General features: G+C 40.5%; 2 protein-coding genes and 2 pseudogenes across 8 annotated transcripts in view; 2 read left to right on the plus strand and 2 right to left on the minus strand.

Annotated features, from left to right (window-relative positions):
* Positions 1 to 28765, plus strand: part of VPS13A (vacuolar protein sorting 13 homolog A) — a 261965-nt gene extending 233200 nt beyond the window's left edge. Inside the window, exons 68-73 of one of the 4 annotated variants that reach the window (XR_014822948.1) lie at positions 1546 to 1660; positions 9736 to 9885; positions 19654 to 19739; positions 22441 to 22564; positions 24842 to 24916; positions 27275 to 28765. Coding sequence is in view for 3 of the 4 variants with exons in the window: in XM_021065108.2 (XP_020920767.2) it covers positions 1546 to 1660; positions 19654 to 19739; positions 22441 to 22564; positions 24842 to 24916; positions 27275 to 27325 (451 nt within the window). In the remaining variant the exon portion in view is untranslated. Of the gene's footprint in view, positions 1 to 1545; positions 1661 to 1850; positions 4744 to 9735; positions 9886 to 19653; positions 19740 to 22440; positions 22565 to 24841; positions 24917 to 27274 lie in introns of those variants that run through there. The other 3 variants (XM_021065108.2, XM_084988047.1, XM_084988039.1) reach the window with 3 other exon arrangements.
* Positions 28766 to 39431: 10666 nt separating this feature from the next.
* Positions 39432 to 75490, minus strand: LOC106506973 (small ribosomal subunit protein eS27-like pseudogene; annotated as a pseudogene). Its single transcript, XR_014823016.1, has 6 exons — positions 73706 to 75490; positions 48534 to 52038; positions 45829 to 45957; positions 44234 to 44363; positions 41599 to 41752; positions 39432 to 40454 (listed from the first exon to the last, which is right to left on the minus strand). The product of XR_014823016.1 is annotated as a small ribosomal subunit protein eS27-like pseudogene (transcript).
* GNA14 (G protein subunit alpha 14) lies at positions 39432 to 242863 on the minus strand. Of its 3 annotated transcripts, XM_084967637.1 has the most exons (8): positions 198441 to 198525; positions 182141 to 182317; positions 129310 to 129494; positions 48534 to 48688; positions 45829 to 45957; positions 44234 to 44363; positions 41599 to 41752; positions 39432 to 40454 (listed from the first exon to the last, which is right to left on the minus strand). In XM_084967637.1, the coding sequence occupies exons 2-8, from the start codon at positions 182145 to 182147 to the stop codon at positions 40264 to 40266; spliced, it is 951 nt and encodes a 316-aa protein (XP_084823763.1). In that variant the 5' UTR covers positions 182148 to 182317; positions 198441 to 198525; the 3' UTR covers positions 39432 to 40263. The 3 variants fall into 3 exon arrangements, with proteins under 3 accessions (XP_084823763.1, XP_084824222.1, NP_001090987.1); NM_001097518.1 differs by lacking the exons at positions 182141 to 182317; positions 198441 to 198525 and adding an exon at positions 242201 to 242456 and having other exon boundaries at positions 40105 to 40454; XM_084968096.1 differs by lacking the exons at positions 44234 to 44363; positions 45829 to 45957; positions 48534 to 48688; positions 182141 to 182317; positions 198441 to 198525 and adding an exon at positions 242201 to 242863.
* On the plus strand, positions 163683 to 163775 carry LOC146407071 (U6 spliceosomal RNA; annotated as a pseudogene).
* Positions 242864 to 243793: the final 930 nt, after the last annotated feature.

A 243793-nucleotide genomic window follows, 5' to 3' on the forward strand; every position in this document is an offset into this window, starting at 1 on the left:
TGTCTCTTATCCATTATTGAAAGTTGAGCATTGAAATATTCAACTATTATTATTGAATTGTCTTTTTCTCTTTTTAATTCTGCTGGTTTTTGTTTTATCATTTGGGGGCTCTGTTGTTAAGTACTTACTAGTTGGAATTCCCATTGTGGCTCAGCAGAAATGAATCCTACTAGCATCCATGAGGATGCAGGCTTAATCCTTGGCCTTGCTCAGTGGGTCATGGATCCAGCATTGCTGTGAGCTGTGGTATAGGTCACAGACGTGGCTAGAATCCTGTGTTGCTGTAGCTGTGGTGTAGGCCGGCAGCTGAAGCTCTGAATTGACCCCTAGCCTGGGAACTTCCATATGCTGTGGGTGTGGCCCTAAAAAGACACACACAGAAAAAGTACTTAGTGTGTATCATTTTTTAGTGTATCTTGATGTATTGACCCTTTTCTTATTGTAAAATGTGCTTCTTTGTGTCTAATAAGAATGTTTTGTTTAAAGTCTAATATTTTCTGATTTTAGTATAGCCATTCCAGCTCTCTTCTGGTTATTACTTACATAGCCTATCTCTTTCCATCCTCTTACTTTCAACTTATTTGTGTCTTTTAACTCAAAAGTGAGTCTCTTATGGACAGCATATAGTTGGATCACTTTTTTTTCTCCATTCTGCTTTTAATTGGAGAATTAGTCCATATGTATGTGTTACACATATGGTACATACAATTGCATGGTAAACTTTTAATTAATGTTTATTGAATGTGTGGATATTTGTTGAATGAATGAACAAATAAGTAAATGAATCATTCTCACATAGGTCCATATAGTCAAAAGTGTTAAATAAAATATTACAATTTCAGCAATGTCTATATGTGTTTCAGACAGTGCCTATCTCAAGCCTAAGTAGAAATGTGAGGGTTTTTGAACATTAGCAAATCATTTAATGTGACTTAAAGCATTAATAAATTTAAGGAAATGAACCATATGATCACAGCAATGACCAGCGAAAATTCTTTATTTAAAATTCATTGCCCCTTCAAAATTTTCAATAAAAATAACAACAACAACAACAAAGAACCAAGAGTACAAATGAACTGCCTTGGCTTGACAAGCAGTGCCTTTAAAAAAAAAAGTTCCTGATACCTGTACTTCATGAAGAGGACTCTTAGAAGCTTTCCCTTTAAAGTTAGGAATGAGAGAAGGATGCTTGCAGTCCCCTCTTATATTTAGCATGGTACTAGAGAAACTAATAATGTAATAGGAAATAGGAAAAAAAATAAATGTAAAATATTAAACTGGAAAAGAAAAATTAATATTCATTGTATGCTGATTTTCTGATCATTTTCTACAGAGAAAATGCAAAAGAATCCATAAATAATTTACCATTCTACATTTTCCTAGAAAACTTTCATTATTTGTGTCATAAAGACACATTTTAAAAAAGGAAGTGATGTAATCATCTTATTTTGTCAAAAAGAAGATCCTTTTTAGTAGTTGCATTTTCAAATGTACTTAGGAGTTTTAGAGTGATGTTTAAAATCAAGTTATATGTTTTCCCTCTAGAGCTACAGAGACTTCTGATGAAGTGGAGAGTCTGCGACCCCCTAGGTTTTTTAATGAAGATGGAGTTATCAGACCTTACAGGTTGAGAGATGGTACTGGAAATCAAATGTTACAGGTGGGTGAAGAAATATCTTATGAATTAAGATTAGTCAAGTAAGGTTTTTTTTTAACTATCTTTATAATGCTTTAAATATATATTAGGTTATTTGCACTTTCATATGTTTTATTAAATCCATCTAAAGTTTCTTACATTTATTTAGGTTTTAAATGTACATTTATTTAAGATTTTTTTTTCTTTTTTACAGGCATCAAAAAGTATGATATGAAAACAGTTAATGCATGACTTTGCAAGTGAAAGACAACAGTAGATTTTAGTCTTTTAAAATTTACAAACTACGTTCAGCTGTTTCAGTATTTTGAATGCAAAGAAAAGTTTTTATATTGGTAACTTTTTGTATAGGATTTTTAGCAAATCTTATCTTTTTATAGGGTATTCTTAGTTCTGTACTGTATTTGCTAGATTTGTTGAAAGCCATTGTGCCTTAGGTACCCTCATAATAGATGGTGCTTATTTACCCAATTAGCCATATCTATTTAGGGTGCTTCTTTCTGTTCATCAAACTATTAACAGCTTTTATACCAGATATAGTCCTCATGTCCAGTTAGGTATGGATAAGGAAAAAGATCATGACCACTGCTATTGTGAATTGTTGGGTTCTCCTGCTTTTCTTTTGAAGAATGCTCAAGTGGCCATGACCCTTTTCCTACTTTATTCTATGTAGTCTATTTAAAACCCTCTGTAACTGATAAGCAATTCACAGGAAAACCAGTAACTTTCAGAAAGGAAACAGCTTTTGTAGCGGTAGACAGTTTGAAGGTAGAATATTTTATCTGTTTAGATAACTCCTACTTTATAAATTGGACTTTTAAAAATCTGGATTTTACTGTAGGTAACATACACAGTAGTGGGACATACTAATTTAAAGTCATTTCTGTGATTTAGATGTGGAATACTAAATTAAATCATTTGTTTGAAAACAAGGAGCCATTCTGTTGTGTAAACTTGAAAGTACTCATAGTAATAGTAAATTGTGAGAAGATATAATTCTTCTTTTATAGCTTTGATATTTTAAATATTGTTGTGTTTAAAGTCATCAGGATAAAGATTTAAAATTTAGTATTTTACCCGTTACATGCAGAGTATATAATTTTTCCTTAAATGTACTTCCATAAATTGTGACCATTGAGTTAATCTATGATATTTAGTAAAGTGGTTTTATGCTGTGTTTAAAATGTTTTTAAATCATCAAAATAATTGCGTATTGGGATAGAACTGGCAATCTAGTGAAAGGTTGTGTTCTAAAGGACATACTGACAAACTACAAAGACAGTGTATCATTCTTTGAAAATGTTGCAGAAGTCACCTATAGTTATACAGTCGAAACATGTTTCTACTCACTACTTGCCTTCCCTTATTAGAACACAGTTATTGTGTTACTAATTCATTTTACTAGACTGAATAGTTAACAAATGACCTTTCAGAAAAGTAAAAATATTTCTTAAGAGACTATTTTATAAACTGAGTAGGAAATAAGGATGAGTAATGAGAGTTTAGACATAAACCTTCATTGATTAGGGAACAGATGAGAAGAAAGCCATGAGATACCAAAAATTTCTCACAATTGATAACTTGATTTCAGTAACAAGTAAATTTGTTCTACACTTTCATTAGTTGTTTTCTGAAGCTTTGGGACTTAAAGGGCATGACTATTGACTCTATTTTTAAACATGCCTATTAATTTCATTAGGTCAGTCTTAGTTAATTGCTGCAAGAGCTATTTAAATGACTGAAAACTCACCATCTTTGTCAGCCATTTACTTATTTTTCAGCAAGAGCATTAAACACAGTATAAGTTGGAAACCTGTAGGAATTCACCAGATGCCTTAGAATGTTTCTGTTTAGCATTATTCTGTTACAGGTGTCAGAAATGGGTTGTTGCTTTAGTGGTAGTAGTGCTTTTTTGAGTCAAAACTCTACTATATTATTATTGAACACTTTAATATATATAAATACCAGTACTGTGGCAAAGAAGTCGATGACATATAAACCATACTTAAAATCTCATATGCCTAGATTTAATCTAAGAGACTTAATAGTGATGCCCTTAGAAAATATTTAATACTTTCAAGTGTTTGTTTTTTTATTTTATAATTTTCTAAAAATGGTGCTATTTACTAAATTATAGACTTATATATGATAATTAAATATGAGATACACTCTTACATTATGTACCCTTCTATCTAGAAAGTGGCATATTATTATAGTGTTTCCTAGTAGTGAGTTAAAATTGCCTACTGGAGAAATAGACTAACTTTAATATATTCATAGAATACTTTACAGGTAACATCAAACTATTTTTTACATTGAGTGTACTAACCCTGGAGTTTAGTCTTAAGTCTATTATGTTATAAAATATTATCTCCATAATTACTACTCCACTCAGAGCTGAAGTCTCCAAAATTATTGACTCCTTGAACATTTCATAATTTTACATGTTTCCAAGCAATTTGCCATACATAACTAACCTTTGTGCTTCTTTTTTCTTTACCATGCTTACAGAAAATTCAGGTCTACAGGGAGTGGATTATGACTCACAGTAGCAGTAGTGATGATGATGATGATTAGTCAGATCTAAATGTTAAAATTCATATGTTCTTTGTCATTTTATTTGGAATGTTTCATTGACATGTTTTGCATGACTAATACCATAATGTCCATATGTCCATTTTTAGAGAGTTAAAAGTACTTTTTCCTTTTCAAACATTTTTTCTATACATTTTCAGAAGCAAAATACTTGCATTATTTAAGCACAGAAAAAATGTATTTTATAGTCAAAGTAAGACATACTATATATATATTACAGCATTTGCTTGTATATATTTTGCAGCTTTGTAATAACAGTTTAAAATTTAGACAAATTCTTTTAATGTACACTAGTTTCATTTTAACTTACTTGCTTATTTTTTAGTAAAATTCTGTTTTTAATATTCTCTGTAAATTTTCTAAGCTGTAATATAATGTAATTGAGTAAAAAAAGAAAAGAAAGCGAAAGAAAATAGTCAATGTGTTATATATATTAACATTTTAGAAGTATTTTTGTCAAATTTCTCTTAATAAACTTAAATAACTTGAAGCAATACAAATTTGTTGTTCTATTCCAAAGCATATAGGTTGAAATAAGAAACATTCATGATTTGTCATAAATGTTAGACAGTGAAATAATTTATAGTCTGAGAATGAAAAAAAGTGCTTTGGCTCTCTTTTTAGCTCATTTTATTATATATATTTATTCTGAAACAGTGCACAAAGTTGGTTTTGCAGTCACTGTATTTATTAACTTACATAGCCTTATGCTGTGTCCTTAGTATAAATGTTATAAATTAAGGACATTAGAAGAGTTTTCATACTAAGCATAGTTATATGTATTTCTTATGGGTAAATATTGTGAAAATGTTAACTGTGTTTCTGAAAAATGTATAAAGCAGTCTGCTTTGTGTTTTGTGTACTGAAGGTTTGTTGTTTTTTTTTTTAATTTCAACTTAGATGAAACTTTTTTTCTATTCTAGTATATCAGATGTACTTTAAAAAAAAACTCTATAAAAGGTTAATGACTATTAGTAGTATGATGTTTAATCTTGCGTGACTATTCTGCTTTTGAACCAACAAATTAATATGTACCTTAATTTATGTTAAGCAGTTTGCATTTAACGAGCTTATTTTGTAGTAGATAATTGCCTTAATAGTTAAACTTTTAGTTTAATTTATTCAACCAGTGATTTCTGGGTCTCCTACCTCTTAGGTTTATCAAGATTTTATCTCTGTAAATTGTCATTCTCTATTTCTTAGAAAATGACTATATTTTTAATACTGAGCTTACAAAAAAAGAAGCTGAAAAATTTAGTTGTTGAAATTCCTACCTGCCTAGCATTGATTCACATTAAGTAGAAGTCAAGGTTGTGTGTGACTGTCAAAGGATTTAATTACTGTTTTCATAAAAAATAATATTCTTATCTTTTTATAATAAAACAGTGACCAGTAAAATAGTCACTCTTGACTGGTATTGGAGACAATCTGTCATGTACCCACTGCTGTCTTCACCCTTGTTCAAAGTCAAAGCCTGCTGCTTCTACTAGAAACTGGAAAGAACACAGCCTATTGTTATGCGTTATGTACTCCTAAGGAAGGAGAGGGTCTGAAAATTTCTTCATTGACTTCTTAGATTCCACCTTTGCTACTAAGCACAAGGCCTTTCTAAAGGGGGGAATGCTAAATTGCTTGTTTGCAAGACATTTACTGAGTTTCCTGTGGCTGGTCTGTGATACTTAATTCTATGGTACAGATTTCCTACAGATCCTTATGAATTTATGTGGAAAAATTCTAGGTATTTCAGCAGTGTCTTACCATTTTAATGAAAAGAAAACTAAAGCTAGAATTACATTTATTTAAAATTGCGTGAACAGTAGATATTTAAAACAGAACTATAGTAACTATAAACTTTGTTCATATGGTCTAAGGGAATCATCGTTAAGTTTTTAGCCCTCATAAGTGACATATATTCTAACAGTAAAATTGCCCTAGTTCTTTCTGTTTTACTGCCCCAATGAAATAAGCTTCTCTGCTGACAGGTATTAATTTTTTTTTCCAGTTTAAAAATTACATTATTTTGTTGCTTTTATTTTAAGAAAGATTTAAGACAGGATTGCTCAGTGTTTTTTTGTGGGTTTTTTTGATGATTTTTTTTTTTTTTTTTCCCGTTATAGCTGGTTTGCAGAATACTGGTTTACAACAGAATTATACGGTAAACCAGCTCTGTATTTTCTTGGTGGAAATAGAGGACTTGGACAAAAATATCTTCTTATTTCTCATCACATATATAGAAAATGAGTTCAATGAGTTTTAATGGGATGGTAGGTCTTCAGTCTATTAGTGGCTCTATAATTAATTAGAACTTTAAAAATCGAAGTCTCCATTTAATAAAATATAGTGAGAAAGCTAAGTTTGAAAGATTGACTATGTAATTCCACACCTATCCATATCCTTTAACTTTATTTATATTCTGTAATTCTATGTGGTCATTACTTATGTGTACACAAAGGGGTGTAGGGTTCTCGTCTAAGGGAATAATCACTCATTTTCTTTTTTCCTTTGTGTCTGCTTGACACTTGAATCCCATATCGAAAACTGACAGGAAGAAAAATTTGTAAAAATCCTGAAATTGTAAACACTTATCATGATGGATAAATAATCTGTTTATAAGAGCCTATAAATGAAATTAATTAGTGCTCATATTTGATATAGATTTATATTACTGCTAACTTTAAATATTTGTTAGAGAAAGAAGTTGAATAAATTTCAAGTTGCTTCTGTATTTTTTTCCTTTTTTTTTTTAGGGCCACATCTGCAGCATATGGAGGTTCCCAGGATAGGGGTCGAATCGAAACTGCAGCTGCTGGCCTACACCACAGTGATGGCAACACCAGAAACTAGCAGCATCTGTGACCTACACTGCAGCTTGCAGCAACACCAGATCCTTAGTCCACTGAACAAGGCCAGGGATCAAACCCATGTCCTCATGGATACTAGTCAGGTTTGTTACCACTTAGCTATGACAGGAACTCCTGCTTTTGTCTTTAAATAATCAGGATTTTATCAATTTTACCTTTTGAAATTCTTCACGACATATCATTGATGCAATTTTGAGTGTTGACTTTAAGGTCGTGTTATTAAAATTTACAAACAGAGCCATTATAGGTGTTTGACTAGGTCATCAAAGTTTAATATGAAAAATATGCGACCATATTTTATATCCTGAGGTCACATACACTATAGAATGATGACTGCTATAATAGCTACTATAGTAGTTCATCTGACTTAAATCCTGTCCTGAAATTTTGCATTATACTTTTTTAGAGTGTTGGGAGGAGGACCACAAACAATCATCCCTAACAACAACCTATTATTTAGTACTTTTCTACTGTACCCTCAAGCCTCAGTTTTTTGTTTTATAGATTTCCTTGCATATTTATAATTTATTATTTATTATAATAATCCAAAATACTAAAGATCCTAAGAGATCTAAACAAGATACACAGATTATTCATTTATATCAAACAGTATTATGATGAATATATAAAAAGAATGTCAATTTATTATTCTACCCTGCGCCTTTGAAATAAATGGCAATCGGTTTAAAATGTTTACAGCATTAATTTAATCTTTAATTTCAGTGAGTGAATATTTGAATTCATGGAGTACAGTGAGTATGATCCATACTATATATACAAAATATTATAGAAAGTCCTGAATCAAAGAGAAATGAAACACATTATTTCAAATAGGTCTGTTAGGGAGCTAATTAGAATGATTTATGACAGTCATATGTGGGAGTTTATGGTTTGGTCAGTTTTATTGTGGTAGAACACTTTCATATCTATAATTATCTCACAATCTGTAAAATAAATTTATTTAACAGTCATTCCATATCAACCAATATGTATATAGGAACATGTACTTCCAAAATCAGCTTTAAAATAAATGTTTAATAATATTGTAAAATTGGCTTTTTTATAATGTAACTCTCTTTATTGCATATACCTATTCTACACAGTGAATGGTAATAAAGGTATCTACTAAATTTGCATTATGCTGTTTTTCTGGATCTTAGCCTTAATTTGATTTTCTTTTTTTGTCCTTTTTAGGGCCACACCCACGGCATATGGAAGTTTCCCAGGCTAGGGGTCTAACCAGAGCTGTAGCTACCAGCCTACACCAGGGCCATAGCAACTCCAGATCCCAGCCACGTCTGTGACCTACACCACAACTCACAGCAACATCAGATCCTGAAGCCACTGAGCAAGGCCAGAGATCGAACCTGCAACAAATCCTAGTCGGATTTGTTTCCACTGTGCCACAACAGGAACTCCCCCCTTAATTACTTCAGCATTCGAAATATAGTCATTGCGTTTTTTTAAACAGACAATCAGGATAGTCAGAGAATGAGTTAAGTATATGTAATTCTTCTTAATTGGGAATGCTTTGTTTTTCTATAAATTATCATTTATGAATAACAACTATATTATGTCTTCGAAGATTTTTTTGATGTATTCAATAAAACTTGGTGTTTCTTTGAATTAAAAAATTTGAGACTGGCACTTCATGGAGAAAGGCAAATCCTACTTGTGAATCACCTAACATTGGTTCTCAACCTATAATACTAGTATTTTATGGAATATGTGAAATTTTTAAATTTTAAATTAACATATGCTCAATGAAGTAAGACTGGAGAAGAAAAAATTACCCTGTCTCCCCACCATTTATTTATTTTATTTTATGTTTTTTTGTCTTTTTAGGGCCTCACCCAAGGCATTTGGTGGTTCCCAGGCTAGGGGTCGAATCAGAGCTGTAGCTGCTGGCCTTTGCCACAGCTACAGCCAAGCGGGATCCAAGCCACGTCTGCAACCTACACCACAGCTCACAGTAACACCAGATCTTTAACCCACTGAGCAAGGCTGGAGATCGAACGTGCTTCCTCATGGATGCTAGTCAAATTCGTTTCCACTGAGCCACAGTGGGAACTCCCCCACCATTTATTACGGTGTATTTCATTTAAAAATTTGTATTCATGTAATTATTATTCCAATGTGTAAATATATGTTATACTTTTTTGTAAATTTTTAAAATTATTCACTTATAAAGATTAAAAAGGTGACCTACTCAATCCCTCACATGGGAAAACTGATCTTTATTTCTGGAGTATGTTATAACCAGCAGAACCTCTCTTTATTTTTAGAGCTGATGTAGAAGCTTTTTCTTTTTCATTGAACGTATTTTTCCCTTTTGACTACCTTTTTTTAAAAAAAACCCATTAAATCTTGTATGTATGTATGAGCCTTATGTTTTTTCATTGTGTATGAATCTTGACAGCTAGGTTATCCCATGGGGGTAGTATTTTTTAACCATTTCAGATATTTATCGATGTTGTCTTTGAATCTCTTACATCTCTTACGAAGATATCATAGTTGCCATTACTTAAGTTGTTGTAGAAGGGAGGCTGTTTTTCTTTGTTGTATATTTCTTTTCTTTCAGAAATTACAGATGTTTATAATTAGCTTCAAACACTGCCTTAATAGCAATTGGAAGATAACTACTTTCAGCTGACGTGATATTTCCCTTTACTTCGTGAGGAGATTACAACTGATCTGGAAGAAAGGGCTTATCATAGGCAGTCAGATCACCAGAATAGCACTGAACACTCCTCCTGGCTTCATCTGAAATTTTGAGTAAGTTGACAAGAACTAGGAGACAAAGGCTTATTGGATTTCACTCTTCATTTTTTCACTCTTCCTCTCCAGAAATATACTTCTGAATGGGATGAGAAACTGAAGAGAGACAAATTCTGTTATCAAGGCAAATTAGACTTAGCATCTCAGGTAAAGCAGATCCCATGATAAGGAGAGTACCTATCCAACTGGGATATAATACTTACACCTCATTTATTTGACATAACTTTCTTGAAGAGTCTTTGGCACATGATGTTTGAAGGCCTGTATATACATTTGAACATTTAGTAGTAAGTCCCACTAACTTTATTTTGGACCAATAGAGTAATTTACCTCCCTTAGGACCTTACAGGATTACATAAAATACTGTGTGAATAAGACTTTTCTGAAAGTGATGATTCCACTTAGGAAAGGTTCTAGTTTTCTTTTTGTCAAAAAAGTATAAAATAAATTTTTAAATAATTTTTTAGTCCAATAACTGAAATGAGACTAATTTGATTAGTAAATCTTTGTCAAAAATTTGTCATCATTTCATCCCATTAATTTGTAAATACATTAAGGAAGAATAAACATTATTAAAGTAGACTATAGCACATTTAACCCTGAAAGAAATTAAAATGTTCACTAGGTTCAATTTGAGTCTTACTTTCTGCTTACCAAGGATGTGCAAATAGAGATAAAACTCTGCAGTAAGTATTTAAAAGATGTTTAGCCTTTATTTAGCCAAAGGTGCTAAACTGTAACCTGGGATTCAACCCCAAGTCTCTACTGACATGTTAGAGCTTTACGTTATAATTTCTCCGGTTACCTTTAGTAGTACACAGATTGTCAACATAAATTGAGCTTATTAAAGCTCCTCTCCAGATTTTTTTCTAGTTTGTACTCTAACAGTAATGTTAGAGAACTTTAGTATAAATTATGAAAAGTCTATTTTTTTATTAGCCAAATATCCTATGGAACAAAAATTGTTCTCTTCCAAATGAAATCATCTTCGTAGAAAATTAGATTGGAAGCCACTTTTATTCATCTAAAAACAAAATTTAATGTCATCTATGAAAGGAAGCACCATGTATAGTTGTTGGTTAAGGCTTTAGTTGTCAATTTAAATGAAATCGGTATTGTGGTTACTTCTGATGATTCTGATGAACTGTTACTCAGTGAAAATTTGAAGACTCCTATGGGAAGCAATTTGGGGAAATGTACTTTTTTCTGTCTTTTTGGGGCTGCACCCATGGCATATGGAGGTCCCAGGCTAGGGGTCCAATTGGAGCTGTAGCCACTGGCCTATACCACAGCCACAGCAATGCCAGATCTGAGCCACGCCTGCAACCTACACCACAGCTCATGGCAATGCTGGGTCCTTAACCCCCTGAGTGAGGCCAGGAATCAAACCTGCGTCCTCATGGATACTAGTAGGATTCGTTTCCACTGAGCCACGATGGGAACTCCCAAAAAATGTACATTTAGACATTTTGTGGCACTTTGAGTCTGAGTAGTTGTGTTTCCTGAATGATTTGGTAGCATGGTTTATGTGACTATAAAGAAAAAATCTAATGCTATGTATTTATTCTTTATATGAGTATTTGTTAAACTCATATTAGTTATGTATTAGACATTCTTCCAGGTCTTACAGTTAACCCTGAAGAGGATAGTCCAGATTCCTCTCATTTCTCATGAGCTTATAGTTGTAGTGAGCTTGATTCATACCATGTTACATGTACGCAGAGGCCACCACTGTTCTGCTGGATCTTTACAGTGTTATTCTTGTTTGTTGATCAGCTGCTACATGCAAGGTTCTAAGGAACTCTAGGAATCAAAAGACACATAAGATATGCCCATTCTTCCAAAGAGATAATGATCCCTAAGTATTACATGAGATTGAAGCATTATAAGAGACATGGCACATCTTGCAGACCATCTGAATCCATATTCCAGTGAGGTGTTAAAATGACATCCTGCATAGCCTCCTTGCCTGCCTGCTGGGGTCTCTCACAAGCGTCTTATCTTAATAAAACTTTTTCTTGTCTAAAAAAAAAGTCAAATGAGATCCCACTCTATCTACTAGAATATATGTAATTTCTTCTGTGCTAACTCATTTTGACAATAAAAATACCTGAGATGAATCATGCTATATGGTCAGGGCCTGGTTTCTGGAACCATGTAAACCCGAGTACAATACCAGCCTTTTCCTTTTGCCATAGCCTTTTATTATGCTAGTCTGATCTCATATTCCAGACTATAAAATGGAGATAATTGTAGTAGTAATAGTACCTTAGTATATAATACATAGATAATAGTCGATAGTGTTGCTAGGACTAAAACAAGTGAGGTATGTGATTATTAGTACAGTGTCTAGTAGGAACTCATTATCATATTTTCATTATACCTGATGAATTCCAGTTTATATTCTTTGTCATTATATAAATTCTTTACTCCTCATTTGTCTATTCTTTACCAAAATAAAGCCATAATTAGATTTTGCCTTTTTTTTTCCTTTGAGGTTAATAGAATAGTTAGAATGTTGTGACAGTTTCCACACATTAATTGGTAAGCAATAGAAGCAATAAAACCTCAGTGATTTGACTGCTTTTAATTGTACAGTTTTTTAAAAGAAATGTTAACTGTTTTCAGGTTTATGTAGTATCATGTGTCAATAAATGTTGTTCAGTAGAGGTTCTGCTGGAAATGAATTAGAGAGACTTTGTAACTATCCACTTAGACACTATTTCTGACGAACTTCTCTGGCCTTCTAGACTGTATTAGGTTAATTAATGGTCTGCTGTTGTCAGTGCACATAATCAAGTCATGAGCACAATTCTTTCCTTTCGCCAAACTGTTCTAGTTGAACCAGTTGATGACAATTCACAATCCTTAAGATAATAGTTTCTTTTATTTGATTTTATGTCACAAGGTTACTCTCAGCTTTCCTGTCCTAGGCTGTCAGCATAATTTATACTTTGGTTGATGGTCAAAATAGCTCATTAACATGGGAGGAGAAAAGGCATAGGGGGATTAAACAAAGCCTAATTCCTCTTCAGATTCGATGGCAGTCAGTGAGATTTCATTTTTTTAAAAAAAATCAATTTGCCTCACATAATAAGCTGAATACCACTAGTTAACTCATGTTTGTATTTATTCTGTTATATTATGAAATCATTGAGCTTTCAGGTAATTGATTTCTACTACAGTTACCCATGAAGCTTGGTTGAATACCTTGTTTTTTCGAGTCCTCAGATCTCCTGTATTTAAAGTGAATTGATAAAACCTTTTTTATCCCTAACCTTTAATCAGAGAACTCTAAGGAAGCTGAACTTATTGACTCCATTTTTCTCGAAAGATATTTTGAACAAATCATCTGTTTACTTCTTGAATAATTGAGAAATAGTAGCATTTACCATTTGTTTACCTCCTTGAATTTTGTTTTTATTTTTTATTTTGGGGTTTTTTTGTTGTTGTTTTTTAGGGCCAGCAAATATAAATTCCCAGGCTAGGGATTGAATTGGAGTTACAGCTGCCGGCCTATACCACAGCCACAGCAACACAGGATCAGAGCTAGGTCTAGAACTTAAACTACAGCTCATGCTCTGACCCTTGTCTACCACCTACATCACAGCTCATGGCAACATTGGATCCTTAACCCACCAAGTGAGGCCAGGGATCAAACCGTCATCCTTATGGATACTAGTCACATTCATTTCTGCTGTGCCACAACGGAACTCCTTGAATTTTATTTTTAAATGTAAACTTAATTTTTTAATATAATCTGTTCATAAACTTTTCATTTTTCCCCATTATCTCCTAACTATTCAAATTAGCCAATCTGTAAAACCAATTATTTATTATCCAGTAGATTCTCTTGTTTGATAGCGTATTATTCTTACTTTATCTTTCATCTAAATGACTTTCATTTTCCTTTTACCACTCATGCTGCTATCTTCTAAATAAAATTGTTTATACCTCTATAAAACTTGGTCTTCTGAAAGAATCAGATATTGATTAGATTTTATTTGTTTTTTGCTTAACTATATTATTTTTACCCAATTTTCTTAATTATATTTCTAGTGAATATTAGCATCTTCTGTTGTTTAGGATTTAAAACCTTCCATGTTAGTGATTTGTTCCTATCATCTATCTTTTGATATTTTGCTTTGTTTTTTTCAGAAATATTTTTGTTCCAGGACTCTGCTACTTCCTAGCATTCAGATGGTTTGAAACTTAGCAGTGTTTTCTGTGTTACTATAGTTGCTAGGTATGTTCTTTTTCTAAAGTACTAGGACTTACCTGGCAGGAAATAGATAATAGTAACCCTGACACAGCTGTCTTTTCACTTCCTAATTGTTGTGTGTTTCTAATGTATAATCAATTTGCTTTGGATTTATTTATATCTAATAAACTTAGGTTTACATACTCATTTTTCCTAATGCAAAAGAGGCCCTTTACCAGTAACCTTACATTTTATTTTATGCATTTATTTATTTAGTCTTTTTTTTAGGGCCATACCCATGGCATTGGAAATTCCCAGGCTAGGAGTTGATTTGGAGCTCTAGCTGCCAGCCTACATCACAGCCATAGCAACTCCAGAGCCAAGCCACGTCTGTGACCTACACTGCACCTCATGGCAACAACAGATCCTTATAACCCACTGAGTGACTCCAGGGATCAAACTCGCATCCTCATGGTTACTAGTCGGGTTCATTACCACTGAGCCACAATGGGAACTCTAACCTTACATTTTAATCATTACTTAATAGGTCTGAATAATTATGTATAGTGAATGCAGTTTCCTTTGTTTCTCTGTTTATTTCTTTAAGAAAATTCTTAAAGATAGATAATTCATATATTCTTATAATGAATAAGGCAAAAAAAAGCTCTCCTTTAACACTATAGCGTGTAAATGACACTAACGTCTAAAGTACTAGTGATTGTACTTGATACTTAGGCAAATCTGTTGATATTTCTGCTGAACTTTGGTCCTTTTTTTTTTTTTTTTTTTTTTTTTTTCAAACTTTGGTCTTGATGTAAAGGCTCTAATGTGATTCCTAGCCATGGTTTTGCTTCTTCCTTTATTTTAATGGGTACCATAAATTATTTTAGTAAAAACGTTCATACCTAACGTGTTCGGGATGGAGGAAGATAAAATATTAATATTACATTATTTGGACCCCATTAACCTGAAAAAAATTCAGCCAACCTGAGCTGCTTTAGTAACCTACCTCAGCAATGTCTAGCACCCAGGGATATTGAAGACATTTTTGAGGTACCAGGGAAACGTGTGACTGACACTATCATTGTGTATGAAAAACACTAGAATTACAAGTGGAGAAACCATTTTTCGGAGCCCAGTTTTGCAACTTACTGTGTGACCCCAAGCAAGTCACTTAACTGTAATCTTAACCTAATTAGACAAGGTTGTTGTGAAGATTAGATGGAAAAGACACTTACATGATCCTCAATTTCTTTGTGTATAAAAGGAAAAGATTCGTTTGGATGAATAATAATAATCCTTCAGGTCTAAAATTCCAGGTTTTTAAATAAGTGTTTTGAAAAGTATAAAGCTTCATGTATAGTGAATTTATAAAGTCAAATAATTAGAAATTTGTGACCAAAGGCAATGACATCTGTAGATTCTTTATAATATGATGGAAGATGATGGCTGATAAGCTATCACTTCTCTCCCATCCTTCTGTGGGATTTATTTTAACTAAGTTCCAAAGTTGTAGTTTCTACTCATTAGTGCTGTTCTTATTCCATATTCCTGTGCTTGTAATGAAGACTAATCACAATTCTGCTGTATATGGAGTTGTCTTTGATATTTTTTCAGATACATCCATTCTAATAAGAAAGATTACATACAGTTCACTATACCTTTCAAAGCAGACTATTTTGACCATCTGTATTTCAAGTGTTGGATTTAAGATTTTTTTATGAACTCCAAAAAGCATTTGAAGAATTACTTTTTTAAGCTTTTATTTATATCAGATGCTGTTGTGTCTATTGAAGTGGTTTAATTACATAAATGTACAGATTAGATTGGGTCTGAAAAGTGATAAAAGTCAGACTCAGTTGTAATACCCAAACAACGTAATGTTGAAATAGAAGTTAATTACTTAGAATTGAACCATTAGCTTTCAAGTTTTTTTGAAGATTGTGGTCAATTAGTGGAGTTTATAGACTCTTGACTCCTAGTAATAGTGATATGCTTTAAGAAATCAACATTTGTATTCCTTATTTTAAAATTTGGCCATACAGGAGTTCCTGTCATGGAGCAGCAGAAACGAATCCGACTAGGAACCATACGGTTGTGGGTTCAATCCCTGGCCTCTCTCAGTGGGTTCAGGATCCAGAGTTGCCATGATCTGTGGTGTACGTCACAGACGCGGCTCAGGATCTGGTGTTGCTGTGGCTCTGGCATAGACCAGTGGCTACAGCTCCAATTAGACCCCTAACCTGGGAACCTCTATATGCCTCAGGTGCGGCTCTAAAAAGACAAAAGACAAAAAAAGAAAAAAAAAATTGGCCATACAGAACAAAAGAAAATAAATACTTTCAAGTTAATTTCTATTACCAAAAAGCTGAAACAAAAGGATTGTAAAGTTAAAATAAAAACTTCACTTCTATTCCCACCCTCACCATTATCCTTCCCAAGCCCAGAGACCAATGCTATGAACAGATTGGCATGTTACCAGAATTTTTTTGTTTATATAAATAAGTGTATGTGTATGTGTTTCTACTCCCCCAAACTCACTGTCAGTAATTTAATTTAATTTCACTTAAAATATGTATCTTGCACATCTTTTTGTATCAGCACACACAGATCTGCCCTTTTCTTTTTCCTAACTGCATAATGTTCCATTATATGCCTATACTCTATTTTAAACAGTCCCCTGCTTTTGAACATTCAGATTTTTTTTTTTTTTTTTTTTTTTTGTCTTTTTGCTGTTTCTTGGGCCGCTCCCGTGGCATATGGAGGTTCCCAGGCTAGGGGTCAAATCGGAGCTATAGCCTCTGGCCTATGCCAGAGCCACAGCAACGTGGGATCCGAGCCGCGTCTGCAACCTACACCACAGCTCACGGCAACGCCGGATCATTAACCCACTGAGCAAGGGCAGGGACAAACCCGCAACCTCGTGGTTCCTAGTCGGATCCATTAACCACTGCGCCACGATGGGAACTCCTGAACATTCAGATTTTTTGCATTTAGCACAGTATTATGAAGAGTCCTATATGTATGCCTTGGCATACTTTTTCGTAAGATAAATTTTAGCAGGGGAGTTGCTAACTCAAAGGGTACATTCATTTGACTTGTGTTTTCTTTTTCTTTCTTTTTTTTTTTTTTTTTTTTTTTTTTTTGGTCTCTTTAGGGCTGCACCCGTGGCATATGGAGGTTCCTAGGCTAGGGGTCTAATTTGAGCTGTAGCCAACGGCCTATGCCAGAGCTACGGCAACACCAGATCTGAGCCGCATCTGTGACCTACACCACAGCTCACCACAATGCTGGATCCTTAACCCACTGAACAAGGCCAGGGATTGAACCTGCAACCTCATGGTGCCTAGTCGGATTCGTTTCCGCTGCACCACAATGGGAACTCCTGACTTGCATTTTCTTGATTTTGAGTTGAGTGGAACATATTCTCAAATGTTTATTATAGATTTGATTTGTATTTTGCTGAAGCTGTAGCATATCCTCACACATTTTCTTGTAAATTCACTCATTTTTTTTTCCTATTTGCTTATTCGTAGTACTATAATTCTGTTACGAAATTAGTTTTATATCACTGTTGACATATTTTCCCTACTTATCCTTTGATTTTTATTTTATTTTACTACATCTGTATTTACTTGCTTATTGCCTTGCTATTCATTAGTGTTTAATTTCCACATACTTAACAGTTTTTCCCTTTGTTTTATGAATTTGTGTTTTATATTTAAAGCCTTCACTTTAAGATTATTAAAAAATTTTTTCCTAGTACTTCTATAGTTTCATTTTGTATAGTTAAATCAATGATCCATGTAGAATTAATTCGATGTAAAGAGAAAGGGATCCAGCTTTAGCTGGCAAGTTGTTTGAAATAACGTACGCACTTACTTGGTAATGCATATTTTCGTCCAGTAGTTTGAAATGCTGTCTTGACTTTGTAAATTTCTGTGTTTGGATATGTAGGATTTTATTTTTCAGTACAATTTTGTCAAATCACTTTTCCCTCTCCACAAAAAAAATTAACAGACACGATCTCAGGAACACATTGAATGTGTGTGTATAAAAAGGGATGAGAAAATAACATCTTTATTATAATGAATTTTTATATCCAAGAATAAATCATGATGGATTTCCATCCATTTCAGATTTTTCTGTTATTCCCCTCAATAGAGTTCACAGCTTTTTTTTATTGTACAAATTCTTTATTTATTAGACTTACCTATAAATATTATCTTTTTTATTACCCTCGTAAGCAGGATTTTTTCCCTCAAGTTACTGAGTTTTGTGTACTTGTATTTTCCAGATACCATCATCTACAAATAATTTCTACTCTTCCTTGCCAATATATCAAATATTGCTTTTTTCTCTTAACAATTTATATTTTCTTAAACTATGACCTATTTCACCTAGTTTTTCAAATTTATATGCATAATTAATAAATTAATAACTTTATTAATTTCTTCTGAATCTGTGGCTATGTCCCTTTTTCATTTGTAATTCAAAGAATTTGGGTTTAATTGCCCTACCTACTGCAGTAAATAGTGAGGATACTCTTTCCTCAATATTATGATCTTTGAAGTTACAAAATTCTTCCATGCAGTTAATTTGTATGTTGTATCCTGCTGTTTTTATTAATTTCTGTTTCCCTTAGTCTGTTCTGTCAGCCTTCTAAAGCAACCTTATTTTGAAGTCAGTTGTTAGCTTTCTTCTAAATTACCTAATTTTAGTTTTTTGATATAGTTTCATGGAATACAATTTTCTTTATGGGATCTTTATATCTTGTTTTGGAATTTTTTCAAGAAATCTAACATTTGGGCTCAATTCTTAAGGAATCTTAGTCACAATTACATTGCTTGCCTTTAAAAAAGAATAGCCTGCAATCTATTTTATATATAAGTGACATGAGTAAAGTCTGTTTCATTTATGTTGTTATCTTAATGTTTTCTGGAACAAAGAATTGTTGACTATGTCATGGGTAGACAGTGTTTCAGCTGAATTAAAAATAAACTCAAAAGCTATTGCATAGGCTAATTAGGTCCTGGGGTTTCCTGTTTGTCCAGAAACACTCTGCTTCTTAATTTTTGATGAATTATGAGGCTGGCAAGTAAAAGCTTATTTGTAAGGCAGATATAAAAATTCCAGGACAAAAGCAAGGTGGGGGCTAATAGTAATACTTGATGCATATGTTTAAATATGTGTTAGTGCTTACATGTATTTTTGTATAGATGTGATCAAATACTAATCTTTTTTCCAATTCAAAATGAAAATGATCATTGAATAGTAACTTTAGTAGATGCAGCTTTATCTTGGTGAGATAACAATATCTTCTAAAAATATAGCATTAAAGACTGGTATAGCTACATTTGATAAAGTGGTACAAATAGGTACTTTTAAAAAGGGAGCAGCAGTGATTTCATGAATATTCAACTTTCTGACAAAATATTTACCTTATGAGCATAATGATTTGCCCCCTTGGAAAAGGTTTTTAGAGGATCAGTTAGGCATTACTTGCATTAGAATCAGATGTTATCAATTTTCTCACTCTCATCTTTTTTTTTTTTTTTTTTTAGGTCATGGAAGATGGAAGATTTGCAAAATACAAATACTTTACCCATGTCATGATCAATAAAACAGATATGCTAATGATAACCAAAAGGTAACTTGCTTTTTCTAAATTTTCTATAATTTGACAAGGGGTTAACCGATAGTCACTCATGAAGTAAAGCAGTTGTTAATTCACATTTAGTAAGTAACACTGATTCCTGCTAATTATAGTTCTCTTCCCCTATCCTTAAAACTGTGCATTAATGCAGATAAATGCATAACTGCACAAACAATTTTAAATTAAACATTTTAGTGTTTATTTCAGCCAATTAAATAGATACAGAAATTCCCATAAGACAATTCTCTTAAGGATAAGCAATACCATTCCGTCCCTGTCTCTGAAAAAGTACACAATTTCAGCTTACCCCAGATGTCAGTCATCCTCTGGTGGTATATTGCAGATGGATCAGTTTTTATATGGATACTCTAAGATACTGGCAAATATTCATATATTTGGATGGTAGAGGGATTCATGCAAAAATACACAGTGGCATAGCCTTAGAGGAGCAAGTATTGCAGGAGTTATTATTATGCAACTGGGGGAAAGAATAAGCAAATGCAGTGTTAGGGTGGATTTCTGAATGGTGGAGAGTGAAAATGTGGCAGGAGAGATTATGGCTAAATAGAAAGGAATGGTTAATTAACCTATGTGGTTTTGTTCACTGCCAAAAAGATAAACTTATATAAGCATCTTGTTGATTCAAATTGACTACTGAACCTAGCAAACATTTTTTGTTTTTAATCCTAATAATTTCTGATTCTAAAATTTATAGCGCTATCTTAATTTTCTTTTAAAAAGTAACATAAAGTAGAAAACTCACACAGAAGGTATAAATGTGAAAGCCATTATTCATCCCATCTCAGATACCAGTCCCTCTTTTCCCCTTCATAGAGGCAACTAATTTTGTTTCTTTTGTATCTTTCTTGAAATATTCTATGCCTATATAAGCAAACATATGCCTATAAAAGCATACATCTGCCTATACAAACGTACACGTATGTATTTTAATGTAAATGTGAATACACGCTATTGTGTACCTTAATTTTTTACTTAAGTTCTATGTCTTAAAGAGTATTCCATGTCAGCATATGGCAATCTTCCTTAATTTGTAAATGACTGCCTAGTATTCATTCAGAAGTATGTACTAAAATGTACGTCTAAGTTGTTTCTGAACATTTATACTTACAGTGTTTCTATATGTCACTTTTGTTTATGGCGATTTTCTTTTTTCTTTCTTTTTTTTTTTTTTTTGTCTTTTAGGGTCACATCCACGGCGTATCAAATTTCACAGGCTAGGGGTTGAATTGGAGCTATAGCTGCTGGCCACAGCCACAGCCACAGCAGATCTGAGCCGTGTGTGTAACCCATACCACAGCTCATGGCAATGCCAGATCCTTAAGCCACTGAGTAAGGCATCCTCGTGGATAATAGTCAGATTTGTTTCCGCTGAGCCACGATGGGAACTCCTTATAGCAATTTTCAATCATGTTTTATGAACCTTTCTCCCCATTGACTAAAGGTGACTTGTCAGGGTTAAGTAAGAGTCAGTTGCAAAGTTCATTATTTCCAAATCTTGAAACATTTTAGAGATTACTTTCTTCTCAATATAGTAGACCTCTTTAAATAAAATGACATCAACCTTGACAGAGTAAGTTTAGTGAGTTAGTTGTAGATGACTGGAAAGTGCTATTTATACTTAGGATGTCCTTTCTTTTCCATTTCCTCATGTGAAAATAAAGGATCTTTGAATCAGGAGAGGGAGTACTAAGTGCCTGCAACAGGACTAGCCTATCTTTGATTTTTCACATGGGTGAAGATGTCCTAGAGGACAGTAGGTTTGTTGCGACAGCCCTTACAGTCCAGGATTGGTAAAAGGGGATCAGAGACAGAAGACTGAGATGAGAGAAAATATCTTGATTAACTTTCTCCTTTTCCATTCTAGCCAGGTGCCAGCTGTTTCTTTAATTCAGTCCTTTAGCTTAAAATATGTGTCACTTTTAAAGAAGCCTCTGGTTATACCTACTATTGATGTTTCAACCAGAAGGAAAAAAGGGGGAAGAAAGGTCATTTAAGGAAGGATTAAATAGAATTGTTATGGACAGAATGAACTTTCATTTCTTGATTTATTTCCTCAAAATGAGGGTAAATAAGAATCTTAAAAGCAGCGTTCTGATATAGGTTGGTAAATGTATTACACAAAGCCTTAATAATAAAAGCATTTTTCTAAAGCATTAATTATCTGCAAGTCTTGAAATTAAGCATTAATTACATGAAAGTTCCCAAAATATTGCTTGGTCATTGGTTTTGTAAATTTTTCCTATTTTTTAAAAAAGTTCCTTATGTATTTCACTTTATAAGTATTTTTTCTAATATATGTTGTGCTATACATTTCCCACTAATCATTGCTACAGATTTTGTTAACTGTATTCTCATTCTCATTCAGTTCAAAATATTTTCTAATATCCTTTGAGATTCTTTGACCCATGGATTTTTTTTTAGAAGTATGTTTTTAAGTAAGCATTTGGAAATATTCTTGTTATCTTTCTGTTACTTGTTTTCTAGTATAATTGCATTATGATCTGAGAACATACTTTATATGATTTCAGTTCTTTTAAATTCACTGTTTTTATGACCCTGAATATAGTCTCTTTTGGTATATGACCTCTGTGCACTTGCAAAGAATGAGTATGCTGCTAATATTATTGACTATAAGTGCTTCGGTTTTCAAAGTGGGTTATTTTTTTCTTTTGAGTGGCGTGTTGTTTGTAACAAAAGGAACATTTGGACAGCTTACGTGTGAATGGCAGTATAGTTTTGACGAGTTTACCAAAGAGCCATTCATTGTTCATGGGAGAAGGTTGCGCATTGAAGCAAAGGTATGTTGAATAGATTTTTTTTTTGAAAACTTGGGACTGAAAACAACACATTAAAATAGTCTTTACTTTTGTAATGTTTCCACCTCTTTTATTGATGTTGCTTTGTCTTTGTATAGTTTTTCTTTACACCTCCTGTCTTACTCAAGCTTAAAGAGAAGAAAGCTGGACCAAGAAAAAACAGGCTACTTTATGTGCTCTTACATTGACAACAACATTCCTGTGATCTTGTTATACTCAGTAACAAAACTGTGCCTTTCCTCCCCACTGCTATCCAAGGCACCTAAAGTGAGATACTTGTACACTTGAGAATCCCTAGCAGTTGCCTACAGAATATTTTTCCATGAAAATCTTGCTAAAGGACAGGAAGAGTTCTTTAACAGCCTACTATTGACAGTTCTTTCTCTTTTTACAGTATTAGCTTCCTAATTCAGTCATAATCTTTTTAAAGGCAGAGACTAGTTCTTAATCTGATTACTAACAACACAGTGCCTAGCACTTGAATGTTGATGTAAAATACAGTAATGTAGTCACTTGATAAATGATCAGAAACTCAGAATCCATGGTCAAGTTGTAATGATTGCACTAGGAACTATAGGTATTACAAAGAAATACAAAACAATGTATTTGACCTTTGCCACTGGCTGTATTAATCATAAATATGTGACTCAGCCCAAGTTTTGTTCGTTGTTATTTTTGTTTGTTTTATTTGAGAGATTTAATTGGCTCATATAACTGATCCAAGTCTGTGTCTTGTAGCTTAATTATGCTCAAATGACATCATTAGTATTTATTCTCTATTCATTCCTCTCCTTTATTTTATCTTTGCCGCCCCCAACTTTAATGAAAGGTTCTGCTTTCATTAAAGTTGGCTTCATTCTCAAGCAGGTTATCCTTCGGTGACACTATGGCCGGCAAAGCTTTCAGGCTCGTATCCTACTAACTCAGCAGAATGAAACCCTCTCACTGGGCCACCTTTAATCACTTGCTTATTCCTGTACCAGTCACTTTAGTTAGGAGCTGGAATGGGCCAGCTGGCAAGTGAGGGTCATGGGATCATCGTTATGCTACCAAGAAGAAAGGGGCAGCTCTATCTGAAATTTTTGGAGTGAGAAAGCATGAGAAATAGTTACTGAAAGGAGATTCAAGAAATTGTTACTGGAAGAAAGGGCATTGCACACAGACAGGCATAAATAGCAGATTTCTCTAGACTAGCCTTTGGAATAGAACTGTCCCTAGGCCTTGTGCTTAACTAGTGAGAACCATTTATACAGTTTTACCACACATTCCAAAGACATGGGGCAGCTCTTAAGTAGACTTGATATTAGTTCTTGAGGCCCTTAGACCAGCTTTTCCATTGAGAATTTCTCTAACTCAGAAAATGAAAGGACGATAGCCATATATGATATTATGAAGAGTACCTATTTCCCTCTGCTGTAGCCAGTGTTGCATTTCTTGGCTTATTTATCTCCAAGGATAAACTACGTTTAACCTCCTTGATTTCTTCCCCTTCCACCTTTCCCCTGAGACCTTGTATCAGCAATCATCCTTTTTTTTTTTAATAAAAGGATCTGATTTCTTCTAGAACCTAGATATGCATAGATAGTTGAATTACTTATAGAAATTGTTAGACTAGTAAAATACTGCTTCTTCTATGTCCTTACCTATGGTTAATAGAGGTAGTCACTCCTCCCTCCTCCTCAATAACCCCATTCTTTCTATTTGTCCCTCTACTGCTTAATATCCACCATCAGACCATTCTCTTCCCACAAACACTGAATGGAATACTAAAGGAACATAAAAAGTGGAGGACATCATATAGGATCTAAGACTCACCCCAATTTCTTTGATTCTGAAGCTACATTCCTATTGCATTCTTACTGGCTTAAACTGTCAGAAGTTACATACATACACACATGTGCACATATCCATACAACACGTGTACATTATTTTTTAGCAGAATTGATCATGAGTCCATGGTCAGACATCAAGAACTATCTGAGAAATTACTTGCAGAGGGAAAGCAGTAGCACTGCTTCCTGACTTATCTCCTTCCTGTCCTCTACATCAACTCTCTATGGTTTTAGCAGTTGAAATAACATCTAAAACTTTTTATCTTGGGTTTAGTGATAATGTGTAGATTAGAAATTGGTCTTTTTTTCCATTTGTGTTTGATTCCTCTTGATTTCTCATTCTTAGCTTTTTTTTCCCATGGCACATCTTTGTTATATTTCCACAACTAGACTTCCATTTTAATGAAGCTACTTATTCTATTTATAGGAACGGGTGAAGTCTGTATTCCATGCCAAAGAGTTTGGAAAAATAATTAACTTCAAGACCCCAGAGGATGCTAGGGTAAATACAATATTTTACTTAAGTAGGTATTGTCTTCTCATTTCAAAGCCATGTAAGTTGAACTATTCTTTAAGGCAGATAAGTTATGTTTGTTTTTTAATTTTGTGTTTTGACAGTTTTGGTATATGAAACTAGATAATATTTACCCGAAACCATTTTTTCGTTATTTTGAATTCAACACACCTATTAGCTTTTGAAATTAAATTGATTTTTCATATTTTAAATCCTAACTGTAATACTTAGCCCAAAAACCCCAACAAACAAATTATTTCATTGTAATGCTAATCTACCAGCTCCAGCAGCAAAAATATAGCCCCACATTGTTGATTTCTCTACTGTATAGCTATAGTGATTCATTTTCTTTAATTACTGTACATGACACAAGGGAAAGAGCCAAGCCTGTAGTCAGAAAATCTGGGTTTAAAAACTCGTTCTGATCCTTCTTGCCTTTAGGACCTTGGGGAAGTGGGTTAACCTCAATTTCCTCAAAATATGAATGATGTGAACTGAAAAGCACTTATGCATATTTTGGGGATTATGGCAATTATGAGGATGTGCACTGTCAGAAAAGGAAGATTATATGTTGATTATCCACTTCATGAGTCACCACTAAGATGCTCTTCCTGACACTGAATTGTACTCAACGTGTCATAAAACTTAAGATGAGAACACATGGCTTCTTTACTGAAGCCTGGACCTCCCAACCTGTCTGTTTTGGTCCTGGCTGGGTATGACTATTTACCAGTTCACTTCTCACATCTGGAGCTCAAACCAGGAACCTCTCCCACCCACATACATGTACCTTGGACCATTTAGTATGTACTGTGCAGTTTTCTCTCTAGACATTGTGATATAAAGGCAACACTGACATTCTAACAGTAGAAAACTGAAAGGGGGACAAGTTAGAAAGAAAGAGGAATAAAGTGACCAGGGTTTAATATGAACATTGCCTGTAATGGGGAGACAGTAGAACATGACAATAGCTAAAATTCAGGCCATATTTTTTTCATGTTGCTGAAGGACGTTACCAACTATTTCAGTTTCTCTGTAATAAGTTTCCCCTTTAATCTCTGTCATCATGACATTTAATCCCAGAAGATTTCTTTTTAATCTTCCTACTCTGCCAGTAACATTCAGAAAACGCTCTGGAGCACAGTTCTCTTTCTCTGCTTATTTTAGAGCTGTTCTCAATAGGTTTTTCTTAAGTGAAAAAAGCACAAATATCTTTGCCTAAGCTTTCATAAGGGATAACCCCAATATCACCTCTGTAGCTTTTATTTGTCATGCAGGCTTAATGATAATAGACATTATTGGCAGAAATGTTTACATTGTATTTGCATTTTATTTTTGCTATTTCAGATCCTTTCAAAATAGAAAACCATATCAGGAAAGCATCTAATGTGCTCAAGAATGTTGCTATGCTACTACCCACTGTAGAATTATATGTAGTTGTACAACTAGTAGAATCCTATATAGGAAAATTTCATGATACAAAATTGGCATAGTTGGGGAGTCCCTGTCATGGCACAGTGGTTAAGGAATCCGACTAGGAACCATAAGGTTGTGGGTTAAATCCCTGGCCTTGCTCAGTGGGTTAAGGATCCGGCATTGCCATGAGCTGTGGTGTAGGTCGCAGACGCAGCTCGGATCCCGAGTTGCTGTGGCTCTGGCATAAGGCCAGCAGCTATAGCTCTGATTCAGCCCCTAGCCTGAGAACCTCCTTATGCCACAGTCGTAGCCCTAGAAAAGGCAAAAAGACAAAAAAAAAAAAAAAAAAAAAAAAGAAAAGAAAAGAAATTGGCATAGTTGGAAGATACTCTACATCAATAATTTTCACACTATGCCAGAGGTATTCAGTCAGCTCTCTCAAGATGGTTCATTTTACTTTTCTCATTCTGAAGATGAACATCTAAGTCCAGAAACCTTAGGAAACATTATTGCTACTGTTAAACCCAATACTATTGCCCCTCAGCTATCTGGACCATGTAGAGAATGATCTCTCCTGCATAGTGACTGTAATTGTTGGCTATATCAGTATACCGCTAACCAAACAGGAAAGACAACCTGAAGATTTTCTTTCGGGGTCCACTCGGAGCTGTAGTTGCCGGCCTACGCCAGAGCCACAGCAACGTGGGATCCGAGCTGCATCTGTGACCTACAGCACAGCTCACAGCAATGCCATATCCTTGAGCCACTGAACAAGGCCAGGGATCGAACCTGCAGCCTCGTGGTTCCTAGTTGGATTCGTTAACCACTGAGCCACGAGGGGAACTCTTAAAGATTTTCATTCATTATATTTTGAGTTTCATTGCAAGTTTATTCAGATGAAGTAAGTGTTGCTTTATTTCCTCACAACAGTGGATCCTCAGAAAGCTAGAAGAAGCAAGAGAACCCTCCCCAAACCTCTGACAGAGACTACTACCTGAAGATAAACAGCAATAAAACATTACAGCTTCTACCTTGTACCTTCCAAAACCCGTTTGGGAAGTATAGTACAGAAGCAATTTCAAGTACTTTTTTTAAAAAATCGGATAGAATCAGGTAAAACAGCTATGCGATTAAACTGTTTCAACTCTTGAGGGATCCATTTGGTTTTCTAACTTGAATTATACATCTGGTTAAAATTTGAATTACTTTATAAAAGAAACATTTCTTTTATGAATTTTATATATTTGCTCCAGGTGGTTCTCTGTAATGATATAAAAATTGCTCATATTTAGCTTAAATTTATTAGAGCTAAATTTAATGTTCCTAGTTCACATTTTAAACTTCTGTCATGCTTACTTCAAACTCCCTGAATGAGTGATGGGTAAATGATCAAATCAGACATTGCCTTAGTGATATTAAGATAACTTTGGTGGTGGTTTCTTTAGAAACATGAAGTTCTTTTTACAGATAATATTTTGGTATGATTTTCCTTATTTTTTTAAGTAAAGGATAGGTTTGAATTCATATTTGAAATGCATAACATGACTATGAAAAATAATCTTTTTTATTTTATATAATACAGATTGAGTAATACCTCTTCGAGCCTCATCTTAAGAAGGGCTTGAAGAAATGAGTGTCATACCCAAAAAGAGAAACCCTTTCTCAGAACTTTAAAGCCTTAGAAAAACTTCCTCAAGCCAACTCCATGAGGTCTACTTGGTTTACCTAGGTCATGTTTTAAAAAGATTTCTGACCTTAAAGGAAAATTCCTGAGGCCTTAACAGTACAAACTTCCTATTCACTGATAGTATGAGATAAACAAAATTCTCATCTTAATATGAGTTATGCTTCAGAACAAAAGGCATGTAGGGTAAAGTGTGTGTACCCTATAGTCTAACCCAGTAACCTGTCCTGTTGGCAGGAGATTAAGAATTTCTGGTTTGTTTTATCTACAGTTATTCAAGTAAAAATCACTCTTTTAAATGTATAGCTCATCAGAACAAAAATTATGGGCTGCATGTTCATAAAATACATAAATAAGATCATGGGGTTTTTTTCTTGGTTTTTGTCCAAGATCCTTATACCTTAATATTAACGGACTTGTTCAAGTGACAGGGACTGAATATATGATTGTAAGTGATGAAGAGAATGATGCAGTGTCTTACTTAGTTATTGAATAATACAGAGCATTTGATGCATGTTGTACGTGCTGCCAAATTACTATAAACTGTTTTTAGAATTGGAGACCATGTAAGTCAATGGTTGTGAAGCTTTCCTCAGATTCCTAAAACCCTTGCTTTGTTGTAAAAGCTAAAATAAACAGCATGCCAGATTGTAACTGTATTTCTTCCTGACCAAATCTTGCTACTGAATACTATTGATTTTCCTCTGATTATAAAAATACACTGTTTATTAATAATAGTTTCCTTCAATGTTTTTTTTCTTAGCTGAACATAAATTTATTCATTTATTTATTTATATATTTTTTTTGCTATTTCTTTGGGCCGCTCCCATGGCATGTGGAGGTTCCCAGGCTAGGGGTCAAATCAGAGCTGTAGCCACCAGCCTACGCCAGAGCCACAGCAACGCGGGATCCGAGCCGCGTCTGCAACCTACACCACAGCTCACGGCAACGCGGGGTCGTTAACCCACTGAGCAAGGGCAGGGACCGAACCCGCAACCTCATGGTTCCTAGTCGGATCCGTTAACCACTGCGCCACGACGGGAACTCCTGAACATAAATTTAAACACAAGATGACAAGTTTCAAATCCCATGATAGCACATGCGCTGATGATGACCTTTGTCCAAAGTAGCACAGACATTTTCTCTGTTGTTGAGCTGCTCCAGTTTTGCATATATTAGAATTAAGCCTAAGAGTAGAGGTAGTCTAAGAACTTTTGTCAGACTGTCCTCATCTGAAATGTTGCTTTCCTGGAGTTCTAGGCAGTGCCATTAGCCAAGTACCTCATTACCTACTCCAGTTTCATGATTTTCTCATAAAAAACACAGAACCATAAGTCTTTGGGTATCCCTTAGTAAAGGGGAAAAGCCTAAAAGAGGAAGAATGGAAATTCTTCCGGTGTCCTCTGGAGGCAAGCCAAGAGTGGGTCTTGTAACCAGTACACAGGCAAAGCCAGTGTGCCTATCGTTCCTCCCTTAGTAATAAGAACGTAGAAATAGATGTCCTTATTCTTTCTCTGCTTGTCACCTACCCATTCACACCTCCCATCAATTCCTCTTTCTCCAACAGAAGACCCACAATTTCAAGAGCAGTTTATCAATTGTCTTTGATTTTCTTTGTCGCAACAAAGAACATCAGTAGATCACTAGGTAATAAGTCTATCTTTTTCACTTAACATTTTACGGTTTACAATGATGTGTTTTATTTGAATATTAGAGAGTCCATAATCTTATAGTGTTTAAATATAATCTACCCTGAATTATATTTGACTATGTTTAATGGCACTCTGCTTGAGAACTTTAAGCTTGTCTTCATCATTTGGTAGGTGCTCTGGAATAACATCCTGTGTCTTCTGTCCTTTTTCTTTTTGTAGTGTGTGTTAGCTGTAGCCGTGTACCCTTCATTCTAGCACAGCATATATCCAATCATGATTATTGTGTGAAGCTGAAGGCAGAGTGCTGTGCCTTTCCCAACTTTCCTCCAGAAAACTATGATGAATAGATATAGCGACTTTGATTCTGACACAAAAAGCAGCTTGTGATTCTTTACAGAATACTCTCTGAACAAAAAAGTATATGCACTTCTTCAGTATTATAGAATATAGATTGACTGCTTCTTCCCTACTGTTAGCAAGATCTTGCAATTTTTCCCAGGCTCAATTCAGCACAACTGAGTTATTTTCTGGTCCCCAAATAATTATTAGCTGTAGGCAGTCCTTCCCTGTCCCTCCCTCCTCCATAATCCTAATTCATCCCCAAACTATCCTGTAACCTCCAAATAAGAAAATTTTCTTAAACTTATATTATCATTTCTATCATCATTATTTCTCTTTTTTTTTTTTTTTTAAACAAGTGGCCGCACCTGCGGCATATGGAGGTTCCCAGGCTAGGGGTCGAGCCACAGCCACTGCAGAAGCAACGCCGAGTAGTTATGTTGTGAGCCACATGGGAAGTCCTATTTCTCATTTTTTTCCAGAGGTAGAGGAAATAATATTATGCCAGTGGGTATCTATACATGTACCTAGCTCATCTCTTAGAAATATCCTGCAAAGTAGTACCCTATTCCTGTGTGGTAAAAAATACTCAGTGCAAATTTTTTTGTACCTTCATTATTTAGTCATCAATTATATGTTTTAATTGATACTTGAGGACAAGCCAAGGCCCCTGTACTAAAAAGATTGGGACAAGGTACTGGGTTAGTTTGCCTGTAGGAACTGAAAGTGTGTGCCAAATACATTGAAGGTGGAGGTAGCGGTTTGAAAATGTTTTTTTTTTAATGCCCCAGCCAACACAAGTCGGAGAAATCTGTTTGGGTTCCAGGGCCATTGCTTTTTACCTTTTCTCAAGATCAACCAAAATCCTCAAGAACAGTGTTTTTCAAAGTGTAGGTCTTATACCATTGGTGGGCTGTGAAATCAGTTCAAAACCAGCATATTTTAAAAATGGAATAGAAAAGAGCTTTGCATGTAACAAGATTAAACATTGTTTCCTGAAATATTATTTCAGTTGAATACACTATATATCCTGGGTCACAGTATAAAATGTTACTTCTCATTGTAAATTACAGTTTTGGAAAAAAACAAAAGTCTTGAAAACCAGTGCTATAGGAGGCATGAACCATTTTTTGGAACAGTCTGGATTGGGTCACGCATTACCTTACTTTAGGTAAGGAGCCAACAGATCCACAACTCAGTCTTTAGATTGTAAGCACAATCTTTTCTTCTGAGCGAAAAGTTAGGATTTCTCTTTGTTTGGAAATACTTTCCTTTCCTAATGTGTATCAGATAACTTTCAGTACCTGTGTATCATGTCCCACTAGATATCAGTGGTCTAGAAAAAGCATAGAAAAGTTAGATTTACAAACAGAACCCCCCCAAAAAAATCATAGGATGTCTTTTAACTAGATGTATTTCATCCTCTCTCCCACTAAGCATTTTACTAGATTGGGAACAAAACTTTCCTTTTAAGTAAATTGAATTTGCTCCATCCACTTTCTGTCTGATTCACCATATAAATGGCAAAGGCCCTTAAAAAATGGGAAGCTTATTCATAGGTCACAATTTTATGTGGTCAAAATACTCATTCTCTGGAGGGTGCTAAACAAATGCCAATGTTGTTTGGCTGAAAAAAATTGGATTTCCTAATTGACGTAGGATTCAAGTAGAAAATATAGATAACCTACATTCTTTTTGTAAGATTCAATACGAAATTAATTCAGTAGTTTTCTTTGGTGCTACCCAGTCTGAGTGATAGCTCCTTTGTGTACTCTAAAGGAGTCTTCTCTCCTGCCCAGTCCTTTGAAACACACTTTGGAAACTACTTCACTGCTAATGCTACACCTAATTAAGTTGGCATGGATTTGGTTAAAATTTTTAGAATTCTTATAAACTATACTTTTGATAACTGCCTAGTACAGCTATCAGTGCAGACTTTTCCTCATGCTTCTTTTCTTTCTGCCACAATTGGTGTAAGGTAGTTCTTGTTTCAGGGCCATCCTAAAAGGCTACAAGGCTAATTAATAGGCTACATTCTACAAGGCTGAGAAGATGTTAGATCCTACTCTATCACAGACTTTCTTCGTGTTTCCTTAATTGAAACCCTTTTTACTTCATTTCTTCTTCATAAAATAAATCATTCCATGTCATTTTTAAATTTTATTTTATTTTTGTCTTTTTAGGGCTGCACCCATGGCATATGGAGGTTCCCAGGCTAGGGGTTGAATCAGAACTGTAGCTGCTGGCCTACACAATAGTCACAGCAATGCCAGATCCAAGGCACATCTGTGACCTATACCACAACTCACGGCAATGCCAGATCCTTAACCCACTGAGCAACGCCAGGGACCGAACCCTCATCCTCATGGATCTTATTCGGGTTCATTAACCACTGAGCCATGACAAGAACTCCCTGTCATATTTTAAAGTTTTACTTTAGAGTTACAATTAGTTCTTTTTAAAAAGCATTATGGAATTTTCCAAAAAATTGATAATTTTGGTTACCAAGCAAGCCATGTAAGATATGAAACTTCAAATTTTATAGGTTGATATGAGTATTTTTGAAGGTTTTATTACTTTGTACAAACACAAAGTCATTTGTATTATAGTTTAGCACCTGCTTTGATAGATATCTGACAGCCTGAAAATTCGTCTGTCACTGAGCACCATTCACATTCATTTATATTGCTCTGATATCATAATAGTGGGTTCCTTCTAATGAAGTCATTGTCATAAGAAACCCTGTCAGAATAGTATAATAAAAAGTCTAATAATCAGAAGCGTACTTAAAACAGATAATGTTGGAAAACCTCAACATTTCTGATGCCATCACATCACCAACGTTCCATTGGCTACCCAACAGTTCCCAGTTTGGAAGCTGAAAAGCATTCAAGTAAAAATGTAGAATATACAGAAAAGTTCTCAATGTCAATAATTTTATACCCACATTCACAGACTGTTAGAAATTGTGTCTGAAACTTGTTGCAAGGTCAGACTGTTGTAGACTTTAAAAATAATTACCTCTCTTTGTGAATGTATGTATTTTCAGAGAGTATGTGCTTTAATAATATTTCCTTACTTATTTTTGTATTGACCAAATAGTCTATGCTTCTTTGGAATACTTATTCTTTAGTGAAAATATGGTCGTTCATGATGATAGTTTTTTAAATGTCCATTTCTGCAGCACCACAATATTTCCTTCTCATTTGTGTTCTTTATACTTATGTGGGTTCCCGACCCAGTTGCCTGTTACAGGGTCTCTGCCTTGGTTTTGTATTCCAATAAGATAATTAATTTATAAAGACAAACATTTACGGTGAGGTTCTTCCTCTTGAGATTGACCTTCAATTTTCCCCTAAAAACTGGTTGGCCATGCTCGCCATTGACTTTTTTCTAAAAATAGTAATTTCTTGCAATTGGTAGAACTGGATTGCTTGGTCACATGACTGCCCAGCTTAACTATGTGTGCCTCTTTCAAATAAGTCGAGTCAAAGATTTCTTATCTTCAGTCTGCCTCTTTTTAGTTACTGGGTAGAACTAGAAATTTTATCAATAAGACTTTTCCTCTCCTATCTAAACTTTGCCCTCTCTGGGTTCTAAATAAATGTGCATAACTAATAGATTGCCCAAAGTCCTGATTTTGCAGTCAGAGCTTTCAGCATTCCAACCCAGTATGATCATCACTGACTAAGAGCTTGAATGATACTACTGAATTCTTAAGCACCAAGGCTGTGCCTCTCAACCTTAGAAAACTTTAAATGGCTCCTTTCTGAAGTTAGTAATGAGTATGTTTTGAAAGAAGGGCTAGGAGAGAATTTTCTGCTTGCAGAATTAATATTGTCAGAGATAAGTCAATTCACCTCTAATATGGAGAGTTGAACCTTTCCATGACTTAAGAAAATATAGTTGTACCGTTTGTTAATGATTTCTTCAACAGCCCTCTGCAATTAGAAGTGACTGAAAGCCATTTTCTTATACACCTTGTTAGCCAAAGATAAAAATTATAACTCAATGCTAGAAAGTACTTAAAATAAAAAACAAAATTCCTCATTGTTTAATTCTGCTGGTGACTGATTCTCTTCATCCCTTTTCATATATTAATTGGGGAATCAGAAGTGGTTTGTGACCTTTAGAGCATGGCTCCCACCATGACCCCTGGTTGTTTTGCTTTTCGTTATATTTCTAGATATCCATTCTCTTGTTCAGGATTGTCTTGGCTATTCTTGGGCCATGAATCTTTCAGATGAAATTTTAACATTCGTGTCAAGTTCTATAAAAACTGTTGCTTTGCATTCATTTCTTAAGTTTAGTTTTTAAACCTTAATGTTTCTACTATAGAATCACTAGCATATTATAAGCATCATTTCTGTCTTTTCCAGTGTAAATGTTCTTTTCTAATTTAATAGCTTCATAATTGGAAGTGTTCCAACAGAAGGAGAACCTGACTATCCTAAGGGGCTGATAAAGTTACTGGAATGCTGATTGCACCATAATGTATGTAACTACGCCGGAATGTTTTGTAAACTGGCAATAAAACATATCACACCTTAAATCTCTAAGAGATGTGCTTGTGTATGTATGTGTATTCGTATGTGTGTACATACCTTCAAATAAAAAGACACAAAACCATCTCGGGCCTTTAGTTTGAAGCACTCTATGCTTCTCTGATGATTCTGCTTCTACTTTACTGAGCCATCTACTAAAGGAACCTCAGTGTGATGATCAATAGACTTGCTTCAAAAAAGAGAATGAAGGAGTTCCTGCTATGGCACAGCAGGTTAAGGATCCGGCATTGTCTCTGTAGCAGCATGGGTTCGATCCCCTGCCCGACACAGTGAATTAAAATTTACGGCATCTGCAACTGTGGCTCAGGTTCAGTCCCTGGCCTAGAAACTTCCATATCCCTCAGGTGTGGCCATTTAAAAAAATAAAAACGAGGATGAAAGGAAGCAGAATATGCCACCCTAAAATATGCCTCTTTGACATGAGGATTATTTTAAGCAGATTATTTTTAAGAAACAGACCCAGGAAAAGTTCTAAAAATCTAGTAGAAGTTATTCATTTGTAGGGAAAGTTTACATTCATAAGAGAAATTTTTATTTAAAAGAATATCATCTAATCTGTACCAGGAAGAGGTTGACTTCAAATCACAAGAAACTCTTAGCAGGGAGTTCCCGTCGTGGCGCAGTGGTTAATGAATCCGACTAGGAACCATGAGGTTGAGGGTTCGGTCCCTGCCCTTGCTCAATGGGTTAACGATCCGGCGTTGCCGTGAGCTGTGGTGTAGGTTGCAGACGCGGCTCGGATCCCGCGTTGCTGTGGCTCTGGCGTAGGTCAGTGGCTACAGCTCCGATTTGACCCCTAGCCTGGGAACCTCCATATGCCATGGGAGCGGCCCAAAGAAATAGCAAAAAGACAAAAAAAAAAAAAAAAAAAAAAGAAACTCTTAGCAATGGAGAAGATACCCAACTTAAATCTGCATTGCAACCTTTCCTTGTTTACTGTACTTTTCCTGGTAACTTCCCATAACTGGCTTTCTCCACTCCCAAAGGTTTTGTGTCATTAGCTCTAGAAGGTATGTAAGGTGATGACTTCGGCCATTTGGGGGAGTTGCTCAGTATTCCAGGGTGCCTCTTGTGTATAGGATGTATACATGTTATTAAACTCCTATTTGTTTTTCTCTCGTTAATTTGTCTTTTATTACAGGGGTGGGGTCTCAACCAAGAACCTAAAATTGTGGAGGGAAAAATTTTTTTCATCCCTGACAGTTTGGCAACCCATGATGGAACCTACTTAGACACCATACTTGCTATGGAGGCTGAAGATAGGAACCTGGAAAACGCAAAAAGCAGCAACGGGTAAGAATTCTTACCCAAAGTCAGCCTTCTCAGATCTCTGTCTGTGGGGACCAGTTGAGAGAGGAAGGAGAAATTTCACCTTATTCCTTCCTTTCTAAATTTAGATAAACAAGAAATTATTTGTGTGAATTAGTTCCTTCGGTATAAAAACTGGTAAAGATGATTGTTATAAGTTTTCTTGTTTTCTATTGACCCATTTCCCTTCTGGAGATGGTCATTGTCTTATGTTGTCCCTGTCTTTTGTGTTATTTGTCATAGGAAAAGAACCATAAGCCAGATAAGGCTTTCCTTTCATCTTGTTCTTTGTCTTGAGAGCTTGGCTTTTGGACTAGTAACAATAGTCTCTAGTCATCCCCAGCCAGAAGATGCAAGTATTGGCTTTGGTCTGGCAGCCAGCTCTGCAGGATGGGAATTCAGAACACATGGTGACAAGTAACATTCTTTGTCCCACCATGCTGGCATTCAGGGGTGTTTGTCTTAAGGGGACCTACTCCAAAAGGGGCCTTTGGCATCTCAACCTTTGTTGTCTTGTTAATGCTGGGAAAGTCCCATTTCAGTTGTGCCTGCTGGGTGTTATAGATTAGAGGTTTGTGGCTGGAGGTGTCTCTTCCTCATAAAAAACCTGAGACATGGTTCAGTACACCATTCTTACCACCTGCGACAAAAAAATAGGTCTTTGCTTTCTTAGTCTAACTCTGGGAGTGAGCTTTTTGCTTTTTAGGGCCACACCTGTGGCATATGGAGGTTCCCAGGCTAGGGGTCAAATCGGAGCTGTAGCCACAGCCACACCAGATCTGAGCCCCACGCCTGTGACGTACACTGCAGCTCACGGCAATGCTGGATCCTTAGCCCAGTAAGCGAAGCCAGGGATGGAACCTGTGTCCTCATGGTGCTAGTCAGATTCATTTCCACTGAGCCACAATGGGAACTCCTGGGAGTGAACTTTCTTAATCTTGTGAGGGCTGCATCCTTTGCAACCTCTTAGAGGATACCTCTTGTATCCATGGTTAAGCTATAAGAAGGTTTATTGGTTTGAGTTGCTGTTGGGATTAATATACCATTGAAGTTCCTACTCATCAGCAGCCAGATGACGGATCTTTTTTGTTGGAAAAACCTCTATATTTGAAGAAAAAAAAAAAAAAAAACAGGGAGTTCCCATTGTGGCTCAGTGGTAGGATCCATGAGTATGCAGGTTTGATCCCTGGCCTCGCTCAGTCGGTTAAGGATCCAGTGTTGCCATGAGCTGTGGTGCAGGTCACAGACGAAGTTTAGATCTGGTGTTGCTGTGCCTGTGGTGTAAGTCGGCAGCTGCATCTCTGATTCTACCCCTAGCCTGGGAACGAACTTCCATATGCCAAGGGTGCGACCCTTAAGAGAACAAAAAGAAAAAAGAAAAAAAAAAAATCAGCTCTCATTCTAAAAAACTGTTTTGTTAGTACCTATGGAAACAACAAATTGAAAAGAGGACACAAGGAAATAAGGTGTTTAGCCTTAGGCACTTTTTAACAAGATAAATTCCAAACCACTTTTGCCTACACTTTGAGAAGATCCTATCAGATGTAGAGAAGAGTTAGAAAGATCAGTGGCCAATCACAACCTCACTCACAAGGACCTTAACTGGATGCTCTTCCCACCCATAATTATACTGCAGTTATCAGGTAAGCCCTATAGCCCCATAGAAGACACCCCTGTCCTGCCCCCAGGAAACAGATGATCAGAATTTCTCCCAGGCTCTCCTGCAAATGATTAGGAGAGGGGCTGAGAGAAGCAAAGTTCAGTTGTACAGTCAAGGAAAATGTTCGAAGGCCTTTGTTGAATGCTTTGTAGGCAGACTTTGCAAAGGCAAATTGCACTAAACCCTAAAACTCCAGAACATAGGAATCTTTTTATTTCCATCTTAGTTGGAATGGATAACGTCTCCTTTGTTTAAAATGGGTATGACTGTAGAGAGAAAAAATTCTTCAGTAAAAACTATAATATACCCTGGTAGAGTTCAGATTTTAGTCCTGTTAATTGCCTGAGGTTTCATTATTTACCTGTAAACTCGACTGGATTCTGAATTCTGCTTTTGTCAAATCTGGCACAACTCTTCAAACTAATGTTTTCAGTTTTCTTCTACTCTTTTGACCTTGTATCACTAAGAATAGTATGAAATTCCTAGAAGTCTAATATGTCCTGCTATATATACTATGACTTGTAATTCTAGTTATTAGCTTAAAATGTCACAGAAATAACTACATTTCCTTGTCAGTTTCATTATAATGAAATCTCATCAAATCTTTAACCATGGCAATTTTTAAGTCTTTTGTCATTTATGATACTGTTTTTGTTTTTGGCCATGCCCACATCATGTGGAAGTTCCTAGGCCAGGGATCAAACTCATGCCACAGCAGCAACAATGCTAGATCCTTAAAAGCTAGACCACCATGGACCTCCTGAAAGTTATTGTTTTGCTTTTGCAAAAGTATTTCCCAAAGCCCTGCAAATGGAATGTGAATAGAATGGTGTAAACTTAAGAGAAATAGCCCCAGTAGCTCATGTTTAGATAATCTTTGTGCTGTGTGGACCACTCAGGAAGTTTATCCGAAACTCCATGACATCAGAAACATTCAACCTGCAAAAGATGCTTCAACCCAACATCTAGAACTTCAGGACTCAGGCTGAATTTATAATTTGCCCCAACCACTAACTTTTGTTTTTCTTTTGTCTCCATAGACATGCCTCTTATTTTATCAAATACTTAATTGCTCTTACCATATAAAGCTAACTTGGGGGGCCCACCTGCAGCACCGGCTACTGAAATGAAACAACTGTCTAACTGAACTGATCTATTCTCAAGACTAAGAGATTGTTCAATGACATAATAGAGCTTCTGACCTGTGAGACTTCTTTGAACTTTTAAAGACAGGACTGAAAGCGAGCAGGGTTTTGCCATACCAGAATATGTCTCTTTGGAATAAGGATTTCTTTGAGTTTATTTTTAAGAAACAGCAGACACAGGAAAAACTCTGAAAACCTAGTAGCAATGACCCTTTTGTAAGTGATATTTACATTTATGAGGGAGGTCTCCACTGTAAGGGTGTCTCTCTGAACCTGGGAGAAGGATCACTAAATGACAAGAAACGCATCAGATGGAGACAGTGCCCAACTTAATTCTACAAAACAACCTTACCGCTTTTTTACTGTAGCTACCCTCCTCCTCCACCTTTCTTATGTCTTTAGCTGAAGAAGGTATTGAAGGTGATGGCTTGGGCCATTTCAGGGGAGTTAAACTCAGTTTTCCAGGGTATCATCTTTCCACATACATACAGGATATACGAGGTATACATGGTGTTAGACTTCTGTTATTTTTCACCTGTTAATCTGTCTTATTACAGGAATGAGGTCTCTGGTAAGAATTTAGAAGAGTGGAGGGAAAATTATTTCTCCTACCCTAAAAGGACATTTAGGAAGTTTGTGAGTTATTACCTATTAAAATCATAGCTTTTTCTCTTGTTGAAGAGCAGAACTCTCAATCAACCATGATCTCAAAGAAACACACCATAATCCAGTGCTAATGCAGAATGGTATATTCTTAGCCTCAGAAAGGCACAGCATACATGGTTCAAACAGCAAATCTGTGGTGGCCATCAGAGCTCTGGCAGGGGTTACATTACATATGTTAAACAGTGCAGGATTATAGCCATTTCATAAGTTTAGAAGACTAGGTCATTTACAGTGGAATGTATATAAATACAGGCACATTTTTCACCAATACAAGATATATGCTGTGTATAGCCCATTTATCTTATTCAACTTTGGTTTTATAGTGACCAAATTGTGGCAAAACTAAATTAGAGGTACTGATACAGTTATTAATTTGACTTAGAAATTTAACACAAACTATCTTAAAAAAAAATCTTTGGTGGCATAGTAAAGGCATACTTCAGTACTCAATTATAAGATTTAGTTAAAAAAAAAAAAAAAAGGCACTCAAACTAACCCTAGAGGTCTCAAAGCATGATCTATAAATTGACAGGCTACTCTGTTATGTGATTTTTCAAATGGCTATTATTACACACTAATTAAAAAAAAAAAACAACTCACAGTGGCTTTTTGAAATTGTGTAAAATAATCAAATTCAAAAATTAGACAAAATCTTACAGCCTCAAGTCAAGAAAAGAAATACAAAAACAATTTGAGAATAAAGACTTAGAAAAAAGTTTTGCTAAATCCACATATCTCACAAGCTTCATCACCCATCCCTGTCCCTGTCCCTGTGGCATCATGATGGACTTGGTACAGCCCAGTGAGCTGAGCCAGGTGATGTCAGAAGCACTTTCAGATAAAACATCGGCCGCTTGCAAACTGGGTCTTCTGGCATGGCTGAGGAGTGAGCAGCAGCTTCTAAACCAGGTTGAATTCCCTCAGGTTTAGTTGTAGAATTGTGTCTTTCACAGCAGCAAACACGAAGCGGATATTCTCTGTGTCTGTAGCACATGTGAAGTGGGAATAGATGACTTTCTCTTTGTCAGGATTCTGATCTTGATAAAGTTTCAGGATAAAATCTCTGGCAGCTTTGACATCTTGCTTTGGTCCTAGTCACGAGGGCAGGTAGAGGAAGAAAGAAGGAAGATACCAACTCACCACCAGGTCCTCCCCAAAATCATTTTCAGTGTACCCCTCTGTTCTTATTTCTAGAGACTTCATTTACCTGGGGCATTATTATTATATACCTTATTATGAAGCTGTAAAAGATTATTTTAGTCCCCTGGTATCTAAAAATCATACCTTAAGGAGTTCTGTTGAAAAATAGAGACCTAACTTAAATTTCTGATTTGGATCACTTTTTTTGTTTCTTGGCCGAGCCCGAGGGATGTAAAAATTCCCAGGCCAGGGATCCAACCTGCATCACAGCAGTGACTCGAGCCTCTGCAGTGACAATGCCAGATCCTTAACCACTAGGCCACCAGGAACTCCATGATTCGGACCACTCTTGAAGAGAGGTAATTCTTATTATGTGAACTATGAGAGGGAAGAGAAGGATGGGGGCTAACATTACGAGGCACCTAAGTCTGATTCTAAAGTTTGAGGGCTGCATACTACATGGCCAATGTGGTTAATAAAAGGAAAAAGGAGAGTGATTAAACACTACTCCTCTAGATATCAAGGTCAAGCTTAGTAATATTTGAGACCTCCTGCACCAGAATCATTAGCAATAGGGCATCAATTCTGCTGCCTGGTAATATATAGGTCATACAGATAAAGAACTTCAGCGTCTACCCTGTGTCTGGCAAAGGGGCTGTCACACTTTAACCTACACGTAAGAAGTGCCATGTGCTCTGACTGGCACTAGAAATGCAAACAGAAGTTGGGCATAGTCCCTGCCCTCAGGATCTGACTGAGGCCAAGAGAGAGAAAGGCAAGCCCATGGAGCACAAGGGAGGTGCACCGCCTGGGGAGGGGCTGGGATGAGTCAGAAACACCTCCCAAAGGAGGAAGGGCCTGAGCTGGGCATCTGAGAACAAATTGGATGTGGCAGAGGCACTGGCAAGTGTGTTCCAGGCACTGGGAGAGGCATGTGTGGAGGTGGTGAGGTGAAAACACACAGTGATCCAAACAGAATCAGAGCTGGGGAATGGTGAGAAAGTCCATTAGAGGCAGGCCAGGGAAGCCCCTGGGAGCCGTGCTGAGAACTGTGAACTAATGCCCAAGAGGTCAACAAGATGGACACTTACTTACCAGTGTACTCTGGAAAATAGCTAATTAGATGGGAGTACATGATTTTCTCTTCCAAAAGATCCTTCTTATTTAAGAACAAAATCACCGATGAGTTCAGAAACCAGGGGTATGTGATGATGGTTTTAAATAAGGCTTTGCTCTCTTCCATGCGGTTCTAGGTGAAAGACAAGACTTAGGATAAACTGGAAAGAAGAGCAGTGCTTTGGGAACAATATGCCAGATCACTGGTTCCATCCATCGTCCCCCTGCCCAGCTGAAGTCCCCCGGTCACTGTCCTTGCTGAGGCTGGTGAGCATGTGGGGCCCCTCAGGGCACCTGGCCTCCTATTTCCCTCCCCCGACCACCCTCTCATTAATCATCCCCTTCTAGATCTCCTCTCTTCTGTCACCCAAACTCTTCTGTGGCCCCAATAACACACAAGGATATAAGAAAGGCTTTTGTGCAACTCAGAAAACAGTTTTCTGTGAATAAATTGTGATTATGAAGTGGAGGCAGGTCAGAGCTGCAGACCTGAGATGCCCATTTTAATTGAGGATAGGCTTCCAGGCTGGGTATCGGGAGTCCCATAACAATGAGAGGAAGGCAGGCTCTCCTTGCAGGACCACTGCCCTCAGGAACGCTGGGCACAAGCAGAGAGGGGACTAGTGCCACCCAGCACCTGCCCCGTGCCACACTTTACACACATGTGACAGTGAGCTCTCCAAGGGGAACGGGCCCCCATTTTATGGATGAGCCTACTATCTGTTGCTCACAAAATTTAAATACTTTTCCAAGACTATAATAGTACAGTCTAGTGGAAGCTATGTAGGATAGTAATAATTTCTAGATGTTAGACACTGGCAAGAAATTATTAAATGATCCTGATTTATGGAGAGCAGACAGGGCACATACAAATCTTATCTGGTGACAATAATCATTCTTGCTAGGATTCTGCTCTCTCAAGTATTTCTGAGAGAAAAGAAACCGTTCCCTTCCTCCCTTTGGACTGAGAAATGTGAGAACCCAGTGCACCTGCTCCAGGGGGACATGCTCTAAATGTCTGTTCCTACAACTCCCAACACTTGGGCCCACTGTCCCACCCAGTACATTTTGGGGAATCAGTTCTGGAATTTATTACCAGTAAGGTAACCCCTCACTTATTGTTAAAGCTGCTTTAAAATTTACTACAATCTTATCAAAAATAATCTCCAAGAAAACACAACATATGAAAAAAATGATTCCTATATAGTACAGTGGATGCAGTGTATCTACAACCAGGATGGAAAAGTCTGGAGTGGCAACCACTTAATTTTTCCCAAAATACCTTGGATTTTTTCAGAGAGGATAAACTGTTTAATTTCTAAGCACATTAGGCTAAGGCACACCTGACTAATCTTTTGAGTTTCCTGAGAAATGTCCTAAGTAATTCCTGAGGCTAATTTTTCATACTGATAACTCAGTGCCTTTGCTTTTTTAAAAAAATGTATCCACTGGAAGAGCTGGGCAGCAGCCAAGATTTCTATTCTTTGCACAATGACACTAGTAAATGGGTTAATCCTTCCCTAATTAGCTAATGTAATCGTGCTCCTCAGAGAGGTCGGCTCTTGAGAAATACAAGGTAAAATTTGTTCATAGTTATTGCCTAATCGTGGACAGAATTTTTTTATTGATTTACTCTCATGCCCTACCAGCAAGAGATAGTTCTAAAAGGTCACAAAGTCTTGTGCAAAGAGGGTCGGGGAAGGGTTGATAGGAAACAATGGTTATGGCACAGAAAACATCCCCACCCTCCCAAAGAGACTGTGATGGTTCTCTCTGCATTCCAGGCAGATCCAGCTAGTGGAGCTCACCCAGTTAGCGCTCTGACAGCTCTGCAGAGGACACTAAATGCCCGCTGAGGTGGATCAGCCCCAGCTGCCTGGAGCAAGTCCCTTCTAGGGGGAGCAAAGAGTAGATGCTATCCCAGGCAGCCCTGAGATAGCCCCAGGCATGTGGCTCCCCTCCCCATGTCACCTCAGCTAGGGATCAAATTTGGGAGTGAGTGCCATGGGCCATGGTGGTCAGGAAGCCTGTTCTCAGATAAAGTCTTTCAGAACCAATGTGTTCAGCTTTAGCTGTATATTATAGATACTCGCAACTCAAAACCAGGAAATACAAATCTGTATTGTAGGATCTAGAAGATGTTTTTCTTAAAAAAAAAAAAAAAAAAAAAAAAAACTCCCCAGGAAATTCCAATATGCAGCCAAGACCGAGAACCATGCTTTTGAGTGGCTCCACCCTCCCTTCATAGCACAGATTAGAGCCTCAGGCCCAGGTGATACCCACCACTGATTGCATTGGAATCTCTGAAGTTGGACCCAGCTGTCAGGTTTTTCTTTAAGATCCCCAGGGAATTTTAGTATATATCTAAGTTTGTGAACCAGGATTCTAGTTCAATGATTCTCAGATTACCTGGGATCTTGCTACAGATCGTAATTTATTCACTCTAGGTTGATTCAGAGGGTATGCATTTTTACCAGGCACCAGATTGCACTTCAACAAGCAAGGTGATTTAACCTAAAAGATAGAATCTAATGCCAAAGCTGGCTGGCTTTTTGCAAACTGCAGAAATAGGTTGTTGCCTTCCACATCTAACCAAACTCCCCACCCAGCATACCTCATTATCACACTCAGCCAGGACCTGGTCATATTCACTCAGAGCAACCAAAAAAATTATGGAAGTGACACTCTCAAAGCAATGAATCCATTTCCGTCTTTCAGATCGCTGGCCACCAACATCCACCATCCTGTTCAATAGAAATATGACTCTTTGAGGGAAAACGACATGGAAATCAGGGTTCTTTAGGGTCCTCAATAATTTTAAAGAGTAAAAAGGGACCCTGAGGTTAAAATGTTTGAGCACCACTGCTTTAGGCGATGAGGAACCACTGGATGTTTCCTAGCAAAGGAGACACAGGATGTAAGTGAAGTTACCAAAGAGGGATGCAGAGGTCACTCAGGTGGAGCCCACTTGGAGACACTACTTAGGAAGCTGATGCAACAGTTCAGGCAGAAAGCTCAAGCATCCATTTAGGTGTTGCTCTAACCACTGCTAAGAGCCAGGACACCAGACACAAGAGGGCAGAAAGGCAGGCAGGCTTCCTGGGCCATTCAGCTTCCTTTAGGACCTCACCCCTCCTTGTTCCCATGGCTCTTCTAATTCATCTACAGAGCCTTTCTGCATTAGCTGGATACCCCACCCCCCAACCCCATTCCCTAGAAAGACCTGCCTTCTGTCCAATATGGAAATCCAGAGCCCTTATCTGTGTCTAAGTTCAGGGGGTCAGAGCCCAAGGATGAGTCAGTCACAAGCTGGAATGTGCCAGGGGTCAGGCAGTTTCAGAAATGAATCCAGTGGGCCCCTCTAGAGTAGAAAAGCCTGCACTTTGAGAGTGCTGGGGCCCTGTCCAAAGGGCTGGCTGCTACACCACTGCAGCAACTGCAGCAGGGCATAAACCCAGGCTCGCTGTTTGTCCAGATCCTCCAACGTACCAAGAGATAGAAATTGTTTTAAGCAAAATAGCGTGGTTTTTAAATGTTGGCTCATGAGTATTTTAAACACCAAGTGAGCCAAAGAGAACATTTGTGTGGACCAGATTCAGGTTTTGGAAGTGCAAGCAGCAGGTGATTCTGAAAAGGTCTGGATAAATTCATGGGCACTCAGGCATGGGGCATGTGCTCACAGAGATGCAGAATATTGTGGGGCCGAACCAGAGGCCTCCCTCAATGTGACAGTGCTCCAGAAGCACTGAGATGCAATGGGGTACAGCCTGGACCTAAACAAGCATGTGTAACAATTACTAGGAGGAACAAGGGAACTAATGGATACCAAAGTGCTTTGAAATTTGCAGTGATAAATGTTGGAGAAGGAAATACAAATAGAAGGGGAGAGAAACACTCAAATTTAGGGAAAAGACACCAGTATCTTCAGTCTGTGGGTTACAGAAATACACATCTCTGTGTATGTTTTATACATAATCATTCCAGACATCAGTAAGGAGACTCTTCTTCTCTAAGGGGAATAGAAAGGTGTGCTTGTCTCCACTGCAGTACTTGCGACAACCACAATTCTAAATATCCTGTCGTGGAGAGGCCACTGTTGCCCTAAAAGGAGATAAAAGCCTTTTTAGCAATAATGGACTTAAGAATCCATCTGGGGACTTCGGAGCCTGGACAAATTCTTAATGGCCTGTGTTGGGGAGATAGTCTTACCGAAAGATTATGTTTTCCAAGTCAAATGGATATTCAATGATGCCAGTTGTGGGCACACGGACACGAAGCACATCTTGCTGTGTTGGCACAAACGATGGCATGGCAATCCGGTCAATGTCAGTCAGGTAACTGATATTAGAGAACAAGATGCTGAGAAGGGGGAATGCCCATCCCCCTCCAGGGAAGTCACCCCAGCTCCCAGCAACCCCCATTCAGATTCCATCAATGACTGTTGTGAGAGCCAGTGCTCCAGCCCTCCTACAGCTGTTGTGGAGAGAATATGGATCAGAAGCCTTCATGAGCCTCCTGGGATGTTTTCCTCCTGGTTCTTAGCTCCATCACTCTGGCTGGTGAGGGAGCCGGCAGAGCCACAGGAGGAAGAAGTTGGAATTGGCTCTCTGACATTCCATCTGTCCTTCCTCCAAAGGCTCTCTCCCCTCCCACACGCCCTCATCCAAGAACACTAGAGAAACTAGATGCTTTTCTTGAACACTTTTACTCAACGCATTAGGGTTTTTAAGAAAAATAAAGGCATAAAACCAGCCAATGGAAAGTGTTCTCAAAATAAAAAGTTTTTTGCTACACTGGGAAATTAAACATCTCCTAAAATGACCCAAAACTTGCCTTGGATTATTTGGGGCCATATATTAGAGCCCTAAATTTAAGTCACTTTTTCTGTAGTAAAACAAGAAGACACTTTTTTAAAGCCTTTCAAAAAGGTACTTTTGAGGAACTAACTGTGACTGAAGCTTTGGCCAATGATGGTGTTGGGGATTTGGAGACCCCTGCACACCGAAGCTGGCCCCATCTCCTTCCCCAGTGCAGGCAGAGCTCACCTAGGTCTCCTGGGGCTGAACAGGTGGCACGAAGAGGAGTCAAGAGTAACAGGCCAACCCTATTCATCTGCAGCCCAGGAAGCCAACCATCGGGCAGCCTTCTGTGACCCACACCCCCAACCATGGCCCCAGGGCTTACTGCTATGGACTTCAGTGTGTAATGTTTTGATTTCTACTTGTCTCATCCACCAGACTATGTTCCTTCAGGGCAGAAGGCCATGGCTGAACCTGCAGCCCTTATCTCTTTGCCTGGCACAGAGCTGACACTCATCACATTTTTGTGAAATGAATGCCTGTCCAAATAAGCAGGCAGTACCAGCACAGCAGATGACAACCATTGACTTGGACTAAGGAAATGCCCAAGTGCCTTGGGTCTTGTCAGGTCCAAAGACAAGGCCCTGTCTGGGTTTGTGAGTGCCATTTCTCTGTTGCAGCTCTGTCCACCACCCTAACCACTCCCCACATTCTTCTCAAGGCACTTGCCCTTGTTTTCCGGGCTCCACTGAATTGTATAGCAGGTCCAGCAGGTCTTTTCTAAGTGGACCTACCTCATGAGCCCCATCCACTGCCTAGGGCCTTCACAGAAGCAAATGACACAGGCTGTTCTAGGGAAGGGCCTGGGATGCCTTGGTGATGTCCCTGCATCCCAAGATGTCAAAGGCAGTCTTCCCTCCTCCTGAGGACACTGCCTTCCGTCCTTCCAGCTGTCTTCTATGTTGATCCAACACCCTTTGGGCGCTTCTTTTATTTCCTTTTCCTGCTTCGCTGCTCTGTTGCACCTAAATGTTCCTGTACTCAAGAGTGGTTGTGCTAACCTGAATTAACATTGCTAAACACTCAGCTGGAGACAAATGCCAAAGGGGAGCCAGTGAAACTGAAGAGAGAAGACTCTGGTTTCCTTCCTGTGTGCTAACTTGTCTAGATGATGAGTGAATTGCCCACCCATCTCAGAGGGTGATGGCAGCACCTGAAGGGCAGGGGACGGACCGGGGAAAGGATCCCAGGGCCCTCAGAGGATGGAAATGACACAGACCAGGAGGAGAGGAGCTGAGCTGCACAAACAGGAATACTTACCCCTTCAAGAAAGACCACGGGCCAACTATTTGCCCAGTCATCTGACTGATGGAAGCATTGCCTTGAGAAATTCTTTAAGAAGATCAAATCTAGTGATCTCCATGGGATAGTTTGCACACAGAAACATCTATTTCTTTTTACCTTAATGGATTAGTGATTTAAAACTAGAGCCTTCTGGATCCAGAATACAGAATGTAGGCCTCCATAAGGAGTTAATAAACAAAGGGCTGGCTGGCTGAGCTTTCTCCCTGGCTGGGTCTGTAGAGCCTGCCTGGCCCACTAGAGGGCAGTACCAGATCAGCCATTGATGGGTGCACTGTGCTGATGATCTAAACTCTGATGTTAGAGTTTAGGGCAATTGATGTCTACTGATAAGGAAAAAAGAAGGCAGAAGGATATGGAGAGGGGAAAGTAGAAGCCAGAAGCAGGTGTAGTCCTTGTTTAAATTAGATAATTTCAGCACCCCAAATGAGCACCCGTCCCACCAAGGGAAGCCCTCATTTGACTACACACTCATTAAGAAGGACAGAAGTTTAGAACTTGATGCAGAAAGGTAGGTACTGGTAAGGAGAGCTAGCTGGGGCTCCACAGGGGGAACTAAAGATTTTAGGAGGTAGGAAGAGACACACCAAAAACTAAGAGGAGGTTACGGACGAGCAGGAGGAAGGCAGTGTTGCTTTCAAGTGCCTACACTTTAGCAAGCAGCTCACTTGTCATGGTGAGAAGCTCCCTGGAGGTGTGGCCACGCTTGCCCGAGAGTACCTTGGAGAGCACAGCCTGGGCTTTTGTACTCACTACTTAGCAGAGTCTGACAGCTGGTATTCCCTCCTCCTGTCATAACACTCCTGGATTCCCGGGTCCTGCCAGAGCTCCTTGATGGCCTCCACCTGGTCCCTGGAGAGTGCGGAGACCTTGTCTACTTCCACTTCTCTGATTAGCTGGGCATTCTCCTACTCAAAGGAAAGAGAACCTTTCATTACTCAAAGGAAAGGAAGCCAACCCCTTAGAAACCTGGAGACAAGACTTGCCCTGGACCATGAGTTAGGCAAGATGTATGTCCTTGGGAGCTGGGGTGTGGTGGGTGCCCTCAGAAGAGCTGCTCACAGCCAAGCCACTTGGCTGCAGCCTCATCGAGATGCTGTGGCTGCTTAACTCAGTGGAGAGAGCCACAGAGAGCACAAGACCTGTGGCCTTCAGTCCCAGCAGCACCTGGGGGCCAGTTTCACCAGCATTCAATACCCGGCTGTGAATAGAGAAACACTGGAACAACTGATCATCATCCATCATCGTCATACTAACTTTACTTCCTCATTAGCCTGCTACTCATTTGAATATGTGCACAGCCAAGGGAGCAATTTAAAAATCCCATTATTGTTAGTGGCACAGTAAGGGTTGGGTGGTAATAAGCAGGTCCACCTCAGTGCAGGAAATAAGGGAGTGGGCTGTCTTCAGAGAACTGAAAAATACCGCCCCCAACAATTAATCACAAGTCTTTTTTCTCTTTCCTATATTTTTTTTAAAAATGGTAATAGACTTTATTTTTACAGCAGTTTTAGGTTTATAGTAAAACTAAGAAGGACATACAGAGAGTTCTCACACAGCCTACCTTTTATTATCATGCATCACTAATAAAACTCTTTCCCACTGAGCGGACCACACCTACTGCAGCCCTCCACCCCATGCCACTGACTGCTCTAATATGTTTATTATTACCATCATTGCTACATAATTATTGCTCTATTATTGCAGTAATTGTTAAGATCGTTATGGCTGTAATTATTACTATTACAGCAGTTATCATTTATTACCCACTTGCTATGTGCCAAGGGCTCTACATATATTATCTCATCTAATCAACAGAAGGCAAGCAAGAAGCCAGAAATCTTTCCAAACCTTAGCAAATAAAATGACAAGGTTGGCCTGCATCCATAACACATCCCTGTGTTGGCCCCAGAGACTCAGCATCCCACCCTTGGCTGCAAGTTGCAGCAGACAAGAGAATCCTGCTGAGAGAGACAGGACCCCAGCCTCCTTGTCCCTCTTCCATCTTGCTATATATCTCACGGCAATTACATCACACAGAGTTGGCTATTCGCTGGCAGCTGTGAGTTAGCACACTATCCATTTGGCAGTTGCAATATCCTTGAGTGTAGACTGCACCCCTTGAAAAGTCACTTTTGCATTGTTCATTAGGAAGCCTGATAGGAAGTTGGAGGAAAGGAAGAGCTTAAAGATTGGCTTGGGGGAAAATCAAGGGTTGAATCAACATGACCTTGCCCCGCATGCATCGAGAGTGAAAGTCTTCCCTTAGACTGTGGGCTCCTCGGGCAGGTAGGGTACCCCATATGTCACATTTCAAATAAGGTCTAGGCAGGGTGGCGTAGTGGAAAGTGCCTGAGCAGGGATTCAAGACCCTGAATTATAAGTAGTACACTTGGGACTTTTAAGGAGCCAAACAGGTTACCTGTCTCAGCATCGTCATTTGTAAGAGGAACTAGTGATTTTCTTGGGAACTTTTATTTATCATCACCCCAATATAAGCAGAACTAGCCTTATTATTGCAATGGGTGCCTGATAAATATTTCTTGTTTACAAAAACAGGACACATCAACAACCTTTAAACCAGGACTTCTAATCCTGCCCACTGGCACATTTTGTATCATGGGCCCTATTTTTAGCCAGAGACAACAATGAATGGAGAACGAGGACCATGTCTGCACAGAGCAGAAGGGCTGTCTCCCATTTCCCTCGCTCCTCTCACTACTCTCCCACCCTGCAACTACCATCAGATGGTCTCCCCTGGAGAAACCCAGGTGATGGTGCTGCCCAATCTACCCCATTTGGCCATGCCAGGTGTGGTCAGGGTGCTGACCCTGGGCCCAGCTTTGTTCTCTTAAAGCACCTCTTTTCCTTTCTGTCTTCAATAACAAGTCAGGAGATGACACAAGGGCAGAGCCAAAGTCTTATCATCCTTATATCCCCAAACCTAGTGCAGTGCCTGGCAAATAACAGGTGCCTTCTCCGGATGCAGGTGCCCAATAAACATTTGCACTATACATAAAAATGTCTAACATACAGAAAACCACAGAAAATAACAGTGAAAGCACACCAGGAGAGGATGATGGAAGCCTGCACACCAGGAGAAGAATGATGGAAGCCTGCACTGGTAGGAACACCAGTGAGCCGGGAGACAGAAGTGTCCTACTGGGGAAAATGGTGTGGTGACTCTTGGCCAGTGTGTCCGCATCCTTGCTTTTTGGGTGCATGACTCTGTGCTGCCCTCCTACATGTAACTATTAAACTCAGCTTAACCACTCAGAGGTGGCCCTGTGAGAACCAACGGGGATGTTACAAATATTTCTACCTCTCCTCCTCACAAAGGCAATGTAAGATTCAACTTCATGGTGAAGGAAATATAAGCAGAAGCAACATTCGTCTCTTTTAGGAAGAAACCTTAAAGAGCCAGTGAGTAATGTGCCACACTGGCTCTCATCTGCTGTGATGACTGTCAGGAGACAAGATGGGCCTCCATCAGTCAGGCTTCCTGAGTGACTGAAATGAGCTAACACACCCCAGTGCAGATGGAGCATGAGTGAGAAATCGACTCTTACAGCGTTCAGGAAGCTGAACTTTGGGGGAAGTTTGTTTCTGCAGCATAACCCACTCTATCCTGACTGATAATGTTGCAACGTAAACCCAGTGTTTGGCTCTTCCAGTAGAAAGAGAGAAAAAGTGAATCCCAGTGAGACAGCAGAGAGGGACACAGGCTTCTATACAGGCTCCTGGGGAAAGACATAGACCCGGGATTTCAGGTAACCAGAGGAGTTCAGCCAGGTGAGAAAGACACATTGTCTGTTCAGTCAAGTGACGAGATTGTGGGGGACTCTGGCTTGAGAGAAGAAGAGAACATAGTCTCCTTAAAACCCAGCAGTTGGACTTTGGTTTGGAAGGAGGGACTAGACTCAAGGCACCACAAGGATTCTAAGGTCAGAGGTCTCCTGTCTGTCTTTGGCTCCTCCCACCAGTCAAGATCTTTTTGTTTGTTTTAACTTATCTTGAAATAATTTAAGACTTGGGAAAAGGTGAGGAACACGGTACAGAGTCCCTCTCTGCCTTTCCAGATGGCCCAAATGTTCGTAGTCTCCTACCTTGTTTATCATTCATCCCCACGCCCTCCACATGTGTGCATATACACACACACATGCACAGGTAACTCACACGTAAACTTCTTTCCAGAAGTATTTGAAAGGAAGCTACAGTCACAGTGCCTCTTTATCTCTAAAGACTTCAGTGTGATTTCCTAAAAAAAAGACATATATAATCATAATATAATGATTAAAACCAGGAAATTAATGTTGACACAATATTGGAATCTAATCTTCAGATCATATCCAAAGTTTGACAGTTGTCCTATAAAAGTCTTTTATCTGCCCAACAACCTAGGATCAGATATTACATTTACTTGTCTCTAGTCTCCATCTATCTGGAAAGGCTCTGCAGTCAGAGGAGTTGTTTTTGTCCTTCTGATCAAGAACGGCCTAACAGAATGGCCATCATTAATAAGTCTACAAATAATAAATGCTGGAGAGGGTGAGGAGAAAAGGGACTCTTTTTTCACTGCTGAATGTAAGTTGGAATGTAAATTGGTTCAACCACTGTGGAAAACAGTATGGAGATTCTGCAAAAAACTAAAAAGGGAATTACCCTATGATTCAGCAATCCCACTCCTGGGCATATGTGCAGACAAAACTATAATTCAAAAAGATACATGCACCTCTATGTTCATAGCAGTACTATTTACAATAGCCAAGACATGGAAACAACCTAAATACTCATCAATAGATGAATGGATCAAGAAGATGTGGTACATAAACACAATGGAAAACTACTCAACCATAATAAGAATGAAATAATGCCATCTGCAGCAATATAGATATAATTAGAGATTATCATACTAAGTGAAGTAAGCCAGAAAGAGAAAAACAAATATCATATGATATCACTTATATGTGGAACATAAAATATGACACAAATGAACTTATTTATGAAAAAGATTCACAGACATAGCAAACAAACTTATGGTTACCAAAGGGGAAAGGGGGTGAAAGAGGGATAAATTAGGATTCAGGATTATCAAATACAAATTGCTAAATAAAAAATAGATAAACCACAGGGTCCTACCATATAGCACAGGGAACCATATCCAATCTCCTATGATAGACCATAGTGGAAAAGAATATGAAAAAAGAATGTATGAGTTTCCGATGTGGCTCAGTGGGTTAAGAACCCAATATAGTCTCCATGAGGATGCACTCCAATCCCTGGCCTCGCTCAGTGGGTTAAGGATCCAGCATTGCCACAAGTTGTGGCATAGATTACAGATGCAGTTCAAACCTGGCATTGCTCTGGCTGTGGTGTAGGCCAGCAGCTGCAGCTCTGATTCGACCCCTAGCCTGGGGACTTCCATATGCCGCAGGAATAGCTGTAAAAAGAAAAAAAAAAAAAGTGTGTGTGTATAGCACTTCTGTACAGCAGAAATTGACCCAACATTATAAATCAACTATAATTTAAAAATGAAAAATAAGAAATGAATATTCAATTTAATTAAAAGACTGTTTGGCTTTAAAAGACAAAAAAAAAAAAAAAAAAAAAGGCCTGACAGAGAAGTGTCTTTAGTCACATCAAGAGAATAGTTGGTGGAGAGAGTGGTATAGCCAAGCCCCCAGAGAATGTTCTGGGGATAAGGGTAGAGAAGAATGACCTGTATTTTAAATAAATTTTATTGAAATATAAGATGAATGACTTTTGCACATTAACAGTGTGTGTTAAAAAAGTAGGGGTTCATGTATGTTTCTGTCTGACTTGGTTAAATTGTCTCATACATAGAGTGTGAGCATTTTTATGGTCATGTTCAAACCACCTCCATGGTGTACATGGTCTAAGAGCAGGGGCCCTTCTGTAAAGGGGGAAGTTTTGTGTCATGTAGTTGGGCTTTTTCATCTCCTAGAAAGAGGGAAGAAATATTCTGAGAAGATCAGATTTAGGAAAACATTGTGATGTGGACAGGGGACAGGCTGAGCCTGAGGTAGCTGGTATCTGAGTGGGGAAATCTAGGAAGCAGATGAATAGAAATGTATCTGTAGTTCATGAGAGAGTCCTAGGCTAGAAAAGCATATCGAATTGAAATTGTCTAACATTCACTTCTTTGAAAAATCACAAAGGAGGAAATGTTATCAGAGCACATTCAGGAGATAAAGGAACATGACTAGTTGCTCAAATGCTGAGCTCATATCTGGCTTTTCCTCTTTTCCTTTCTCAAACAATACCACCATTTTCACTGCACTGGAGGAAGAACATGGAAGACAGATGTCCTACAGTGTGTGTTTCGCTCAGAAATTCCCAGGGTGACAGTGACAGGAACTGTGTACGAAGTGGCCCCTTGCTGGCTTCACACATGGATCCCTGACTGCCCGGGGGGGACAGTCCCACTCGGGCCCAAAAAGCCCCTCTGGCTGGAATCCAGGGCCCAGCAAGCATCCCCGTTTTCTACCAGGTCCTCGCAGGGGCTCCCCTGTACCATTAACCACCCAGCACAGCTCTCACTGACTAGAGGAGACTGTCAGGAAGCCAGAGTTCCTTTTCTTTCATCAGATACTTCAGCATTTTCATTAAGATCTATATTTATGAAAAAGAAAAAAAAAGAAAAACAAGATCTATATTTATGAACATATTCTAGATAATAAGAGCCTAATTTCATAACGTTTTAAGTGTCTATCTACTGTCATATGCGGTACCTATAACTCCATAAGCTTTGTAAAAACAAATAAGATTTAAATAAAACATACAATGAAAAAGGAAAGTTCCCTGTAACTTAGTATTTCTGACTTTCATAAATCACCCCTCCTTGTTTTACTTATTTTTTATTTTTTATTTTTTGCCTTTTAGGTCCATACTCACGACATATGGAAGTTCCTAGGCTAGGGGTCAAATCAGAGCTTCAGCTGCCAGCCTACATCACAGCCACAGCAATGCAGGATCTGAGCTGTGTCTGCAACTTACACCAGAGCTCACCACAATGCCAGATCTCCAACCCACTGAGTGAGGCCAGGGATTTAACCCACATCCTCATGGATACTAATCAGATTCTTTTCCAGTGTGCCAAAACAGGAACTCCCACCTCTCCTTGTTTTAACATCTACATTAACATCTGAGACTACATTACATATTCTACTGGACAAAAACTAGGGAGTAAAATTTCTGTGTATCATAACAATCAGCTTTGAAAGCATCTCCAAAAAAAAAGCATTATAAAGAAATGCCAGTCAACTAAACTAGATAAAGGAATTTTTTCTATAAGAAACAAAAGAGGAACTTCTTGAGGTAAAGGAAGACTAGGGAATTTGGATCAACTCTTCCCTTAAGGACAGCTAAAAATGGTGGACAAAATATTTTCAAAAATATGCTCAAAAAATCGGGAAATTAATGAACTAGTAAGTATGTGCTGGGCCAGCGTATAGGAGAGAATGGCATCCAAGGACTTGGACTGGCATTTGGAAAACCTTTCTCCCTGGGGCTCTGCTTGTTCTAGAAGGAGCAGGTGTGAGGTCGATCATCTTCTTCTTCAACATTACAGGACTAGGGTGACAGGGATTGAAGGGTTAACAAGAGCAAAGAGCCCTAAGAAGCCCTCTGGCTCCAGGTTGGGATCCACCCGTACCTGCAGAGAGTTCCAACTCAGCTTGAAATCAGCACAGTGTCAGAAACTGGGTATCCTCAGACATTAGGCAGAAGAAAAGGAAATTTCTCTTTGAAATTTGGAAGATAACATCTTCACCCTCCAATTATTTTTGTGTGTGTGTCCAGCACACACACAAAAATAACCAAACATAACAAAATAATGCAACTCCAAAAAGACATGACAAGTAAAACAATGCTAAAGATATATACCATGCAAGCACCAACCTGAAGGAAGGAGGGATCCATTATCATAAAAACAGACTTTAAAGTTTATTTGTCAAGTATATCTCAATAAAGCTGGGCGGGGGGGAGTAGGCTTTAAGGTCAAAAGTATAACTGGAGATAGGGATATTTCAGCACTATTCTTTTTTTTTTTTTTTTTTTTTTTGAAGTTCCCAAGCTGAATCAGCTACAGCTGCCGGCCTAGAGAGGGATATTTCAAATGACAGAAAGGTTCAGAAAGACCAAACAGTTCTAAAGTTCTATGCAGATAAGAACATAGACTTAAAATATATAAGAACAAAATCTCTTGGATCTCAATAGTGAAACAGACAAATCTTCATCTTACCCAAAAATGAAACATCTCTCATAAAAAATTCAATAAACAAAAAATTCAGTAAAAAGATATATACAGTTCAAACACCACAATTAGCAAATCTGACTGTGGGGACCCACGTAGAGCCTTAGATATTCAAAACAACTGTAGAAGCATATCTAGAATATTCACCAAAAATGACCATTTATTTGAGATTTCACATTTAAAAAAAATGGTTTTCCACCTTCTTTTGATCAATTCCAACTTCTTTAGCAACCCTTCACTCCAGCAGGAACACACTTTCCATTGGCCGCTGTTGCCACCAGCCCACCCCACTCTCGTTGTGCAGGCATTTGAATAGTTAACCACTGGTCTAAAGCTACCTAGATTCCCCTGTGTAGAAAGGCAATCTCCCACCACACTCAGAATGAGAAGAAAGCTTTTCTAACCCAATTCAAGATTCAAAAGAAATCTTTATTTCTATTCCAATCTTCGTCCTCCTCTTTTCCTTATCTTTTCTCCAACAAAAATAACAGAATTCACTGGCCACAAAGTGTTGGCATGAAACACCAAGTTACTTTATCTTTTCCTGTCGGTCAGAGTTTCAGTGAGTTTAACTTAAAAGGCTCCAAAGAGTCCTGCCATAAATTACTTTGGCACAACATCCGCAGCTACAATGAGTTTTAACAATGCAGCTGAGAGAGCGAGTCTTGGACCTTACACTGTGTCAACTTGGGAATCTGTAAGGATATTTCCCAGCATTCCCTTCCCTGTGTGATTCTGAGTTAGAATTGGCTACGAGAGTGATTTCAAAGAGATTTGGGAGTCAGAGGAGAAACAGTGGTGGCTGTGCTCTGAGGGTCTCTTTCTCTCTCTCTCTCTCTCTCTCTCTCTCTCTCTCTCACTCTCTCTCTCACACACACACACACACACACACACACACACACGCGCGCGCGTGCGCGCGCGCGCGCACTGGTCTTTTGGTCAGCCTCACCAGAGTGTGGCAGCAGCTGGGCCCTCAGCACCCCAGCTCCTCCTCATCCTGGGGCGGAGTATGTGCAGGCCCACAGCAAAGGTGCCAGCTTCCGCTGCAAGTCACATGCACTATTTACACAGAGATGTGAGAGGCAGATGCAGGTTCCACTCTGTCTCATCCATTTGCCTTCATGGGTTCTGGTTTGGCTTTGGAGATTCCAGTTTATATTTGCTCTATTTAAGATCCAGCTCCCAGATTGCCAGCCCTGCTCACCAACCACCAGATACAGAGAGGCAACAGCCTTCCAACGCCTTCTTCACTACTCCAACAGCTACAAAGCATGCAATCCCTATGACAAATCAATTATTCCACATTGCTCTGAGTGACTCTGAATTCATCATCAAACCATAAGAGGGCTTGAACCTCTATTTTTTACTCTATCAAAGTAGGAACCTTCCACTTCGGTCCATTCCACTCTATTTAGGGGCAAAATTCCCTAACCTCAAGTCTTGGTGGTGGTGAGAGCTTAGTCCTTGGATAGGGTGACCTATATATCCCCGACTCAGCTGAATACTGGCAGACAGACTTGGTTACCATTCAGTGCACAGCAACACATGCCTGCTCCACGCTAGATCCAGGGCTGCCTCTGGGAGTGTGAAGAGGACTGTGGCCTGCCCTTCAGGATTCCATAATTACATCTGTGCCTTTTGGCGGGAACTACATCAGACCCACACACAAATGCAAGAGATCAAAGAAAGGGAGACATTTCAACTGGGGATGAGTGAGTGGCTAGGCTAAGAGTTCCTATCAGAGGTGGCCTGATGTTTATAAGGAGAAGGGCTGTGTCCGCCCTTTCTACATTCATGAATGTGGATTCCTGACTGCGCTTGTTAAAGGCAGCACTGTGAAAGTGCAGGGACCAGGACAGTCCTTCATTTCATCTCACACAACACCCCTTTTCTGAAAGGCTTTTAAAAAGCTCCTGAACCCCCTCAGGGCCCAGGGTAGCTGAATATATTCAAGGTATAATTTACCAAGAGCACTTGGTAAGCACCACCACCACCCCTGCATCCCCTCAAAAGAAATGCATATATTTGGCCAATAGAAGCTGCCTCACAGGAAAATCGTTTGGAGCTAGTTTAACTGCATGTGACCAGAAGTCACATAACATGTCATGTTATGTAGCAAGAAGGGATTTTCTGTCCCTTTCACCATCTTCGTCCTCCCCTTCTCTCCTGTAGTTGAGAGTTCTTTTAGATTTTTTAGCACATCAAAACTGGGTTATGGAGTTCCCGTCGTGGCGCAGCGGAAACAAATCCAACTAGGAACCATGAGATTGCAGATTCAATCCCTGGCCTCAATCAGTGGGCTAAGAATCCGGCATTGCTGTGAGCTGTGGGGTAGGCCAGCAGCTATATATACCTCCATTTAGACCCCTAGCCTGGGAACCTCCATATGCCGCAGGTGTGGCCCTAAAAAAAATAGACAAAAAAGAAAGAAAGAAAAGAAAAGAAACAACTGGGTTAGGAGAGACAGTTCAAATTAGCAGGAGGAACTCCTGTCTATTTTGTGCCTGTGCCTCAGCAGAATCTGCTAGGTCTATACCAGAACACACCCAGGTCCCCCCAACAAAAAGCCAGGAATGACTGTGGCCACAGCCCTTATGTGGGACAGCCAGGATTTACAGAGAAAGGAAGAAGGACAGAAAGAGAAGAGACCAGAGAAGCAGAGCTAGGGGTGGGTGAGCTCTGCACTGGATCATTTGCACCCCATAGACAGGTGAGGGAAGAGGATGTAGAACTGTAGGCAGGACATTTTATGGGCCAGGTCTGAACCTGGTGGACGTCACTCATGGACACACAGTTCATGGGCTATATCTCATCACAAGGCGCCGCCTGATTGCAAAGGAGGCTGGGAAACGTGGCCCTTCTATGTTCAGGTGGGAGGTGACACAGGATCTGGTCAACAAACAGCATTGTCTTTGCCGCTCACAGATCCCAGGTCACTTCTCTTTGCCACAGTGATCACCAAGGTTTGCATGGTGCCAGGTATGCTTTTGAATTGACCCAGGTAAAACGACAGCCAGGGCCAGCTCCCTGACTGTTATTGTCAATTAAGTTCTATTGGGACAGTCATGCTCTGTCACACTGTCAGGCTGATGTCACAGCTACAAAGGCAAAATCAAGTTGCTGAAACAGAGCCCGTATGGTCCACAAAGCCAAATACTTACTCACTGACTCTACAGAAAATATTTGCTAGCCCCCGTGTGGACAGATAATGTCTAATCTTCACTCCCTCCTTCATCAATTCAGTGGCCACGTAACTATGAAGCACCCACTCTTTGCCAGGCCCAAGGGTAGGTATGAGTTTACAACTATGAGAAAATTTAGTCTCTACACTCATTTCCTGTCTTTATGGAAACGATGGTAACAAGCTTACAGGACATGGAAGAAGAAGCCTCAAAAAAACATTTAATTAGTGTAAAAAGCAAGGGGATTCCACTTAAATAAATTTCCCCAACTCTTCAGAATTTTCCATTGGCAATGCCTGGAAGTAATTTGGTTTGCGAACTTGCCCTGAGACTTGAAGCATAGTGTAAAATTTAACCAAAGCGCCATCCAGTGGGAAAAGCTGGAATTGTTTCTGATTCAGACTCCTTTTCACAAAATTAGAGAATGCTTCCAATTTCTGTTTTGTCTTTCATGACTTCCTTAAGCAGTCCATTTTATTATGTCCTTATTTACCCCAAGGTATAACATTAGATTCTTTGTTTTTATAAAGTCTACACCATGTCAACCAGCCTGGGACCTAAACCAGTCATTTCTAGAGACCCTGAAATCCGAGACAAGTGGGCTGGCCCTAGAGGAGGTGGACGGTCCCTATATTCTCCCCAGGGGCAGTAGTGACAATCAAGAGAAGTCATCAGAGTAGGGGGAGGCCTCTTTAAGAAAACTGAAAAAAAAAATTCTCCTTCCTACTTCTATAAAACAAGTTTCCTATTCAATCAAAGGCAAAGGGAAGGAAATGCTAGATTCATGAGCTGGTTCAGTAACACCAGCCAGGCAGGTACATCCAAGGCTGAGCTGAAGCATAAATATCAGAAAATGAAATTCTTCCCCTGACATGGACTAGGCACTAGATGTGGACAGCTCTCTCTTTAAAGGCCATCTCAGGCCAGAGTTCTTGTCATGGTACAGCGGAAATGAATCCGGCTAGTAACCATGATGATGTGGGTTCAATCCCTGGCCTTGCTCAGTGGATTAAGGATCCAGCATTGCCATGAGCTGTGCTGTAGATCAAAGACATGGTTCGGATCCCACAATGCTGTGGCTGTGGTGTAGGCCAGTGGCTGCAGCTCTCATTTGACCCCTAGCCTGGGAACTTCCATATGCCTCGGGTGTGGCCCTAAACAGCAAAAATAAAATAAAATAAAATAAAATAAAATAAAACAAAGGCCATGTTATTCCCAGACATCATTTTAGAAATTCCATCTGTATGTCCCACAGTGATCCAGAACCACCGCCACCCCCCACACAAACACTGGAAAGAGCAGAGAACATGGAAAATCAGTGGGATTAAGTGGTCCAGGATGGGCTGGGAGCTGGAGCTGGGCAGAGGGACATTGGTACTCCATGCCCGTGCCCCTCCACATCACCAGGGCATCTGTCCAGGAACAGCAGGATGCTGGGACTTGGGAATTCTGGTTCCCAGCTAGTCAGACTTCCCTGTCTCCACCCACGATTCTTCATGCTCACTGGTCTTGAGTCTTGATTTACAAGATGGGCTACACCATGGCAAGGGGTGGGGGCTCTTCTGGTCTCTCAACGTTCCTGTCATGGGCTTTCAATCAGCCCAGCAAAACATAATGTACTCAGAGCCCAGCAAACTCCTTGTAGACAGAAGCAATTGTGGCTTGGCCCTCACCCTTTTCCCCACGCCTTCCTAAGCTTAGCCTGGAACACACCCACCTCAAAACCAGGAAGACGTACATGGGTCCTCATTAATCACAGATCTGTATTTGCGAATTCACCTGCTCACTAAAATGTGTCTAACTACCGAATCAAGAACTCCTGGCACTTCCACAGCCATTCAGAGATGTGCACACAGCAGAATTCTGACTCACTTGATGCCCGTGATTCCAGCTGAGGTGGAACTCAGACCCTGCCTTTGGGTTCAGCTCTTGCATAGTCATCAAGTGCCCTTTGCACAGTCTACTTAGTGTCATGTACTCGCAACATGTGGATATTCCCAGGCCAGGGATCAAACGTGCACCACAGCAGGGATCTGAGTTACAGCAGTGACACCACCAGATCCTTAACCCACTGCACCACCAGCGAATTCCTGTATTTTTATGCTTTTTGTGAGTGATCTCATTGTTTAAAGTGAGCTGCCAGCACAGGGCCAAAGTGCCCTCACATGTTCCTAAGGACAAGGGGGCTGGGAGGAGAAAACATGTGTTAGAGAAGCTTCTTTCAGGCATGAAGGGACTCAGGATCTAATTCCAGCTCATCCTCCAATTAGGAGCTTAATAGGATCAATTTATCCAACCCTGGGGCCTGTTTCCTCATTGGTAAAAATGACATGAAGTGGGTGGAGGGAGACCTTTCAATATTAACATTCCATGGTGCTAAGGGATATATTCTTGGAGTCCCCTGGTGGCACAGCAGGTTAAGGATCCAGTGTTATCACTGCAGTGGCTTGGATCACTGCTTTGGTGTGGCTTTATTCCCTGGCCTGGGAACTTCCACAAGCCGTGGGTATGGCCAAAAAAAAAAAAAAAAAAAGAAAAGGAAAGAAAAAAAGAATGGAATGTATTCTTCCATTATTAGACTTTCTAAGCTTTGAGTCTTGTGGATGTCCTTCTTTCAAAGTATAAAGGAAAACACACCCACTATAATCACTCTTTCCTGAGAGGCCAAAAGCAGTTGTTATAATTTCTAAGGATGAGTAATTTAAACGTAGTTGAGGACATAAAGGATTGGCACCATTAAGGAACTAGGAACACAAAATCACAGAACCACAAAGGATGAGGGGCTGTTTATGCTCCTCGGATCAGGGTCAAGGCTCTTCTGAGTTGGCCCTAAAAGTCATCAGCACAACCCAGATGTCAGTCCACCCCTCTCCTGTGTCTTCCCTATTCTTAAAATAACCAGAATGCAGTATCACAGGTAGGTGCCTCTGAAAGGAACCTCACACCACTTTCCCTCTCTCACCACACACTCATCAGTAATCCTGGGAGCTCTGGATATCAGCTTATTCCATCTCATATGGACCGTGCCAGCATTAGGCCACTTGGCCACCCTTCCACACATGAAAATCCTCACGTTTAGTCAATATTGATAGAATATATTAAATCAAGGACATGAGTTTCTTTGCAGTGATTGGGTGAGTAAGGAAACCTGTTGGGATCCAAGCAAAGTGCCTCTATCCATAAGCATCTCACAGTTAAATAGACATTTAACCACATTCCACATACTACCTGCTAAAAACTCCTAAGAAATCAGCTGAGCACACCCAGGTGGTGGATACCAGATATCTGTGTAAAGAACTGGACGTTGGAGTTCCCGTCATGGCTCAGTGGTTAATGAATCCGACTAGGAACCATAAGGTTGTGGGTAAAATCCCTGGCCTTGTTCAGTGGGTTAAGGATCCAGCATTGCCATGAGCTGTGGTGTAGGTTGCAGACGTGACTCGGATCCCGCATTGCTGTGGCTGTGGTGTAGGCTGACGGCTACAGCTCCAATTACACCCCTAGCCTGGGAACCTCCATATGCCGTGGGAGCAGCTCTAGAAAAGACAAAAAGACAAAAAAAAAAAAAAAAAAAAAGAACTGGATATGGTCTCCTAAGGTCAGTAGAACAGATAGTGAGCTTCCTAATACTGGGTGTTATGCGGGTCCTTCGGGAGGCAGGTATAGTCAACAGAGCCTGACTCAAGAGAGTCACAGTCCAGTAAGAGACAAAAACTAGTGCACAACTGATCACAATACGGTTTGGTCCAGAAGCCCTTAGAAATATCCCTGTCCTGTCAGGAGGTGAGGGATCAACAGCTAATCAAGTAAGAGTCTCAGATGAGGCCTCAGTATTTGCCGAAGTCACCTGCTCGAAAGGCATGGGAAGCACATGGATGTGCCTTTATTGTATTTGTTTTTAGGGCTGAACCCGTGGCATATGGAAGTTCCCAGGCTGGGGGTCGAATTGAAGCTGTAGCCTCTAGCCTGTGCCACAGCCACAGCAATATAGAATCCAAGCCACATCTGTACCTACACCACAGCTCACAACAAGGCCAGATCCTTAATCCACTGAGCGAGGCTAGGGATCGAACCCACATCCTTGTGCATACCAGTCGGGCTCATTACCACTGAGCCACAAAGGGAACTGGAAGCTCCTTTAAGCAGCAACAAAGAATATCTGCATTCCAGACTCTGGTGGAGAATCTATCAGTAATATCTCTGCTGTCTGATTCTTACCAAATGTTGACACAAGTGATATATATATACATTTTTTCTGGACTGCACATAATGCAGCTATGCCTTTGTCTGCATTTCCCAGAGGGCTATATTATCTAGAACATGACTCTACAAAATATTATAAATACACTGAAAAAAAAAGTTCCTTGTTCAAGTAAGTTTAGGACAAGGTCTGAAACAGTGACTTTTTTTAAGCTACAGGACTTCTCAGAAGTTGAGTATGTGTGTGTGGTGTGTCAGATGCACCCCCAAGGGGGCAGGCATCTTGGTGTCTTTTTCTCACTGATCTAGTCCAAGTGCTTAGAGAAGTGGCTGACACATCCGTATTGTGGAAATGAATAAATGAATGTTGCATGAAAATCCTCACGTTTAGTCAATATTGATAGAATATATTAAATCAAGGAGCCATGTGTATTAACAGGATACAATTCATGAAATTGTGTAACAGGGCACACCCAATTCTTAAACATTCAATTACTGGAATGTTTCACTAGAACATCAAACATTAGAATGCACATATGCATGATAGAAGAAAATCCCCAAAACTACAGCAGGACCCCCATCTACAAATGTAGCATTTAGCGACAACTTACTGGACATCAGCAGTGAAAAGACTGCAGCAACAAACAGAGCCACAACAAATAGAACAACATGGAGTAGAGGAGTTCCCGTCTCTGCTCAGTGGTTAACGAGGTTGTGGGTTTGATCCCTGGCCTTGCTCAAGAGGGTTAAGGATCCAGTGTTGCTATGAGCTGTGGTGTAGGTTGCAGATGCAGCTCGGATCTGGCATTGCTGGGGTTGTGGCATAGGTCGGCACCTACAGCTCCAATTAGACCCCTAGCCTGGGAACCTCCATATGCCACGGAAAGGCAAAGGAAAACAAAACAAAACAAAACCCAAAAGCTTAAAAAAGAAAGAGAAAAAGAACAACATGGAGTAGAGATGCCCAGACAGAACACAGAACCTTTAATAGGCTCATTTTATGACAAGTTTTCGAAGAGAGGGTTTGCCACACACGATTTGCCAAACTCATGTAGCTGACGTGGCAGCAGGGGCCCCATTTTCTCCTAAGATCTCACTGGCTGAGACCCCAGCCAATCTCATGGCTTGTGAAAGTCAAACTCTTCCACAGTTTCTGCTAATTCCCAGCGGTTACTTCTTCAAGGTCCAATGTCCACTCTCAGTTGCACAGGCAGTTTTGCTTTGAAGGAGTGGTAGGTTTTGCTTAGGAATCATGTATGTAAACCTCATTCTCATTTCACTTTAGCTACTGGGAAACTCAGAAACAAATATAAGTAACTCAGTAGAAGTTGATGAATACTCATGTCCTATAACACCTGTGTTCTATTTTTCTTCCAGCTTCACTCTTTTATATTAATTCAAACTTTTATCGGCACTGAGTTTTTTTTAAGGTATATATTCATATAAGTAGCTTCCAATGTGTTGTGAAAGGAAATAGGGCATAAATACAAGCAAACTAACAAAATAAAAACAGCTAGTATAAACCGAACCATCATTATGTGGCCACCTTGCATAAGCACTATCTCTCTTGATCATTACAACAAACCTATGAAATTAGATACTTTGAATATCCCAGTTTCATATGTTAGGAAACCAATGCTTTGCGTGGAGAAGAGATAGTAATGGCAGAACAGCCATTCGAGCCCAGGGTTCCAGACCCCAAAGTCTATGCAGGGAATCACTGTCTTCAACTGATTTACAACATTTACATTTTAAAGGGAGGAAAGAAGGGGATAGTGGTTACCTGTGAAACCCTCTAGACTAGACAGAAATTACCGGAAACACTGGGAAAGCCTGGAGAATTATTTCCTGCACCCCTTGCCTGCCAACTGCTCTTCTCCAATCTAAACTGAAGGTTTTTTTTCAAACAGGGAATTCAAAAACCAAGTCCTTCATAAAAGAAAGGAGGAAAAGGGGCTCTAGAGATCAAAGAAGGGCTTGGAAATAAGTAAGATTCTTCTATAGTGAATTGCAAGCAAGCACAAGACAGCATTTTACACCAAGCCTCCAGCATGACTGTTTCCATTAGAAGACTTTCAGGTATTTACATGCAGCTGAGGAACAAAATGTGTTCTTTTTAACAAAGAATATGGAAAAATGGAGTTAGAAACGTACATTCTGAAGGCCACCAGTGGTCCCTGTCCACTTAACCCTTATTCTAAAGGATATCATCTATACAATAAAAATAAAATAAAATGAAATCAGGTAGACTGTTAGTGGTGGTGTATATACATATCAATATCAATGTGAGTTTATAGAAAAAGTAAGCTTCACTAATTAGTCTACAGGCTTAACAAGGCTCATAAATAGAGTAGGGAGAGTCTGCCCATGTGGTTCATTCCATTATGACTCAGGGCACCACCTAGTGACAGCTTCTCTGATTGCATCTGCTGACATAGAAAACTCGCTGTAGTGCTTTATACACCGCATCCTGAAGTTACAGCAACTGACAATCTAGATGCCCATTGACAGATGACTGGATTAGGAAGATGCTGGTATATATACACAGTGGAATACTACTCAGCCATAAAAAAGAACAAAATAATGCCATTTGCAGCAACATGGATGGAACTAGAGACTCTCATACTGAGTGAAGTCAGAAAGAAAAAGACAAATACCATACGATATCACTTACATCTGGAATCTAATATATGGCACAAATGAACCTACAGAAAAGAAAATCATGGACTTGGAGAATAGACTTGTGGTTGCCAAGGGGGAGGTGGAGGCAATTGGGAGCTTGGGGTTAATAGATGCAGACTCTTGCCTTTGGAATAGATTAGAAATGAGATCCTGCTGTACAGCACTGGGAACTATGTCTAGTCACTTATGATGGAGCATGATAATGTGAGAAAAAAGAATGTATACATGTATGTGTAACTGGGTCACCTTGCGCTACAGTAGAAAAAAATTATGTATTGGGGAAATAAAGAAATTAATAATAACTGGCTAAAGACACAGAAATTCTCACTCTTTAACAGGAAGGATTAGTGAACAAGAGTGAGAGAAAGAGCTTGAGAGTTAGAGTTTAGTGGAAGGCACATCCTTGCTGCTTTATTTACTTTTTTTGCCATGGTGTGCAGTGGATTCATGTGGGATCTCAGTGCCCAGACCAGGGACTGAATCTGGGCTACAGCAGTACAAGTGCTAGACCACCAGGGAACTCCCTCTTGCTACTTTCAAGGCTAATAGAATATTAACCACTTGGAGGGCAGTGCTTATAAATTCAAATTTTATTGGCATGTCCTTTGAAGTGTATAAAAAGTAACAAGAGAGGTTAAGTTGTTTCTAGTAGTTATAAGCAAACGAGTGGTAACAGGACTGAGTCCAGTGGTCCAAGCTGTCCATCTTACTCCCTTGATGCTCTAACTGGCAGCTCCATGTGGCTGAGAAGCAAGGCCCTTGTGTGTAAAAAAGTGCTTGAGAGGACAACCAGTTCCCAATGAATCCAGGGAACTGCATGAGGTTGTCCCACTCTTTGCAGTGAATTGAACATGCTGTTTCAGGCGCTCACATTTCCAACTGATGTGCCTTTCACTTCAAATGCACATCTCTCTTGGTTATAGACACTCTGCCCCACCTAGCCACCCTGTAAACTCTCAAAATCACACTCCGGTGATGCTTTGCATCTAGTTCTACAATAGTGTTCCCTCCCACGGAAATTATACTCCTGAAAAAAAAATTGCCACACATTTCCCAGAGAGTCATCCAAAAACATTCCTTGCTCTGGGGTGTTTTTGTTTTTTCTTTCTTTCTTTTTTTTTGGTAATTCACTTTTTCCGTTCTTTTCAATAGCTTGAAAAACTCTTAAACACACCACAACAAATATTTGGGTCACAGCTTACTTTAATGATGTGCTTTCGAAATGGTGGTTTTAATCCTGGATGCATATTTGGTTGTTGTTTTCCTTTTGCAGTGAGAACCCACAGGCATTTCGGACTGGGAGTGGCGTTAGGAGAGCAGGGCATCGCAGGTTTCCCATCTTTGGGAAATCTTCTGCTCTGTGGAGCCTCTTCTAGCGCCCCCTGACCTTCGCAGCGTAGGTCCTGGGCTCTCTCCAAATAGGACGATGGAGCGGGTGGCTGCCTCTAGGGGGCAGCAGCTCACCCATGTTGTCCTCTCTCAACCACTCCCCACTCTCTGTATATGAAAACCAGAACTAAGTGGACAGCTTCGAGGAGGGAAGAGACGTCTCCCCAGAACTCTGTGTGGCCTGAGGAGTATTTGGGGGGGGGGGCTGGGAAGGACTGACCACCTGTGTGTGAGCCTGTGGTGTTTCTGACCCCACTACAACTGGGTACGGTTTGCCTAAGTTCTGGATTTAAGTAGCCCAGATATCAAAGTTTCCGCAGAATATGATTATCAAATAAAAATAGGGGACAGCGTTTGAGTTTCAGATGCACAGCTGATACGCTTTAAGTCTAAGTATGCCCATGTATTTGAGAAGAACTTGGGCTAAAGTATCTTTTCAATTTACCCTAGTATTTTACCATAGTAAAGACACTGAAGAAATCTGACTGCTTCTGTATCAGGGACTGTCGATCCATTTCAGGGCCTTTTCCCGGGCTTTCAAAGCAAATTTGGCATTAGCCAGGCTTCTTCCTCAAGGAGAGCAATCAGAAATCAGTGCCCATTTGCTTCTGAATCATGTCTCTGCCCTGCTCACCCGGGTTCTAGATAGTCCATTTATCTGCACAAACAAGCCACAGAGGATCAACGTTTTCTCCCCTTCACCGAGGACACCAGGCCACCTTCTCATGGGACTTTTGCTGTCTCCAACATTAAGTGCCACACATGCACCACTGTCCTCCACCCTCACACAGGATAGGGAGGGACAAGCCACACAGTGTGAATGTATCTACTATCCCCAAATGAAAGAAGGTGATAATGATGCATTTCCTGCTGTCTGTTTCACCACAGTTTTAGAAAAGACAAAGTAAGGAACAGAGGGGTTGTCTTACTATGACATGGCCCAGAGCTCAGCACAAGCCTCCCGTGCCTGGGAACCCTCCCGCCTGCAGATTTCAGCCACAGTGACATTTGGTCTCACCTTCTCTTTGCCTCCACAAGCTCTTTCCTGCATCTGTGCACAAATCCACAACTTCACTCCTTCCACGGGGCCCCATGAGCTCTCCCCGCCCCCCTCCCCACCACAATGTGTCCCATGTGCTCTCCCAGCCCCCCATTGGTGGCCCCACCCACCGTCTCAGGCCTGAGGAAACTTCACCACTCTCAGCAGCCCCATCCCCAAGGTTCCACCCACAAACTCCTGAGCCTCCCCACCCCAACCCCAATCCAACTTGCAGGGGAGGCTAGGCCATGATTTCTCTTGCTCTTTATGAAATCTCAGCAATGCCTGATCCCTCAACAATTTTCATTTGTTTTATTTATTTTATTTTTTTTTCTTTTCCAAATGTCAAATCAGCTTCTCGGTCGCCAAGCATAATAATGTGTCCTTATTCAACCCCAAGCTCCCCTGACCTACAGGTACAAAGCTTTCTCACAACCACGGGGCCTACAAAGTGCCTTTTTATCCTGCTGGCATCTCACAGCTGCCTTCTGCCAGGCATTTCGATGCTCTGCCCTGACTCCCTACCTTGGGGTGACTCAGGGTGAGAAGACCTGCCCACCAAGCCATGCGTGGTCCTAGGAGGCCACCAATGAGTCACGTGGGACACCCCATGGAGCATATCCCCCCCACCCCCATCTGTGCTAGGAGTGCTCCTTGACCAGTTCCTGAAGTTCAGTTCCTTCTCTGCTTTGGTTTCCCTCCTATGGTTCCCTACCCTACAAAGCTGTCAGAAAGCTCTCCCCAAGTCGAGTGAGGTGAATAGTGTCCCCATCAAATTTATGTCACCTCAGAATGTGACCAGATTTGGAAACGGTGCCTGTGCAGGTATAATTAAGAATCAAGGAGTTCCCATCATGGCTCAGTGGGTTACAAACCCAACTAATATTCATGAGGATGTGGGTTCTACCCCTGGCTTCACTCAGCGGGTTAAGGATCTGGCACTGCTGTGAGCTGTGGTTTAGGTCGCAGATGTGGCTTGGATCCTGCATCACTGTGGCTGTGGTGTAGGCCAGTAGCTATAACTCCGATTTGACCCCTAGCCCGAGAACATCCATATGCCACAGGTGCGGCCCTAAAAAAAAAGAATAGAGATGAGATCCTACTGGATTCCTGTGGGCTCTAAATTCAATGAGAGGTCCTTGTTAGAGACAGAAGAGGACACACCCAGACACAGGGAAGAAGGCGATGTGAAGATGGGGGCAGGGACCGGCCTGACGTTTCTACAAGCCCAGAGACGGCAGGCCGGATTGCCAGGAGCCAGGGGGAAGGCACAGAATAGATTCCCCCACAGAGCTGCAAGAAGGAGCAGACCCTGCCAAGAGCTCTATTGTGACTGCCAGCTCTCTTTCCCTGGGCCTGGGCTCAGCCAGGCCGACCAGGCGCTGTGCCTCATAATAGATGGGCAGTTTCTTTTCTCTGCAAGCTCACCCGCAGCCAGGGCTAGTGAGTGGAACACCGGGAACAGAGGGTTCTCCTGCAGCGGAAGGCCCTGTGGCTCTTGCTATCTGCTCCCTCCTGAATAGTTGGATGAAATCTGTCTAGAGGTCCCTAATTTTGGTCAGGAAAGGCTGAGCTCACTATTTCTGCAGAACCCCCACCCCGCCCCTGGCATCATCCACAGATCCCCAAATACCAAATTCCTCCACCAGATCTGCTACCTTGGGCCTCCCACTGGGCTCCTGTCACGGGGGAGAAAGCTACCTGAGCTCCCTCCTGAGGGGACTCCATCGTGACTTCAGCCCCATCTCCACCCCATAGCCCTCCCGTGGCAACAACTCAAGGGTACTAAACAGCTTGGAGTTGGAAGCACTGGATAAGGAAGTAGAATTTTGGTTTGGAAGTAAAACAAAACTCTTTTTTTTTTTTTTTTTTTTGTCTTTTTAGGGCCTCACCCATGGCATAGGGAGGTTCCCAGGCTAGGGGTCAAATCAGAGCTACTGCTGCTAGCCACAGCCACAGGTACAGCAACGAGGGGTCCAAGCTCCATCTGCGACCTATACCACAGCTCATGGCAAAGCTAGATCCTTAACTCACTGAGCAAGGCCAGGGATCGAACCTGCATCCTCATGAATGCTAGTCAGATTCGTTTCCACTGAGCCACTATGGGAACTCCGGAAAACCAAGCTCTTTATCTGCTGCTGCTAATACAAAGCATGCCATTTCAGGATACGGTATTGTAGTGGCTCTCCTCCCTCAGATCTTAAGTAGCAGTAGAACATGGGAATCATAGAACTCTCACACCAATACAGAGACTCATTTGTTCTCTGGATAAGAAAAGACACTATGGCTCCCCATTGTAATCAGACACAGCAACAGTGCATCCACAATAGCTGCCACGATTTGGGCAAAGCCAGTCATTCTTCACTCAAGATCCCCAAAAACCCAGGGCTGCTAATGAAAGTGGCTGGGATCAGTCGATGTCATTTAAAAAAGAAAAAAATGTTGCCCTATATGCAGGCTGGTCATTTCCAAGACCGATGCTGACCTTTGCTTTAGAAAATCTCTCTGTGCAGCACAGGGCAGGACCATGGCCAAGGGATTAAATCTGAGAAAATGGACCTTTATCCTCAACCTTTAGTTTTTAACTCCAGTCAAATATTTCTTTGAGAAAGTGTGATTAGATTTTAGATAACTGTTTTTTTCTTTAGCAATTAACATATACAGTTTCTTAACCAGTAGCAGAAGCAACTAGGGAGTTCCCACTGTGGCTCGTGGGTTAAGAACCCAACATCATGTCTATAAGGATGTGGGTTTGCTCCCTGGCCTTGCTCAGTGGGTTAAGGATCTGGCATTGCCACAAGCTGCGGTGTAGGTCATAGGTGCAGCTCAGAGCTGGTGTGGCTGTGGTATAGGCTGGCTGCTGCATCTCTGATTTGACCTAGCCTGGGAACTTCCATATGTCACAGGTGCAACTCTACAACCAAAAAAAAAAAAGTGGCAAATACAAATGTCTCAAAATGATTATTTGTTATTTGTTTTCCATTTAAGAAGGGGTGGTGGTTGAATAATGGCAAATTCAACAGGCCAATTCTCCATGAGCCCTGAACAAGGCTAGGAAATCTCAGGATCAGAGAGCATCTTGGAAGCCAGACAAAGCCAGTCCAAGTGAACAGCTGAAACTCAGGAAAAACACTAGAGTCGTTCTGGCTTCATGTAGCTGAAGGTGCATGTGTGCATTCTTTTCTTCTAGGAACTGCTTTTAATATCAGCAACAAGAAAGAGAAAATATATATAATTACATTGTCTTTTATCATTACCTACATAATTATCTTTACTGGAACTCTGTTTGTGTGTGTGTGTGTGTGTGTGTGGATTTGAATTACTGGCTGGTGTCCCTACTTTTCTGCCTGAAAGAATGGTGTATCTTTTAAGGAAGACCTATCCATGAATTCCATTGTGGGTTTTTTGTTTTTGTTTTTTGTTTTTTTTTTTTGTCTTTTTTTTTTTTAGGGCTGCACCCGAGGCATATGGAAATTCCTAGGCTAGGGGTCGAATCAGAGCTGGCCTATCCACAATCACAGCAACACAGGATCTGAGCCATGTTTGCGACCTACACCTCACAGCAACACTGTATCCTTAAGCCACTGAGTGAGGCCAGGGATGGAACCTGCATCCTCATGGATATTATTCAGGTTCGTTACCGCTGAGCCATAGCAGGAACTCCTTGTTTTCCTTTTTTTAAAATGGGAATGTCTTTATTTATCTGTTATTACTATAAACCAACTTTATTCGGACATAATTCACAAACCACATGATTTACCCACTGAAAAGGTGCAATTCAATGTTTTTTTGCGTAGTCAAGGAGTTGTCAGACCACCATCATAAACAATTTTAGCTCACTTTTATCACCCCCCCAAAAACTCTCCAAAATATATGTTGAAGTATTAACCCCTGGTTAATTAAACTGTGAATGTCACCTTATTTGGTTATAAGATCTCTGCAGATGTAATCAAGTTAAGATGAGGCCATTAGGGTGGGCCCTAATGCATATGACTAATATGCTTATAAGACGAGGGAAATGTGGACACCAACATACACGGAGAGGAGAATGCTGTGGGAAACCAGACACAGACACAGAGGGATGATGGGGACGGAAATTGAAGGTATGCTGCCACAAGCAAAGGAATGAACACCTGGGGCCTCCAGAAGCTGGAAAAGACAAAGAAGGATTCTCTTCTAGAGTCTTTGGAGAAAACCCTACCAACACCTTGATTTTGGACCTCTAGCCTCTGGAACTATGAGAGAATACACTTCTCATATTTTTGAGCCACCCAGCTTGTGGCCTTTTTGTTACAGCCCTAGGGAATGAATACACACTATCTATTCCCTCCACACTTTCCCAGCACGAGACCACCAACAATATATTCTCTGTCTTTATGGATTTGCCTGGATTCTGGAAATTTTATATAAATGGAACCATACAATGCATGGTCTTCATGGCTGACTTCTTCCACTGAGCATGTTTTCACAGTTCACCCACGTTGTAGCATGGGTCAGCACTTCATCTCTTTTTATTGCCTGACAATATTCCATTGTATGAACATGTCACATGTATACATTCATCATTTTATGGACATTAAAGAATCCAAATGATTTGTTAAACTTTCTGGGTGTTTAAGAATAGTGCTGCTGTGAGCATTCACATCCATATTATCTTGGTCTGTGTCTTCATTTCTCTTGGGTATAGACCTAGGAATTGCAGATAACTCTATGTTTAGCTTTTTGAGGAATTGTCAAACTGTTTTCCAAAGCAGCTGCTCCAATTTTTTAATTCCCAGCAACAATGACAGCTTTGCTAGAAACAGGATTTTAGGTTGACTAATTTTTTTTGTCATTGTTTTTTCCTTTCAGCACTTTGCAGGCACAATGGCCTTCAAGACCCCTTGGAGTGAGTATGATCTCAGGAGGGTTATTCTTGGCTGTCTCTTTTTAATCTGCCCTTTTGACTTGCTACTAGTATCTTTTTTTTTTTTTTTTTTTTTTTTTTTTTTTTGCTTTTGCTTTTTAGGGCCACACCTGCAGCATATGGAGGTTCCCAGGCTAGAGGTCGAATTGGAGTTATAGTTGCTGGCCTACGCTCCAGCCATAACAAAGTGGGATTCAAGCTGCATCTGCCACCTACACTACAGCTCATGGCAAAGCCAGATCCTTAACCTACCTAGTGAGGTCAAGGATGGAAGCTGCATCCTCAGTGATACTAGTTGGATTCCTTTCGGCCATGCTACAAGGGGATTCCACTTTCCCATTCATCTTGATTCAAGGTGCATTTAGTGCTGCTTCCACCTGAAGGAGCATCCTTCTGTAAGCCTTGATTTTCCTCCTGTGAGCTGGCAGAGGATAACAGAACAGCCAACACACAAAATTAGTGTTTGCACAAAGCTAAAGACAGTGGTGACTGTATAGCATCCTGAGCACTTCACATCCATGAAATAGGAAGTGGGCTCTGCACCAGGGGCTTTTTCTTGTTTTTCCTCTTCTTCTCTTCTAGACATGGATGAAGGAGATACTTTGTGAGAGGCATGTTCTCATGGAGAGGTCCTCACCACCAGAAAGAACAACTTTCCAGACAAATTTTTTATAAGCATGTGTCAAAGTTTTATTTGGTAAGGAAAAAACAGTCTGGTCAAAGATTATTAGGTTAGTCAGTCAGTTGGTTGAACAACTCTGACTTCTCAGAAGTTCTTAATCATTTAGAAGTATCAGAGAATTGCTCAAGCATTTAATCAAGGATGCAAATTACTTCCCAGAAGAAGGTTGAGAATTACATCATGCAGAAAGTTCTACTGCAGGCCTGGTTTGGACCATTTTTCTTTCTCAGGGGGCTATAACGAGACAGCTTGATTAGTTGTGTTTCACTCATCAGTTTCCTCTTTAGAATTAAAAGGCATTCCTGGATTTTGTTTTCATGCATTCAAATGTGCACTGAATACCTGCCAGATGACTAGATGCTGATGCTATCAAGATAAAATGAAAACCTCTGCACTTCAGGGAGTTCACAGCCTTTGCAAGGAGACAGACATGTCCACACATAATTGCATAAAAAATCCAAAGCCACATTCGGGGGCCCTGAGTATGTTCAGGGGAGATATGTAAGCCAAGTAGAGGAAACGGGTTTATTTGGGCTTATAAGTGACAGCAGCACAAAATAAGAGTATGGAATGGGCTTTGAAAAGAAATATTTATATTTTGGAGAAGGATGAGGATTCACTAAGGTATCCAGACACTCTGGGGAGTGGAGAGCGCCTGGGGCACAGAATGGGTGCGGCATCTTCAGGATGACCAGGAAAGCTGCGTGTGTGTTTGAGTGACAGGGCTGGGAGGCGGTGGGGCACAGCCTGGGAGGAATAAAGAGCCTGGATTAAGTCCTAAGAACCCGAGTGGAACTAAATCACACTGGGAAGGGGAGTGCCCGATCAGATAACTCTGGATAATATCTTCAAGAGAATAAACTGGAAAGGAAAGGGTAAGAGGCTGGGAGATAAATACAGGTGACTCTAAAGCACATGTGAGAAATGATCAGAGTCTGATGCCCTGAAATGGCAACGACAACCATGTTGCCTGTACAATACTCCACCATGGATTCAGTCAACGTCTGCTTCCTTACAAAGAGTCGCTACGAGCTTAAGTTATTTATACATCTATAAACAAAACTGGGAGTTCCTGTCATGGCTCAGTGGTTAATGAATCCGACTAGGAACCATGAGGTTGCGGGCTCGATCCCTGGCCTCGCTCAGTGGGTTAAGGATCCGGTGTTGCCATGAGCTGTGGTGTAGGTCACGGAAGCGGCTCGGATCCCGAGTTGCTGAGGCTGTGGTGTAGGCTGGCGGCCATTTGGACCCCTAGCCTGGGAACCTCCATATGCCGCAGGAGCAGCCCTAGAAAAGGCAAAAAGACAAAAACAAACAAACAAAAAAAAACTAATTAACAAGACGGAAGGTGGAAAATGCCTAAGAAAGCTACAGCTACAAAGCTACAAGGGTTCAGAAAGCACAAGAGATTGACACTAACTGGAGAGATCAGAAAAGGTTTCAGAGAGAAGGTGGCATGTAAATGAGTTATAAGAGTGAAATCAGATAAATGCTGAAATGGCTTCAAGGCTGAAGAGACAAAGTAAGTGAAGATCTGGGAGTCAGAAAGCAAAGGGACATAAATAGAAGACGTAGAGTTTTGACCCCAACAAGAGATTAGATGAACAAGAAATCCTGGGGCCAATGCATGGAAAACTTTGTCTGCTATGGAATTTGGGCTGAATTTTACAAGTCATGGGAGCCACTGAGATCGTAGGAGTAAGAAAGAGATAGGATCAGAACAATGCTTAAAGGTTAGCCTTGCAACAAATTATCATTAATTGAAGAAACAGATGAAGATCGTCAACTCTAAAAATCTTGGCCACTCTCTGGGTGAAGACACCTGAGAATGCAGAGGGAGGGAAGATGGTCAAGTTTGCTAGAAACCAGACTGGTGGACTCAACATGACCCATTAACGACTAGATAAAAGGAGCAAGGGAGAGGAAGGTGTAAGTATTAAACAAACATGGGAAATGGGCAAGATATACAACAGTATCACCGTGAGAAGTTGGAAATCTTAGGGGAAGAGTAGCCTGAGCAGTGGCAGTGGGGGCAGGTTTGGTACAGACTGTGTTGGAGGTGCTGTGCATGCATTTTAGGGGAGCTGTTCAGAAGGGAAGATGACAGCATAGGAGAAAGTTAAGTCCAGTCCTATAACCGGCAATGATCACTAAAGTCAAGTCACACCTGAGTTAGGAGAACCATCTGTACAGTTTGTGAGCTGCACCACACCATGTGTGTAAGGTCTTGTGAAGGCAGAAAAAGGTCTCTGCTGTCAATCATAATGGAAGAAGAAAGGACACACTCAGCAAATTATTATGAGCAAGGGGTGAGGGGCACTGACCCTCTGGAGTTGAAAATTCTTACATAATTTATAGTCCGTATACACAGTTCTTCTGTATACCCAGTTCCTCCATATCCACAATTCTGTAGTGTGTACCACAGTATTTACTATTGAAAAAAATCCACCTATAAGTGGATCTGCACAGTTCAAACCCCTGTTGTTCAAGAGTCAACTATATAAACAAATACATAAAAGGTATCATATGTGCCAACTGCATCAGTAAGAAGTAGTCTATTAGAGTTATTAGGAAGTCTGTTTCCCCATGTGATCACCCCATTAATAAAATAATTACTGGTGATGCTCCAACAGCTGAATCTGTCGTCTTCTCGCATTTGACAAAGTGCTGAATCTGGCAACAGTGGTCCCAGTGACTCTTTCCGTGTGGCTTAACGTCAGCACTGTTGCCCAGCCCTCTATTTTATTATTTAAGGATAAAACACCTTGCACATCTTCACACTAGACTTCCACTGATGACTTGGGACACATGATAAGACAGCAGTATTTTTCTGTTTAAGATGTTGCAAAATGGCATCAGGGAAGGTGTGTTAAGTGGAACCATGTTACTGTCAGTTTCATCAAGCCCCTCTCTATTCACCGAATCTTCCACAGCATGGCTTCAATCATAGCGATGGAGGACTGCATTTCTGGGCCCTTAATTTCCAGCAAGAAACACTGTACTGGAGGTTCTGGCCCAAATAATTAGGCAATACAAAGAAATAAAATGCATCTAGATTGAAAAGGAAAAAGTAAAACTATCTCTATTTATAGAGGAGATGATCTTGCATGTAGCAAATTGTAAGGTATATACTAAAAATTCTTATAGCTAATAAATAAGTTCAGAAGGATGCAGGATATAAGATCAATTTTAAAAATAATTGTATTTTTATACACTAGTCATCATTTCAAGACTGAAACTGGCACATTGTAAATCAACTATACTTTAATTAAAAAACAAACAAAAATAAAATTTAAAAAGTTCCATTTGAGGCAGCATCAAAAAGAATAAAATACTTCAGAATAAAATTTAGGGCAAGAAGTATAAGATTTGTATACCTAAAACTACAAATGATTGCTGGAAGAAACTGAAGATCTAAATGAATGGAAAAACATCTCATGTTCATGGATCTGTCTTGGCAACCTTGTAAAACAAAACAATTGACCATAAATATAAGGATTTATTTCTAGACTCTCAATCTAGTCCCTTAATCTGTGTATCTCTTCTTGTGCCAATACCACACTGTCTTGATTACTGTAGTTTCTTAGTAAGACTTGAAATTGAGAACTGTAAGTCCTCCAACTTTGCTCTTCTTTTTCAAGATTATTTTGGTGATTCTGGATCTCTTGCACTTCCGCATAAATTTTAGGGCTAGCTTGTCAGTTTCTGCCAAAAAAAGGGGGGGGGATTGTTCTGATTATGTAGATCAGTTTGGAGACAATACTCTCCAAGGTTGCCAAGACAATTCAATGAGAAAAGAATATGTAAGCTATTCAACAAATTGTGTTGGGACAACCAGACACTCGAATGCAAGAGAATAAAGCTAGACCCTTATCTCACCCAATAGAAAAATGAATTCAAAAGGAATCATCGAACCAAATGTAAGAGCTGAAACTTTACGCAGAAGAAAGCATAGGAGTAAATCTTTTGGACTTTTAATTAGGCAATGGAGTCTGAGATATGTCACCAAAAGCAAAGCAACAATAACTACAAAAAGAGTTGAACTGCAACTACATAAAAATTTAAAACTTTAGTGCTTCAAAGGACACAATCATGAAAATAAAAAAACGACCCATTCAATGGGACAAAATATTTATATATCACATATCTGATAAGACTTCTACTCAGATTAAGAAACCCTTAACAATTCAGGTGAATAACTCAAAAAGTAACAAAGGATTTGAATAGATATTTTTGAAAAGATTTACAAATAATTGATAAGCATATGAAAAGATATTCAAAATCATCGGTTCTCAGATAAATATAACCGAAATCACAAAGACACTGCTTATACCCATGAGGACTGCTGTATTCAAAAAGGCGGAACATAACAAGTGTTGGTAAGGATGAAGGAAAATAATAACTCAGACATTGATGGTGGAATTGGAAAATCACGCAGCCACTTTGAAACACAGCTTGACATTTCCTCACCTAGTTAAACAGAGATTTACTCTATGGCCCAACAATTCCACTTCCAAGTATATACACAAGAAAAGCTAAGATACATGTCCACAGAAAAATCCGTGCAAGAATGTTCACTACGGCATTAGCCAAAAAGTGTAAACAACCCAAATAGCCATCAACTGATGAATGGATAAACAAAATGTGGTATAACCATACAAAAGAATATAAATCAACAATAAAAAGGAATGAGTACTAATATATGGTATGATGTGGATAAATCTTTTTTTTTTTTTTTTTTTGTCTTTTTGCTATTTCTTTGGGCTGCTCCCGCGGCATATGGAGGTTCCCAGGCTAGGGGTCTAATCGGAGCTGTAGCCACCGGCCTAAGCCACAGCCACAGCAACAAGGGATCCGAGCCGCGTCTGCACCTACACCATAGCTCACGGCAACGCCGGATCGTTAACCCACTGAGCAAGGGCAGGGACCGAACCCGCAACCTCTTGGTTCCTAGTCAGATTCATTAACCACTGCGCCACGACGGGAACTCCCCTGATGTGGATAAATCTTGAAAACATGCTAAGTGATAGATGCCAGTCACAAAAGACCACATACTGTATGACTCCATCTATGTAAGATGTCTAAATGGGAAAATCTATAGAGATATAAAATATTTTATTGGTTGCCTAGGACTGGGCGGGAGTGAGGTAAATGGAGGAATGACTATGAAATGGGTACAGTTTCTTTTATGGGGGACAAAAATTGTTTTAAAAACATTTAATTATATGCTCAAGTGTAGAATTTAGAGGGTGATTTATATGGAGTGTGAAATAAATCTCAATAAAGGTGTAGACTTTTTTTTTCTTTTTCAGCTGTGCCCACAGCATATGGAAGTTCCTGGGCCAGGATCAAATCTGAGTTGCAGCTGTGACATATGCAGCAGTTGAAGCAATGCCAAATGCTTAACCCACTGCACCAGGCCAGGGATTGAACCCACACCACTACAGAGACAATGCTGGATCCTTAAACCACTGTACAACAGTGGGAACTCCAAGGTGTAAATTTTTAAAATAGTAGTTTAGAAAGAGGAGGCATAGGAGAGAGAAGACACAGAATCTGGGTTTCTGGACTACAGGAAAGACAGGTGAAGCAATAATTAAGACTGCTTAATAGCAAAGACACCTTAATTATAGATGTACATTCCTCCTCCTTTTAGTTATTCAGGTCTATCCAAGGAATGGGTTAGAATGACTACCCTCCTCCCATACAGGCCTATCTCATGTTACTGTGCTTTGATTCACTGCCCTTGACAGATATTGCATTTTTTATAACTTGAAGGTTTGTAGCAGCCTTAGATCCAGCAAGTCTATTGGCACCATTTTTCCAACAGCATTTGCTCACCTCATGTCTGTGTGTCACATGTTGGCGATTCTCACAAAATTTCTTTCTTTCTTTTTTACAGGCATACCTCGTTTTATTAAGATAATGTGTTTCTTATAAAATGAAGTTTTGCGGCAACCTTGCATCACGCAATTCTAGTGGTACCCTTTTCCGACAGCATTTGCTGAGTTCACGTCTCTGTGTCAATTTGGTAATTCTTGCAGTATTTCCAACTTTTTCAGTGTTATTCTGATTGTGATGGTGATGTGTGACCAGTGATCTTTGATAATACTACTGCAAAAAGATTATGAACTCCTTGAAGCTTCAGATGATGGTTAGCATTTCTTTTTAGCAATAAGCAGTAATTTTTAAATAAATTTATTTAGGGAGTTCCCATTGTGGCTCAGTGGAAACGAACCTGACCCGTATCCATGAGGATAGAGATTTGATCCCTGGCCTTGCTCAGTGGGTAAATGATCCAGCATTGCTGTGAGCTGTGGTGCAGGTCTAAGCTGCAGCTTGGATCTGGTGTTGCTGTGGCTGTGGTGTAGATGGGCAGTTGCAGCTCCGATTTGACCCCTAACCTGGAAACCTCCATATGCACCCCTGGGACCCTAAAAAAGAAAAAATATATATATTTAAATAAATTTTTAAATTAAGGCATTTTGCTCTTCTTTAGTAGACTACCATAGAGTGTAAACATAACTTCCCTATGTATTGGGAAAACAAAAAACTCATCTGACACACTTTCTTACCCTGGTCTCAAACTGGGTACACAACACCTTTGAGGTATGCTATAGTTCAGGTAAGCAATGTTAGTAGGCTGGGCTATAAATTCTCACAATATTTCAAACTTTTTCGAAATTACTATATTTGTTTTATTGATCTGTGATCAGTGATCCAATGTGATGTTACTACTGCCACTGTTTTCAGGCACCATGAACTGCACCCATATTACATAGCAAACTTAATTGATAAATGAAGGGGTTTCCTTCATGGCTCATTGGTTAACGAAACCGACTAGGATTCATGAGGCTGTGGGTTCAATCCCTGGCCTCGTTCAGTGGGGTAAGGATCCAGCTGTGAGCATGGATCAGATCCTGAGTTGCTGTGGCAGTGGCCTAGGCCAGCAGCCATAGCTCCGATTTGACCCCTAGAATGGGAACTTCCATATGTCATGGGTGCATCTCTTAAAAAAAAAAAAAAAAAAAAAAAGAAAAGGAGTTCCCATCATGGCACAGTGGTTAACGAATCCGACTAGGAACCATGAGGTTGCGGGTTCGATCCCTGCCCTTGCTCAGTGGGTTAAAGATCCGGTGTTGCCGTGAGCTGTGGCGTAGGTTGCAGACGCGGCTCGGATCCCTTGTTGCTGTGGCTCTGGCGTAGGCCGGTGGCTACAGCTCCAATTAGACCCCTAGCCTGGGAACCTACATATGCTGTGGGAGTGGCCCAAGAAATGGCAAAAAGACCAAAAAAAAAAAAAAGCATAAATAAATACATAGATAAATAAATGCTGCGTGTGTTCTGACTGCTCTACTGACTACGCTCTTCCCCATCCCTCTCCCTCTCCTCAGGCCCTGACACACAGTAATAGTGAAATTATGCCAATTAATAACCCTACATGGGCCTCTGAGTGGCCAAGTAAAAGGAAGAGTTGCACGTCTCTCACTTTAAATCAAAAGCTAGAAATGATTACGCTTAATGAGGAAGGCAGGTCAGAAGCCAAGGCAGGCCAAGCGCTAGGCCTCTTGTGCCAAACACTCAGCCAAGCTGTGAATGAAGGCAATTAGAATTGCTACTCCAGTGAACACTCGAATGAGAAGAAAGCAAAACAGCTTTATTGCTGGTATGGAAAAAGTTCTAGTGGTCTGAATAAGAAAGCAAACCAACCACAACACCTAATCCAGAGCAAGGCCCCAACTCTCTTCAATTCTATGAAGGCTGAGGGAGGTGAGGAAGCTGCAGGCGCCAAGTTTAAAGGTAGCAGAGGTTGGTTCATGAGGTTGAAGGAAAGAAGCCATCTTCATAACATAAAAGTACAAGGTGACCAGCAAGGGCTGATAATAGAAACTGCAAGAAGTTACCAAGAAGATGTACTGAAGATGATTAGTGAAGGTGGCTACACAAAATGACAGATTTCCATGTATACATAATAGCCTTCTAGTGGAAGAAGATGCCATTTAGGACTTGAAAAGCTAGAGAAAAGCCAGTGTCTGGCCCCAAAGCCTCAAAGGACAGCCTGATCCCCTTGTTAGGGATTTATGTGTTGGGGGCTTGAAGTTGAAACCAACGTTCATTTATCACTCCCCAAATCCTAGCACCCTGGCTGTGCTCTATCAATGGAAGAGCTAAACCTAGATGACAGCGTGTCTGTTCACAACATGGGTTACTGAATGTTTTAAGCCCACTGTTGAGACCTACTGCTCAGAAAAAAAAAAAAGATTCCTCTCAAAATATTACTGGTCATTGACAAGGTACTTGTTCACCCAAGAGCTCTGGTGGAGATGGACAGAGAGGTTAATGTTGTTTTCAAACCTGCTAACACAGCATCCATTCTTCAGCCCACAGATCAAGGAGTCACTTCAACTTTCAAGTCCTTTTATAAATAAGGAAATTCATTTCAGGAGTTCCCTCGTGGCACAGCAGGTTAAGGATCTGGCGTCACTGCAGCAGCGCTTTTCAATTCTATGGTGCAGGTTCCCTGGCTCTGGGAACTTCCACATGCCCTGGGTGTGGTCAAAAAAAAAAAAAAAAAAAGAAGAAAGAAAGAAATTTATTTCATAAGGTTATAGCTGCTATAGTGATTCCTCTGATAGATCTGGGCAAAGTCAATTGAAAACTTTATAGAAAGGATTCACCACTCTAGATGCCATTAAGAACACTCATGGATCAAGAAAGAGGTCAAAATATCAACATTAGCTGGAGTTTGGAAGAAGCTGATTCAGCCCTCATGGATGACTTTGAGAGGTTTGAGACGTCATTGGAGGAAGGAACCGCAGATGTGGTGTAAATAGCAAGAGAACTAGAATTAAAAGTGGAATCTGAAGATGCAAATGAATTGCTATAATTGCATAATAAAACTTCAATGGTTGAGGCATTGCTTCTTATGGATAAAGAAAGTGGTTTCTTGAGAATCTACTCCTGGTAAAGATGCTGTGAAGATTGTTTAAATGGCAACAAAGGATTTAGAAGAGTTCAGAAACTTAATTGATGAAAACAGTGCAGTGTTTGAGAGGACTGACTCCAATTTTGAAACAAGTTCTACTGTGGGTAAAAAGCTATCAAGCAGCATTGCATGTTATAGAACCAGTGTTCATGAAAGGCAGAGTCAATCAATGTTGCAAAGTCCACTGCTGTCTTATTTTAAGAAATTGTCATGGCCCCCTCAACCTTCAGCAAACGCCACCATGATCAGTCAGCAGCCATCAGCAAAAAGATGACCGGCTGAAGGATCAGATGATGGTTAGCATTTGGGGGGCAATAAGGCATTTTTTAAATTAAGTTATAGTTATATACAGAGTTCCCACTGTGGCTCAGCAGTAATGAACCCAACTAGTATATATGAGGATGTGAGCTCAATGCCTGGCCCTGCTCAGTGGGTTAAGGATCCAGGACTGCCGTGACCTGTGGTATAGGTCATAGATGAGGGGTGGATCCTGCTTTGCTGCGGCTGTAGTGTAGCCTGGCAGCTGCAGCTCCAATTCAACCCCTAGCCTGGGAACTTCCATATGCCTAAAAGAACAAAATACAAAATAAAAAATTAAAAAATTAAATTATGTCCATTGGTTTTTTTTAGACAAACTGCTATTGCACACTTAATAGTAAAGTGCAAACACAACTTTTATATACACTGGGAAACCCCAAAATTCATGTGATTCAGTTTATCATGATTTTTTCTTGATTGAAGTGGTCTGGGACCAAATCCACAGTATCTCCAAGGTATGCCTGGAGCTCTCAAAGTGTGTGCTTCATACCAGCAGCCTGCATCACCTGGGAACTTGTTAGAAAATCAAATTCTCCTGCCCTACCCCAGTTCCCTGAATCAAAACCTCTGAGGGTAGGATCTAGCAATCTAGGTTATAATAAGTGCTCCAGGGGCTTCTGAAGCACACCCAAGTTTGAGAACTGCTTCTGTCCTCCAAAAAGCTATGTGTGCCATTTACCTGAGAGCTGCTAATGTCAACAAAAGCCTAGACGCAAGGGAAAGACCACTCACTTGCACTGCCCACCATCATTGAGTGATGGAAAGTCATATTACAATCGTGAAAACTGAAATGAAAATACAGTCTGACCTGAAAGATGAAGTATTGATACAAACCCTCTTCTTTAGTACAGCTCTGCAAGGGAATTGGCTCACCTGATAATCACCCAGACCTGTAATCAGGTTTGGTCTTTATAAAGATTAGCAGAAACATGTTGCTCTCATTAAGAAAACTTAGGTCACCAGAATCAGAATTTGAAAAGGCTTAGGTGGATGATAATTCTTGTGATATTAAGGCAAAATGACAGCAGCCATGTGTAAGTATTTATTGTGCAAAACCTAAAATATATCTTGGAGCTGTGGCTCAGATTCTAGGATAATGGCTCTAGTTCTTCAGTAAAAGGAGAGAGAGAAGGAGCTTGCACTGTGGCACAGTGGATTAAGGGTCTGGCATAGCCACAGCTGTGGCATAGGTAGCAGCTGTGGCTCAGATTCCATCCCTGGCCTGGGACCTTCCATATTCCACAGGGGCAGCTAAAAAAAGAAAGAAGATATGCTGTGGGCGCAGCCCTAAAAAGAAAGAAAAAAAAAAAAAGAAGAAGAGGAAGAAGAAGAAAGAGTGGAGGGAATCTGGACTTGAGAGCAGGGAGTGGTCTGGCTCCAGGGGAAAGGCGGAGAATAGAGCAGGGCACTTACTTCTCTCTTTGCCCACCTCTTTCTCTCTCAGTACTCCTCCTCATTCTTTGACTAGCACCCTCCCTGGGCCTGGATCAGACAGAGACAAGCAGAGCATCTGGGGCACAGCAGTGAAAGGGGATGTGACATGCTCTCTCAGGCCCCTGCACCCCCACCACCAACCCCGTGACCCACCATTGCATGTGCTTCCCTTGCTCACAGAAGAGATCCAAATGAGCCCTGGAAGCCACTCAGTGCTGCTGGGTAGGGGATTCAGAGGTTCTGGGTACCCAGAGATGATTTAGAAGCAGGGTATAGGCTCCAGGTGTGCACAACCTCTCAGCCCCTTAAAATCCTTGCAGGAGCAGGCCCAAGGGGGCCCTCTAGCTTGAATCTTTGAGACTTAAATTGGCTTGGTAGAAATCCATATGATTAGGAAATATAAAAAGGAGATGCTCCATTCAGCAGAAGTTGGCACAACATGGTAAATCAACTAAAATTTTTTTTAAAAAGCTCCACACCTTAGGAGAAACTAGGGAAATGGGAATTCCAACAGCACTTGAGCTTAGAAGGGTTTAAGCAAGGGAAAGATGTGGTCAGAATGCTTAAGATATGAAAGAATCTGTTCCTGCATGGAGCATACAACTTCTGAGGGACATGATTCAGATTTTTAGATTTTCTAACATATTAATGGCTAAATTGTACCAACCAAAATGTCTGGTTTTGGTACTTTTTAAGGTTACTGAAAATTGGCATCACCATCTTTAATGAATGAGGAGGAGTTTCTCTGAGAGGATGAGAGTGGTAAAGAGGTATTCTTCCACACCTCTGGGTGACCGAAGAGCTCAGCATAGCAGCTGGCTCATCCCTGCCTCCTGAAGAAGCAAAACCAGAATAAGAGTTCACACTCAGAATAGTGAAGCTCACACATAGAGAAAATGTCCTCAGACTCAGCAGACTCAGGTTAGATCAAAGGAAGAACTATATAAGATCTCAGGTAGCCACACAGTGACTAGACTGCCTTAGAGGAGTGAAAAAACTCCCCCTCTCCAAAAAAAAATCTGAAATGTGGCAATAATTGCGAATTAGCGAAGCACAAATTCTTCTCACCTGGAATAGTCTAGAATTGTCATGAGGAAACTTCTTAGCTTATTAGTTAGCGCTCTGTGTCATAGTGACTTGGAGAGACCATGCTGAAGTATGCAGAAGTTCAAGAAGAATGTAGCCTAGATCCTTGCATCACTGATGGAAATTTGCCCAAGTACAAGAATGTTGTATGAACAGAAAATAAACTTCTATTGTGTTGAGCAACAGAGGTTTTGAAGTTTTGTTATAGCAGCTAGTATTACTTTCCCTGACTATGTAGCAAATATGGCCAACGAGTTTTGACAAAGTAGGCACAAAGATATTTATTTTTTTCCCAGCAGATTGCTACATGTGTAGAATATTTCAAAATAATTAAGAACCCAGGATGCTCCACATCTTTAGGGACTCCGAGAAATCCACTAGAGGTCATAGTTTGAAAAAAGGAAGGAAAGGGGAAAGTGAAACTTCAACTATATTTAATGCTCTGTTTCTTTAAAATGAAGTTGTTCAGAGATGACTTAGCCAAACATAAAAGAAAGGCTACTTGTTCTATTAAACAGTGAAAAATCATATTCCTTAATTAGAGGACTTTCTTCCAAGAGAGGATAGTGTTTCATGAAAGGAGTGAAGAAGGTTCATGATACCAGGAGACCTTGGACTTGCTCTATAAGACTCAACCCAAGGCAAGCAGGAGTGATGTCCATGACAACTTCTGCACTGGGGTGTGCTCTGCAGGAGGTGGCATAGTTACATTGCTCTTGGAATCTTTTATTGCACCCTGTGAAGATGAGTACATACGGAAGGAATTTACTGTTTTTCCTTTCTTTGGCAAATAATAACATTTCAAATCATGATAGTGGAAAAGTACTGTTTTTGAAACAGTTGACTTTTAGGAAACTTTTATGTAATCTGCCTGCATGGTCAAAGTATGAACCCTGGCTGGGTTACTTTGGTTAATTCATCTAAGGTCACAGGTATAAGAGTCAAGTTCCCACAAGACAAAATGCAGGGTTTCCTTAACTACTTGTTACTGAGTTCCTTCAAGAAGAGCTTTGCCCTAGGATGCCCTGCTTCTTCAGGGCTCAGATCCATAAACATCCAAGGACAGTCTAAACTACTGAGATGTCCCTAAGCACCCCCCTGTGGCCTGGGAATAGGTATGGCTGTGAGAGAAGGGTAGAGGGTCTCCCATCAGAAAGGGCACCAACCACATCAAAAACTACATCGGTTCCTCTGCTCTCACTGCTGATGCTGGGGTGCTGCGCTTGGTCCATTTTCCTTCCCTGACTTCGCCTTTGATACTGACAACATTCACCTGCAGTGACCCACTCAAGGAAGTAAAAATCTGAAGCTCTCGGAGCAAAAACTGCTCAATCATTGGCTTCTTCCTCTGACATCAGAGGCTGGTTTTTCCATTTAGCAAACGGATGGAGAACTCTCTGAGCAATTCCCCGGGGCTGTGGGCTGCCCAGAGCACAGAGCAGATGGGAAGGAGCAGAGATGTGACCTGGATCTGCCAAAAAAAAAAAAAAAGAAAGAAAAAGGTACTAATTTGTATGGCAGGAATTCAGGGGCACATTCCTTCAGCCATGAAAGGGAATCAGAGATGTTTTCATGGAGGAAGTGACATTTGAACTAGGACTTAGAGAAACATCAATCTGTTCAGCAAAGGTCAAGGTTATTGAAATTCAGAAAAGTGCTTACTGTGGGTTGGGATTAATCCACACTTGATGCCCCACTCATGGTATGTTTCTAATGGAATAGTTCAAGCAAACAGAAAGGTATAAAGAATAGTACAACAAATGTTTTTGTATCCACAATGCTGCTTGGTCAAATCATACTATTGAATGCTATTGGCTTTAGGTCTTAATATCACATAGAAGCTACATAGGTGACCCTCCACTTTACATTCTTCTCTCTCCAGAGATAACCCCTCTCTTGAAATAGCACTCATTTCTCTAATTTGGAATGTGTATCCTTTACTTATTTCCCCCTCAATGGGAGAGGCCTTTAACGGACCATTCTTTCCCATGAATCTTAGAAGAGCTTCCACCCAGGACTCCACGGAATGAGGTTGGCATGAATGATAAAGCCTTCTGGTCTTGTCCCAAACTCCAGCACTTTTCAGAAGATCAGGTTAGGCTTAGAACCTAAGAGGCTGAAGAAGGAAAGAACGGAATCTGATGTACCCTTTGGCGCCTTTGTCCAGAAGCTAATCAGGGCCTGATGTGGACACTCAGAAATTGCACCTCTTCAGAGACAAAGACTACAACAGACAAACAGTTGGAAATCCTAGTTTCAGACTAGAGCTCCAACTCCTAGCAATGTGACCACGGGCAGGAAACGTAGCCTCTCTGAGCCTGTTTATTTACCTATAACATAAATCCACCACCCACCTGAGCTACAAGCCTCCCAGGGCTGAGTCTGTGGGCATTTGGTTTGTTCCTTGGCACCTTGAACTTGGCTTTATTGTACATATCACAACTATGTGATAATTGTTAACTTATTTGGCTTCTCTGCACTGTGAACTTCTTGAGACTAGGGGTCATGTGCCTGACATGTAATAGGTGCTCAAAAAATACTGGATGAACTAAAGGAACCAAACATAAATGTAATTTTTCCCCACATATTTATATGCATATATAAAGCATACAGACAGCTACTAGATGTAATTCTTATTTGACAACACAAATGAGCACAAATTGTAATGGAGACAGTACCACTCTGTCTGAGGATTGAAACTTGACTTAACTGTCCCTGGAAATGCTCCAGTGATGATGACTGTGGCTTCAGCCTCTGAATCTGGGCTGTATAGAGTCAAACCCAGGCACTGCCATTGATTTGTCAGGGAAAATTACTTAAGTTCTTTGTTTGTCATCTATAAATTAGCCCAAATGAAAACCAGCTGCATCAGGGCAAGAACTGTATACACCAACCTAACAACACACCTTGAATAAGGACTGGGCCCAGGATAGGAAGTCAGTACCCAGTACAGTGAGTGAACGGAGGGATCCTAGGACCCACCTCCTAGGGTCATGCTCGGGAGCATTTAATGTGCCTGGAAGCACTCGGCATGATGCCTGGCACATAGTGATGCAGAACACAGTCGCACATCTTTAATATTTTATTTTTTTAATTTGGGGGTTGATTTTTGTGGGTATTAAATGGTATCTTGTAATTTGGGTGTTTTTTTTTGTTTGTTTTTTGTTTTTTGTTTTTCCCCCCCCCCCTCACAGCATATGGAAGTTCCCAGGCTAGGGGTCGAATCGGAGCCGCAGCTGCTGGCCTACACCACAGCCACAGGAATGCAGACTCTGAGCCGTGTCTGTGACATACACTGCAGCTCATGGCAATGCTGGATACCTGACCTACTGAGCAAGGCCAGGGACTGAACCTGCATCCTCACGGATACTAGTCAGATTTGTTTCTGCTGCCCTATGATGGGAACTCCTGGGTTGTTTTTTTTTTTAAATTGAAGTACAGTCGATTTATAATTTTGTGGTAGTTTCAGGTGTTTCACAAAGAGATTCAGTTTTACATATATATATTTTTTCGGATTCATTTCTATTAGAGGTTATTATAATGGAATTCATAATCTTATAATTCATTTCCCTTATAGGTTAATATAACATGGAATACTTATAGTTCCCTGTGCTATACAGTAGGTGCTTGTTGATTATCTACTTTATATACAGTACCTGTATCCCATACTCCTAATTCACCCTTCCCTCTCTTCCCCCTCTGGTAACCATAAGTTTGTTTCCTGTGCCTATGAAATAACGGTTTGATTAATGCTTTGCGGTGTGAGGGGGCTGTCACAGTATCAGTGAGTCTTGGTCTCAAAGCACCCGGATCTCCCCACACTGAGGTGCTGTGAGTTCCCGCTTTTCCCGCAGTGCAATGCCCATTGTCAGAAGCACTGATGCGCTTGTCTGGTCCTCCTGGCTTTGTGTGGGGCAGCTCCTCACATCACAGGATGAAGGACAGATCACAGGCCATGACTGGATCTCTTTTCACTCCTGCACCTCTATCTTCCTCCCCTTTCTAACAAGCTTCCTGGTCATATACCTGTCTAGGACACCGGATAATACATACACAAATCCATACACTGGTAGAGAAATGCTCACAGCTGTGAGGAATCACATGAGCAGAATTTTCTGGCCTATGTGAGGGGAGCAAATGTCAAGGATGTTCTAGAGTGGAGTGAATTATAAGCAAAATGCTATTGGGGGGGAATTCCACAAATATATGTGAAACCCAAGATAGTGTTAAGGAAAGGGCAAGAAATTCAGCCACATGGTTACCCCCAAGCCCTTTTAGCTCTGCCACTTTTTTGTTTTGTTTTGTTTGTTTTTTAGGGCTGCACACCCGGCATACGGAGGTTCCCAGGCTAGGGCTCCAATTGGAACTCTAGCCGCTGGCCTGCTCCAGAGCCACAGCAATGCCAGATCAGTGCTGCATCTGCAACCTACACCACAGCGCAGGGCAATGCCGGATCCTTAACCCACTGAGCGAGGCCAGGGATCAAACCCGTGTCCTCATGGATGCTAGTCTGGTTCGTTAACTGTTGAGCCACAAAGGGAACTCCCTAGGCTCACCACATTTAAGCAGCTCTGTTAAATAACATTTGTATTTTCTCATGATTTCAAAAGTTCACTCCATTTTTAATATTATAAAAGTTCACTGTAAATTTCTGAAAATACCAGAAGAATGATTAGGAAATATAAAAACTTTACCATCACCAGAGATGTCCACCATTAACATTTTGGTAAATCTCCTTTAGTATTTTATAATTTACTAACTGCTTAAAAAACAACAACTCATGACTATTGCAAAGAACTTTTTTTCCATTTAGACCGTGTACATCTTATGTTACTAAGTAGACTAAAAGTTTTTGGATGTGTTTATTTTAAAGTAAGGCATGCATACAAAAAGAACTATATAACATATATGTACATTTTAAAATAAGAATAAAAAATTAAATGAACATTCTGGAATGAGATTCTTTTTTCTTTTTTTGCTTTTTGGGGCCGCACTTGCTGCATATGAAAGTTCCCAGGCTAGGGATCAAAACAGAGCTATAGCTGCCAGCCTACACCCACAGCAACGCAGGATCTGAGCTGCATCTGCGACCTACACTACAGCTCACGGCAATGCCAGATCCTTAACCCACTGAGTAAGGCCAGGGATTGAACCTGCAACGTCATGGTTCCTAGTTGGATTCGCTTCTGCTGCGCCACAACAGGAACTCCAAGGAATGAGATTCTTATTGACTACATAATATTTAAACATATACATATGCCATAATTTAATCTTTCTCTGTTAGATATTTAGGATCTGTGATCTTTGTGCAAATCTCTTTCATTAGAATGAATTTTGGAGAGTAAACTTAGTGAGGCAAAGGATAGTCATTTTGAATTCAACCTTTTTATTTTGATTTAATTATCATTCACTTGCAGTTGTTAAAAAAAGTAAGAATACAAAGAGGTCCTGTGTACCCTTTATACAGTTTCCTCTAAAACCCATGATATCAATGCTAGTACAGTCAACAGGACATCTCCACCATCACAAAGATCCCACCTGTTGCCCTTTTATAGCCACAACTACTTCCATCCTGTTCCCATCCTATCCCAGCAATTGCTCATCTTTTTTCTATTTCTATAAGTTTTTCATTTCAAGAATATTATATAAGTGGAATCACATAGTATGTAGCCTTTGGGGATTGGCTTTATTCACACAGCATATCCATGGTTCTTTCCTGTCTCTGAGTAGTGTTTCATGGTATAGATGCACCACAGTTTAACCATTCACTTGAGAGAAAGCTATCTGCAGTGTTTCCAGTTTGGGGCTAATACAAATAAGGTGGCTATGAGCATTTGCATACAGCCTTTTGTGTGAACATAGTTTTCATTTCTCGGGAATAAATACCCAGGAGTACAACTGCAGGTCGTATGGTCATATTAATTTAAGACTCAGCCAAACTATTCTCCGGGGTTGCTGTACCAATTTACCTTCCCACTAGCAGTTTATGAATGATCTACATTTTCCTCAGCATTTGGTGTTGTCACTGCTTTTTATTTCAACCATTCTGAGAGATAGATAGAGATATCTCTTTGTGATTTTAATTTGCTTTTCCCTAATAGCTAATGATGTTGAACATCACTTCATAGCCTTATCTGTCATCTACATAGCTTCTTCAGTGAAATGTCTCTTTATGTCTTTTGTCCATTTTCTAATTGGATTGCTTATTTTTTATAGAGTTGAGTTTTGAGAATTTCTTACACATTCTAGTTTCAGCCTTTTGCTGGGTGTATGGTTTGAAAATATTTTCTCCCTCCATGGAGGTTGTGTTTTCATCTTTTTAATATGATGTGAAAGTCTATTTTGTTGTTCAGATTGTGTAATTTCTATGATTCTCTCTTCCAGTTTATGGCTTCTTCCCCGATCTTGTTCATGCTGTTTGTTGAGCTCATTATTGAGTACTTTGTTTTGGTGTTTGTATTTTGTAGTTCAACAAATTCCATTTGATCCTTTATTTTATTTATTTATTTATTTTGGTGTTGGATCTTTGTTTCTAGCATGTACTTACATTGCTCATTGATGTATTTTGCTCTTGGCTGCTTTAAAATCTTGTCATATAATATTAACATGTCAGTCATCTTGGTGTTGATATATACTGATTTTCTTTTGAATCCAGTATGAGATCTCTCAGAGACTAGGCATGATGAGTGATTTTCAATTAACCTGAATATTTTGGATATATTATGAGACTCTGAATTCTGTTTTTGCTGGTTTACCCTGCTCTGCTAGTGGAGGCGTCCAGGGTACTGGATTCTGCAGGGTTAGATGGGAGTCCTGGCTCCCTGAAACACCTCCTCTGACACTTCTTTGCTGAGAGAGGTAGGAGAGCCTCGTTACTGATCCCCACATGATCTCCATCTATACCACCGCTGGGAGGGGTGGCCCTGTTACTCTCTGTATTAACCAGGCCTTTCACTGTAGGATTCTTTGACATCTTGGGGCTTTGCTGACCCTGAAGAAATGGCCCCTCCCACAGCTAGTCAATTCCTAGAGAAAATAAATGACTCCCCTGCAAGAGCACTTTTCATAGACAAGCCAACCAACCAATCCAGACCCCAAACATACAACCACCTCCTCTTCTGGGCTTTTAACATGCTGGGACAGTGTTCCTCTGCCCTAAATACACCAGGATCAGTTATCAGGCAATTCAGAACAGCCCCTGTGGCCCAGAGCCTGCTGAAATTATTCCAACCAGTCAACCTTTTTTTTTTTTTTTTTTTTTTTTTTTTTTTGCATTTTAGGGCCACATCCACAGCAGGTTCCCAGGGTAGGGGTCAAATCAGAGCCATAGGAGCTGGCCTACAACACAGCCACAGCAACATGGGATCCAAGCCACATCTATGACTTACACCACAGCTCACGGCAATGCCAGATCCTTAACCCACTGAGCAAGGCCATGGATTGAACCTGCAGCCTCATGGCTCCTAGTCAGATTCGTTTCCACTCCACCAAAACGGGAACTCCAAAATCAGCCAATCCTAAACCTGCTTACCCTGACTCACCCATTCCTTTGCATGGGAACCATAGTAAAGACCCTCGCCAAATTTTCTCCTGCTCCTTCTGCATCCTGACCCACCCCAGTGATTCCCTATGTGGTCCTGGGTGCTCTTCTGTGCCTCCTGTTTCTTGGGAACTGTCAGTATAAACTTCTCTCTTTGTGAGTCATTTCTGTATCTCCATGTCTTGCCACACCTCATACAATACATCTTGGGTACCCTGAAAACACCTCTGGGCGGTGACAAAAGTCCTGACTCTCCACTTGGCCTGTTCTGACATCAACGCCTTGGGAGAGGAAGGGATCCTTGTTACCTCCCTGTGGAGATCTAAGTCCTGGCTTTCTGTGACCCTGTCCCAGAAGAGGGGTTGGGGCATTTTGTTAGAGCCTGGTGAGGGTGGACATCTCACTTCCCCTCTAAGCTTTTGCTGGCATGGGTGGGATGAGCCAGTTTTTTTATGGTGTTTGGCTGGAGTAGAGCGGTTAATGCTTAGAAGTTTTGGTCTTGCTGGCTATCTTTTCCTGGTCTTTTGTTAAGAGAGAGCAGCTTTTTCATCTGTGCCTGTTGCGTTGTGAAGTGACTGGCAACTTCAGCTCTACGTGTGGAATAAATGAAGGAAATGGAAACCCACTGTGTCCTTCTTTGGGTCCTGAGGTCTTGGCTTGTCTTCCTTCTCTCTACTTTTCAGAGTCTCCTTGTGTTTGTTTTATACACAATGTCCAGGGCTTTCAGGTGTACTTAACAGGAGAAACAGGGAAAAGTAGGGCTGCTCCCTTTTTCTGGAAACAAAAGTTCCCATTTCTTTTTGATGCACATATATGACAGGATCTGTTTGGAATGCCAGTCTTCATGGGTTAACCAGCTGTTTCTACTGGGGTATGATGAATACCAGTCCCCATGGGATAAAGATGTAAAAGGTAAGGAGCCTGGATAGGAGGTACCCAATAAATGTTTTTTTTTGTTTTTGTTTTTTTTTTTTTTTTTTGGTCTTTTGTCTTTTTTGTTGTTGTTATTGTTGCTATTTCTTGGGCCGCTCCCGCGGCATATGGAGGTTCCCAGGCTAGGGGTTGAATCGGAGCTGTAGCCACCGGCCTACGCCAGAGCCACAGCAACGCGGGATCCGAGCCACGTCTGCGACCTACACCACAGCTCACGGCAACGCCGGATCGTTAACCCACTGAGCAAGGGCAGGGACCGAACCCGCGACCTCAGGGTTCCTAGTCGGATTCGTTAACCACTGCGCCACGACGGGAACTCCAATAAATGTTTTTATAGTGAGTGAAATATTGCTGTGCAATAATTTCAAAAACTTCACCTGAACTTCCCTCAGAAACAGAGGAACTTGCTAAATGAAAACCAACTTTAGGAAATGTGTAATGTTAATACCCCTCCCCATTTCCCCATTCCTCTGGACATGATCTATGTGCTTGCACTGATACCTGAACATGTTCTATGGAAATAGAAAAAAATAGCTGACTTGACTGAATAAGTAAAATATATTTACATCCCACATAGGCCAGAACACAAGAATTCCAGGGCAGAAAGCAACAGAAAGTCATGTATAAAATCCAACATGCAAAGTCACCTCCAGTGAGATGTTATCACCTCTCTACTCATTCCTGCCCCAAATTACCCCTTTGAACATGCTTCATCACCCACATTTGTTAAGTTTTCATCTAAGAATTGAAAATTTAAACAACTCCCATCACAGCTGACTTAAGCTATGAGTAATGGAAACAAATCTTTTTCACCACCTTCCATCAGAAATTCTTTTCAAGGGCCCTTGCGAACACTGCCGTTTTTTTTAAGGTCTTAAATATTTGATCGCTTACTTGAGACTATACAAACTAGCACTTCAGTTCATGAGACCTGCTTTCACAGGGAACCTGCCTCCCAAAGGCTTCAGCCTGCAGGACAACCTTATCAAGACCATACAGAGTTCTCTTCCAAAGGCCGAAAACTAGAAGTATTTCAAGAGGATTTCAAGAAGTTTCATTACCATGCCCCACTTTGCAGCTTGTTCCTAACCAGAAGAAACAACCTTCAAAAGTATGATCTTCCCCCCAACCTCCTTTTTTTTTTTTTTTTTTTTAAGCCTGTGAAACAAGCCTACACTTAATCCTACTGGCTATACCCTCTGTTGGTGAAGGTCGTGGCTCTGCTGGGCTATGGAACTCAGGCAGTCTGGTATACTGAAAACTAACTTGCTGTGTGGTGTCAAGAGAAAAGTCCTCTAAACAGATTAAGAAGACAAGGTATATATACACAATGGTATACTACTCAGCCAAAAAGAAGAACAAAATAATGTCATTTGCAGCAACATGGATGCAACTAGATATTCTCATACTAAGTGAAGTCAGTCAGAAAGAGAAAGACAAATACTATGTGATATCACTTACATGTGGAATACATAACATGGAACAAATGAACCTATCTACAGAAAAGAAACAAACTCATTGACATGGAAAACAGAATTATGGTTGCCGAGGGGGAAGGGGAGAGAGTGGGATGGACTGGGAGTTTGGGTTAGTAGATGCAAACTATTGCATTTGGAGTGGATAAGCAATGAGACCCTGCTGTATAGCACAGGGAAATATATCTAATCACTTGTGATGGAGCATGATGAGGATAATGTGAGAAAATATATATGTTTAACTGGGTCACTTTGCTGTACAGCAGAAATTGACATGACACTGCAAATCAACTATAATAAAAAATAAATTTAAAAAAAGAAGAAGAGAAAAGTTCTTGATCATTTGTCTTCAGCCTTGCCTGAGCTGATGTAGATCTAGAGGGATGGATCCAAATAGGGGAATCATGGGAGTTCCCATTGTGGCTCAGTGGTAATGAATCCAACTAGTATCCGTAAGAATGTGGGATCAATCCCTGGCCTCGCTCAGTGGGTTAAGGATCTGGCATTGACACGAGCTGTGGTGTAGGTCGCAGATGTGACTCAGATCTAGCATTGCTGTGGCTGTGGCATAGGCTGGCAGCTGCAGCTCCAGTTAGATCCCTAGCCTAGGAACTTCCATATGCTGTAGGTGCAGCCCTAAAAAGGAGAAAAAAAAAAAAGAAAAGAAAAGAAAGAAAGAAAAAAAATTGAACAGGGGAATTGCACATGGGAATAATAACAGTAGAAACTATCCCAAAGCCAGGTCGGGTCTCAGTTACTTTTCTCCCTTTCCAGTTACATTTCCTACAGAGCTCTAGACCAGGGCTCACCATACTACATTGTACATGACTAGACTACATGGCTGACTCCTCCCTCCTCTTCTATCTCCCTGATGACATAAAGGCAGGTCTGAGTCTTTCAGTAATTCATCTTTCAGTAATTCAAAAAAGTAATTCATCTTTTTTTAAAATTACTCAATGAATTTTATTACATTTATAGTTATACCACAAACATAATTCATCTTTGCACAGTGTCTGAATAAAACTCATGAAATGAATAAGTGGAAGTGTGAATGAAGGAATGAAGGAAGACTAAATAAGAAGATTTTGACCCCCATGTTGTTTGCTAGTCAGAAATCCCCTTACATGACAAAGAGGGACATGAACCGAGACTTGGTTTTTCAACAGGGAGAAAGTACTACTGCTGTAGTAAGGCACCACCACTTTTGCCTTATTTTTATATAAAATTTTCTTTTTATACAAAAACTTACTTTACATAAAACATTTTTATACGAATGCATGGCATACGGCAAAACAACATCCTTTTTTCTATTTTTCTTTCTTTTTTCTTTTTTCTGGCCTTAGAAGAAAATAGCACTACCTAGCAGAAGTATAAAGAGATATTTAGGAAATATGTAATGCTACTGTCTCTTATGAAGTTTGAAATTAAAGGGCCATTAGACATGTAAAAAGAAAAAAATTGATTTTAAACATGTATTTAAAAACTGAATATATCCCCAAAACATCATTTCAATATATATTGATGTAAAAAATTACTGAGATGTTTTGATTTCTTATATTTATACTACTTTTGAAATCCAGTGTGTACATTGTACATTTACAGTCCATCTGAGTCAAACTAGTAACATCTCAAGGACTCAATAACCACATGGGGCTGGTGGCTACCAAACTGGACAGCAAAGAGTTGGAAACATACTTTGTGCTCATCGGCGCAACTTCCTTTTGTTGGGGTTTCTGGGCTCATTAACCTCTTCCTCCCATCCCCTCGACTCTGAATCATTTATCCTGATATTAGCAGTGTGGTTAGAAATGCGTCATTTCTTTCTTTTCTCTTCCTTCCTTTTTTTTTTTTTTTTTTTTTTTTTTTTTTGGACTTTTGTCTGTTTAGGGCTGCACCCACAGCATATGGAGGTTCCCAAGCTAGGGGTCTAATCGGAGCTGTTGCTGCTGGCCTATGCCACCACCGCAGCAATGTTAGATCCAAGTCATGTCTGCAACCTACACCACAGCTCATGGCAACACCAGATCCTTAACCCAATGATCAAGGCCAGGGATTGAACCCCCAGTCTCATGGTTCCTAGTCAGATTCGTTTCCGCTGCACCATGACAGGAATTCCGAGATGGGTCATTTCTGAACGTCACCTGAAATCTTTTCTGCAAATGTGTACAGAATAATTCGAAATGGTAACAAACAAAAAACCCAAAGCAGGTTTTATTCCCATTTCATAGTTGAAGGCTTGAAGTTCAGAGCTGTGAGGTATCTGTGGTCACAGGGCTCATAAGTCTCAAGCTGTAACTAAAAAATATAAGCCTTGGGCCCCTTGTTCCAGCATGTCTCCACTTCCATCTCACCATCTCTCTTCAAAATCAGAGCACTGCATGGCAGGGAAAAACAGCTTGTTTGAGAGTCAAGCGATGAGGGGGAAAAAGTCTCTTGTTTCAATACACTCACCAAACTCCTACACAAAAGGCCAAATGGCTCGCTGGGGTGAGAGAGAGGTTAGGTCTCTAAAGGAAGTTATTTCCCCAACTTGAAAGAGATTTTTGGTTCTCCTCCAAAGGCAGGAGAACCTTTTAAAAATAAATTAATTCCTCATTTCGAGAACAACCATGTAGAGCATGCATGCTGGATCCAATGCCACGTCTGAGAAAATGTCACCATCAAAGCCAAATTCAGCAACTGAACTCCTCACACAGGATAAAATCTTATTGGAATTCATAAAAAGCAGCTGTCTTTTCCTCTGTTTTCATTGAGCCTAACCTTAGGTACTACTTCTTGTTTAAGTAAATATACAAAGCATTTACTCCAAAAGTCAGAAAACCAGATTCATTTTTTTTAAATTCATTTGCTTTCTTCTCTTCCTACTTCTTACCTGTTCTATACCTCATTCTTATCGAGTAGGTTTACTCATGTAAGTTTTAAATGTTGAAAAGCTCTCTCATTCTCTTTACCCCCATTCCCTCTCCTCTGCTTCCTGCTTTTACTCCCCCTCCTCACATCTTTCTCCATTTTTTTTTTCAAGAGCCACACCCAAGGTGGCATATGGAGGTTCCCAGGCTAGGGATCAAATCAGAGCTGTAGCTGCTGGCCTATGCCACAGCCACCACAATGCTAGATCTGAGTCACGTCTGCCACCTAAACCACAGCTCACGGCAACGCCAGATCCTTAACCCACTGAGTGAGGCCAGGGAGCGAACCCGCAACCTCATGATTCCTAGTTGGATTCGTTTCCGCTGTGCCACAATGGGAACTCCCCTTTCTTCTTTTTAATCTCCAACTCTCTCTACCAACACCACCATGACCTCAGTCTTACCCTCCTCATCTAGTAAGAAAAGAAGGAAAATAGGTCCAAAAAATGCATTTAGCACTGGTTGGAATCCAAAAATGTGAATTTTGGTGTTTAGTTTTTAAAATGATTTGTGGTATTAATGTGATAAACCTGAAACTCTTCTGTTTATTGAAGGATAGAGCAAATGAGGAAATATCTCGGTATTCGTGAGAATCAGAGTTGTTACTATGGAGAAGAAATATGAACTGAGGTGAGGTGGGGAAAATGTGATACTGGATTTAAATTGGAAACTAATGGTTAACACAGAACATATCTGCATGTATGTGTGTATATGCACATATGTGTGAGTATGCATATTGAGCGCGCGCGCGCGCGCGCGTGTGTGTGTGTGTGTGTGTGTGTGTGTTTTCTGAGTTCTGTCCACTGAAAGGATGAGAAGCATATGACAACCAAATAGTGCTGAGCTCACCTAGCATCCAGATCTTGGTTTCTGGCTACAATTCCCCTGTAAATGGAACCAGGTCTCCTTGGAGAAATGGCTGTGTCCAATACTGGGACAGGGGAAGAAAATGTCAGCCTGAAACATCCTATGCCAGGAAGCAAGGAAAACTCAACGACTAATGAGGGACATAGAGCTAGCTTGGAGGGGTTCCTCCGGGCCAATTTCTCATATCAAAATGAGTAATTATGATAATGTAGTAAAATAAAAAGGAGGAAATGAGAACCTAATGAGGGTTTTTGGTGGTAAAGTATACGTAACATAAAATTTACCGTCTTAACTGTTTTTTTTCTGTTTTGGAACTATAAGGCTTTTATCACCAGACTGTATGAAACACTGATCCTTTATGCTGAAATACTGCCTGAGACTCCCGGCTTCAAAACAACTCATCTTTAAGATTTCCCTAACACCCATTTAGAATAAACGACTTTGTTGCTGTTCATAACAGAAGAAAGCCTTTATTTTTGATGGTTCAGACCTAATTAAACAGAAATGGCTATGTTTGGGCCTAAAATAAATGTGGTATAGAAAGAGCACAGAAGACACATAAGCCACATTCCGTAAGAATACACGTAAACCAATGCACAGAAACCAGATTCCATAAGAATAGTCCTGGGGCCTCACTGAACAGATTTTCAAATAAGTAATTAAAAAATGGTAAACATTTGTAAATGTGGTGATTAACTCAAAATACAAAAAGTGCAATATCACCAATGATGTGTAATTTCCAGGATTCACGTGAAAATTCAGGCTAATGTTTGATAGTAGCAGTCCAATTAAATTGTGGCATTTGAAAAAGGTTATACTTCTAGGGAAAGACCACATAAACATGCTTTTTGAGAGAGGATATGTTTGGAAAACAATAATGAATAATTACTATTGCCTTAACATTTCTAAAATCACATGAAAATGATCATCTCTGACTGCCATTTTGGTAAGTTTTGACGCATGGTATGTTACCATACACAACTAGTAAAACATACATAGAACAGACTTGTAGCAAATATTCTGAATTGATTATTTTCATGAGCTGATAAACATTTCTGAGACTTTAAGATTTGATCTTGAACATACAGTACTGCAATGTTGGCTCCTTAAAATAAGTAGAACACCTTTTTGAGAGGAAGCTCAATAATTAGAAGCTGTATCGCATTTAATGATTTACCATTTCAACTAGAAATACTTCATGTTACTGCAGCTCTCTCTTTTCAATACGGCCACATTTAGCAGCTTACCATTTTGACATTTAAAAATCAACAATAGTGCTACTCCTTCATCTTAACCATTTTTAAGTGCACAGATCAGTGGCATTAAGCGCATTCACACTGGTGTACAACCACCATCACTATCCACTTCCAAAACTTCTTCATCTTTGTAAATCACAGTTCTATACCTACTAAACAATAGCTCTTCATTCCCAACTCCCCCCAGGCCCTGGCATATACCCTTCTATCTTCTGTCTCTATGAATCTGACTACACTGGGTACCTCATATAAGGAGATACACACAATATTGGACTTTTTTGTGTCCATTTATTTTACTCAGGACATCTTCAAGGTTCACCTATGGGGCAGCATGTGTCAGAGTTTCATTCTTTTTAAGGCTGTATAATATTCCATTGCAGGCACATTTTGTTTATCTGCTCATCTGTGGATGGGCATATTTGTCACTCCCACCTTTTGGCTATTGTGAAAAATGCTGCCATGAACATGGGTGTACAGGTATGTGAGTCCCTGCTTCCAAGTCTTTGAGTATATACCCAGAAGTGGCATTGCTGGGTCATATGATAATCCTATTTAATTATTTGAGGCTTAATTTTTTTTTTTTTTGTCTTTTTGCCATTTCTTGGGCCGCTCCCGCAGCATATGGAAGTTCCCAGGCTAGGGGTCCATTCAGAGCCGTAGCCACCGGCCTATACCAGAGCCACAGCAACGTGGGATCCAAGCCGCGTCTGCAACCCACACCACAGCTCATGGCAACGGCGGATCCCCAACCCACTGAGCAAGGCCAAGGATCGAACCCACAACCTCATGGTTCCTGGTCGGATCTGTTAACCACTGTGCCACAACGGGAACTCCAAGGCTTAATTTTTTTGAAGAGGGAAAGGTATATTTTCTCTACATAAAATTACTAATTAATAAATATAATTAGTAATTTATATATTTATAATTAATAAATATAAGAAATATGGCCATTAAAAAGTCATTTTGCACCCATATCTGTAATCTTTTTTTTTCTTTCCATTTTTCTTTTTAGGGCCACACCTGCAGCATATGAAAGTTCTGGGGCTAAGGGTCTAATTCAAGCTACAGCTGCTGGCCTATGCTCTAGGCACAGTGACACCAGATCCAAGCTGCATTTGCAACCTACACCACAGCTTTCAACAATGCCAGATCCTTAACCCACTGAGTGACGCCAGAGATTGAACCTGCATCCTCATGGATACTATGTCTGGTTCCTAATCTGCTGAGCCATAATGGTAACTCCTATAATGGATCATATGAGCAAGGATTACCAGTGGGTACTAATGGATGGAGAACATATTTCACAGTGTGGCAAGTGTCATTCTTCAGATTACTTACTAATCTCAATGGGAGAGGTCCCTTCACAATGGCGAGATCTGACAGAAACCACATTATCCAAGTGATCAAACTTAGCATCAAAAATATAGGAGAGGAGGTCCATGGTGGCCTAGCAGGTTAAGGGTTCGGCACGGTCACTGTTGTGGCACAGATTTGACCCCTGGCCCAGAACTTCCATGTGGCATGGATGCAGCCAAAAAAAATATATAAATGTTTAAAAAAATCTAATGAGAAAACAACAATACGAATCCTGGGAGTTTCCATAGTGGCTCAGTGGTAACAAATCCAACTAGTATCCACGAGGACACAAGTTTGATGCCTGGCCTTGCTCAGCGGGTCGGGAATCCAGAATTGCCATGAGTTGTGGTGTAGGTTGCAGACATGGCTTGGATCCCATGTTGCTGTGGCTGCTGTGTAGGCCAGCAGCTGTAGCTCTGATTCGACCTCTAGCCTGGGAACTTCCTACCATATGCCTCAGGTGCAAAAAAAGCAAAAAAAAAAACAAAAAAAACAAAAAACAAATCTTGATTGTAGGACATTTTATAAGACAACTGGTTTAGACTCTTCAAATTGTCAATGTCAATGACACCCAAGACAAAGATTCAAGGATATGGTAATCTGGCAATTTAAAGAATAAGGATGATGGCTAAATGTAATGCCTGATTCCTTCCTGGATTAAAAAGAGGGGCTATCAAGGACATGTTGGGAGCATCTAAATATGTATTTTATATTGTATAATAGTAAAGCTGCTAAGTAAACTTGCCTGGGTGTGCTGATGGAATTGCCATCATGGGGGAGAATGCCCTGCTTCTAGGAGACACTGGGTGAAGTATTTAAGGGTGAAATCACAAGGCCTGCAGCTGACTTTTATTTACATAAAGAAAAGGTAAATGTGTGTGTATGTGGTGTGTGTGTGCACGCGCATATACACAAAAATGTAGAGAGAGGGAGAGGGAGAGAGGCAGGGGGAGAAAGAGGGAAAGTATCACAAAATACTAACTGGCCGTAGGTATATGCTTGGTCATTGTGCTATTCTTTCAACCTTTTTTCTAGTTACAAAATTTTTCTCTTAGCTTATTTGAAAAAGACAGAAATAATTCTACAACCTGTATAAAGCATGAATTAAAAAATAAAGAGGAAGGGCATTCTTCAGATGCCTCTTCAATTTATGATCTTCATGTCTGACAAGGTGATGTTTAAAACCCCAGAAACTCACTTTAAGATGCATGTTTAGATCCCTGCGAGACTGACATGAAACAGAAGTCTACTGAGATTCTTTCCAGTTCTTCTGACTTGCCTTGGGTAGATCATTTAGTCTCTTCAGACTTTAGCTATCTAAACCAAATAGGGTTGACCTAGAATACCCGAGGGTTCTTTCAAACTCTGAAATTCTGTGACTCTATAATCAGACTTCTTGCGTGGGACTCAGAATGAATTTCCTTTTGAATATATTCTCATTGGGTTAACACTTCAGGGCTTTGACTTCGCAGAACTTTAGATGGAATGAGTATTTTATTTCAATATTAACCAAGAATGTTTACTCATGTTTAAAGAGATGAGCCTGAACACAGTAAGAATATCCCTTGGTCTTTATGCCAAAGCACACAGCTCTCAGACGGGTCCTATTGCACATTTAGGTTTGCTTCTCAGTCCATGTTCTCTAGGTGTCTCACAAAAGAGAGAGCCTCCAAGACTCAAGATGCCCCTGAGACGGCCAGAGGGCAGAGATGCAAGGCTCCCTTTGGCCCTTTCTCTATCAGCCTCCTAGGATATGATTAGGGGACAGCTCCCAGAACAGATATGTAGAAGTTAAATTGAAAAGTGTGCATGGAAGTTCTCATTGTGGCTCAGGGGGTTATGAACCCAACTAGTATCCATGAGGATGCAGGTTCAATCCCTGGCCTCACTCAGTGGGTTATGGATCCGGCATTGCCATAAGCCGAGGCACAGGTTGCAGATGCAGTTCAGATCCGGTGCTGCTGTGGCTGTGGCATATGTCACAGATGCAGCTCTGATTTGACACCTGGACTGGGAGCATCCATATGCCACAGGTGCAGCCCTAAAGAGAAAAAAAGAAAAAAGTGTCCATGGAGAGAAGAGAGAACTAAGGAGGCATCTTGTCTGGAGATGTTCTATGATTGAAAGACTGTGTGATAAGTGGCGAACACTTCTCCTATTCCTTAGGGAGATGTTCTCTGAACCACCCAAAGTCAGGAAGGGGTCAAACTGTCTCCAAATTGTCAGTGGAGTTGAATCTCAGGCTCCAAGATCACAGGACACCAGAGATTTACTTATTTTAAACAAACCAAAAAAAAAAGTTTATTTGTTAAGGCAGGAGAGAGAAGAAGTTAAAAGAATATTCCCAATCTGATCATAGCTTTATGAACTTCCAGAATGTCCTCATTTTATTATCCTCCAAAACTAAGACAGGTCCTCCATGCCTCTATAGGTCAGAAGCCTAAAGATCAACCGGTCTGGTTCCCCTATGTTTTAGAGAGGGTCAGTAAACTGCTCAAACTATCCAGCTACTTAGCCACAAAGACACAATTTCAATTCCTGCTTTGCTCCCCAGAAGAGACCTTACACTCAGACCTCAAGAATGTCAATTTAAGTGTCCATAAAGTCACACAGAAGAAGCACGTTCTCTATACAGGTCCCAGGGGTCAGCTCACTGAGGGCGCTGGGAACTGGGCACCATTGCTCAGTGAGACATTGAACTTGAAGGTGCAGCAAGTGTGTGTGCCTTTTTGGGGAGACAGGAGAAATCATGTTCATAGTCCTCTTCTCTTTCCTCCTGTGATTTTTTTTTTTATTAGACTGTAGTTGGTTTACAATGTTGTGCCAATTTCTGCTCTACATCAGAGTGACCCGGTCATATATATGTATACATACACGTTCTCCTTCTTTTATTATCTTCCATCATACTCTATTCCAAAAGACTGGATATAGTTCCCTGTGCTGTACAGTAGGACCTCAATGCTTATCCATTCTAAATGTAATCGTTTGCATCTACCAACTCTAGACTCCTAGTTCATCCCCCTCCCTCTCTCCTCTCCCTTGGTAACCACAAATCTGTTCTCCATGTCTGTGAGTCTGTCTCTATTTTGTACATAGGTTCGATATATGCATCCTCCTGTGATTTTTTTCCAGTTGAATTAAATGGAGCTCATGAGCAGGTCTGGAAGTCTGAATAGACTGGGGCGAAGTGAGTGACAACAAGTAACTGCCCTTGAGACATAATCCAGACAGAGTCTCAAAGCCCAGATGAGTCCCATTTATGCCACTCTCAGAATATATACTTCAGATTTTATTTGATCTTTCCTGACTCTCCGGCACTGGTTTGAAGGTCATTGTTATGTTTTGATTGCTGCAATTTGCAAAATAAATTTGAAATCATCTCTGGCTTGTTTACTTGTCTTATCTAAGGAAATCAAAGCAAATTAAAAAACATATTCTCCATGCAACTATTTCAAATCCACTTAACAGAAAGCGCTCCAATCCTTAAACTTCATCCAACAGATGTACTAATATCCTGATATTTATGTGCTTTTTTTTAAATTGCATAACCCCTTTGTGTAAACACTGATGGAGATAGCACAGACAGTTGTGTTAGCAGGTTGGATCCCAGCCAGGAAGAAAGAAATTAATGAGAGTGGCCAGGAATAGAGATTTCAAGACAGAGAACCCTCCTTTCACATTGTTTACTCGTTCATAATCAAACCTTTAAATCATGACCCAGGCCCTCCCACTGCATGTGGCCTTACATGACCATAAAGAAGCTGGAAGCATAGGAGTTAACGGCTCTGCCTGGGAAGTCAGGCTGCCTGGGTTCAGCTTCCAGCTCTGACGCCTAACACCTGAGTGATCTTGGGGATGTCATTTTACCTCCATAAACTTCAGTTTCCATGTCTGTGAGATGTGGGCAACTTATAGTGGCCACACTGAAGAATTGCTTAGGATAAAAGGATAAATCTTCAAATAAGTCTGGCAGATTCACATTAATTTTAGTGCCCAGAAGTATACACAGCACAGCTCTGAGAGCTAACTAAGAATGGGAAGAGATGGCCTGTGACACACGCTCAGACACAGGTGGCAGACCTGCCATTCTCCATGTGGAGGATGTCAGATGAGGGACACTCCTGGTCTCTGCCCCTTCCTCTGTTCCAGGCTGTTAGAGGCCTGGCCCTGTGGGTGAGGTCTCAGGTCTCTCAGATGATCTGGGTCAGTCAATCACATTCTGGATGCAGTACTAGAAAGGTCACCTGACTTAGGTAGGTGCCACCTTCTCTACCCCTAGCTTTCACCACAGCAAACATGGTATCATGGTCACTATATGCCCTACTTCTTTGTCTTCTGTCTTAATCACTTTAGAACTTGGTTGTTGAAGAGGTTTTTTTGTTTTGTTTTGTTTTGTTTTTTAATTGTCTCTCTTCTAGTTCCTCAATGAACCATTCTGCCCACAGCGCCATTTTCTTTAATAGCCCTGTGGGATTCCAAAAGAGCTGCCTGGTGATTCAGCTTGAAAGAGTCATCACCACTGACCCAACTTTCAGAGGCATGTTATCTTTGCAGTTGACCAAACACATCCCAAGGGCTGTTATGTGTCCAGTCGCAAGCTTCCCTGCAATGGATTGTGAGCCTCACGACTCTGCAAGGCTTCTTGATTATCTTGCAACTCAGAAACATCATTACCAATTGCCAAATATTTTTTCAGAGAAGAAAAACATGGTCATGTAGACTCTCTGTTTCTTTTTGCCCATTATCACAATCTCAAAGGTAAGGAGGCAAAGGTATAACACATAGAAAACAGCTCAGGTGTCCTTTGAGACTGTCAGTTTCAACCCCTGGACAAAGGTCTCAGGCAGCTCTGGATTCATATCTTCACACAAGGGTTTAGTGTCACCTCACTAACAATTACTGAGCCCAAAGTGATGTAGAGATGAACCGAACATTATTTCCAATCTCAAAGAACTCTAGTCTGAAGCGGGAGAATTGCATAAATAATTAAAATGTACTATGTTAATGCAAGGTGTTATGGTACAGTGGAAAGAGTGCCGCCCCAGGAAGGATAAGAGAAGGAGGTTGTCAAAGAATGTTTGCTGTGGTATTGAATACTTTAGTCGAGATAAAGAAATGAAGCTAAGAAAACATTTGTAAGGTTGATGTCAGAGAATGTTTTGCCTATGTTCTCTTCTAGGAGTTTGATGGTGTCTTGTCTTATATTTAAGTCTTTAAGCCATTTTGAGCTTATTTTCGTGCATGGTGTGAGGGTGTGTTCTAGTTTCATTGCTTTGCATGCAGCTGTCCAGGTTTCCCAGCAATTCTTGCTGAATAGACTGTCTTTTTCCCATTTTATGTTCTTGCCTCCTTTGTCAAAGATTAATTGACCATAGGTGTCTGGGTTTATTTCTGGGTTCTCTATTCTGTGCCATTGGTCTATATGTCTGTTTTGATACCAGTATCACAGTCTTGATGACTGTGGCTTTGTAATATTGCCTGAAGTCTAGGAGAGTTATGCCTCCTGCTTGGTTTTTGTTCCTCAGGATTGCTTTGGCAATTCTGGGTCTTTTATTGTTCCACATAAATTTTTGGATTGTTTGTTCTAGTAATGTTAAAAATGTCATGAGTGATTTGATAGGGATTGCATTGAATCTGTAGATTGCTTTGGGTAGTATGGCCATTTTTACAGTATTAATTTTTCCAACCCAGGAGCATGGAATACCTTTTCAATTCTTTACATCTTCTTTAATTTCCTTGATTAATGTTTTATAGTTCTTGGCATATAAGTCCTTTATCTCCTTGGTCAGGTGTATTCCAAGGTATTTGATTTTTTGTGATGCAATTTTAAAAGGTATTGTATTTTCGTAATCCTTTTCTAATATTTCATTGTTAGTATACAGAAATGCGACTGATTTCTGAATGTTAATCTTATATCCTGCTACTTTGCTGAATTTATTGATTAGTTCAAGTAGTTTTTGGGTTGAGTCCTTAGGATTTTCTATATATAGTATCATGTCATCTGCATGCAGTGACAGTTTTACGTCTTCTCTTCCTATCTGGATGCCTTTTATTTCTTTTGCCTGATTGCTGTGGCTAGGACTTCCAATACTCTGTTGAATAAAAGTGGTGAGAGTGGGCATCCCTGTCTTGTTCCAGATTTTAGTGGGAAGACTTTCAGCTTTTCTCCATTGACTACTACATTTGCTGTGAGTTTGTCATAAATGGCTTTGATTATATTAAGGTATGTTCCCTCTATACCCACTTTGGTAAGAGTTTTTATGGCTTTAATATATTAAGGTATGTTCCCTCTATACCCACTTTGGTAAGAGTTTTTATCATGAATGGATGTTGAATGCTTTCTCTGTATCTATTGAGATGATCATCTGGTTTTTGACTTTTCTTTTGTTAATGTGGTGTATGATGTTGATTGATTTGAGTATGTTGAACCATCCTTGTGAACCTGGGATGTTTTCTCAGGTCAGTCTCCCAAAACAACAGAAATAATAGCTAAAATAAACCAATGGGACCTAGTCAAACTGACAAGCTTTTGCACAGGAAAGGAAACCAAAAAGAAAACAAAAAGACAACTTACAGAATGGGAGAAAATAATTTCAAACAATGCAACAGACAAGTGCTTAATCTCTAAAATACACAATTTATACAACTCAACAGCAAAAAAGCCAACAACCCAATTGAAAAATGGGCAAAAGACCTGAATAGATATTTCTCCAAGGAAAATATACAGATGGCCAACAAGCACATGAAAAAATGCTCAACATCCCTGATTATTAGAAAAAGGCAAATCAAAACTATCATGAGATACCACCTCACATCAGTCAGAATGGCCATCATTAATAAGTCCACAAATAACAAATGCTGGAGAGGGTGTGGAGAAAAGGGAACCTTCCTGCACTGTTGGTGGGAATATAAGCTGGTACAACCACTACGGAGAACAGTATGGAGGTAGCTTGTAACACTATACATAGAACTACCATATGACCTAGCAATCCCACTCTTGGGCATATATCCGGACAAAACTTTCCCTAAAAAAGACACATGCACCTCTATGCTTATTGCAGCACTCTTCACAATAGCCAAGACATGGAAACAACCCAAATGTCCATCGACTGATGACTGGATTAAGAAGATGTGGTATATATACGCAATGGTGGAATATTTCTCAGCCATAAAAAGAACAAAATAATGCCATTTGCAGCAACATGGATGGCCCTAGAGACTCTCATACTGAGTGAAGTCAGTTCGAAAGAGAAAGACAAACACCATATGATATCACTTATATCTGGAATCTAATATACGGCACAAATGAACCTTTCCACAGAAAAGAAAATCATGGACCTGGAGAATAGACTTGTGGTTGCCAAGGGGGAGGGGGAGGGAGTGGGATGGATTGGGAGTGTGGGGTTAATAGATTCAAATTATCGCTTTTGGAATGGATTAGCCATGAGATCCTGCTGTGTAGCACTGAGAACTATGTCTGATCACTTATGATGGAGCATGAAAATGTGAGAGAAAAGAATACATACATGTATGTATAACTAGGTCACCATGCTGTACAGTAGAAAAAAAATTGTATTAGGGAAATAATAATAAAAAAATTTAAAAAAAAAGAAATGAAGCTAGCTATGTATCAGTGCAGAGGGAATGGATGTCAGTATGTTCCAACAGATGGAGAACATGAGCAAACAGAGAGGCATGCGCTGTCCTGGAAAACACAACCCACCAGGGAGAGCAGATGAGGCTAGAGGGTTTGTCAGAGCCAAGTTCAGGAGACGCCAGAATGTGGCCATAACGCCGCTTGTGTGGACACCTAAAAAGTTATATTCCTTTGCCCTAGAAATTGGTTCTTCAGTGAATGGGCTTTGGGCAAACTGACCCACATCCATGTCAGCACTGGAGCTCCAAGGATGTGTAAAAACAGACATGTCCTTGGCCTATGTGGGGCTCCCATTCTAGTGGAGGCCAAGAAAGACTTGCCTGGGCAAGAGGGAAGGGAAGCGCAGAGAAGAGTATGTGCAAAGTCCTGGACTTGAAGGAGGATTGTGAACACTGGAGCAAAGAGAGAACACTGGATCACTGCATTTGGAGCTGAAGATGCAAGTAGCAGAGTGGCAGAGATGCTGCTGCCAAGAGCAGGATGCTTGAGTTAAAAAAACAAAAACAGAAACAAAAAAAAAAACCTCTCTGGTCTGTATTATTAGATGAGTTTGTTTTGTTTTTAATACCAAAACTATGATGTAACAACTTGGGATTTCTGATACCGATACTGTCAACTTGGAATTCAAAAGGCCCTTTTTTTTTTTAGGGGCACACCCATGGCACATGGGGGTTCCCAAGATAGGGATCAAATCGGAGCTACAGCTGCTGGCCTACACCACAGCCACAGCAACACCAGATCTGAGCCATATCTCCGACCTACACCTCAGCTCACAGCAACGCCAGATCCTTAACCCACTGAGCAAGGGCAGGGATCAAATCTGCAACCTCATGGTTTCTAGTTGGATTTGTTTCTGCTGCACCATGACAGGAACCCCAAAAAAGGAAGTTTTTTAAAAAAGTATTTTTTGTTTGGTTTGTACCACCTTTGAGAGCTGGAGGAAACAGACATGAATACATTGTTGCCTTTGAGGAACACAGAGTGAGACAGGAGAGACAGCCACATAACAGCCTCACATCACAGGAGGGAGACCTACTCACAGAGGCACGTGGCATGTGCCCTAGGAGGGCTGTGAAATGTCACTGAGGACATGGGGGATACTGGGAGACCTTTGCTTAGGGGACCCTGCTTCACGGGAGAGAGGCAGCAATCACTTCTTGAAGCCCTAGGATTCCGGATCAGTTGTCCGTTTTATCTCCTCTTGGGCCAAGCTCTTCGTTTAGGTAGCTTGTACCATTCACTTAATCCATAAAACAAAGACATAGCACGTTCCTACTATTGCTACAGGCTGGCTCTTCACCTCTGTTTTCTAGCTGGAAATGACTATTAGGCATTATTAGTCATTCTTGTTAATGGCTAGTGGCATAAATACCACCCACCTGGAAGCAGGGCTGCAAAACTATCATAAGTAGATTTTCATACCCAAATTAAGGGAGGACTTGACTTTGCAGTGGGGTGGGGTGGGGGTGGCCTTTTACTTTCACTGACAGTGAGAAGGGTCACCTCTATCCAAATAGAAAAAATAAAAATGAATCACTCTAACTACAGTGGTGGTGACTTGTCCCTGGTAGCTAAGAAAGTGGAGAGTGTGATTGAAAAGGATAATCCACTGATGGGGTTAGACTCAGACGTGGACAGCCAGAGCCACCAACTGCCTGGTCCAGCCTAGACCTTTCTCTTGGAGGGAAGGAATAAAGAAATCACCAGAAATGTCATCATTTGTTAGGGAATATTCTTCTCAAATTTTTCAGTCTTGTCATTTCAAAAAAAAAATTTAAGAAATCAAGCAACTTGAAAGACATTGAATGAATTCTGCCTCATCTTTCTGTCATTCGGACCCGGAATTTCTGAGAGGGACATTCCTCTTCATAGACGCTTGTTCTCATGGTGAAACTTAGATGTAGGAGGTGCAGATACTTACATCTGCAGTAAGGAGGACTGCTCATTAATCCATTCAATTCGTTCTTTTGAAACCTAAAAATTGGTATTATCCTCAGGAAGAGTGTGAAGATACATTGGCAAACCACACATATTCTGCAACATGGATTTCTTCACTGCAAGTCTGGTATATGTGTCATTCTGGTTCTTATTATGGTACTTTCTACTGTAACTGAAAAGAATTCCTGGATTATATGAAATAAAACAGCCTATGTTGACATAGTATACATTGTAATGGATGTCGTATCTCATTAATTAGGATGTTAACAAGATAGAAAAATAAAAAACAAAAATTTGATGAAAAAAGTAACCTGTTTAGGACACAGCAAAATATAATTTGTGGCGCCTGAAAACAGGTTACTCATAATGTTTAAATTTTGTAATATCACCAGGAGCCAACATAGCTCCAGTTTAGGAAGAAAATACAAACACTGAGTGTCAGTGACCTGCACAAGGCTGCCAACAATGCAAATGAGAGGCAGGACAGGAATTCGATTTTATGTCAACCATTGTCTCATTCTGGTACACCAAGAACTAACTTGAACAAGGAAATAAAGACTTTCTTGTTTGGGGTAATTACTAACATTGTTAGGGCTCTACACACGGTCTGATCCAAATCATGATGATCATGAAGCTAATAACCATAAATGATAAAACCCCAAGTGAAGCTCAGTAGGAAAGACATTCCACGTCAATACAAAGCAGAGAGAAGACAGGAGGGGGAAGAGTTCGAGGCTTTGGGGAGAATTGGCCGCCACTGGTCAGTCATGATGGTCTCCCACAAATGCCATCATCAACCACTTCTGGCACTCTCAGTATAAATGGGAGAGAATTCTGAGATACATAAAATACAAAGTCATTCCTATCTTCCCCAATCTTTTTGCAACTAGATCCACCCTTATGCTGATAAATGACTAAAGTTAATGATTAGGAGTTCCCTTGTGGTGCAGCAGGTTAAGGATCCGGCATTGTCACTGGAGCAGCCCAGGATGCTGCTGTGGAGAGGGTCTGGACCCTGGCCTGGGAATGTCCACGTGCAGTGGGTGCAGCCAAAAGATAAAAATAAAAATTAGTACAATTAATGACTAGAAGACTAGATGTGACATTTTAAAAAGAGAATCTAGAAAAAATAGTCTATTCTTTTTTTTTTCCAGGGCCTAACCCATGGCATATGGAAGTTCCCAGGCTAGGGGTCAAACTAGAGCTGCAGCTGCTGGCCTACACCATAGCCATGGAAACTCCAGATCCAAGCTTTATCTGCAACTTACACCACAGCTCACAGCAACACCAGATCCTTAACCCACTGAGTGAGGCCAGGAATCAAACTTGTCTCCTCATGGACACTAGTTAGATTTGTTACTGCTGAGCCATGACAGGAACTCCCCAACTTTATATTCTTTATATACTCACATACAAAAGCAAAAAATTTTCTAATTAGATCCATAAATGGCCAACTTAAACAAATGTGCCCACATCTTTACTCCTAATCACAGATAAAAATGTGCCAAAACATTAAAAAATTTAATTGAGGGCAAGCAGAAAAGAAGAGTAACGATGTGAAAGCTATTTTACATTACTCTAGATCATACTTAATTAAACCTGACAGAGTTGTAGGTGTCAGAAATCAAGGTGAAGTACACCAGAGATGCAATGTCTCGAAGCTCCTTGGAAACATTTGAGCTTTCAAAGAGAAGTGTCAATGAAAAAAACCCAACTGTTCTGGCTTCTAATGAATACAGCTTTAACTCTGAAGGTAGGTTTACTGGTAAATACACCCACTCAGGCATGCATACACACCACACATGCACGCACACACACATACACAAACCTTTAAACAATTTGTTTCTGTTGGATTAGTTACCATATCACATTTGAGTCCCCACCTGAATTTTTTTTTTAAGCTTTTAATAGAGGATGCTTTCTAGAATGTTTTGCCTAGGATAATACTGTGGAGGTTATTAACCAGTTAATAAGAAAATCTACCTCTCAGTTCAATAAAACCAGAGGAACATATGATTCTCTTGGCAGGACTCCAAAACAAACCCAGGGGGTAATTTAACTCTTGGCACATGTTTACAGAATTCATTTATCAGTGAAGAAACTGGGTAATCAGAAAAGGCAGGGCTGAGAAGAGAGCAGTACTGATGCACATCTGTTACCTCTCTACCATCAGAAAATGAGAATGCTGCTCTATCCCCAAGAAAAAGCAAATTATGAAGGATTTGAGATCTAATATGAATGTTTAAAATTTTTAAATTAAAGTATAGCTGATTTACAAAGATGTGCCTATTTCTGCTGTACAGCAAAGTGACCCAGTCATTCATATATACTTTTTCTTTTTAAAATTTTATTTTTATTATTTGTCTTTTTAGGGCTGCACCCATGGCATATGGAGGTCCCCAGGCTAGGGGTCAAATCAGGGCTATAGCCACTGGCCTATGCCACAACAACAGCAACATGAGATCAGAGCACCATCTGCAACCTACACCCCAGCTCATAGCAATGCCAGATCCTTAACCCACTGAGCAAGGCCAGGGATCAAACCAGCATCCTCATGGATACTAGTCAGATTCGTTTCTGCTGAGCCACAGTAGGAACTCCTCTTTTTCTTATATTATCTTCCATCATGGTCTATCCCAAGAGATTGGATAGAATTATCTGTGCTATAGAGTAGCACCTCATTGCTTATTCATTCTAAATGTAGTAGTTTTCATCTACTAACCCAAAACACTCAGTCCATCCCACTCCCTCCTCTTTCACAGTTGGCAACCACAAATCTGTTCTCCATATCTGAGTTTGTTTCTGTTATGTAGATAGGTTCAATTGCGCCATATTTTAGATTCCACATACAAGTGATGTCATATGTTATTTGTCCTCTTAATTTGCTTAGTATGATAACCTAGTTGCATTCATGTTGCTGCAAATGGCATCATTTCACTCTTTTTTATGACTGAGTAGCATTTCACTATACATTTGTACTGCATCTTCTGTATTCATTCATCTGTCAATGGACATTTAAGTTGTTTCCATGCTTCAGCTATTTTGAACATAGGGGTGCAGGTATGAACATAGGGGCGCAGGTATCTTTTTGAATTACATTTTGCCTGGATATATACCCAGGAATGGGATTGCTGGATCATACAGTAGTTCCATATTTAGTTTCCTGAGGAACCTCCATATTATTATTACAATCACAGTGCTTGTACCAACTAACATTCACGACATCAGTATAGGAGTGTTCCCCTTTCTCCATACCCTCTCCAGCATTTGCAGACTTACTCACAATGGCCATTGTGACCTATGTGAGTGGTACCTCATTGTAGTTTTGATTTGCATTTCTCTAATAATTAGTGATGTTGAGCATCTCTTCATGTGCCTACTGGCTGTCTACATATCCTCGTCAGAGAAATGTCTGTTTAGGTCTTCTGCCAATTTTTCCATTGGGTTGTTTGTTTGTTGTTGATGTTGCATTGTAAGAGTTGTTTGCATATTCTGGAGATTAAGCCCTTATCAGTTGCAGCATTTGCAACTATTTTATCCCATTCAGTAGGTGGCCTTTTCTTTTCTTTTAATGGTTTCCTTTGCTGTGCAAAAGCCTGTAAATTTGATTAGATTCCATGAGTTTATTGCTGTTTTTATTTCTACTGCTTTGGGAGACTAACGTAAGAAAACATTTGTAAGGTTGACGACAGAATGTTCTGCCTATGTTCTCTTCTAGGAGTTTAATGTTGTCTTGTCTTATGTTTAAATCTTTAAGCCTCTGAGTTTATTTCTGTGCATGGGGTGAGGGTGTGTTCTAGTTTCATTGATTTACATGCAGCCGTCCAGTTTTCCCAGCACCACTTACTGAAGAGACTATCTTTTTTTATTACTCAGTGAATTTTATTACATTGATAGTTGTATAACACAAAAAACTTTATAGCATTTCCATCCCAAATCCTCAGTGCCTCCCCCCACCCCCAACCTGTCTCATTTGGAAACAATAAGTTTTTCAAAGCCTGTGAGTCAGTATCTGTTCTGCAAAGAACTTCAGTCTGTCCTTTTTTCAGATTCCATGTCAGTGGAAGCATTCGATGTTGGTGTCTCATTGTCTGACTTCGCTTAGCATGATAATTTCTAGGTTCATCCATGTTGCTAAAAATGCCAGTATTTCCTTCTAATGGCTGAGTACTATTCCATCGTGTACATGTACCACATCTTCTTGATCCACTCCTCTGTCAATGGACATTTAGGTTGCTTCCATGTCTTGGCCATTGAAAAGAGGGCTGCAATGAACATGTGTCTTTGCGAGTCATGGTTTTCTCCGGATAGATGCCCAGGAGTGGGATTGCTGAATCAAATGGGAGTTCTAGTTTCAGTTTTCTGAGGAATCTCCATACTGTTTTCCACAGTGGTTGCACCAATTTACAATCCCACCAACAGTGTACTAGGGTTCCCTTTTCTCCACACCCTCTCCAGCACTTTTTCCTTGTAGACTTTTCGATGATGGCCATTCGGGCTGGTGAAAGGTGGTACCTCATCGTGGTTTTGATTTGCATTTCTCTAATAATGAGTGATGCTGAACATCTTTTCAAGTGTTTTTTGGCCATCTGTATGTCTTCTTTGGAGAACTGTCTGTTTAGATCTTCCGCCCATTTTAATGGGGCTGTTTGTTTTTTTGGTATGGAGCTATAGAAGGTGTTTATAAATTTGGGAGATGAATCCCTTGTCAGTCGATTCACTTGCAAGTATTTTCTCCAACTCTGTGGGTTGTCTTTTCATTTTGTTTAGGCTTTCCTTTGCTGAGCAGAAACTTTGAAGTTTAATTAAGTCCCATTTGTTTATTTTTGTTTTTACTGTCATTACTCTAGGAGATGGATCTGAGAAGCTGTTGCTGTGGTTTATGTCAGAGAGTGTTTGGCCTATGTTTTCCTCTAAGAGTTTTATGGGATCTGGTCTTACATTTAGGTTTTTAATCCATTTTGAGTTTATTTTGTGTATGGTGTTAGGGAGTGTTCTAATCTCATTCTTTAACATGTGGTTTTCCCAGTACCACTTACTGAACAGGCTGTCTTTTTTCCATTGTACATTCTTGCCTCCTTTGTCATAGATGAGTTGGCTGTAGGTGTGTGGGTTGAATTCTGGGCTTTCTATCCCTGTTCCACTGATCTATATGTCTGTCTTTGTGCCAGTACCATATGATTTTGATGACTATTGCTTTATAGTATAGCCTGAAGTCCTCCAGCTCCATTTTTCTTTCTCAGTATGTTTTTTGGCTATTCTGGGTCTTTTGGGCTTCCAAACAAACTTTACAATATTTTGTTCTAGTCCTGTGAAGAATGTCCTTGGTAACTTGATAGGGATTGCATTAAATCTGTAGATTTCCTTGGGTAGTACAGTCATTTTGATAATATTGACTTTTCCAATCCAAGAGCATGGTATGCCTTTCTATGTATTTATGTAATCTTTTATTTCTTTCATCAGCATCTTATAGTTTTCAGAGTAGAGGTCTTTTGTCTCTTTAGGTAGGTTTATTCCTAAGTATTTTATTCTTTTTGATGCTATGGTAAATGGGATTGTTTCCCTAATTTCTCTTTCTCATCTTTTGTTGTTAGTACATAGAAATGCAGTCAATTTCTGTGTATTAATTTTGTATCCTGTGACTTTGCCAAATTCATTGATGAGCGCTAACAGTTTTCTGGTAGAATCTTTAGGATTCTCTAGATATAGCATCATGTCATTTGCAGATAGTCATAGTTTTACTTCTTCCTTTCCAATTTGGATTCCTTTTATCTCTTTTATTTCTCTGATTGCTGTGGCTAGGACTTCCAAAACTATGTTGAATAGTACTGGCAAGAGCGGACATCCTTGTCTTCTTCCTAATATCAGCAGGAATTCTTTCAGCTTTTCAACATCAAAATGATGCTAGCTCTGGGTTTGTCATATGTGGCCTTTATTATGTTGAGGTAGTTTCCCTCTATGCCCACTTTCTGAAGGGTTTTTATCAGAAATGGGTGTTGCATTTCGTCAAAGGCTTTTTCTGCTTCTATTGAGAGGATCATATGGTTTTTATTCCTCAGTTTCTTAATGTGCTGTATCACACTGATTAATCTGCGGCTATTGAAGAACTCTTGCATCCCTTCAATAAATCCCACTTTATCATGATGTACAATCCTTTTAATGTATTGTTAGATTTGGTTTGCTGGTATCTTGTTGAGGATTTTTGCGCCTATGTTCCTCCATGAAATTGGCCTGTAATTTTCTTTTTTTGTGGTATCTTTATCTGATTTTGGTATCAGGGTAATGGTGGCCTCATAGAATGAGTTTGGGAGTGTTCCTTCCTCTGCAATTTTTTGGAATAGTTTCAGAAGGATGGTGTTATCTCTTCTCTAAATGTTTGATAGGATTTGCCTGTTAAGCCATCTGGTTCTGGACTTTTGATTGTTGGAAGTTTTTAATTTTTTTATTTATTTTTTATTTTTATTTTTTTTTTTGTCTTTTTGCCATTTCTTGGGCTGCTCCCACAGCATATGGAGTTTCCCAGGCTAGGGGTCTAATCGGAGCTGTAGCTGCCAGCCTATACCAGAGCCACAGCAACGTGGGATCCAAGCTGCGACCTACGCCACAGCTCATGGCAACACCAGATCGTGAGCAAGGGCAGGGACCGAACCCGCAACCTCATGGTTCCTAGTCGGATTCGTTAACCACTGCGCCATGACGGGAACTCCACTCCAGCTTTCTTTTGATTCCCATTTGCATGGAGTATTTTCTTCCATCCTTTCACTTTCAATTTGTATGTGTCCCTAGAAGTGAAGTGGGTCTCTTGAGGACAGCATATATATGGATTTTGTTTTTGTATCCATTCAGCCAGTCTGTGTCTTTTGGTTGGGGCATTTCATCCATTTATATATATATATATATTTGTCTTTTTGCCATTTCTTGGGCCACTCCCGTGGCATATGGAGGTTCCCAGGCTAGGGGTCTAATCGGAGCCATAGCCATCAGCCTACACCAGAGCCACAGCAATGCAGGATCTGAGCTGTGTCTACAACCTACACCACAGCTCACAGCAATGCCGGATCCTTAACCCACTGAGCAAGGCCAGGGATTGAACCCGCAACTTCATGGTTCCTAGTCAGATTTGTTAACCACTGAGCCATAACGGGAACTCCTGTCCATTTACATTTAAGTTAATTATTGATATGTATGTTCCTACTGCCATTTTATTAATTGCTTTGGATTTGTTTTTGCTGCTCTTTTTTCTTCCCTTGTTCTCTCCCCTTATGGTTTGATGACTATCTTTAGTGTTGTATTTGAGTTGATTTTTCTTGTTTGTGTGTGTATCAATTGTAGATTTTTGGTTTGCAGTTGCCCTGAAGTTTTGATACACACACACACACACACACACACACACATATATATAACATTGTTTTAAGTTGTTGGTCTCTTAATTGCAAGTTCATCTCCAGTGTCCAGCATTTGTACCCTCCTCTTCTCATGATTTCTGATTTTGGCTGCATAATTATGCATAGATGATTTCCTTTCTTTAATGTATATATGCTTTATCATTTGTGGTATTGTTTCTAGTTGTGGCCTTTTCTTTTCTGCCTAGAGAAGTTCCTTTAGTATTTGTTGTAAAGCTGGTTTAGTGTTGCTGAATTCTCTTAGCTTTTGTTTATCTGTTAAGCTTTTGATTTCTCCTTCGAATCTGAATTAGAGCCTTGCTGGGTGAAGTAATCTTGGTTGGAGGTTTTTTCCTTTCATCATGTTAAGTATATTGTGCCACTCCCTTCTGGCCTGCAGAGTTTCTGCTGAAAAATCTGCTAATAACCTTATCAGGGTTCCTTTGTATGTTATTTGCTTCTTTTCCCTAGCTGCTTTCGATATTTTCTCTTTGTCTTTAATTTTGGTCACTTTGATTAACAGGTGTTCTTCCTTGAGTTTATTTTATATGGTACTCGTTGTGCTTCCTAGATTTGAGTGAGTGGTTCCTTTCCCATTTTAGGGAAGTTTTCAGCTATTATCTCTTCAAATATTTTTTCTGTCCCTTTCTCTCTCTCTCCTCCTTCTGGCACCCCTATAATATGGATGTTGGTGTGTTTAACATTGTCCCAGAGTTCTCTGAGACACATTTCATTTCTTTTCAATCTTTTTTCTTTTCTGTTCCACATCAGTGATTTCCACTAATCTGTCCTCCACTTTGCTTATTCGTTTTTTTGTCTCCTGTATTCTGATTGGTTGCTTCTAATAAGTTTTTTATTTCAGTTATTATATTTTGCATCTCTGCTTGCTTTAAGTCTTGTATTTCTTTGCTCAATGTTTGCTGTAAATTATCAATCTTTGCCTCCAGTTTATCTCCAATGTCTTGCATCATCTTCAGCATCATCAGTCTAAAGTCTTTTTCCTGGAGGCTGAGAATCTCCAGATGATTTAGCTGTTTTCTGTGTTTTTTTTTTTTTTTCTAGCTCCTTTATCTGAGTTATGGTTCTCTGACTTTTCATTTTTATAGGTGTTTTGTGTGGTCTCCTTTTTGCAGACAATAGAGTTGTAGCCTCTCTTACTTCTGACATCTGCCCCCCTTGTGGCTGAAGTTGGTATGGGGGCTTGCTGTAGGCTTTCTGATGGGAGGGACTGGTGCCTGCCCACTGGCAGGTGGGGCTGATTCCTATCCCTCTGATGGGTGAGGCTTTGTCTCTGGGTGCATGCCTCGGGGGGGGGCAGTCTTTAGGCAGCCTGTTTACTGATGGATGGGGCTGTGATCCCACCTGGATTACTGTTTGTTCTAGGGCTTCTCAGTGCTGATGTGTGGGGCCAGATTTTCCCAAAATGGCCACCTCCAGAAAAACACACACTGATGAATATTCTCCAGAACTTTGCCTCCAATGTCCTTCCCCCACAATGAGCCATAGTCACCTCTGTTTTTCCAGGAGATTCTCCAAGAACTGCAGTCAGGTCTGATCTAGATTCCTATGGTGCCTCTGCTTTGCCCTGGGACCCAGTGCACATGAAAACCTGTGTGTGCCTTTCAAGAATTGGGTCTCCATTTCTCCCAGTCCTGTGGAGCTCCTGCACATAAGCCCCACTGGCCTTCAGTGCCAGATGCTCTGGGGGCTCTTTCTCCCAATGCCAGATCCCTAGGCATGGGGATTTGACATGGAGCTCAGAATTCACACTCCTGTAGGCGAGTCTCTGATACAGTTACTTTCCAGTCTGTGGGCATCCCACCTGGCAGGTATGGGGCTGCTTATACCACGTAATTGCCCCTTCTACCTTTTAACATGGCCTTCTCTTTGCCTTCTGGAATAGGATATCTTTTTGAAAATTTCCAGTCCATTTGGTTGAAGGTTGTTCAGCATTTGGTTGTAATTTTGTGGTTTTTATGAGAGAAGTTGAGCTCCAGTTCTTCTATTCCACCATCTTAATCCCCTGAAGAGACTATCTTCGTCCCATTTCATATTCTTGCCTCCTTTGTCAAAGACTGACTGTAGGTGTCTGGGTCCTCTCTTATGTTCCATTGGGCCATATGTTTGTTTTTGTATCAGTACCACACTGTCTCAATTACTGTAGCTTTGTAATATTGTCTGAAGACTGGAAGAGGTATGCCTCCAGCTTGTTTATTTTTTCCCTCAAAATTGCTTTGGCAATTATGGGCCTTTTGTGGTTCCATAAAAATTTTTGGATTATTCATTCTAGTTCTGCAGGAAAGGTAATGGGTAAATTGATAGAGATCACATTAAATCTGTAGATTGCTTTGGATAGTATGGCAATTTTAATATTAATTCTCCCAATCCAGGAGCATGGGACATCTTTCCATTTCTTTGAATCCTCTTTAATTTCCTTCAGGAATTTTATAGTTCTCAGTGATTAAGTCTTTCACCTCCTTGGCCAGGTTTATTCCTAGGTATTTTTTTTTTGGGGGGGGTGATCTTAAATGGTATTGCATTTTCATATTCCTTTTCTAGTATTTCATTGTTAGTATACAAAAATGTAACCAATTTCTTAATGCTAATCTTGTATCCTGCTACTTTGCTGAGTTTGTTTATCAGATCAGGTATATTTTGTGTGGAGTTCTTAAGGTTTTCTATATACATGTCATCTGTATATAGAGACAATTTTACCTCTTCTCTTCCAATTTTGATACCTTTTATTACTTTTTTCCCCCCAGTTGCTGTGGCCAGGACTTCCAATATCATGTTGGATAAAAGTGGTGAGAGTGGGCATCCTTGTCTTATTTCAGATTTTATTGGGAAGGCTTCCAGCTTTTCTCCATTGAGTATTTTTCATAAATGGCTTTTATTGTATTGAGATATGTTCCCTCTATACCCACTTTAGATCTAATATGAATTTTACTTGCATCACTGAGGATGATTCTGGCTTTTCTTAAAGAGTTTTGAATTGCGAGGGTATTTCACACATTTCCTTATAGTTTGAGATAGCAACAAAGTTGGGTAAAGATTCAAGGCAAATATCTCACATATGTTATATGGATGGATAGATGTTCACATAGACTGATGATCATACTAGTTCTCGGATTGTTTGTGACTTTGTGAGATTTTCCCTTTTCACTAGTTTTTAAAAAGCATTTATTTGCATGTGATAAGTTCATACCTAGCACAGAGTAAGGGAGGAAATGAATATTTCAAAGTCAAATCAATCTCATTACTTAGCACTGGCCCCAAACTTTCTTCATCTCCCAAGCTAGGCTTAAAGAGTAGTGGGTGGTCAGACTTACTTGTGGTGGTGATTAAGAAGAAAAAACAGTTTCTTTCTCATTTTCATCCTATTTTTCCTCATTTTATAAACTCTCATATTTCAAGCTCTGGTTAAACAACTTTCATGCTAAGGTCAATGTTGATTAATCAGAGAACAAGGGCGATAAATGGAAAAAGTCCAGCCTAGGATTTTGGTGAAGAATTTTTTCTTACTGTGATACTCACTAGAACTTCAAGTTCTTAGTAAGGAGAAAAATGTACCACCCAATTTTTAACAACCAATAATACATAGGAAGAAAGAGCCTGAGTTTAACAGGTACCATAGAACCAGAAACCCTGGACTACAGCCGTAGTCTGAATATTGGCTGCCCTGATCCCAGAGGCTCATGCAGAATCTGATTTTTCAAACTGGATGAGGAAGTGGGACTGAAAAATATATTTTAACAGGGTTTTTAAAGTTAGGAAATAAGAGGGTCTGAACATACATCAAGCTCTGAGAAACTCTTCAATATAGAGGCACATAAATTAACTATTTTTACCTAACCGTGCCTGATTTCCTGACATGCATTTTTAACAGACTCTTCTGGAACTTTAGCCTCTTCCTTTCTGCGAATGAAAAGTTAAGCTGGAAGAGTTATATATACACAGATATGAGATATAACCAAAGCTCTTTTTTGGTGTTAGAAAATGTTTTCTCCTATGATCCTGCCCCCTAAATTCTAGACTATATTGCTTAAATGTGAAGTTGGATATTTGGTGTTTAAGTCTTATACCTAGTGAATTACCATCTCAATAAATAAAACTACCTATTAACGATGAGTGAACATATATAACCACTCAATTTCCTAATGTACACCTCTATTTACAAAATGAAATTATAAGGTATTTTTATTATAAACAATATCTTTCTTTGGGCATGTTACCAACATAACCTGCATCCCTGATTCTTTACTGGTCAAAAAGGAATGATAACTTCCAGGTCTGAAGAGCAGGAAAAAGAAGTTGAGAAGGTCCAGTAATGTGACCTGCACCTCCCTCCCATCCCTGGAAGTTCTCAGCATGATCCTGTTCTAGGATCCCTGTGAAAACTCAAAGAAAGCAAGAATAGAATCCACCCTGATTTCAAAAATGTCACCTGGAGATGCTGCCAAGGGTACTATCACCTCCTCTCGCCAACATCACCACCCTCTAAGCCCCCAACACTGCTGAACGAAAAAAACATCCCTAATGCTGACCACTCAACTTAACTTTGGATGGAGATTAATTAGGTATTCCATGGAAGAGATTACCAGCAGTATCCCTCTCCTCTATGGAAGTTGACAGAAAAGTAGAATCTGAAATGAACGCCTCCAGATAATGTTCAGATACATACATCAGTGGTTCTCAAACTTGGCTGCCTAATCAGAATCACCTGGGAAGCTTCTAAAAGCCAACCAAAAAGCTCAGACTGATTTCCAAGAATTCTTCACTCAAGCTCTCTGGGGCTGGTACCCCAGGCATCTACAGAAAAGCCTCCCAGGAGATTTCAATGTGGAGTCAAGACTGAAGACCAATGTTTGGCATGTTCCTGATAACAACCAGAAGTTGGGGGTGGTAGCACTCCAGGGGCTGAAACCTAAGACACTGCAGGGGACTGAGGACAAAGACATCTGTTTACCTAAATGTAGGACCTGAAAACCTCAAAACAAAATGAACAGAGGCTTTGTGAATCAATTAAACACCCCAAATTCAGCTTTTCAAGAGCTGTGGTTGGCTAGAGAGCCCGAGCCCACTGCCTCAACTGTGACTTGGAATTAAGTAGAAAATTCTAGGAAAGGAGTAAGATGCTTTTTGAAGGGAATGTCAGACCTCACACTTCTAGACACACTGAATTCCATATTAAGTACTGGATTGGAATGGCAGGCAAAATACTGCTCTTTACTGTTTAATGGTTAAGTCTCCTTTTTTAAGATGTTGTTTTTGTTTTTATGATGAGCCCTTGCAACTAAATGTGTGTAACTTACATGCAAGTCTGATGCGGAGTTCCTGTCGTGGCTCAGTGGTTAGTGGGTTAGCTAGCATCCATGAGGATGTGGGCTCCATCCCTGGCCTTGCTCAGTGGGTTAAGGATCCAGCATTGCCGTGAGCTGTGGTGTAGGTCGCAGACTTGGCTTGGATCCTATGTTGCCATGCCTCTGGTGTAGGCCAGTGGCTACAGCTCTGATTGGACCCCTAGCTTGGGAACCACCATATGCCATAGGTGCAGCCCTAAAAGACAAAAAGACCAAAAAAAAAAAAAAAATGTGACCCCAGGGCAGTGAAGAAGCTGGGGTCAGTTACCAAAGGAACTGATAGATTTTGCTATTTTTTTCTAGAGATCCCTGAATATAGAACCAAACATCTTTGAAAACTCAGGCAGGGCTGTCCTTTGCCCTTGGGAAATTCTGATCTAAATCATCCAGAATCATCCAAGTAGATTCTGCAGAACCTTTAAGTGGATTTCCTTCATAAAATATAGGCCTAGAAGGAGAATTTCTCAAAGTTGGAGAAGCTACAAACAGTAAAATATATGAAGGTTTTCCATAATATCACCACTAGAAAACATAAGTTATAAGCTATTATACATAAGTTATAAGAATTCAAATTCAGGAGTCCTGACAGTGAGCAAACGCCTTTGTAATATTTATTCAAGAAGCCATAAATTCTAATATGTGCTCCTATGACACTTGAGAGACATTCATAAAGATAAAAGCTTATCAACAGAGTGAGCAAATACATATGAATCATTCCTGTTAAAAAAGGCAGACAATGTATATTAAAAAAATATTCAGGGCTAAATATTAATTGAAAAAACATGTTGACTAAAAACCGAATGCTACACTAAATTTCTAATAAATTTTCTTTGAAAAGAAGTCTGTCAAGCAATAGGCAGAGACTTTCAACAACCTGGCTGAGCAACAATCTTGATAATATTTTAAAATAAAACCCTCTGAAATCACAAATTTCCTTCTACATACTTTTAAGAAAGTGTTTTTATCCTTGAAAAAAAAATCAAATAATGGAAATAAATATTCATCAATATGAAATGAGGGATTGCATGACTAAAAAGAAAAGTTAATAAGGTTTGTTAACTGATTGACTGTTTTAAATAAAGCAATACTTTTTTAAAGAAAACATAGATCATGCTTCTTAAGTAATTACTTAAACTCCTAGAGCACTAGCACTGGTCATTTTATCTTTTTATGACCTAAGAAGGGTACTTTGTTAGTGTTTCACATTTGGAATCAGGACTAGTCCACAGAGAAAATTACTCAGAAAACAATAAAGAAATGCATCAGAAAGACCTGAATGAATAACAGAAGAAACAATGAATCCATTTTTGGCCTTTGAACTTGCCCCAGTAATAACCTTCAATTTCTCCAGTGTCATTTAATCTGCAAAGCACTTCCTTTTGCTCATGTTGACTTATGTAGCAGACAGAGCAGGTGTTGTCTGCATTTGACAGAGGAGGAAATGCAAGACCAGAGAGGTTACATGGCTTCCCCTAGAACTGAGTCAGCAAACTCCAGCCCATGGACTAAATCCACTCTTGGCCTGCTTTTGTTTGGCCCGTGAGTTAAGAATAGTTTTCACATTTTGCAAAAAAGAGTTCATAAGCAAGCCTCACGCATTCATTTATGCACTGCCCATGCCTGGTTTTCCACAACAGCAGAGCCGAATGGTTGCAACAGAGACTTATGGCCCTCAAAGCCAAAAAAGTATTTACTCTCTGGGCATTAATAGAAAAAGGTTGCAGGCTTCTGCCTGAGATCCAAAGTGGAGTCATAAGCAGAGCCCAGCTTTGGGGGAACCAATCCAGTGATCTTTCCACCCACCCTTTGGCCTCTCCTTAAGCCACTTCGATATGTGGTGCACCCCTAGCATATGTTTGAGGGGTAAGAGGAAGTTTATGAAGCATGGATGCAGGTACTTGAAATAGAGAGGAGGCATTAAGAATGGAGACAGAGGTACAATTGACTAATTTCCTAGTTTCGCAGCCTGTAGGAGACAAATTCTGCTCCAAGAGGAACTATACCTAGGGTCTCACCCATACCTGATTTAGGAGGAGTTAAATGATGAGATTGGGGAACTTTTGAGTTCATATTTAGATTAGATTTGAGACTTGGAGTTGATGCCAGAATGGGTTAAGACATTTTAGGGATATTGCAATAAGGGGAATGTATTTTGCTGAGGGGTTGGACATTAATGGGGGCAGGGGGCAGACTGTACTGGGTTGAACAGTGTTGACTGAAATGCATGAAAACCCCAAACCTCAGAAAGTAACTTTATTGGGAAATAGGGTCTTTGTAGATATAATAAGCTACGATGAGGTCATGCTGGATTAGGATAAGCCTTCACGCAATGACTGCTGTACTCATAGGAAGAGAGAGATCTGGACACAGAGAGGAGAAGGTCATGTGAGCACAGATACACACAGAGGGAAACTCTACATAAAGACATACCCAAGGAGGGATGGAAGCCTCTACAAGACAGAGAACACCAAGGATTGCCAACAAACACAGAAGCCAGGAGAGCAGCATGGAACAGGGCTCCCCACCACCCGAACCTCCAGGTAGAACCAATCATCTTGATGTCAGACTTCCAGCCTCCAGAACTGTGAAACTGGGGTAAGCCCCCCAGCTTGAAGTATCTTGTTATGGCAGCTGTAGGAAACTAACACAGATTAGCAGGCAAGTGGACATGGCCCACCCGAATTCCTACCCAGAGCAAAGGAGAAAAGTGGTGGAATGTCAAGCCCCATAAAGCCTTTCTGTTTGAAATACAAACACAGAGAACCTCTAGAAGACCTTGAGGGAGAAGGAAACAAAACAAAACCCCAGAAACCCCGATTACTAAGTCTGACCAGGTTTTTACAAACACATGTTGCCAAGGTAAGCAGAAGGCTTGTACTTGAGGCTTTCTTCGCAATAGGTCTTTTTACAAACCCATCCCTACATTCCAAGCTTTCTCCAGTCACCCCATTATGACAGGAAACAGAATGCCTTTTAAAAGGAGGAAAGCGATTAACTAAAATCACTGGGAGGATGTTGCTGACATACCCTATCTTAAATTTCCAAAGACGAAACAAACCTGAATTTCCAAAGTTGGCCTAATTTTCAAAATACTTTGTATAGGGTGTTTTTGGTTGTTTTTTTTTTTTTTTTTTTTAATTGCACACATTCAGGAAGATAGAATGCCTGTACTCAAAAACCAATGCATAAAAGCATCAGCAGAGTCACTTGTAGAATCTCCTAATGGCTCAGTAGTCCTCTCTCATATTACTTGGCACCAGATAAACTAAAGACTAATTCCCACCACTACCACTCCCCAGCCCCCGCACATGCGCGCACGCACCCGCACGCACGCACACACACACACGTTTCAACCTAACACTGTTGAAAGTTGAAACTGTGGGCAAGATATATTCCTTCATTTCCTCAAGATTGCAAGGAACTAGTGGTAAAAACATGAGGTTGCAGCACATTATAAAGGTGCATCTAAATTTTGGCAATGTTGTGTTTTTCTAGGTAATCCAGTCACTGAGTAATAAAAAAATTTAATTTGATTGCTTTGGAGGTCTTTGCATATCACATTTATGAAAACAGATGCCACAAACTCGTGATGAAGTTGCCTTTGTAGTCCACATCCAATTCTTACATTTGAGCAGCTAAATTCTTTTCCATCAATTTACAAGAGGCCCATCTTAGACGAAATTTTTCTCTGCATCATCATGTCTTGTTATAACTTGGTATCAATTATTTAAAATAAACTATCATCTAGATGGTTCTTAATGAGTTCAGACATAGCATTTTTCTGGATTTACATTCCAATACACCATAAAACATTTTATTTGCCTTCTTCTCCAGCTTTCCTGCCTCCTTTGGTCTTCAACAGGTGCGTATTTTAAATAATCGTGGTGATAGGAAAACAAATGGCAACCTGATACCATTACTTTATGAGAGTCTGTTGCTAGTTGCGACATGAGCATTACCCTTCAAAAAGTATCACTTAGCTCCTGAGAAGGGCTAGCTCCCCAAACAAACAAAACCCACTGACCTCTTTGAGTAGCCTGCAGGGCCTCTAAGAAAATATTTTTTTTCTTTTTTAGTCACCCCACAGCATATGGAGTTGCCAGGTCAGGGATTAGATCCAAGCTGCAGTTGTGACCTATGCCACAGATATGACAATGCGGGATCTTTTAACCCACGGTGGAGGGGCGGGGATTGAACCTGGTGCCCTAGCACTATAGAGACACCACTGATCCCATCGTGCCACAGCGGGAACTCCAGAAACTTTTCTTAAGACTGGAAATTGTTAAAAAGTTGACTATTAACCTGAGCTCTCCATTGTACCAATGAAGAAATTAATAAGGTATTTTATTTTAGCTGAAAGAGGAAATGTACATATCGGTCTTCCTAATCTCAGCACCTGAAAAAGGCCGCCAAAAAGACTACCCACATTTATGACATGCAGCACACTCGGTAGCACCATACTACTGCTGTGCTAGACCGTCTGCAGGACTAAGACTGCAGTGCTGTTACCAAATTCATGACACTCCGCCAGAGCATCTCTACTCCGAGTCAGAGCCCAAGAGCTTCTTCTGGCCTCTGATGGAGGCTCTCAGTAACTGTTTTGGTTCAGAGACAAAGGCTAACCAGAGGAGGAAAGCATGCATTCACAAAAGGGTCCATCACTCTCCAGCACATTACCTTATTCTGCTCACACACGTACTGTATCCTCAGGGTGTCCATGGCTCTGATCATGGCTTGCATGGCAGTGAATATGTTTTGATAAACCAGCTTCGTGAACCCCTTTCTGTCTTCGTCACTGTAACCAGACCCATGGATAATTCTCATTTGCTTGATAAAGGTGCTTTTGCCACTTTCACCGGTTCCTAATGAGACAAAACAAGTGAAAAACACAGTCAGCAGTCTTTTAAAGGAGGATGCTGAGAAAGAAAGGGTTTCCTGGCAGTGTTGGTCAATATCAGGATTAATAAGTTGATGGGGTGGACTTGGAAAGGGCCTGCTGGATGCTTATACAATGTAGGCTGCAGGGGAGTAATATCCTAAAACCCTGGGCAGAGAAGCCCCCCCACACACACACAATTTATTAAGGTCACATGAGTGTCTGTGTTACTAGGGGTAATCCTAAACACCAGCTCTTGTGACTAACACAGTTTAGGCTCCAGGGAACTGCTCCCCGACACCCCTTGCCTTAGGACCCCAAAACAACTGGCAACCATGACTGAAAGCCCCAAACACGTGAGGGTTTTCCCAATGCTAACACCAGCCATGGAGGTGATGGGGCTGCTTCAGAATTCAGGGAGGGGGAGTTCCCATCATGGCTCAGCCGGAACAAACTTGATAGTATCTATGAGGCTACGGGTTTGATCCCTGGCCTCCCTCAGTGGATTAAGGATCCAGCTTTGCCATGAGCTCTGGTGCAGGTCGCAGACGTGGCTCAGATTCTATGTTGCTATGGCTGTGGTTTAGGGTAGCAGCTAGAGCTCTGATTCAGCCCCTGGGTTGAACGTCCATATCCCATGGGTGTGGCCCTGAAAAGATAAAACAAACAAACAAAAAAGAATTCAGAGAGGGGCTGAGGGGCAGAAATTCCTGGATAAGAGAAAAGGCTAACTGACAAACATCATATGATATCAGTTACACACAGAATCTAAAAAAAGGATATAAATCAACCTATTTGCAGAACAGAAACAGACTCCCAAACTTTGAAAAACTTACGGTTACCAAAGGGGACGGGGCAGGGGGTTGGGGGGTGGACTGGGGATTTGGGATTGGCATATGCACACTGAGGTATACGGAATGATTGCCCAACAAGGACCTGCCGTACAGCACAGGGAACTCTATCCAATATTCTGTGATAATTTATGTGAGAAAAGAATCCAAAAGAAAATGGATATGTGTATATACATGACTGAGTTATTTTGTTATACAGCAGAAATTATCACAACCTTGTAAATCAACTATATTTCAAAAAAAACTCTAAAAAATGAAATAAAGAGAAAAGGCTATTGAACTTGTCAATTCCTTCCTTCCAGATACATGAATACATGGTGAATGGTGCTTGCATGATGAAGTACCATTTCTCGTTGCACCAAATGCCTATATTCCTCCCCCTCCTCATATTCCAATTTATAGTTCAGGAGCTCCTCCAAACTCACGGTACTCACCCAGCGTTTACAGTGTCACATCATCCTTATTTTCTTAAATTTGTGTAGAGGTCCAGCCAATATGTGAAACATGAATCAGGGCTTTACATTAATATTAGATAGAGATAATGCTTGATCAGATAGGAAGAATTGCAGTTTTTGAGAGAGACTCGTGTGAGGGAATGAAAATATTTTCTAATATTTTTATGATAAAGATAATCTATTGTATGAGATGCCATTACCATGTCTGGAACATTATGTATTCATGGTTCATTTTCAAATCAAATAAGGCTCTAAAAAGTTTTTTTTTTTTTTTTTTAACAATTCAGTTGATGTTCCCTCAGCAGGACAAAGTTTCTTCGAATTGGAATTAATGAAAAATGATCTCAAAACTAAAGTGACTCAAAAAACTTGTATAGTTCAAGTGGGTTAATTCTATATTTACAAATTACATTTCAATATACCTGTTATAAAAAAAGGAAGTCATTTAAGTCAGTTCAATCAAAACTTATACGAAAATCTTAAAGCAATACAGTGATTTTGCTATAAAGAAGGCCAAAAACAAAAAAAATGGAAAGTGATTAATTATAAAATCTTTATATTATTACTCATCCACACATCATTGACCCCACAGAATCCCCAGATAGTGCAGTTGCAGTTAAATCCAATCATCTTTGATATTTTGTTGAGGCTTAGTTATATGAAAACCATAGTTGTACACATCTTTTCTGACATTTGAGTTATAAAAAGTGTTTGCCATGGTAAGAGGATGGGATATATTGATAATAGTTTGTTAGATTAACTGTAGCCTATAACTGCTTAGACTTATGGGATGTAGGTCTCCATCTGTACTCTCGCCAGGGCCTTGCAAACATCAGGCCCCTGAGAAAGGTCGAGGGGACTCATTCAATTTTCCATTTGGACAATTGAGACAATTCTCAGCATTTAATAAGATCTTTCCTTGTAAGAAAAAAATAAAATGTACTTTCAGGTTGATCTTTTCAAAACACAAACCTATTTTCTATCTGTTCTCCCTTCCTCAGCTCAAAACCCTCAATGGCGCCCCCTCAGCTCAGGAAGAAAGACCAAACTCCTTACTGTGGCCAAAAAGACCATGTGGCCTGGCCTCTCCACTGTCACCAGCCTCCTCTCACAACACACTTTCTTCCATTCTCTACATTTCCAGCTCTGGCTCATGCTTTGCATCATCCTGGGATGGTCTTCCTTCATCCCACTCACCATTGGTCTTGGCCTGGCCTGGCCTCCCTGACAAGTTTCAGTCCTTGCACTCTAGGTTCTGAGGGTACCATGAACTTCTCTTTAGAGCATCTGTCCCAGCTGCACTTTTGCCCATTAATGCCATTCTCACTTTGATATATGTCTCCCCTACCAGCCTGGATGTTTCATAAGAGGAGGCAGGGGCCATGTTTGCTTTTAATCACATACTCACCTTGGGCCAGGTGTAAACCTTACACTTGGCACATGCTCAATAAGTTTGTTTAAAATTGTGGTAAAAGACACAAAAAATTTACCATATTCATTTTTCGTAAGTGTACAGTTCAGAAATGTTAAGTATATTCAAATCGTTGCGCAATCCATCTCCAGAACCCTTTTCGTCCCACAGAACTGAAACTCCATACCCATGACCCCCCAGCCCCTGGCAGCCACCTTTTCACTTTCTGTGTCTAGAAATGTGAATATTATAGATGCCTCATATAAGTGGAATCACATAGTACTTGTCTTTTTGTGACTGGTTTATTTCACTTAGCATAACATCCGCAAGGTTTGTTCATGTTATAGTCTGGGATAGGATTTCTTTCCTTTTTAAAGCTTGAATAATATTCCAGTATTTTTGAATACATAATAGTGATAAGGAATTCACCCAGTCTCAACTACCTGCACTATCTACAAATAGGAAAATAGGGTTGGCCATTCTCTCTCAACCACTCAGGGTGGTATGAGGGCAGCATTGACCTCAACCATGGAAGGAGAAGTCACAAAAGTGGCCAACCAGAAGGCTTATCCTGATTCTTTGTGACCCCTTCCTGGTTACTCCCCCAGTCCCAATAATGCTGTTAGAGCAGTCACTATGTGCCTGGTCCTCTACACAAATTCTCTCCTTTAATCCTCACAACCACCCTATGAGGTATGAACCATTATCATCATCTTTGTTATACGGAAGACAATCCTGAGGCCCATACTATTTAGTAATCTCTGCAAGGACACACTTTCACCAAGAGAAAGAGGTGATTTACTCAATCAGAGTTTAATGACAGACTTCATTGTCAAAGAAGAACATCAGGATCATGACCAAACGAAATGAGGTACACTAGTCTCGTGAAGACAGATCTGAAGTTCACAGCTGCACCCCGAACCCTAAGCCCAGGCAGATTCCCCATCCTGCAGGTGCATGTTGCTGGGCAAAAGGAAGAACCTCCCGACAGGAGAGGGTTCTCACAAGCAGCCTCACTAATTGCCTCACTTCCACCTCTGGAGGCAGGAAAGGTGGGTCCTATCTTCCCAAGACAGAAAAGAGGAAATTGGCTGTGAGTCAGAAAATAAGGCAAGGCTGATGCAAATGCAGAGCTACAGCTAGAAGCCAGGCTGCTGATGCCTTAGCCTTCAAGGCTCAACACAAATTACCTACCACGCTCCCGGAAGGAATTCTCTTCCCTGTCATTCCCCCATCAGTTAGGCCTGCCTCCCTCCTTTGAGCTCTCAAATGTGTCTGTGGTCACCCCAAGGGCAGAGCCCATTCCCTAGTTGCCTGTTTGCAGATGTGTCTCTTGCTATACCCTTAGTCCAGGAAGGATAGGGCGTGGGTACAATCATTTGGGTACCACGAATATTGTGCCTGTTATACAGTCAGCCCTCAAAAAAAAGCTAAATGAAGGAATGAATGGAACAAACATGAAAAGTCACAGTTTTCTTCCTTAGGTCTTATATCACAGACAACTGTAGGAAAATTAGATACAAATTGTCTAAAGATGACTGTGATGGGACCAGGTGCCCTGAAGCTACTGTTTTCTGATGACTCTTGGCTATCAAGACTCCATATGATAACTGAGAACTTGATTGAAGACCTATACTTTCAGAGCTGGGTCCCAAGTCCTGGATGAGATTAGACCTCCATTCTTGCAGCAACTTGGGATCCCTGTATTTCCTCCATCTACAATGCTTCCACCTCAGCCAAGTTGACCTTGGGTTCAATGCTACCTTACCCCAAGGGAATGTTAATACTTTCTACATTCTGCATACCATGAAGCTGATGTGAATGGAGAGATTATATGAGGCAAGCTGTGATTTGGGCCATGTTAAGCCAGAAAAATCACTCAAGACTCACCCCAATGACCTACGCCAAGATAATCTTTCAAGTTACAAAGGTCATTGACTTACAAGAGGTTAAAACCAACCCCACTACGAGCTCCAAACAGAAACATTTTCAAAAGTCACTGATTTGCTTTGAACACGGAACATTTTGAAAAAGTTAAAATTGATCTTTAAAATCACTTTTAAAAAGATATAAATGTCTTTGATCAATACCAATATAATGAAAAAAGTCTTCAGCTCTACATCATGGTTATTTGAAGAATAAAAAACCAAACACAGGGCAAAAAAATGACAGGTCAAAGGTGAATAAGAGGAGTTCCCATTGTGGCACAGCAGCAAGGAATCTGAATAGTATCCATGAGGATCCAGGTTTGATCCCTGGCCTCACTCAGTGAGTCTGGGATCCAGCATTGCAGTGGTGTAGGTCACAGATGTGGCTCAGATTCCAGGTTGCTGTGGCTGTGGCATAGGCTGGCAGCTGTAGCTCTGATTCAATCCCTAGCCTGGGAACTTCCATATTCTGCAGGTTTGACCCCAAAAAGCAAAATAAATAAATAAAGGTGAAGAAAAGAGATTGAAAGACACATACCACATGGGGCTGAGGCTGACAGAACAAAGAGATTCAGTGGGGCAGGGGTCGGGGATGGATCCTCTCACTATAACTTCAGCCTCCACACAACCCAGTTAGTATCTTCTTTTTCCAGAAGGGAAACTAAATGTCAAAAATATTAAATAGTTTAATTTTTATTCAAGATCAAAGTTTGCTCAAGGTGACTCAGCTTGGAAGTGTTGAGTCTTGAGTCTAAATCCAGGTCTACGTTGGTACATGCACTTCCCATAATACCACGTGCTAGTTTGACATTGTTTCCTAAAATAAATGGCCAGGCACACCCTCCTATCAGCTTAAGCACTGTCTTCATCTGCTTCTGAGACTCCAACATTTGGGACTTTGTCTTTAATTCTTCAAAGTTCTGCTCTAAAGGAGATGGTTCCAACAGCACATGGGAGCTGGGGTTGGGGTGGGAGTGGGAATGGGCACTTGAGAGGTAAGTCATTCTCTGCAATAACATCTGTGACCAGGACCTGGGGGACCAGTAAACTCAAGCTAAGGATCTGAGTTGAGTTTCTGTGTGGACGATCTGTCCACCGATGTAAGAGGTGTTTTCAAGTCCCCTATTATCATTGTGTTACTGCTGAGTTCTCCTTTCATGCCTGTTAATATTTGCCTTATACATTTAGGTGCTCCTGTGTTGGGTGCATATATATTTAAAATTGTTATATCTTTTTCCTAGGTTGATCCCTTGATCATTACATAACAGTCTATATTTTTAAGACTATCTTGTCTGATACAACTATTGCTACTATAGCTTTCTTTTAATTTCCATTTGCATGGAATATCTTTTTCCATCCTCCTCCTACTTTCAATCTATTTGTGTCTCTAGGTCTGAAGGGAGTCACTCGTAGGCAGCACATATATGGGTCTTGTTTTTGTAACCCCACCTCTTCTAAACAGAAACTCAATACTTAAGACATTGAGCACAACTGTTCATTTAATCTGTACAAAAGAAAAATCTAAAGGATATGATTTCTAGAATGAAAATTATTGTTGATTGGAGGATCAAGTGACTTAGATTTGACATCTCCCCTAATTGTGTATTACAATGGGTGGTTTGGGCCAGAAGCACAGGTCCACTCTGCTTTGTTTCTTATTTCTTTGTTGAGAACTTTCTCATGAGTCCTCCACAAAATCAACAGGCTGGTGAATGCTCCTCCACAGCCTCTGCATATAGCAGAAGAACAGCAGCCTCAGTCTGGGAGCAGCATTTTGGTTCACAGGGAGGAGGAGGAAGTCTTTGGGCAGAAGGTGAACTTAGGTGTCAGGTGAAGAGATTTAATCAGATGAAACAAGGGGGGAACAGGGGGTGGGGGCAGTAGGGGGAGTGGACCACAGCTCAGAAGGACTCTCACTCCTGGACCCAATGCTGTGAAAACACAGAGCAGGAAAAGCAGTAAAATTACAATTCAATTTCTAGATTCTGTTCCAAAATGTAAATAAAGGAAATAGTTCTTCTCCTCCATTTAGTTTTTGCTCCACTATTTTCCTAATTGAAAACAACAACAACAACGGGTTATAAGTACTTTATTTTTTTGGCCGCATCCACAGCATGTGGAAGGTCCCAGGCCAGGGATGGAATCCATGACGCAGAAGAGACCCAAGCCTCTGCAGTGACAATACCACCACGAGGGAACTCTCATAAGTACTTTAAAACTTTCATTATCATTAAGAGGCTACTCATTTGAGGTTTTTACTGTCATCCTACTGCAAATGTGGTCCGTAATGAAATCAGCAGGTAACTTCTAGGTAAGACACTCTGGCTGGTAACAGAGATTATTCCTCAGATGGCCTGCTTTTGTGACCTCTAACCTCTGGGCAGGACACCAATCTGTTCCTCAAGTAAGGCTTGCATACTCTCCTGAGTTTCTCAGTGTGAAGCTGTTCTAGGATCCTCTGCCTCCCCCAGCCTTAAATGTGAGTTATTTCCTTTTCCAGCGTAGATGCTCAGTAAGTGTTTAATCTGCACATCTGCTACTCTGGCGTGGTTGGCACATATGGGTAACTTGTGTTCTATTTAAGCAAAGGCTCACCTCCACAGGCTTCCTGCCTCTGTGGGTGGGGGGTGTGCTCTCTGCAGGACTGGGAGCTTTCCTCCAGGACTCCTGTTTCTGGCATTCACTTAGCCAGTGTTTCCCCAAACTCCATTATTTGTGTACCTGCCTTGCTATTTTTATCATATCCATGTACCATCTGTATGATTACATAATATTAAAAGTTTTTTTTAATTTAAATAAGCTTGTTATGTAAGGAAACACGAATGTTATAAGTGAAAAACCAGTTAACATTTGCCATGAGTAATCAAATTAAGTATATTATCATAAGACTTCAATGATATTCCAACTACAATTTTGTCTATCTCCAGTGTTTGGGGTATTCCATTTTGGAAAATACGCACAAACTATTGGCCTCTTTATGTGAAATTTACCATCCTTAAAGGAGGTTTCCCCCTCTTTCTCTCGAGAGGCTTCTGAAATTCTTCCCATAAACTTCACCCACATATAAAAACACTGAGAGCTGAAATTTGTATAACTGAAAAGGGTCCAGCAAAATGTCTTAGCACTACAATTCTTCCTGAGATTGGAAAAAGCAATATGAGGTTCAAGTTGCAGCTTAATTTTCAACACTTGGAAAGGCCCAAGGGGGAAAAAAGTTGCTTTTTAGGAGCCAGGAGGGAAGAGAGGCCAAGGCAAAATAAATCCTTTCTCGGTGACAGACTAAGACATTGAAACAGAAAGCCAAGTGTTTCTAAAGTTTACCTATGATCTTTAGTCAAAGACTACCTCCCTGAGTGCCAGAGCAAGGAGCTGAGAGGGCTTTGCAGCTGGGCAGAGCCCTCTTCTGTGATATTTTTTGCAACCATCTGTGAGAAGCTGTTGTTTTTTAGCTCAGTTTTATAGACGATGAACAAAAATAGGGAAACAATTCTAGATGTTTGTGTAAATAATCCATGAGACCAATGGGCAAAAGAGGGTGTGGACATTCTGATGACAGGCAGGATGGCTCTATGAGGACAGGGCCTTATTTCTCTTGTCTCCTGGTGTCTTGGGAAGCCTAATAAATATTCACATGTGGATATTTATTGACGAAGACAACCAGGATATGATCACGGTTTGGGAAAGCAGTAAGAAGAGGTTTTGCCTAGCCAAGAGAAGCCCTGGACTAATTGGATGAGTATGTTTGAGTACATAGAGCAGCCTCCCACAGGAGCAGGTGCTCTGCCATTTGCCCATTCTCATGAGGACACATGGGACCCAGCACCAGCCACACAGGGAGGCTCAGGTTCTATATCAAGGTTTCCTGCTAGTGCAGTGGAACACTTTGGTGTTCCCGTCGTGGCTCAGAGGTTAACGAATCCGACTAGAAACCATAAGGTTGTGGCTTAAATCCTTGCCTTGCTCAGTGGATTAAGGATCCGGCATTGCCATGAGCTGTGGTATAGGTCACAGATGCGGCTCGGATCCCACATTGCTGTGGCTCTGGTATAGGCTGGCAGCTACAGTTTGGATTAGACCCCTAGCCTGGGAACCTCCATATGCCACGAGAGCAGCCCTAGAAAAGGCAAAAAGACAAAAAAAAAAAAAAAAAAAAAAAGAAAGAAAGAAAAAAGAAAAGAAAATCCCTTTTGACTTGGAATCTGGGGTTAATAGATGCAAACTATTGCATTTGGAATGGATAAGAAATGAGATCCTGCTGTATAGCACTGGAAACTGTATCTAGTCACTTGCGATAGAGCATGGTGGAGGATAAAATGTGAGAAAAAGAATGTATATATGTTTGTGTGACTGGGTCACTTCACTGTACAGTAGAAAACCACAGAACACTGTAAACCAACTATAATGGAAAAAATAAAAATCATTTTTAAAAAAAGAAAAAGAAAATCCCTTTTGGATTTTTAAGCAGGAATAGTTCTCAGCAGCAAGGAAGGCAGCTCAAAGGAGGGCACCTGTATTGGGGGGCACTCTGCTTGGTGTCCTATAATTCATGGCTGACTTTAGGCAGCAGCCACTCCATGTGGTGGGAGTTTCTGTACCTGTGAGTACTGCAATCCTGGTACTTGTTATTCTAAAGATTCTGATTTATGCAAGCATCTGGCTAACGTTGGGGAAAATTCCCAGTGATTCCCTCTTGCTATGGCCAGAATGTTTGTGCCCAACTCTCTGCCCCAACCAAATTCATATGTTGAAAATCTTATGCCAAAAGAGACAGCATTAGGAGGGTCTTTGGGTGGTGATTAGGTCACAAGAGTAGAGCCCTCATGAATGACATCAGTGTCCTTAGAAAAGAGAGCCCCGAGAGCTGCCTTGCCCCTTTCACCATGTGAGGACACCAGGATGTCTGGAGCAAAATCTGGAAGTGTGTCCTCATCAGAACCCAAGCTTGATGGCAACCTGATCTCCAACTCCCAACCTCCAGACTCTGAGAAATAAGTTTCTGTTGTTTAGGAGCCATGCAGTCTGTGGTATTTTTTTTCTCAATGAACTTATTAAATTTATAGTTGTACAATGATCATTACAATTCAATTTTATAGGATTTCCATCCCACACCGCCAGCACATCCCCCCACCCCCCCAAACTGTCTCCTCTGGAGACCATAAGTTTTTCAAAGCCTGTGAGTCAGTATCTGTTCTGCAAAGAACTTCAGTCTGTCCTTTTTTCAGATTCCATGTCAGTGAAAGCATTCGATGTTGGTGTCTCATTGTCTGACTTCACTTAGCATGATAATTTCTAGGTTCATCCATGTTGCTAAAAATGCCAGTATTTCGTTCCTTTTAATGGCTGAGTACTATTCCATCGTGTACATGTACCACATCTTCTTGATCCACTCCTCTGTCAATGGACATTTAGGTTGCTTCCATGTCTTGGCCATTGAAAAGAGGGCTGCAATGAACATGTGTCTTTGCGAGTCATGGTTTTCTCTGGATAGATGCCCAGGAGTGGGATTGCTGAATCAAATGGGAGTTCTAGTTTCAGTTTTCTGAGGAATCTCCATACTGTTTTCCACAGTGGTTGCACCAATTTACAATCCCACCAACAGTGTACTAGGGTTCCCTTTTCTCCACACCCTCTCCAGCACTTTTTCCTTGTAGACTTTTCGATGATGGCCATTCGGGCTGGTGAAAGGTGGTACCTCATCGTGGTTTTGATTTGCATTTCTCTAATAATGAGTGATGCTGAACATCTTTTCAAGTGTTTTTTGGCCATCTGTATGTCTTCTTTGGAGAACTGTCTGTTTAGATCTTCTGCCCATTTTAATGGGGCTGTTTGTTTTTTTGGTATGGAGCTACAGAAGGTGTTTATAAATTTGGGAGATGAATCCCTTGTCAGTCGATTCACTTGCAAGTATTTTCTCCAACTCTGTGGGTTGTCTTTTCATTTTGTTTAGGCTTTCCTTTGCTGAGCAGAAACTTTGAAGTTTAATTAAGTCCCATTTGTTTATTTTTGTTTTTACTGTCATTACTCTAGTTGATGGATCTGAGAAGCTGTTGCTGTGGTTTATGTCAGAGAGTGTTTGGCCTATGTTTTCCTCTAAGAGTTTTATGGGATCTGGTCTTACATTTAGGTTTTTAATCCATTTTGAGTTTATTTTGTGTATGGTGTTAGGGAGTGTTCTAATTTCATTCTTTAACATGTGGTTTTCCCAGTACCACTTACTGAACAGGCTGTCTTTTTTCCATTGTATATTCTTGCCTCCTTTGTCATAGATGAGTTGGCTGTAGGTGTGTGGGTTGAATTCTGGGCTTTCTATCCTGTTCCACTGATCTATATTTCTGTCTTTGTGCCAGTACCATATGGTTTTGATGACTGTTGCTTTATAGTATAGCCCGAAGTCAGGGACCCTGATTCCTCCAGCTCCATTTTTCTTTCTCAGTATGTTTTTTGGCTATTCTGGGTCTTTTGGGCTTCCAAACAAACTTTAAAATATTTTGTTCCAGTCCTGTGAAAAACGTCCTTGGTAATTTCCTAGGCATTGCACTGAATCTATAGATTGCCTTGGGTAGTATAGTCATTTGATAGCAGCCCAATCAAACAAAGACATCTACCCAAGGGCAATCCCATGAAGGGAGGGATACTCCATAAAAATCCAGGTTCTTGGATTCCTCCTCAGTTCAAGTCTGACTGGTCCTTTCAGGAGCCTGGCAACATGCATTTCAACCAGAGCTCTAGGGGTTTCAATGCACCCAGTCCATGGACTGATTGGGAAGCGCTTTTCCAGGGCTCTGCCAAGGGGAACAGCTACTAATGTAATCTGCCTCATGTTGGAATGCACAAGTTTTTACCTCATGTTCAATTTAGCCAGTAAGTTTTTATACCAAGTTCCAGTTTCACTTCTGCATGAATAAAATATCTCTGTGGGAGCTCTGTCTTTGCACTTCAAGAGGGACAACATTTTGAAAGTGCCATAAAGATTCACCTATTCAAATGAGTCCTTCTACTTCTAGCCAACCCCTACATCACCATCACAATCATGTCACCTTGCCCAGCTGCTGCTCTTGCAAATAAAGGAGGTGCTATTTTTCATCATAAAAGGAGAAGTGGCAATGTCCTAGGCAACGCAGACCTGGAAACAACTGGAGACAGGGATTGTGGGTGCTCTCTCAACTGAAGAGGGAGATACAAGGCTTTTAAAACAAAAAATGAAAATCTGAAAGTTCATAAGTGATGAGGTTCAATAGACAGTTTGAGATTAAAAAAAAAAAACAACAACACGAAAACAATGGAGCACAAGTCAAGATGCTGTATCATATACTCTTTTTGTTTCATTAGCCTACAATATCATCTTTACTGATTAAGCAAGAAATATCAATAGTTCCAAGTATTTCGTGCTACTTTCTTTGAGCCTCATTTTGATCAAGATGGTATTTTCAAGTTCAAACTTGATCTCTGAGCAGTTCTTCTATTAGGAAAAGCCAAAAAGACCATGCTAACAATTTTCAATCCCAAAGAATTTCTGAATAAATATTTTTCTAATTTGAAGTATCAAAACTAATATACTTCTCACTCATAGTTGCCGTAAGTGCATTTAAAAGTTCAAATGCAATGAGACAGCAAGGCTAATTTTTACTCTAAATGAATTTGAACTTTTAACCTATACAATCAAATTTCTGTAATTTGTTTTAAATATTGTATTAATATTTATTTTTTATCGTTTTTGTCTTTTTGTCTTTTCTAGGGCTACTACACCCATGGCATATGGAGGTTCCCAGGTTAGGGGTCTAACCGGAGCTGTAGCCGCCAGCCTGCACCACAGCCACAGCCAAGCCAGATCTGAGCTGCGTCTGCAACCTCCACCACAGCCCACGGCAACACCGGATCCTTAACCACTGAGCGAGGCCAGGGATCGAAACTGCAACCTCATGGTTCCTAGACAGATTCGTTAATGGGAACTCCAAAATACGGTATTAATAAAAAATTCAATACAAATATTTAGATTAATATTAAAGGCTTTATGTCAGGAAACAGCTGTCATTGACATGCATCTCTTATATGTGGTCACATGATTCAAAGATCTTTGTTACTAGCCTAACATAACTAACCCTTCCTCAAAGAGCTACACAGTTTTGCTTTTTGTGTGTTAATGACTCATCTGTATAAGATTCTGGCAAAGCAACAAAATATACAGAATCTTAAAGATCAAGTATTTGTTAGTGAGAAAACTCTATTTTGGAAAACGTGCAGGACATCAATTACTTTGCCCTAAAAATGAATATACCACACAGAGGATAGGGAGAAACCTATTCAAATAATTTCTGTGGTCTACAGCTAAAACATTAGCAACCCCATTAGAAGGACAACTCACTTCGCTTACAAGAAGGGTCAAGAGATCACTTTATGCTGACTCTGACTCATAACTGTTTTACTTTTCAAAAAGACAAACTGTAAGCATTTTCATAAACGATTTTAAAACCTTCCACAGTTCACTGATTTTCCTGAAAATTGACATTTCCTCCAGTCTTACAGAAATGTTTACCATGACATCATACCACCAGGGCACTGATAAAAGACTTTAGCCTCTCAACCTTTGAAGGATGAAGTAATCTCACCCCAGAATGGTCAACACAGGGATGTGCCTCCAGTCAGAACATGTTCTTGCACAAGTTATGATTGTCTAAATGCTTGATTTTTGTTCATTTGAAAAAAACAATAGGAGAAAGAATAGAGTGAAGACAAAAGTTACTTAAAGGAAAAGAAAGAAGCCCTAAAAAGAGAGGATGGACTTAACACACTCAAGACTCAATAAGGGCAGACAAGGAGACCAGGTACCCATTTCGAGGCACTAAAGTATTTTGCTGAAAGGCTAGTAACTACAGAATACCCGACCCATTCTTCTAGCCATCCTCCCCCACCAAAGATAAATTTAAATCAAAATAATTTAAACTAGTGCAATTAAAAATAGGTTCAGGTTAAGAATGAAAGCACAGCGAGTTCCAAAACTGTAGGGCTTTCAAAGTACCATGCCCTATCTTCCACTTTGGTGAGTTTAAAATTGTTCTCTTGAAGTCCTTCTCACCATTCTGGCAGAATGCAAAATTAGCTTTATTCAGATTTAAGTACAGTAGTTTCCCCCCCCACCCCCGCCTTTATCCACAGTTTCAGTTTCTGTGGTTTCAGTTACCTGTGGTCCACCAGAGTCTGAATATATTAAATGGAAAATTCTGCAAATAAATAAATCTTTCTTTTATAAAAAATCCCACACCCATGTCATTTGTAAGTTCCCACGCCAGGGACTAAATCTGAATGATAGGTGAGACCCCTACCACAGCTGTGGCAATGGCAAATCCTTTTAACCCACAGTGCCAGATGGGGGATTGAACCTGAGCTTCTGCAGCCACCCCAGCGGCTATAGTCAGATTCTTCTTCTTCTTTTTTTCTTTTTATGGGCTCACCTGAAGCATACAGAAGTTTCCTGGTCAGGGGTTGAATCAGAGCTGCAGCTGCCAGCCTACACCATAGCCATGGCAACACCAGATCCTAGCTGCATCTGTGACCCACGCTGCAGCTTATGGCAGTGAAAGATCCTTAACCTACTGAGCCAGGCTGGAGATTGAACCCACATCCTCACAGAGACAATGTCAGTTTCCTTAACCGCTGAGCCATAATGGGAATTCCTGCAATTGGATTCTTAACCCACTGCACCACAGCAGGACCTCCAGAAATAAATAATTCTTAAGTTTGAAACTGCACAGCCTTCCAGGTAGCATGAGGAAAACTTGCACCATCCTGCTCCATCCTGCCTGGGATGTGAATCATCCCTTTATCCAGCATATCTCACCCATCAGTCACTTCAGTAGCTATCTGGTTAAGTAGATATCTGACGTATAAGTTATCACAGTACTTACATTCAAGCCATCCTTATTTTACCTAATAACAGCCCAAAGCACAAGAGTAGTGATGCTGACGATTTGGGTATACAAAAAAGGAGCCAAAAAGTGCTTTATTTAAAGGAAAAAGTGAATATTCTCAACTTAATAAGGAAAGAAAAAAACGTATGCTGAGATGACTAAAATCTGTGGGAAAACAAATCTTTCCATGAATTTGTGAAGAAGGAAAAAGAAAATCGTGCTAGTTTTGCTGTTACACTCCACACTGCAAAAGTTAGGGCCACAGTGTGAGATAAGTGCTTAGTCAAGATGGAAAAGACATTCGATTTGTACAATAAGATATTTTGATAGCGAGAGACCATGTGCACACAACTTTTGTCAGAGTGTATTGCTCTTTCATTACTTTTAAATTTTTTATTTTTTACAATAATTTTATTTTTAAATTAACATTTTTATTTTTTCCTTATAGTTGGTTTACAGTGTTCCGTCAATTTTCTACTATACAGCAAAGTGACCCAGTCACACATACATATATACATTCTTTTTCTCACGTTATCTTCCATCATGCTCCATCATAAGTAACTAGACATCATTCCCACTACTATAGAGCAGGATCTCATTGCTTATCCATTCCAAAGGCAATAGTTTGTATCTATTAACCCCAGATTCCCAGTCAGAATTGCTCTGTTTTATTAACAGTTATGTTGTTATTCTCATTGGGCCTAATTTGTAAATTACACTTTGTCATAGGTAGGTATGCATAGGGGAAAAACAAAACAAAACACAGTGCAGATAGAATTCAGTACTATGCGTGGTTTCAGGGATCCACTGGGGGTCTTACAATGCATCCCCCATCGATAAAGGGAGACCAGTATACATCTCCAATAGGTCTGCGTTGTCCTTCAGCACCATGGTGATCAAAATATGTGACTTTATCCTTCAAAGGTCCAGTTTAAGAACACATGGGTTAAGTAACAGCAAGACGCTGGCATTGTGATACTGACCACTTCAAACTCAGGCCCTATCATCCTTGCCCTCCTTACTCTATCCCGGGAGGCCTACTGACTCCCAAGCCAACTCATTCACTCATTGTTCCACCATCTTTTTACCGCAAATCCCCCCCTGAATCCCACGTAGGAAGACTCATTCTCTTCTTTCTGTTCCCACTTTTTCTTTACATACCATTATTACTGCCTTTCATGATGTTTATGTGTTTCTACATCTTCCCCTATTGGGAACTCTCTTCCCTACCTTTGAACCCCAGCACCTTGGATAACACCTCCCCTGGAGTAAGTGCTCACTAAATGTCTGAATATTTGAAGAATTAACTCACACCACTTTCCTTAGCATTCCTCATCTCATTACCACAAAACCTTGGAATCTTTCCTACTGTTTAATCCCCAGGGGCCTTTCCCAATGTAAATAAAATACATTCTCCCACTTTAATTCTCCCCTCAGTTCCCCGAACAACAAATAAGTTGTGTCTATGCAGACTCTTGAGTTCTCATCACATGGTCTTCATCATGGCTTCACCCTCTGAAAGAAGTTTCTTTGCTCGTGTACAGCTGTGAGTCGAGGAAGGTCACACCCCATCTCAGGACGTGGATAGGGTCATTCCCGTCATGGTTTCTTCAGCATATACTGAGGGCCTGGGTCTCAGCCCCAGTGGGAAAGGCCAACTCTCTGGTTCCAGGGAGGCCAAGATCCATTTGAGCGTCAGTCTTCCCAGAACCATGAGCTCCAGACTGATTAAGACCAAAACATTTGGTCAAGGATTTTTCAATATAAGAGTTCCCACTGTGGCTCAGAGGGAAAGAACCCAATTAGTATCTATGAGGATGAGGGTTCAATCCCTGGCCTCGTTCGGTGGGTTAAGGATTCAGTATTGCCACAAGCTGTGGTGCCGATGGCAGATGCAGTTTGGGTCTGATGTTGCTGTGGCTGTGGTGTAGGCTGGCAGCTCCAATCAACCCCTTGCTTGGGAACTTCCATATCCTGTGGGTGTGGCCCTAAAAAAAAGACACCCCAAAAAATAATTTTTCAATATGTTTGCAAAAAGCAGGCTGGACTCCTCTCTCCAGGGTGGGTTAAAATGACCAGGACCAACCTCGTTTTAGATCAGTTGTCCTGAGGTAATTATTACCTTTTTCTTCTCACAAGTGTCCTGGGAGTTCTCTGGTGGCTTGGTGATTAAGGATCTGGCATTGTCACCGCTGTGGCACAGGTTCGATCCCTCACCTGGGAATTTCTACATGTTGCAGGCGCAGCCAAAAATAAAAAGTGTCTTGGTTCAGATAATAAAGTATATGGTCACTCTCAGCATAACTGTCATATTGGGGACAGTTAGGGGAGACTCTACAGCCTCCTCTGGTATTATAACATTAACTTGTTGTTTAAACATACAGCCTAAAAAAAGAAAATCCACAACCAACCAGCCTTTTCACAAACCTCCGCCTTAACCAAAAACCCAGCTTTTCGTTTAGACAATTGTGGGAGTTGTTAACATGTTTCTTATATTAGAAGCATGTACCTTTTGACTTTGCTATAAAGCCAGCTGAATAACATAACCCAAGTAGCTACTTTGTTACAGACAGTAGGAAAATGTATGCAAGAGGGGTCATTTCAACTAAAAGAAATCTGTATATGAGCTAGCTATTATTTGTAATAATTATATCTCCAGTGACCTACTTATGGAAAAAAAAAAACTTTCCAGCAAAAGCCAATTTGATGTCTTTTCTAAGGCTGTAATTAAACATATAAAAGGAATTCTGCTGTTTCAAGAAAAAAAATAGTTTTTGTTCCATCAACACTGGGATGCCTTTGCTGAGATAACAACTAAGAGTTAGTTCTCCTAAGTGTGGGAAAGCAAAGGAAAATGATTTGAGGATTATTCTCATTTTATTCCAATGATACAGACAAGTACTTGTAATCTATCCTTTGGAATAATAGAGAAGGCAGTATGGAAAAATAATTAAAGCCAAGCACTCCATTTGGGGTTGAGTATTTTTTTCTTGGAGTAAAGGGCCTATCCTTGTTGGAATCCCAAATTTGTGATATGCTAGAAAGCTGTCTGACCACAGACAAATTACTTAAATTCTCTGAACCTCAGTTTCTCATCCTTTAAGAGGGCAGAATAATATCATGCCCATCATCATTTGTTGGGAGAATTAAAATCACTTTAATTCTAGAAAGCAAAATTCAAGTATTAATTATTATGATGAGGGATGATGGCAACCGTGGACCTGCAGAGTAAGAATATGTGATGGGTGACTACATTTGCAGGACAAGGTTAAAAACAGGAATTGTAAACTCTGAGACTAGGAACTTGGTGGCATTTCCAATAATAATGAGGACATTAGGAAGTGGTGCCTGTATTCGTTTCCTAGCCTGCTGTAACAAAGTACCACAAACTGGACGGCTAAAAACGAGAAATTTATTTGCTCACAGAGGCTCTGAAAGGGAATCTGTTCCTGGCTTCTCTCCTAGCTTCTGCTGGTTGCCAACAATCCTTGATGCTACTTGGTCTGTGAAAGCTTAAATCCAATCTGTGCCTTTGTCTTCACATGGCCATCATTTCTGTATGTGTGTGTGTGTGTGTGTGTCTCCAAATTTCGCTCACCTTATGATGACACCAGTCATACTGGATTCAGGGCCTACCGTAATCTAGTATGACCACATCTTGACCTGATTACATGTGCAAAGACCTTAGTTCCACATGAGCTCACATTCACAGGTTACGAATCCATCATGAATCAAGGGACACTCTCGTTGACCCACAGCAGTGCCTGTTTGGAAAAGGTGATCACAGGCTCACACACAGATAAACTTGTTATAATAATTATTGGTAGGATTTTATGGAAATACAAAGAATAATAGGAGGAGTTCCCATTGTGGCATAGTGGGAACAAATCCGACAAGTGTCCATGAGGATATGGGTTCGATTCCTGGCCCAGCTCAGTGGGTTAAGGATCTGGTGTTGCTCTGAGCTGTGGTGCAGGTCACAGACACAACTTGGACTGTGTGGCGGTGGCGTAGGCCAGCAGCTGTAGCTCCGATTCGACCCCTAACCTGGGAACTTTCATATGCCGAGGATGCGGCCCTAAAAAGAGAAAAAAGAATAATAGGGCATTCCTCTATGTTGTCCAAACAGCAAACTTCTTATACTTCCAACATCAAAGGGAAAAGGGTTCTTTATTTATTCCACTTCTCTTAATCATCATTTGGACTGTTTCTAGGACACTAAAGAAACTTCTCTTTATAGCTTTCCCCCTCACCCTTATTTTCTGTGTAGCACCTTGTATAACTCAAGTTACTTTATTAGGTCTAACCATGGGCAAGCAAGTTTCTGTCTCAATGTGGCAACATCACTTTAATGTCATCAGCAACAAACCCCAGAAGTTTAGAATCAGGGAGGGTGTTCCCATTTTGTTTGGTCACCCCATCATTCAGCTTTTTTGTTTTTAATTTGAACATCTGCTGGGGCACACATCCCCTAGTTTCACCCAATGCTCCCCCATTTTCTCCCTAGCCCCACTGTCTTACATCAGGTTCAGTCATACATGTATGGTAAAGGTGGGAGCCCTGGAAGTACAAGGATGCCATTTTTTTTTTTTTTGGTCTTTTTAGGGCCGTACTTGTGGCATATGGAGGGTCCCAGGCCAGGGGTCAAATCAGAGCTGTTGCTGCTGGCCTACACCGTAGCCACAGCAACTAGGGATCTGAGCCACGTCTGGGACCTACACCACAGCTCACAGTAACACCAGATCCTTAACCCACTGAGTGAGGCCAGGGATCTAACCCGCAACCTCATGGTTACTAGTCGGATTCATTTTCACTGTGCCACAACGGGAACTCCAAGGCTGCCAGTCTTGATCTCCATGATCCCCAAACCCTACGGCCCCGAAACTGAGACAGGGTAGGACCTGAGACCTGGAAGTCTTGACTGCAGTGTTTGCACCCGGACAAATGTTTCCTCGAGTGACAGAATATAAAGAGACTGTAAGGAACTAAAAACAACTGCACACATGCACAGTCAGGGAAAATTATGAACAACAAAATACAAAAAGGCCAAAACCCAACTGCCATTTCTCAAGTTCCAGGAGTAAAAGAAGCATACTGCACATGATACCTGCCTGCACAAAGCACCACCAAGGGGGTGGGCAGACCTCCTAAGCCCTCTCTCCAGACCAATCCACTGATCTGCCCCCAGCTTCTCCCTATTTAAGAGACAAGCTGGCCTACCCTAGGGAGAAAGCAAGGCTTGTTACTTGTTTTTGTTCCCCTCCCGCTGCAGCACAAGTCCCAGAAAAGCCTTGCTTGAATTCCTCATCTGGGCTCTTGGCAATTTCTATTGACTGAAGAGTCCAAGAACCCAGGTTGGTAACAAATTCAGCCACATCACCTTACTCCATTTCTCCCCATATTCCTTAATTCAACAATTAGGGGCTAACCTTTTTTTCCTTGTTAACCAGTGGTTTTACAATTATTCTCAGTTCAGCTTTTGTCTCCCCCACAACGAGATTAAAAATAGCTTTGTATTTTGTATCCTCCCACAACACCTAGCTTCACAATCTGCACAGAACAGACATCCAAATGCGGGCTGGCTGAAAACGAAAGGGCCAGCAAGACAACATCCTGCAGTTATTCTCATGTTCTAGGGCTCAACACAATGCCACCTTCAGAGTGGGACGGAGGAATTTCCAACTTCCAAGGGGCTCGTTCTGGACCTCTCTCATCTCTCTTCACTCAACGGTGTGAAGAGGTCCCAGGGCCAAGGGCGCATGCCAAATTTTAGTCCTTGTCCTCTCCCCAGCTTCAAGGCCATACTCTAGGCACTTAAGATCCTGGGACTTCACTGGCCAGATGGCCCCCAGACCACTTCCAGGGCCTACAGAGGCCTTTCCCCCATCCATCCTCTTGAGGATAAGCATGACACTGAGAGGCACATCCCTGCGCCTGAAAGGTAGGCAACAGACAGATGTCTGTGTGGAGGTATGGACAAAGCTTGGATGTGCTGGCCTGAGGGCATACAAAGCCCTCTGCAGTGTGACAGTGGTGACAAAGGGACACTAGCCTGGAGACTTCCATTTGTACTCCTGCCTGGGCCCTAAAAATGTTAAGTGCCTTCCTCGCTCAATATGCACTTGAGTTAAAGAGGTAAATATCAGTGGCAAAATACTCCTATTCTCACTTTTACCAAGGACATACTCTCCCAGCTGGGTATATTCTGGTATACATCTACCCAGTAGAGAAACATCTAACTTTCTTTTAGTTGTTTTCTAAAAGGATGATAGGCTAAAATAGAGAGTACTTGTTTTCACCCAGGGTTTTTAATAACTGAGGAAAACTTCAAAAGTATGTGAGAACAGTTCATATTATTAGCTAAATATGCTAAGATTCTTCCGAGTTAGACAGTGTTTCTGGACCAGCCATATTATCCAGGATAACTGGCAGTGATATCACGTGTTCACATTTAAATCAATATCCACCCTGAAATAGTTATCATCTAAACATATGCATCATCATAAAATGCATTCAAGTTAAGCTCTATAGGATAAAATCAATTTTATAATACTAATTAAAAATGCATTGAAACTATCTTCAAAATATTTTGGAATGGATTAGCAATGAGATCCTGCTGTGTAGCACTGAAAACTATGTCTAGTCACTTATGATGGAGCATGATAATAGGAGAAAACAGAAAGTATACATGTATGTGCAACTTGGTCACCATACTGTACAGTAGAAAAAAAATCATGTTGGGGAAATAACAATAAAAAAAATTTAAAGTATCTTCAAAATAGCCATTGAGTCATCCTTTACATACTCTCCTACAATCCAACAATTGCCTAAACTTTGAAATCCAAATAGAATTTAAGGGGAGAAGGAAATGAGATGGCCTTGGCAGGATTTTGCCAAAGTCAGGTTGTCCAAGGAGAAACAAGATTAGTTATAGGCTATAGTGTGCTTTTAAAAAAATTTTTTATGGCCACACCAGGCCAGGGATAGAATCCAAGCCACAGCTATGACCTACATGGCAGCTGCAGCAACACCAGTTCCTTAACCCACTGTGACTGGCCAGGGATCAGACTTGCACCTCCGTAGCAACCCCACCTGCTACAGTTGGATTTTTAACCCACTGAGCTGCAGTGGGAACTCCTACAGTGTGCATATTAAAATGGTCAATTCCATACTCACTCTGACACACTGGAAATTTAGTTACATTAGGTCTCAAGGTCAGACTCGAGATTTTCCCTCACTACTTATAATACCGTGGGCCTAATTCCTGCCTTAAAGCCTCTACGCAAAGGAAAATTCAGTTCTGATTTTTCTGGTGAAAACAGTGAATATTTCCAAGCAGTCTGCTTAGTCTTTTCCTCCCCATACTCCAACATATATGGATAATTTTTTTTCTCTGATAGAACTAAGAGGAAATTTTTCAACCTCTTTTGCAGATTAGCTAAGAATTTTCATTATACTTTGTGCCTGCAAATCGACAATCACCCAAATCAAGAATTCTTCGCTAATGTTTTTACTCAGTTTAATGTACATCTTCTAACTGTTTTTTCCTTCTCTCTTTCCTCATTCTTTTTTCAAATTCTGAATCTTCTTGGGTTTCTGAAAGATACAATTTCCATTGATCTACTAAATTTTTACAATCCAAACTGTCCTGCAGATAAGCAGTATCTAACTTTCTTAATCCTGACTGTAATATCTGGTCAACCAGCAGCTGGCATGAACTCACCTTTTGTCCACCCTATCCTGCCCCTTCCCTCATGAAGTATATCTGTGGCAAAATGGTCAAGATCCGCTGGGATCTCCTCATAGACAGAAATATATGCTTACCCATCTACACTTTCAAGTGACTAAATCAGGTTTTGAAGCAGCTTCCAGACTGAAGCTGAAGCTCTCTTTCATGGGCCCCTCCCCTGCTCCCAAAGTCTGGTCAGGTCCAGCCCTACTGGAGGAAATACACTTAAAAAAATGCATGAAAAGGATTATTCTCCTACCAGATCTAAGCAGCATCTTTAGGAAATAAAAAAAGCAATAAGAAAAAGGGGTTTGTGGGATGTTCTTTGTTTTTCTTAAAAGATAATCATCTTTATTTTCTTGGTATATTTGGTAGAAAATATACACAGTGATTTTAGAATGACAATGTTTGCAATACAGCCTTAACACAAAGAAACTGAAGCCATCAACTATGTCAAAAAGCCTCTAACATGAAATAGAAAGAATCTGTAATAATCTAGATTATTTGTGTGGGATTATTTGTGTGGTTTGCACTTTTTTTGGTTTATTTTTGTGCAGAGTTAGTGGTGAAAAGTGAAGGAAGTGTGGAGGTTTTGATAGACTGAGAGATGAGCCAATACGAGAAAAAGATTTAGAAATGAAAATAATGTGAGAAAAGATGCTCTAAGCATTTTTAGGTTCTTAAAACCTTAAGTTTTGGCACAAAATAAATAATTTGCTGATGAACTTTTCTAACTAGTGTTGAAAACTGACACTCTTCTTGGTCTTGTACTCTGAGGCATGATGCAAATTACATGAACTGGTAATTCGGTTATCTTTTTTGTTATGGGATATTAGTTATAATAATTACTTTTTGCTCCTTTAAGAATTCCAAGATCACTTCACAAAGAATGACTACACTCTGATATGACAACAGAAACAAATGCTACAAAAGACCCAATTCACTCAGCAAATGGGTAGGAACAATCTCTTTCAAAATGATCAACCATTGCAGCTCTATTTAGCCTTGATACATCAGAGAAACAAGAGCTAATTTAAAAACCATTATTATTTTACCTCATTTTTTTTTTAATGCCTCAGACATTCTGGGTGACTGTAACCAAATATAATTAGTCTAGTTAAGCACCACAATTAAAGTGCCAATAATAATGAGATTCTAATTTGTTTTTTATCTAACATCAAGCAATGGAAACCTTGCCAAACAATGAAAATGAAAGAAGGTGGAGTTCACATTGTGGCTCAGCAGAGATGAGCCTGACTACTATCCATGAGGATGCAGGTTTGATCCTTGGCCTCCCTTGGTGGGTTAAGGATTTGGCGTTACCATGAGCTGTGGTGTAGGTCACAGATGTGGCTTGGATCTTGCTTTGCTGTGGCTATGGTGTAGGCTGGCAGCTGCTCCAATTCACCCCCTAACCTGGGAACTTCCATATGCTGCAGATGCAGTCCTAAAAAGCAAAAAAGAAAGAAAAAGGAAAACAAAAAACAAAAATAATACAGGCTGAGGAGAAAAGCAAGAGTAACTCAACTAGGGTTTTCGAAATGTTTCTGAATGCTTTGTCATTATGAGAATCCAGGTAAGAACCTAGTCCCACTTATCCAGTGACGATGTGATCTGGAAAAACATGTCCTCAGAAAAAAAGCTTATCAAGATCCCAAACTAGCTTTATGGAAGCTAACAATCCACATACATCATTCAGAAAAGTTTCATATATATTTATCGGTGCTGAAATGGTGAAATTCCAATCATTACTCTAGCTCTCGTTTCCCCTCCTCCAATCCAGCTTTTAGATATGGCAAAGCCCCTTACTTTGTACCTCTAGGACTATGCAAGAGACAGAGACGGGGGAGGTAAGGACTATTTATGGAGAAACTGTGTGCCAGGCACTGCTCCTGCCATTTTCATAAATGGCATCTCAATAAAGCGCTGGGACTAGATCTTAACCATATGGGGGGAAATCAGATCTGTATGTCACAACAAAATCAATCCTCAATGAGTTAAAAATGTATATACAAAAAAATTTAAATACTCAATAAAGGTCCAATATTGCTTGGGGAAATTCAGACTTTTAAAATATAAATAAAGTGTAAAATACATCATTAAAAAAACATGAAAAAAATAAAAGACTTGCTGGGGAAAAGTGTTCTAATATAATAAAGAATATATTTTCTTCATTTAAAGAGCTATTTATTGCAAATCAATTTTTTAAAAGGCTACATCAATAGAAGAGAGAACATGGAAATTACAAAAAGGCAATTCATAAAAGAAAATATAAGCAGGGATATGAAAAATGTTTAGCCTCGCTATAATGAAAGAGTACAAATGAAACCCATGGGAAAACAGATTCCTTCTGTTAGAGGGACAAAATTGAAAAAACTTCCAGTGTTAGTGGGAATATAAGAAAACAAACACCTACTCCAATTTATTCCTGCAGCTCCTGTGCAGCAATAGGAAAAAACATGACAGCTTAGATTAATATAATTCAAAACTTGGCATTATGTCATCCAGAAATTCCAATTCTGGGATTTTAAAAGAAACTGTTGGACTAGTAACCACAGATAAAAGCAATGGGACAGTGATAAAAGCATTATACACAACAGCAAAAAAAAATTTTTGAGTGCACAATGGTAGGTGATGGAATTAGCTATGGTGATTCTATACAATGGAAATATTACATGCCCAAGAAAAACAATGTATATGGATATTAACTGACATGAAATATGTTTCTAGTATAATAAATGAGAAAGAAATGCATGAGATTGGGAGAGAGTACAATTAAGGTTAAGAGGGGTCTCAGTGCTCCAGTTCTAGGTCTGCCACTCACCTGCTGCCTAAACTTAAATCTCAGTGACTGTCTGTGAATAATGGGAATAATAATAGTACAAGCACTTAGACCAGTGCTTAGCCCATGGCAAACACTCAGCGAGTATGTCACTTTAAGGTGAAAGCGATCTGGATTTCTGTCATGTTTGCATACACACACCTACATATACACATCCTTCTAGGTTGGAATTATCACCACCAAACATTAATAGTGGTAATCACTTCCTAGTAGAGATAGAGCATTTGTTGCTATTACTTATTCATAAAAAAGTAAAATCTATCCACATTTGGTTATGAGCATCCATGTCTATTAGTCATCAAAGTTCAAACCTTAAGAGTTTTTGCTAAAAATTATTTTTTAAGTTTTAATACTAGTTTACTGTCACAAAGAGCAGGAGCACAGTCTGTTCTGTTTCTTCCCTATTCTCAATATGAGGGCTTCATATCCTGAAGGCTATTCTAACATTAAAGTTAAGGACTTATATGAATTTTTAAATGATACTATTAATACTTCACTGAAAAGGACTTCAGATCCCCAAGATAATTGTGTCAAAACTCTCTCTGACAAGACTTTTGGCTGAAAGGTCTATGTTTTTAAAGTGAAGGATGCAGCAGCATTGTATTTTTTCGAAAATTTTCAGAAAAATATAAGAATCCTGCTCTAAATTGCTCACAGACGCGGAGCTTATTACCCTGGGCTGGAAGCTAAACTGTGATCTCATTTCTACTTTGACAATTAAAGATAAAATTTGATACTTGAATTACATGTTTCTGTGGTTGATTCTTCTTTTTTAAAATGCAAATGTAAAAGTCGATACTTTTTAATCTGTCTAACTAGCAAAAATTAAAGTGAGATAATAACAAAATGATGGAGAATGTGTGGAGAAGTTGAAATTTTCATGCCTTGCTGTGGGAAAAATAAATTAGTACAGCTGTCTCTGGAGAGACTTTGGCAGTATTTTCTAAAATAAAAACATGCATATTCTAGGTTGGTATTATATGATACTATGCAATTATTTAATTTTCTTAGGCATTATCACTGTAGTATCTTTATATAATAGAATGCATTTTTTATATTAGGAGATCAGTGATGGAATATTTAGGCATAAGATCTAAAACTTTAAAAGATTCAGTTTTTAAAAAAACCTAAACACACACACACACATTATACATATCTGTTTATCTAGAGAGATCAAGAACACTATAGACTGAATGTTTGTGTCCCCCCAAATTCACATGTTGAAACCTCATTCCCAAGGTTATGGCATTAGGAGGTGGAGCCTTTAGGAAGTGCTTAAGTCATAAGAGCTCTACCCTCATGGGAATGGTGCCCTTATAAAAGAGACTCCAGAGAGCTAGACTTCCCCCTTCTGCCATGTGAGGACATAGGGGGAAAAAGACAGTATTCTGTGAACAAGGAAGCAGGCTTTCATCAAACACAGAATCTGCCACCTTGATCTTGGACTTCCCAGCCTATTGAACTGTGAGAAATAAATTTTTGTTGTTCATAAGCCACCCAGTCTATGGTATTCTGTTATAGCAGCTCAAATGGACTTGAGGGGGAAAAAAGGTGAGAAAGAGAAAAGGCATATATAGTAAAAGTAAATTGTTGGGTATTTTAGGTTTAAAAAAAGCAGGTGAATCACATTAAAGAGAATAAAATACCTAGGAATAAACCTACCTAAAGAGGCAAAAGACCTGTACTCTGAAAACTATAAGACACTAATGAAGGAAATCAAAGATGACACAAGCAGATGGAAAGATATACTATGACCTTGGACTGTAAGAAACAATTCTATCAAAATGACTATACTAACCAAGGCAATCTACAGATTCAATGCAACCCCTATCAAATTACTAATGGCACTCTTCACAGAACTAGAAAAAAACATTTTCATATTCGTATGGAAACACAAAAGACCCTGAACAGCCAAAGCAATCTTGAGAAAGAAAAACAAAGCTGGAGGTATCAGGCTTTCTGCCTTTAGACTATATTACAAAGCAACTATCATCAAAGAAGTATGGTACTGCCACAATAATAGAAATATAGATCAGTGGAAGAGGATAGAAAGCCCAGAGATGAACTCAACACACATGGTCAACTAATCTGACAAAGGAGGCAAGAATATACAATGGAGAAATGACAGCCTCATTAATAAATGATGCTGAGAAAACTAGACAGATATATGCAAAAGAATGAAATTAGAATTTTCTATAGCACCATACACAAAAATAAACTAAAGAGGGATTAAATATCTAAACGTAAGGCTGGATAATATAAAACACTTAGCAGGAAAACATATTCAGAACACTCTTTGACGTAAGTTGCAGCAATATTTTTTGGATCCACCTCCTAAAGCAATGAAAATAAAAACAAAAATAAACAAATTGGATCTAATTAAAAGCTTTTGCACAGCAAAGGAAACCATAAACAAAACGAAAAGACAACCCACAAAATGGGAGAAAATCTTTACAAATGAAGAGACCAACAAAAGATTAATCTCCAAAATATATAAATAACTCATACAGTTTATATCAAAAAACAAACCAACCAATAAAAAAAGATCAGAAGATCTAAATAAACATTTCTCCAAAGAAGACATAAAGCCAAAAAGCACATGAAAAGATGCTCAGCATCACAAATTATTAGAGAAACACAAATCAAAACTACCATGAAGTATCACCTCACACCAGTCAGAATGGCCATCATCAAAAAGCCTACAAAAAAAAAAAAAAAATGCTGGAGAGGGTGTGGAGAGAAGGAAACTCTCCTACACTGTTGGTGGGAATGTAAATTGGTGCAGCCACTGTGGAGAACAGTGTGGAGGTTCCTTAAAAAACTGAAAATCAAGTTACCATATGGTCCGCCAATCCCATTCCTAGCCATATACGGAAAAAACTATAATTTGAAAAGACGCATGTACCCATATGTTCACAGCACTATTCACAAAAGTCAAGACATGGAAGAAACCTAAATGTCCATCAACAGAGGACTGGATAAAAAAGATGTGGTACGTATAACAATGGAATATTACTCAGCCATATAAAAAATGAAATAAGGCCATTTGCAGCAACATGGATGGACCAGGAAATAGTCATACTAAGTGAAGAGAAAAGTCCGATAGAGAAAGACAAGTATCATATGAGATCACAAATATGTGGAATATAATAAAGAATGACACAGAGGAATTTGTTTACAAAACAGAAAGAGACTCAAAGATTTCAAAAGTATACTTATGGTTACCAAGGAGGAAACGTTGGGGGGAAGGATAAATTGAGAGGTTAGGATTGACATATACACACTATTATATATGGAATGGATGAGCAACAAGGACCTACTGTATAGCACAGGGAAATCTACTAAGTACTCTGTAGTTGCCTATATGAGAAAAGAATCTGAAAGGGAATGGATACATGCACATGTATAACTGACTCACTTTGCTGTACACCAGAAACTAACACAAACATTGTAAGTCGATTATACTCCAATAAAATTTAATAAAAAGGCAAGTGATTAATGCATGCTCTTTTCAACTTCCCTACAGGTTTGAAAAATGTTTAAACCAGAGTTGTAGAAAAAAGTAGCGTACCTTCACATGTACAAGGCAACATGCACCACCACATTACTCTTTGTTACTATGGTTAATTAAATATTGTACACATGCCCAAAGAAATGTGCATTTGTTGGATGAAATGTTTCATAGCAATGAAAAGGAGTGTGTGGAAACTAGGATATAGCCACATAGATGGAGCTTATAAAGCACAGAGTGGAAGATAGATACCTAAGTAAAACGAGGTTGCCAAAGGAGTCTTACATGCCATTTATTTAAACGTTCATTTTCAAGTACACACAAAATGCGCTATTTCACAGCTACATAGCTATGAAATATACAGCTAGTGGAGTCAAAGAATCTATAGAGGATACAAGCAGGTGGATGCTAGGGGGTGATGCTCAGGGAATCATGAGGAAAAAAGGGCCATGACAGAGCTTACAGAGGATACTGATGAAAGCAGTTCAATTCTTAGCACCACATCAGGGGAAGATTTTATTTTTTTATTATTTCCTTAACCCAATTAATTGATGTTTTGGAAAGGAATAAAATGAACTCAAAATTGGATTGTTCCAGGCCACCATAAAAACATCACAATGCATCTCCACCTACATTAGCAAATCCCAGAGAACTAGTCTTCCTCTTCTTCATAGACCAGGCCAGTAGGTCAACACTATGCGCTCTAAGCTCCCCTCCTCCTTCCTAACCAGGCTGAGGTTTCTCAACTTAGTTTTCTTAGAAGTTGCCATTTAAATAAATGATGTGGAGTTCCCATTGTTGCGCAGTTGGAAACAAATCCAACTAGGAACCATGACGTTTCAGGTTGGATCCACAGCCTCGCTCAGTGGGTTAAGGAAACAGCGTTGCCTTGAGCTGTGGTATAAGGTCACAGACGCGGCTTGGATCCGGCATTGCTGTGGCTGTGGTATAGGCAGGAGGCTGTAGTTCTGATTAGACCCCTAGCCTGGGAATCTCTGTATGCTGTGGGTGTGGCCCTAAAAAGACAATACATACATACATACATAAAGTGCTAGACACACAACCCATGAGTTCCCCCCCACCTTTTTTTTTAGGGCCATATCCAAGGCATATGGAAGTTCTCAGGCTAGGGGTCACATCAGAGCTAAAGCTGCCACCCTACACCACAGCTCACGGCAACTCCAGATCCTTAACCCACTGAGGGAGGTCAGGGATTGAACCCATATCCTCATGGATGCTAGTCGGATTCATTTCCGCTGACCCACAGCGGTAACTTTCTGGGTCCCTTTTCTTTTTCATTGTAGTAATCAAGCAGGCTCTTCAAGGCACTGACAAGGCCTTTGTTTTGACATGGGCTATGGCCAATGGAGAAATAAACAGATGGGGTGGGGACACCCCCTCACTGTAGTCCCCACCCTGTGCCTCAGGGCAAGTCATGCAATTCATGCATATACTGAATGAAGATGTGAATGAGAAAGAAGGGAGAAGGGACAAAGAGGAAGAGAGAAAAAAGGATGAGAGAAACAGAAAAAATAGCAACCAATTCAGTAGGGCTATGATGAGTTGACAGAGCCAGCCACAGGTCCCAGATTATTATACCCAAGACTTCTGGTCTCCTGGGAAAATAACCAGTACATGGTATGTATCAATAAATTCACAGTGGAGTCAGAGAAGACCACCTTGGTCTTCCTAGTGTTTTCCTGTTCCAGGGCCAAGCGCAGACATTTCTCTGAGCACTCTATAATTATTTAAACAATGTTTCATTAAGAACAAAATATTGGTTAGCAGAGAATAAGAATGACCCACATTTGGGAGCCTTTTTGGCAAAGGATGAAACCATCTTTTCAATGACTAACACAAATATGACGGAAAAACAAGAGCGGGCCTGGCAAAATGGTACCAAAAATTTAGCTAAGTTTAAAACTGTTCTTCCTCCAGTGGAACAAAGGGGAAAGTGGCTAATAGATAATTATTTCATGAGAGAAAGTGTTACCATAGAAGGGTAAGTTACCTTTAGTTTTCATCAATAAAATAAGCAATTCCTTATCAAGAATGAAGAGGGAAAAAATACTTTCTCAAAAAAACAGAGTATCATTTATATAATACTTTTACATTAGCAATTTATAATCACATTTTTGAAGGGGGAACCAGATGGGACCTTAGGGATTATTTTACCCGACCCCTTCACTTTGCCAGTGAGCTCAGAAAGCTAAGTGTCTGCCCTGAGGCCTCAAGATGTTTAGAACCTCATCATGAGAGTCTGACCCCAGGTCTTGTATTTTCCATAAGGGGCCACTTGACCCCTTCTTCACAATTTTTTACCCTCTGAAATCTGCCTGTTTTCCAGTCTCTAAGCTTTCTACTAGGAAACTAATTTTTTCCCCTTTTTTAGGGCATATGGAGGTTCCCAGGCTAGGGGTCAAATCAGAGCTATAGCTGCTGGCCTATGCAACAGCCACAGCAACACCAGATCCAAGACATATTTGTGACCTACATAGCAGCTCATGGCAATGCCAGATCCTTAACCTACTGAGCAAAGCCAGGGATCGAGCCCGCAACCTCATGGTTCCTAGTCGGATTCATTTTTGCTGAGCCATGATGGGAACTCTGGAAACTAATTTTTTAAACTATTCTTAAGACAATTAAGGGATATTCCAACATAGATTGGATAGTCCATAATATGGAAGTATTATTCATACTCTCAGGCGTGATCAAGGCAGAAGAATGTTCTCAACTAAGAAGTATTAGAGGGGCCATGCCATGACATCTGCAACTAACAGAACAGAATAGACAGACAGATATGGATATTGATGGGTAAATAGATTAAATATGGCAAAATGTTTACAAGTATTAAATTGAGATGGAAGTGAATTGAGATGGAAGAGGAAGGGAGTTCCATATACCATGGCTTTGATTTTTTAAAATGTTGCATCTTTAAAATGAGGAAATATACACCGGTCAGAATGGCCATCTTTAACAAGTCAACAAATAACAAATGCTGGAGAGGGTGTGGAGAAATGGAAACCCTCCTGCCCTGTTGGTGGGAATGTAAATTGGTACAACCACTTTGGACAACAGTATGGAGGTACTTCAAAAAAATAAGCATAGAACTACCATATGATCCAGCAATCCCACTCTTGGGCATATATCCAGACAAAAATTTCATTGAAAAAGATACATGCACCTGTATGTTCAGTGCAGCACTATTCACAATAGCCAAGACATAGAAACAACCTAAATGTCCATCAACAGATGAATGGATTAAGAAGATATGGTACGTACACACAACGGGATACTACTCGGCCACAAAAAAGAACAAAATAATGCCATTTGCAGCAACATGGATGGAACTAGAGACTCTTATACTAAGGGAAATAAGTCAGAAAGAGAAAGACAAATACCATATGATATCACTTATATCTGAAATCTAATATATAGCACAAAAGAGCCTATCTACACAAAAGAAACAAACACATGGACCTGGAGAACAGACTTGTGGTTGCCAAAGGGGGGGGGGGAGGAGATTGGGTTTGGTAGATGCAAACTATTGAATTTGGAGTGGATAAGTGATAAGATCCTGCTGTATAGCACAGAGAACTGTACCTAACAACTTGTGATGGAACATGATGGAGGACAATGTGAAAAAAAAGAATGTGTGTGTGTTGATGGTTGGGTCACTTTGTTGTACAGCAGAAATTGACAGAACATTGTAAATCAATTATAATAAAATTCGTTTTAATGAGGAAATGTAGATATATTTTTAAAACACATTATTTTAAAGTTTTTCCAGGTTTGAGTACTAGACTCTGACTCTGCACCCAGTTGCTCAGACACCTCATATGACATGGCTAAGCAGCCCTCACAGTGCAGGAGGTTCATGGAGTTTCCAGATAGCATGTGTAAACCTAATAACAGTGAAATTATGTCTACAAAGTGTGTGCAGGGAGTGGCAGAAACCAGGTGAAGTTGTGCACTCAGCAGAGATCTTGTATCCAGATGTCACTGAGTGCCGTTCTTCCCATAAAAGGCTGGGGCAAGGGATGGAGACTGCCTTCCATGGAAAGGCAGAGGAAACCTTTATTAAAAATGACAGAATTTAGACACTGACAACCTTTGTTTTCCTCTGTATCCTAAAGCAGCAACTTCGCAGCATCTAACCCCGAGTTGTGTCTCCCCTAGGAGATACCACGAGTGAAAATGGAAACCCCTCCCTGAGCATCTGAGCAGATGAAGCTAAGTATCTGGGTCTCCTCCAGCACTGCCTGCCTTTGTTTTTTTTCTCCTCTTTGAGCCTGCTTTAAAGTCTGTTGCTCTCACCACTTTCACATGAACCAGAGGAAATACCGTCTCTTGGGATTCTTGGCTATGACTCCACAAATTCCTTTGAGCCTGAAGTAACTCATATTACTTCAGAGAACCCTCTCAGCCAGGAGAATAAATTCTCAAATATTTAGTCTTCCCTCCCAGAGTTTCCACAAATGCAAACTTAGATCAGAATTTTTCAGAGTTTTCCAGAGATTTAAGCAAGCTTTACAAGTGTCACCTTGTACTCATTAAAATAAATGGAATTGTCCCCTCTAGGCTTCTAAAGGCTCTCTCCATGTAGAGCCAGGCAATAAGGATGGGGCATGGTTAGACTGGTCACACTTGGTCTTATACATCCTACTCTCTTGGGTCAAAATACCTCCCCAGATCCCAAACAAATTTGTTTATTGGGTTATACAAATCCCTCTGTAGAGGCCAGACAGAGACTAAGAGATCTTTTAAAGAGGGTAAAGGGTGAGAATGAATCAGAAACACCACTGTAACATGCCATGCAAGTGATATCAATATTTCATAGTTTAACAACTGTCTATCCATCAGCAAGGATAAACAAAATGTGATAAATATACACAATGGAATATTATTCAGCCTTTAAAAAGAAGGCAATTTGATATATGCTATAAAAGGATGAACACTGGAAACATTATATCAAGTGAAATAAGTCAGACACAAAAGAGAAAATATTATATGATTCCACTTACAGGAGGTACATAGCTAGAATAGAAAATTCATAGAAACAAAGTAGAAGGAAGGTTTCCAGGAGCTAGGGCAAGAGGAATGGAGAGTTACTGTTTAATGCATACAGAGTTTCTTCTAGGGATGGATAGTGGTTATGGTTATGCAATATTGCAAATGTACTTAATGACTGAGTTGTACATCTTAAAATGGTTAAGAGGAGATTCTGTTGTGGCGCAGTGGAAATGACTCTGACTAGTATCCACGGGGAAGTAGGTTCGATCCCTGGTGTCACTCAACAGGTTGGGGATCTGGCATTACCAGGAGCTGTGGTGTAGGTCACAGATGTGGCTTGGATCCTGCATTGCTGTGGCTGTAGTATAAGCTGGAAGCTGTGGCTCCGATTTAACCCCTAGCCTGGGAAACTCCATATGCTGTGGATTCGGCCCTAAAAAACAATAATAATAATAGTAATAAATAAAATAAAATGATTAAGACAGTAAATTTTGTTATATATACTTTATCACAATTTAAAGAAATTGCAGTGCTTGCTTCAGCAACATATACACTAAAATTGGAACAATACAGAGAAGATTAGCAGGATGATACATAAATTCATGAAATGTTCCATATTTATACAAAAAACATTGAATCACTATGATATATACCTGAAACTAATGCAATATTTCCTTATTTATTTATTTATTTTTTGTCTTTTTAGGGCCACACCGGCGGCATATGGAGTTCCTAGGATAGGGGTCAAATCTGAGCTATAGCTGCCCGCCTACACCACAGCCACAGCAAATGCAGGATCTGAGCCATGTCTGCAACCTACACCATAGCTCATGGCAACACCAGATCCTCAACCCTCTGAGTGAGGCCAGGGATCAAACCTGCATCCTCATGAATACTAGCTGGGTTTGTTACTGCTGAGTCACAACAGGAACTCCATATTTTTCCATTTAAAAAAATTTGTTTAATAATAAATGTTTTCTAACTCTTAAGCCAATGCTTACTTAGTATAAAACCCAGACATTAAGATGTAACTACGCTTTTCCTCAGCTAGCTAACTTATTACTGTACTAACAAACATCAAATATTTATCTTATTTTCCTGTTGTCTAGTTTCTACCAGTCAAAGGAGCCTTACAGGGGCCTTTTTTCTTAGGAAATCTCTCCTCTTATGCATTACAGCATCTTTCTCTTTGGGATAAAGCTCAAACACTGTATTACTGACTTTCTTTGGAGGATTTCAAAGCCTGATGAACCAGGAAGTTTTCATTACAAAGTCAAGTTTTTAGCCACATGAATTACCCATATATATTCAGAAATGATTCCCTCTAATATCTTGTGAGTTTGTAGATGTTTCTGGAATAGCTGCTTATGAGATTTCATTAGAAAACTTAAGCAGCTGTAAAAAAGCAAAATCATAGGCTAACACTATGTATTTAGCAAACTCAGAAATTATTGAATTCAAAACACTGATGAAACTTAACAATGGAACCTTATGATCCCATAATGTTATGTCTTTGTGCTAGGGTCCTGAAGACACACCATCCCTTATCTCAAAGACACTGTGTGAGTGGGCAAGGCACATAACAACACATCATTTAAATAAGGTTAGGAAGTAGTTTGTGATCAAGTGCCACAGTGAGTGCAGATAAGTGCTATGGGAAGTCTAGGGAGAAAGGAAGAGTAGAGTCTGAATAGTCATAATAGGGATGGACAACCCAAAGTGAATGGGGGATAAGCATGGAGAGCAAGGAAGCTACTTGAAGAAGAGACAGAATCTGAACGGATGATCACATATGAGGGAGAAGGAGGGGACAGAAGGGAGCCCCAAAGCTATAATAAGGGATTTATTCTAGGAAGCAGAAAGTAACATGAAAAACAGAGGCAGAAGCCTACTGGGGTGAAGAAGTTGTTTGAATGACTGAAAAGGATCTACTAGGTGTGTGACTAAAGTCCCATGTGCCAGAAAACACTTCTGCTGGAAATTTTGCAACAAAAAAATATCACACTTGTGTCTACTGGGTAGGTAGTGAGTTGAGAGGTAGTATCAAAATCTACACATGCTTATGACTGGGTGTTGTGCATATAAATATTTTTTAAAATGCCGTATTTGTTTCATGCTTGATACAACCTATATTTACAACTATTCTTGATATTATAACCTAACCTCTTTAAATTGTAAGGTCAAATAACTTTATAATTTTCGTTTTAATTTTCAAAATGAAATGCCAGTTAAGGCACCCTCACTTCCAGGATTTAATATGAATTAAATAGAATATGGGGGGGATCCATTCTAAGCTGGCTCACTTCAAGTAGTCTTTTTCCTGAATCAACCCTTTTCAGATCATGGGGCTTCCTATAGGTCTTAACAGGTTTAACTCGGCCCCAGCCAGAATTAGATCCCACTATCAGATTTCTAGGTTTTTGAGAGCAAATGTGGGTACCTATTATCAAATGCTCAGGAACTTCTGAGTCTGTATGAAACCAATCCAGCATTTGGGTTGTTCACACAAATGCAGTAACTCAGACACAAGGGATTAAAATATCAAACCCTTACCAGGTACAATTAATTGCCCAGCAAATGTAAGCATAGGGACTGAAAACAAACAAGAGATTCATGGATCTAAAGGTCACCATCATCTCAACGATGGAATCTAATGTAGATTCCTGCTCTCTTCAGAGCTCACACTATATATTATCATTAGGAGCAAGGCACTGAATCAGTTCTCTTAAGATGCAAGGCTGTTTCCATGGTGACAAGAGTGCACTCCTTTCAACTCCAGGACAAATGAAGGGAGCATTCAGTAAATCAGGCAATTTCTGGGTATTTTCAAAGCTAGAAACAGACAGATAATGGCTAAAAGTCTTAACAAACACTGATTTGTTTCATTTCTAAGAGCAGAGGAGACCAATGATGGGAAAAAGTATGAGAACAGCATCCCAAACAAATATTGACCCTGGATCAAGTGTGAAATACACCTGATCCTCAGAGGGGCTTATCTTGTCAAATGAAATTATGTTGGCTTCACCCTGGATGGCACTCACATTGTAGCTGCCATGCATTCAGGCAGAAAACAGCAATAGGAAATTTTTGACGAGATTTTTCCTATCAGGCCAACTGAAGTGGTACTTTCTAACACCAAGGAGGGTTAATCTCATGTTTTCAAATGGTGACAATGAGCTCAAGATTCTAAATAATTTTCAAGTCTGTATAATCCTGTCTTTTGTAAACTGCCTGTTAGACAATTTTCTATGGAGTGCAACATCATATATGTTCATTTGTTAGAGTTCACATAGAATCACTCTAAAGAAAGACCACCGTTACTTTTACAGACCCTCTTGGCCAAACTTGAAGTTGGATGGCCATAAATTAGCAAGAGTCTTGTCAGGAATTGTAATTTCCACAAAACAATGTCAAAGCCATCCCTCACAGCTCATTAGATCTGTTTATTTTTAAAATATGGATCTGCATTTATTCAATAAGAGAAAACCCTCACCAGAACCAAAACAAGAAAAAAAAAAAAAAAAAAAAAACCCTCACTAGTGCATAAGAGTACCTTCCATCAGATCATTATCAAATTATTTTCTTGAGAAATGTCCACAGGTTTGAAGGACACACCTTCCACCTTCTACATGGTTCTCAATAATGGCCACACTTTAGAATCATCTGAAGAGTTTACAACAGAAGGCCTACCTTCAGGGATTTTGATTCAGTTGCTCCAAGGTGGGATCCAGGCAGGCTATTTTTAGAAAGCCCCCTGGTAATTCTAAGGTGTAGCCTAGGTTGGAGACTAGTGGCACCCAGAGGCTGTTAGGAGGCTTAGACCTAATGAGCTCACTTTTTAAAGCACTTATTACACAAGTTATACATGAATACATTTCTCCATACACAAAAGGTTAAAATATAACAGTTAAATCCTGCCTTGGCCACCTCCACTCCTCCCCTCAAACCCCAATCCTCTCTCAGGGATGGGTGCTCTTTTAGAATTTTTCTATTTATTTACATATCTATGTATTTTCACTGGTATATGAGTGAATATACATATATGTGAAAATACATGTACATGTCATTTCTCAAAATAATTTTTAACATGTATCATACCACACATATTGCTCTGATGCTCTGTTTTTCCTTAACAATATGCCTTTGAGCTCTTTCCATGTGGTACTTCTCTGCCTCATTATTCGTAACTGCTGCACAGTAGGCACATGCCACAGTTATTTTTAGAAGCCATTCTTCTAAATCCATGCTGTCCAATATGGTAGCCACTAGCTACAAGTGGTTATCAAATATGTGAGTGAGGCTGGTATGAGTTGAAGTGGGCCATAAGTATAAAACACATGCCAGATTTTGAATACTTACTAAGAAAATATATATAATAATTTTTTTTACTTTAATTGTATGTTCAAAGGTTAATGTAACAAATAAAATACAGCATTAAAAAAAAGAAAGTTCCTGTTATGGCTCAGTGGTAACAAGCCCAACTAGCCTCCATGAGGATGTAGGTTTGATCCCTGGCCTTGCTCAGTGGATTTAGCATTCAGCATTGCCATGAGCTGTGATGTAGGTTGAAACATAGTTCAGATCCCAAGTTGCTGTGGCTGTGTCTCAGGCTGGCAGTTGCAGCTCTGATTCAACCCCATCCTGAGAACTTCCATATGCCGCAAGTGCAGCCCTAAAAAGCAAAAAAAAAAGGGGGGGGGAGCATTAAAAACAATTTCAGCTGGTTTTTTTCATGTCTATTAATTATTAATGCAATGATTAGAAAATATAAAATTTATTTCCATGGCTCACCTTGTATTTCTACTCAATGGTTCTATTTTAAAAGATGGGCATTTAGGATATTTGTAGTTCATTTGACATTACAAAGAAAGTGCCCCAGTAGACATTCTTATACATTAGCGGTTCTCAACAGGAAGCAATTTTGCCCTGCAGGGGACACTTGGCAATGACCAGACACATTTTTGGCTGTCATACTGGAACTGCTACTGGCATCAAGTGGGTAGAGGCCAGGGATGCTGCTAAACATCCTACAGTGCACAGGACAAAGAACTGCCTGGCCCCAAATATCAATAGTGCTGAGGCTGAGAAATCCAATTATTCATCAATTGTTGTCCACATGTAGGATTGCTGCCCAAGGGGGAATCTTACATCAAAAAATTGCTCTTGAAATGTTTATAGACACCACAAAACTGCCCTCCAGAGAGGATGTGCCAGTCAGCATTTCCCATCAGCAGGGCGTGGTGGGAATATTCAAATTAATCATTTAAGAACAAAAATTAAACCTGGCTGAGAAAAGATCGAAAGGCTTCAACATGTCCACTAAATGTTCTGAGTTCTTACTCTCACCAACAAGAATGACAATACACCTCTTAAGTTCCAGAGTTTTCAATAATGTCTGGAGGTTTAATTTACTCCCACCCCTTAAAAAATGGTCTTCTTTGCTCTCAGAACATAATTCGTCTGGAGTCCTAGCATTGTTAATTTATTTGGAGTCCTAGCATTATTAATTTATAACTAACTAAACTAAACAACTAACTAGTATATCTCTCTGCTTTTCAAATGTGGTGAAAATTTGAATCATGGGACAATGAGCTACAAGTCTCAAATATTTCGCTAATTTTTCAAAAATTACTTGTATTTATCTTCATCCACACCAAGAGCCCTAGAGCAGTGTTTTCCCAGCAAGGGTTACCCTTTGAATGACCTCCATATGTAGTAACTGAAAATACAAGTTATGTGCCAGGGCCAGGTGTTTGTTCTCAAATGTACCATCCACTTATTCGTTAGAGGTGATCCTGCCAAACAAGTCAGCACGTAGAAACACATTACCGACCTCAATCTGTTATTCAAATCCAGAGGTAACATTGTTATGAAATGCATTCTTCCCATATTTGCATTTTAACTAATCTTTTTCAGAAAGCAAGGTTATTAACCTTCTCCAATTTTCAATTTTTGTATTTACAAAACTGCAAATTGTGGCAAACATGCTTCATGTCCCAACTTCTCTGCCTGACAAACCTAAGGTACTTGACAGCCATAAACATTTTTCAGGAGAATCGTGCCTCTTATAAGCTTCCCCTGTTATGAACGCCTCATAAAGAACTAATTTTAACTGTCCAGAGTGAATATTAATCACGAATGCATTCTCAGTATGAGAGCATGCAAAATGAGATGAGTGCTAGAAACTATTACAATTAGTTCTGACGTCACCATTTCCCCCCACAGCTTTAAATATATAAATATAAATATATATACACATACACATATTTTTTGAGAATGTATATATATATGTGTGTATGATTGGGTCATTTTGCTATACAGCAGAAATTGAAGAAACATTGCATATCGACTATACTTTAATCAACAATTTTTTAGAAGATTAAAAAAATTAAGGTACTCACACATATATATCTATTTTGTTTGTTTGGTTTTGGTAGGGGCGTTTTCAGAGTTAAAGTATTCAACCCATGGCCATGATGACATTTACCATGTCCTGATCTAAACTGATATCTACTGACTTTCATATTTGGGCCCTTAAAAGTTCTAGATAATAAAAGAAAAAAGAGGGGCAGGAGGAGGACAATGAGGAGGAGGAGAAAGACAGAGAAAAGATTAGCCTATCAGCACATTGAGGAAGGAGAATGCCTTTCTAGTTTACCATCCCATCCACGGCTCCCAGCACAGGTGCTGGCACAGCTAATGTAAACGCAACACGTGATTAAAGAATGCAAGATGGAGAAAACCAGATACCCAGGTTGAAAAAGCACAGAAGTTAGACCAAATATTTGATTCAGAAGCATAAATAAGGACCTGGCCAAATTCAAAGTACTGGATATGCTGGTGGGAGGTGGGCAGAGTCCCTCTCAAGAGCTATTCTGAAGAGGAAAGGCTGAGAGTGCCTTCCTGGGGTATAGGAAAGTGGGGGGGGGGTGTAGGGTTATAATATCCTTCAGAGTCTGTTACAGGGCCCCTCCTCACTCTGCCACTGCTCACCCTTTGCAGCCTGCTGCAGAGGAAATGGGGCTGTGCCCAACAAACCCCGTTCAGCTACCTAGAGAAGGTGGCAAAGATGCTATTTATTTATTTATTTATTTTGCTCTTTAGGGCCGCACCCCCAGCATATGGAGGCTCCTGGTCTAGGAGTCAAATCAGAGCTACAGTTGCCACTCTACACCACAGCCACAGCAATGCAGGATCCAAGCCATGTCTGTGACCTACACCACAGCTCAGGGCAACGCCGGATCCGTGATCCACTGAGCAAGGCCAAGGATTGAACCCACATCCTCATGGATACTAGTCAGTTCCAAAGATGCAGTTTAGACATCAAAGTGACCCTTCAGAAAACCTTCATGGAACTCAGTTTGGAAATAGAATGTCACACCACTTCTGAGCTTAGCAGAGCACTCTGCTACTTCATCGTCTCAGGGGAACTCACATCAGACAAGATCACCAGTGTCCAGGCAGAAAGGGCCTCTGTTTCATGGAGCCCTGATGAGAAACCCAAGTCCCATGTGCTCTCTTATTTCGTTAAAGAGCTCTACTGCTTCAGATGCATTTTTGGCTGAATAGCCAGCTTAACTGTATCTCTTTGGCCTATTTTTATGGGATAGAAAAAAATAATGTTTCTTCCCTACAGAGGGTGGCTTGAACTTACTTGTGCTATTAACATCTTCTGAAATATGTCTCATGCATGCTCTTTTCTTCATCGTGGCAGTGAGGTGGGAACTAACAAAAGGGGCCAAGAAGATCTTGGTGCTGTTAGCACAGTGGCATTGAGGTCACTGCCACCTGGGTGTCTGAGATAGCACAACTAGGGAAGGAAAAAAATACAATGCCAGATGGGGCTGGTGCTTTAGCTCCTTCTCTCCCGTGCTGGAGGGGCCAGAACTATCCCTATCAATGGATTTCCTGAGCACCTACCTCTGTCAAGTCCTATGAAATGGCTGTGAACGTGGCAGACATGGTTCCTGCTCCCGAGGAGCTTAGACAATGGCAAGGGAGAGACAGCTCAACAGAAGCCACTTCTTTAAGGTACACAAATAAATATGTATGCCCCAATTCTAAAGCAATTTCCTCCCAAATTTTAATTGCTTTATTGAGACATAACCTGCATACAATAAATGTGTAAAATTCAAAGAGTTTTAGTATACGTGCTAAATTGTGCAATCATCTCCATCATCTCATTTTAGAACATTTTCATTATCCCAAAAAGAAACATTGTACCTATTAGCAGAGATTCCCCATGCTTTCCATGATTTCACCATCTCCGAGACAGGTAAGCACTTAAATAAATGTAGACAAGACAGGCTGTGATACTTAATGAAAGGAATTTTAAAAGTACTTTGGAGTGGACAGAGATTAAATCCAACAGGAAGTTTCGACAAGTATCTTGGAAAAAGTAGTACTTAAGGTGGGTCTTATTTGGCAGGTGTAGGTGAAGCATTTTAAATATATGCTCTAAGACTGTGCCATCCAATACAGTAGCTATCAGCCACATGTAGCCACTGAGCATTTGAAATATGGATAGTCCAAAATGGGAATGCTTTAAAAACATACCAGATTTCAAAGACTTAGTATTTATTAGTTTATTTATTTATTGCTTTTTTAGGGCCACACCCATGGCATATGGAATTTCCTGGGCTAGGGGTCGAACTGGAGGTGCAGCTGCAGGCCTATCCCACAGCCACAGCAACATGGGATCTGAGTCGAACCTGTGACCTATACCACAGCTCACAATAATGCCAGATCCTTAACCCACTGAGTGGGGCCAAGCATTGAACATGCATCCTCATGGTTACTAGTCAGGTTCATTACCACAGAGCCACAACAGCAACTCCCAAAGACTTAGTATTTAAAAATAATGTAAAATATCTCATTAATAATGCTTATACTGAATGCATGTTTATAATAATTTGGATATGCTGAGTTAAAAAACATTAAAATTAATTTCATGTATTTAATTTTTGTGCTTCTAAAAATGTTAACAGGATATTAAAATTATCTATTAATCTCAAAAATATATGAACACCTCATATAGCTTAATATAAAAAGCAAACAACCCATAAAAAAATGGTCAGAAAATCTGAACAGACATTTTTCCAAAGGAAGCAGACAGATGGCCAAAAAAAGCACAATAAAATATGCTTAACATCACTAATCATTAGAGAAATGCAAATCAAAACTATAATGAGGTACGACTTCCCAATAGTCAGAATGGCCATCATTAAGAAGTCTACAAACAATAAATGCTGGAGAGGGTGTGGAAAAAAAGGGAACCATCTTACATTGCTGGTGGGACTGTAAGCTGGAACAACCACTATGGGAAACAGTAGGGAGGTTCCTTAAAAACCAAGTAACTACCGTACAATCCAGCCATCCCATTCCTGGGCATCTATTCAGAGAAAGACATAACTGGAAAAGATACATACAACCCAATGTTCACTGAAGTACTATTCACAATAGCCAAGACATGGAAGCTACCTAAATATCCATCGACAGAGGAATGGATAAAAAGTTGTGGTACATACATTCAATGGAATATTACTCAGCCATAAAAAGAATGAAATAATGCCATATGCAGCAACATGGATGGACCTAGATGTTATCATACTGAGTGAGTTAAGTCAGAAAGAGAAAGACAAATATCATGAAATCACTAATATGTATAATCTAATAAAAATGATACAGAAGAACTTACAAAAAAAGACTCAAAGATTTAGAAAATCAAATCAATGGCTACCAAAGGGAATATGAGGGGGGAGGGATAAATTAAGAGTTTGGGATTAACATATACACACTACTATATATAAATTAGATAAGAAACAAGGACCTACTATATAGCACAGGGAACTCTACTCAATATTCTGTAATAATCTATATAGGAAAAGAATCTGAAAAATAATGGATATACATAAACATTAAACATTCACTTTGCTCTACACCTGAAACTAACAATCTTTTAAGTCAACTATACTCCAACAAAATTATTAAAAATGAAATTATCTCTATGGGTCATTTATATTTCTGTTAGACAATGCGGCTCTAAGAAATAAAGATGGCAGAGGGTAGTTCTGTGTATAGATTTCTAAGGTATCTCCATACTGTTCTCCATAGTGGTTGTACCAGCTTACATTCCCATCAACAGTGTAGGAGGGTTCCCTTTTCTCCATACCTGCTTCAGCATTTGTTATTTGTGGACTTATGAATGATGGCTATTCTGACTGGTGTGAGGTGGTATCTCATGGAAGTTTTGATTTGTACTTCTCTAATAATCAGTCTAGTCACTTATGATGGAGCATGATAATGTGAGAAAAAAGAATGCATACATGTATGTGTAACTGGGTCACCATGCTGTACAGTAGGGAAAAAAATAATGTATAGAGGAAAATTTAAAAAAATAAAAAAAATTTTAATTAAAAATTTTAAAAAAAGATGGCAGAGGATATATTGGGATCATTGACTGAAATCATTGAAAAATCTGAGAGATGTGACAAGAAACAAACTTGAAAAAAGAAGGTGAAGGTCTAACTATTACAGGCTTAGGTGACCTTCAATGCCAAGCAGTTTGAATTTTGGTCTGGATGTAACAGAGAGTCAAAAGTTTGGAAAGGGGAGTAAAAAAAAATCAAATCAGTGCCTTAGAAAGTAGATGTTGGCAACCCCTAGTCAATAATATCGACAAAAGTAATAAGACCAAAAAACACCGCCTTCACCAACTCTCCAAACTCATAAAAATGCTGAATCAAATGTAACACCACAAAAATACACAGCCAAGCTCGAAAAAGCAGAACAGGGGACTCCCAGCTGGCATAAACAGAAGGAATTAAGTGTCAGAGCAATAGGTTAAGAAGCTCAGGACACAGGCCATTAGAAATGGAGCTGAAGCTTTCATATCTGTGTGGAGAGAGGAGCCCAGGTCACTGCCCTGCACAAAAAGGGATGAGAAATTGAATCACATGCATCTAACTGGCACTAGAAAAACTCCTCCCAATGGATGCAAACTTAGAAAAGAGAAGTGCATAAAAAGACAAGGAGCCAATGCAGGATCCTGTAAAAAAAAAAGAGTACAGGAGAATTGGGAGATGGTGCTGCCTGGTGAGCTAAGTAAAGTCAATGTCAAGAAGAGAGGGGTGGGTAGTGGGACCATATGCTATGGACAAAGATGAGACAGTGCCTTTGATTTGGTGAAGAGAGGTTCCCCAAGGGCCTCAAGGAGAAGAGTATCGGGCACAGTGACTGGAAAAGAAAAAAGCAAGAGTAGCAAACATGAACTTCTCTCAATGTTTTATTTTTTATTTTATTTTTTTCTTTTTTGGGGGCCACACATGCAGCATATGGAAGTTCCCAGGCTAGGGGTAGACTCAGAGCAGCAGCTGTCCACCTAACAGCCACAGCAACACGGGATCTTTAACCCACTGAGCGAGGCTGGGGCTCAAACCCTCATTCTCATGGATATTACTCATGGTTTGTTACTGCTGAGCCACCACAGGAACTCCTCTCAATATTTTAGAAGTGAGGTGGAGAGACGGGCTGTTGGTGGCTTGAAGAGAGCAGCAGAGCAAAGGGATTTCTTTTCAGCAATAAAAGACACTCAGTGGAAGTCATTCAGAGAAAAGAGTGATTCTAAAGATCAAGAAGTAGGATCAATGAAGGAGCAAGATTAGAGCAGGAGGATGACCACAGATGGAGCCTTCAAAAAGGGAAGGGGTGTTGATGTCCACCAGAGGTTCAGGGTAATGCTCATTTAAGCCACAGAGCTATTCTGGAGCAGGGAGCACAATGGCCGAGGGCATGACATATTTGACACCGCTGCTATTAGATTGAAAGAAGGGAGTCCCCAGAAACAGTGATGAGTGGCAGGGAGGGCCTGGCTCCCACAAACACGATGTCAGAAGTGGTTCAAACTGAGGTTACCCAGGGTTGCCCAGGGCTACATGCAAAAGAGTACAACAGAGTGTTGAAGCAGTGAAGCTTTACGAAGGATCCAACTGGGTATGGGGAACGGTGAAACCAAAACGAGAGGGAAAGACTGGGAGACACTGAGGCTAGAGACCAGGCCCCCCAATACAGCATGGGGCAAAGGCCAGCCTGTGCTGCTTACATGTTACAGGCAATTAATAGTTGAATGAGAAAAAATACTCATTTTGCCATTTATATTTGTCCTCAACAGTATAGTCATTTAAGTAAATGGTCAGCATTATGTCAATTTCTAAGTGGGAAAAGCTACAGAAATATTAAAACATAATGTAGCAACTGCTTTCCTTCAGCCCTTTTGCTTTTCAATTCCATCATTCACTCATTTAATCATTCTGGTGCTCCTACAATATGCCAATCTCTGGAGGATGAGAATATAAAAGAGTAGGATGCACGTTTTATTTAACCTGCAACTAAACATTTATCCTGAGAATGTAAATCCAGTGACTTTGAGGCCTCCATTTATAGACAAGCCAAGAAAATAGTCATTGGTCCTTTCTCTCTGGAGCTAGAGGAATGTTGTGGGTGGACTAAAAAAAGTCAGGAGTCCTTGATTTTGATGCTAGCTTGGGTGTCACCTGATGGGAGAATCTGTTTATCTGTTTTCACCTAGAGCGTATTTTCAGTGTGGAAATGCTGGTGTTCTAGCAACACTGAGGAACAAGTGAACAAGGTGACTGAGGCCAAAGGACATGGGAAAAACCCTAAGCAGAATGTACTGAAAAGCCCCTGAAAACTCTCGGTGAAGCAGGAAAAGCAGGTATTTGGAAAACTATAAGCAGGTATTTGGTCTTCATGGACAATGAGAGATTTTTTTTTTCTGGGACAGTGAATGCTAAGGATTTGAAAAAGGAACAGTCATAGTGACAGCAAATGTTTCACAAGAAAAAAATATCAGTGGAAGAAACAGAGACCTAACTTGGAGGAAGGAAAGATTATAAAATGTGTAAAAGTAAAATTATAAAATCTGTAAAAGTATATGAACTGGGAAATATCAAATAAATATTCAGACAAATCTTCCATCTTCTTCCTATCTTGGATCAGTCTTACCTTGGACATTTGTCTCTTCCCGCCTCTTTCTTTCAAAGGTAAAAACAAATATATACTTAGTTCTACAGAATATGAAATGGGACCTTAGTTCCAAGGACCTTCCAAAGATATCTTACAAGAGGCAATTCTGCTTCAATATGCAATAAGTTGATCTGTGGCCTGTGAGCCACAGTTTTTAAAAATATTTGTCAGACTCTTAATTTGTAGTTAGAAGCTAAAACTAACTAGCTACAAATAAAAAAATCAAATTAGTTTGAATTAGCCAAGGTAATGGAGTCTATCAAAGAAATCAAATATTTTAAAGCAATAAATTAGCCTAAACGGCAATCCGAGCCTTGCAGATCTTGCAAAAACCTGCTGCCTGTGTGTCTCCTGGGGACTCTGTACATTTTAAAAATGAGGTCAGGCCACATCCAATTACCAGGGTGAACACAGGACACTTCAGAATGTTTTGGGGTCATAATTTAATGAGCTATAGCAATAACTTGCTAAATGTTCCATGGCTGGTTTCATGAAGATAATATTACATGTGGATGAGCACAGGTCCATAAGTGATTAGGAATTACAGGTATAAGCCATGAATAATAAGCCCTGAAACACACTGTTAGTGCTAATGAATACTTAGTGACATTTTTTCAGCTAAAATTAGATTATAGGTTACTTTAATACTCTGCATGGAAATTACTTTTCTCAAACCTTGAAAACTGCCAGAGAGTAATCTAGTTCGAATCTTTCTGAATAAAGGATGTTGAGGATGCAGAAGAGGGGAGCAGTAGCAGTGAAGATTGAGGCTTCAGCTTCCACTGGGTTATAATCGACCTATGCTCAAATGTCGATTATATCCCAGTATCGAATTGAATGTACGTTAGCTGGCTCCCCTTCTACGGTGTCAGCAGACTCTATGATGGAGTGAAGTGGGCATGAGGGAAGGCAAGGGATGCGCAGCAGAATGAGGAAGATCTTTCACCAAAACCTTGAAGAGACTCAGATGCTTGATGTCAAATGGAGAACCATCACGGCTCAAAGACAGTCAGAGGCCAAAAACAACTGGACTCCTTGTACCCTCTAAGTACAACCTGTGTCTGCTTTTCTGTGGTCACTAGACCAGAGGTTGGGGGAATTTGGGGGTTGGCATCCTACTACCTCTATCTCAGGGAGGAGGGGAATGCAGCACACAATGAACTTAGCACAAGAGTGCACCTGCAGGAAACACAGGGGAGCCAGCTAGCACTGAATATAAACAAGGATTTCATTTAAAAACTAGTCTCAGGAACAGAATGATATGCTGGACGTTATGGGTACTTAAGGTATGAAGAAAAAGGCAAGGCAAAGTCGAAAGGAATCATGACTTTCCTTGCCTTACTTTTGAACTAAAGAACTTGTTTGGTAATTTCAAGTGAAATAAAGTTTTTTTTTCCTCCAGGTCTCTGTGAATCTGGAAAAGATGGGTGAATGTACACAGGAGTAGAACTGCTGAAAATAATGGAAGAAAAAATTGTATACAATCTGGAATCCATATATTATACATACTGTTTTTTCTCTTAATTTAAATAGGTAGGAACATAAGGATTGATGTACCTGCATATTCCCCTCTTACTTCATAATGGGTGGGAAAATAAGAATTTTTATCAACTGACACTCTTAAGAATATTCACTGATTTTTGAGAATCTCATTATGTATAATTAACGGTAACCATCACATCAGAGAAGCTCTGATATATAATCTTGGTAGCTTTCTTATTCACAACCTCATATAAGCAGGCAGCCCTCCTCCATATTGAAACTGTGCTACAGCAATGAGTGGTCCATCCAACCTTCAGGCAGCAAAGGCAGAGAAAATGTGGAGGCATGAAAGCTCCTAACTGCACTGTCCCAGAGGAGACTGCATGAGTCACATGGCTCCAATATAACACCAAGGGAAGAGGGAAAACAGGAGAGGGGCACATAAAATATTTGGTGAACATGAATGTCTGCCACACACTCCCAACTTGTTAAAAAGGAGTGAATTAGCCAGACACATGCTCCATTGGGGGAAAAGAAAATAAGATTATTAAGGAAACTTAACTTCTCTAGAGGAGAGTTTGAAATCACCAGTCTTAGCTGGAAACAGAAGATAATGTTTGTGAACAAGTTGGGAGAAGGTTATGATTTCATGCTTCATGCTTTACTCAAAATTTAGGGTTGGGGCTTTGGTCAAGATAAGGTGAAGCAAGTAGCTGTTGAGGTACCATTTGATTTCAAATCTGGCTAGAGTCCAAGTTTCTCAATGTCATGTCCAATGCCATGAAAACTAGACATTGCTTCCTTCTAGAGTGTGGGGCTCCTATTGAAATATTAAAGTTGCTTAAACTTTCCACATGGAAACAATTCCAGGTCTTACTGTGAAGTGCTGTTGATTAATCCTTGTTAATTAGGATCACCTGGAGATAAAAAAAAAAAAAATCTAGTGACGTCTGTGCTCCAACTCAGAGCCCAAGGTCTAAAGACAAGCCCAGGTAATGACTTTATTTTTAAGCTACCTGGGTAATTCGAAGAGACAATTAAGTTTGAAAATCCCAGTTTTAGAAGAAAGCCACCCCATCTCCTAAAAATTGCCATTTGCTATTGGTTTTAAGACTGGAAAGCTTTAATAAGTTAAATTAATGCTTGGGACCCACCCCAGATAGTCTGGTTTAATTGGTCAGGGTAGTCAGGGCTGGGCATTGGGATATTTCAAGTTCTTCAGGTGATTTTAATATAACGCCAAGTATAGTACAATTTATGGCAACACAGTCATCCCTAACCCCCCTTGTCAGACCAGAGGTGTGGCTTGACTAAAACTGGGGAGGGGGCAGTAGCTCCAGGTGGTGCTGTCCGTGGTACTGAAATGTCACTGCAAGGAACTTTTAATTGGTAGGGAAAATGAGCATTTATTTTAAAGGTGATAAAATCTTCCACACTTGCATGTTTTTTTTTTTCTTTTAACTTGAGAGATATAAAAATTCTTCTACTGTTATGTTTATTTCCAGTTCTATATTATGGCTTGTTAAGGAGAGAGATTTTGAAAGAAAGAGGATTCTTTGCTATTTGTCCAGAGATAAGATAGGGCAATGATCAAAATAATTAGAATTGGTACTCTTGGAAAATCCAAATTTTTTTGGGGGGGTGGAGTAATGATAATGTCCCAAATATTTTTTAAATTTTTTAAATTAAGAGAATTTTTTAAAGTATAAGATAATTCCCATCCAAAATTTGAAAGCATTAATATTTATAGTTATTTTTCTGCTTAAAAAGATGGAAGTGAAATAGTTTGAGAAACAGCCTATTTTCATGGAGTAAGATTCATCTATTTAATGATACTACCACTGAAGATTTCTAGTTGATTCATTTGTGTAGCTTTATTTTTAAAAATGAGTTAATGTGGTGTTATAACCCCAATAAGTAGATACAGCCTAGGAGTTAAAATTTCCCACCTTTCTCTCCACATTTCTTATATCATTACCACAACTCAATTGTCCAGTCAGTAATTTCCTGTATTTCCCATGATCTAAAAACCTACACTCATTCCCTCAAATTTCTACTGAGATGCTATATGTTCCATGATTCCGTCCAATAACAAATCAGTAAATAAAGGGTTGAAGGAACACTTTAAAACTTGCCCAATTGATGACTATTCTCTGAAACAGAGAAAGCATTTTCCAGAGCAAATGACATTATGCAAATATAAGCCTGATACATTAACTTGAAAATGCCAAACATCTGAATACCACCTTATTAGCAAACAGCTTGGAAACACATATGCCTCTTCTTTGCTAAATTCTAACATTTTGCATAAGGTTGCAGTATGTGCATGCACAAAACCTAATACATCATAAACAATTTTCCTTCAGAGCAGGTATGTTTTTAGCCCTCTACAAACAATTGGAAACCAAGTGCTTTAGGCTAGAAACAAAGGCACTTGCTAATACGATCCATGGGCTGTTCGAAGAGTTAATGATCAACATCACTAATTATTAGAGAAATGTATATCAAAATTACAATGAGGTGCTACCTCACACCAGTCAGAATGCCATCATCGTAAAGTCTACAAATAAAAAATGTTGGACAGGGTGTGGAAAAAAGAGAACCCTGTTGGTAGGAATGTTAGTACAGACACTATGGAAAACAGTATGCAAGTCCCTCATAAAACTAAGAATAGAGTTACCATATGATCTAGCAATCCCACTCCTAGCATATATTCAGACAAAACCATGACTCAAAAATATACATACATGTGCTATATTCATAGCAGCACTATTCGCAATAGCTAAGACATGGACATAACCTAAATGTCCATCTACAAATGAATAGATACAGAAGATGTGGTACAGATATAAAATGGAATACTACTCAGCCATCAGAAAGAATGGAATAATGCCATTTGCAACATAGATCAAACTAGAGATTATCATACTAAATGAAGTAATTCAGAAAGATAAGCACTAATACCATCTGATATTACTTATATACAGAATCTAAAATATGACACAACCTATCTACAAAACAGAAACAGACCCACAGACCAGGAGAACTTACTTGTAGTTGCCAAGGGGAAGAGGGTTGGGAGAGGGAGGGAGTGGGAGGTTGAGGTTAGCAGATATAAGCTATTATACATAGAGGGAGTAGACAACAAGGCCCTACTGTATAGCACAGGGAATGATATTCAATAGCCTATGATAAACCATAATAGAAAAGAATATTTTAAAAAGAATTATATATGTGTATAACAATCACTTTGCTGTACAGCAGAAATTAACACAACATTGTAAATCAATTAAACTTGGGGAAAAATGGTTACTGTGGGAAAATCACAAAATCACTCAAGAACTTTTACTTATTACCAAGCTATATAAGTCTGAAACCTGAACTTACCTCTTTGGTGAAAAGAAGAGTATCTGCCCCATACTGTCCTACTCTACATTTCAAAGAAAGATTTCACATCAATCCCATTTTCCCCTAAATGAAAGCTGGGAGCTTTGCCGGTTTGGTTAGTACAGCAATAAAAGACTATAGTTCTCAAACCTTGAACATAGCTTACCCTTCATCTATTCAGCCATTTAATGAGTAAGTCTGGTAGCCACAAGCCTTTAATGGGGTCAAGTCAAGGGGTTTTTAAAAACATCCAAGTCCAACAATTTTCCAATGGTGCTCTCCTCTGGCTAAGGCTGACATCAGTCAGGTAAGACTTCTCTTTGCCAAAAGAGCTCTCAGGACACAGCTAGTTTATCATCAACACAACTGGAATCATTTTAACATAGCCTCTTTAGACTACTGATAGTCCCTATCTCTAAATTAAACACTCTGGGAACCTGCCTATTTATTGACCACTTTCAAAGAGTGCTCTGTAGAGCCCAGAAGCAGACAGACAGAAAAAGGTTTTGAAAGAGGTTCTCTGGAATTGCTGGTCACACTATCAGAACTCCAGGAGGCTGAGGGTGAGCTCATAACTTCCCTAGGCTCTGAGAAGCCTCTGTACCCCAGTGCCTGACTCAGCTGTGTACACAACTCTGCAGTAAACTTGTTTTTCCCATCAAATAATATCAAAAGTTGGAGTTCCCCTCGTGGCTCAGCAGAAACAAATCCAACTAGGAACCATGAGGTTGCGGGTACGATCCCTGGCCTCAGTGGGTTAAGGATCTGGCGTTGCTATGGCTGTGGCACAGGCCCGCAGCTATGGCTCTTATTAGACTCCTAGCCTGGGAACCCCCACAGGCCATGGGTGTAGTCCTAAAAAGCAAAATAATAATAATAATAATAATAATAATAATAATATCCAAACTCTTATTCCCCAAGGAGTCATTTTTTTTTGGAAGTAAACAAAGAAGTCACAAATACTCCCCTCTCACCATATAATAATAATAATAATAATAATAATAATGTCCAAACTCTTATTCTCCAAGAAGTCATTTTTTTATGGAAGTAAACAAAGAAGTCACAAATACCCACCTCTCATTAAGAATTCGTATCACTTTAGCATGAAGGCACTCATCCTCAGAACACACAAACAGGAGACCAAGGTGAGGGAGTGAAAAAATGAATGATTATCAACAAGATGAAGTCTTGCCTCACTTTTATCTAAGGTCCTTCGGGACTCTGCTGCATTGGTGGCTCTTTGGCTTCCATCTGTCACGTAATTCCAGAAAAAAAAAAAACGTATTATGTCTAGGGCCAATGACAGTTTTATAACACTTGAAAAACCTGTTCTACATTGTGTTTCCAGTATGACTCAGCCATTGAAATAAGCATAATGGTGAAAAATATTCATCTGTAACATGAAAAGAATAAGTTTTTGTCACGTGTTTGTTTGTTTTTTTTTACTGCATCTGCAGGATACAGAAGTTCCTGCACCAGGGATCAAACCCACGCCACAGCAGTGACAATGCTGGATCCTTAACCTTCTAAGCCACCAGGGAACACCACCATAATCTTAAGTTAGAGATTAGCATGGGCTGCCTTAAAACTCACAAAATTTTAAAAACTGAATGAAAGTGAAAAATTTTTTTTCATGCAAGTAAACTCAGATTCTCAGTTTAAACAGTAATGACTGTTTTCCCAACATTGATCTCACTTAAAACCTCATTCTCATTTAATTGTTTCCCATAATGTAGTTTAGTTGAAATCCCCAAGCACCACGTCTGTGCACAGATTTTGTTCTTACAAAGAAATAGCCTTCAAACACAAAGAGGATTCATTATCAGAAAAAGGACAGGACCAGCTGGGTGAGAGGGGCACCTAAAACACTCCAGTAAAATCAGAGATCCATCATTCTCATAAATGATAAACCCTTCCAAGCTGACTCTTATCCTCCAAAAAAATCTTCATGAGCCTTCAGAATGCTGTGTCCCTTATCTCAGACTATAAGGTAACACTAGTCATGATGTCTGGGCAACTGCTGGGTCACTGCTTCTGTCCTATTCTTTGGGCATCCTGTCTGGGAGACTGGGAGTGAGATGCAGAGATGGGAGGGACTCTCTTTCACCAGGATCACTCCTCTTCCACTTCTATAAAGTTGGGATACGAGACTATGATGCTGGTCCTCTGGCATCCTGAACAAATCAGGGGCCTTCACTCCAGGGCTGGGTGCAAAGGGGCAGAGTGGGTGGAGCTGACCACTGTCTTCAAAGAGAGACTGTGCCAACATGAACAATTCGCTCTCTCTCATATACTGCAACTGTTCCCCCCAAACTCCAAGGCTAATGGGACTCAAAGCTCTAGGAAGCAGGGTGTCCCCAGTCCTGTCCATCCCAACAACAGAGAAGAACAAAGATCTGGAACCAGAGATCAGCTGCTTGTTTCAAGACCATTCAGTGACCTTGGGGCACATTCTTTCAATTTCCCAAGAATCAAGTTTCTCCAGTTCTCTCAAGTGTTCTTAGCTTTCCAAAACCAAAAGAAATCTTCATGTCTGCAGACCCAGGTCTTGAGCTTTTCAAAGACTTATCCCTCCTTTAGTCATTTAAGGTTTCTTTTTACAGCAGGAAATGCTGAGTAGACACCAAGTTCTTCCCCAGATACAGATATTTTCATGACAGTCTCCCAGAGAGATGAAAATGAGATTTGATATTTCCTTTGGGCCTGCTGACTAATCTCTTTAGGTCAATAGCAAGTACCAACTTGCTCAACAGTGAAGTATTTGGACAGAAGTTATTGCTAGGAGTGGCCCACTGGCATTTTCTAGCTCTGCCTCTTCCTTGCTCCTGGTTTTTCTGTTCTCCACAGTCCTCTTTGAGACATACTGAAAATATACTAAGCAATGATTATGAACCTGACCTTTGGGAATTTGGGATTTGGAATTTTTGTCTTCCTCTGGTAGATTGGAAATATTATCTGTCCACATATGACTACTTTTAATTCTCTGGTAATATATAGCCTACAACTAGAGTAACCATTTGTGCTGCTTTGTCCCCAACAGTCCTGGTTTGTGCCTGTGGTGCTGGCAAAGCTATTAATAGTGCCCGCATTCACTCAGACTGTCCTACTTTGAGTGATAAATTATATCACCCCCAGCTAAGGGGATCTAGCTGCAGTTTTCATAGGCTTCATGTAGTGGAGGGATGTGTGGGAGGAGAAGGACCACAAGAAACCTTAGTTATTTGCTAGGCCATGCAGGCTGTCACCTTTTAAGAAACATTCCTGGAATCATTCCTTCCCAGATGAAGCCACACAGAGAAATTTTGAAGGTATAGACGCCACAGATAGATATGCAGGCACCGCCATTTCCAGACTACATATAAAACATGGGCAAGTTATTTAACTTCCCTGTGCCTCAGAGCTTCCTTGCATGTAAATTGAAGTGAATAAGAGTACCTACTTCAAGAGATTGTTGTGAGTAACATGACTCGATGGGGCTTCACCTACTAACTGCTATAAAGTGATTTCTGCCACGAAGGATGGCCCTGGACCCAGATTCTAGTCACCAACAACTACCTATGGGCTAAACCTAAGGGATGTTGCAGAGGAGATGTGGTGCAAGACTTTGGTTTGGGTATTGAAAAAAAAAAATCCACACAGTAAGATTCTCTCTTTTAGGAAATTGATGCTAATGAACAAGGCTGGTCACTGAAGTTGAATCTCAAGTGATGGGAAGCTTCGTTTCCCCAGGTTAGCCCAGTCACAAAATCCTTAGGTACCAGGGTTCCTGAATCCCCATAAGAAACATCCATGTCTCGATATCCCTGTGTATGCTTGTCATAATCTCCCATTGCCCAGTTTCACCTGTTGATGGGTCTCTTCTGCTGCCTTAAATAAATTCAAAGGGGGGACAAGCTTCATTCACAGAGGACGAGGTGCAGGAAAAACCTGGGACCCCAACTAGAAGCATCCACTTGTGAAATCTTAAATTCTACACCCTACTCTCTGACCACAATTTCAGATCAACTCAGCTCCTTGAAGCTCATCTATCCCTTGGCTTCACTGAAGCCCCTATTATTTCTCAATTTTTCCCCCTCCTGATTTCATTTTTTTCTCTACACAGCCTGGATCATGTGTTTGATCATTTTAACTCCCTTTCACCAACACTTTAATTTCACCTCCCAGTGTTTTTCCACCCAAGGCACTAAAGCTTCCAACACCGAGTTAACCCTACTCCGCACATGAAAGCCACAAAGTTACAGCAGAATACTTAAGATGTGCACTGAGATAGTGCTACAGTCTCGGCAGGCCCTCAACACTGCACATTCCCTCAACTGTGGTCAGCGGCTCACCCACTAATATTCCTGCCTTCCTCACCGCCCTCCACAACGTTACCAATCTTTCCTCCTCCTCTGCTCATGATTTCCCCTCCTCCACCAGCTGGCAACCAGGCACGTATACCCTGGTTTAAGAGACCTTGTCCTCCAGGATAAAATCCAGTGTCCTAAGTCCTTGTTCATCTGCCCTTCCTGAGATCTTGTCCATCCCCTTGGCCTTGCAGTTGGCCAACTCTCAATGCCAATTCATAATCCATTCTGCATAAATGGTTCTATCTATCTGAATGTCTTTTTCTTCTCTCTTCCACCTGACAAACACCGTCCAACTTCTCAAACGCAATCCTCTTTGCCCCATCAATTCAGCGGACACAAGATCAAATCATTCACTTCAGTCTTACCACTTGACACTGCCTGTATATTTCAGTTGTTGCGTAAGGTGTTTGTGGCAGCTGAAGTATCTGTCCACATGTTTTTATTTGACACAAGATTTTCAGCTCTATAAGGTCAGAGGCCTAGTCTTGAGAATCCTCTTTGGATTCTCAGATCACCGAGAAGTCTCCAGGAGGTGTTCAAAATGGGGAGTTGTATAGAGGGAAACCCCAGTCTGGCTGGCAGGACTGGGTTTTCACACTTCTAACCAGCAATGTCAAATCAGGTTCCCCACTGATTTCTGTAGCGCTAGTGTCTGAAATACGTTCTGGTCATACTGTAAACAGAAGGATGTTCAGAGATTCCCCTGAAGCCCCACTGGTGCGAAGCCTAGGTGTCTTGGGATAAGCAAGAGCTTTACCGCAACTCCAACTGGCCTAATTCCCCAACAAGTTAAGAGACAGCAAAGCTCTCTTTGTGAATCTGCTCAGGAAAAAGAGGCAAGGTCTTAAAGACTGAGTTCATGTTGGAGGGACAGGAAGGAAGAAAACCCAGGGAGACAAGAAAGCATTATCTGTCTTCTTAGCTTCAGGTCATTAGCCTGAAGCTAAGAAGACATAAATTGCAAGCATCTGGGAAATGTGGAGCAGCTTTGGCAACAAAACACCCTATTTGAAGAAGCTGGACTCTTTAGACTTCAGATTCCAAAGCAAATGCTTTCTCTGTAAATGCACGCAATTCCAGTAAACTTTTGTTTGGGATTATAATTGTTTTTGTTCAATCTTCATGTTGATTAAGGACTGGAAGATTGTAAAAATTCTTTTCATATTAGTTCTATGTGGCTCCAACTGACCCACTTTTTAAAAATTGAGGTTTAGTTGATTTAAAATGTTGCATTAGTTTCAGGTATAAAGTGATTCAGTTACACATGTATACACATATGTATATTCTTTTTCAGATTCTTTTCCATTATAGGTTATTACAAGACACTGAATACAGTTCCCTGGGCTATGAAGTAGGTTCTTGTTGTTTATATTACATGTAGTAGTATGTATCTGATAATCCCATACTCCTACTTCATCCCTCATCTGTTTCTCCCTGCCCCCCCCCCGCCACTTTCCCTTTTGGTAACCATAAATTTGTTTTCTATGTCTCTGGGTCTATTTCTCTTTTGTAAATAAGTTCATTTGTATCATTTTTTTTTAGATTCCACATTTAAGTGATATCATATGATATTTATCTTTTTCTGACTTACTTCACTTAGTATGATAATATTTAGGTCCATCCACGCTGCTGCAAATGGCATTATTTCATTCTTTTTTACGGCCCAATAACATTCCATTGCGTGTGTGTGTGTGTGTGTGTGTGTGTGTGTGTGTGTGTGTGTGTATATATGTATATATATCATATCTTCTTTATCCAATCCTCTGACAACAGGTATTTAGGTGCTTCCATGTCTTGGCTATTGTAAATAATGCTACTATGAATATTTGGGTGCATGTATCTTTTCAAATTATAGTTTTCTTCAGATATTTGCCCAGAAAGCAATGGATGGATCATATAGTAACTATACTTTTAGTTTTTTAAGGAACCTCCATACTATTCTCTGTAGTGGCTGTACCAATTTACATTCCCACCAACAGTGTAGCAGGGTTCTCTTTTCTACACACCTTCTCCAGCATTTGTTATTTGCAGATTTTTTTGATGATGGCCATTCTGATTGGTGTGAGGTTGTACCTCATTACAGTTTGATTTGCATTTCTCTAATAATTACTGATGATGAGCATCTTTTCAAGTTCCTGTTGGCCAGCTTTATGTCTTCTTCAGAGAAATGTCTATTTCGGTATTCTGCCCATTTTTTGATTGAGTGATTTGTCTTTTCAATATTGAGATGAATGAGCCATTTGTATGTTTTGGACATTAATCCCTTTTAGGTCTCATCATTTGCAAACATTTTCTTTCAGCTCATTGGTTGTCTCTTCATTTCATCATTAGCTTCCTTTACTGTGCAAAAGCTTTTAAGTTTCATTAGGTCCTTTTGTTTATTTTTGCTTTTATTTCCACTGCTCTATAAGAAGTATCCAAAAAGATACTGCTATGGTTTATGTCAAAGAATGTTCTGCCAATGTTTTCCTCTAAGAGACTTATAGTATCCAGTCTAACATTCAGGTCGTTAGTCCATTTCAAGTTTATTTTTGTGTATGGTGTTAGAGAATGTTCTAATTTCATTCTCTTGCATGTAGCTGTCCAGTTTTTCCAGCACCACTTATTGAAGAGACTGTCTTTTCTCCATTGTATATTCTTGCCTCCTTTGCCATAGGTTAGTGATTACAGGTGCGTGGGTTTATTTCTGGGCTTTCTATCCTGTTCTGTGGATCTGTGTTGTCTGTTTTTGTGCATGTACCATACTGTTTTGATGACTGTAGCTTTGTAGTAATGTTTGAAGTTGGGCAGCCTGTTTCCTCCAGCTCCATTTTTCTTCCCCAAGATTGCTTTGGCTATTTGTGGCCTTTCCATACAAATTTAAAAATTTTTTGTTCTAGTTCTATGAAAAACGCCATTGGTAATTTGATAGGAATTGAACTGAATCTATAGATTGCCTTTGGAAGTATAGTCAACTGACTTGCTTCTGAGACTGTGTCTGAGAAGATGTTAAACATCCTAATTACTGTGTATAGGGTCTATAAAGCCATGATGTGATCCTAGTATCTTCTCTACATGCCTCCTGCCCTCCACCTTCCCCCCACACACACACACATCCTTGGCTGTCCCCTTAATTAAATTTTCTAAAGCTTTTCTGTGCATACACATCTCCTGGGACTCTTGTTAAAATTCAGATCCTTGGAGTTCCCACTGTGGCTCAGCAGTAACCAACCCAACTAGTATCCATGAGGATGTAGTTCAATCCCTGGCACTGCTCAGTAGGTTAAAGGATCCGGTGTAGGTCACAGACATGGCTCAGATGCTGCGTTGCTGTGGCTATGGTGTAGGCCAGCAACTGTAGCTCTGATTTGACTCCTAACTTCCATATGCTGCAGGTATGGCCATAAAAAGGAAAAAAAAATGCAGATGCTGACTTAGTTGTTCTGTGGGGGTGGTCTGAGAGGTGATATTTCTAACTTGCTCCCAGGTGATGCCAGTGATGTGTGGATGACCACTCCCTGAGTAGCAAGGCTCTACCCTTCCACTAGTGGACCCAAAGTAGTGGGTCATCCAGGGGACAAATAACAAGATGCTCCACTGATGCACAGGTAGAAAGTATTAGAATTCTATTCATGTTGGACTTGCTGTATCTGTGGCATAGGCCACCAGAGATAGCTCCAATTCAACGTCTAGCCTGGGAACTTCCATATGCTGTGGGTACAGCTCTAAAAGGACAAAAAAAAAAAAAAAAGAATTCTATTCATGTTAATTTATCTGAAACTTTTAAATCTAAACAAACACAGGTACTTTCGTCTATCAGATGGCCTCCCATCAGGATGAGTGAAAGGAATCCTAAGAAAAGTATGGAAATAAAAATCCTCAATTCAGAGAGGTTGACAGAGGTGAACCAAGTTGTCCATTCCCATTCAGCTCATGGCCATATGCTGAAATGCATATGTCACAGAATTTACGGAATGCATTATCTAGTATCAATTAAAGCAATCCTCACAAAATGTATAAGAAGCTTAAATGCCAAGAAACTGCTAATTAAAGATGCCATTAAGAATATACATCTGCCAACCAAAAAGCTGGCCCAGAAATCTAAAATTATAATAAAGATTATTTGGCATATGGACTTACAGTCTTCTTTCATTATGACCTTGAGAGTATATTGCATCTGGAAATAACAGGAGTATATGCATATAATTTTTAAGTAATAATTCCTACTTTGAGGGATAAATATGCAAATATTATTTTACTGATGCAGTGTACAATCAAGGCTTAGACACCACTGCTCTGTACTACCTGCTGGCCTGCCCTGCACCAGGGAATAAACAACCTGGTGTCTCCTTTGGTTAAGCCCTACCCTCATCCTACCTGTTATGACAGCCCACCCTCCACTCTAACTCATGTTTCAGATGAAGCAGCAGTAAAGCCAGTGATCCAAAATTCAAGTTCCCCACACAGTCAGGAAGAGAATCACAAACTCATGAAGAGGGTACAAATATGGTAAGTGGAAACTGACCCTAGATCTCAGCATTAGGAAGTAATAGGGATTAGTGGAGCCTGTGGCAGCATGGAGAATGCAGACCTTTTAGTCTTTCTATTCTTTGCACATATGGGCATGCAGAGCCAGAGTTGCCAGATTTTCTAATATTTCAATGAAAAAGTACATTTGGAATTTTACTGGATGTGACGTAATGTTTAAACAGGCATGCACACACAAACACACACGCACCCCTGAACTTGACTTCAAAGCACATTTGGACCATGAGCCATCAGTTTGCTCTATCCACTGTGTGTAGTATAAAACCTTAACTGCAGTCATAAATAATTAATCATGCTTAATAATAAAATTAATCATAATTAACAAAAGGGAGGCAAGAAGGGAAGAGCAAGGTTCAGAAGTCATGAACGCAGAGTCAATACAAAATTAAAACCTGTGAAGGGACCAGAAAAGAGAAAGTAGTGACAGGAAGAAGATGATGAAGAGGCCAAGTTAATGAGAACAAAAGAACAAAAGCTGTTTGCTGCCTCCTTTTCTCCCTCCTAGGGGGTCAGTAATTAACTCACTTTCCCAGAGTTGTAGGTCCACAATGCATGGCCTTGGCAAAGTGTCTGTCACCATTTTTTTCTGAACAAGACTACATTCCCCAACATTCCTTGCAGTAAGTGTCAGTGTGAATGAGCTTTAGCCCATGGAATGTGAGGAGAGATGTGCAGAACTGCCAGGTGTGGTCCATAAACACACATACACACAGGCTCCTCACTCTTCTCTCCTCTTCCTAACTGCATGAGGAGGCAAAGGTCTGGAGGAAGGTAAATCGCTGTGAACCAAGAAGCTAAACTCAGTTCTCACCCAACACAGATCTACTGGGATTATGATGAGAGTGTGAAGTAGACTTTTTTTTTTTTTTCATCTTTTTGCTATTTCTTGGGCCATTCCCGCGGCATATGGAGGTTCCCAGGCTAGGGGTCCAATAGGAGCTGTAGCCACCAGCCTACGCCAGAGCGACAGCAACGCGGGATCCAAGCCTCGTCTGCAACCTACACCACAGCTCACGGCAACACCGGATCGTTAACCCACTGAGCAAGGGCAGGGACCGAACCCGCAACCTCATGGTTCCCAGTCAGATTCATTAACCACTGCGCCACAACAGGAACTCCCTTCTGTTTTCTTAAACTACTGAGATCTTGGTCTTGTCCTCCCCACTTCAAGCATATTAATCATCCTCTTGCTCAAAAATCTTTACTTACTCAGCAAAACATGCCACTTTCTCTATTACTCCAATGGCATGATTCCAGTCTTCTGGCCTCTCATCTCTGAGTGTCCGCCACTTTGCTGTAAGACCTTCACAGCAAGCACGAAATGATGCTCCTCACCCATGGATGTAGGGTATGACCAGTGCAGAATGGAACAGGATCATCACCTTCTTTTTCCCATATGGTACACTTCTAATGATGGAGCCTGTGATGCCTATCTGCTAACCCCACCATGTTTTTTTATTGGTGCTTGTCTTTTGCTACATCTTCTCCACTTTATAATTCCAGATGTATCTCTCAGATTATCAGAGTTTTTAAGTCACTACCACATTAGATTTTTTTGTTTTTCTGCAGTATTACCTCCTTTGTATGCCTATGTGGGTCCGTTTTGTTTTTACCTTTTCAACATCCTTTCACCTTTACTGTAATAATAGCACTTCTATTTCATTTACATGTAGTCTTCATGGTACTAGCAATAGAGGAAGTCTGCTTTCTTCCAATCTAAGGATTGAACATTCCTCAGGCCATACCAGCCACTCTCCCCTCTTAAATCAGAGACATAAGAATTAAAAGATATTAGACCTAACAGACCATCCATTAATTCCTGCAGCCTAGAAACACAAAGCATCTTTTCCCCAACTTAATTACTCAACTTTTCCCTCAGTTCTATGAGTCTTTCAAAACAAAAGGACAAAAACCCAATTAAAAATGGGCAAAGAACTTGAGTAGACATTTCTCCAAGTAAGACATACAAATAGCTGGGGTTCCCATTGTGACTCAGTAGGTTCAGAACCCAACTGGTATCCATGAGAATGTAGGTTCGATCCCCAGCCTTGCTCAGTGGGTTAAGGATCTAGTGTTGCCACAAGATATGGCATAGGTCATGGATGCGGCTCGGATCTGGCATTACTGTGGCTGTGGTGTAGGCAGGCGGCTACAGCTCCAATTGGACCCTTAGCCTGGGAACCTCAACAATATGCTGCGGGTGCAGCCCTAAAAAGCAAATAAATACACACACACACACACACACACACACACACACAAATAGTCAACAAGCACATGAAAATTGATGCTAAATATCATTAGTTATTAGAAAATGCAACCCAAAATCACAGTGATATCACACTTCATACCCATAAGGATAGATATAATTGTAAAAAAGGAAAATAATAATCATTGACAAGGAAGTAAAGAAATTAGAACCCTTATAGATTGCTGAGTATAGAATGATCAAGTGGCTAATAAAAATAGTTTGGCAGTTAAAAATTAAACATAGTTACCACACAATCCAGCAATTTCACTCCGAGGTTTATATCCCAAAGAACTGAAAACAGGTACTCAGGTAAGGACATGTGAACGCATGTTCATAGCAGCACTAGTCACAACAGACAAAAGGTCAAGACAGCCCAGTGTCCACCAGTGGATGAACGGATGAACAAATTGTGGTATATCCACAAAATAGTGTGTTATTCAGCTTAAAAAGAAATTAAGATGTGATGGGCTACCACATGGATGAACTTCAAAAACATTATGGTAAGCAAAAGAAGCAAGGCACAAAAGGCCACGTATTACAGGATTCCATGTATAGGAAACACATGTATAGAGAGCAATCATAAAGACAGAACACAGACTGGTGGTTACTAGGGGGAGAGGGGACAGAGGAATGAGAAACATGTGCTGAATAGGTATGAGGTTTCCTTTAGGAGTGATGAACATGTTTCAGAACTAGTTTACTTAGTGGTTGCACCACTCTGAAAAATGAACTAAATGCCACTGACCTGTTCATCTTAAAATGGTTAGTTTTATGTTCTGTTAGTTTCACACACATACCCACACAAATGTATTCTCTCACAATTCTAGCAGTCAGAAGACCTAAATAAAATCAAGGGGTTGACAAGTCTGTGTTCTTTCTAGAGGTTCTAGAGAGGAATTCACACCTTGCCTTTTCTAGCTTCTAGAGGTTCCTACATTCCTTGACTTGTGGCCTCCTTCTGGCAATGGCAACCCTCTGACCTCTGCTCTTTCATCACATCTCCTTCTCAGACTCCGACCCCCCTGCTTCCCTCTGGAAGGCCCCTGTGGATTATTCAGGCTACTGTTTCCATTTCAAGATCCTTAATCCAGCTGCAAAGTGCCTTTTGCCCTATAAAGTAAGCCAGATTTCAGGGATTAGGATGTGAACCACCTTGGGAGCCATTATGCTATCTACCAGACCCCTTTCTGTCCTTCAAAGAATTTCCTTTCCTGCTTGTAATCACAGAGCCTCAAGCAGCAAAATGCGCCCTATTTTTCAGCGTTGCCTTTTGAATGAATGCGAAACATAACAGTAGCAAGCAGGAGTTGGTGATGTCTTGGCCAGGACGGGAGAATGACTAAGGAAATATGTAAGAATTTTATGTCTGACACAGTGTTTTCCCCAGGAACAAGGAAGCCAGGCAGATACTTAATGAGTATCTGAGGGCTGAAAGAATAAAAGGATGAGAATAAAATATGGAAAGTCTAACTAAACCATTTAATCAGAGGCCAGAGAAGCAAGAAGACTGCACAGAGTCAGAAAAATGTGTTAAATATGAAAATCCAAATTAGAACACTTCGTAGCATGTACAGTAGGAGAGCTAGTAACCACCCTTTTTTATGGGGTGACACCCTCCTGCTGTTAAGCCGAGATCTGCGTCAGAAATCCCTCAGGTCCAGGAAGTCCTCTGCTGTCCCCAGACAGAGTTAACAGCTTTCTTCATCCCACAAATATGTGCTGAGCACTTTCCGTGTTGCTCTGAACTGTTATAGTCATGGTCAGTTCTTCCAATTGGCTTCAGTCTCAGCCACTGCCTAAAAGTGTCCAGGAACACAGTGGGGGCTTACATGTTAGCCAGAGTTAAGAAAAGCAAAATGTAATTTCCCATTGTGGCTCAGCAGTAACAAACCTGAATAGTATCCATGAGGACATGAGTTCGATCCCTGGCCTTACTCAGTAGGGTAAGGATTCGGTGATGCTATGAGCTGTGGTGTAGGTCAAAGATGTGTCTCAGATCTGGCGTTACTGTGGCTGTGTCTGTGGATGGCAGCTGTAGCTCTGGTTTGACCCCTAGCCCTAAAAAGCAAAAAAAAAAAAAAAAAAAAAAAAAAAGCAAAATGGTGGCAGAGCCAAAAAGAAAACTATGGGAGACAGTTTTTTAAAGACGTCTTCATTTTTTGGCCGTTTTCATAGGACTCTGCAATATATTGAAAAAAAAAAAAAAACTCAAGTTTGGAATCACAGAACCCTTGGGTGCCCTCAGGAATCTATAAGCTCCATAACTTTCAGGGTGAGTTTACCAAAACATGACATGTGTTTTCATGGATATACCACCCGCAAGCCCTATTGGCCTGGTGAGCAGTCAATTGTGGGGACAGTTGAACTTTCTGACAGGCCAGGCCACTTTACTTATCTGACTGCTTCTGCCTTAAACAGACTGTTAATATTGCAAACTCATTTGACTTTGACCTAGAAATTTTTTTCACGCAAAGCTGAGCAAGCTAGGGTTTTTATTAGCAAGTTAGGGTTCCCGGAACAGCAAAGAACACTCTTTGTTCAATGTATCTTCTTGGGGTCTAGGCTTCACTTGTATTTCATTCTCAAGAGCCATTAGCATGAGTCATCTCTGCCTTTAGAGATATGTGTTTGCCGAAAAGGGAGGGGGGTATGTGTTTGTCCAGGGTGGAGAAAGCCTTGAGGGTGGCTGGATACTGCCTTTTCTCTCTCTGCTTGGGTTACAACCTTCAGTCGGTACACACGGGGTGAACTAGCTGACCTAAAACAACCCTGATGGTTGGAATCGCCCACAAAGCCATGGTCTCTAGGATTTTATTTAAGTGTGACCATTAGAATTATTGCCTTCAGAACTGAGAACTTAACGTCCCCACATGATGTTTTGCAACTTTGGTCTTTTAGAGTCAGGGAAACAGAGTAAGAGTATAATTATGCCCCTTCTCCTCCAAAATAATGAACAAAACCATGCTTAAGAATAAGAAGGAGTTCCTATCCTGGCTCAGTGGTTAATGAATCTGACTAGGAACCATGAGGTTGCAGGTTCGATCCCTGGCCTTGCTCAGTGGGTTAAGGATCTGGCGTTGCTGTGAGCTGTGGTGTAGGTCGCAGATGCAGCTCAGATCCCGTGTTGCTGTAGCTGTGGCATAGGCCAGCAGCAACAGCTCCGATTAGACCCCTAGCCTGGGAACCTCCATATGCCTCGGGAGCAGCCCTAGAAAAGACAAAAAAAAAAAAAAAAAGAATAAAGAAAACAGGAGTCCCCTTCATGGCTCAGTGGTTAACAAACCCAACTAGGATCCATGAGGATGTGAGTTCAATCCCTGGCCTCGCTCTGTGGGTTAAGAATCCAGCGTTTCTGTTAGCTGTGGTGTAGGTTGCAGACGCAGCTCTGATCCCAAGTTGCTGTGGCTGTGGTGTAGGCCAGCAGCTGTCGTTCAGATTTGACCTCTAGCCTGGGAACTTCCATATGCAATAGGTGTGGCCCTAAAAAGACGAGAAAAAAAAAAAAAAAAAAAGAATAAGGAATCCAGTACACTGTCATGTTTAAACTCAGCCAAACTCCCCTTCATTTCCCTAACACTTGGTAGTTAATTCCTAAGCAATTTCTCCCTGTTAAATCAAGTTTCTGTGCACAGGCTGTGCACTGAGGAAAGTGGTGTGTGTGCACTATTGAGGGAGCACCCACTCAAGATCAGAGCAAAGTGACCTGAAGACAAAGGTGCTGAGCACAATCTCATGCTCTCTATGAGCCATGGAAATGTCCCTTCTTTTTTGCTCCCGTGCTAGACAAATGGTGTGGTGACCAGATGCACCATATTTTCCGTGACAGCCTGATTTCATATGTTCTGTCCTATTCTCTTGTAGGTCTACAGACAGTTGTCTGAACATGTGAGCTAGTTTCTGTGTCAGAATGTGAGGCAGAGGCAGCATAGCACAGGGCAAGGGAAGTCACCTTTTTAAAGCCCCGTTCACCCACGGGGACAAGCAAAGGCAATTCCTGGGACACATGCATACATTAAAAAAATAAAATTTAGGAGTTCCCATTGTGGCTCAGTGGGTTAAGGATCCAGTGTTGCCACAAGCTGTGGGGTAGTTCACAGATGCGGCTCAGATCCAGCATTGCCATAGCTGTAGCATAGGAGGCAGCTGCAGTTCAATTTGACTCCTAGCCTGGGAACTTCCCATATGCCACAGGTGTGGCCAGTTAAAAAAAAAATTAATAAAAAATAAAGATATTATTACTTACCAATACAAACATCCCACAAATCAACCCATTTTCAAAGAACTAATAAATTCTAGAATTTAAGTGTATCTTAGGCTTTATCTTATTTACTTTGCTGATTAGAAAGCCACAAGGTCCAGCATCCAAATAAGTAAGGATGACACACTGTACACCTTAGGCATATTTCTGAGCATAATGATTTTTGAAATCACTCCTGCACAGGTCAGGAGTGTGGACCACATACCAGACCCGGCTTTGGGGTGAGAGATTCAACATTCTTTCAGAGGAAAATGGAAGGTCACAACCAAGCAGGAATCAGTAACCTCAGTGCCCTCCTACAGAGCGATAGGCAGTGAATGACAGTGTCAACACACTCTAGGAGGCCTCGCCCTCCAGGAGGGTAGAGGCTACAGTGAAATACTGCACTTTCAGGACCATCACCACTGTTTCCAAGGAGAACCGTACTGATCATGCTCTTCCCAGAACCAGACCTCTACCTCTTACGGCAAAGTGCTTCCTAACAATTTCAGCCTTTTTGTTTGAATTGATTACTGACTGCTCCATCCTGTGCTCAGATCTTTGATTATCTGGTGAAGTGACAGGAAAGTAGAGTTACTAGATTAAAAGAAATAAACCTCTCTCCCTCTCCCCCTCCCTCCCTCTCTCTCTCTCAATCTCTCTCTCTGTTCCTCTGGGTACACCAGAGAGGCTTATTACCCAGGCTTTAGTATCTAATGTTCCTAGGTTCATCCTGACCCCTCCCTAGCTGTATGATCTTGGCAGACTCCTAGAAGCTTCCATTTGCTCATGTGTTAGGAGAACACAATAATAACTACTTCTGTATTAGTTTGTTAGGGTCAGATGGCATTATTTCTAGAAAACATGTGGGATATATATATATATATATATATATATATATATATATAAATGTGTCTGCACAGTGCCTAGCTCTCTGATTTAATGCATCCATTACATTAATGGATCAGATTATTCTACTATCTGACAATTCTTCTCCCTTGCTCAAAAACCTCCATTGGCGCCCCATTCTGAGAGGATGAGGTTTAAACTTTCCATCTGACATACAAGGTCTTCTGACCTGCTTTCCGAGTAGATTTCCCACAGAGCCCTTCATGCACTCAATGTTCCAGCTTTCTATGAACCACTTGAGTTTCTTATTCATGTCCAACACTTTGCTCTCTCTGCCTGGGGTGCTTCAATTCATCCTCTAATATCTAAATGTGTTTCTATTGTATATAGGATAGATGGTCAACAGGGACCTGTTGTACAGCCAGGGAATCCTACCCAATATTCTGTGTTAACCTACATGGGCAAAGATTTTGAAAAAGAATGGCTATGTGTGTATGTATGACTGAATCACTTTGCAGGAATGATACCAACATTGTAAATCAACTATACTTTAATAAAAAAATGTTTTTAAGTAGTCTAGGAGTTCCTGTTGTGGCTCAGTGGAAACAAATCTGAATCCATGAGAATGCAGATTCAATTCTTGGCCTTGCTCAGTGGGTTAAGATCTGGCATTGCCGTGAGCTGTGGTGTAGGTCACAGACGAGGCTTGGATCTGGAGTGGCTATGGCTATGGCGTAGGTTGGCAGCTGTAGACTGGGAACATCCATATGCTGTGCATGTGGCCCTAAAAAGACCAAAAAATAAATAAAAGTAGTCTAAAAAAGATGCACGGGGGAGGGGGAGTGTGTGTGTGTATGTTTCTTTGCATGAGATCTTAGTTTGTTTTTATCAGTTGTCAAAAATTGGGAGATTTCACCTAAAAGAGGGAATTTCTACATTCTCATGAATATAGATCAGCACTTTGGGCTTACATGGCCAGGTGGCAATCATTGGCTTGGCATTGGCTTGGCATTGGCCAACACGTTAGGAGAGACAAGCATTCACCAGTTTACCCCAGTCACCACCACATCCTATAGTGTGTCACATCAGCCTGATTTACTAATTAGGTTTTTGACTTGGTATTACAAAGGCATTTCAGTCTATAATTCCTCATCTAAGTCTTACCTTCCCTGAGCCCTTCATAAATTCTTCCCTGATTCTTCTGTATTAGAAATTTTTCTTCCTCTTCTTCAACTCCCATAAGCTGTATCTGTGAAAGCATATGTCACTGCTTTAACATTAACACTACAATATATGGTAATGTAATACTTTATATTTTTACCTCACTGCCCTTCCTAAAGCACAAGCTCCATGAGACAGAGCCCATAACAGGACTATGCCTGGCTTAGAATCAGATATAAGCAGGTATTTGATTAATAATGTTAATGGAACAAAAATCAGATATTTAATCATGGGAAAGTCATATCTCACAAGGCGTGCAGACTTTTCTCCCTGGGATGGGCTAAGTTTCAATCATCGATTATTCTCCCTAGGACAAAATTATTAAGGAGCTGGTGGGAGACGGTTGGGATAGCAGGAGGTAATGGGGGAAGGTAGGTCCACTAAGGAAGAAGAGAGTCACACATATAAGCCTAATGCCCAGTTTCAAATTTTGTCCTATAGTTACTTGCAGGAAAATTATCCTTAAACTCTTTAATGGCAGGTGTGTTATAATTTTGTATATGGTTAACACTTTATTTTGTTCTGTGTATTGTCATAGATATTATTCCTATAGAATCACACAAAACTCATAAGGTCAAGGCAGTGTCATTGCCTCCAGTTACAGAGATAGAAGCTGAAACTGTACTTTGGATAAATAAAATGCCCTTCCTAACAGCTCCTGACTTCTGAAGGCTGAAATGATGCAAAGACTTGCAAGAGGCAGGGCAGTGAGTGCTTGAATCCATCCCCTAATATTTAAAAGTGTGTGTGCGTAGGTGTGGATGTGTGTGTGTGTGTGTATGTGTGTGTGTGTCTGAGCTGACGTAACATGTCAGTCTGTACCATTAAGGCTGTCACAACACATCCTGCAAAGAATCACAATCACTCTCTTCTTACAGATTCTCCTTGTCAACTGCACTGTTCAACGACATGTTGGCAATGCAGAGAAAGGGCAAAAGAAAAAACAAATTCAGGTCTAATATGTACGTAGTTTTAAAAGCTTACTTCAAAAAAAAATTAACTCTTCCTTCCTAGCAAGCAAACAAGAAGGTCTGATAGTGCTGAGACCACCTTATGTTGTATAGTTGTTCACCATTTAGAAAGGACTTTATGGAACTGCTTCCTTTTTGCTTAAAGCATCAGTATCTAAAAAGCCCCTTCCCAAGCAAGCCCTCATTTGGTGGAGTCTTCTTATAAGGGGGTAGGTGGACGGGCTTGAGATGTCATCCCTGCACAGGCTAAATAAACTGGAAACAGTAACTCCAATACAAGGGAATAATACAGCAGCAACATGCTGGACTCTCAGAAATGTCAGAATGTAAAAACTCAAAGTTTAGACACTGCACAAAACCATTTCTTGAATCTAGGCTGGTGTTTCTCCAAATACTCAGTTTTTTTAGTTCAAGGTGGGCATCAGTCCGGTACTGCAGAAAAAGGCAGGGTCAGGGTTTTAGAGGTTCATCAGCACTCCCAGCCCCTCTACCTTGGCTCAGAGTCATAGAAGGAAGAGGTACATTTCCATGGACCACCCCACTGCGCTAGTGTCCAGGTGGCCCTAAATAGGATAAGAACTAAAAACAAATCAAAACGTGTCTTACATCCAAAATCTCAGGGGTGCGTGGGTACACTGTTGGGTTCTAAAGAACTCAAGGTGATGGAGTTCCTGTCATGGCTCAGTGGTTAATGAACCTGACTAGTATCCATGAGGACACGGGTTCAGTCCCTGGCCTCGCTCAGGGAGTTGAGGATCTGGTGTTGCTGTGAACTGTGGTGTAGGTCATAGACGAGCTCAGATCTAGCTTTGCTGTGGCTGTGGTGTAGGCCAGCAGCTACAGCTCTGATTCAAAGATTCAATCCCTAGTCTGGGAACCTCCATATGCTTTGGATGCGGCCCTATTTAAAAAAAAAAAAAAAAAAAAAAAAACCGAGCGGACATCAATGCTCTAGAGCTAATCAGTCTTGGTAAAACGTTCTTATTCCATAGTCTTTCCATCTTGAAAGGGGTCCCATGTACCCTTTGAAAATTTAAGACTTGGGCTGCTTTCTATAAAAGGTGAAAGGAACTGAAGGACTTGTCAACTGCCATGGGAAACCGTCTCCTGAGTTATAACTGAGTTTGTAACTAACGCCCCTTTCTTAGAATAGAAGACACCAGGTTTGACCTTGGCCTGGCCAGGTTCATTCAAGTTTCCCATCAAAGATGGTATCTTCTCTGTGCAGGGAGAGAGAAAAGCAGAGTGTGCTCAGCATGCCCACGTCCACTGCAGGCAAGTCTGCTTTTGTTTAAAGTCAGAAGATACTAACATGCTACAAAAATAAAGACTACTGCAGGCCCTTGGGAATGGAACATAAGTGGCAAGCATTTTGTGTTTAAGTGTGGGGGATTAAACTAAGTCCTTGCCTGACATACCCTTCCCTAGAGTTTCAACCGCTCTTCAATGCCCAGCTCCAAGGCCACCTTTGGCAACAAATCTCTCACTAATTCCAACCACAACACTCTAAACCCTTCACTTGGCATTACTTATGCCCTATGATAGAGCTGCTCGCTGTGTTTTGTGCCCCCATTAGACAGGTCAGCGCTGCTGCCACATCTTTTATATTTGCCTTCCCTACACCACTTGGCAAGATCCATCGATACACAGCTGATGCTTGACAAACATGTGTTAAATTAATGTCTAAATTAATTCCTTGGCTTGGTTCACCAAGGATTTAAAGAGCTGAAGGAATGAATGACAGATGGGAACGTGCCTTCCCTGCCCCAAATGGGCTATCACAGCTCATGAGGACAGAGTGAGAAATGCCTTCAGTGATTCCTCTTAGCTCTTAACTCATATGAATGATAACTGCCATTTAGCTTGGGCTTTCCATGCCCACTGCGCTGAGTGCAACACACACACACACACACACACACAGGCTCGCTCGCTCTTTGCAGAAGACGAAAGCTGAGGCTATTTAACTTCTCTGTGCCTGAGATTGCACAGTGAGGAAGGGGTAGCAGTGTGATTCGTCCTCACAGCCCTTGCTTTTATCCAGCCCATCACACTCCTCCCTTCCGAACTCTTGTTCCCAAAGCGAATGCCGATGGTGTGATTATAAAACCCTGCGCCTCTCATTTCCTTTCCACTTCCTGCTGCTCTCAACTAACCCACGCTATCACTTGACAGGCATGGGAGGGTGATAAAGAAAATCTGGACAGCACTGAAGACAGGAAATGAATTTTACTGTGGCGAAATTCAAATTGCAACCATTTTGACAAGAGGAAGATAGGAAAGAAGCACTCAAGGCTTTTAGGGATGTTTTCAAAAGACAAGCGCCTCTTCATGGACTGAGCTGATTTTTTTTTTTTTTAAACAAAGACAAGATATGAGTCCTCTGGAAAGCTGCCCAAGCACAGGGCTTTGTTTATCTCCCAGGACAGAGAGAATGGAAAGGGCACGTTGCAGCTCAGTCAGACCTTCAGGGAGTGAGCTGTTATCTTTCCTGCCACCAAGGGCCCATGAGCACATCACTCAATGTACTGCATGAAAGTGTCCAGCACCATAGGTGCTTCTCAACCGGAAAACACAAAGCCACTTCATGACCCTCTGCAGGATGACATGCTTCTCTCTGAATGGCAGATCCACCTAAGCTAATCCCCTACAGGCAGTGTCACCAAATGAGTGTCATTCATAGCATTGGGTATAGACATAAATGTCAGACTTAATAACAAGATACTATTTTCTTTCTTTCTTTCTCTTTCTTTCTTTGTCTCTTTAGGGCCGCACTTGCGGTGTAGGGAGGTTCCCAGGCTGGGGTCAAACTGGAGCTGCAGCCGTTGGCCTATGCCACAGCCACAGCAACTCAGGATCCAAGCCACGTCTGTGACCTATACCACAGCTCCCAGCAATGCCGGATCCTTAACCCACTGAGCAATGCCAGGGATCGAACCTGCGTCCTCATGGATACTAGTCAGATTCGTTTCCGCTGAGCCACCATGGGAACTCCAAGAAACCATTTTCTTAATGACTGAAATGAAGCCATGGTTCATTAAGCTGATACTAAAAGCCGTGGAAGGACATCCAGCAGTGTTTTACATTCATTTCTCTGTTTCTCGCCAAATAGACATGGTGTTGTTGCACAGTATTGCACAAGTGGTATTTATGACTGTTTTTATTTTAGGATCAGAAATAAAGACCTGACTGAGAAATCCAAAAGGCTCCCTTTTAACCAGGGTTCTTGCTCTCTTCTACGCCCCCTCCCCCAGCATCCCATCAAGCATGCTTCTGAGGCTTCTGTGTGATGCACTGTGTTTAAAGGCCATGAAATGCCCGTGGGATACACTTCAGGTGGTGGCCTCAGGGGAAGGAACGGGAATAAGAGATCTAGACAATTCCAAAACATTCCAAAAGAGGGAAAAAGGAAGTTTGGCTGTTTCTTTATCTTATTTCAAGTCCTGAGTTTCAGTCCTGGTGGGATTTTTTACAAGATGATTCGAGAGCTATTGGCAGCATTTTAACCAGCCTTCCCCAGGACCTAATTCAACCTGTCAGAACTGCCCCGACAAAGCAGACATCCTGCCCACATGGAGGTTCCTCCTAAAGGCACTGCGTTGGTACCATGAAAAACTCTTTTGATACCACGGCCTGAACTTGTCTGCAGAATTGATGAACACATTTAGCAGCAATGGCTCTAAGTGGCCTTGAATGGGCAACAGTATAACTTTAAAGATAAAACTGAGCTGCGAAAACAAAACCCTCAGCATCATACCCAATCATGCTGATGAACTTGATGAATAGCCTCCTCTGTCTCAATCAAAGATTATTTTTATGACTCATCTTCTGCAGTAAGTTTTTAAAATACTGGTCTTGCCTGGTATTCCATCCTCAGGGCCCTTCTTGGTAGAATTTTTTCCACATATACAAAAAGATCAGATGTATGATAAAATTCTCCCCTCTAACTTCCTCCAACAAATTTTTTTATTTAAAAAAAACAAAAAAAAAAACCTTCTGGGGGGCAGCAATAGCCAGGCAGCCGGCCTTGTAATGCTTCTTGGAGTGATATGGGCTTTGTGTTACAATGACCAAGAGGAAGGTCAGCTCTGCAGAGGGAGCTTACTCCCCACCCCCACCCCCCGCCCCTGCTTACTGCAGAGGGGCTCAAGAGGAGACGGTTGAGGCTGTCAGCTCAACCTGCTCCTGAGAATGTGGAAACAAAGCCAAAAAAGGCAACAGGAAAGGATAAACCTTCAGACAAAAAAACGCAAACAAAAAGGAAGAGAAGAGGCCTCACTCAGTGGGTAAGCATCCAGCATTGCTGTGAGCTGTGGTGTAGATCGAAGATGTGGCTCAGATCTGGCATTGCTGTGGTTATGGTTTAGGCCAGCAGCTGCAGCTCAGATTCAACCCCTACCTGCAGCACCAAAAAGATAAACAATAAAAAATAAAAATAATACAAAAGGAAGCGGGGAGCAAAAGGAAAACAGGCCAAGTGGCTAACTGAGAGACTAAAGATTTACTTGCAGAAAATAGAGAAACTGAAAATGAGGACAGGAGTTCCCCTATGGTGAAGCAGGTTAAGGATCCCAAATTGTCACTGCAGTGGCTTAGGCTGCTGCTGAGGCACAGATTCGATTCCTGGGCTGGGAACTTAACCATGTTATGGGCATGGCAAAAAAATAAATTTTTAAAAATTTAAAATTAAAAAAAAAAAATGAAAACAATGAAAGGAGTTCCCATTGTGGTTCAGCAGGTTAAGAACCCAGCTAGTATCCATGAGGATGCAGGTACGATCTCTGGCCTCCCTCAGTGGGTTAAGGATCTGGTGTTGCCGTGAGCTCTGGTGTAGGTCACAGACACAGCTCGGATCTGGCATTGCTGTGGATGTGACGTAGGCCAGCAGCTGTAGCTCCAATTTGACCCCTAGCCTGGGAACTTCCACATACCGAGAGTGCGGCCCCATAAATCAAAACAAACAAACAAACAACAACAACCCCCAAAAATGAGGAGTGCCTGGCCTCTGAGGAAGCAGGAGAGAAAGAAGCCACATGATTATTACCACATGCCCAATCCTGTCAGTGGTCTCTGTATCCCTCCTTGTACAATCCAGAGGAATATTTTTATCAACTATTTTGTAAGTGCAAGTTTTTTAGTGGCTCGAAAAACATTTTTAAGAAGGAGAGAATCCCACCCCGTTTTTTAAGTGTAAATGCCTTTTTTCTTTTTTTTAAGAGGAGAAATCATTTGCTGTTGTTTATTTTTTGGTGCCATCAGAAAATAGTGGAATACTGAATATGGGACACTCTGATTGTCTTGGGTGCCAGCCTAACATTCCATGGATGGGGTAGCTTTTATAGCCTATGATACAGAGCATACTGAATGGCAATTTGGAGTCAGTTGTGCATTTAATGTCTTGAACACTTGAAATTACTTTTCTTCCCATGTTGTTTTTGGTAGAAGGGTTTCCTATAGCAAACCACTCCGTGATCTTGGCTCTTAGAATTTTGTGCACTCTGAAACCTCTTTGATCGTGGCAGTCCAGTTTTCCTAGTAACTTTGTTAATGTGCTGTGAATGACTGAAAATTTGATTATGTAGTATATATGGTATTAAATTGTAGGTTACAGATCCTGAGCAGATCCCATGAATATAGAAGAAGCAAGACTCTACTCACAGGAAATCTGAGTTAGACAGCTGCAGTTCACTGTGGTAAGTTCTAGGTGTGGGTATTCATGAGGAAAGACCAAAGGGAGCCCTTGAAGGGCATCTGAATGGGTTTGTCCAAAGGGATACCAGCAGGCTTCAGAACTTTCCTAGAGAAGGCATTGGCCAGGTGTGGAAAGGATATCTGAGTTGACTCCTTGCCTAAATGACCTCTTCCACATAGTCTCACTGAGCACTCACTATTATTTTTAATTTTTATCAGAACTGCATGGAAAAATACATAGAAACAACAAAAGAAAGGGGAGAGGGAGATGGGAAAAGAGAGTGCGGCCCCATAAATCAAAACAAACAAACAATTGGAATTGGAATTCTCATCTTTCCAATTCAAGTTTCCATGTTGATTTTTCTCCCTATAAGAACTGGCTAGAGAAACTACGGTAAAATTGAGCCAATGAGGTCCTGCTATACAGCACAGGAAACTATGTCCAATCGCTTGTGATGGAACATGATGAAACATAATATGAGAAAGAGAGTGTGTATAGATTTAAGAGTGGGTCACTTTGCTGTACAGCAGATACTGACAGAACAATGCAAAGCAACAATAATAACTTTTTTTAATTGAGCCTTAAAAAATTGTAGGTTAGTAGCACATATGATATAACAGCATTTCAACATTTGAAGAGATTGGCACTTGATCGCCTATTAAGGAAAATTTGCCTCCAATTTTTTTTTTTTTCTTTTTAGGGCCACCCCTTCGGTATATGGAAGTTCGCAGGCTAGGGGTCACATCAGAGCAGCAGCTGCCGGCCTACACCACAGGCACAGTAATGCCAGATCCAAGCCTATGTCACAGCTTATGGCAACACTGGGTCCTTAACACATTAAGTGAGGCCAGGGATTGCACCTGCATCCTCGCAGACACCATGTCAGGTTATTAATCCACTGAGCCACAAAAGGAACTCCTACCTCCAAATTTTAAGCTGGAAAGTCACTGGAATAACTGTTTAGAAAAGAATCACAACTATACGATTTTTTTTAGGTGTCTGGTACATATGTTAAGAATTGTGTACCAAGTGAAATGCCTGTGTACTGTGTAAAATCTCAATTATGAAAGAAAAAACTTTTTTGGAACATGTGGAACCTCTTTTGTTTTTACTGAAACCTGCCTGGTATATTACTTAGCCCATTCAGTCATCTTGTGATAATCTGCCGGTATCTCTTGAAGTTGGGTAAGGAACTGTTATAACTTTTAGGGGCTGAACCACCTCTATGTTTTGGAACTAATACGAGTATACTCCTGACTGAGCCATTTTGCATGTTCATATCTCAGGACAGAATGGAGCACATCAGCTTTTTTAGTTGAATGAACTATTTCTTAGTTGAATGAATAGATTGAAATCCTAGTCATTCAATATCCAGCTCAAGGAATTCCCATTATGGCTCAGTGGAAATTGATCCTACTAGGATCCATGAGAACGTGGGTTCAATCCCTGGCCTCGCCCAGTGGATTAAGGATGCGGCGTTGCCATAAGCTGTGGTGTAGTTCACAGACATGGCTCAGATCCCACCAGTGGCTACAGTTCCAATTTGACCCCTAGCCTGGGAACTTCCATATGCCATAGATGCAGCCCTACAAAGAAAAAAAAAAAAAAAAAAAAAAAAAGATCCAGCTCAAAATCCACTACCATAAAAACTTCCTTAGTGACCATAGACTGTGGCAGTCTTGACCTCTTGTGTAGTGTACCACTTTATACATTTATCGCCCCAATTCAAGTGTGTTACATCACAGACAGGGCTTCCTGCTCAAAAAACTGCTGAGAAAATTTAAGCTATAATTTTGCCTCAAATCCAGGAAACCAAAAAGGTTTTGGGCATCTCTTTGGAAGTTCCCACTGTTTCTGAGACCCACGGAATCTAAAAAGCAAGGAACAGGGGTAAAACCACTCTTTATAGAGTTCTTAATTCCTCATCCCACCACAAATGGAATGCAAAATGCCAGCTGGGCTCTGGGCAAAGAGCCAAAAGCGCTCTGTGCTTTGGGTTGTCTGTCTATGCTTTGATCAGCTGCTTTAACAATTAGACTCCAGGAGTCCCCTATTTAAGTGAAAAGCACTGTAGTGGGTACAAATTCTGATTGACCAGTTCATTCAACCATGATTCATATTTATTTGTTGAGCACCTATTTATATCTAAATAATAAACCATGAGCCAGGGATATAAAAATGGGTAACACTGCCTTTGATCTCAACCGGATCACCCACTAGGGGTGATTCATATGAAAATACTTATTAAGCAATGTAAGAAATATGAAAATAGATGAACACAGCCAAGTACTACAAGCATCCAGAGAAGTATCTAACTCAGCTAAGAGTGTCAGGATTTTTTTTTTTTTACAGAGTAACTGATATTAGATTTGTCTTGGAAAATAAATAGGATTTTTAGCAGATGTCAAGTTAGAAAACAGTATTCTTCGCAATACAACTGCAAGCCTGGAACGCTCTAGTGTTAACATCGTGGTTTGAATGTATTCATTAAGTAATTAGGTCATGCAGGAAGATGAAGGCCATAAAAGAAAAAGCCATACAATAGATAAGTTTGGAGTAAGGAGAAGAAAGGCTAGATCCCTCTGCTGTGATACTGAGCAGCCTCATAAAAGACTGTGAGCAGTTCACAGTCTGCACAAAGTGTGGTGAGTGAGCTGAATCAGACCATTAGATTTGCTCTGAGAAGTAACCCTTCCTATGTCCCACAAAGGCACTAGATTGTCTAACTGCTGCTGGTAAACAACATTTGATGGGCATTCAGAAAACAGAAGAGAGAGGGGACAAATGCCAGCAGTTTAGGGGCCAAACACTATTAGTTTCATAGTTTAGATCCATCTAGTTCTGAGGACAGCCTCTGCCAATCCCAGAGGAGCCTTTTCTGGTCTCCTGTGGTCCATTTCCTGTAAGAGTCAAGTAGGCACATGTTGGTGTATGGACCACGAGCCGACAGGTGCCCCCTTCCATCTGAGGCATTTCTCCCAATTAGACATCCTTTCCATGGTCCTCTCTTGTACTGAGTAACATCAAGGTTTAAGATTACAGGTTACCCTTTCAACATGGTGGTTGCTGACAGAAATGAAGCAAATTTAAATTCAAAACCTAGCAGAACAAAAAACTGAAACAAGAGGAGTTCCTACTGTAGTGCATCAGGTTAAGGATCTGGCATTGCCTCTGCAGCAGCTCAGGTGGTTCCACCTCAGTTCCAACACAGTGATTTAAGGATTCAGCATTGCCGCAGCTGTGGTGTAGGTTGCAACTGTGCCCCAGATTTGATCCTTGGCCCAGGAACTTCCATATGCCATGGGTGTGGCAAAACAAAAACAAAAACAAAACAAAAAACCTGTAACTAGAGTACTGGAGTATGCATTTGTATCATAAAGTATCTCAATTTTAGGAGATGCATCTGCAACCTACAACACAGTTCATGGTGATGCTGGATGCCTGACCCATTGAGCGAGGCCAGGGATCAAACCTTCATTCTCATGGATACTAGTCAGGTTCGTTACCCCTGAACCACAATGGGAACTCCAGAAGGGTATTTTCAAAGCTCTCTAGCTAAAAAAAAATATTATTGGTGGCCCAGATTTGACTATGATTTCCCAACTCTGTATCTCCCTTACAAAAAGCAAGAAGCAAGGAAAGCTAGAGAATGTCCCCTTTCGTCCTCAATTCAAACCAGTAAAATTAACCACAGTCAAGTAAGTCTCTGTCCTGACATCAGCACCACCAAGCATTCTCACCAAGAGTTTTTGTCAATAAAACTGATTTTTAAACCTTTTCTCCCCCTTAGGCAAGTTTGAGAGCTATTGATTTTTCCTTTTACTAATGTCTGGAGTGCACAGGAACATAGGAGGGTTCTCCTTTAATTTTCCTTCCCAACCTGAAATGTGCAAACATGCTAATACTCGTCACGTGACACCCAGAGCTGCTAAAACATACTCAGGCAATTCCTCTTGGGGGACTCGGGGATTCCAGAGAGTGAGATAAGGAACCAAAGGGTGAAAAATAGAGTATGAATGACGCCAAGATCTAGGGATCTTTGGCAACAGGAAGAGAAGTCAAAGAATATTATTCTTTTTTTTTTTTTTTTTTTTTAGGGCCACACCTGCAGATATGGAAGTTCCCAGGCCAGGGGTCAAATTGGAGCTGCACCTGCCTGCCTATACCACAGCCAGAGCAACACTGGATCCAAGCCAAATCTGCAACCTACACCACAGCTTGAGGCAACAGCGGGATCCTTAGTCCACTGAGCAAGGCCAGGGATGGAACCCACATCCTCACAGACACTAGGACATGCTTCTTAACCCACTGAGTGACAACAGGTACTCTGGAAGAAGTTTATTTTTTACTCAAGATTAATCAGCCACTAATATCAGTGTTCACAGACAGACCCTCATTTTATTCTGATGGAATAAGCATTAATTGAATCAAATTCTTGGGCCCTGCCCAGGATGTGTTTTAGAAATTAGGATTCCCAATGTTTTCAAATGGGGAAGACCTCACATGTTCCTGTAACAACAAGGCTTTATTCTATGTAGAAAGAAAAATCATTCCTAGGAGTAGATGGCTCTGCAGAAAGCGGAAACAGGATGAAAATGAAGTAAATTTACGCAAAGCAATAAAACAAGAATTTCCTGATTAGTAATCAGGAAAGTAGCCTATGGCCATCTTAGGGACACAGGGCAGCACAGGCACTGAGCAGCAGAAGGAAGCTGTGTAGACACCCAATAGAAGCCCCATGCCTGCCTCTGGCTTGAAAGGTTTACATTCATTGGAAGATACCAATCACCTCATTTCCATGCTTCCCTGAGCCTCTAAAGGGTCTTTTCTTTCCCAATGACTCATCCATCAGGGCTTGAAAATGGATGGCCAAGCAATTAAACCTCACCTTTGGGAAGATTCCCTTCAGATTTGTTTCGGAGCATCTTCCAAGAGGCCCCACACTCCCTGGTTTGCCTCTGTCACTGCTGCTCCTCATTATTCCCATGCACATACCTTCTCCGCCTACTCCTATTGATGTTGGAGTTCGGCATCTCACCCCATTAATGATATTGTCTGGATAAACTACTGAGCACTGCATTTGATCTCTCTCTGCCATCAGGCTTGAATCATGCTCCAAACCTTTATAGTTCACTGATGATCAAGTTTCCATTATTTTAAGACATGGAAGTCACCATCCACACAACTCCCTGAATCACTCCACACTATAGATAAATTTTTTTAAGGTGGACAGAACAAGTAGTAATAACTCATTCTCATTCGTGGTTCTCTGACCTTATAGCAAATACAACTGCCCATGAGTTTCAGCAAATGCTGTGAAAGCATTCTTACAGTTAATGAAGCAACCAATTCTGTGCTTTGTGGTCTTATTCGTCCACTAGGATATTATCCATCAGTACTTACTTCTGACCCCTGGGAGAGACATGGCTTATAACAGTGACGTTGGATCTGTTTGTTTTGTTTTTTTGTCTTTTTTTTTTTGCCATTTCTTGGGCCGCTCTCAGAGCATATGGAGGTTCCCAGGCTAGGGGGCTAATCAGAGCTGTAGCCGCCAGCCTACGCCACAGCCACAGCAACTTGGGATCTGAGCCATGTCTGTGACCTACACCACAGCTCACAGCAACGCCGGATCCCTAACCCACTGAGAAAGGCCCGGGATCGAACCCGCAACCTCATAGTTCCTAGTCGGATTCATTATAACCACTGAGCCACGACAGGAACTCCCAGATCTGTTTTCATTCTTGCCAGCCTGCATCACTCTGCTCTCCATCGAGGAACACTCCCTTTTTGCACTCTACCTATTGACAATTGTTTCCTTCATGCTCCTAGCTACACCCAGAACTTTCCCAATTTAAGAAACTTCATCAGGGCCAGGCATGTGGCCCGGGAGCTATGCAATTTGCTCAGTGCTTCCCACTTAGAAGGGTCCTAGGCTTAGTTTAATGCTCTGCTGTTGCTATCTTGAAATTCTTCAAAATTTTTGCACAAGGAACCCTACGTGCTCATTTTGCACTGGCCCACAAATTACCTAACAAGTCTTGAACATCATTTCACCTGCCACCCAACTCATAAATGCCCTACATGTCCTGGAATGTATCTGCTTGCTGCCCACTCTTTATTGCCTTCATTAAAGTAGGGTAAACATACAGTCACACTGGTCTCCTGATAAATCAGTGACTGTCAACGTTTGACCCGCAAAGCTCTGCTCATCGTCAGTAGGTTCATATTGATCTCTATTATAAGGGCCCACTCATAGTCTTCCATGAACAATTACAATTATATTAAAATTAGGTAGCATTTCTACTGTTACAAAGCAATGCTCCCTCTTGCGGCATACCACTGTGGCAGTTTTGGGGTATGGAAAATGGAGAGTGGGTGGAGGGTGAAATGGTTTGGTTTGGAAATGACTGTGAGTTGATGACTGATAAAAACCCCAAACCACACCCACCTGTGTTCTCAGAAATGACCCCAGGTTCCTATAGCCCAGGGAAGATAGGAAGAACTCAGGTACCAGCCTGGGTCTGTGCTTCTTAAAATGGGGAAGAGAAACAAGGTAGCCAATAGTATGCTGGGTTCACAAAGCCACAGAGGAAAGGTCTAGAAAGTCGGTATCTCTCATTGCAATTAATCTGAAATGTTATTTTAATATGGGAATAAATGTTTTAAAGTTTGTTGGTAAATCCCTATTCATTTTTATAAATACTAGACATCAGAAACATTTCCTGTTAAAATATGTTGCACTTACGCCCAAGTGCCCCGGGTTCCTCCTCCACCCTCCCTTGCTGCCAAGGTAAAAAAAAATTGAGATGCTTTGTTCTGCTTATCTCCAAAACCACAAATGCGACAAGGTCTCAGGATGACAGTCCCATGGTTCCTATTTAGAAGAAAGCAAGTATCTGGTGGAAACTGATGTTCCCCAAATCCCCAAACATAGTAGAACTTCAGAGTTTGAAGTTGAGCTTCTCTCCTCTGGGTGAAACTCTAAGTAGAGGTCCAAAGTCAGCCGAGAAGAGTAGAATTTAGGGTTGATGCTATTCCTTACAAATCCCGCCACGAAGGTAGATCTGGTCACGTAGGCAACAGATCCAGATGATCACTCTCCTGAGCTCACATTTCCACAGCTACTATCCAAAAACAAGACAAGATAAACCCCATCTGGTTCTCTCTCATCACTAACCACCTGGGACTGTGCAATTCTTACCAAGGAAGCAGAATGACGTGAAGCAAAAAACACATCATTTGAGCCCCAAAGTCCAGGATTAAGTAATGGTTCCACAAGAGTAAATGTGTCTGAATTTGTGCAAAGGTAAAATGAAATAAGACATAATTATCTATGGGGTTATCAGGATCAAACTAAATAGAAGAAAGCACTTAGTAAGCTGTATCATGCTTAGTAAGCTATATTTCATCATTCTTTTTACCCCCTCATTAACTTTGGTATCACCCAACAGTCCAATCTTCCCAATTTGTGAGGGGAAAAATAGACCCTCAAGTTTCCCCTTTTTCTTACCACCTTAGCGCTATCTTACAGGAATCTACCTCTACATTTTTCAGGTAAATACTTCACTTTTGATAAAATTCACATCCTAAATTGCAAGCCTTTTGCTGTTGTCTTCCTGGACACATGGCTTTCACATCACTTAAACTTGGCACTTAACCCTATAAATATTAGCTGAATATGTCAACATTAGATTTGTTTTGTTTTGTTTTCGCTTTTTAGGGCTGCATGTGTGCCATATGGAAATTCCCAGGCTAGGGGGTCAAATCAGAGCTATAGCTGCCGGCCTACGCCACAGCCACAGCAATGCCGGATCCTTAAGCCACTGTCTGAGGCCAGGGATCTAACCTGCATCCTCATGAATACTAGTGGGGTTTTAACCACCTGAGCCACAACAGGAACTCCCAAATTTAGCTTTTTAAATTAAAATATTTAAATATGAAAATCCAGGAGTTCCCGTCATGGCTCAGCCGTTAGTGAACCCAACTAGCATCCATGAGGATGTGGGTTCGATCCCTGGCCTCGATCAGTGGGTTAAGGATCTGGTGTTGCTGTGAGCTGTGGTGTAGGTTGCAGATGCAGCTCAGATCCAGCATTCCTGTGGCTGTAGCGTACACTGGTAGCTGCAGCTCTGATTGGACCCCTAGCCTAGGAACCTCCATATGCTGAGACTACAGCCCTAAAAGACAAAAAGACCAAAAAGAAACAGAGAAACAAAGAAAAGAAAATCCAGCTGGGCTATGGTGACTTTGGCACCCAGCGCTCCTTTTCTGTTCACAAATTAATCAACATTTTTACAAGAAAGAGCCCTTTCTGCATCTTGGCTATGTTGACTGAGGAGATCACCAATCCCTGGTTGGGAAAATAGCACATCCAACTGCTGACCTCAACCAGTACATGCTGAGAATAAAATGTCAATACAAAGGTGACCTCCCAATCACTCCAGATTTTAAGAGCCCTTGGTCCCTCCCCTTCCATTAAAAAATCTTTCCATTCCACAAATTCTATAACTGGAAATGAGGCTTAAAAAATAAACAGCCCTGGTAAACAAGAATGATGGACTTAATTTTACACAAGGCTGCCAATGCACAGCAATGGAGCTTGCCCTGCATGCAGGTTTGGGCATGCAGCATGGGATGGGAAAGCTCACTCCAGGACTCTAGTATATAAAGAAAAGGTGATGCAAGAGGAGGCTGGAAACCCCAGAGAAACTTTACTTGAGCTAACTAAAAGAGGAAGATTAACCCAGCAAGTAAGTAGTTTAAGACTCACTCAAAAACAAACAAACACAAACTCATCCACATATCTCTCCTTGCAGGTACTGGATCTCTGCATTTTAAGACACACAAAGTCCCTATCATTTTTTCACTGGACTAGCAGAGAACTTCATAGACTAGACTCACTGTCAGAATTTTCTTCTTTCTTTTTCAACAAGAGTTTAAGCAAGAATGCTCCCTGCCCATGACAGTCACTGACTGCTGCGTGAATGCCAACTTGACCTGGGACCTACACTGTGTCTGGCACAAAGAAATACTCAATGAGGGTGGAAAATTTCTAGAAGCTGAGATCCCTGTTTTCTGGTGACACATCTCATACATTTCTGTATCCCAGAGAAGGCTCAAAGGAGAATCACTGCATGAGTGTTGCCACAAGATTTGTTCTTTGTTTCTTTGTCACTTCTCACAGATGAGGATGAAACACAGCTGATATCGTGAGTCAGAAGCCACCGAAATGGAAACCATGGAGCCTTGGTTCTAGTTCTGTTCTTTACTAATTAGCAAGTTTCTCCTCTTGGTCCTAGGAACCTCAGCTTGAAGCAACCAAGTTGAATATATGACTTCTAAATTCCTTCCATGTCCTAAGATCCTATTATAAGCAGCATCATTTTTCCATTCCAAAGCAAAACTAGATAGAAGACTATCCACTGACAAAGAGCAAGTCTTGATAAGTGTAATACACTCTGTTGAGACACATCTTCCTTTCCTGTTAATGGGATTGGGGAGCCATTCAAACAATGAAATAATTCAGGAAATGTTTGCCAGAGCAAGATGAACTCGATTCTTATGTGGGCAGCCATGAAATGAAACAGAAACATTCTAAGCTTCATTATTTTATCCAAAGGAAGGAAACCATTCTCTCCTTTTAAGGCCTTGACACAGGAGAAAGCAATATAATTGATCTGGATAAATTACCAGCAATTAAAAACTATTGTTTTACAAAAAGGCAAAAAAAAAAAAAAAAAAAAAAAAAGGCTAGAGTCTACCCCCCACCCCGCAAAAAAAAGTAATTTTCCTGTTACTAGGATAAAAAACCTCATTCTTACTAAATCATTCTATTACAAATACATACAAATCTCTTTAAAGTCAATTCTCCCTCTAAACCCATTAAGTTGGTGGTTATTTTTGGAACCAGTTAATGAAAATTATCCTGTGACTATACAAAATCAGAATCTCAACCTCTTGAATTCTTTCTTCATTAATATGCATAGCTCCCTTCTTTTCAGGGGGTGGGTGGGCATTACCATTAAAATAAGTACATGAATATCAAAACCAAGATACCTGTTTTTTTTAGATGCTGTGTCCCCTGCACGCTATCCACTGTGTCTTAGCAAAGCTCAAAAAGAGAATTGCTGAGTAAATGCTGCCATCAAATGGGCTATAAAGGGCTGAATTCTTTAGAGATCATGGGGAAGTCAGGTTGTGAGTAGATGCTGTGAAAGGAAAAATGCTGTATGGCTCAATGGCTTCAACTTTCCTAGGCCTTCTGTTTTGAAATTCTCCCCAAAATTTGTACATTGAATCTCTAACCCCCAATGTAACTGTTTTAGGAGGTGGGCCTTTGAAAGGTAATTAGGTTCAGATGTGGTCATGAATGTAAAGTCCCCATGATGGAATTAGTGCCCTCTTCTAAGAAGAGACACCAGAATTTCTTCTCTCTGCCATATAAGGATATAGAAAGAAAGCAGCCATCTGCTAGCTAGGAAGAGGGTTCTCACCAGAACTCAACCATATGCTGGCACCATGATCTTGGACTTCCCAGCCTCCAGAACTATAAGAAATAATGTCTGTTATTTAAGCCACCCAGCCTAGGATATTTTTTAATTTATTTTATTTATTTATTTTTTAGCTCTTTTTTTTTTTTGGTCTTTTTGCCATTTCTTGGGCTGCTCTCACGGCATATGTAGGTTCCCAGGCTAGGGGTCTAATCAGAGCTGTTGCCACCAGCCTACGCCAGAGCCACAGCAACGTGAGATCCAAGCCACATCTGCAACCTACACCACAGCTCACGGCAACACCAGATCCTTAGCCTACCGAGCAAGGCCAGGGATCAAACCCACAACCTCATGGTTCTTAGTCAGATTCTTTAACCACTGAGCCACAAAGGAAACTCCAGGATGTTTTTTAATAGCAAACCAAGCTAAAACAATTTCCGTTCCTTATCTGGAACATAATGGATTTACACAGAATGATAAGAGATTCTTTCAAGCTTCAACATTCTATGATAATAAAAGGACAGATTCTCATAGATGTAGAATAAGAGAATTTCAAGTTAATCACTGGCTCATATAGACAAGTGACATGCTGGGAAGGCACAAGTAAGAAATCAGAATAGCAAGTGACTGCTGATGAATCCTGAAAACAGAATAAACCAGAAATCAATGAGCAGGGAGAATGGCTTGAGAAAAACCACTATTTGAGGCAGATGATTCAAGTAAGAATGTATTAGAGTTGAGATGTCTTAGTGGAGGTGAGGAGAACACACTGGGCCAAGTTTGTTCAGATCTGTCTCATACAGGTTTGCATCATCTGAGCCTCACACACTTGAACGTGGTACAAAGAATGGCTGTGAAAACCTGAAGGTTTCCCAGGGAGACCAACTCCAAAGACCCTCACAAACATTTTTGTTTAAAGTCACTTGAATGCCTGGTTCCTATTTTATATTAGCTTATTAGGGCTGCTATACTAAAACGCCACGGACTGGGTGAAGTTCTCTTCTCTTAGTTATGATGGCTGGTAAGTCAAAAACCAAGGTGCTGGTCAATTTTGTTCCTGGAAGAGCTCTTTTTCAGGCTTTCAAATGACTGCCTTCCCACTGTGTCCTCACACGACATGACAGAAAGAGAGACAGAGAGAGAATAAGCTCTCTGGTGTCTCTCATTTTTTATTTAAAAAAATTTTTTTATTGTAGTTGATTTACAATGTTCTGTCAAGTTCTGCTGTAAAGTGACCAGTTATATATATATATATATATAATATATGCATTCTTTTTCTCATATTTATATATATATAAATATATACATATATATGCATTCTTTTTCTCATATTTTTTCAACTTTTATTGAAGTACAGTTCATTTACAATGTGATCATCTCTGGTATCTCTTCATAAGGGCACTAATCTCACTAGACCAGGGCCCCACTCTCATAACCTCTTCTAGCCCTATCTAATCTCCCAAAGGCCCATATCCAAATGCAATCTCATCAGGGACTAAGAACTTCAACATATGAATTTAGGGGAGGGGCACACAGTCACTCAGTCTCTAACATGCTCCTCTATATTCAGAAAATTAAAGCTAAATGGGCCATTTATTCATTCATGCCAATATCTGTAAGAGTTTGATCAAGGGCAGGCAATGAAATAAACTATTTCTGATATGTAATTCTGTTGTAATATTATAGACAAGAGCAGAGAAAAAGAATAATCATCTCCTGGAAATAGTTGAGATGTAAGATGATTGGACTCTTGCTTATAACAAACAGAGAGGATTAATATCTGAAGGCCATCCATTTTTCCCTCTCATTTGTATTAAAAAGGATTCCAGTTTCACTCCTTAAGCTTTTCCCCCTCCTTCATCTTTGTTAGGTTTGCTCAGGGAGGACTTTATTACAAATAGCACTGAAAGAAGCATGAGGGTCATCTTATTTGTATCTACTCTCCTGCCCCAAAGTCTCAAGCAGACTATGTGGACAGGTCCAGATGGATGCCTTGAAAGCTCTGTGGTTTCATTACAGGAGAGGAACGCTGAGCTTAGAGAACATGAATCTTTTATAGTGAGCAGTAAGCAAACCTGCCCTTTAATCTGGAGAAAGATACTACCTCTATCTTACCAGATTGTTTATTACACCAACATCCTTGAAAACAAAGTCCTGGGAAAGGATAGTTAGTACTTTGCTTACCAGACATGCAGGAACATGAGACATCCATGAGGAATTCCCTCCCAGCAGTGGTCAGGGAGGTAGAAAACCCAGATTTCAGGCAATTAATCTCCCTGGTCTTAAATGGTCCTCCTTCTCTATTGCCCTCTTTCCAAACCTTTTCTTACACATTCGATCACCAGGGGGAAAGAAGAAGGTAACAAAGACAAAGTGATGAAAATGAAAACTCATTTTTTGCTATTGGTAGATTTAAGTAATTGGGTACTTTTTTGCACTCACCACATCATGCTGCTGAAGTTAAAAATGGAAAAAGACTACTATTTCGAGTGATCCAACAGCATTTACCCTTAGTATTTCTACACTTAGCTGCCATTATGGACACAAATCTACTCAAAATGCTCTCATAATCTGCAAGTTTTTAAAATTCAGATGCCCCCAAAATGCAAAATACGAAGACCCATGATCAATGTCACAATTTTTAAAATATCAGTATAAGAAAACACTAAAGGAGTTCCTGGTGTAGCATGGTGAGTTAATGATTGAGCCTATTACTGGTTCAATCCCTGGCCTACTGCAGTGGATTAAGAACCCGGCATTGCTGCAGCTGTGGTGTAGATCACAACTCTGGCTCAGATTTGATCCCTGGCCAGGGAAACTTCCATGTGCCACAGGGGTGGCCAAACAAACAAAAACTAAAGAGGAAAGAACAGGTAATATAGTCAGTAATAATGATAATAATTGTATTAACAAAAGAGTTATTACTTGGGAGTTTCCTGGTGGTCTAGTGGTTAGAACTTGGTGCTTTTACCACTGCGGCCTGGGTTCAATCCCTGGACTGGGAACTGAGATCCCACATCAAGCTGCTGGCCAATAAATAAATAAATAGATAAAATTTTTAAGAGAGTCATTACTTAATGGACATAGTAAACCAGAAGCTAAACTAAAGCTAGCTATGCTAAAGATATAGCTATATTTACAATTTTATAAATAAGAACATACAGAGTCTTAAAAAAAATTTAAGTTATTCACTAAGGGTCAGTCATATAGACAGCAAGTGACAGATATATAGACACCAAAAACTGAGCTCTTCCACAGTCTACCAATTTGCCTCTGCCAAGAAAGAAAAAGAAAGGTCATACTCATTCAAAGAACAAAAACAAGATCCTCACCAGAGACCATGGCTAGCAGGTAGTCAAAATGAGACAACCATGGGAAAGGTTTCCTCCCGAGACTTTATTCCAGACATCACTCCTTTCAACCTCTCTGAGAGGGTAGGCAGCTCTCAGCACTATCCATATCTTGCAACTACCTCCCTGAGGACTCTCGTGTTCTTTGAGTCTGAAGCCAGGCAAATTATGTAATAAATAAATAAAAAAGCAAATACCAAAATCTAAAATGCAAACAAATACTAAGACACAGGGCAAAAGAAAGAAAGACAGAGACTTGCTCATTCATAAGCTAAACTTGTAGAACCTGAACTGACTTGAGGAAAATGCCACTGTAATTTGGTATGTGCTGATGATTTGCCGCTGAATTGTTCCCAATACTTTTTTCCTTTTTTCAGGGTCATGCCTGCAGCATGTGGAAGTTCCCAGGCCTAGGGGTCAACACTGGAGCTGCACCTGCTGGCCTCCACCATAGCCATAGCAACACCATATCCAAGCCACATCTGCAACCTATGCTAAAGTTGGTGGCAACCCACCCCAGATCTTTTAACCTACTGAGCAAGGCCAGGGATTGAACCCCCATCCTCATGGATACTAGTCAGGTACTTAATCTGCTGAGCCACTTTGGGAACTCCTGTTCACAATACTTTACCTCCTCTTCTCCTTGCCAAAAGATCATCATGAAGAATTTTAATCTTGTTGTAAAACATGCTGAAGAGGAGCATATTCAATATGATTAGCAACTGTTTCTCCCAAGTGTGGTTAGTCAGAGTAGCAGAGAGGTAACCGTTATGTTTCTTGCATCAGAGTAAGCTAGGCTCTGCTGCAGTGACAAAAAAATCTAAAAATCTCAGTGACTTGACACAATGGAATTTATTTTTTATATAATTTAAAGTCTAATGCAGTTTCCTGGTGGCCTAGCAGTCAAGTATCTGGTGTTGTCACTACTGTGGCTCTGGCCACTGCTGTGGTGCAGGTTCAAACTCTGGCCCAGAAGCTTTCACAGGCCATGAGCGCAGTCAAAAAAAAAAAGTCTAATACATGTGTTCATGGTTGGGAGGCTTTCCTCTAAGTGGTAACTGAGATCACAAGGCTCTGTTTATCTTGTAGCCATGCGCTCTCCAACTAATGGCTTCAAATGATGACTATAGGAAGTGAAGAGGACTATGAATGGGAGGTTATTATGGGCCAGATTTATTACTGCCAAACAGGTGACACTTACCTAAGCAGAAAAAGAGAGAAGACTGAGAAGACTTAAATCTCCCTTATGATAGATTTCCTTTTAATGGCTTAAAAGACATTCTCTCCTGGAGTTTTTGTCATGGCTCATCGGAAAAGAGTCTGACTAGCATCCATGAGGATGCAGGTTCAATCCCTGGCCTTGCTCGGTGGGTTGAGCATCTGAGGATCTGGTGTTGCCATGAGCTGTGGTGTAGTCACAGACGCAGCTCACCTCCCATGTTGCTGTGGCTGTGGCATAGGCCAGCAGCTGCAGCTCCGATTCGACCCCTGGCCTTGGAACTTCAATATGCTGTGGGTGAGGCCCTAAAAAACAAACAAACAAAAAAAAAACAAAAAACAAAAAAGACATTCTCTCCTAAAGTCCCAATTAACAAACGGAAATGGTGCACATCACATCCACCCACATTCCAATGATCAAAACTAAATATATGCCCATCCATTTCTCTGTCTCTGTCACACGGGGGTCAGCCAAACTACTCTGGGTCCTCAGTTCGTGGGGCATCTGGGTCCCACGTCTTGTCTTTGTGTTTTCAGTTTATTTCCTCAAGAAATTCTAAGACCCCATGCAGTTTAGTTTTGACAGAACTATGTCACATTCAAATAAACACAGTGAGGCAACTAACGCCTCTTTAATTTTCTAATTCTTTCTCAATCTTTACAAAATGCCAAAGGGGAGGTATTTTGTTAATTTTCAAAATATATTCTCAAAAGGTTCTCTCCTCATCACTGTTCCTCTAAGTATCTTCCACAGCAAAAATGTTCTCTGAAACCCTCCTGGTCTGAAACCTCCAAAAAAGCCCCCTGCCATATAGCCCATGGTTTTTCTCCCTGCCTTGCCTATTTCCCCACTTCAGTTCTATCTTATACATCAACTTGGCCTGCCTCGCTTCTTTAGCATTCTCTTGGCATCATCCACTGCCCAGATTCTCCCCATGGAGAGCTACCAGCTGACCTAGTAAAAAAGAGTCTTGTCCTCAAAGAAAGAGTCAGGGGTGGAAGACTGCAAATACTTTCACAATCATAATTTACTGTAAATGCCAAAAGCATTTAAAGTAACGGAAGCCAGCTTGCCTCCTAAATGGTTATAAACTTGGAAAGACCAGGGTGGGGGCAGAGGGTTAAAAGTCTAATTTAACTGAAAATCCACTTGCATTTGTCAATTGTACTCTTCTCTGTACCCACAGTTCTTGGCACAGATAGAGTTCTCTACTTCCTGTGGAATAAAGGCAAATGGATCTGTGGCTGAAGCAAATGTGACCAGAACACTATAATCCAATCTTGACCCAGTTAGAAACTGGACAGCCACTTGAATCCATCAGTCTCCAAATAAGCCATCAACTTTTAAAGAACAAACTCCCAGCACTTCTCAGAAAATTACCCCAAATTAATTGGGATATCAGGAGTAAATGATTTTTAAGCTATTAAAGGAGCAATAATCTTGAGGAACATTTATTTATGGTCTAGAAAATTACAAGTGTCATCTCTCTTTTTCTCTTTGGTTAAGTACCACTGATTTGGCAAGGCCCTGATCAGGTCTCCGAGCTCCAGGAAAACTTTCCCAAGTCCAATCCTCAGGAAATAGTATTTTGGGCTCTTTCCTCACCAAGCCCTTAGCCTGCACTTCATCCAGCTATAGACCATTCCATGTCAGATCCTTCATCCAAGCAGGATGACCAAGAAGGAGCCAAGTCCACACTCTTCCTCTTCCCAAGTCTCTTCACCAACCTACCAGCATATACAGTCTTCATGCAGCACATTCCCCAACCAATGCTCAGGGCTGAAAATGTAGTATGTAAAAGTATGTATTTTATTGCATATTATATAGACACATGATTTTATATATGTGTGTGTATATACATATTTATTTAAATTATGAGTGAAGAACTGTATCATATCCACAGCTTCATTTTGCATGCAAGCCCTCCAAGTACAAGAGAATCATCAGTTCTTTTGCTCGTATTTTGATTTTATATCAGAGAGAGCTCAGAGTATAAAAGATAATGTGGAGTCATGGAGTTCCTGTCGTGGTGCAGCAGAAATGAATCGACTAGGAACCATGAGGTTGTGGGTTCGATCCCTGGTCTCCCTCAGTAGATTAAGAATCTGGCATTGCCGTGAGCTATAGATGTAGGCCAGCAGCTGTAAATCCAATTAGACCCCTAGCCTGGAAACCTCCATATGCTGTGGGTGCAGGCCTAAAAGCAAATAAATAAATAAATAAATAAATAAATAAATGTGGAGTCAAAGGAGAAAGCAAGATCTCTTATTTCATTGAGTAATGCAGCTATTTTTTATCTTGTCCTTGGAACCAAGATAAGTTTGGTTTATGGTATATGTGGAACAGAGCCTGCCTGAAATCTCATAGTTCCTGGCCACAGAGTAAGATGGGCAGTACCAATCTGTAGTATTTATGCTAGGATGTTAAGTCTGGTATGTCAGGACTTATCAACCCAGACACTCCACAACACGATAAAATGTGCTGTGCAGTGTTCACAGAATAGTAATGTAGAATGGAAACATAATTCATGTAAGAGATCAAGGACATCAACATTCTGGATTATTTATAAGTAACTGGTCCGTGAAGGTGACTCTTCCTAAATTCACATGGCTTGGTCATGGCCTATGCAGGGGTAGAACTATGCAAAGTCTAGTTATAGTCAAAATATTTAACCATGCTTATGGTGTGGCATGCGCGCTGACCAATCAGAACAGTTCCACTCTAGTGGCTGGAGTGGAGCCAAGGAAGCTAATCACCATGTGAGGCATTACTTATCAGTTGCTAAGTAGAGGGAGATGTGGACTATTCTGAAGGTGAGGCCCTGATGACTAGGTTGACAACATCAAGGGGAGGGGGCACATGGCTAATGGCTATTTACCAGCTGGGATAAGAATATTTCAATATTTAACACCTGTACCGGCATGCATGCTCACCATGTGATTACCAGTGCTGGTTACAGCTCTTTCCCAAGCACAGGACCAAATCTTCTAGCAGTAAAGGGAAAATACTTCTTGATCTTAGTCATGACCACTGGCCCTGTCACTTATATCACTATTCAGAGCTAAGCATATCCTTATTCTGGGGAAAAAAGTCAAGAGTCAGCACCCCGGTGAAACAATAACTCTACTTTCAGTTCTCTGTCAAGGTCCTATCTTCAAAATATTTAAGATGAAGAGAATAAATCTCCCTAGCCTCCATTTTAATCCTGATGTCTACATCCATATAGACATTAATCTGAAAATGTGCAAAACCAGAACTACTGATTCCCTATCCCCTTCCCTCCTGCCAAACCCACCTCCCCCTTACTCTCATCCATCTCAGTAAATGAGATGGCCACTGGCCCTGGTGTTCAAGCCCCAAACCAGGGATCACCCAAATCTGTCCTTGATACCCCTAGGCCATATATCAACACATCCAATCAATTCTATCTTCAACACGTACATGAAATGTAACTGATTTAGTCAATTTGCATCATTCCCGTGCTAGTCAAGTCACCTTGACCTGTCACCTAGATGATTTCATGACGTCTTGGCTGGTCCTCTTGCTTCCAACTCTTACCAAATACAGTCTCTCCTCTGTTCAGCAGCCTGAGTTTTCTTTTTAAAAAGAAAATTGGGGATTTCCCACTGTGGCTCAGCAGTAAAAGACCCGACTAGTATCCATGATGATGGGGGTTCGATCCCTGGCCTCGCTCAGAGGGTTAAGGGTCCAGCATTGCCATGAGCTGTGGGGTAGGTCCATTTTTGCTGTGGCTGTGGCACTGGCCCACAGCTACAGCTCTGATTCTACCCCTAGCCTGGGAACTTCCATATGTCATGGATGCAGCCCTAAAAAGACACACACACATACACACACACAAAAATACAGTCAAATTCCTGCCCTCTGCTCAGCACTGCTCTCCCTTGGTCTCCCACAGCAATTAACCTAAAATCCAAACTCCTGCTTCCCAACCATGCTTCCTGTTGTACCTTCTCTCAATCAACTCAATGCCATTAGCTCTTCCTCAAACTCACTGAGCCCATTTCCACCTCAGGCTGTCTCCCCAGCCTAGAAGGCTCCATCTCTCCCAGGCTCCTGTTCTCTGAGGCTTCATGTCAATGGCCCCATGTCTCAACCTGATCTCCCCTCAAGAGTCACCTCCTCAGAGAAGTCTTCCTATCAAAACTAGACCCACAGATCCCCCAGGCCTCCACTCTCTAACTCTGATTTATTTTTCTTCATGTTACTTGCTTAACCTAAACCTTAAACTTAAACCCATCTATGTAGCGTCCCACTACAGTGTAAGCACCAGCAGGGCAGAAGCTTTGAATTGTTCTTGTCTCAATCCCAGAGGCCTGGAACAGGGGCTGGTCCACAGTAAGCTCCCAAATATTTGTGGAACAATAATTGATTATTATTATTTTTTTTTTTTAACTGACCAGAGCATAGGAGTTTTCTGAAAATCCCTCTTTGGTATGCACACACTATGTTGACATCACATTGCCTTTTTGAGTCTTAAAGAATTTTTTCACTGTGAAACTCTTATCCTAGAACGCATTCCTCATGCTCCTTAAGCAGGGTAGAAACAAGTTATCTCATAGTAATAAGCCCCTTAGGGAGTACAGGTGCTTCTCATCACAGATCCCTAGAATTTCAGAGGTTTTGGTGATCCTCCATCATCAATGCTTTATTTTATCGGCTCTGGCAAGAGTTCAGAGCTGTGCTGTCCAATATGGCAGCCACTAGCTACATGTGGCCACTGAACATATAAAATGTGGATAATCTGGAGTTCCTGTCATGGTGCAGCGGAAATGAATCTGACTAGGAACCATGAGGTTGCAGGTTTGATCCCTGGCCTTGCTCAGTGAGTTGAAGATCTGGCGTTGCCATGAGATGTGATGTAGGTCACAGACATGGCTCGGATCTGGCGTTGCTGTGGCTCTGGAGTAGGCTGGCAGCTGTAGCTCTGCTTGGACCCCTAGCCTGGGAACCTCCATATGCCACAGGTGCAGCCCTAAAAAGACAAAAGACAAAAAAAAAATGTGGATAATCCAAACTGAGATGTGCTGCAATAAACATCATTTCAAAGATTTAATATAAAAAATATATCTGATACATTTTATTGATCACATACATGTTGAATGGATCTATTGTGGCATTTTATACAAAATATATTTTAAAATTCATTTCACCTGTTTCTTTCCACTTTTTTAAAAAATGTAACCACTCAAAAATTTCAAATTACACATATGGCTCACATTTGCAACTCACATTCTGTTCCATTCAAGACCACTGGTGAGATTGGATGACTTGCCCAAAGGCCCCACTGCACTGTAATGGAAAACCCAGAAGCACATGCCAGACTCCTGTCTCCACTCTAACTCCCCTCTGCTCCCCAACTCAGTCATGGATACCCTACAGTGATTCTTTACCAGGAGCAGGAGAGAAGAAAAGACCTAAGAAAAGTGAGGAATCCATGGACTCAAACTACCCAGTCAATCAAATCTCAGCTTCACATCTAGCAGTGAGTGACTTTAGGAAACTCATTTAAATCATTCTATTTTTTTTCCTGCCACACCCATGGCATATGCAAGTTCCCGGGCCAGGGATCAAATTCAAGCCACAGCAGCAACCAATGTCACAGCTGCAGCAACAGCAGATCCTTAACCAATTTCACTGGGCCAGGGAAGGAATCCTCACCACCTCAGAGACAACACTGGATCCTCAACCCACTGTGCCACAATGGGAACTCCTCCTTTAATCATTCTTTACTCTCAGTTTCCTCATCTGTAAAATGGAAAAAGTATATTGCATTCTTCAATAAGTTTTAAGGATGAAATTAATCTACAGATATAAAACTCTTGGAATTATATCTGACATATAAGCAGTGTTATAAGTTTACTGCCATTATTTTTCATTAAATGTTCATATAAGTAAACTGAAGGCTAGAAAATTTTTGGCTAATGACAAAGAAGGTTAATCAGGGGTCATTTTAATTTATTTGTTTACTTATTTATTTTGTATACTATATCCTCATGACTTATTTTATATCTGGAAACATATATCTTTGTACCCCCCTTTCACCCATTTCACTCACCCCCTAGGAGTCATTATTATGTCAACAGACATTTCTATAATCAGAAATTTTGGTAAGATTACCAATTCTTCACATTTCTGTCCCTGACAAAACTGTTCTGATACACTGAGATTACTGCACATGTTAAGTTTCACGTTACATGAAAATTCAACACAGTCAGAGAGCAAAGGAATATGAAGAACTATTTCTGCCACTTGTCACCCAGGCAAACAGCAACCAGATAGTATTTACTCAGTTATGCTGCAGGCAGATGATAAGCACACACACACACACAGAGTCAGTTTCTGGCCTGAGTTATCAAGGTAACCAAGATTTCCACTATTGCTGAAGAGTCACAGAACTCAGAGGTGGGAAAATTTAGAGACTGCTGAATCCAGGCTCTTCATTTTGCCACTAAGTAGCCTCCGTGCCTTTATGACCTGCCCAAGGTCACACTGCAAAACAGAAGCCATACTGGGACTCATATCAAAGATTTCTGGCAATTCATCCACAAGGCTTTAGACAACATCCAGCTTTTTCAGATAGTTCAAGTTTCAAAGTATTAAAGGGAAAAAGCAATCCATTAAACAGAAAATATATCAAATGAAATAAGAGACATTTGGAATTCTGGGAAAAAAATAAATAACATTACTAATTATAGATCTACCAGAGATCATAATATAAATTAAGATATTCTTTGAGCTTTTTGAATAATAATTCAAAACAAAACCCTGTTTGGCCAACACAGTTCTCCTTAATGAGCAAGATGACTTCAAACAAATTTTAGATGCTCAGAATGAATGCTTTGACTAAATGAATGAATATATTTATGTTGGACAATAAGTTTTCTGGCCCTTTACTGGTTTGCACCAAAATATAATTATATTATAAATAGAATAGTTTTAATTCTCCTAAGGGCAAGTTCAAATTGCCTTGTAAGGCAAAATTATCAAGGTGGTGGTATGCATGTGCGTGTGTGCACAAGTTCTGTGTGTGTGTATGCACACGTACACACACAGAACAAACTGGCTTTATCAAGGCTATGCCTTTAGTGTCTAATCTTATCCTGGTGAGCTTATGTCAAATCAACCAAAGTCTCCTCCTCTTTTTTTCCACCTGTCTATCCCTGAAGACAGACACATCCTAGCTTATTAGGCAAGACACAAAGACTTCATTACCCTAAATGAACAGTTATTTGAAAATGGTCAGGGAAAGTTCCAGCAGCTTCCTCACGCATGAGCTATCTGTCTGCAATTCCACAGTGAAAAATACAAAGGCATAGAGTAGAGTGATTCAGTCAACTTTTAGACATTTTAGAACAAAGAATTAGCATTTAAACCTGCACACCTGCTCTGAAAGCTGGTGGAGTTTGGGGAAGGCTTATGGTTTGCAACAAGGGCTTTATATTTAATTCACTTTATTTCATCTTGTTCTTTAACTCATTCTGAAGTCACTTAATGTTTCCATTGAAAGGGAAGAAGTGTGTAAACGTTAGATGAATAAGAGAGGATATCCAAAGCAGAATATATTCAAGCTTTAGGAAACAACCTTATAGCGCACATCTCTTAAATCTGAGATAGGAGATTTTCTTAAAGTTCAGTGACAGTAAAAGGATCAGAAATGATGGTCACAAGCATCTGGAGAGCTTATAAAGCGTAGAATCTCTTCTACACAAATTTAGTAGTGAAATAACTAGCTGCCATTGCAAGCAGGAGTGGATACAGAACCCCATCAATTAAAATAAAGTGATTAAAAGAGGAGAGTTTTAGGAGTTCCCTTGTGGCAAAGCAGGTAAGGGATCTGGCGTTGCCACTGCACTGGCTTGTGTTGCTGCTGTGGCACAGGTTCTATCTCTGGCCTGGAAAATTGCACCTGCCACAGGCACAGCTGAAAAAAAACAAAAGGGTTTTTAAATGGCAAAAAAAATTGGAATAAAGACATAAATTATGCTTTGGGTTGTAAGAAAAAGTATAGGCTTGAAAAATTGTCCTCACTTTTAGGCTGAGATTGTAAATTTTCTCTTTTTGTTGGGTTGATCATTGCAAGCCATAAGAGGTGAAACAGTAAGACACAAATCATACATATAGAAATAATACTCCTAGGTTAAATTAGTCATGGTGGGAGTTCCCGTTGTGGTTCAGCAGTTACAAACCCAACTAGTAACCATGAAGACTCGAGGTGGCTCCCTAGCCTCACTTAGTGGGTTAAGGATCTGGCACTGCCATGAGCTGTGATATAGGTCACAGACATGGCTCAGATCTGGTGTTGCTATGGCTGTGGTGTAGGCTAGCGGCTATATCTCCTATTGGACCCCTGGCCTGAGAACTTCCATATGCTGTGACTGAGGCCCTAAAAAGATTAAAGAAAAAGAATAAGCATGGCAACCATGAGCAGCACTGAGGTTCTTTGATGCCATTGTTATTTAAATATTTAGTCTGATATTAAGTAATGTGACCATTAGAGTTATGATTAAGTTATAGGAGAGAGTAGTATAAATGATTATATGATTTGATTACATTTAGGAGAAGCATCTTATTTATTTACATTTAGAGACAGTATTTAATTGTTTAAAGAGATAATATTAATTTAATCTAAAACTTTAGGTTTATGAGATCACTGGAGTTACTTAAACGCTTAGTTTTTTTCTTGCCAGCTTTGTCAGGTTTGATATATTTGAGGATACTTGGGTTTTTTAAATGTGTAAATAGGTTTTTAAGTGTTTGAGGAAAATATAATCATTGATTTCACTGAATTAATAAATAGAGTTAACTTAGTAAATTAAGAACTAATCAAAGAATTAAGTGAAAGGCATGATAATTTTTATACACAAAATTACCAGATGTTTAAAAACTGAAGCAAACATTAAAGACTTAGGAAAACTAGGCTTTTACATTTCTCAGCTTTAATAAACTCAATTATCAAGTAAAACAAGCAACTTTAAAAGTTTATTTGCTCACAGAAAAACCCCTATCAAATACCTGGCAAGTCAACTGCAGAAAATCCAAGTATGTCATATAGCTCTAGTATGCTAGGAGAATGAGACCCAGATATAGCACTGCCTTCCAGCTGGGCCACATCTGCATCATGTTAGGTATTAGCTTCCCCCCCCCCCAAACATGTTACATTCTGACCTTTCTGCCTTAGAATTGCATATGATTGGGAGGGAACTCCCAGATAAATTGAGAGATAAAAAGCTGAGTGCAAAACAGACAGAACATGTAATATTTTATTAGCTAGGATAGTTTAGCTGCTATTGAAAAAGTGTCTTACTATTTCTAGCTCAGGGCTACTAGGGCACCTTCATGGTGTCAGCAATATAGGCCTTTTCTACCTTGTGGGTTTTTCATCCTCAATACCTAACTTCCATCTTAAGGGAAAAGATGCTTGTTCTAAATCCTAGCACCACATCAGCATCCTTCTCCAGCAGAGAAGAAAGCTCCTTTCCTTTTAAGGTCACAACTCAGAAACTGCCTATCTGACCACAGTTTATATCCCATGGGCTATAAACTTAGTTAAATGGCCAAACCTAGCAGCAGGCAAGCTGAGACGTGCCATCTTTATCTTGGTGTCATGTGCCAAGATATTACGTTATTACAGAAGGAATAACAAAGATATTCAGAAAGCTGCTAGCAGTTTCTGCTACAAATATGCCGCTTTTTAAGCAAAAAAAAATTTAATATTCAGTGTTCACTTTTGTGAATTAGAAAATATGAAAATTTAGGAAATAAGATACACACAATAAGTCATGTTCCAGAACATCAGCCCACAGTCCAATGTCAGTGTGTAATGAAGTTTCCATTCGTCCAAAAGTGAAAATTTAATCTGAATACTGCGTCAGTGATAAATATATCTTTATTCAGTTTAAAGTATCCAGTATTAAGAATAAGCCCTTTCCACTATTTCAAGTCAAAATATCCTTTCTTTTATGCAATAACATCGATACTAAATGGCAGTATATTTGTTCTTTTGGCAAGTGTTCCTGGAACACCCAGGCACTATAGAAGATCTTGAGTATTCACTGGTTCTAACAGTCCTTACACTTAGCAAATTTAGTCTGGAAGGGAAAATAGTGAATAACGTATGAAAAATGATGATGGTATTACTTTAAAAAAGAAATGTAGAATAGGCTATAGGAGAATATTCTGGGGGGACTTAATTTAGACCAGGGAGTCAGTGGAGGCTTCTAGGAGGAAGGGATTTGTAAGATCACTCTGAAATGCACAGCAGTTAGCTAGAAGACTAATAAGGACACGCGTTGGTAGCAGAGGATTGGCACGTGCAGACACCTAAAAAAGAAATATCTGGTCCACTGAAGATCCATGGTAAGAGACCCTACAGCCAGAAGGGAGTGACCTCAGGAAATAATGGGAGGGGAATGGCAGATAGAGGGTCTTACAGGCCATGCAAAGATTTGAGATTTGCATCCAAAGGCAATGGGAAGACAGAAAAAGGTCTTGAGCAGGAAGACAACCACCCAATTTACATTTTTAAAAGTTACTCTGGCTGCAGTGTGGAGATGGACTCAGGGCTGGGGAGCAGTAGATGGTGAAGTAATCCAGACAGGAGCTGGGACAAATGGGATGGCAAGGAGTGTACTCAGTAGAGATGTAGCCTTTTGAAGTAGATTTCGGTGAGATGTCAGCTTTGGGAGACAGAAACAGGACCAGGATTCAGAATCAGGGCTCTGGAGTCAGACTGCCTGGGTTAAACCCTGGCTGGTGAACCTTGCTTTGAGGTCTCAGTTTCCTCATCCATAAAATGGACACAACATCATAACTGCACTTCTAAGCATGGTGAGAAACAAATGCGATCCTTTATTTTAAGCGCCTAAAATGATGATTGGATGTATAAATGTTAATGTTTTATTATTAGTAGTATTCCATTCCTGTTAGTTATAGTAGCTAAAAAAAGACTGGATTCTCGTTTGAGCACTGGGGTGGATGGGGTACCATGTGTTGAGATAACAAAGGCAGGTGAAAATGCACAAGTCAGGAAAAGGAGAAGCCCCTTCAGTTTGGTTCAGTGTCCATTTTAGCTATGCTAAGAAAAGGAGTTGTTAAATGTGTCTAATGTCACTTTTTTAATTGCTTTTTTTTTTTTGGCTGCGTCATGGCATGCAGAAGTTCCCAGGCTAGGGGTCAAGCCCAAGCTATAGCAGTGACAATGTCAAATCCTTAACCACTAGGCCACCAGAGAACTCCTTTTAATTACTTTTTAGATGAAGATACTAAAATATTGTTAACATTCTCATTTGGTAATTTTTTTAAAAATCCTTTCCCAAATTTAAAAAAAAAAAAACTCAAAATTACAAAATCTGAAAACCGCTATTTTAAATGTTAACACCAATTACAAAGGTTTACATCAACAGAAGCAACATTTTAAATGTGAAGCATATAATGTCTTTCCACTTGAAATATCCCCGTTTAGTGTAGTATCAGATGATTATTTCTGCTAGCTGCACAGAAAGGGGTCATTTTCTCAAGAAATTTGCCCAGGTTATGATGTGGCTCCTAGCACATCAAAGTAGATCTTCAACCTCCAAGGATTTAAGTTGTTGTAATGACTTTTATTCTCTTAGGGCTTCCAAATTTCATATTCATAAAATTAACTGTGAGATGAGCCTTCAAAATCATGAAGCCTACCTATTATTTTACAGACAGAACTACTACATAATTACAAAAGTTACAGAAAGACCAAGATAAATTACAATTTTACTTCAAATTATTTCAGAATCAATAGAGAAGAACAATAGCAAATTTATCAAAAGTTCTGTTTATATATCAAAATCTTACGTGCCATTATTAGGAAAAGTATGGAAATACACAGAATAGATTTTCTAAATATCATTTAATTTCTAGGATCCAGACTCAATTTCTTCTTGTGACACCACTAACCCAAGTATAAATACATATTCAAATGAATAGCCAAGATCCTGGACATGTAAAAAACCAGTTCTGGAATGTTCTAATTTGCCTATTTTCAAGGCTAACTCAAGTCTGTCTTCTGTATGTCAATGTCCCTACAGCACCCCAAACAAAAGTGACCTCCTGCTCCTATAAAGAATTCACACTACTACTCATCTGGTATTTCATAGAAACCACTATGGAGAGAGAAACATACGTATTTATTCAACCACTGTTTAAACTAGGCTCTCTGCTCAGCACTGTGGGTTCAATGGTGAGCAACACCATCATAGAGTTCAAGGTCTCATGTGAAACTGTTCCTAGACTCAACCAATTGCCTGGAGGTGTCCCATCCACAATTACTCAAACATTGGAGCAAACAGTAGCAACACTGATGCTCTCACAACATTCAGATGCTCTGACCTTCTTCAACTTCTTTATATATCACAGGCCCATGAATCCAGGAAGTAACTCTTTTCAGAGTTTCATAGAATAAAGTTATTTGAACTCAGTGGGGTGATGGCAACACACCTGAGGTTTCTTCTCCAATCTATTTCCAGCATTTAAATTATCTTTATGAAAATGAATTCTTTGTCAATAACTGGGGCAGTTTTGCTTTTGCTTTATTTTAAATTGGTAGTATTAGAGGGAAAAATGGAAAAAAATAACCTTTCTTTGATTCTGAGATTTACTGCTGCACAAATTGACACTTTGAAGACTTTAAAGATCAAGATGGTTTTGCATTGAGTGTATGTTTCCTACGGTGGTAGTAAATGAAAATCTGTCTTCAAATCAAATGGCTTTTTTTTTTTTTTTTTTGGTCTTTTTAGGGCCACACCTGTGGCATTGGAAGTTCCCAGGTTGTAGCTGCTGGCCTACGCCACAGGCACACCAGATCAGAGCTGCATCTTTGACCTACACCATAGCTCATGGCAACAACCAGATCCTTAACCCACTGAGTGAGGCCAGGGATAAAATCCGAGTCCTCATAGATACTAGTTGGGTTCATTACCACCAAGCTACCATGGGACCTCCCCAAATCAATGGGCCTATAGTAGAATCTATGTTGCCTTATAAATGAAATTCAACATGAAGACTCAGAGTGAGCTAATGAAAGAATGGGCTGGCAACTAAAAGCCTGGGCTCCTCACTGTGGCTTACTGTCAACCAGCTCCTGACACTGAGCCCTGTGACATCTTATCAGTCTCTCCTTCAGGCCTCCATCCATAAAATAAAAGTTTGCCCTTGTGTTTTCTCAAACTCTGTGGTAAAGGACCAGTTTTTAAATTGTTCCCATTCAGTTGCAAACTGTTACATCAATGAAATACAATAAAAATAACTTCTGATGCCACAGCAATGTTAAACTGTTATAAATGTATCCAGGATTTCCCACTGTGGTGCAGCAGGTAAAGGATCTGGCATTGTCTCTACAGTGGCTCAGGCTGTTACTAAGGTAAAGGTTGGTAGCTGTGGCATAACTGAGGCTCGGATTCCACCTCTCACCGGGAAACTTCCATGTGCTGTGGGTATGGCAAAAAAAAAAAAAAAAATTCTAGACACTTACTCCCAATTTCTGTAGTTGTCTCAAATGCACACTGCATTTTGAGTGGCATTGACTTGGATGACTAGGATTTAGACCACTAAGTACATTAGATGATGATTCTGCAAATGGTTTACCACCTTCGTGTATTTCACTACTTTTAGCAGTACAATTAACTTGTATTTATAGTAGTTAAACAACAGAAACAAACATTCTCAGGTGAGTTAATCAAAACGAAGGTGTTATTTGTGGCAGGTTCGAGAGAGCAGTGGCATCATTAATCCATCTGTGAGTCACTGACAACTTTCAAACAAAATAATAAAGGATAAATGTCTCTTTTCCTCTCATTCATTAAAAAAAGAACAAAATATGAGAATGTATAAGTTACTTAGAAAAAAACTAAAACTTGACAACCAAAAATATTACCCTTCAGATAGAAATACCAACCAATGTTCCATAGAGGGTGAACTTTCCAAGATCAGATTGCAATATAGCAGCTCATGCTAAAATACGCTTCCTCCACACCACTTGGTCCATAAGAGAAAGATTACTTAATGATTATTGGCTATAAAACCATTGAAATTTACAGGAGCACAACTTTTGGAGTCATGCATCAAAGTGCAATGGTCCACATAAAATGCACATACTTGCTTTTTTAAGGACTCTAGCCAAGGTAAGATGTGTAGATATGTGTGTCAGCTTTTCCTCTTTGCCCTCCAACCTGACCCTTGGGGACCATGGCTAAACAATCCACTGAGATTACCCAGCTCACACTCTGAAGACCCTTCATCAAGTTGATGAGGAAGAGACTGCTTTGACTTCAAGAAATTGAACACCCCCTAGGCAGGTCAATCCTAGGGGGTCTCCTGGATATCTGCTGAAAGATAAGGACAACCGCCTTAGAGCTTAGGGTGGCAATCAGAGGATGGCCAGTCCTGAGCTCCAGGCCAATGCTAGAAGTCAGGTTCTCCAACATGAGTGTCTATCAGGATCACCTGAAGGGCTTGTTAATCTTTGGATTGCCCACCCCACTGTAGAATTTCTGACTCAGAAAGCCATGATGGGGACTGAGAGCTTGCATTTCTAACAAGTTCCCAGAGGTGCTGAGGCTGCTGATCCTGAGAACACACTTTGAGAACCACTGGTATAAACCATCTGATGACAAAACTGCAAAGACCTCAGAGGTCATTTGATCCAAATCTTTAACTTTACAGGTGAGGACCCTGGGGTTCAAAGGGGAATGTCCTGAGCATGGTCCTATATCCACTCCTCAGAGGATGGAAGGAAGGGAGGGAGGGAGGAAGTAAAAAAGCAAAGAGGAAGGGAGAAAAGGAAGGAAGGTAAAAAGAAAGGAAGAAAGAAAGAAAATACTCATTTCCAGAGCCTTAATGCACTATTGGCTTCATGATTCTACAGTGTGAGCACAGGTCCCTGCTCTCTGAGAAGGGGCACCAGCAGGGATTTCACGCCGTTGTCTGTCCTGTCTGCATGCCCTCCAGGAGCTACATGTTAGTTCTATCAGTAATCTTGGAACATCAGGCAAATGACCTGGGCCCAGACAAGGGGCTGGCAGCACAACGGCCGCTATCTCTTGCCTAGATTTTAAACTCACAAAGTTTGGCTCCAGAGAGCATGCTCTCACCACAATGCCATGCTGCCTCTCCCCACAATCAGATGGTTTTGCAAAGTGACACAAAGTTGCAGGAGACAGTCACAGTTGATTTGCAGCACTCATGTAGAGCATCCAGCATGGCCTCAGCCACTCTCAGGGTGACAGGTCTCTGGCTGTGAGCTTGGCAGTCTGGTCTGTTCCCAGTGTCCAGACTCTCTTGGATCCTGCCCTTTGGCTTAGCCTGCCCTCCAACTCCAATTCCCATCAATTCCATGAGCTTCCTGCTTCCCCTCCAATAAATTATTTCTCTGCTTAAATGGCCTGCAACCCAGAGCCCTGACCAATATGATAAGCCATTAATTTACCCACGGGGAGAGAGCCAAAACTGTAACCAAAGATGGGGCTCCGTAGAGGCTTCTGCCTGACTCCTACCTTTAGGGCCCTGGGACTTGCTCTAGTGCACTTCCAGCTCCTTTGACACTGTTTGCAGCAAGGCTGCTGACCTTGCAGGGAGCCGAGCCCCAGGCCATCTGTGTTCAGATAAAGCCATGTCTGTGCTGTGCCTCCCAGACTAAACTGATTGATCTAGGAGCACAGCCTCATCAGGCCTTAGAAGCTCATGAGAGGGACAAGAAAGGCCCAGAGAGTCCCAGAGCTTGAAAGGGAATGGCGTCAATGGCTGTGCCCTAGAGAAGGACCCTGGAAATGCCCCTGCACTTGCTTCCCCAGTTTTTAATATTCAGTTTTTTTCATTTCATTGGTAACAGTCCATCCCCCACAAGTCCCCTTTTTGTAGGAATTTCAACCTCTGGCATAACAGAGGTTGAAACATTTAGTAACATAATAGCTTTGCTCCACTGACTCACTGAAAACCTCTCTCTGCCTTCTCCATCCTGCCAGCTCTCTCTCCCTGCAGCCCCACCCTTGAGAGTTCTTACAAGGAGCTTTTGTGATTCAGGTATCATGGAAAAAGAGAAAACAAAAGGTGATACGGATTGGAAAGCATCTTTTTTTTTTTTTTGAGTGTTTTTCTTTCTTTCTTTCTTTCTTTCTTTCTTTTTTTTTTTTTTTGTCTTTTTGCTATTTCTTTGGGCCACTCCCGTGGCATATGGAGGTTCCCAGGCTAGGGGTCTAATCGGAGCTGTAGCCGCCGGCCTAGGCCAGAGCCACAGCAACGCAGGATCCAAGCCGTGTCTGCAACCTACACCACAGCTCACGGCAACGCCAGATCCTTAACCTACTGAGCAAGGCCAGGGATCGAACCCACAATCCCATGGTTCCTAGTTGGATTCGTTAACCACTGAGCCAGAAGGGGAACTCCTGGAAGCCATCTTTAAAGAGAAAAAAAAAAAAAAGTCTGTTTAGATCTTCCCATTATTTTTTTTTCTTTTGTCTTTTTGCCTTTTCTAGGGCCAATCCCATGGCATATGGACATTCCCAGACTAGGGGTCTAATCAGAGCCGTAGCCCCCGGCCTACACCAGAGCCACAGCAACTCGGGATCTGAGCCGTGTCTGCAACCTACACCACAGCTCATGGCAACGCCGGATCCATAACCCACTGAGCAAGGCCAGGGATCGAACCCGTAACCTTATGGTTTCTAGTCGGATTCGTTAACCACTGCACCATGACAGGAACTCCATAGATCTTCCCATCATTTTTTGACTGGGTTGTTCTGTTGTTGAGTTGCATAAGGGCTAAGACTTTTTTTTTTTTTTTTTACATTATTTTTCACCCAACTCCATTGTTAGATTTTTCCATCCTCTATCTGCTTACAACACTGCAGCCTCAAAACTTTCATCCTTTAACTCCGTGCTTTAGAAATGTGGTTCTTTGGGTACTTAAGATACTGGTGACTGATTTGAATCAGAGGATATCTTTGTTTCAAATGTCTTTAACATCTAAGAAGAAAAAGTGGAGTTCTTTCCTCCTCTCTTTCGGACCAAGGCCCTGAAGTGAAATGGCTGATTCCCAGACTGGGAAGAGTGGTTCCAGATAAGCCTGGAGAATGGAGTTATGACTGAAGGTAAGGAAGCGTTCCAAAAAGGATAGCGGCACGTCTCAGTGACACAACAACTACTATGTACATCAGGTACAATTTGAGCACCAAAATGACGCAAGTTAAAAACCATTGGCACAATATTTGTAAATCAACAATACTTAAATACAACAAGTTAGAAAGAAAAACATCAGGAGTTCCTGTCGTGGCTCAGTGGAAATGAATCTGACTAGTACCCATGAGGACGCAGGTTCGATCCCCAGCCTCACTCAGTAGGTTAGGGATCCAATATTTCAGTATGTTGTGAACTGTGGTGTAGTTCACAGACCTGGCTAAGATCCTGCATTGCTGTGGCTGTAGCGTAGGCTGGCACCTGCAGCTCCAATTCGACCCCTAGCCTGGGAACTTCCATATGTTGCAGGTGCAGCCTGAAATAGGAAACAACAACAACAACGAAAAATTGGTCTGTACAGCAGACACTGACAGAACACTGTAAATCAACTATACTTTAATTTTTAAAAAACTGAAAATCAGTAAATCTCACAACACAGTAAGTATACATGAGTTTATATGGATAATAAAAAAAGAGGAAGGCTCTTACAGGAGAATGGGTGGTGCCAATAGGTCAATGAGGGGAGGGCGCGAAGTGGAAAATCATTTTGTAGCCATTAAGCACTTCATGCTCTGCCTGTACCACCTCCTGACTTCTCTGAAGCGTTCATGTTCATCTTTCTCAAGACAGTTCTGTGTGAACAAGCACCTCGGGCTTAGCTCTTGGAAGCTCCCAGGTGCTCAGCTCTGAGCCTGGACCTTTAGACTGAACTAGGCCAAGGAGAAGGAATATGGGCATATTTTCCATTTTGCTCCTTTGCCTCCTCAAGGAGCCAGAAAATTCTGTCACTTTCTTCTGAGAAACCCCCACTATTTGCACCATTTCCTCTAATAGACTTCCAGCCCAGGAACATGAGAGCTAGTTCTGAAATGGCACTGTGTTATAAGCAATGCAGCACAACTTGTGGGAACACAGATTTTTCACCTCTTTAGCATAAGGAGGGCAAGAGATTTTAAAAGTCAGCTTAAGGCTCAGAAAACAGTCCAAGAAAATCAAAGCAAAACATTTCTCTTAAAAGTATGGCCAGGACAATTTAGACAAACTCCTAGTGACCTCCAAATGGTCAACTAAAAGGGAAATGACACCCTACCAGTGGCAAAAAAGGCTCAAAACAGAGCAATGCTAGCTGGCATTTACCACTGACAGTGAGAAGTTAGACCACAGTTAAGAAAAGGCAGAGTCAGGTTTGAACCCAAGCAAACAGGCCTAAGAACCTATGTTTTTAATCCCTGTACCAGCATAAGGTAAATGCCAATTTCTCAGTTAACATTCCTTCCAGACAGTTCCAACAGGAGGCCTCACCCCAAAGTAAGCTATCAGAGTTGCTGGAGACACTCAAGCAACACTTCCCAAAGCCTCATTCAAGACCAAAAATCAATACAAGATCACATTTCTTTCCATTTAATTGCTATTGTCCAGACACTTTCTTCCTACACTGAGTGAGGCTCATCACAGTCCTTATCAGAATTCTTTTGTCCTACTTTTAGCTGAGGAACAGATGAGGAACTTCTCTCGACTAAATTCACTCATCTCCTTCCACTGAGGGTACCACACTGACATCTTATGAAAACTAGCCCCAAATGGACAGCAGCTCTGATCCTTTCCTGTGGACGCTGACCCATGCTTTTATTAAGCACAAACAGGATAATGGCCCACGGAATACACTTTGGAAACATCCCTCAAGTCATTTCTTTGCAATAGTGTGCTTCCTTGTGAAAGAGTTGGTGGCTTTCCAGATCATCTCATGCTCCCCACATAATCCTCAACTCCCATTTGCAAAATGGAGTTTTCACCTGAGGTATCCGGGCAGTGGTTCATCTAATGCACTCATTATACAGGCTCAGGTGATTTTTATTTTTCACTTAAATTTAATGACTTCAAACAAAACGGCATTCCACAATTCCTCTCTCTTCAGTGTCATCACCTCCTTCTCCATCTTAAAAACTACAATATGTCATTCGAAAAGATACATGCACCCCAACGTTCACTGCAGTATTATTTGCAATAGCCCAAACATGGAATTAACCTACATGTCCATCGACAGAGGAATGGATAAAGACAATGTGGTACATATGAACAACAGAGTATTATTCAGCCATGCAAAGAATGAAATAGTGCAATTTGCAGCAACATGGCTGGACCTAGAGATGATAATACTGAGTGAAGTCATAGAATGACAAATATCATATCGCTTATATGTGGAATATAACAAAAATGATAAAAAAGAACTTATTAAAAAACAAAAACTCAGAGATTTCAAAACCAATCTTATGGTTACCATAGGTGAAATCATTGCAGGGAGGCAAGAATTGGGAGGGTAGAAATAACATATAGACACTATTGTATAAACTAGACAATTAACAAGAACCTACTGTATAGCACAAGAAAATCTATTCAACTGTTTGTAATAACCTATATGGGAAAAAAGAATGGATATATTTTTATGTATGACTGATTCTCTTTGCTATACACCTGAAACTAATACAACACTCTAAGTCAGTAATACTCCCTAAAGTTAAAGAAAGAAAGAACTTTAAGTGTGCCCTACTCCCATACAGAGTGAGGAAGAAACCAGAGGTTTCAAAGTCCATCCATGGGGTTTTGGACAGTTCCATGTGGTATGGAAACTTTCTAACAGTTTCTGAGTGACTAGCACTGAGATGGTGTACTAGTCACAGCTGAGCACAATGAAAAGGGGAGTCCCAGAGGTCTCAGTAGTGCCACAAGGGACAGGAAGAGGGTGGCAGCAAGGGCCTGGAAGGCACAAAGAAGGATTCTTGATCACCAGGATTAAGTATGACTTCCAAGGCAAACTAGCTACTTACAAACATCCCTAGTCTAGTTTGAGTATAAATAAATGCAAGCATCTTACTCCAAAGAGGCTCATTACCAGTACGGTATGGCTCAGCTTACTGCTTAGTTTTCCATTTGTCAAGCTCCTGACATATTCCAGACACTGAACTTCACACACTGACACAAATCAAAGTATGTCACCATGAAAGAGGCATCAGCCTGTCCTCGCAAAGAAAAAGTATGCAGCTAAAGCCAAGCCTGCTTTGGGGTCTGGGGCAAGAGGACAAACGAGGGTCTGCATCGTTAGTTTAAGGGGACTCATAGAATCCTACTTTCTTGACAAATGTAGCTCTGTAACAACCTCAAAGGTCAGGTACAATGAGAATTCTCAGACCCCTCAGAGTTCAGGGCCAAGTGTGAAACAGCAGCTCCAGCCAATGGACAGAACCTCCTCCCCTCCCCACCGAGACACCATCTCTTCCCAGGGAGCCCTCTTGGGCATACCAGTAGACCCCTCAGCCCACATTTCCAGGCTCATCCACAACCCCAGCACAGCTGCCCTGCTGGGCAATCCACAGAGGTTGGGGTCTGCCCCCCTACTTCAACAGAGCAGGCTTGGGGCCTTTGGGCAGGAGATCTGGAGCACTGTGGGCAGTGTGCACTCTGGGTGGGCATTCCAGTCTCCCTGCAGACTCATAGCCCAGTGGGGAGGGGCACAGCCTGGGGAAGGCCTCTCCCTGTCCCCCTAAACCTAGGGAATGATTATAGAGGGTTTCCCTTGCCTGGGTCTGAATGTAATACTATTTTTCCATCCAGCCATATTCTTTCCTTGAAGCCTTATGGGAGGGTGGCTTCTTATATTAAAGATGAATAAACTGGTCTAAGAGAGGATTCCTGTCTGGAAGCAATGAAGAAAAAAAAAAAAAGGTGAAATATTTGCAACTCTCTAGAAAGATTTAACAGCTAAATATCCTGGTCTGAAAGAAGATAAAGGTACACTTTCCTCAAACAGCCAATGGACTGAACAGGGTTCTGCAAGTCAGCAGAGGCAGGATCCTGCCCGACAGGATACACTGACTAACCTTAAGTTTCTCTTGATGTTTTTGAAAGTGGGTGTGCTACCCAGACCTGGGCAGAGGCTAAAAAATTAGCCCAACAAGAATTAGCCAGGGCCTCTGGGCCAATAGAGTCCCAACCCTAGGAACGAATGCACTCTGAGTCTGAGCTGAGCAAGGGAGGTTTGGGACTTTGACTAACAGAAAGGCCTCACTAAAGGGATGCCCCCAACCCCCACCCCCCGGAGGCCAGGGCAGAGGTGGTCACAGGCTGGAGAGTGGCTAGGGCTTGGGCTTCAAACCCACGACTGCCCGGTATCTGCTTTGCCTTTTCTCAGTCAGGGCAAGTTCGTCAATTTTCCGTCCTCCGTTTTTAATTCTCTAAATTGCGGGTATTATCTACCTCCAGCACCTCGCGACGATGCTTGTAAGAACTTAGCGCAGTTCTGCACTTGGTAAGCGCTTGATCGGCGGTACTTATTTAGACCTGAAAGTCCAAGAACCAGAGCTGGCGCTGAATACTAGACGTGGATCAAGCAGCTCCCCTCACCGACCCCCAACATCCGAAATAAAGTTCTGTAGAGGCTGTTCGAGCTGGGGGCGGAGAGGTGCGGTGGATGAGGCTTTAGAAAAAAGCAAACCAGAACAGGTAGGGGAAAGCAGACAGAGTCAAATGCTAAGTCTAGTCCTGTTCGGGGGCAAGGATGGGGGAGCCTTCGAAAGTCGCCCAGCTGGAAGTGGAAAGCACGGGCGCCTATGGATACAACTTGCTCCCATCCGTGAGTCCCGGGAGAGGAGGCGGAAGCCGCGCTGCACCCGGCTCGGCTCCCGATACTCCAGGCCGGGACCTGGGCGAGGGAAACAGCCGGGAGGGAAACGCCCAGGGCTCAGGGGTCGGGGAGACTCAGCCACTCACCCAACAACAGCAGCTTTAGCTCGCGGCGCGCGTCCTTCTTGTCCCGGCGAAGCTGCCGCTCGATCTCGGCGCTGATGCGCTGGGACTCCTTCTCCTCCGCGGACAGGCAGCAGCAGCCGGCCATGGCGCGCGCTGCGCCCGACGGGCGACGCGGTCTTGAGCGCCCCTTTGCTCCGCTGGCCGCTTGCCCCGCGGATCCCGGACGGCACCCGGGTTCGGAGAGTAAAAAAACGGGGGCCGAGTCGAATATCAGAGTAAAAGACCAGTACCCCTGGGCTCAATCCCTCGTAAAGGGTCGGCTGCGGGGCGGGGAACGAATCCGGAAACGCTGAGAACGCTCAAGTGCCCACACTCGCTCAGGGGAGGAGGAGGGCAAAGCGAGGGACAGCGTTATCGGCCCCCGGATGACTAGCGCGCCCCTTGGCAGTGGAGCTCGATGCGTAGTCTGGGAGCTCAGAGCGTTCGTGAGAAGTTGGGGCGTCGGTGCTGCGGTGAGAGAGAGATCTCCCGGGCCTCGGGGTGTCCCAGGCAGCCGGCAGGCACGGCGTGGGTTGGAGGCAAAGGTCCTGGCTGTCCCTTTCCTGCAAAGTTCTGAAAACCTCAGCAGAGACCGCAGCGTAAGACCAAGTGGAAAGGTTCCTGCTGGCGCTTGTAGCTCTAATTGGCAGAAGGAGGCGGAGCGTCTCGAACCCGCAGCCCTGGCGTCGGCCCGAGCTGGCCCTCGGGGCACGCCAAGCCGATGGCGCCTGTGGGACTAAAGGTGTGAGCAGGGAGCTGGGGCGCGGAGTCGGGAAGCCTCGATCTTGGGCATCAGCCCCCACACCTGCCTCCCTGGCGGTGGCGTCCCAGCGGGGGGAACCGCGCCGGCTGAGGCGGCAGAAATCAGCGCTCCTTGGCCTCCAGGCCCGGCTCCTTGTCCGGGTTCGGCTTCCGACAGGTGAATGAGGTTTGCCAACTCCCAGCCTCAACTCCTCGCAGCTGCAAGAGGAGTAAGACGAGAGTCCACAGCGAGACACAGCGCCTCAGGGACGAAGTTTAGCTCTCCCGGCAGACTTGAAATTGAGGCTGTCACACCAGCCTCAGCACCACGCACATCGCGGTTTCCTAGACGGCCTCCTACCGCTTCCCGGAGGCCGCAGCCCGGCTCGGCCTCGGCCAAAGCCCTTGGTCAGCTCGGCAGCCTGCCTGCGAGGTGCGGCTGGACCTGAGCCCGCTGGCGCTGCGCTCAGAAAAGCAGCTGCCCCTGGGTTCAGTTAAATAAGAGAAGTGTGAGAGCGGAGGATAAATATCCTCCTGGCCCCTTCCTACCAACCGGACGAGGAGGGCTGCAGATAGAGGAAATGAAAAACGGCTGGCTAGTTTGCATTTTATGATGGGAAAGACTCCTGCATTGTAAAGAGAGGGCTGACCAGTTTCCAGAAGCACCTGGCATGTTCCCTGCACCAGCCCTGAAGCCTGACAGCTGCCTTACAAAGGTGTGTGTCCACATAGCCACATTGGCCTGGCTCCTGGAACCTCCGGATCTCATTTGAGCTGCATTAATAAAAACTTAAAAATTAAAAAGCACCTCTTTGTAGTCAAATGGCACATATT

This window comes from Sus scrofa, chromosome 1, assembly GCF_054392235.1.
Source record: "Sus scrofa isolate SSC_HxYL_T2T_F1_AM1 chromosome 1, Sscrofa_HxYL_maternal_Yorkshire_Landrace_v2.0, whole genome shotgun sequence".
NCBI lineage: Eukaryota > Metazoa > Chordata > Mammalia > Artiodactyla > Suidae > Sus > Sus scrofa.

Excerpts from the sequence above, each read along its gene's own strand:
- GNA14 (NM_001097518.1), bottom strand. The coding sequence starts at position 242,324 with ATGGCCGGCTGCTGCTGCCTGTCCGCGGAGGAGAAGGAGTCCCAGCGC. Across the intron at positions 45,958-48,533 it reads CTGTCAGACTCTGCTAAGTA|TTACCTGACTGACATTGACC; the intron begins GTGAGTACAAAA and ends CTCTAATATCAG. Across the intron at positions 44,364-45,828 it reads TTGGAAAACATAATCTTTCG|GATGGTGGATGTTGGTGGCC; the intron begins GTAAGACTATCT and ends TCTATTGAACAG.